The 288,358-nt window shown below is 43.2% G+C and overlaps 2 protein-coding genes across 4 annotated transcripts; one reads left to right on the plus strand and one right to left on the minus strand.

Annotated features, from left to right (window-relative positions):
- Window positions 1–10,075: 10,075 nt before the first annotated feature.
- Window positions 10,076–51,546, plus strand: FEZ2 (fasciculation and elongation protein zeta 2). 2 transcript variants are annotated; one of them, XM_080814141.1, is made up of 9 exons: window positions 10,079–10,362; window positions 14,449–14,557; window positions 20,552–20,668; window positions 22,530–22,671; window positions 23,740–24,008; window positions 43,132–43,212; window positions 45,304–45,379; window positions 48,098–48,163; window positions 50,589–51,542. In XM_080814141.1, the coding sequence occupies exons 1-9, from the start codon at window positions 10,109–10,111 to the stop codon at window positions 50,603–50,605; spliced, it is 1,131 nt and encodes a 376-aa protein (XP_080670267.1). In that variant the 5' UTR covers window positions 10,079–10,108; the 3' UTR covers window positions 50,606–51,542. The 2 variants fall into 2 exon arrangements, with proteins under 2 accessions (XP_080670268.1, XP_080670267.1); XM_080814142.1 differs by lacking the exon at window positions 43,132–43,212 and having other exon boundaries at window positions 10,076–10,362; window positions 50,589–51,546.
- A 1,191-nt stretch (window positions 51,547–52,737) lies between these two features.
- Window positions 52,738–240,842, minus strand: CRIM1 (cysteine rich transmembrane BMP regulator 1). 2 transcript variants are annotated; one of them, XM_080814865.1, is made up of 17 exons: window positions 240,028–240,842; window positions 200,561–200,734; window positions 156,568–156,810; window positions 155,415–155,535; window positions 133,044–133,165; window positions 125,889–126,071; window positions 123,122–123,319; window positions 103,503–103,631; window positions 95,608–95,764; window positions 92,427–92,548; window positions 91,068–91,277; window positions 87,365–87,580; window positions 83,250–83,471; window positions 65,738–65,932; window positions 59,191–59,313; window positions 56,480–56,670; window positions 52,738–55,217 (listed from the first exon to the last, which is right to left on the minus strand). In XM_080814865.1, the coding sequence occupies exons 1-17, from the start codon at window positions 240,347–240,349 to the stop codon at window positions 55,041–55,043; spliced, it is 3,105 nt and encodes a 1,034-aa protein (XP_080670991.1). In that variant the 5' UTR covers window positions 240,350–240,842; the 3' UTR covers window positions 52,738–55,040. The 2 variants fall into 2 exon arrangements, with proteins under 2 accessions (XP_080670991.1, XP_080670990.1); XM_080814864.1 differs by having other exon boundaries at window positions 65,738–65,929; window positions 240,028–240,478.
- Between the last annotated feature and the right edge of the window lie 47,516 nt (window positions 240,843–288,358).

Below are 288,358 nucleotides of genomic sequence, written 5' to 3' on the forward strand. Positions count from 1 at the left end.
GTAGGTCAAAGACCTCGCCTGAGAAGTGGGTGAGTTCTTCGGCCCCCAAGACTCTGTTCATTATCACAGGTTGAAGCTGTTAGGCTTCTACGACTCGTCAATGTGTCTGTTTTCCCTGATGTGCCTCTTCTTTGGGAAAACACCAGCGAAATCTGGACAGACTGCAGCAGCCAGCTCCCTACCCCTCTTTTAAATACTATACCTTCGTACTATACATTCACCATCTCAGTTTTCACAAAAGAAAGAAACTGCTTAATTTTGCCATTTGTATCCATTGTTCAGAACAAATTCTAGGAGTCTGTATTCTTCTATACTTTTGACCAGCTTCCAGTCTTCACATTTTTAATACACATCTACTTGAGAGGAAGAATACATGGTTTATAAGAATGCAAAGTTTTTTAAAAAAAGTCATTTTAAAGCCTCGGAATTGGACTCAGATCTATGTCAAATAAATTAAGGTTAAATCTTATCTCATATTTATGGGTTTGGATATAGGCTAGCAGTATATGCTACAGATACCTTCTGTTTAAAGGGTTTTTTTTTCTTTTTAAAGATTTTATTTATTTATTTGACAGAGAGAGATCACAAGTAGGCAGAGAGGCAGGCAGAGGGAGAGAGAGGAGGAAATAGGCTCCCTGCTGAGCAGAGAGCCTGATGCAGGGCTTGATCCCAGGACCCTGGGATCATGACCTGAGCGGAAGGCAGAGGTTTTAATCCATTGAGCCACCCAGGCACCCCAAAAGATACCTTCTTATATGGCTTTAATTAAATCTCCCTCCCAGACACATGTGTAGACTGAAGGACAGCCCAATCACTTGCAGTTTTAACTAAAGCTGTAAAAATTTTGTAAATATTAGCATATTTAGCTCCTTGCAAATAATGGTAGGCATCAGGCCATACCTGATGTCATTAGATGTCATTCAACCCACCTCATCAGCAGAGGCCACTTGATTAAGGGTTGATCCAGATTTTGTGTACTCTGAAGCTTATATAACTCTATATTTAAAAAAAAAGACAAAATTAACTATCAAAGGAAATATTTAGAACGAAGAAAATTAATAATAGTTTATTTTCTTAAAAAGTGACAAATAGCACAAACATTAGAAAATCCAGAAAAATAACATAACACTTTAATGTAGTTAACTTTCTAACACATCTCTATAATACCTGTCCCTTACATTTTGTCTGTTACTCTAGAATTGCCTCCATGAGACTGCAATTTTGTAACATCATTTTTCATAAACAATAGAAATAAAAGTTAGTCTTCCCTCAACAGAGTTCCTCAAAATATTCTTTTTCATTATTGATAGTTTAGAAAAGTTTCAGGTTTATGACTTGTAAGTAATACTGTCAGATAAATGTGTCAGATTATAGTCAAATTTAGAAAAACTTTCCTCAAGTTTCTTGTATGACTTCTAAGATTTCAGGGCAATGCCGGTGGTTTGTGCAGTGAGTCATCTTTAATACTGGGTGAACTGACAGCATTCTTTGCTTTGTTAGGGCCTCTCCCAGGGTCTTGGAAGGGTGTTGTGCAGGTGGAGGGAGGGTCCTTGAAGCTTAAGTTTCCTTAGTCTCATGGTAAATTCATTCCTGCACTAGATCCTACAGGAGGGTTCAATATTTTTTCATTTTTTTAGATCAAACACCTGGAGAGGATGGCTAGTTGCCAGAAGACTACCTTAAAAAACCTAACCTTTTTTCTGCCTGCCTGAGTCTCTAGATATTGCCTGTTCCTGGATCCCTCATCATTGTGCTTTGCTCATTTGGGAGGTTAGAGGGCCCAGTAACCCGATCGAGGTTGTTATAGGATCCATTATTATTTTGTGATCATTTTGCCTTGTTAGTAACTTGGATGTGGCCCCTGCCCCGGCTAATCCAATTCCGGGGGCCAGCCTGGCTGCAGGTTGGCCACCATCCCAGTGTGCCCGTCCTGTTAGTGTCCAGGCTAATCACGGGATGTGATTAGATGACAGTGAGATGACAGTAGTGGGGAGTAACAGGTGGTTTATTCATCCAGTAGGAGTAGGCTTGGGTTAGCCAGAAAATACTACGTGGATAGGAGTTATAGATGTCTTTCGGAATGACAAGGGCAATATTGGAGTAGCCGGAGAATATATTCACGTGTTCTTAACATATAAATGGCTTGAGTCCAAGTCTCACAAAAAAGATTTGCATGAGAGAGAAAGTCGGTGGGGATGATGGAAGAGAATGAAAGAATGGAGGAATAAATGGGAAACAAGAAAGTGATTAAAATAATTGGAGACAAGGAAGGAGACAAATGGAATAGAAAAATGTGAATGAATGGGAATAAAATGAGGTATGTATGTAGAGGGTTTGGGTGAGGAATGATATTTGGAAGCAGTAGTTGAGCTGAATGAATGAATGAATACATGGTTTAAAAATCATGTAACAGCATCTGGTGGCATTTCTTACCTACCTTTTATTCTAAAATTAAAGATTATTTATTTATTTATTTGAAAGAGTGTGAATATGGGGGGGAGGGGCAAAGGGAGAGGGAGAAGCAGACTCCCTACTGAGCGGGTCTTGATCCCAGGACCCTGAGATTATGACCTGAGCCGAAGACAGACATTTAACGTATTGAGTCACCCTGAGTGGCTCATAGGTGCCCCTATTTATTATTTTTTTTTAGAGAGAGAGAGAGCGAGAATGTGAGCTGGGGAATGGGGGACAGAGGGAGAGGAAGAGAGAGACTCTTAAGCAGGCTTCATGCCCAGGGCAGAGACTGGCGTGGGGCTCTGTCTCACAACTGACACAAAATCAAGAGTTTGAAGTTTAACTGGCTGAGCCACCCAGGTGTCCCCATGTTTTAACACCAGGTATTTTCAAGTTATTAAAATGAACAATATGATAACACAATTATCAAGCATGAGAAAGAACTTTCTGTGTTCAAAGAACTTCAAAGCCTAATTAAAAGTTCCGAGGATATAAATGAAAATATTATTATTCTATGAAACCAATTACAAGTGTTTTATTTTTCAAAAATAGTTTGATGCACCTATAACCATCATTATTTGCAAATAAAATATGTAGAAGAAGCTAGTAATTTGGTGATCCTTCTTTACTCTTCTGACATTTTTGGAGATGTAAGTGCCATATTTCCTTATAAGAGATCTTCAATTAAAGAATTTAATTTCAAAGAACTAAATATTGTTTATTTTATTAGACACTGGAGATGAATCCCTGCTCCAGGGTCCTTTAACATGTATTATTAAATACACATTAAATCAATGCCTGCTTCAGGGAGTATTAAAAGCAAAGTCTTTAGCTTGTGTCACCCTTTGCCTATGGGACACTTTATTTTAATATCACTTTGAGATATAGAAAAAACTTAGAAACAAATCCATCTTCAAAACAATTCATAGAACTTCCACTTTATAAATTATTCATAGGTAGGACACTGCCCATAAAAATAGAGGTTTATCAGTCTCTCCTTTGTTCTCCGAATCTATGCTATTGTCTTTCTATGCATTTTACTAGGAGTGTGGGAGAGATATTTTCAGTTCTCTGTAACCTAAAATATTTCTTGGGTGCTAATGACAGAGAAGGAGATGGTGTCTGCTGCCTCTTCAATTTTGGCTGTTTTTATTCCATTAGTGCCAGACTATTGAACAAAGGGATGAAATCCTATCAGGAGTGGGAGGCTATAATATCTTCTGCCCTATTGTTTTTTCCTTCCTATCAATAGGTTCCGTGAATGTGCACAGAGGCATTCCTGTCAGGAGGGCTGGGAAATTGAGGCTTGTGACAAAGCAAACTTGAATAACAAAGGAGGAAAAAAATGAATAACCCTTAAAACTTTGACAAATTAAAAACGAGCATGTGTTAACATAAACTGACTACTTGGCAAAGGAGAAAGGGCCCTTATAGGTCAAACACCAAAGCCCGGAAGTTTTGAGATAGGCATGTCTGCTGCCTGTGCTGACCCGTATCAAAGCATCTCAAAGCAAAAGGTAACATTTGTCATTCTCACCTGAACTGTGCTTTCTCTCAGATTTCTTTTATTCCATACAGCTGGCGTCTCTGGTCCCCTGTAATTTCCAGTAGTTAATACCCTCCATCTATCCCTCTTTTATGATCGTTTATGGACCAGACACTTGGTGGGTTTTCCCCTTGAACTGTGACCTACTGAGAGGCAAAGCACTGCATTCTTCTTGCAGCCTGGACTTCTAGAGGGTCCTCAGCTACGCTTTCATCTTCTGGTACCTATTTCTCCTTGGTATTATCTTTAACTGGTGGTTTAAATGTAGATTAATTACGCTAGAGGGGTGACAGGTGATCTCAGTCAAGGTCGAGTCTGATTGCATTGGGGTAGCCAAGTCCTTAAGCATTTATATTTGCATGAGTTGATATCCACTGGGGCATTGCTTGTTGTTGTTAAAAGAAAATGAGAAGCTTTGTGCAATGGGCAAGGCAGGCAGTGGGAACCAGCCAGGAGAGGGGAGCATAGAGAGCTGGCGTAGTGTCTGTTTAAGGTGGTTGGAGCTGAAGCTGGTGAGCTGACATATTGAATTGGTCGAATTCGGGTATGTACAACATGGAAAAGATTCCCCCCCTTCCCACCCCATTTTAGCCTGCAAACATGCTCCGTCCAGTTTCCCATCACCACTTCTGACTGGTATGTTGGTCAGATTCCTTAGCTTTTCACTTTCGCAAGTCAGAACAGTCTGATTTTCAGGTACAAAGACGTCCGACTCAGTGTAAATAACAACTTCCATGTCATACTCAAGTCAGAACTTCTCTCCCCTGCATAGGTCAACCTTGGAGGCAACAGAGGAGGGGCTTTGCTCCCCCTTTCATGCCTCCATCAAAACCCGTGTTGCTCTGTATCCCCTCCTCCTCCTAGGCTGAGGTGGTCCCCTGGTAAGGCTCCTCAACCCTGCTCACATTTTTTGGTGGGATCCTCTCAAGATGACTTGAGTCTAGCTTCCTTCTGGCATGCCCCTTGGTTCCCAGGGTAAAATCATTACCCTTGCCCAACAAACCATGGGCTGTCCCCTCTGTTGCCTTCTCTCTTGGCTCTGACATCACAGGCAGTTCCTCCATCCTCCTCCCTTCAGAGTTCTCTAGGGAAGAGGAAGCCCTAGTTCGTAGGTGCACATATACCCCTGAGCTCCCAGTGGCATACATCAGACTCTCCTAAGAACTTGCTCGTGGTGCCCCACCCTGGGCCCATGGGGTTCTGGGGTCTAAGTCCTGCATCTCAGGAACCATCTTGCTGGACGGAAAGACACTGGTCACCCTTCGTGCAAGCTCTGGCTACTCTCTGGTTCTTGGCTTGAATCCAGGTTCCTCGGCCCCTGTCCATCTGGCTGGCAGCTCTGTGTCTCCATGATGCTAAGCCATCTTTATAATTTCTAGTCTCTTCTGTAATAGTTAATAGGGTACAGTGGAAGTTCTGGTTTTGTTTTTAATTAGTGAGTCACCCATTGAACATCCCGTTACTGTTATTTCTAGGAGAGACTAATACTCAAGGGTGACAAGGAAGCCAGAAAAAGGAACAGAATCGTGTCAGCCCTGAGCTCAAGGCAGGTGCCCTGTGGGAACTCCCAGAAACCACTGAGGTGACTCTGGGAGATATGTTAGTTTGTGAGGACTGCCATAATAAAATACCGTAGACCAAGTGACTTCAAACAACAGAACTTTATTTTTTCACAGTTCTGGAGGCTGGTAGTCAATGATCAAAGGGTCAGCAGGGTTGGTTTCTTTTGAGGCCTCTTTCCTTGGCTTGCAGAGAGTTGCCCTCTTGCTGTGTCCTCACATGGTCTTTTTGATGTGTGGACAAGCCCCAGGGATCTCCTTCTCTTCTTATAAGGATAGCATCAGATTGGATTAGGGCTGCACCCTAATGGCCTCATTTTAACTTAATCACCTCTTAAACACCTTAACTCTAAATATAATCAGATTCTGAGGTACTGGGAGTTAGGACACCAACCTAGGAATGTTGAGGGAAGCCTATTTAATCCATAACAGGAGGAGAAGGCTGAGGCTGGAGTTTTCTGGCCCCTTATTGCAACCCTGAGGGTGCTGGGCCCCCCCAGCACACCCTCACCCAGTGACCTTTGGTATGGCAGTGCCTGGAGTCTTGTGGGCAGACCAGAGGGGATGACCAAGCTCCTGACATTTAGGCACCGATGCTAATTCAGTCACTAGAACTCTCAGTCTTCCAAAGGGCAAATCAGTCTTTCAGAGTCAACAATTACTTTCTACAACATTTAATTAAAATAACATTTCTTGCTTTTAAAAAATAACAAGGAATTCCCCAGACAACTAGACTTAACCATCTAATATCAGATTAGAAACAATTCACTTACTTCTGTGTCTACCCTAGTCAAGTAGAACACTGAGCAATTATGTGTGTGTTTGCTTAAATTATGCAAACAATTATCCTAATAGGCCACATTGTTTTGTTTTTGTAGATCCAAACTTTATCTGACTTAAGTGGTTTATTTATTAGATCCATTGCTTTTTAAAAAAAATTTATTGTTTTTAATTTCAGTATAGTTAACTTACAGTGTTGTATTAGTTTCAGATGTACATTGTAGTGCTTCAACAATTCTATACATTACTCAATGCTCATCATGTTAAGTGCCCTCTTTGATCGCCTATTTTACCCATCCCTCCATCCGCCTCCCCTCTGATAACCATCAGTTTGTTCTCTGTAATTAAGAGTCTGCTTCTTGGTTTGCTTCTCTTTTTACTTTGTTCATTTGTTTTCTAAATTGCACATATGAGTGAAATCATATAGTATTTGTCTTTCTCTGTTGGATCTATTTCACTTAGCATTATGCTCTCTAGTTCTATCCATGTTGTTGCAAATGGTAAGATTTCATTCTTTTTTTTTATCATGGAATAATATTCCGTGTATATATTATTCCATTGTATATATATCACATCTTCTTTATCCATTCATCTATCAGTGGACACTTGGGCTGCTTCCATACTTTGCTTATTGTAAATAATATTGCAATAAACATAGGGGTGCATATATCCTTTGGAATTAGTGTGTTTGTATTTTGGGGGTAAATACCCAGTAGTGTGATTATTGGATTCTAGGCTAATTCTATTTTTAATTTTTTGAGGAACCTCCACACTACTTTCCACAGGGGCTGTACCCATTTGCATTTCCACCAACAGTGCAAGAGGGTTCCCTTTTTCTCCACATCCTTGCCAACACTTGTTGTTTCTTGTGTTTTTGATTTTAGCTGTTTTAACAGGTATGAGGTGATACTAGGTCCATAACATTTTGATGTGGTTATTTTGATACAGCAATAGTGATGAAGCTCTTTTGATGACAAGCTATTTTGATCACTCTTAAAAAAAACAAAGAAAGAGGGGTGCCTAGGTGACTCAGTGGGTTAAGCCTCTGCCTTTAGCTCAGGTCATGATATCAAGGTCCTGGCATAGAGCACCGCATGGGCCTCTCTGCTCAGCAGGGAGCCTGCTTCCCCCTCTCTTTCTGCCTGCCTCTCTGACTACTTGTGATCTCGCTCTGCCAAATAAATAAATAAAATCTTTTAAAAAAAATTAAAAAAGTAAATAAAAATTAAAAAAAAAACAAAGAAAGAAAATCCTGTTAACTTACAGCTTTCAAAATTATAATACTATGTGTAGAACAGGCATCCCTACTCTCAGTCTCACCCATCACAACCCCACTCACAACAAAATTTTCCTTCTTCAAAGATAGCGAATGAAATTTTAAAGATTTTATTTATTTATTTATTTGAGAGAGAGAAAAGAGAGAGAGAAAGTGCACAAGCGCACAAGCAGGGGGAGGGGCTTTTTTTTTTTTTTTAAGATTTTATTTATTTATAGCAAAAGAAATTTTAACATCTCTGGTAACAAAACCTTGGAGGGGGAAGAATAAGAAAGAAGGACCTGAGAAAATACAACTCCAAAGGAGTAGGGCACTTCAATTTTAATGTTCATTCTTATTACACCCTCATCTTTGCAAATTTTGGGGGACTCTGGTTGATTTTGTGGAATATTTCTGGATGCTCTGTTTCCCTTGTCCTAACGCTCTTGAGACTATGGAAAATTTGGGACCCATACCTTTATAAGAAATTTATATTAATAAGTATACCAGAAAATAGAATGTAATACACACGAGCAACATTAAATGTGTAACAGGTGATCCAGGGATCACACAAAAAATGAAATCATTTCCAGAACCAGTTTATTTCATCTAAATGTGACCCAAGCCACCTGGTTTCTCTTTGAAAACTCCTCTGAATTGTCCGCATTTATTCCTTTCTATAGACTGGTGGAGCCTCTTGATGCTACCTGGTCTCCTGAAGGCACCTTGCCAGTCTTCCCTGGTGTCACCTTGTGACAGTGTGTCACTTGTGCTCAATAGAGCTTTCTTACTTTTATTTTTTCATTCGTTTCCCTCCCAATTCAATCGGAAGTGCACTTTGTGTTCCTGAAGGTTGGCGCCTTTTCCTCTTTTCTTCACCTTTTTTCCTGTGTGGGCCAGAGAGATCTCTCATCTCCACTGAATTTCTTCTCCTCAGAATGAGTCCCTCTGACTTAAGTCTTCAGATTAACAGTCTATTTTGTTAACCTTGGATCGCTTTGAAGTGAAGTTGACCGACGTAATTGTAGTATAAAATCCAGTTTCAATCAAATGATAACGTGGAAGAGCTGATCGAGTTAGCAATTGTTCAATAATTACCATGGAGAAGGCATGAGCTAATTTTAAATGTCTGATTTGGATGCGCTTTTAAGGAGATCAGATGTTAAATAAACAAGGCACATCTGTATAGGGCGGTTCTAACAAGTGATTTAATAAAAACACACCTTTTTAGAAAAAAATTGTGGTTAAATATACATAGGATAAAAATGAGCGTTTTAACAAATTTTAAGTATACTGTGGCATTAAGTACATTCATGTGCAACTATCACCACCATACAACTCCAGAATCTTTTACCATCCCAAAAGGCACTCTGTATCCATGAAAAACTAACTCCTCATTTCCCCCTCCCCAGTCCCTGGCAACTCCATTCTACTTAACTGTTTCTGTGATTTTGACTACTTCATACAAGTGGAATTATTCCACATGTGTCCTTTTGTCTCTGGCTTCACTTAGCATAAGGTCTACAAGGTTCATCCCCTGTTTGTTGATTTGCAATCCCTCTTGGGAGCTTCCCAGAGGTATCTGAAATCAGCCTCCTTAGGGGGAAGGCAGGAGAAGACCCAAGAAAGACCAGGCCGCTCCAAGTTGGTAGATGGCAATTTTAATAAGCAAAGGGAGCTTACATACATAGGAGGCTTGTCTTTGGTGACAGCAAGACAAACATCCCTACACCCACCTGCCAAATCTTGTTTACTAAGAGGCCTTTAACTGGGTTCATTCATGGTACACCCTGAGGGTGTTCTCAACATATCATCAGAAGGCTACATCCTTGGAGCAGCGTCTGGGAGCAGGAAAGGGAAGTGGAACCCCCATTCCAAGGAGAAGGGAGGTGGAGGGGAGGTTTCCAGTGCCTGGGTCCAGCTCACGGGTCAACCGGCAGTTACACCTTTTCAGTTACCTTCCCCAACACTGTACCAAGTGCTTTGCAAGTATTAATTTACATAATTACTCATCTTTGTATGTTCCCCAGGGTCTAGAAAATGCTTCGCATGTTTTAGATATAAAATATTTGTGGAATGAATTTCGGTAGGACTTAAGTATTTCCAAGTGGCTCTGCTTGCTCTTCTGGTGGGAAATTTACAAAAGGAGTCCGTTTCTCCCAGGGGCATAATCTGACACTAGGTTGCAAGTTTAAAGAAGCCCTTTATTTAAGTCACATTTAGGCCAGTTTCCCACTAAGGGAAGCCATTCCTGAGTGACAGAGACTATAGGAAGTGACTCAACGTAATTAAAGTTTTTCTTTCGTTCTACTGAGACCGCAATCACCTGGGGGAGGAAAACTCCGGAAAAGGGAAGACCCGCAGGCTGGGCGGTCAGGACAGATCCACGTGGTCGCCGGACAGAAGAGGCGGGGCCCGAGGCTAGGCGAAGCCTGCGGCGGGGCGGGGTCTGTGGGGCCTGCGGGGCGGGGCCCTGGCAGGGCGGGGCGGGGCGCGCCACTGCGCCGGGCGGCGATGGCGGCGGACGGGGACTGGCAGGATTTCTATGAGTTCCAGGAACCGGCCCGGAGCCTCCAGGACCAGGAGAACTGTAACGCGAGCCCCGAGGCCGGCGCAGGGCCGGGCGGGGGAGGTGACGGCTTCCCGGCGCTGGCCTGCAGCTTGGAGGAGAAGCTGAGTCTGTGTTTCCGCCCCTCGGGTCCGGGCGCCGAGCCCCCGAGGGCGGCCGTGCGGCCCATCACCGAGTGCAGCCTCCTGCAGGGGGACGAGTGAGTGCGGGCCGGGCCGGGAGCGGGCGGGAGCCTCCCCTGCCCCTCGCGCTGCCCTCGTCCTGTCCTCTGGCCCTAAGTCTGCAGCCTCAGGGGGACTCCGGCCACAGGCTCCTCCCCGCGCCCTCCTTCCGCCTCGCGAGTCCCCGCCCCCTCTGCTCCCCCGCCGCGCTCCCTGGGGGGGGGGGGAGGGGGTTCGGCCTCCCGGCGCTCTGCAATTTAAATCCCCTGCTCCCCAGCCCTCCACGCTCCCTTGCCCTCTGCCGCTGCGCTCCTCCTGCTCCCTAGAAACCGACCCAGGTTGGGTTCAGAGGGGAACCTCCTTCCACGGAGCAGGTAGTTAGAAATTGCACCTCCTCGGGCACATGTGTAGCCTCTCATTCATTCAACTCGCACTTATTTAAGCGCTAAGTGCCAGAGGCTGCTTCGCGCTGGCAATACCAAGGTGGCTGAACATACCCCTCCCACGTAAGACACCACTTAGGTTGGAGGGCTGGATTTGTAAACAGTATGTATGGGTGTGACAAATGCTCTCCTGGACATACGTGCGAAATATAGGATATAAAAGGGTGTGTGTGGGAGAGCCAGGAAAGGCTTCACAGGGAAAGAAATGTGCAAACTGGATCCTGATGGAAGAGTGGGAGTTTGCCTGGCAGATGAAGAAAGGTCTAGCATTGCACCTCGCGATATAGCACGTGCAAAGGTACCAACGCCGAAGCAGCATTTATGCCACAGGAATTTATTGGCTCTATCTGAGAGCCCAGGTGGAGTGCAAATCCCGACAGAGGCAAAAAAAAAAAAAAAAAAAAAAAAGGCTGTGGTTATTAATAGCATGGATCTCCTAGTCTGGTGGGACAACGCATGCAGGAACAGGTAGTTAGTACAGAATTATCTAAGTGCAATGATAGGACATTCTTAAGGAAATGCGCAAACTGGGTGAGGGAGAGGCAGAGTTCCTTGGGGGGCGGGTGTACTTCATTTGGCTATCTGGAACCCCAGTTATAATTTGGCTAAATAAGGGTTCTAATTCTGTACCTCAGTGTCACCCCCAAAAGATAGTAAAAGGAATGGTGAGAGTGAGGATGCTGAGCATATGGTATGGGTCTCTGGGGAAAGGAGTCGCTGAGGAGGTGAGGGGAGCAAGGAGTGGAATAAACACTGTGGACATGGGTGGGGGATGGGTTTTTAGAGCCCCGAAGGAATTCAGAGATTAGAGGTTAGGGAAGGATTCTTGAGAGATAGAGAAAGATCCACAGGCATAGAAAGGGCTTTTCAGCCTGATGGCCTCCTTTCCTCTGTGAATAAGGTAGGAATTTGGGAGTGAGGGCCTGTAAACATGACTTAGCAGTGGTTGGCACCCAGCTGTGTTGGGGATCATGTCGTCTCATTGGCACCTGTCTGCAGTGTTCTGTCCAGTGTGGAGGGAAGAGCTTATGATTGGATTTTGTATACAGATGTATGCAGCCAGTAGCAAAAGATGACCTTTTTGAAAGTCTATTCCTAGAGAAGATAGTTTTACATATACATATGTAGATTTATATATACATATGTAGATTTATATACTCTGAATCACTGGGACTCAGGACATACTCTGGATTAAAAAATGATAATTCTGATGCGTTTAGGTTTGGCAAGAGTAACTTCTCAGAACAGATTAGTGGTTTGTACATAAATGTTAAGGTTCCCTATTTTTCTTCACCTGTACTGTCTAGAAAGTAGTTTATGTTAGTCTTTGCTTAAATCCTAGGTTGATGTAAAACTTAAAATATTTTGTTACTCTTGATAATGGTTTTTAGTAGATGATATGTTGGTAGTAATGCATGATTCTTAATTTGGGAATGCATAACACATTTCTTTCTCTCTTTTCAGGGGCCGGGGCTGGTCACCGCTCACTGTCTCTTTTCTGTTGCATACATATCTCCATGGCTTGATAGAGTCCATCCCTGCCCCTCTCAGAGAGAGTTGAGAATTCTTTCACTCAGATTTGCTTTGGCTTAGGACACTTTATTTTACTTCTCTGAGCCCCACCTTTAGTTTTGGTTAAATATGGATTGCACTTATCTGCTATGGTTTTACTTCAGAAGGGTATCCCATAGGATTCAATATCACAGGACTTTGACCTCCTAGGAAAAGAGCTTTCTTGCTGGTTGTTTATGACTTCTTGTAATACTTTATGATAAAGATAAAGGCAATTCATGTCTTGACGGGAGAATTCTAGAAATATTTCTTTTAGGTCAGCCCTGTGTCCTTCCAACTACAATTATTCTAACCTTGGTGGAGATGGAGGACTGTTAATTGTCCTTCACTTTCTTGGGAGATCAGATTTACCCACAATCTCTCCTACTGGGTTAAGTATTCCGCTCCACTTGTCTTCTTCTTCCAGCCTCATTTAAGAAGAAACAAACAAGCAGTCCCCCAAACTATGGACTGTCTTCACCTACTAGAATATCCTACTCGAGTTCCTAACCAAGGTTAGGTATATAGTCAGTTATCCGGTATCTGAAAGCCTTTTTTACTCAGGAAGGTGTGGGTCAGAAACGCAGCAAGTTTAGCTGATTTTAAACAATCCAGAGTTGTTGCCTCCAGTTGGAGTATTTTGGCATTGGAGAAGGTTGTGTTTCTAACAGAGAGGAGAATGGGAATGAACTATGCATATGGGAGATGTGCTGGGTAAATGAGCCAGTTTCCTGGAGCTTTTTGGGTTCACATTTTCATTGAGGCTAATGTGCATTCCAAAGCCAAGCATCATTTTGGGATTTTATGTTTTTGGCAGTTATGGTCCCATTGCTTCTTCTCTTTAGCACCAAATCCCAAATTCATTAAATCAAGTATATTGCTTCTTTATTTTTAAGCTTGCATTCTTATTTTTATGCCTCCAGTGGTCTTGTTTTCGTCTCTTAGTGGCTTACATGTTTGGAAAAAAAAAAAACAAACCCACTCAGTTATTTAATGGCATATTCATGATTAGATATCTGCCAGATACTTTAGGTATTTTTTCTTACAACATCTGTGCATCTTTGCCCATTAAGTGGATTATGTATGTAGTCTTTAACTTACCCCAATTTAATTTCATCTCATTTATATCTCTGAAGTCATGTTTTATTATGCTGTTATTACTTTGGTACTAAATCTGAATTTTGGTCATGAAGTTGGAGTTTGCTGTCCTTAATCCAGTGTGACTTAGGACTTTTCTCAAAACAACTCATTTGAAATAATACTTAAGAGTAATAGAGCTGGAAGGGATCTCTGTTACTCAAGCCTCTCATGTTAGAGACGGGTGGCTCTTACTTAGAGAGGTTAAGGAACATGACCAAAGACTTCACTATTTGAAGAAGAAAGGAAATGAGAGTCGGTGTTTCCTGAATTTTAGTCAAGCACCCTTTTATTTTACTCTTTTGCTCCCCCAAAATGCTGTTTGGCAATAAGGAAGGGTGATTGCATTGGCTATAACCTTTGTGCTTTTTACTGAGAACTCCCTTTTCTTTTCTCCTTCATTTTATCTGTCGTAGTCCTTAGCCTATTTATATTACAAAATAGATGTTAAACCCCAGTCTCACATTGAGACTGCATCCTTTCTCCAGGAAGAATAACACATTTTGGGTTAGAGAACGATTATTCACCGTATGAAATGATCAATAAATAAGTGTGAAACCCTGTGTATGTACCACCGTGTGGCTTGGGACACATCACAGAAGCGAAGCTCCCTGTATTTCAGTTTCCTCCTCTGTGAAATGGGGATAATAATGGTTCTTCATAGTATTGTTTTTGAGGATTAAATGGGTTAATCTATGTAAATTGCCTAGGACGGGTGCCTGGCAGCTAGTATTGTGGAAACGTGACCCGTTGACTTTGAGAGTTTTCACACCACTGCATCTTCCGCAGCATTTCTTGTCAGCCCGGGGTCCGACGGTCATTGAGTCTTCTTTAGGGGGCTCTTTGTTGGGGTGTTTCTGGAAAACCAGAGGCCTTGCATTGTTTTGCTTTGACATTTTTTGTTCTTTCTTTCACTATGGTTTTGGTATTTGTTTAACAAAAGACATGTGGAGGGTGTTAACTTTCATTGATTGTAGTTTTCTTCTTTTTAAGGATTTGGAATGCCCTGACAGATAATTATGGAAACGTAATGCCGGTAGACTGGAAGTCCTCTCATACCAGGACCCTGCATTTGCTTACACTGAACCTCTCAGAAAAAGGGGTAAGTTAGGAATTGAGCTAATAGTTTCTGAATAACTGATTCTAATAATAGAACTAAAAAATAGCCTTGCTATTGAACACAGATTCAGTGGGTTGCCAGTTATTTCCAAGTTTATAGCCATTGGCGTGGCCCTCTATTGCCAACTTGGCTCCACCACTGTCAGCTTCTGCTAGCATTTTCCTGCAGTTCTTCCCAAGCATACACTCACTTTTGTATGTTTAGCCAAATCTTCGTCACCCACCTGGGAATGAACAACAAAGATCAGCGTGTTTTTTGTTGTTGTTGTTTTTGTTTTTGTTTCTTTTTTTTCTGAGCTTAACTAGCACAATTTTGGTGTGCTGGGAAAACTGGGTAATATACTGAGGGTATTGGGAAAGCAACATCGAGTTAACTTTCTTATGAATTTAAGGACTTGCTGGACATGACATGTTTTCTGAAGACTGTGTGTTCCTGTGAGTATTGGAGAACCTTTAAAAGACCTTAGAGTTCCTGGCTACCTGTTTGAGCCTGCTGGGGACTCCTCGGGTTGTAAAGTGAAGGTGCCTTGGGTAACAAGTGTGAACACAGGTGATGGGACAGCTGGGGTTGGGGATGGAAAAGGGAAGGTCATTGTTTTAGGTGGAAAAGCACAGTGTTCGGTTTATCTAAAGGTGATGAGAAACAGCCAGGATATATATAAGTTTCAGGGGCTGTTTAAGTTCCTTATCATATAACAATGTAAACTCATGCCAGACCTTTTGGCATGCTCTATGTTTCACTAAGTGTATTTGCGTAATTGAGAGTATAATGCATTGGGGCTGTCAGTACCTTAAATAGTATTGTAAATGTTTTATGTAAATGACTTTCTCAATTATATGACTCAGGACAGCCTGCTGCCTATTATTTTCTAGTACAATGTGGAGTTCTGCCTGTGTTTCCCAGTATTCGAGTAGAGAGAGAAATCTTACTGTATGTTCCAGTAACCCCACTAAGCTATTCTGCTGACTGACCTGGCATACATTTTGTGAAAAGGAATAAAATAGCATTCCTTATGCTCTGTCTTCTCTTTAGACCCTAGCTGTCATTTTGGGCTTGGTTCAAGTTTCCCTTCCTCTCTGAAGCTTCCTATTACTGTTTCAGCCTTTGCTGATCTCATGGAATTATACAATTTTAGAGTTGGAAGCGACTTTAAAGGACACTTAATCCAACCTCTCACTTGGGGGGAATCCCCATCTACGGCCTCTCTGACAGATGGCCCTTTAGCCATGGCCTCAATCCCTGTGTGGAAGGAAAATGCAGCTCTCTCTGTGGGAATTGGTTACACTGGTGGGGGTGTGAAAATCTTCAAGGACTTATCCGTCCCACAGAATTTAGCCCCGTTGTCTCCTGGGTACTGGTCCCCATAGCACTTTGTCCACGTCTCAGACCATTACTTTGTTTTCTTATTAATCCTGTGTTTTAGGGTCTGTCATTGTGATTGTGATTTGCTGGCAGCAAATCTTTTTAGTCTTTTTAGTAACTACCACTGTTCCTGGCACATAGTGAGTACTAAGACAAGTGTTGAGTGAACAAATGAATAATCTTGTCAATGAGACCATAAGGTTAGAGAGTATGATGGAAAGTTCTTTTTTAAAAAATAGGTATTTTCTGTATTATTTAACATAGTACTAAATCCATGATAGCCAATCAATGAGTATTTTTTTTTGGACATACTTAAAAATAGCATAGAGGGGATCCTTTCATGGTTTCAAATTGAAGTACATTAGCATGAATGGGACACTATAATATGGTTTCATTGAATAAAATGTATGTCTTGTATTGTTCTTAAATCACATCTTGGGAAGTCACTCCCTTTTTCTGCCTTCTGATATTTTCTTTTTAAAAACATTTTTTTAGTAACTACTTTTTTAATTAAATATTTTATTTATTTATTTGAGAGAGAGAGAAGGAGAGCATGAGAAGGGGGAGGGTCAGAGGGAGAAGCACACTCCCTGCCGAGCAGGGAGCCTGATGTGGGACTCCAGGATCATGACCTGAGCTGAAGGCAGTTGCTTAACCAACTGAGCCACCCAGGCGCCCCAGATGTTACTTTCAATGCCAGAGTAATGGTATAGCTAAGGGTAGTGATTTGTAATGACTTGGGAATTTAGTACTAGTAACTGATCTTAATTATAAAAGCCTTATCTGAAAAACTCAGCAGATTAAAGTGGACAAGTGATCATCCATCTGTCATCTGCCTACCATGACACAACTACCCAGGTGATGAATAAGAACTGAAATTAGAACTCTGTTCCTCAGGGAGGAGTAGCACACATTAGGTTCCTGAAGAACAAGGAGCTGTGTACGAAGAGACCTTCACATTCTATTAGATAGCATATTATTACATTTTTTTTAACCTGAGTTAGCTTATTTAGCATTGCCTAATGTATGCTCTATTCTTTCCATAACTGAATTGTGTTGAATTTACCTTTGGAAGCATCCTTTAGATTATTCCATTTGTAAAATAGGATCTGTAGGAAATTTCTTCCTTTTCTTTCTTTCTCTCTTTCTTTCAGATTTTATTTATTTATTTGATGGAGAGATAGCACAGGTAGGCAGAGTGGCAGGCAGAGGGAGAGGAAGAAGCAGGCACCCTGCTGAGCAGGGAGTCTGACTCTGGGCTCCATCCCAGGACCCTGGGATCATGACCTGAGCCAAAGGCAGCTGCTTAACCAACTGAGCCACCCAGGTGTCCCTGGGAATTTTTTTCTGGATGAAGGGAGAGGACCTTTCTTTTGCATTAGGATGAGAAAAACATTCAGGAAAACCACCATTTGCCACATTTCAACTTTTAATTTTTCTTCCGTTGAGGTTCAAGATGGCACACTTTTAAATTTGGTGAGTCTTTCTGTAGTAGGGGAACTAGTATATTCCAGATTCTTACATGGGCACATTTTTTCCATTTGAAGCAGCTTCAGTTTCGTACAGGGCAATAGAACCACCAGCTCTGTGTCTAACCTGGCACAGGAAGGAGTGATGGGAATGTCTGGCAAAGGGAAGACACACTGATGCCGAAATGGGAGAGTGAATAATGATACCCATGACAGCCAAGGTTAGTTTTCAAAGCCGAAAGGGATTCCAGCCCTTATCATATGCCATCTCTGTGGGGAATGGACTTGGCTCAGTCCCTGGAAAGATGATCTGGGGTCATTATTTCTCTTGTTATGGAAATTTATTCTAATGGTTTACTGGTATCAGCCATGTGTTTTGGCAATAGCTATAAAAACTATTCTAAATCCAGTGCCATTTTTGAATATGCTTATATGGGGAAAGGCTTCTAAATCATATTGCCTTAGGAACATCTCATGTGCTGTCTCCTTCCTCCTACCATGAATGTTTTTTTCAAGGACAGAGACTTTGTTTTATGCACCTTTTTATCTTCAAGAGCAGAGGCAGGAAGAAGATAATACCTTCCTTAGGAGTCATTTTTAAATGAAAACTTGGATATGTCTGTAAGAGGAAACATAAATCTATGGTCCTCCAATTATAATGAAGATTGATTGTGGAAAGTGTTGAAATTTAAGGATCCATGAAGATAATTGCTAGGTCTACTCCCCATCATCCATACACCCTTGTAACTAGATTGTGGCACTTTTCATCCCCACTTCTATAATCTTGAAGCCAAACATCCTCTCTCACCAAGAGCCTAAGCTCTTGATCTTTCACATTCCTTATTAAAAGGATAACTGGAAAAAAAAAAAAAAAGATAACTGCATTGGTTTAAAAGTACTAGAACTAGTATAGACCTTATCATGAAAAAGCAGCCTCTGCCCTCCTTACCCCATCCTTGCTTTCTACTTACCAGAGGCAGCCACTTTTAGCTCCTTGAACTGTTTCTTCTGACAGGTAACATGCTTTCATCATTTTACTTGATTTTTTTTTTTCAACTTTAGACTTTATCCATTTACTTTCTACTCATCGGTGAGGGTTTAGGTCCTTCTCAGTCCTCCCACCGTCCCTCAACACCATAACCTCCATGGAAACTTTCCCTTCCCTTGTCTTCCCAGTATAATTATATAAAAATAATTGGTTAAATTAATCTTCATCATTTATATTGACTATATAAATATTCACAGTTGACCCATTTCCGTACATCATGAGTGAATTTCCTCTTGTAATTTGTTTTTTTTTCTTAGGGTAATAATCATTGTCTTTTTGTGGTTTATTTAAGCTATCATTACCTCATAAATTCAGCTTCAACAGAGCCATAAAACTCGTTTTAGTAAGTGACATGCACCAGAGAACCTGTTAATGTCTCTGCCTCTCTTTCTCTTATGCTTTTCTCGGTGCTCCATGCAGTAACAGTTGTCATCTGAGCTCTTTACTCTCCAGGTGAGCTTCACAGCCATCATTCTGGAACCTTTATTCCACCATCATTACAAGAATTCCTACATTTCATTCTTGTATTAGATCCCAGGTCTGCTTCCTTTCTGGTTTTCCTTCTGGTTTGAATGGAGCTTATTCTGCAGTAGCTTTCTGAGAAAGTGTGAATGAAGTATTTTACTTTGAGGTCTTGAATGCCTGAAAATGTGTTTATTCTGAGCTCCCAACTAATTGTTACTTTAGCTGGAGATAGGATTCTAGGCTGAAATTTATTGAAACATGGGAATAACAATTGATTTTTTTTCTTCACCTCGTTTGTTGCTGTTGAGAGTTTAAAAGACATTTTGATTCTTGATCCTTTTCATGTGATTTTTTTTTTTTTTTTCTCTCTGGAAGCTTTTAGATTGTTTTCTTTCCTACAATGTTCTGAAAGCTCAGAAAGATACACTGAAGACCATGTCCAGGCCTTTCCTAGGCTGATGGCACAGTGAAGACTAGCCTGAGGAGGTGTGTCTTCACTGAGTTACAACACGGACTTGCATTATGTGGTAGGACAAGCCCCAGAACCCTGATGTGGCTCCTCTCCCAGACTGACATTCTGAAAGGCAGCACTTGTCCATTTTCACCTGCTGCATTTCCCAGATAAGGCTTTACAATTAGGACTAGTACTTAATTTTTGGTCATGATTTTTGGTGTGGACAGCTTAAGGGACACCAGCTAGCTAGGCCTGGTGTGATAACCCAGGGCGGGCAACGGTAAGCAGTAGTAGCACCCCTGGGCATGAAGAGGTAAGGAAAGGAAGAAGTTACCAGAACCCAGGGAGAGTATCTGTAGGGGGACAGGTCTGCTTGACAGGCTCTGCTGCTTTTTGGCAGTCTGGCCAGGGGGGACGACGGAATGAAGGTCCAGCTCTCATCCTCCCACCCTCCAGTCTTCTGCTAGTGTCTGCCGGTGGTTTTTAACCCACTGGAAGCCAGAAGTCCAGGCCATCCTTTGATTTAGTCCATAAAGTTCCGCGTCCTGATGCCCAGAGCAGGGTGGAAAATGGCAGCGAGGCAAATGGGAACCTCCAGCATGATTACGTTGAAAGATTTTCTTGGAACCTACAGAGATTTTATTTTTGGAAGAAGAGCTGTTCCCCGTAAGGCAAAGTACGACTCTTGCGGACAGTGCCAGGGAACCAATTCCTAATCTTTTATTCTGAATGTTAGAAGTTACTTTGGCAGTAATTAACTTTATGTTATCTGTGGAATTTTAACATACACCAGTCTTACTATTAGATCGTGAACTAAATAACATTTGCTGCTAAACCCGCCTATTACCTCCCTCCCCCGTCTCCTATAATTCCCTACGACTTCCTAACAAACACTATAAATGACCCTCTTCCCCAGGGAGAAGCAGCTAAGCCTGTGTCCGTATCGGGGATTAGGGGAAGCCTTAGGGGACGCATGCGGCACCTCAGCAATTTCATGTTTATTTTCCATTCCCCCCGTTGGTGTCTGCGATGAGTATGTAAAGGACTTCAGTGCTGCCTGGCACGGAGCGATCGTAATCATTTCTCCCTTTCCAGGGAAGACTCTTCTTTATCCAGACACTGCGAATTTGTTGTGATCAGAATGTCCTGCTTTTAACAGTGGGTTATTTTGCTTTCAGATAAGTGACAGTTTGCTCTTTGATACATCAGACGACGAGGAGCTGAGAGAACAGCTGGATATGCATTCGATCATCGTCTCCTGCGTTAATGAAGAGCCGCTCTTCACTGCAGAGCAGGTAGAGACGAGACCTTCGTCCAGGAAAGGAAAAGGAAACCTCAAGCTGAAAAACAGTTTCTTCCGGGGCAGTAAGGGATGGGTTGTCGGGATTTACTTATTTTTCCTGCATTTTCTGTGTAGGTAAGCTCATCAGTTACATCCTCCACGGAGAAAAGAAGAAGGTGTATGTAATCTGAAGCAGACGGGATCGTGTTAGTTGGGAAGATTTTTCAGTACAAGCACTTTCCCAGTGCAGGCCTGGTTGAAACAGTGCAGCAGGTTACCAAGGGAGGGTTAGTGCTTCACCTGAAATCAGAAAAAAATACTGTGAATTGTGTACTTTTTCAAGAGTTAACAAGACATGGCAACCTATACCGTATCTGTGCGGAAACTACCTACTTTCTCTAAAAGCCTGTGTAAAAATCATCAGCACTTATTAGAAGTACATGTTGTGCGCCCAGAAAGAAGTGAGCGTGATTCCTGTGGAATGCTCTAATAACGTCAGCCCTGTATTCGTTTAAACCACTTGCATCAACTTTCTCATTGTCTGAATACTCTTCCCACTTGGGTTGGGTTGTCAAACTCCTGAAGTAACGCGCTCCAATGCCGCCCTCACTGCGAGCTCTCCCACAGTAAAGCTTTAGGCTGGAAACGTGAGGTCACTGCAGAGATAGGTTGTGGTCAGGTTGGGAAGAGTCCATTAAACGTGCGCCATTTTGATGCTCCTTCGTCATATTTGTGGTTGGATTATTCCAGGCCTGGAAAGAGTGCAGTGCTTAAAATGCCAGATAGTGGGGTGGAGGGCTGCGGGAGGTGGAGCGTGATATCCCGGGGAAATAACGCGACCCTGAGGGTTCATTGTCTTCTCAGTAATCTATCTGCCTGAATGCCATAAGCCTTCCTGCTCCCAAGACTTAGCCAAGCAGATTCTGCCTTCTTCTCCAGGGTTTCATTGTGCTCTTTTACAATGCCTGTTTGAGAAAATCTTCTTACTAATTAACATAATCCCCACCTCCTTCAGATTTACTCTTCTTTTTCTCAGTACAAGTATTACATCTTAAGCCTGCTGATTCATCCTGCATTTTTTCTAATAGTTTTTTTTTTTTAACTCTTAGATCTGTTTTTTCTTAACTGTTGAGTAATTTTTCTGATTCTAAGTTCCCACTGATGTATCCTTCGCAACTTTTAAATGTGGAGCAGGACAAGATAACTATCGTTAAGATTCGAGCGGTGTTGCCCACGACAGTAGATTATTGTTTGAAAGACAGATATTTCTGAAAATTTCCTGCTTCTGTGCAGCTCTCTTGTTCTCTTTTAAGCTTCTACATCTCAATTAATTTTTGAGTATCTCTTAATCTTCCATTGAGTTAATACATGAAATTCTTTTTCTGCTGTTAAAGGAAAAATTTGCTGCTGTGGAGGTAATTTTTTGCTTTATATATAAAGTTTTTATACTTTTTTAAATTTTATGTCAATTTGATGAAATCCTTTAAACTGAGCACTGGCATGTGGCATAAGGTGTATTTTCTGTCATTTGCTTTCTTTTGACTACAATCTGGCTCTAGCACATCTGAAGTAAATTATATGTGTGTTTTTGTGCCATTTCTAAGACATTGCAAGATCTGATAGGGCTTACTGAATCATGATGGACATTAAATCATACTCTTTAATTTTGTGCTTAGCATATTGTTTTTTTAATTAACCACGTTCACTCTTAAAATCAAAATTTTTTTTATGCAGAACACCAGCTCCTCCTGCACACCATTGGTTAGTGGAGAATTTAGTGCATCTCTGCTCTGGTTGCCTCAAGTGAGCACCGTGTGGGGATAGGTTGTTTAGCTGAGTGTCTCCGAGTAACAGTGGCATGTTTATTTTGGAAGGTTATTGAAGAAATTGAAGAAATGATGCAGGAGTCTCCAGACCCAGAAGATGATGAAACGCCCACCCAGTCAGATCGGCTGTCCATGCTGTCCCAGGAAATCCAGACTCTTCAGAGATCCAGCACAAGCAGTTACGAAGAGAGTAAGACACTGCCCTTAAGTCCATGCTCTTCATACTTCCTGTGTGTCTCCATCTCCAGGAAGCTCAGACTCGCACAGGCTATGATACACACCCTTCTTCAGCCCTCTGGCAGTGCTCGGGCGTGTTTTTATCAGTGCTCCGGGACTTTGTCATGTTCACCTTTGAATTCCGTACTAGCTGACTTGGGCTGCTGTAACAAAGTCCTGTATGTCCCGGTCTTAAACAACAGCAATTTATTGTCTCAGAGGTCTGGAGGCTAGAAGTTCAAGATCAAGGTGTCAGCAGGTTTGGTTTCTTCTGGGGCCTCCTTCCTCAGCTTCTAGGTGGCTATCTTCTCTCCTTCCTCATTGTGGCCTTCCCTCTCTGTGTGTGTCTGTCCTTGTCTTGTCATTTTGTAAGACAGCACTCATATTGGATTAGGGCTCATCCTAACAACCTCATTTTTACTTAGCTTTTTAAAGACCCCCATCCCCAAATACAACCACATCCTGACGTAGTGGGGGTGAGGGTTTCAGTGATGTCCTAGCCTCACTCACATGAGCCGTACTCAAATGCTGAGAAAAAACTGAAAGGGGGTTTCAGGGAATAGTCTTTTCTTTCATCTTCCCAGTCTTCAAAAACATTCACACATCGGGGCACATGTGATCCAGTATGTACTTGGTTTAATTTTTTTCAGTTCAACTCCTGTCTTCTGAAGTGTGCTAGAACCCTGCTAAACTGCGTGCAGTTTCTTGTCAGCAGGTAGTTTCTGTACTTGCCCTCGGCTTTTGTGTGTGTGCTTTTCCTTGTACGAGCTTTTTCCCATCTTGACTGGAGTGCCGCTCCTGGGATGACTGAGTTAGGCAAGTAAAGAATGTTGTTACACTTCTCAGCCTTTTGAGAAGTAAGTTTGCCCACCTACCTCTGCTCAGTCCCGCCCACCAGAAGCTTTAGGATGACGAGAAGATCTCCCACAGTTTAATTGTTTAGAATATGATCCTCGCTCTTTTGGCCTAAAACACCCCATCGTGCCGCTCTCTTGAAATGCTTTTTGTCTTAGTACCTGCCGTGCTTTGCTTTTGGTCACAGGAGTAAAGAGGCTCTCAGTATCTGAATTAAATGAACTACTGGAAGAAATTGAGACCGCCATCAAGGAATTCTCGGAGGAGCTGGTGCAGCAGTTGGCCCTGCGAGACGAACTGGAGTTTGAAAAGGAAGTGAAGAACAGCTTTATTTCCGTTCTCATTGAAGTGCAAAACAAACAGAAGGAGCACAAAGAAACAGCGAAGAAGAAAAAGAAACTCAAGAATGGCGGCTCCCAGAATGGGAAGAATGAGAGAAGTCATATGCCCGGCACAGTAAGTGGTGTTCTGCGGGAGTCCTCCTGCGCTGGGAGTCGCTCCCGTGGTGGCCCCAGGGCTCCGGGCCGCACACAGGCGGGCGGGTCCTGTGTGTGCTGGAGAGCACTGATGGGGCTCTGGTCAGGGAGACCCGGTGCTCAGCTCTTGCAGGAAGGTGTTTTCTTGGGGAGCACATAATGGTTATCCGGGTAACTAGGCACTGAGAGGTTTAGGGGGGAAGTCAGTGCAAGGAACGGGGTGGGGGGAAGTAAGGAAGGAGGCGATCTTCAAGGTGGCCATTTTAATACAGCAAAGTGTTACTAGTGGTTACTTATGTTTGGCTGGTGGGCTTACACGTGGTATTAGTATTTTCTTGTTTTTGCTTCTCTTGTATGAGTGGTATAATAAAAAGTGAAAAGGGGTGCATTTAAAGGTAGCTGAAGTGTGCTGAGCCTCAATCACAGACTGATTTATAATCAACTTCCTCCTGATTTACCAGTGAAGCTGGAACGTGGTGGCGTTAGAGGCAGTGATGTGACATCGGCCATTTGCCCACTATTTGGCAGATTAGGATATTTCTGACTGGTGAAAGAAAAGTTAGAATATGTGAATCTTTGACTCTTCATATGAAATTTCTAGTTTTCTACCTTTTCACTTTGCTTAAGTGGTCCTATTTTGTGCGATTAAACTCCATCGTAAACATTAACTAATTATCCGAGATGCATTTCTTTAGTGATTTTAGAGCCTTTTCATTTTTCTTTGATCAGTTGAGCCCTGTATTGCCACCTTCATTTTGTGTATGAAGAAATGTTGATTTTATTTTTTTTGGAGTATAATTGTTGGGCAAAGGGTTCCATTTTTCTAAAAGGAGTGCCCCTTTTTCATTCATAATTTTGATAACATGGTAATACAAATTACCACAAACTAGATAGTATGGTTTGTAATAATATAAGTTCTGTCTTTGATTAAGTTTCGATTTGTTCTAAGGAATACTTATCAGAGAAATGGTTCTCATTAACCAGACTCTGCTGGAACCCAGGGAAGAGAATGACGTCCTAGGTTGCTGGGTCACCAATGAGCAGTTGATGCAAATGAAAAGAATCTCCCCATTTAGCCTATTCATTGTCTGCTTTTGGCCTGTGAGTAAATGGACATTTCCTCAGTGTAATGTCCGTTTGTTTGCTGAAAGGACATAGCTCATAAACTGACTTGGAAAAAGTTCTCAGATATGTGGTACAAAATATTTTTGAGAAATGGCAGTATGGATTGCAGAGGTGTTCCTTAGTTGCTTCTAGGGTCTACTCTGGAAGAGCAAAAAAAAAAAAAAAAAGGACCCCCCCCCCCCCACAAGACCCCAAACCCAGGCATTTGTTTGAATATACAATTCTGGAAAGTTTGCTTTAAATTTCCAGAGCAAAACTTATATGTCTTATTTTTTTTTTTTAATTGCACCTTTTAAATTGTTCTATTATTCAAGTGTGATTAAGCAAAATGCCTAGTTGAAAAGTCTTAGCATTGTTGGTAATTTCTGTCTGCTGTTAAGAATTACATGTAAACCTTCCATTTATTAGTGTTAACACTTGGCTGGGGGAAATAAATTTATCCTGAGGGGTGTTTAAAGACTTCTTTTTGTAACTCCCATATAAAAAGTGTTTGAGTGGGTTCATGGTATTTATATTGAGAAATGGATTTGGCAAGGCAACATTTAGATCTCACTCAAACCTTTATGAGTCTTGAAATAGATTCATAATAATAGTCAATTTTTTCCACAGTATTTGGACCTGTGAAGTTGCTTCGTGTGAGTCCTGGTCTACTATTAGTAACAAAACCTTTAATCAGGTTTCTTTTTTTAAAAATAATTTCTTTTTTTTTTTAAGATTTTATTTATTTATTTGACAGACAGAGATCACAAGTAGGCAGAGAGGCAGGCAGAGAGAGGAGGAAGCAGGCTCCCTGCTGAGCAGAGAGCCCGATTCAGGACTAGATCCCAGGACCCCAGGATCATGACCTGAGTCAAAGGCAGAGGCCTAACCCACTGAGCCACCCAGGCACCCTTTAATCAGGTTTCTGATGGCATTGCTAACCTTGCAGTACTGGTTCCCTCTCTAAGCTGGAAAAAGACCATCCCATCTGTCACAGAAGGAGCCTGAAATCTGTGATTCTGAAAAGAGTGGTAGGAGGCTCAAAAGAACCCTAAAGTGAAACCGCCAATTGGATAAACAGATTGCGAAATATGTTACCTTGTTAGACATTTTATGTAACATACAGCTTGGGCAAGGCCTCTCTCTCTGAGTTAGCTATCAGCAGTGATACAAATGTCTAAAAATTGGTGACCTTCCTACGGCTATCATGAGTTACCTGTTTTCTAATAACATTGGTCACTTTTTTTCTTTTTACCTTAGATATTTTTATTAGCAGGACTTGGTTTTCTTTCCTTAAGCATGGAATAGCTTCCTTCTGTTTTTTCTTAAACATGTTTCATTGAAACAAAACATTCATTTGTAGTTGGTATAAGGCTTTATCCATATTTGCTAGCTCTTCTCTTTGGTCCAAAACACTGTAAAGAAACACCTGGATGGGAATAGAGCAGAGTTAAACTCCTTAGGTGTTAATTTTGGAGACATTTTGTTTCAAACATTTTTCTGTAGTGAAAAAAGAATTGGGGCATTAGGGATGCTATTTAGAGCATTAGACAGTTTTGAGGCCATGGGAATACTATTAAATATTAAAGTATTGAATTTCTTATACAACTGAGATGTTATCCTGATTTGTTTTGTTTTTACAATCTGCTACGTGTTGGATAGGGTAAAGCAACATACATTTACTCAGCAGATACTTGCCGAATGCCTTCCTTGTGCCGGGCACTGCTGAAGATACAGTGGCAAATAAAACAGAAAAGGCCTGTGGCCTCTTGGAGTTTATATTCTAATAAGGGGCACAGGCAATGACCAAAAAAAGAATTACTAGGCAATGTAATTTCTGATAGTAATAAATGCCACCAAGACAATAAAGTGCTGGGTAAGGCAGTTGATAGCAATGCTTTAGGGATCTGTTTCTGTTACAGCAGTCACCACGTCACTGCTCCTTCTGATGAGCAAGGTAGGCTGTCCTTTCTTTTTCCAGTTCTGTGTGTGGAGGGGAGGTCACGGGAGTAGATCTTCTCTTTGGGAAATGAGACTCAAGAGAGCAGAAAACTTTCTATCTCTTCTTTCCTGTTGTTCAGCATCAGGAGAAAGAGAGCAGTGGGAGTGGAGTTTGGAATGGTTGATGGGTACTGTCTATTAATCACTATGGTGACCTGCATGCATTTTTTTTTGAATTGACCATGTTGTTTGGGTGTTTTTATATATGCTCCTCCCTTTTCTGGAGTGGCCCTCTGTTCCTGTTTTTCCCAGTCTGCTTTGGAGATTTTTTTTCTTTTTAACTTGACCTTCACAATCCTGGACAAGCATGATCTTCCTTTCTTAGAACCTTCCTCGATGACTCTTCAACCAATGCAGAATTGACTACTCTCTCCTTCTTTGGGGGTTAGTATTATTCCTCTTGACTATTTCTGTTGGCACTGTCATACTATATTGTAGTGTTTGTTTTCGCATCTATCTGACATGGGTCACTAACGATAGGAAATGTTGCTTTATCTTAATATCCTTAGGTATAACATTCGGTACTAACAAATTTCTGCTAATAAATGTATGAAAGAGATAAACTTGCAAATCTGTATTTCTATTTAGGGTCTTTCTGTCAGGTGCCAAGCCCTTGGAGGCTGAAGAACCTGTTGATGAAGAATTTTAGGTCAAGAGCTGTATTTGAGTTCTGCTCCTGCTGCTGGGTACATCTCCCTTTGAGATTTGAATTTTGGGAGGGTTAAATGAAATAATGTATGGAAGAGTAGCATATATCCTGAGTAAATGCTAGCTATCATATATCCAACTGTCTACTAGTTATTTGTCTCTGAAATTTATCAAACTAAAGTTACCATTTTCCTAGAGTTGAATTTATTTCTTATATATTTTTCTTTTGGTTAGTTGAACAGTCTACTCATTCACTGAAATCAGTGGAATTTCTAAGTCAAAGGATATTCAGTTTTTGGAGGGATTTAAACAACCATCTTTTTCTATAGTTCTACACATATGAAACCCAGTAATAGCATAAGTGAGTGGCCATTTCCCCTCACCTCCAACCAACAATGGGTATTGTTAGCCTTTTGATATATACTGATCTGAGAGGCAAACAGTGGTTTGATCTGTTGACTTCTGTATTCTTTTGTGAGTTGCCTATTAAGTCACGTTTGAGATGTTTTCTGTATTTATTTATGAGGGTACATATACTTCTGATCTCATAGTGTCATGGTCTGTTGTTATCATTGGATTAAATTTTACCTGGGAAGGAGTGCAGCCTTCCTTAAAGCTCATTCACATTGTTTCATTGTTCAGCATCTCACCTAATTTTTGGTTCTTTGCACATCACTTAATGCCTGTTTGTTGAATTGAAACTTCGCTATAAAGGAGATAGAATCCCAAAGGATTTGGATTTGTCCTATTTGAATTGTTGTTCTATCAAGGATTTTTTGTTGTTGTTGTTGCCAGTCTAATGTTTATGTTGTATAGAGTCACAGACCATTGGATTTCAGTGGCAGTTCACATGAGTATAAGAATAAGTCAAAGTATACCACTTATATTTTAATTTAGCAGTGGTTGGCACCTAGAAATATCAAAGTTGTAAAGACGTGAGTGTTTACTTGCCTGGCATCATACATCAGTATATGGATGAAATGGACATACTTCCTCCTTTAGGATCCTTAAAGTAATGTTTTCAAATTAAAAGTCACATGTAAGATTGTGTTTTCTAAGTCTAGGGTTGAGAAGATAGGAATCCGTAGTATCTTTTCTGTTTGCCATAATCACTGAGCTTTCAAGAGAGAGTTCTCATGTTTGGACTTAGCACCAGCAAAAATGAATAGTTGCTTCAATCTAACCTGAAGAAGTTTATTTTGAAAACTCTGTTGTAAAAAAAAAAATGTATATATATAATATATATATTGCCCTGTGCTTTGGGGGGGTAGGGAGGTAACTGCTTAAAGATGGGGATAGCCAGGCCTTGTGATACTCTTTCTTATATATATCTTTTTTTTCACAGATGCACTGCTCTGTATTTATGACTCACTTAGCTCATATTATGATAAATAGTCAAATCTATTCGGTTTCTCTTTTTACATGCAAAAATGCCCCACTAATAGTTTTTCATTTAAACTTCGTCATAGCTGACTTTAAGAGAAATGTATTTTCATCTAGATAGCTCTTATTAGATTGCTCTGAAGTTATTCTAATTTTTGCCAGCTCCTAGTTTAGAAGGATCTATTCTGACACAACTACTTGAATTTGGGGCTTTTGTTTAAAATAAACAAAACTAGCTTTTTTCTTCCCTTTTTAATTTGGAATTTTTAAATTTCGCATTTGCTAAGATGACTTAGACTGAGGATTGGCAAAGCAAACTACTGCCTGAGGGCCAAATTGGCCCTCTGCCTGTTTTATAAATAAAGTTTTATTGGAACATAGCCATGTCCATTCATTTCCAGATGGTCAATGGCTGCTTTGGTGTTACAAGGACAGAACTGAATAGTTGTGATAGACTGAGTGGACTCCAAACTAAAATATTAACTCTCTGGCCCCTTATAGGAAAAGTTTGCCAACCCCTGATTTAGACAAAATTTAATAAAATTAAAAACCAGAAGAAAAAAATATGCAAACTCCACTTAAAGTGAATTCGTATAAAAAGATCATGATATTTTGACTAAAATTTATTTTAAAATGTAGCCTTGTTTTATCTAAGAGTGTATTGAATTGTTCCTTTCTTCAGGGCCCCATTCAGCAGCCTGAGTTGTGGCTGTAGATGGTGATCTGTTGGCCAGTCCATCTCCAAGCCACTTGCCTAAGCCACTCTGCCTAACAATAGACCTTTGTGGTTTTTTTTTTTTTTTTAAAGATTTTATTTATTTATTTGAGAGAGAGAGAGAGAGCATGAGAAGGGGGAGGGTCAGAGGGAGAAGCAGACTCCCTGCCCAGCAGGGAGGCCGACGCAGGACTCGATCCCGGGACTTTAGGATCATGACCTGGGCTGAAGGCAGTTGCTTAACAAACTGAGCCACCCAGGTGCCCTGACCTTTGTGCTTTTTGTGTCAGATTCCCAGTAGCTAAGTGAAGATAGCTAGCAGGCAGACCAGTTGACTCTAGATTTGGGGCCAAATGAAAAACTTAAAAATGTTGGCAGCCTTCCGGGTACACTGTATTTATAGACAGTAATAAAAAGTAGTCTGAAGAAGGTAGAGGAGAAGTAGAAAAGGAGCTGATCCCCCTCCACCACTTTTTCTAAGTAGTGGTACTCAAGAGGATAAAGTCTGCCCTATATATGTGAGTGTAAATATCAACACATTTTCAACAGTAATTTGTTGGTTACATATGATAGCATTTCTCTGCAGGTTTCTTTTTCTCTTTTTTTTCCTTTAGTTGACACACAATGTTACATTGGTTTCAGGTGTGCGGCACAATGATTTGGCAAGTCTGTACATTATGCTGTGCTCATCGCAAGTGTAGCTGCATCTGTCACCATACAACGGTGTTACAATAATACAGACTGTATTCCCCATGCTGCCCCCTTCATCCTGTGACTTTTTCATTCCATAACTAGAAGCCTGTACCTCCCTTCCTCTGGCAACCACCAGCTTGTTCGCTGTGTTGATGGGTCTGTTTCTGGTGTTGGTTTGTTTATTTGTTCATTGATTTTTTAGATTCCACATGTAAGTGAAGTCCTGTGGTATTTGTGTGACTTATTCACTTAGCATGATACCCTTTAGGTCCATCCATGTTGATGCAAATGTTAAGAATTCATTGTTTTTTGTGGCTGAGTACTATTTCACTGCATCTTCTTTATCCATTTATCTTTTGATGGGTGTATTTTGACTATTGTAAATAATGCTGCAGAAAACATAAGGGGTGAATATACCTTTTCGAATTGGTGTTTTTGTTTTCCTTGGGTAAATATCCAGTAGTAGATCATATGGTATTTCTATTTTTCATTTTTTGAGGAGTCTCCATGTTGTTTTCCACAGTGGTTGCATCAATTTACATTCCCACTAACAGTGCATGAGGATTCCCTTTTCTCCACATCCTCACCAACACTTGTTACTTCTTGTTTTTTTTTTTTTTTTTTTTTTTTTAATATTAGTTGCTCTGACAAGTATGAGATGATACCTCATTGGGGTTTCAATTTGTTATTTCCCTGATGGTTAGTGATGTTGAACATCTTTTCATATTTCTGTTGGCCTCCTGTATGTCTTCTTTGGAAATATATTTATTCAGGTCCTCTGCCCATTTTTAATTGGATTATTTGTTTTATTGGTTAATTAGTTATTGGTTTTATTGGTTAATTGGTATTGAGTTGTATAAGTTATATATTTTGATACTGACCCCCTATCAGATATATCCTTTGCAAATATCTTCTCTGTGTGTAGTCCTGGTTGTTTGTTTTTGCTTTTGTTTCCCTGCCCAAGGCCACATATATAGAATATGTTGTTAAGGCTGATGTCCAAGAGATTACTGCCTTTGTTTTCTTTAAGGAGTTTTATGGTTTCAGGTCTCACATTTAGGTCTTTCTTTTTATTAAAGATTTTATTTATTTGAGAGAGAGAGAGAGTGATAGCATGAGCAGGGGCCGGGGAGAGGGAGAACAGACTCCCCATTGAGCAGGGAGCCCAATGCTGGGGCTGAGATTATGACCCGACCTGAAGGCTGATGCTTAACCAACTGAGCCACCCAGGCAGACCTCACAGTTAGGTCTTTAATCCATTTTGAATCTATTTTTGTATATGGTATCAGAAAGTGGTCTAGTTTCATTCTTTTGTATGTAGCTCTCCAGTTTTCCCAGCATCATTTATTGAAAAGACTGTCTCTTGCCCATTGTATATTCTTAATCTCTTTTGTTGTAGATTAATTCACCAGATAAGCTTAGGTTTATTTCTGGGCTTTCTGTTCTGTTCTGTTGTTCTGTGTGACCATTTTTATGCCAGTATCATACTATTTGATTATTACAGTTTTGTGGTATATCTTGAAGTCTGGGATTGTGATACCTCCAGCTTTGTTCTTTCTCAAGATTGCTTTGACCATTTGGATCTTTTGTGATTCTGTACAAATTTTAGGATTACTTGTTCTAGTTCTATGAAAAATGCTATTGGTATCTTGACAGGGATTGTGTTGAATCTGTAGATTGCTTTGGGTAGTGTGAACATTTTAGCAATATTTGTTCTTGCAGTCCATTAGCATGGTATATCTTTACATTTGTGTTGTCTTCAGTTTCTTTCGTCAGAGTTCTATGAAAGTTCTCAGAGTACAGGCCTTTCACCTCCTTGGTTAAGTTTATTCCTAGGTAATCTTTTTTTTTCTTTTTTCTTTTGGTACAACTATAAATTGCATTGTTTTCTTAATTTCTCTTTCTGCTACTTTGTTATTAGTGTATAGAAACACAACAGGTTTCTGTATATTAATTTTGTATTCTGCAAAGTTACTGCACTCATTTATTAGTTTTGGTATTCTGTAGAGACTGTCGGGTTTTCTATTATTAGTAACATGTCATCTGCAAATAGTGACAGTTTAACTTTTTTCTTATTTATGTGGATGCCTTTTATTTCTGATTGCTCTTGTGAGGATTTCTAGGGGAGAGGGAACTTGTCATGTTCCTAAAAGCTTTTCCTCATTGAGTGTTATGTTAGCTGTGGGTTTGTCATAAGGCCTTTATTATCTTGAGGTATATTCCTTCTAACCTCACTTTATTCAGAGTTTTTATCATGAACAGATGTTGAATTTTGTCAAATGTTTTTTCTTTTGAAATGATCATATGGTTTTTGTCTTTCATTTTGTTAATGTGATATATCACATTGATTGATTTGTAGATATTGAACCATCCTTGCATCCATGGAATAAATCCCACTTAATTGAGGTGTATTGTTGAATTTGGTTTGCTAATACTGTGTTGAGGGTTTTTGCAAATATGCTCATTAGGGATATTGCATGTAGTTTTTTTTTTTTTTTTTTGGTAATGTCTTTGGTTTTGTTTTGAGTAATAATGCTTGCCTCACAGAATGAATTTTGAAGCTTTCCTTCCTCTTCAGGTTGTTGGAATTGTTTGAAGAGAATAGGTATCAACTCTTAATATTTGGTACAATTTGCCTGTAAATTCATCTGGTCATGGACTTTTGTTTGTTTAGGGTTTTTGATTACAGATTCAGTTTGGTTCCTAGTAATCAGTCTGTTCAGATTTTATGTTTCTTCCTGATTCAGTTTTGGAAGATAGTCTGTTTCTAGGAATTTATCCATCTCGTCAAGGTTTTCCAATTTGTTGGCATATAATTTTTTATATGTCTCTTACAATGCTTCTTATTTTTCTTTATTGTAATGGGCATTTCTAAAAATTAGTGTTAGGGCCATAGAATGGAAGGTCATTATAGGGTAGAGAGAAACTTGGATGTGTAATTTTATTGTTTCAATAGTTCATACCTATGAATTATGAATTAGTTTAGATATAATGCAGGTTTATTTTATGAAAGATAGTATTGCCTAGAGAAATGTGTCACCACCAGTTTTTGTTTACCATTATCTACTATTTGTTTTCTACAGTTGTTTTTTGGTGACAGACTGGTAATAGTGAGGTTTCATGACCCAGCGGTTAAAAATTAGATCAGGAGTCTGTTCTTGACTCTTTATGCCTTGGAGAGGTGTGTTTATTGTTTGTTAATATAACACAAATTCACATAAAAGCCACAACATGCCAGCAAATTGTAGTCTTATTATATACTGAGAATATTCATAAGTATCAGGAAATAATTCATAAAATTACCAGGGTTGATTATTTTACTCTAATTTTAGTAGGTTTGAAATGTTTGCCAACACTTAATTACCACATTAATATTAAATTACATAAAAATTTACAAAGATCTTCAAATAAAAAAAAAATAGATTGACACTATTCCATTTTACTCCTAACCTTGAAAATCTTCATACCACATCTTTCTGTTCTGAGAGCAAATTCCAAAATAGTAGTTTAATATTCAAGACATACTCAAATATTTATCAGCTTTGGTATAACTCATATCTTCTAATTTACTTGGATCTGGTTTTTTTAATGCAGAAACTAGTTTTTGGTAGAATTTGCATTTGTAACTGCTTTATAATTCACAACAAAGGTATTTGATTTGAAGAAGTGTCAAAATAAGCAGATTCAAATTTTATATCTTAGGTAATACCTTATTTAAATATAATGCTTTGTAATTTTTTTTTAACATTTATTGCTTTCAGCTCTGTTTTTCTTGTGTTTGTGTTTCAATTATTTTAAGAATTTAGAAATTAAAACTATTGTTCTGTAAGTCAATATTTGAAAATTGTGTCATTCAAACTATTGCAAATGATATGATTTATAAGGAACCATAATTATGTTTGAATTTCAGTTTCTTTTGAACCTCTTGAGTATAAAGAATATTAATGGAGTCAGAGCATAAATTAGGATACGAGTCAGGAAATAGATGAAAAGCATTTCTTAATTGCTTTTCCTAACCTTTTTTCTGACACTGAGCTTTGAATTTGGGATTTTTAAAAGATTTCCTGATCCTTAGAGATCTGTGCCAGTGGGTGTCAGATAAGGCTAAGAGAAAAGTCTCGTAGCAGGAAAAGTCTGAATTTTTGAATTTTTCAGAAAAGTCTGGCCTCCTAGTTAGTTTTTCCTTTCCCTGTGTTGGATCCTGCTTTCTGTGAAATTAGTTAAGCTGGTGAATATGCTGTGCAGAGAATGATTTGATAAATTACATCTCTGTATCTGATTCTTGTTGCTTTTTGATTTACACGGTGTTTTCTAGCTCTTTTTCTTGTGCAGAAAGACCTTGAATAACCTTCAAGTGTTACTTGTTTTCAGTTCAAGATTTTTGGCTGAGTTGTGTATTTAGTCATAGACAGTAGTGTCTTGTCTTCATGTTGTCTAAAGCACCTTAGGCTAGAGAATATAGTCAGGAGTGTATTATTTTTCAGTTGCCATCTTATTTATATGAGGAGAACTAAAACTACTCATTACTTGTTCTGGAGAAAAGTAGAAAGATGTAGTTACTTCTTTTTGGGAGCTATGTCCCAAATGTTCTTCTAGCCTTTCTAGAGGAATGTTTTGAATAATTTTGGATATCTGTATTTGCTGAACTCTTTGCTAAGTGATTCCCATGGACTGCTTAATTTAATCCTCACAGCAACCCTATAGGTTTTATTAATATTCCTGCCATTTCATAAATGGGTAGACAAAAGCTCAGCAGAGGCTTCAGAGCACAGCACCTGTCCACACTGGCTCAAGCATGTAAGACAGAGGTGTGTGGAAGGGACCCTTGGCTCTGCCTTTCTCCTGGTCAGCCGTGCAGGCGTTTTGTCTGTGGGCCTGGAGATCTTGGCTCCTTTCCCTCTTTCCGATTTTTCTAATTTTTGTTTTTAATCTTCTGTATCTTGTTTATACTTTGTTCCTGGTTTTGTATGGGAAAAGATTCCAGAGAATGACTGATTTTGAAACTCAATACCTACTCACGCCAGGGAAGGAAGTGGTCATGAGGTAGCCGTGAGTATTCTCATTGTAAATCATGCGATTGGAGCCCAGGACTGAGTAAACTTCCCTCATCCTTACTGTTACTTGGCACTTTGTCAGCAGTGAGGGAAACGATAAAGTAAGTACTGTTGTGCTTAATCATTTTCCTGCTTATAAATGGGCTCATATCAAAAATTCCATTCTGAGAACGACATTTTTCAGAGCTGCTAACTCCTTTGTAAAGATATGGTGAGAAACAGATGGATAGATCACAAAATTTTAGATCCCCAGAATCTTCACTAGCTCTTCACTTTGCGTTTGAACATTTGGATCCTTCAAATTTAGAAATGGTAGATTAAATGGAGGCAGGATTAGGTTTTCTGACATATTTAATATTGCAGTTGTTTTATTTATTTATTTATTTATGTATTCATTCATTCATTCATTTGTTTATTTTTTAAGATTTTATTTATTTGACAGAGACACAACAAGAGAAGGAACACAAGCAGGGGGAGTGGGAGAAGGAGAAGCAGGCTTCCCGCCAAGAGCAGGGAGCCCGATGCGGGGCTCGATCTCCGGACCGGGGCTCATGACCTGAGCAGAAAGCAGCTGCTTCACGACTGAGCCATCCAGGTGCCCCGCAGTTGTTTATTTTAATTAAGCTAAATTAAAGTTAGAAATCCTTAATATCCTTTATTTCATTGCGCATTCCTAACTGCGAGATTTCTGAAAGTGCTTTGACGTGCCTGTGGTACTTTTACCGTGAGAAATGTTCAACAAAGAAATGCTTCTCTCCTTCTCTTCTTCCTTCCCCTGCCCTCTCAGTAAAATTGAAGCATAGACAAAACCTTGCCTATGGCCCAGTTTAGTACCCTAAGCACCTAATCACACCACGTCCGCTCTCAAGATTATAAATGTAGTGTTTCTAAATGAGGTGAAGTTTACTAAAAAGTAAATTTAATCTGTCTCTGAGGTTTTATCTTTTTAAAGTTCATTTTGCCTTCCAAAAGGGTATATTGTTTTCTGGAATTTATAGGGCAGTTGTGAAACTATCTATTGTGTGCTCTCTGGAGCTCTTTTCCTTGTCCTCTGGCCTGGTCTTTCCATTCCGTGATCCTTCTAGTTCATCGATCTTCTGCTGGCTACTTTTTTGTTATCCTAGGGGTTCTGTATTTCTTAGTCACTCCATTGTTTTACAAACCTTGTCAGCAAGGTTATTTATCTTACTTTATTAATCTCACACTGACTTCCTAGACCAGGTTCTTCAGTAGACTTTTTCAGAACTCCGTCGTTGACTTCTTTGACAAATAACTTTGTATCTTGTCATGTCATCTTTCTTCTGTTTGCCTTCAGATTATTTTTGCTTTTAAGCTCTTTAAAAAAAAAATTCTCTCCTGCAAGAAGTCAAGAGAAAAAATTTGTCTCTTCATGATATGGTTACCCTAGGCTGTAAGACTCTTGGGCTCTGGTCTTAGAGATGTTCAACTGTGGCTTAGCAGACATTTATAAATGCCATTGGAGGGGCGCCTGGGTGGCTCAGTGGGTTAAAGCCTCTGCCTTCGGCTCAGGTCATGATTCCAGGGTCCTGGGATCGAGCCCCGCATCGGGCTCTCTGCTCGGCAGGGAGCCTGCTTCCCCCTCTCTCTCTGCCTACTTGTGATCTCTGTCTGTGAAATAAATAAATAAAATCTTAAAAAAAAAAAAGCCATTGGAGTAGATAACTCTGAATGTGTCATTTGGCCGTGCAGTTTTGTCCTTCTAGAGCACTTACATTCTAACCTTAAGTGACCTCGCAGTCCCATACTCTTGAGTATGTGTGTGTTTTGATTTGCCTTCTTAAAGAAACCATGGATCATCTTGGTTGAGATAATTCATAGACTGACACGATTTATAAATAAGACACCTTTACAAATGATAATATTTAATCACCTATTTCACTGGTGTGGAAACAGGTATCTCTGGGTTTAGTGACTGCTCTCCAGGCAGACATCAGTGGCAAGCCTGGGAGAAACCTCTGAGCCCTGCTTTCTAGTTCAGTATTTTTCTATCCCAGTTGACTCTTAGAAAATTTTCTGATTGCAAATACTTCTGACTAAGGTGTGGTTCCTAGTTCCATCCTTAAATCTGAAAGTATTTCCCTGGTATGGGTAATAATTGGTACTTAAGCCAGTGACTGTCCATCAGATGCCTCCTGCGTGCTGAGGGTGGGTTGTGCTTTGCTGGCACACAAAAGAAGTATCTGACATTATTTCTGCCCTTAATGATGGTGAGAACTTAACTGAATTTATTAAAAATTAACCCAAACTGGGGCACCTGGGTGGCTCAATTGGTTAAGTGTCCTACTTTTGATTTTGGCTTACGTCATGATCTCAGGGTCGCAAGGTTGAGCCCCTTGTCATGCTCTGTGCTGGGCATGGAGTCTGCTTGAGATTCTCTCTCCCTCTTATTTGCTCCCCAGCCCTGCCTCAGCGCTCTCTCCTTAAAAAAAAAAAAAAAAAAAACCCCAAAAAACCCAAACTTTTTTTCTTTCTCTGCTGTTTTTCTTTAGATATTGTGCCTCACCCCCACTTTAAAAAAAGTCTGGATTATCTTTTCTCTTACTACTATGAGACAGGCATATACTGATCTCCAATTAAGTGTCAGGCACAAGTAGTAAGGATGCAGAGTAAATCCCAGCGTGTGGGGGCATGCTATGTGTGCGCGGGGCACCCTGCTGACAAACCGTGCAGTGTGCTTTTTGCAGTGATTCTCAGCCAGACTAATATGCCTCCCTGTACGATTTTAGGCAATGTCCAAGCACACTTGTCCTTGTCACAAGCAGATGAGGTGAGGGGCAGTGCTACCAGCATTCTGAGTAGAGGCCAATGATGCTGTTCAACACGCCGCCCTGCACAGGACTGCCCCCACGACAAAGGACTGCTGCCTGACTCCACACGTCAGCACTGTCAAGGCTGAGAGACCGAGGTGTACGGTGATAAGTGCTGTATTCAAAGCAGCTGCCATGCTCTTGGTGTGTTCTGTGCCTGGCCCCGTCTCGTGATGGAGGTGTGGATAAATTACTCTTACCCCTGCTTTGGTTCAGGGGTCTGGGATAGGCTGAGTTGAATCTGGAGGACAAGAAGAAGAAGGGACAGGCATACCGGGCAGAGGGCGTGGTGGCGGCAACCCTCTGGAGGTGACAGGCACATCTGGGGCCCCGTAGGTGGCTCACCAAGCCTAGAAGTTGAGAGAGAAGGCTGAAGGCGGGAGAGAGTCACTCAGAAGAGGGTGTGGAGATAGCAGAGTAGAAGGCGGAAGGAAACCAAAAAGAGGTTTTAAGTGGATCATTCCCTGTTCAGATTTGTCTTTTGGGAGGATAACTTCAGAATTTCAAGGAGAGCTCATTGGAAGGGGGAATTAGGAAGGCTGGTGCACTTACTCGGGTAAGCAACGGGCCACACAATTACAACAGGGCTGGGAAAATGGTTGACTTTCAGAGATAGGAAGGAGGAGGAACATACTGGTTGGGCAGCAGGGAAGAGAGGGTGAAGGGTTGGTCACTGATTCCTGACTTGGGCAAATGTAGGTGGAACCCATGTGTCCCCTCCCCACACGGAGATACACAGGTCTTGTTAACAGCAACTGCATCAAGCCTCAGGCCCAGCATCTCTGGGGGGATACCTGCCGTTCCCCTCTGCTCCCGAACAGCCCCTGTGATGCCAAGGTCCAGCCTGCCCTGTTAGCACCTCCGCCCACGCGGACGGAGCCGCAGTGAAAGCTGCTGATGGGAAGGAGGGGAGAACGAGCTACTCAGGAGCTGCTGTTCCCGTCCCGCTCCGGGAGACCAGCCGGGCCCCCGCGCACCGGCCGTGGAATGAACGCCAGGGCTGGTCCCGTTCGGCCGCTTTGGGTCTTGTTCTCTGAGAGGCTCTCCCGTCCACTGTCCTTTGTAGCTCATCGGGGAGGGTATTGACTTCACGCTGCAGCTCAGACTTCACCTCCTCCGAGAGCTTTGCTTTGACGTCTGGAATGAAAGAGCTGGCCTGTTGTTTAATTGCGGAGTTGTAGCTCTGGGCTGCGCGCACCCTCTTAGCGCCCTCGCGGGGTTACTGGTTCTGCCCCCGAGGCTCTTCGGGCTCTTCTGTGGGCATGTCACCAGGTCACCAGGGGAGGGGGCGCTCCCTCCGAGTGCTGATGCCTGTAGCATCTGGCTGCTGGTTTTCGAACAAATGGATACAGGAGCGAGAGAGGTCCAGAATGCTGAAGAGGAATAGGACTTAAAACAAACAAACAAATCCCGTTATTTCTGGTGGCAGAAAGGAAGATGAGTTCAGGTCTGGATGTTGGCAGTCTCAGCAGGATTCAGGTGCAGATGGCCAAGAGGCCACTGAATACCCAAGTGACACTCAGGAGGGTCGATCGTTGCAGTAAAGCTGGCTGACGTGTCCGGAGCCCTCCCCTAGTGCCGGGCTCGGTTCTCAGCCCGTTCCTTCTCTTGGCAAAGGGAGCTGTACATTCGTGACAGCAGACGGGAAAGACGGCGGCGTGGGACTGTCCAGAGAGCGTGCCTGAGAAAAACAGGGGGGACAGAACCCGGAGGACACTGGTATATGAGAGCTGAGCCCAGAAAGGGGCACCTCTCAGAAGGGGCAGCCAGAGGGGCAAGGGGAAGCTCAGGGCTCTGGAGGGACCTGGGTAGGAGTCCAGGGGAGGGGGCACCAGGGGAGAGCTTACCAGGGGCCTCAAGAGGGATCTGAGAAGTGTCCCAGGGCCTCAGCGTCAGAGGCCTGGGAAGCCCTGGGAAGAGCTGTTTGAAGAAACCCCCGGGGAAAGGAAGTTGGTGGAGGGCTGGAGAATTTCATGTTGGCCCTGAGTAAGAGCGGGCAGGAGGAAACGCAGCAGGGGGAGGACAGGGTTGTGATTCCCACCTGGGGGTGGGATTGATGGCAGCCAGAGCCCGGGTGGAGGGATGTTCTCCAACATCTCTCTCAGCCGGTTTTGTTGTATCTCCTGTGAACCTTTAAATGTCACCGTGCGCTCCTTTCCCCGGCAGGACGGGAGGCAGTCCTGTGTTACCGGCGGCAGCATTGCTTCCTGCTCAGGCCGCCGCGGGGACTGTCGGGCGCCCGCTCTGGCCTCAGCTGCCCTCACTAGGGAGAGTTCCTTTACTCCTTTGCGGGATCAGCTGTTAGTTTCCTGCTTTTCCAGGTTGCCGTGGCTTCAGGTGGCTGCGTCTCCCCTTGCTTCCCCCCAGCCTGGTCACTCGGAGGTCACCAGGCTGCCGGCAGTGGCGGCGCGAGCGGAGCCCACAGCTGCACGTTTAATAAGGAAACCTCAGTTTCAGCTGGAACCTCGGAGCTTCCAAATGTGCATCTTTTTATTTATACTCTTGCAGTGACAGACATTAGGTTTCCAACTGGGGAGGTACAGCCAGTGTTTCTAGAATGTGCTGTTCAAATGTAAAGTATACCCCAGTCTCCTGATGCATGGAAGCTAAAAGGCTTCACCTTGTTTGATGGTTCCCGAGTCTATGTCTAGCTTTAACATGCCTCGGGATAATGGAGTCAGGGTATGTAGAGAATGAGGTATTTTTTCTTTGTTGCTTTTGAGAGAAAATACATTTGATAGAATTTAAAAAATGGCTGTAGCTTCTGGAGCCGAAGTAGTTCATCTCTTGATAATCTGCTTAAAAATGTGAGCAAATTATATGATAGCATATGAAAAAGCTACAAAATACAAAAATCTACGAAAGAGTTATGTGTAGGTTTTCTTTTAAAACTAGCCTACGTCGTCAAAGGGAATATAGTTATGCTGTCAGCAAAGTGAAGCATGTTCAATCAAGGGGACGGGACCAGACATTTCATTCTTGCCAGAACAAAATGGCCTGCAGTGTGCGAAGGAGTCTGTGGGGAGAGACCATTTGGGAGGAGAGGCATGGATGTGTATGTTCTCCAAAGATGGTAACATTTGGTACTCAGATTTTTGATAATAGCATTGAGTACTTGACTGATAAAGAGGCATTTAGTTCCTTCATGACTGAACTTCTTGGTGTTTCTTAGCTTTTGGTTGTTAGGACTTATTTTTACTCTTAAAATTCACTGAAGACCCCAAAGAGCTTTTGTTTATTACATAAGTCATATTGATGGATAATTATATTAGATGAAATTTTTAAAAGATTACCAATCATTTAAAAATACCAATAAGAAATTAATTAATGTTTATACAAATAGCATGTTTTTATGAAAAATAACTCTATTTTAAAAAATTTAGTGAGAAACAATGGCATTCCTGTGCATTCTTGTTAATCTTGTTAATACCTGGCTTAATTCAAGAGAGCTAGAGCCTTAAATCTGCTTCTGCATTCAGCCTGTCATTTTGGAATATTTCACCATAAGTCATGAAAGAATGAAAGTGAAAAAAGCAAATCATGCCTTATTATACCTGAGAAAATAATTTTGAGCTCATGGACCCTAAGAGTGTTTCAGGGACGTCCTGGGGGTGTTCCTGGGCCACACTTTGAGAACCACTTGGCTAAACCATACGTTCTTGAAAGCAGAGACCGTTACCTTGGTTTCCTCTTCTGCTCCTGGGGGCCTGGTAAATATTTGTTATATTGACTCCTCAAATGTGTTCACTGATTCAACTTTCCTCTGTAAAAATCCAGAGAGGGGGCCCACTGGGTGAATTGGGACTAAACTCCCTTTCCAGGATGCCTTCCTTCTTAATTAGTCACACTGTAAGAGTCCATCTCAGGCCTCTGACTCAACAGCCAGAGAGGTGCCACTGGACTCTTTTCCTGCGTCTGATGACATTGCAGACTGGTCACAAATCAAGATAAGTAGTTGAGGGAAAAAATATTCCCTTTATAGTACAGTGAGTTCTAGGAAGTCTCAGAGTTTGGTGGGGGAAAGAAGTGAGAATCGTTTCCTAGAAACAGAGTGGGAAAGCCTCTGCGGAAGTGAGAGGGGCCTGCTGGCACATGGGGTCCACTCTGCTCTCCAGGAAGCATATGTGCTCTTGCAGTTCACGCTTTCTGCACCAAGGCGGTGGCAGGTGGCCCGAAGAGCGGGTGGGAAGCCGTCCTCAGCTCTCCAAGTAACAGCATCCTCGTTTGCCAAACGCTACGTTCATGTTTCTCCCAACTTGTGGTAGAAATATGCCAACTTAGGCTGAAAATATGCATACTGTTAGTATTAAGTTTTCAGACTTTTGATAAAATGTAGGTAAACAATATCAAAAGGTAGCTTAAAACTTATGCAGTAAATTTTGCCGAAGACAAAGATGGTGTACAACTTAGGCTATTTACGTTGGAGCAAATTTAATTATCTGTCTGGTGAGGACAGTCTTCAGGAATCTAGTGGCATGAAAGCCATTGTTTGACTTGTAAGGAAATGCAAGCAGGAACTGAAAACAGCATGATTTTGGTCTGCTTTATCTGAATGAGTAGTGGCGTTTTCTAACTGCTTGACTCTTGGGCACGTAAGTCACCGTGGTGCGATCTTACTAACAGTCTTTGAACTTCTTTCCCTGTCCTTGTCTTCCGGCCGCGCGTTGCTGCCTTTAGCGCTTCAGCGTGGAAGGGATCTCCACTGTCATTCAGAATGGCCTCCGCCACACCTTTGGAAATTCAGGTGGAGAGAAACAGGTGCTGGCTTAGCCTTATTTTCCTCATTCTCTGCTTTATTGTTTCCTGTGTAAGCGAAGGTCCTGAAAGCTGGCAGTTTTACTAATGTACTAAGACTGTTGCTTAAAAAGAGAGAAGTGAAAGTTCACCATTTTTACAGTCTTGATAAAGCATACAGTTACCTTTAACATGTTTCAGAGCTCCATTTTCCACTACCTTTAAACAAATTGCATTGACATCATGAGTTGCATGTATAGAATACATAACCAAACTAGAATATGCCACGCTAATTCCAAAAGTTTGAGAAACAAGATGTCATTTTATGGGGGGAGGAAAGCTAATGTTGGTGTCTTTTTGATAAGAGTCCTAGGTCAAACATGTCAGTAAGAGTATATATATATCTTCTCTCCTTTTAAATGAAATTCCAGTGTTTTTAAGGTGTATCATGTAGTGAGCCAACTCACTGTCTGCCAAGTGAGGCATGCGACCTGATTTACACAAATTTATACATGGATAGAAGTACGCAGTCAAATGTGTAGCAGTTTGCTTTATATTAACATTTTTGTATAATGATTTAAGGAGGATCGTGAACACAGGAAACCCAACCATATTAGTAAGTGTGCTTAAAATTACTTTTCACAATTTGAAATTTTCACTTCAAAAAGAAAATTTTCAGTGTAGCTCTTAAGTGTGAGAAAATGTGCAGAATGTAGCTTTTGACAGTTTATCGAAAGAAAACATTTGAGTGTAGGGTTTTTACTAAAAGATAGTTTCTGTATTGCCCAAGAAGGGCAATAATATTAAATAATCCTTCACACTGACATTTCCAGCTCTATTAAGGGATGGTCTAAAATTTACTTATTTTTTTTTTATCCTGGCACCTCTACCTCTCTCAGATGCACAGGATGGCATAGTAGCTTCCAGACTGACCCACACATGCCAGTGGGACAGGAAGCCCGAGAGCGTAGCCGGGTAGTGCACTGGTGGGCGTGTGGCTTCCCAATGCTCTCAGAGGCCAGCTTGCCTGACACACACTCTATTCGCGAAACCCTCGGGGGGCTTGTTTCCAGCTTCTGGTGTATTCTTCACAGAGAAACATTCAGTGCTACCATTGGGTATCACCTTGGAGAAGTCTACACCAAAAGATGGTGGGAATTTTTTCTTAAACATCGAATAATTCACTTTTCCTACTTTTCCTCAAAAACTGTTTTACCTTGTCTTTTGATTACGAGGTCACCCACGGATGAAAGCACTCACGGAGGATTAGGAATAGAGCGGAGATTTAGAGCAAGGACTGAGTAATGGGTGGGTCTCAAAAGATTCTGAGTAAGACAACAGTAGATCTCCAGATAAGCACATGCAAACCACACCGAACTATATAGTTTTTGGTGGAGTGGTCAGAATAGGAACATCTGGACAATAATTTTTAGATTCTGCTTTCATGGGACATATTTATAGGCCATAACTCTGATAGTTGTGAGCCTTTACAGTAGCGAACGAGGCCATTTGTCTCGGTATCAGACGTGAATTTTTATTATTCACTAGGCCGTCCTCTCCTTTCACTTTTCTCTTTTCCTTGAATGCCTTTAAATATCCTAAATAATTTAAAATAATAATAATAATAATAATAATAATAATAATACATCTCTAAAATTGGTATGTGTGTCTATGGTAGCACATGACCATTTTGTTCAACCAGAAAAAAATGGTCTGAAACAGAATTTTTTGGGCACTGGGGATGATTTGGTTTATGCAGAACTGTTAAAACTACATTTTTAGTTTTAAATTACTATTTTCAAAGTATGTTGAAAATATACAAGGAGAATGTTAGATAAGACTTTAATAATGAACAAATTGAACAGATCACCCTCAGACCTAATTTTGTTAAATTTTCAATAACTGAAAGGTGAAAAAAATGGATATTTATGTTAACATTGGGCTTGATTAAAGCAGACAAAAGTGGGCCAAAAAAAAAAAAAAATGAGCTCCACCTGAGATAGTAAGATACTTCATGTTTCATGTTATAAAACAGACCTATAGTAACTGTATCAAATTTTTTCAGATAAGGTCATTCAGATTTAAGTGACTTTTTTTTTTTTTTTGACTTGGCAGTACTTGACAACAGTCATTCCTTATGAGAAAAAAAATGGACCACCATCTGTTGAAGATCTTCAGATATTAACAAAAAGTGAGCAAAGACAAAATTAAACTCTTACCATATTTACTTTTGCTGATTCTACTGCTTTTGGTTGGTTGATTGTTGCTGTTATTGTTTTGTTTTGTCAATTTAGGGTAGTAAATGATGGGTGATGTCATTATTTACTGAGAATGAAACCATGGATGGCTTATAACATCAAACATGACACTAAGTCCAGAGTTGATTTGTATTTTTTGTGCGTTGTCTTACCTTTTGAAATATTTACAAGCTGAACTTTTGAGGAAAGAAATGTAACTTGGTTCTCCATCATCTCTTGGATGTTTAAGAACATATAATTTATCAATAAATAAGGTCTGTCATGGATCTTCTGTAAATATGACTGTCAGTAACTCAGTAGGAAAGATTTAAAATGTGGTCTATAACACTATTCTTTCTTAGGAATGTAGAACCCCAAATCCAAGGTAATAGTCACAGGTAGAATTTGAATTGATAGTAATATTTTAAGAAGAGTCATTCAGCAAATATTAAAAAGGCCAATTCTGTGCCAGGCTGTGTTCTGGACGTTGAGATGCTTTGGTGAACAAAGCAGAAAAAATACTCCACCTTCAAGAGGCTTGTATTTTAAAATAATTTGTTAGACTTAAATATATATTCCCCATTGAATCTTTCTTATGATAACCATAAATGAGCCATGAATTCTAGTTCGGTCCCTGTTATTTACGGTGATATCCTTGGATGTTACTTACTTTCTCATAGTCACAATGAAAAACAAGGATAAAAATATTTTCTGTTTCCCTCATAGTAAATAAATGAACGTATGTGTGATTTGGGTTAAGTCAGTTACTCAGCTTTGTTTTCCTTGAAGGGACTGGATTTGCTGACCTGTTAGATTCTTTGCAACTATAAATATTTGTAATAACTGCTGATTTAAAGAGGGAGCCAAGTGAGAGGGAATCACAGGAATGGATATTGGTGATGAGACCTATTTTGGAATTTAGGAATATGGAGGCATGAATGGGGTGAGCTCAAGGGAGCTGTCTGCCTGCTACCTGAAGTTATTATTCCTTCCTTTGGTGAACAATACTTGCAAAGCCTTTAATAATAAATCAAATGATGCTAGCCAGTCTAAAATAGAGAATGAAGAGATTAACTGGGTGGCCAGCCCTCTGATTTTCCAGAGGAACTCACGAGATGTAGTGAGTGTCTAAGATCACAAGGGGAATGGTTAATTACAGGGCTGGGTCTCTTAATTCCCAGTCCACTGTACTTTTTAATAATGCTAGCTTATGGCATGTGATTTTATGTAGAACTGAAAATAAATCTAAAGCATGATGGGAAGCAGAAATACTGAACAGAGTAGCCTTCTCAGAAGGGGACATAAATATTGCCTTGGAAGCCAGAATTATTGAAAGACCTCGGCTTCTCAGATCAAGGACAGACATACTTGGCCAAACCAAAGTCATCATAATTCCCACACCAAAATGTCCTCAGGCTGATTCTCAGGTGATGTATTTGTAGACGGACACCATTTGGAATCTCTGGGTGAGTGAACATGTATGGGGGCATGAACGAATGTCCAAGTTAGTATGACTTTCACTTTGAAAATAAGAAGTGGTTATCTCGGGAAAACTTGGGGGAGAACTGGAACCTCTGCTTCCACCACCTTGTAGATGTTAGCCACGGGAGAAGCCCCGGGGAGATGGGGTGGCATTTCTGGTTATGTAGCCTTCCTCGTAAAAGCTGTTGGAGGAACACAGCAGTAGTAAGAAGAGTCAGGATTAGTTGTGTTCGTCAGTACGGCTAATGCTTACACAGCATATATTCCGTGCGGGGCACTATTCTAAGTCCGTCACATCTGAATTAGTAAGTTGGTAATCACAAGCCTTTGAGACTGGTCTGAGGATGGTTCTCATTTTACAAACGAGGAACTTGGTGCACTGGGTGGTTAAGGAACTTGCTCCAAGTCCCACAACTGGGAAGTGGGAAGGCCAGGGTATAAGCCCAGGTTGAGGACTTGCCAGTTACACCACGTTGTTTTGTCCTATTTTGGGGGGAAAGAGTGTGGCATTTTCCCCGGGATGCTCTGAGGAGAGTACCGTGCGAGTGTAGCATTTCTTCACATGTTTATGTGTACCTCAGTTGCTGAAAGTTTTAACCATTCTAAAAGCTGATTTTTCTATTTGTCTTTGCTTAGAGATAAAATCGTCAGCGATTTTCTTTAGGATAAGGCTAATTCACCAAGGTTCCTCCATAGCGTAGAAGCAGCCTGGCTGGGTGCTGCTCTGTGAGGTTAGTCTTTGTTTTGGTCTCTCACAGTTTCCAAGAAGGCTGACAGACATCCTTGGAGAATGTAGCTAACTGGTCACTTAGACGCTCCAGCTTGTGAGGTCTGCAGACTGAGGCTCTCTTGCTCCCTAGGGCCCACGGAAGTGCTCACGACGGGACCTCACTTCCCAGTATTTATGATGACAAACCTGAGACTCTGTGTAAATAACCCGATTCCTCTTTCCTGGTTCCACTCTTTGGAAGTTTTAAATTGGGGAGAGGAGTCTCGGGTAATAAGACCATTGTCACCTGAATAAGGACTTAACTACATTCTTGAGCATTTGTGGTTTTATTTCCGTATCCAGAAGATAATAGTTTGCACGGATGTGTTATACCATATAATTAATTAAGGCTACAATGTAATTGAGATTTTCCATCTGAATTTGAAGTTGTTGCCTTATCTTTCTCTCCTTTATTTTGCAGTTCTTCGTGCCATGAAAGAGGACAGTGAAAAGGTTCCGAGCTTGTTAACTGATTATATACTGAAAGGTGAGTCTTATGGTATGTGTGCAATGGTTGGGAAGTTTTGATGAGTCGATGAACGGATCGTCTTGCTAATAGATGAAAGAGTAACTTCCAGACACAGTTTTATGATTGTCATTTGTGCAGAGTGAGGATAGATGCGTGGCTTACTTATGCTACTCATGTTATGAGTTATAGTATATAAAATTCAACTTTTATTTGGGGTCTCGAGCTGGTGGAAATAAGTTGACAATCAGCCGTAAGCATGGAGGCAGGCAGTGGAGGAAATATTATGGAGATTCCCACACTTCTGTGGTCTGAGGTGTTGACTGACACTGGGTGGGGTTGAGTAGGGTGGTCTCTGCCATCTTGGGGACGATGGAAAGGGAGGGACAGATTGTGAGGATGTATGAAAGAGGGGACAGTCAAATCAGTGAAGAGTCCCAGAGGGAATATGAAAGGGGTTGCTGTAAGGCACAGGGAAGGGAGGGAGAAAAAGAGTGGATTTTCATCAACTAGGACAGTGAAAAATGAGCCATAAATCTTAGCAAGATCAGTATCACAGGTTGGGAGCAGGGATGAGGTAAAGGAAGGTCATTTAAGAAGTTAATGAAGACACTTACTTTGCTGAGGAGAGAACAAAATTTGGATGATGAAGAGGGAACTGATGAACTTATTATAGGCAAAACTAATACCTTTCAATGACATTATTTTCTGTAAGGCAGCAGTTATTCAGGTGATGGGTTTTCCAAGCATCCTAAAATGCACCCTATAGGGTGTGATCCAATATTGAGAGCAATCCTCTTCTGGTAACGTTTTCCTTTGGGTTCTCTCTCTTCTGCGTCCGAGTTGCTGGCTGAACCATAGGAAGCTTGGGATTTCTGAGATGTTAGGTAACTCAGATGAGAAGTTTCTTCAACCACAGCCTTGTAAAGAGGGAACCTCAGAAGGTACTGGGAGTACAAACTGAGTGATGCGTTAAGTCTCGCCTGTAAGAGACTTGGACCGGAGCCAGTCATTAGTAGGTTAGGGGTGGGGGTAGGGGTTTGAAAATAATAAATTGAATTTATATATAAGCTGTGTTCTTCTGATGGAGGGCTTTTTCTTGCTATTACATTCTGAATTTTCTTTTTTAATACCTGACACCTTGGTTTGCTTTTATGTTGTGCTAGCATTGGTGTGAAAGCTGGATTGTTCTGAGGTTTGTTCTTACACGTGTGAGACAGGAATGAGATGAACATAAAGACCATGTCTTAATTTTTAATTATAGCGGGTTCCTAGGGCACTACCATGAGCACCAGAGAGAGAATGAGCTTCTGAAGCATTCTCTGGCTGTTTTATCATTTGACTGCATGGAAGAATTTTATGACCCAGAGAACAGAGTGTTCTGGGGGCAAATGATGTTGAAGTTTTTCCTCTGAAGACCCAGGCCTGTAACTGAACCTATACCACGGGCCTTAGGGAAGCAGCACTTACTGATTTTGTGCACCCCCCGCTCCAGCCCGTGAGCCAGGCCGGTCTGTTCCGGGGCTGCTTCTCACGAGCCCCTTGTGTGCGTGTGCTGTGGCTTTGTCTCAGCCTGAGGTCTGGGTGGAAAAGCAGCTAGGGTTCAGACCCAGGTGGCGACTCTGCGGTCTGAGCACTGAGTAGGCCTGTGTGTGATGCTCAGGTGTTCGTTTGCATGGGAAGGTATGGACGGGGGGTATGGAGACGGGGGCTGACCGCAAACGCTCTCTTCCACCCATCCTGGAAGTCCGCAGCCGGTCCCCGATTCCTCTGCCTCAGAGTGCAGGTCCCCATCCCACTAGAAGGTTCGCCTGGCAGGGGGTCCTCCTCAGGGCAACACTCCCCTTCCGCTTTCTTGGTGAGACTTGCCGTAGTTGTTGTAACAGCAAAGACTATGGCTTGGCTGCTAAATGTTCATTTTAATGCGAAGGTGTGAAATGGAAGAAGGTAGAAAAGGGGCCTCATTTGGCCGGAGAAAGGTGGGATGGATGCTGTATGGGCTCCTTAAGGTTTTTCTCATACCGGCTGAATGACCCCACCGAGGCTTTGATTGTATGGAAGGCTGGCAGTGTAGACAGGCTTGCTGCTCTGTGTGTGTGCAGACTTGTAACCCTTCTTTCACTTCCCGGGGAGCTGCTTGGCCGTGTTCTAAGCCTGACGGTAGAGGGCTGACGTTATGGGTTCTTAATCTCTTAAGTGGTACCCTAAGTGACATGGCCTTTTGGTATCTCATTTCTGGGCAATTTTAATAAATGTGTCTTGAGAGAACTCTTCATTGTTGGCTGTAGCCTTTTCAAACCTTTTTAAAAAAGTTGCTACTGTAGATTCTTTCATTGTTTGTTCTCATGATTAATAGTATATTTTCGATACAAATAGTGTATATACATCTTGTGTAAATATATACAAAATCTACATTTCTATTTTAAAGTTTTTCTTTTTCCTCTAGTTCTCTGCCCTACATAGGGCAGCTTCGCGTCAGGAGCAGCTTTCTTTTGTGGACTACAAGCGAGGTCTCGTGTAGCGTTGTTCTGAAAGCTGGCTACCATTCCCTTCCTGCCCTTGGAAACTCAGCACACTCGAACTTGGGTTTGTGATTCAGTATTACTAGATCATGCTTTCACTAATTCTTTACATTATGACCCATGAGCAGTACGGCACTGTTCTCAATTCTAGAGGTGTTTTTGTGTTAAATACTAACAGTTACAAGCTCTTCTCTCCTCCAGTTTGTAGAGGAAGGGGGAGTCCTTTTGTGCATGCGCAGTTGTATTTTTCCTGAACTGACAGTACGCCCAGTTGAGTGTTTGACTTTCTAGATCTGGGCTGCACTAAAGAACTAGACTAAAGCACTGAGAGATTTATGTTGTAGCTGTTCTTCGATGGTGGCGAGAACCGACACTGATCTTTATAAGGGGACTGTCAGGATAAATATTACCTACCAGTATTGTCCAGGGAGACGGACACTGACGTGTGGGCTGTTGTTGGAAGAAGCCGAAGCGGAATATGTGCTCGGTGGCCGCAGAGGGCCCGGGGGTGGGTGGCGGGGGAGGGCTGACAGGGCTGACGCTGGAGGTTGCTGCCGGTTTCTCCACTGTTCACGCGTTAACCATGAAGTTGCCATTCACTTTCAGAACTTTGAATTGTTGAACTCTGTATGTTTTTATGTTTTGCTTCCCATGTCTGCGAAGAAGTGTCCTTTACAGGGAGTCTGTGTCCCGTGAGGTGCTTTCATGTCTGTGCAGCGCCCCCACCCAACTCCTGGTCTGTGTCCTTCGTGCCCGAGTGTCCTCCCCAAGTGCTACCCTGGGAAGCAGCTACTCGTCCGCCTGGCTCTGGTCCTGAGACACTTCTCTGCCAGTTCCAGTCAAGTCATTGCCATTTAATAAATGTTGGATAAAAGGCTAATGAATGTCGGAGAGATTTTTTTGCGTGTGTGTTTTTGTTGTACTTCTTAAGATTTTTCTTCCCTCGCAGTGCTAGATTCTGCCCTTTACCATTCTACATGTTATCCATCACTACGGCATGTAAGCTGGTGAACCCGATTAGCTTCATGATGGTAAGGGGGGGAGAGACAGACTTTTCCAGGTTGCCCTGGGTTGCTGTGGGATGACAGAAAGCCTGCTCTTTTCCTGGGTCTGGGACATTCCCCACAGCTATGGCGGCTCCCTCCCTCAGACCGCAGGAGTGTGGGAAGAGTTACAGAGGACCTGGCAGGGGGCTTTCAGGTTCCAGCTCAGCATCTGGGAGCACACGAGGCCCATCCCTATTCCTCCTTCCGCTGCGTAACTGGGACACCAGGGCTGCCAAAGCAGCGGCTCAGGTTGGAGCTGGAGGCTGTTGTGGCATCTCTGTGGTCTCCTGGGGCTGTGAGGGGCTTGCGCTTGTCTCGCTTTGTCAGTGGTTTGACAGTGACTGTGGGACTTACTCCCTGCCCTCGAGGTGAAGAAGATGCATACTTACATAATACAATTAATAACTTCAACTAAATGCAAATTTGTGAAAATATTGCCTATATTAAGGAAAATACTACTTTAGAAGGCATATGAGAGAAGTCCTTGAGGATAGGTTTTTTTTTTTTTAACAAGAAATTCAACAGTGTTCTGTTTATAGTTCATTTTTAAGTTGTTGCTTCTGGAGTGTATAAGAAAGTATTTTTTTCCTTTCAAATCCCAGTCACCTGATAATGAAATTTCTCTGATTTTGCGTGATAAATTTGCTTCTTCAGTGGTGAAGCGCCAGCGTTTCCCACCTTGGCCCTTCTCGTCTGCATGATGAATGGATTTGGTACCAGTGAGGAGAGGCTGAGGTTTCTGGTTTGTCACTGAGGACAGGTAGGTTTTGAGTCTAAGAGCAGCACTGAAGTGCCATCTACCCCGAGACAGGATTTTTTACAAGGATTTGCAGGGCAAGGCCTGCCCCCTAAAAGCAGCCCCAGGGCTGCAGGGTCTGTCAGACCGATAACCCTAACACACAAGGACTGCTAGTCCTTTCTGTGATTGAGATTCAAAGTGTTGATTTGTTGCCAAGAACCCAGCTGCAAATAATTCCCTCATGGCTTCGTGGTTTGAGGAAAACAAAATAAACCGTAGGACCCCCAGTGCACTCCAAGTGCCATATATCTATTTTATTCTTCAGGAAATTATATTTGTTTTTCTTTTACAAGAGCACAACAGGAACCAAAGTAAAAGAGTAATAGATACAGCACTCAGGATAAATCATATCTTTAAAATAATAATAAAAAAATTTACACCTCATCCTATATCCTGTTAGTATTTTCATAATATGGCCATGATTGAAAAAACAAAAAGCAAGCATTTACAATTTTTTGATAGAGATTTTTTATGCCAGGAATGGATTAATTGTCGACAAAATTTTATACTAATCAGGCTGATGTAAATCTATTTTGGTAACATCGTATCATTAACAAATTTATTTTGGAAATAGATAAAAATATTGCCCCTTGATAATAAATCTTTTTTTCCTTTGATGCAAACAGCTAGAACACCTTTTTCTTTTCCTTTTGATATTCTAAGACAAAAAAAATGGTTAATCTTCAGATTAATAAATTAGGTCATTATAATAATAAATTAATTTTTTTTAAAGTTCAGCAACCTCTGTCCAAGTATTTACAACAATACTTGAAAGTTCCTTTACAAAACAGAACACATTTTCTTTTCACATTAAGCATACTGGGTATCTGTGTCTTTCACAACAAGCATTTTAAAAAGAAAAATCAATGCACAAATGGGTAATTAGTATAAAAGTGCTAAGAGCTGTTTGAAAAGTTAACACTATAGTATACAGTCAGTTCTATTTGAGGCAAACTACAACAAACTTCCAGCTTATTATGGACAATATTCCAGTAGTTGTTTCAAACAGTTGTTTGAAGAAAAAAAAAAAATCCAGGAGCTGATTAGTGACGCAGATAAACTGCCATCAGTGTTTCTGGCCGTGAGCAAACTGAAAACCAACAGAAAGCATATCCGAATGAGGAAGATTTTAGTAAAGGAATACCTTCTCCATAGCACGTGTGATGCTGACTGCAAAAGGCGTGTGCGTACACACACTCACACTCACACACACTCACCACACACATCTTTCTTCCCAATTAAACTGCAGGTAGAATGAGATTTTGTGTTCGTAAAAATTTGTAGGTGATCAAAAGCATTGATATGGAATGCCTGTTTGTCTTTGTTCTGGTTAAAATCTCATAAAAATACATTCAACAGGAAAACATAAATTGTATGTGTATAAATATATATGCATATATATATTATATACACATGCACACAAATACTTTTGTTTTTTTGAAGCATAAGATAGTTACATAAATATTCCTATAATTGCTAAAGTTTAAGAGGCATATTTTTTTTTGAGCTTCAACAAAGGTGCTTGAATAATATACAATTAAAATGAAGTAGTTTCTATTTTGTAGAATCAGTATATAATAAGGAAAACAAAAATCCCCAAACAGTCCTTTTTAAAAAAAGTTTCTTCTTAAGCTAGAGCTTCAACAAAAACTATGAACACCCAACAAGAGAACAAAGCCACGACAGACAATGAAGTACAGCCCCTGGAAATACCTGGTGTCCTTCGCCCTCTCCCTCCTTCCTGCCACACTGTGGTAAGAAAAGCTCCAGTGCTCACATCAAGAAATGACCTAGGTCTTGTTCACTCGCTGACTCTGCTAGGAACTGGCTGATTGCTTGCAAGAAAACAAAAGCAGCAAAAAGTTTAACTATCTCCGTAACAACCCGCATCAGAGAAACGCGGCAGCGCATTTCTCCGGCTTCCTCACTGCCCACCGCAGCGTGACTGTATAGAAAAGAAACTCGTGGCTTTAGCCCGGGGATGGCTAGCGACAGGTGCTGGTGCGCTCGTCTGCAGTCCTAAGGTGGCCATGGCAGCTGGATCACAAGGCCTTTGTTTCCTGCTCACTCGGCCCGAGCTTTGAAGCAACCAGTGCAGTCTTCAGAGCAACAGGCAAAAAAAGCTCCTCTGGGCCACTCAATTGCTTTTATTTTAACTGGATTTCTCCCCCCACCCCTGAGCTCAGCTGACCAATCTGCCTTCCTAACACCACCCTCCCAACCCATCTTCCCCACTGAACTCACTGTCCCCGCCCCCAAATATCTCTACAGCTATATTACAAGCAAATATATCTTAGCAACTTTGAAAACTTTGGTTCTAAGAAAACACTTGGTCAGTTATCTTGAGGAAAGTGGGAATGCTTTGTTCTGCACACTGCTGTAGACAGAGCCCATCCTGGGGAGTTCTCAGCGCTGTACATCAAGTCACAATCCGAAACGATCCACTAAGCAAGTGCACGAATTCTAGTTTACTCTTAAAAGCAGATTTAGTCGTTTTCTGTCTCTCAAACCCTCAGCCATGTCGCCTGTCTTCACACTGTCTGGTAGAAATTGTCCGCCTGTAGGTGGTTCTGTTTTTGCATGCTGTAGAAGCCACTGAATCTCGCGTCCGGTTCAGCGATTCTTAGCATCCTCTGTGAACTGTCCACTGGGACTCTGCTTCCTTTCTTACAGTCCACAGACACCAGCTGATTATTTAAGGAAGAAGGCTATTTAATGAGAGGAGGGAAAACCACAAAGAATTAGCTCTTTTATGTATCCTAAGTTAACAAATGCAGTAGCTTCACAGGATACCGGCAGGCAGACTGGACGTGCAGTCTACACCCTGTTCCGGCGCGAGCGGTTGTTTTGTAAGGGGTCCTGCCTCACAAACTGTGTCTGCAAGTGAACTGTCAATACATTAGGTCAAAGGGAGTGGATGAAGGAACTGAGAAAAGAGACTGGTGAAGTCACGGACTATTTTCAAATCCTTAACGTGCGGTAAGGGCTGAGGGAGGAGTGGGAGTCACCAGAGAGCCCACCCTGGTCTGTAGCCAGCCAGTCTGTGCACGTTATGAGCTGGTCTCTTTTCCCAGCTTTGTGTCCTGGGGACTGGGTCTTGCCCAGCCCCCACGTCCTGACCCGCAGGTGCCCAGCAAAGGTGGTGCCCAAAGTGTATCTCTTGAAAGAAAATCAGAGGCTGGATAAGCATCTGATGGGAATTTTATATGGAAGAATTATCTAGATGGTAAACTGGATTAAAATATTTATCCAAGCTGTTTTCAATTCTTAAGGGTATAGGATTTATTTTTAAAGAAAAAAACCTAAATGTAAAACGCTTACGGTTGGGAGTCATGACTTCCTCCCTTTAATGAAAATAAACTTCCTTGGCTTTTAAAATAGGCTTATTTGACAACAAATACATATTCTTTGTTTCTCAATGTGAAATAGAAAGAAAGATTTTCTCTCTCTGCCTGTTCTAGTGTTATCTTAGCCTTTTCAGAGTCTTCTGCCACCTTTCCCCCGGGTGCTTATCCTGGGTACATCTCCTTTCCCTCTGGAGTTCTGTACGTGCTCAGGACACTTGGTCTTGTGGCTCTTGCCCGAGTGCTGGTACCCTCTCTCTAGGATTTCTTTCCCAATTCTAAGCTGACAGATCACTGAGAAATTCAAGTTTTAATTTCTAATATAAATAATCATTCAGGAATCAATGCAGAAGTATATTTTTTAAAAACTTTAAATCCAGGACCTGGGATGTGTGGAAGGTCAGGATTCACTAACCAGTGGATGATGGGTAATTCATCCAGTGATGGCTCCAGCCCCAGGCAAGCGCTCTGTAATGGATGGCTCCAGCTTGCCATGCATTTGAGGCCATGAAGACCCCAAAATTTTCACGGGCTAACATAAAAGACGTCAAGGAATTTAAGGAAATGTAAGCATGTAAGCCTTCCCAGTTTGGTCACTCAGGAGACAAACTTTTTCAGGACAATACCTTAGTTGGTGTTCGATACCAGCAAAGCAGTGGCATCCACTGTTTCTTCTGATTGATGTACAGGAATGCTATTATAACAGAGAGGATGATTACTATGGGAACCACAACCAAGGCAATGGAGTCCAGTGAAGAATCTTCGCTTGGATGCCGCCTGTTGTTATCTCTGTAATCGGCCTGCAGGTGACCCATGTCTAGAAGAAAAACAAGTATTTATTACCTAAATAAGAATTTTTAAGGATTACTTTAGTTACACTGCAAATGGAGATCGACGACTTGGTTTCATTTCTTCCCAATGCTTTCAGGCTAAACATGATTCAAATGTAATGATCCAAAGAGCTCTTAGGAGAGGGCAGAGCTCTTAGGGATGGATGGGAGATGGGAAATATCAGGGCGAGAAGGTTAATAACTGGGCAGGATAAAGCTGGTTCTTGTTAGCCAAGAAAATAAAATTGCTATGTAGACCTTATAAATTGACTAAAACTAGATTACTGAAAAGTGTCTGATTAACATTAACCTACATGGTCTTCTGTAAGATTTGGAAGCAGAAACATTAGCTTATTAGCTCCCCGCTTACCAGCAAATAGGAGACTAGGACAAAGTACCTTCTTAGATTCACCTGAGTAACAGCCAAGACTAATTACTAATGTAATAGTAAACACTAAGCCATAATCGAGAGTTTGGTCTTTTGGTTGATATTCCAGTTTACTGAGCTTTAAGCAAAAATTCTTCCCTTTTCATAAACTTATTGAAAACTCACTAGGCCTATTAGATTATTTTCCTGCCTTAGTTAATATACTGCACAGGGGACAACATTTAATTTTATTCTTATGAATGCACGACTTTATGTTCCTTTAAATCATCATTCTTGCCATAAATATTGCAGAGATCACAAGGTTAACTCTATACCAATCAGGAGCATGCCCTGGAAGTTTCCTTCCTTTAATTTTCTTTCAAATAAACTACTGTGGTTAGGTTGTCTAAATGCATCAAAGACCAGATTAATGAAAGATGCAGGAATTACACCATCAAAAATAATTGCTCTCAAAATGTTCTGGAAACAGCTCATCATAGCACAGCTCTGTGATATTAAGACTGTGGTTTAAAAATCAGAGCTAATATTAATATGCTTATTAATCTGTTAATATGCTTCTTCCTGTGTGTGTGTGTGTGGTGGGTGGTTTGGGGTTAATAACTGGGGATGGAAAGAAGAGGACCTTCCTGGTCATTCTATCCAGTGTAGATGGTAATAAACCCTCATATTTATCAGCATCAAGACAAATGCCAAAGGTTAAAAATAACATCTTATTGATGAATTCAGGTTTTAAATACACAATGAATAAAGGAATGAATTTTTGCCTTACTGCATTCCAAATGATAACAGCAAATAGTTTTAGGAATATATGTTATACAAGAAAATTGAAAAGCAAATTAAGGAAAACTTGGTGAAAGGAAAAGGAAGCTTCAATTCAAGTCTATTTACAATATTCTGTCCAGTGCGTAAGTTCTGTTTTGTTGCAAAAAGCAGGCCATAACATGGAGCTTTGGGCTTACTAGCAGCCAAAGCAAAAGTGGAAACAAGTATCATCAACAAGCTTACAGTGTCTTCAACATTAAAAAAAAAATCTTGCTCAGGAGAAGTATAAATTTTCCTGCTACTGACACATGAGGAAATGATCTCCTTAGGGACTCTGTAACGGAGATGCTCTGTAAGCATAAGCTGAGTGAGCACAGGTCCTCAATACATTGCAGTAAATAAGGCTGTTCTTGTGACCAAAGCCCAGCACCTACAACTGTGTGTGGCACAGAGCAGGCACAAATATTGATTGATTGAATGAATGTAAACGTAATGATAAAGCACAATTCAGTCCCAGCAATTATGCAAGTAGCTAAAACACTGGGTCCAGGAGTTTGGCTCTCTGGTTATCCGGCTTGAGCTAAAGCAGCACGGCCTGCAGAATATCTAGAGTAGCAACAGACCATTAACCTCTCGGGCAATGGACACCGCTTCTCCCAAAAGATACGATATAGAAATGGACTAGCAGTGATTTTGAGAATGTCCTTGGAGTAGACAGGAGGCCGTGCTGAGTCATGGCTAAGAGCAGGTTTATGCTCTTGATCAAGAGGTCTACTTTTAAAGAGAGGGCAATATTAACAGGAACCCTGACTTGCCTTACCACGTAACTACTGAGAGACAGAATAATGTGCTTGTTATACACAACTGAAAGGGCAAAGCTTGGGGGGAAAAAAGCATGAAATAAAGCTGATGAGTGGAAAAATCAGCACATGTAATAAACTGAACTCTGATGAATAAGAACAATCTAGAAGCAGAGGGTAACCTAATGCACAAATGCTTACTCCAGAGTCCACAGGGACTGAATGATTTATCATTCCTCTGCTTACATATGTACAAATATGAGAGCTGGCTTAGAAATTCCAGATACCAGGCTCTTAGGACAAGGAACATCTTTCTTTCTATCACCAAGTCTCTTGAGCATGTGAAGCCAGAAGGAGGCATTATACCCAGTTACCTCCAGACTTACTGTACCATTTTGGGTTAAATATGTTATAGCCAAGCAGGTCTTCCTTGGAGTCATGTTTTGAATTTACTTTGGCTTACCATTTACAAAGATACCCAAAGGAAGTTAAAGAAAAAAAAAAAAAAGTAGACCATATGTAAGATTACAGAGATCTCAGTTGACTTGGGCACTTACCTCTGGGGAGATGGATGATGTCATTTTCACTGGGTGTAGGCCACAAGGGGACCTCCAGGTCAATCTCTCCACGGTGATTTGTTTTCTCAATGGGTATATTGGTTGGTTCTGGGACATACATCTCTAAAAGAAAGGGACATTTTTCGTAAGAGATGATGGAGGAGCTACTTACTGTTGACTTCTGTTTCCTCAATCCAAATGGATGGTACAGTCAACCCAGTACAATATGCCCTGGGAAATGAAAGACCCGGTTTCTGCATTTATATCTTTACTTCTAGAGAGTAAACGTAAAGACAAACAGTTTCCCTTTGCAAGCATGGGAAACAGGTCTTTTAACCATGTAAAAAAGGAAAAGAAAGTTTTCTTTCCCACTAAGGTCAGAACTCTGCTTTTTCATGTCAAATGGTGTTGGCCCTAGAGTTTTGTGCAAGCTAACAGGGACTGGCTGAAGTGGAAGGGATTGCTTTTACTTCACATCAGTAAATACTATACCTTAATAACCTTAATAAGTTTCTCTCTCATCCATGAATGTTGAATCATTTATGTAAAACTATGTCATAAGGAGTGAAAAAGTAAAAGCATCTTTCACTCTTTGTGTATTTCTTGGCCAGTTCCCCTCCAGTCACTTCCCCTCGATGGGAACAGACTGTAGGCAGACCTCACAAGGTGTGGCCCGGCTTGAGGATGAAACTTCTGCTTTGTCACCACTGGAACTGTGTGGACTAGAAGATGATCTCCAATAAATATAGTTCCATTATCTAACCTGATCATGTGGGCACTCTGATCTATAAGATACTGCAATGTGAACATGAAACAAGACCATCTAAGAACAATATTCTTAATCCCAAATATCAGGGTTTTTTTCTTTTTAAAGCTAAGTTTAAAAAGGGACCAGTTTAAAAAGTTCAGAGCTTTCTTTGGCTCCTAACAAATATATTTATATATTCCTTCTTCATCTGGTTAACAACATTTTAAAGAAAATTCTTGAGAACCCCTATTTTCAAAAGGTGACACAAAAGTCTGCATCAACCATATAGCTCCTTTTAGCCAGATCCTGCCATATTATTAAACTCATTTTTATAAGGTTACTCAACATTGGTAATACTAAATATTCACTAGTAGCCCAACTGAGACCAAAATAAAATACATCCAGTACACGTTAGAGAAGTTTTCGAGAAATAGAACCAACAACCCTCTGCTTTCAGTGACTGCTGTCTATCCCACAGTTACCTGCCCTTCAAGAAGTAAACCGTAAGATGAGGTACAGAGAAGGGGAAAATGACAGGGAAGAGAGTATTTGCTCTGCTTCCGCCGTGTGTCAATGGAGTGCCTGCCAGGGAAGAAAGGGTAAATGAATTGCCCAAGATGACGCACCCAGGAACCAGCAGAGCTGGGATTCAAATCCAGTTCTGTGACGCCACTGCCTGGGTCTTCCGGTGCCCCAGGAATAAAGTTATTTTGGCCTTTGTCCCTGAGTCTTCTGCTTTCTTACTTAAATATGGCTGGCCTTGAACAATACGGGTCTGAACTGCGTGGGTCTAGTTATAAGTGGACTTTATCAGTACAGTACTGTAATTTTTCTCTCCTTACGATTTTCTTACTATTCTCTTTCCTCTAGCTTACTCTGCTGTAAGAATAGAGTATATAACACATAGAACTACAAAGTATGTGTTAATCGACTCTTTATGGTACTGGTAAGGCTCCCGGTTTACAGTAGGCTATTAGTAAAGTTTTTGCGGAGCCAGAGGTTATGCGGAGATTTTCAAGTGCTCAGGGTTTGGCACCTCAGACACAGCAAGGCCTAGATACTTAAGAGTTTCAGTAGGATACCTGAAAACTCTAGAATTAAAGAGAATTTACTGACAGTACAGTATTATTTACAGAAACAGGGGCTGGAGTGCAACCAGTGAGTCTCAAACTTCTCTGTCCTCTCTGAATCACCCGAAGAGCTTATAAAATGTGCTGATTCTCACGGGTAGACCCGAGGTGGGTGATTCTGGGGTGGGTGGGTAAGCATGGCATTTAGTTTCCCCACTGATAAACCCTGATTCCGTGACAGGAATTTCCCAAAGAGTCTGGAAAGAAAAGTGACCTTGACATTTAGGTGACATCTTTCCATGCCATAGCACCTCTGAGCACCTCCCCTGTGGGTCCACGCAGCACTGACCTTTCCCGTCACAACAGCCACTCCGCCCCCCTCCCCACTGGGCAGAAAGGCCAAAGTGAGATCTACTCCAGCCACAACCTGGCAGTGTCGATGGCTAAGCAGCCAAAGCCCCCGCAGAGGGCTGGGATCGGTTCCGCTTCACCTCAGGGGTTTCCGGGGTGAGAGCAGCAGAGAAGCAGGCTTGAGGTCCTCGTACTGCCTATCCGCACACGTGCAGGTTGCAAGGGAAACTCCACAAAGAGCAGATTGCTCAGGTGAGTCTTCCTCCCACAGGTGCTTAGGAAGGTTCAGCTTGGCAGCGGTGGGAAATGTAGAAGGGTGTGCCCTGGATTGGGGAGGAGGTCCCATAGGGGGATTAAGTATATCGGCCCTGTCCACAAATACTCCCTGTGTGCTCCGCTGGTCCACATCTTGGGGAGGCAGCCCTGAGTAAGACCAGTCTTGCCCTCGGCCTCTCGCCGCTGGGCGGCTCACAGCCTGCCCTGGGTACCGGTCTGCTCCCCTCACCTCTGTACGGCTCGGATTAAAGTCGACCCATGCCTCCTTCTTCATCACAAAACACTCAGAGCTTTAGCTTGGAGCCCTCACGCCCAAGGGGAGAGGGTCATTTCCCTTTAATGTGAACTTACAAGGGACGCTGTCTCTTTTTTGGCCAAAAAACAACTTGGACAAACAAAAAAAGCCACTCTACTTCCCTGCCTAGACAGGGCTTCGACGGCCAAGGCCTGCGTCTGACCCGTACTCTCACATACAGCTTTTCTGGCACTTACTGTCCGAGCCCTGACAGCTGCTGGCACTGCAGACACAAAACCACAGCTGGCAAGGCCATGTGGATCACGGGCACGTGGTTACAGTGAAGACCCACAGCTGTGGTCAAATATGTTCTGAACTTCAGAGGAACCCAAGGCCACTTACTGGGGATATGGTTTACTTTCAGAGATACCTGGCCAGTTTTAAGAGCCAGCTTCCTTAAAATGTCGTTTCCTGGAATAGGGGGCAGGATGCTTGGGGTTCATAAGCTGAGGCATCATTTCTTGGGAGATGGAACCTGCAGTCAACTGAGGACCAGAAGGACTCCCAGGTCTGCCAACTGCTGGCATGGCTTCCCGTAATTCACTTAACTTCCCTGAGCCTCGGTTTCTTCTGTAGGACGGCAGAAGTACTGACCGGCTCACAGGTTTTGTCCTCATAACCTAAGACAGCAGAGGGGGGAAGTGCTTTGTAAAGGGTGAGGCTACCCAGATCACTCGTCGATAGTGCAGACGGCAACGCGAGGTAGCAGGAGCTACCTATGTGAGGAATGGAAGCCCGGCACTTCGGTGAAGATCCCGGACTAAGATGACACAGTGAGCCAGGGAGAGAGCAGGATGGGAATCCACCTTCCTGGAAGGACACACTTAATCAAATGCAAGGTGGCAAAGCTAGACTGACTGCAAAGTTTGCTTAGAGAGAAGATGGAGAAGTGATTCATCAATAGTACATCAGGTGTAGAAAGGAGAGTTACAGAAATTAAATTTCAATCCAACAGTAAATCCTGAGAAGTCATTGGAGAAATCTCTCATAATGAACAAGGATGTTATATATGCACTCTCTCCTTTCTTAAAGTCTCAAACCAAGGAGAGTGCCTCTCACAGCAACCTCGCCTGGATGTGGGGCCTTGTTGTCACACACTTGGGATGTCTGAGATGTGAGTTATGACTGTCTTGGCCTCTCGTCTCCCCCTGCTTTAGTCCCTCCTACACATCACCTATTAATTCTCCCAAAGCACCTTTCTGACCACATCATTCACCTGCTCAAAAATGAGCCTCCCCACTCCACACAAAGGATGGCATCTACACTCTTCATTTCACTCCAATAAAGGGGGCCCACCTGTCCTGCAAGGTCCACCTCGAATCCTGGCGAAGCCTGCAAGGCCACTCCCCTGACAGCAGCGTCACTTGTGAACCGTGTAACAGGGCTGATAACCAGGGTCTCCAATCCACCCTCCTCTCTTCCTTTGAAACCACTTTCGTTAGACTTAGCCTCCACCACGGGGCCGAAACGGCTCTGGTCAGGGCAATTAGGACAATGCTAAATGACAGCGGTCAGTCTCCGCGTCTACTGTGAGGCCCTAACCGCGCCCCTGCCCCAGGTCCCCCCCGGCTTCCAGGTCCCAGCGCCGGGGCTCCCGCTGAGCCTCCTCTTTCCCCTGCCCGGTCCTCCTCCCCTGCCCGGTCTCCCAAAGCTGGAGGGTCTCTGGGCTCAGTCCCGGTGGCCCCCCTCCACCACACTCACTCCCTGGGGGATCTCGTCATCCAGTCCCAAAGTGTACAAACCACTGACGGCTGGCCACTTTCTAACGGACAGATGCGCTCCCCGTCACCCCTCCACTCCGGACCGCACACGGAGCGTCTGTTCACGCTCTCACCTGGACGGACAGTGGACGCTTCTCAGTTACACCGCCTGAAACTGGCCCGTCCCACCGCCCTCAGTCCGGGCCGCAGCCCACACCCATTCCAGCCATCTGCGGCTTCTCTTTCCTCTCGCCTCACATCTCAAATCTGACGGAGTCTCCCCTCACAACAGAACCGAGCCCGACCGCTTCTCCCACCTCCAGAGCCACGACCGGCTCTCGCCCGCGTCACTGGGGAGCCTCCGGTTGCTCTTGGCTTCCACTCTGGCCTTCCACGACCCTCCCCGCCCCCGCAGTCTGTGCTCCACCCAGCACGGGAGGCAGCCCCTAAAAGGGGAAGGCACAGAGCTTCCCTCCTTTGCTTACCCCTCTCTCTCCCCCTCTGTAAATCCTGCCACCATGGAGAGGCCACCCGCTTCAGCTCCCGGCGGCCTCCTCCCAGCCCAGGGCTCTGCCCCGTCTACACCCATAGGGGTCTGCCTCTGCCCTGGGAGTCCTCCATTCCTCTGGGTCTCCTAAATGTCACCTGTTCAGACAAAACCACCCGTCCCTTCTCCTTTGCCCCCGACCGGCTGCGCTCTGCTTGTCTTCTGCCTGTCGCTCCCCAGGGAAGTGCGAGTTCCGTGCAGACGGGGCTTTGCTGAATTCTCTGTGGTCCCTCGGACAGGCAGGAGCACAGCAGGCACGAAGGGAATCGATGCTGAACATACAAGATTGATTCTCGGCATTTGTATCTCAGAAGCATCTTCGTGGAAAGACAGGGACGGAACCCGTGAGACACAGGTGGTGTGGAGCAGACAAACCAGCTCCCGGGAGACATACACGGTCGTCCTTGTCCTGCTCTGCGTGACCCTCAAGGATTTCCTTTTCTGCCAGGTACAGAGTGAGGAACCAGCAGAACAAACCTGCCTCTCCATCTACACATACACGAGGCCCACGAGACAAGCAGGAAGAGCACCCAAGGGAAGGCTCTGGAACGGGCTTAGCCTCCTGAGCGGGCAGAACCTCCCAGCCTTCCGTTGGGGCTAGTCTGCACGGCCCCTGAACAAAAGGTGAATGAGTGCAGACAGTGCACCTCTCGGGGCTTAACTATCCCATTTACGATCGGACTCCTAGCTCCCGGCACCGCACGGAACCAGATTCTCTAAGATGATGCAGCAGGAAACATAAAAACCAAGGTGAAGATGGAAAGGATCCCGACTCCCTCTTACAGTGCAGGCGCCCTTTGGCGCCCTGTGGCCTGGACGGCAGGTGGAGTCTGTGTGTATAGAGCCGGGAGTCTGGAATGCCGCCAGCAGCCTGTGCTGCTGAGGGCTCAGGCCCTGCATTTCTGGGGCGAGGGGCAGGACTAGGGCATGAGACCTAGACGTGGAAGGAAAAAGGCCTGGGGGGGGGATCTGGGCTGCTGTGGGGGCTGAGGTTTAAGACCTGGAGGTGGGCCGCTGAGCGGACATGAAGGGTGGACGTGGGGGGCAGTGCAGGCATGGGGTTCCACGGCTGCCGGCTGGGGTCTCCGCGGGCAGAGACGGGAGCTGGGCAGAGGGCTCAGAGGCGGCGGCCCGGGCAGGCTGGCTACTGCTGGGATTGAAGAACTGAACAAAGAGTGATCAGGGCTGATCCTTTACACGTAGCTCGTCCGCTCTGCTTCTGACGTATGTTCACCCTGTAATGGCTGTGAAGCAATTCCCTACTGCGTCCGACCTCGGGCCGTTTTCACCAGGCTGGTCCAGCAGGCACTGACACGTGCCACCCAGACAGGACGGGTGTCCTGAAGAGTCTGTTACGGCCCTGAAGCTGTGCCGCCGCTAGTGTTGAGAGAACGCAAATGGGAAGGACCAGAGCAGTTCTAGCAGGGAACCTTGACCAGGCCCTCACCCTGACATCACTCTCGGGCTACCCCCACCCCAGCCCCCTGTCTCCGCGCGGGGACGCCTCGGCCGGGCCCTTGCGTGGTCAGCGCCACAGCCTGGGAACGCCGGCTGAGATACCTGGGCACATCGGGCAGCAGCTTCCTTCCACGTTGATGGGCTCGACGCAGGGCAGAGGGGGGCAGCTGACGGTGGAGCAGAGGGTCTGGCCCTGCAGGCAGTAGCAGTGCGTGCAGCTGTCAATGTCCCAGCGCTCCTCGTCGGCGTAGGCCTTCCCACTGAAGTGGCACACCGCCTTCTTTGGAATCGTGTCTTCTAGGGAAAAGAACAGCACAGGATGGAGTCGCGTGATGGGACCAAGCACAGTGTCTCGGGACCCTTGAGACAGAAAGGTGAGCGGCTCTGTACAGACACGACACGCTGCAGGACTTTGGAATCTGGTGAGACGTCTGCGTCCTGAGGTCCCCATGGCCATTTTCCCCTGCTCGGGACAAGCTTGGGCGCTCGCCCTGTGGCCACTGGAGACCAACGCAGGGCAGTGACAGCTACGGCCGGGTGGGAATGGGACCCACTGGGCAAGGGTCCCTGTATCGTCACTGCAGAAAATCAAATTCAATCACACTTGTGGCTGGTGAACACACTACATGAAAAAACCCCCAATACAAACAGAGACACGTTCAGAGGTTTTCTCTGGAAGGAGATAAAAAAGTCCAGTTGAGTATATTTATGGAGACGTTTCCTGAAATTCCTACTTTCAGTTAATGTTTTTGTAAACGATTCAGTGGAGTGGTAAGGAATGACCACGGCGCGTCACTGGGAACGAAGGGGTGTCAGTGGGGGCACCAGGGCCGCACAACCACTTCATTCTTCAGGGATGCTGGATGCATTTCCCTTTCGTCAACAAAGGCATTTCTGCTGTAGAAACAACCTCATTTCAGTTTGATCCATTTTTCCAGCAGACCATGGTTTTTGATAACTATATATATATTTCTATTTTTTAAGATTTTATTTTAGAGAGAGACCGAGGGAGTGAGTGGGGGGAGGGGGACAGAGAGAGAGACTCTGAAGCAGATTTTGTCCTGAGTGCGGAGCCTGACATTAAGTGGGGTTTGATCTCAGACAGCGAGATCATGACCTGGGCCGAAACCAAGAGTTGGCCTTTTAATTGACTGAGCCACCCAGGTGCCCTGACAATGTATTTTTAGGAGTTATTTCTGTGTGTAAGAATTTACAGTGTAAAACCCTCTGCTCTTTCTCCTCCAGTCACTCTTTATCATTTCCTCCCTCCCCCAATTTTTCTCTAGAAAGTTCCTTTCTTTTGGACTCAATACCGCCTCCTAGTTTACCTGAACTTACTTGTGACTGGTCACATTTTATAGCCAGTCCTTCTCCTCAGAGCTCAAGAATGGTGGCTCAGAGTGAGGCCCCAGTGCCCAGCAGAGATGGGGCAGACCAACGGGAAAATGGGGGCGAGCACTTCCTCATCACTGGACAGGCCAGTAACTGGATGATCCCTGCTAGCCTGGGGAAATTTTATGTTCAGATTCTAAAGGCACCTCTGCTGACCACTGGTCACTGATAATTAAAAAACTACAAAGGAATCTGGAAGGAAAGTTCCTTAGAAAAGGAGTTGGTGGTTCAGGATTCTTTCCTTCTGGAAGGCTCCTGGGAGGCTCTATCGGAGGTAGTGTTTATTGCCCACAGAGGATGGAGCCCAGGATGCCTGTGGGAGCGAGGAGAGATGCGTGGGCATCACGTGCCATGTTCTCCGAGCAACCCCCACTCGCAGCCACATGCTTCAAGGTGGCTAGAAGCTGCTGTCTGCAGAGACCCCGCTCAAAGCTTCCCACTGAGCTTTTCCAGAGGAGGCTCGCAGAGAGAAATGTTCTCATCTGTTTTTGGTGTCCATGTTCTCTCCTTACCAATTACTCAAGCACATGCCCCTTACTGAATGGTGCCGATAATGTCCTATTACTCCAGTATGTTGTATTTCCATGGCTGTGTCTCAGTCCACTGCAGCATTCTGTAAGCAGGTGTGGGAAGGAATCTATGTCAAGTGCTAGAATGCACAATCTCTCTGTTTCTCAATATTTCTTCACAGTTTCTCTCAGTACTGCTGCCTGAGTTCAACAGGGGATGCTGAGTAATCACAGGAAGTTCTAGTTGTAAACAGAAATGCTTTCTCCTTAACTATGAAAAAACGTACTTCGCTGTCTTTCTCAATGTTCCGCAGAAAGTTTTCTGGTGCACTGATGGTTAAGCTTAAAAACTTAACTGGAGGCTTTTGAACTAAACTCATGATAGAAGTTTCTGCTAGCCTAGAATCCTCAGGGGAGGGAACTTCATTAAGATATCTCAAATGCACATGTCAAATGGCTCAGTAGAATCATTTAATGAACCCAATTCAAGTAATACTCTGACCTCCAGCCAACTTTACATTGAGGACATTAGATTTGCCATCAAATCTAGAGTCTATTATGGAGAGACTTCTTTATGAAAGGAAGCATCTCTTCATAAAGCAGTATCACTGATTATATTTTACATAAACCTTGTAATAGCCCCTATGATGGACCAATATCATGGCATAAAACTTGAGTAATGGATTACTGTGCAAGGACCTTAGAAAATAGGTTAAACTCCTCTCCTATCTTGTCCAGCACTTTCTGATGTGCTTTTCCTCCCAAATGTGTCTTGGCCAGTCCTCTCAGAGAAAAGGATCAAGGGAATGAACTCCAGGCATGAACTTAGGAAGGATGGGGACTTCATAAAAAGGGGTTCGAGTCAAGCCCAAGCACTGGTGTGTATTTTCTCAGGATCTAGGCAAAGACACATCTTAAGATATTTCATTAATTAGTGCTACTCATATTTATGAAGCTAGCATCATCTGTGAAAAATTACATTGATATTAAGAATAATCACAATATGTTAAACATTATAAAGATGTTCGTTCATGGATTCTCATCAGTGGGAAAGAAGGCATGACTATGACCCTGACCCAGAGGACTGCAGAGACGTGGCGGAACAGGCTTGGACTGGACACCTCTCCACAGAGCAACACAGCAACCACTGCTCCTGTGAATTTAACATGGAGGGCAAAGCAACTAACTGCCAGGAAACCGGGGAAGGCATGACTCCAGACTCAATGTTCTCCTTTCACTTGGAGGGATGAGCAGAAGACAAAGCAGCTGGAGGGAGGGCATTCCCAGCGGAAGACGGTGTGTCCAACAGCTTGCCACGCTGGAAGGGCAGTGAGAGTGTCAGGCTGTATAATGTGTGTGTGTGTGTGTGTGTGTGTGTGTACGTGCACGCACACACACGCACCATGGCCTGAGGTGAAGCTGGGGTCGGATGGTAAGGGGCCTTGAGTAACATCAGACGTATTGAGATTCCTTCCTGTAGAGGAGAGGAGGGGCCTTAGCAGCTTTAATGGTAAAAAGAGAGCTCTGGAAAAGGGCAACATGGAGGACCAGATGGGGAAAGGAAATTGAGGATCCTGTTCATGGGGATGTGATGGGGTCAGGTTAGGGCAGCATGGATGCAGCCAGACAGGCAAGGAGAGATCTGAGAAATTTGAGAAGCAGCTGTGAGGATATGGATACTGAAGAAGAGGACACTCGAAGGACAGCCCTTCCTACATGGGAGGCCGGGCAGAGGCAATTCCAACAGGTGAGTCATTGCACTGCTTCGCAATAATGGGGAGTTTGTGAGGGACCCGGTCAGGCCTTATCAAACTCCTCGATATTCCAGTGATTAGTGATCGGTTTTTTAGTGCAGCAATCGATCCTCCCACTCTGAGGCCTCTCTGCGTGACACAACCAGGAAGCTGCCGCTAGGACAGAGCCAATTTGGGGAACAAGGTTAAAGAGGACAAATTTCAGTCACTGGGAGCTTCGGGCAGGAAAGTGGTGGATCGTGTGGGGTCGGCGGCAAAACTGGTGGAATCCTTCCTGTGACTCTACGGACTTCATACCCCACTGAGCCAATACTTCTTCTAGGACTCTATTCCAAGGAAACAATCAGAAAAGGCCTAAAGTAAGCGTTTTCTGGTGCATGTTCTTCACAGTATTATTTACAACAGCAAGAAGTTCGGGGGGAAATCTGTGTCTAACAATAAGAGAATGTTTAAATGACTGAATGGGATGACAGGAGAGAATACTGGGCAGTCATTAAAATGCATCACATATAGTACAAGCTCCATAGTACATAGTACATATAGTACAAGCTCCAACACGTAAAGAGGAAAATTAAAAACTGTCTAGAAAGAAAAGAAAAGAGCTTTTCTCTTCACTTTTTTTTCGTAATGAATGTCAGTTACTTTTGATAAGGAGGCAGCAATAAAATGGAAATCAGACACACACACACACACACACACACACACACACACACACACACACGAGGAGCACCTGGCCATGTGCTGCGGTGCTTTCTGAATGCTAGCGGCTGGGGTCTGGAGAATCTGAGCGGACTGTAAGAAGACTAAACCAGGGAAGAAACACCAAAGATTAAACTCTGAGCTACAGCATAAAACAGTGTTCGTGTAATTGCTGACTCAGCAACTGCAGGAGATCATTTCTAAAATATTTATAAAAGGACATAAGAGAGTAATGACTCTGAATGACTTGGAGGTGATGGGTTGAACCAAGAACTCGGACTATATATTGGGGGAACTGAAGTTCCTTATTTGATTTTGTTACAAAAATAGATCTTTTTCTAAATCCAATGAAGAATTCAAAGTAAATTCAAATTCAATTCAAATTCAAGTAAGAATTCAAAGTACTTAGGAATTCAAAGTAGCCATGTGACGGCAAGGAAGACGGAGCTGCATTCTCTGGGGAGCCCCCCAGGGAGACACTGCGCCATGCCCCACACGGTCGCTCGGAGCGTGAGCCAGATGGGTCCCACGTCCGGGGGCTTCCATGGTCCCAATAAAGCCATTCCCCTCAGAGAGTGGGCCGAAGACACGGATGGAATTTCCAGGTACTTCAACAGGTTTATCTCTGTTCCACTTAAACTCTGCTCATCACAGATGATCTCAGAAGCATCTTGCCTTCAAGATCATTTTCAACTAAGTTCATTCCAACTTGAGATCAGGAAGGTTTAAAAAACCAGGGGGGCACGTTCATGGCAGCATTATTTACAACAGCCCAGACATGGAAACCTAAGTATCCACTGATGGACGGATGGACAAAGCAGTCATGTTTTATACATAGGGCTGGAATATTATTCAGCCATAAAAACGAAAAAAAAAAAAAAATCCTCCCATTTGTGACAACATGGACTGACCTTGAAGGTATTAGGCTAAGTGAAACAGAGAAAGACAAACACTACACTGAAATGTGGCATCTAAACAAACACACACCAAACTCATGGAAACAGAGATGAGAATTGTGGTTGCCTGAGGTGGGGGGGAGCTGGAGGAAGGTGGTCAAAAGATACAAACTTCCAGTTGCGAGATGAATAAGCAGCAGGGATGTGATGTACGACGTGATGACTGCAGCTAACACTGCTGTGGGACAGACAGCAAGGCTGTTAAGAGAATAAATTCTAAGAGTTCTCATCACAAGGAGATGGCAGATGTTAACTACACCTATGGCGGTACTCACGTCACAGAGCATGTAACTCAAACCATCATGCTCTATACCTTAAACTTACTTTTTTAAGGATTATTTATTTGAGAGAGAAAGAGACAGTGAGACAGAGAGAGAATGCACGTGTGCACAAGTGCCCGAGTCAGGGTGGGGCGGGAGAGAGAGACTGAAGCAGATTCCACACTAAGTGCAGAGTCCAACACGGGCTTGACCTCACAACACTGAGATCATGACCTGAGCCGAAACCAAGAGCTGAATGCTTAACTGACTGTGCCACCCACGCACCCCTGTATGCCTTAGCATTATATAGTGATGTATGTGAATTATTTCTCAATAAAACTGTGAAAAAAAACTGGGGGGGAGGGTGGGTAGGGCACAGAGATAGATACCAGTCAATTGTTGGTTGGTAGCACTGCCTCAAAGAATGAGTTTCTCCTTGGAGGTGCCAGAGAGTGGAAAGAGGACCAGTGCCTCAAAAAAGACCTTGTAGAAAGGCACTTGGTTGCAGGACTGAGGGACCTCAAGGTCTGCACAAAACTCTGAGCCGATGCTGAAGTTCATGGTGCAGAGCTCAGTGAGGCTCCGAGATCTAAGAACTGAATGACACCAGGCAGCATTCTCACAGCTGACCTTTTTTTTTTTTTTTCTAAAGATTTTACTCATTTATTTGACAGAGAGATCACAAGTAGGCAGAGAGGCAGGCAGAGAGAGGTGGGGGGGAAGCACGCCCGACGCGGGGCTCGATCCCAGGACCCCAGGATCATGACCTGAGCCAAAGGCAGAGGCTCAACCCACTGAGCCACCCAGGCACCCCCACAGCTGACCTTCTTAGAGACTGGAGCTCAGAGGAGACAAACTGCAGAGACAAGAGAAACACCAGAAGGTTCTAACAGAGGGATCTGTCAAATACTGAAGAACTGAAGAGCACCCCTGAGCATCTGTGGGGCTAAGGAACTCAGTCCCATTCAGCCTCACAGACACCCTAAGAGGGAGGGCAGTCTATGCTCCTCTTGGGGAGACGCAAGTTTGCAGAGGGGAAGGAAGCTGATGTAACCAAATCAGTATGTGGCGGAGCCCACATAACCCTTTGGCTCCACCTGCCTGCAAGGCTCGAGTTCTGTACGCTGAGCTCGACCCAGTGCCTCCTTTCCTTCCATCCCAGGAACGCAGAGAACCCTCTTCACGTGGTCTCCAATGTTCCGGGGCCTCTCTGGAAAGTACACAATACCTTCAGGGGAGGGCCAAGCCGGTTCCAACATGCTGCTGTGCGGGGGGTGGGGGGGGCACATTAGCTACAGGTGTAATATGTCAGGACCCGCAGGCCTGGGACGCGGCCTTCAATCCCTGAGGAGATCTGTTTCAGAGACAGTGACAGAGCAGTGCTTCCCTTCCATTGCTTAGAGGGAGTGTTTTCTACGGTATCTTCACCTCCGATCAGGTTGAACTACCATATCAATATGCTTCATAATGATCAAGCTGTGTTCCTTCAAAGGTGCTTTAAAACAAAGCCACACGTAAGACTACTGAACTTTCATGTGAAATAAACGGAGGATTCCTGGTTTTTGGAAAGCCCTAACCCTTTCCAGAATGGCTGCGATGTGGCCCAAATTCATTCATCAGGGTTTGGTTAATAAGACTTTACAAAAATATTTCTGCTTTTGACTAAATTTTACCTGAAAGGCAAAGATCTAAACAAAGGCCTGAAACCATGGAGTTCCTCGGGCTGTCTGATGGATTTCGGTGTCCCATAGCTCTCACACACTCTTTTTGTGCCTGGTTAAGCCACCGCCTTCCACGGCACAGCTGGGTCAATCTGAGAAAGCTGTCAGAGTTTAAGAAACGACCTGGTCTACAGAGAGACACGGTGGCCGTCCTACACAATGTGAGGTTCTAAATAATGAAGTCACTGTCGTCTTCTGTGGGAAGGAGCAGAGTCCGGACGTACATACGAAAGCATTTTAAGCACTCTGGCTGAAGAAGGTGTAGAAATGGAGACAGGGGAACATCCAACTAAAAGCGGTCTTCGTGGTTTATATCCGGATGTAGAGTGGGCTGGGCTGCTTGACTGTTCTATTTATCACTCCAACTGGTTTGTTTACACTGACAATGACATTATTTTTATTCGTTGATACCCAGTAATAGGAGCTCCCACTTGCTGTACTGGCCACTGTGCTAAGTGAGTTACAGGAGTCCGTTCCAGTCGATCTCTGCAGCCCAGTGAGACAGGGTATTACCCCCATTCCACAAGAAACCAAGGCAGGGGGAGACTACGTGACTTGCCCAAGATGCATGGCTAGGAAGTGGCAAGGCCAGGATGGGAACCAACGTGGGTTGGCTCCACAGTCCCTACATACCTTCTGTCCACCTGTACCCAGCAGGGTAACCTCAGGGAGGGCCACTTCCCGGTGCCACACAAATGAACGTGGTGATTACTCACTAACTCTAAAAAAATGGGCCTTAAGAGTTCCTGCCCCTTGCATGCGTTGGGGCTTAAGGTTTTCATCTTCAAAGGTAATTTACCCTTCAACTGACTGAAACATACGTCTGGCACGGTCCTATGAAGGAACACAGATAATGAAGTGGTTGTCGAGAACTCACGGTCCTTCTTAGGCAAATCTCTCTTTAACATCTCTCGGAAGAAGAGGATTAGAGGAGAAGGTTCCAAGAAAAACATGAGGTATGACACTAATATAATGAGGTTTATTTTTAGGACAAACACATCAGGAGTTATATATCCAAACAAATGTGATCCCCTTCTAAGCAGTCACTGCAGAGGGCTATAAATGTATTCCAACGACACTGCCCTTGCTTCACACGGCTTTGGAATTTTCCTTTTGCAGAAGCATCCAGAGCCAAATTTTGACACATGCCATGAAGATAGTTACTATTTTATGGCCACTCCTTGGTTTAGATCAGCTTTGGTATTTGGTTTCCTCAGCTCGGGCCTCTCTCACCCATCAGACCAGGCTTGAATTGACTTTTGGCCTCCTTCAGAAACCAAGTCCTGCTGTAGGATGGATGGGACGCCGCGTGTGGGGACACACTCGTGTGTGATGGCTCCTTCCATGGGGCCATCTAACTCAGGGAACGCACAGACATGTCTTATCGTCTTTAAACTCAAATATAAGCAACACTATAGGGCACCATGTAGGACTAGAGTTAAAGTGTGCCATGTCCTTCAGTGGTAGGATTTGGAGAACTTGGGTGTTTTTGTTTTCCCTGATTCTGGTTCATAAAGAGGCCTTGAAATGCTAACTCCTCTCAAGGTGACTTTTCCAATCGTTTAAACTTTGCCCTCTTACTTCAAGAGAAGAAGTATTAAGATGCTGGTAAAGTTGGACTTTGCTTTTACTCTTGAGCTATTTTACTAATTATACCATAAAACTAATGAACAGCTGGGGAAACCACAGACTCCACAGCTGTGGTGGTTTCTTCGTCTATAAAGATCCAATTCAGTGTTTCAGAATCACTGATGCGGTGGCTCAGGCCTTGCTCTGAATCAGCCACGGTGAGGGATCACATCAGACCCTGAAAAGGAGGCAGCTCCAGACTTTCCCCCCTTTCCTCCGTGGAAGGATCTGAAAACGAAGATCCACATGAACCCATGCTAGAGCTGGACTCTTCAAGTGCTGCCCGGAGACAACTGTCCTGTAGAGATGCTTCAGGTTCTCACTCCGGCTGTGGTGGTCAGGAGGCCGGTGGAGGTATGGGAGCCACTTCCTGGAGGAAGGTAGGCAGCTTTTGACACAGCCTCCGTTCTTTCTAAGCTTCTAGGTACTACTTAGAGTCCTGAAAGGTAATCTCCTCCGGAATCCCAGAGGCCGAGAAACTAAATGCAGCTCTTATTCTCGGAGTAAGTCCCACCACAAAATAATCCACCACAGGAGTGGAGCAGGGCGCTTGTCCTTGCTACGCATTGCTGGGACAGCTCGTTCCCCAACACCGGAGACACAGTGATGCCCGAGGCCGGTGAGGCCTCCGCCTCCGGGGAGAGGCTCCTGGATCGGGAGGATCTCACCGGCTCTACAGGACCCCAGGTCCAGGCTGACGTGCTGAAAGTTTTGGAAAGCTGTGCAAACTACAGGCCCTGCTAACGTTTCATTTCGATTTGGTTTCCTGACTCTGAGGCACTTAGAATGGCATTAGTGAGAGATCCCTCAGGCAGGTGTGAGAAGGTACAAGGTACACTACGGGTGACAGGGAATTCACCAAAGGGGGTGAAAAAGGTGGCCAAGAATCACCAGCGAAGCAGCCGACTCTGGGAAGTGTAGGGAAAGTGCCTTCAAAAATTTTCGCTTGTAAGTTTAACACTGCACTGCGGTGATCTTTCCCTAACTGCCACAAAGGAACAAAATGCTACTATTCTATTTTATCTTCTTTTAACGGGTAAAATACTCAAATCCCTGGCCTGTGATCTCATCCTCATTTCTGTATCCCAAAGTCGGGCACATGCTGGGCACAAACTCTACGTCTGGAGAAGAAATCGAATGTGTGTGCCTCCTGTTTGAGAAACCAGCTTTACTTCTGCTTACGTAAAGAGGAGACAAACAGAAACGCCAATGGAGAAGGAGTGTGAGCAAATAATTTGCAGGAACCAAGAGGTGCACAGACTCATAGGCACAGATGAAGACTGATTTTCAACAGGCTGGCCCACTGGACCTCTCCTGACTGGGGAAGAACGCAACAGCAGAACTCGACCGAAGTCTTGCTGAAATCAGATGCAGGTGGCACAGACAATTTCAGTGAGGCACAGGTCTAATATCTGTTGCATACGATTCAAGGTTTTTGGCTAAAAATGCAAAAAAATATTTACTGATTTAATTCGAAACCCAAGTTCCTTATAACTCCTAGCTTCTAATAAACATCTGCTGTAATTCATTTTTATAAAAAGAGAAAACCTACTGCCATGTAGGCCAACCTCTACCTCTGTATAATGTCTCAAACACTTTGAAAGCGGATCTGACCACCATTTTAAGACCTTTCTTGCAAGTCCATTTGTGCTTTATTTTATTCTTTTTCTTGGGGTGGGAATCTAGGTGTATTTTAATAAAGGCCAAAAGAACCTTTCAGGTTTCTTCAACATACTGGAAAAAATAGGTAATAAAGTCACTAAAAAAATTATAAACTTTCCTGAGCTCCAGGAACAGAAATCGTACCAAACTTGGTAACCACAGGGACTTCTGGCTGATTTCCGGTGTGTGTAAAGAGGACAGAATTTCTCAGCGAGAGGACTTAATCCGTGCATTAACCATCTGTTATGGGTCAAGTAAGCACTTCATGGATGGAAGTTCAGGGAAATATTCCATTTTCAGCTTTAACGGAGGTCCCATCTCTTACAAGGCTGACAATCCTTTACGGAGATTATACAGGGAAAATACACAATGTAGTCTAAAAGGCGAGCGGGAGCAGTGAAAGATGAAGGTGGCCTGAGGAAGGAAAACAGCACGCTTGCTTTGGGACACGAGGGAAGCCATCTATGTGAAATAGTTCACAATCTTGTCAAGAAAACCCTGAAGTGGAAACCACTGGACTTCTCAGAGAAGGTTCTTATTGTCACGGCCTGCGTGGGGTCAGGAGTGCCCCACCAGGGCCTGCCGGCTAATGTCAGTTCTGATTATGTGCCGTCATCAGAAATGTAGCCCTCTTGTAGGGGGTTCTTCCCGCCCCACACCATTAGAGTGCAAAATTGGGGTTGGTCTCTTGGACCGAAATAAGAGGTGAAAGGCATGTGCTTGGGGTCTGTGCAAGAGACCTCTTTCAAATAAGACTGTGTGCTGGAGCCCAGGTAAGGGCGATGCCACTCCGAGGCATACTGGGATTTCTGTTTACACAGCTAGGACACGGAGGTGCGAAGAGAAAGCAGCATATGGAGTGAGCAGGACAGGGTGTTTCCCAGGGTGCAGGGTAAGACCTAAACAGACTGAAATCAAACACCGTTTATTTCTGTTGCGACAACTTGAGACCCATTCCAAAGTTAGCACAGAGCATGACAACCAGAGTGTTTGTAGTCTTTTACCCTTTAAACAGCACATCCTGCTCCCTCTCCCTTCCCTTCTGCTTAAATTACTTCAGCGCTATCTGGGACCACCCAGATTGCAGTGTTGGGACCTCAGGAACCCAGAGCTCTGCAGAATGTTCAGGAAGCACACCGGGGTTCTTCCTGATGCCAGTGCCCCTGGTAGCAGATGCCACGTGCTCTGTAGGAATCATGGTGGATCACGTGCTGTAAGCTCACGGACTTCCCAAGTGGGACTAGCCTCTCAAAGTAAACAGAAACGAAAAGAGCTCCATGCTCTCTCCCATGGCTACGACCAGAGGCAAGAAAGGACAGGGAAGCTCTGAGGCTTGAGGGCAGGGTGCTGCCCCAACCCAGCTGCACTCCAGGGCCTTGGAAAGCATGCTGCCTCCACCTGGATCACAGTCCGGCGACGAAGCCAGGGGTGGGCTGTTTAAGCCGAGCGTGAGCGGGGCGAGGTGCGCCACGAAAGTATTGCCTAAGATATTCTTGTTCTTCACTAGGTCATCACTGGGAGGCTATACCTAGGCCTTCCTCTTGCAGAGAGGTAGGTGCTCCATTTGAAGAGTGATACCAGGATCCATGTGGCACGTTACCCACATCAGTTGCACCCTGTGTTGGAAGAGCGGTCACTGAACAGCGCTGAGCGTTCACACTGTGTTGACTAAGCACAGTCACATATGGGCATCATGTCACTTCATTTTCATGGCACTTTAGCAAAGCAGAGAATAGTACGTTCCCATCTCAGGGACAGAGACGGGGAAACAGCTAGAGTCAGACTGCAGCCCCGAGACATAAAGCTAGCATATGCCAGACATGGGATCATCATTACTTTGGCTCCAAAGTAAGTTCTCTTTCTGAAACACAAGTGTTTAAGAAAACACACTGGAGGGGCGCCTGGGTGGCTCAGTGGGTTAAAGCCTTTGCCTTCAGCTCAGGTCATGATTCCAGGATCCTAGGACCTAGCCCCATGTCGGGCTCTCTACTCAGCAGGGAGTCTGCTTCCTCCTCTCTCTCTGCCTGCCTCTCTGCCTACTTCTTGTGATCTCGGTCAAAAAAATAAATAAAATCTAAAAAAAAAAAAAAAAAAAAAAAAAAGAAAACACACTGGAGAAACAGCTGTGAAAAATGTTGCAACGGAGACGCCAGTCTCGTAACATGGCTTAAGAATGTACAACCTTTAATTCTATAGGTTATATGTCTCAGAGATGCGGAATTAAATATGTGCTATGTTTGACTCCTGGGCTGAGTTCAATACTCAATGATCAACAGATGTTCCACAGAAATACTATTTATATTTGTAATCGCTAAGAAAAGATACCTAAACAAATTAGCATAATCATACACATATATCTAAACAAAAATGAATGGTGTATAATAGACTGACTCGACAGAAATCGTAGACACCACCCTACTAACGACATTCTTTATTAATCATTTTCTAGCTGAAGGTCACAATAGAGAGAAAACAGAATCGTACCATCACAACCAGTGGAGAGTGCCAAGCCACCCTGACTCTACCTGAGAACTCTACTTCAAATATTAAGATACATATAATAAATATAAAAAATACCTAACCCCTAATCAGAAGGAGGTACAATCAGGTACCATCCATAACAGAACTCATTTTCACAGACCCTTGAAGATAGAGATACTTAAAGACACTTAAAAGATACTGAGAAACATGTAATGAGAATAATCTTAACTTTGTTCACATCATACATAGGTATTTTTTAACTTGTGTATATATAGACTTTCATAACATATCATCTCATAGCTCATGTATAAACACACACACACAGACACAAACAACAGACCAGCATCCAAAAAGAACTGACCCTTGGCAAAAGTTTCTTAAGTCAGAAAGATGCACTGACTCAGAAATTTCCAGCCAACAAACAGGACTTTAAATATCTGACCTCAAATATTTTCTAAAACAACACACGGTTACAAATAAATAAACACTTGCCAAATCCCAAGTTTCAAAACAATATTCTATGCACTGAGTAATCAGACTTGGCCGACACCAGAGCCGCTTATTCAGGAACAGTCCTGTTCAATTAGACGGGCTCAATCAACAGGCACACCTGAGCATCTTCATTTCCAAAGTCAACAGCAGGTATGATACAGCAGCAATATGGGCTTGAGGACCCAGTAAGCTAAGAAAGATCTTTATGATCAGCGTAATGCTCTTTTTCTTTATAATATTTGTCCAGGAATGAATAAGCCCCGGGACATAGTGAAGGCCCACTGATGCGGATGCGGATGCGGGTGCTCCTCAGAGAAGCTGCTAGAATCTGGTCCTTGGCAGAAGCATCACTAACACAGTCATCAGAGCAAGGGTGACATGGTCAGGGCTAGCATCCCCATAGACTCTTACTAGGTAAGGACTGTTGGCTGAAGTGTTTACTGTCATCTAGGAGTCAAGGAATAAAGACCTCACTGAAATCATTTTTGCTCTAGAAAGGTCCTAGGAAGGCATGTAGGATGTAGTGATAAGGCCATGACGCTATCTTGCATGGTAAAATGTGTCCCACTGAACGCATCGCTGTTTACATGGAACCAAATATCCAATCTGCCATCACACATTAGAATTCCCACCAGACCTTTTACCTTCACCTGATTTATGTGTTCAAGTCATCTTTTGATTCTTGGTCCCCATTCTTTAAGCCATCATTACAGTAAAAAAGCCTACAAAAATAAAATCTAAATTTGTATTTGCATAGAAAACTGGAATATAAAAAATTAGGGAATCAGAAAGTGTTCCATTAAAATGATTGGGTAATTACTACTTAGTTTCTTTCTAGTACAAGGATGAATTCCCAAATGAGGGGTATTATAAGTAATGAGACAAAGCTGTTCACTTTTCAAAATTAATCATCAATCCTATTAATTATGTCTGTATTACACATTCTATTAAACTAGCACACATAATATGAGGTCTTCACACATCAAAAGAAAAGCATTATCATTGCACATTAGTGACTTGATAATTTACCTGAAAGAAACACAAATATTCGTAATTATACTACTTTTTGTAGGATCACCACTTTTCAATTCTCTTATGGTAAGAAAAAAGGATACTTCATAAGGTGCAAGAAGCATGCTTTTGTTTAGGGGTTTTATCGCTAAAAAAGAAGTCAGATTAAAGACTGGTTTGAGGTTTTTAGAAATCTGTCTTTGAGAGACCTAATTAGGGAGAACATCCCCCGAGGGACCTGCAGCCACGGTGAGGTCAGTCCTGCAGGATGGGGTGAGGCATGGAAGTTCCCAGCTAACCATCTAGGTTAAGAAGGAGCTGGTTTCAAACTGAGGGAGCCTCAAACAGGACACAATGCAAGCACTGGTCCTTTGGGCCTGGGAGAAATAATCGGGTGCTTTAGGACAGGCAAAATGATGGCCTGTCTCTTCGCTAGGTGATCTGTGGATGGTGACTCAGGCTTGGCAGCTGAGACATAGTCACTGCCTGCAGCATGTGCTGGCACGGCCCAGGCTTGGAGCCCCTACAGAGGGCCCAGGCTGATGGGAAGCTGATAACAGAACGAGCTGGAAGAGGCCAAGGGAGCTACCTGGAGAGCCAGATAGGGAATCTTCGTGTCACAGTCATGGACTGAACGTGACTTCGTATGCTTGGACATGAGGGGGAGGAAGGATGAAGGGCAACCTAACAAGGCTACTTGCAAAATACCTATGATGCATAGTGAAAGGGCTCAGTGACTCAAAAATAAAGCATGTAATAAGCGTTAAGATGAAGGAGTAACAGCATCCAGTATTAGTCATCAGATGTTAAGTCTCCCCAATATGTTACCCTGAACATAAGCCTTAGATTCACATGGTACAATTATACCTACACCTTTGTGTGTATCTGGTGGTGGTGGTGGGTGAAACAATTTCCACTGTACTGGTATGAGCTTTACAAACCAAAATTTACTGAAAATGCTTGCAAACTAACTTAAAGTCAAAGTAAAAAATTTGGACCAAATTGGTGTTTCTCTCTCCACACTAAAGGACGAATAGTCTAAATCACGAAGGAAATGGAAAAGGAAATAGGAAGGCCAAAAAAAAACCCCAGCAAAAACCCCAAAACAACAACAAAATACAAGAAAGACACAGAATACTGACTTGAAGGTTCCTTTTCATGAATTTAAGTGTATTAAATTGGTTTTGAGAAAGAAGTGATTTACTATTTATCATGGAAACAAACTCATTAGTTGAATAATTTACGGAGTACAAATTTACCAATTAAGTAGCAAAACATAAGAACTTGTTTATCTAAACAAAATAATCTGCAAATTTTCAACACGAGAGAGAGTCACTGCCAGATTTTTCCTCTGAAGGTAATGTGGCACTCGCCGCCTCCCAGGCCCTGGTTTCTAAGTATTATCTAAGCACCCCCGATTGATTAATACACTGCACTGAAGTTCTGATGTTTAAATATGGTAGTCCTGGTTGTACAACTCTCCTCTCCACCAATCCCGTGGCCTGAAATAGTGGCCACTCTACACCTTTTATTTAGATCTCAACAAAGGCAGTGACATTTTTTGTATAAATACTGGCCAGTTCTTTGAAAGGCTACGTAGCACTCAGCTGGATTTATGCCTTGATACATTTTTTTGGCCCCACTTATGAGTTACGAAGCTTACGGGTATTCTAGCAGAACCCAACATTGTTTGGTCACTAAAAGGCAGGGCAGCCTTATGTCCTGATTTGCTTGGGACACTTCCTGGTCTAGAGCTATTGTCTCATCCTGATTAATAGCTTCCATTCCTCTCTCAAAAGCATCACGGTTGGAAGAATGGATTACCTAGGCAGTCACTCTATTAAAAGAAGAGAATTCAGCTTTCAGACACACACTTAAACTCTCTGGCCGTTACACGGAGAACAATCTAGCTCTGTAAAATTAATTCCTGAGAGCAGAAATTGTGTTTTTAGACTCTCTTTCCATCTCTCTATATACCGATGTGCAGAATGAGACTCCGAAGAGGTCCCCCGTCTAGAGGCCAGAGGTCTGACAGTCAAGGAGAAGGAGCTGTCTGGATAAGCTCGAGTTATGGCCAACAAATACCTGAGCACCATTCATCAGTTATTCTATAGGAACTGCTACAAAGCACCATGGCCAGATTTCCCCTTTTCCTCAAGTTATCACCCCAAATATGCGTAATGACTTGTATCTAGAAAGCAGGCAACAATCTCCAGCAGTGAATGCACAGTGCCTGCAGTTAGCATAGCTTGCCTAACCTTCACCTGCTTACTCTGCTTACAGGTTCACTACTGGACTGACATGCATCATTGTCTTTCTCTTGACTTCAAGAGCTTCACTCAAAACAAAAGCAATTAAAGAGAGTAAGAGCCTTGGGAGCAGCGACTGTGCCTTTGTGAGAGTTGCCAGCTGTCTGAGCCCTGCCTTCTGTACTCCAGAGCGGCATCTGGCTTATGTCCCTACGACCAGCTTCAGTACAGACGTCAGGGGCAAATGTATGGACGTCTTCTGTTGACAGGCTATATTCCCCATGGGTCACAAAAAGGAGAGGACTCTGTTGGTTTCTCAGGCCTCATGTTGGGTTCCTAGGCCCTCAACATGGGCAACTAAGTGCATGGTTGAAACGGGATCAAGGTGGCAGCAGACATGAGGAGTAACCAGGCCATGAAATCCGTGTTTCAGAGTAAGTGGATCTCAGGGCAGCAGCAAGCCTCCTGTGCTCAGTGCACTTCGCACGTGTCTGTGCATGGACAAAAGGACCACCGTAAAGAACAGAGTAGAGAAAGAGAGTTCCATCCTGAAAATCCCGAAAGAGCAAAGGAGCCCAACAGGGGAGGATGGCGCGAGAACATCACGGCATCCCAAGAGAGCCTCTCATTCCTCACAGGCTGTGTCTCGCGAACACATGTTTTGCATCACTCTCCTCCTCATGCACTCCTTTGGGTCCGTGTAACATGTCACAAACATGAACGGATCTAGTCAAATGGCTGCCAATGTCGATTTCACGGCCACTGGTAGAAACGAAAGGTTTTTTTCCCTTGGTCTTACCTATGCAGTAGGGACAACACTGGCCTTTTCTCAAGACAGGTCTTTCGCAGGCTACTGACGGGCAAGACTCAGAGTAGCAGCTGATGACGCTATCCATGCACACACAGCTGGTACAAACGTCGGGCTTCCACGACTCGGCCGCCAGGAAGATATCCCCTTCATCATTTTTGCAGTAACTAGGCACGCTCTCGTTATGGGATGAGGAAGGCTGAGGAGGTTCCTCTGGAAAAATGAACATAAGGTCAGTAGGGAAAAGAAGACACTACCGGCCACCAACTGTGTGCAACACAGTGTGTTTCATTCCATCTTATAGAGAGCGCACTCAGTCACGTGGGGCTCTGTGTGCCTCCTGTGAAAACAACTCAGAAACCAAACAGCAAGTCTGACTGTGCAGGGTCTTACACTTTAAAAGCCAAACAATAAAGACCACAAAAGACCTGTTACAGAGATTCTGTTAAGTAGTTTGTAACAACATTCACTCTAGTCTTGCTCTGCAGTTTAACAAAATCCTGGTTTTCTTGGAGGGAGGGATTGGCAGGTGGGTGGTTGAGGATTCAAATCATGATGGGTGTAAGTCAGACAAGACACTCCTCCTCTCTGCTTTTCCAGGTGGCTATGTCACCTGTTTGCCACGTCATCTGTTTGTGGCTAAATGAGGGGGTTTCTGGGAAAGCTTCTACTTTCTTAATAGTGTTCTGCCCACTCTTCCTGCCCTGAATCCAAGTGTGCTCCTGTAGTTGTGATATCCTTATCATACGTGTAGGGGAAGGACCTTGATATGTCTGACACTGAATCAATGCTGATAAACACCCGCCTCCAAACTTCTTCTATCGTATGGAAAAGAAACTTCTGTTTGTTTAAAAACTGTCGCTGGGTTTTCTCTGACTTGTACCCATATGCAGTCCTAACCTATTGATACCCAAACAGACTTTCGTTGCACCTAGTGAAACACCTATGTGACCCACCCTGATCTTCAGGCATTCCTGTTAATGGCTGACAGACAACGGGACATCTACTCATCAGGATGTACCCACAGAGAAATCATCTGCAAGTCGTTTGTCTTTGCCGTTTAAAGACTTTGACCAGAGGGCTCCCAGATACAGTTACAACTTGAAACAGAAAGGAGTATTACCGGGAAACCCAGAGATCTCTTTGGGTCTTGGCATTCAATGAAATTACATAAAAAGGTTTCAAGCAGAAACCTGACTGGAATACAACAAAGAAAAACATGATAGTGAAGTTCCTAGGTTAGAAATGTCACCGTGCTGCTAAGAGAAAGCGCGTCAACCACCTTCACCACCCCAGAGCTTACAAGCAGCCATGATGTCCCCCAGAGCAAACCTCTGCATCTTCTCAAGGGCCACACGGTCAAATGAAGGATCATGTGCTCCTCTTAGAACCAGTTTCCTGAAGTCCGCCACTTTCAGCCACACAACAGACCTAACTAGGATAGACAGGTGGTCATCCCCGTGATGTGGAAGCTTTAACGGTCACGTTCCCTTTCTATCCACCTCATGAATACATCCGACAGCCACGGAACTGGACTTGACAAGAGCCTCTCTGCGAAGCAAGGGAACTGCTTTGTTCTGGGCTCTCTCTGAGGAACAGAGGGCAGTTGGCAAAATGGACCGGGCCCATGCCCTCTTCTCAAAATCACAGAACCATCTCGTACTGCCAGTCCCAAAGTCAGTCCTAAGGGGAAAAGAGACACTGGTCCCACCGCTCCCACTGTGCTCTGGGTCTAATTTTAGGGACAGTTCCACAGATGACATTTATATGGGTTAAAGATGGTGGTGAGAGGGGATTACTTTCACAGTGACCTTTTCGGGGTCACCCAGGTCCAGGGATAATTTTGCCACTAGGTTCCTCTAGGCTATCTTCGCCCTTGTAAGCAGTGTCCACCCTCCTCATGTCTAAACATTTAGAAGAGGAAGCAGGGACAACAGTGATGGAGCTATGGACAACAGGTGACATGAATACGCTAGAGTCTGGAGGCCTCCTGGTAAAACCCAGAGAAGGCCTCAGGGGACACGGGAATGCGTGATCAGTGCTAGGGGGGGGGGCCGAAGCGGAGGTGCAGGGGAAGCCTAACCCAGTCCCGGCTGAAAATGTCATCTGGGAATCTTGCCCACGGAATCTGCCTTCTTTAGGCCTCCCCTCCTATTGTTTTCCCGCCCCAGGGACCCCTTCTTTATATTTCTGATTCCAACCGCTAACGCTCGATTTGTTTTTATCCCTTCTTTCACCGGTGCTCGTTCTTTTTATTTCTATTCTACCTCCCTCTCCTATGCTATGCTTCTTTCCAGCTCTAAACAATAAAGAATGAAGGAGATTTAATGAATCTTTAAAAAGAAAGACGTATTATTCTCTCCTCTTCCTGTCCCGACTCTGGTGAAGTATCCCCACCCACAGGGATGTTCCATCTTTCTCTGGGAATCCATTTCCACGTCCAGACCTTGCTCTAAACCAGGCCAGAGGGAAGGGGAAGTGGAGGCCAGAGGGAAGGATACCATGGCGCCCGAGGGGAAACAAGCACCACGGGGGACACAACTTTTCTAACTGCACATGTATCTCGTTTCTGGACTACTTTAGGAAGCAAGTATCCTAAGATTAGAGATGGCCTTTTTCCAGATGTGAAATATACCATTTATCAATGCTACTGTTGAAACTTGCTGTGATGAAAATGGTATTTTCATCTTAGGATTTTTAAAAATTGCTGCAACACAACTATGAACGGAAAGTTCAGAAAGATCAATTATGGGGCAGATGACTTATTTTAAAATAAGAGCGGGGCGCCTGGGTGGCTCAGTGGGTTAAAGCCTCTGCCTTCAGCTCGGGTCATGATCCCAGGGTCCTGGGATCGAGCCCCACATCGGGCTCTCTCTCTCTCTGCCTGCCTCTCTGCCTACTTGTGATCTCTGTCTGTCAAATAAATAAATAAAATCTTTTAAAAAAAATTAATTAATTAAAAAAAAATAAGAGCATTCCAAGAACACTTATTCACAGATGTAAGAGTAACCTCTGGAATACTGACATATAAAGCAGTAAGTCCTAATGTTTAAGATGAAGGCTGGCACTGATGTATCTCTCAAGTTACACATAAAGAACAGACAAGCCACCCAGGCATTAAGTTATTAAAGTCAATGCTAGTGCTCAGGGGTGTCAGCCTCCCTTAGGAAGAGAACAGAAAAACTTTACAAGGGTTTGCATATGAACAGAAGAGTGATAAAAACTCAAGTGATGAAACACAAAGGTTTATGCCCGCCCCCCCAGCAGAACTACTCTAAAGATAGACATTGAGAAGGTAAATGGTTACTGATTTAAATTAAAAAGACCAAAGATTAAGCAACAACAAAATAAAACTAGCTGTGTTGTCAATTCAGTGATTTTACATATACAAAGTACCTTCTGAAAAAAAGGAATACATTACAGTATTAATTACAAGTGCCACTTTAGTTACAAAACCAGGAACTTAGGCTTAAAATCCTGACACAATTTTGTTATATCTGTCTCATGACCATAAATTTACCAGCGAGGGCCAGATTACTTGAGTAATAAAAGAAAACAATACTCTAGGTGCACGTGCAGTACCAGTCAAATTAATACTTTTGATCTTAATTTATCAATCACCCCAGCTTTGAGGGGGTGAACATGATGCGTATTTTAGCAATTTCCTGTTTAACATTCTCAAAAGTATCTTCGCCACCCTTAAACATGCAAAGAATTTTATTTACGTGACTTATCAATAACTGCTCTTCACTTCTGTGAAAGACAAAGATGACGTTTCACCTTTGCAAAATCATTGGGAATAATTTGGTGCAGCAGGGCTGTCTCTTGAGATGCGAAGTTAAGAAAAAGGAGGCAGAAAAAGAAACCATCTTCCTTTTCCCCAAAGGCACGGCAGACTCAAGGCACATTCATTACATAAATCTGTGGCTGATGGAAGGGAACAAATCTGGGAAGTAGGCTGCCAGAGGTTCGTGCCTGGGTTATTCGCCACTGGGGTTGGCACGCCGCCCTGTGCGGCTCCACATGGTGCGTGAGTCCCGCCCAATGACAGAGCCCGCGTGGCAGCCTCCCCCACCCCAGGGCGTCGCAGGGCGTGGCGCAGTCACCTGTACACTGCGGGCAGCAGGAGTCCTGGGTGCGTGCGGGGTTCTGGCAGAGCAGCGGCGGGCACACCTCTGTCTCGCACAGCACCCTCCCACTGTGGCAGGTGCACTGTGTACACGAGTCGATGTTCCACGTTTCTCCTTCCACAAAGTACTCTCCTCCAGGGGCGTGGCAAATGGAGGGGGTGCTGAGCTCTGGCTTTTGCACCACAAAGTCATCTGGGAAATGACAGAAAATGAAAATGCAGGAAATTATTCAATTGCAGTCTCACCAACTCTCGAAGAACCTGGTGGTGTCTGCTCGAAGGGACAGAGAAGTGGCCGTAGAGGGGCTCCCTCTGCTCTTATCAAGACAACAGTGAGGAAACAGTCTGCACACAGAACAGAAGGCGACAGCAGAAGAGCTGGTTTCAAGAAGGGAGGTTCAAGTGGTTCCAGTCTGTCAACAATAATGACAGAATTCAATAACGGAATTCAATTACCTGGAGAGGACACTTCCTGCCGAGAAGAGAACAGGGCCTCTTAGGGCAGCTCTGACTGTGTGGAAGTGTCTAGAATAGCAATCTCTCTCTTACTGAATGCTTACTGTGGTCCAATTTCCATGCTAAGTGCTCTATTTATTTATTCCTTACACCGACCTTGTGAGGTAGTGCTAGGCTCCTGTTTTACATATGAACAACAGAGGTCTCAGTATTAAGGCCAGACAAGAAATCTGAACCCAAGACCGTTCTTTTGGATCACGGCTATGCCTCCAGATTAAACACAACTTCCTCCTGATCTGTGCCCCATCCTCTTCTCTAGCTCTGAGATCCTGAGGACGGTGATACTTGGAAATACATCCTGGTGTTGAGTGGGCTGCACCCCAACTGAGACCAGCCACCAGCAAACTGAGCAGGAATGCTCTTTCAGAATCAACAGTCTGGAAACCCTCACCTGAGACTAAACATCTGCTTGGTGATGTCATCATCAGGAGCAGTCAAGGCCCAGAGACTCATGATAACTATGATTTCTTTCCTCTGAAGAGAGGCGATTTTGGTGTCTTGGTGAGATGATAATAATAGAGAGGGAACTGAACGTTTACATGTCTGCAGAGGTGCTGGGAGTTGCCCTGAGGCTGTGCTGGGGAAACAAGCAGTATGAGGACCTTAAGCATATTTGGGTAATCCAAATACAACAAGCATGTCAAGAGAGCGTTGACAGTGGTGAACCCTGCCAAGGAGCAGTCTGGAGACACTGTGGCCAGCTCATGCTTGGGGCTCAGTGGAAACTGGGCTGCAGGACAGCTACCCTGTCTGCGCAGGGATGCTCAGAACTGGAATCTCTGAGAAGCTCCCCTGCGGTGACATCCAAAGTGGTGGTCAGCACGAGAGTCAAGCACTCCGATGACATGCAGTGGCGTGGGCTGATCTCCAGCTCAGAAGGGAACTGTGCCTACAGCTTTGTCTCAATGGAACACGTGGAGACTAGAGCTTTGTGTGAACACATTACAGGGAATGGACACGAGCCAGGGCTGATGTGCATAAGCCACCCAAGCAAACTCTGCAGGTCTGAGCAAAGGGAAGAGGAAGAAAATCAGGATGAAAATGAGCTGGGACGACACGGTTTACAGAGAAGACAAAAACTTTGAAAAAGCAGCTATGAACTAATGTTAGAAAAGTCTCCCTTACTGCTACTGCCTTTTCCTTTCACAAAGGACAGAGAGAGGCGCCCTCAGGTACCGCCCTTCTACACGCTGACATGTAGGGAAGTGGCCGGGAGAAAGTGATGCGTGTTTGCGGAGTCTTCTCTCGCTCACCTCTCTGCCATACCCCGTGCCTCATGGCAAACACAGGAGCAGCAGGAGACACGGAGAGAGAGAGAAAACACCTGAGAAACAGTATCATTTGGTGAATCTTCTATCAGGAGAGTTTAGGAGCTGCTCACCTATCCCAGAAAGGATAAGAGCTGATCCCTGAATGGAAAAGGGGAGAGAATATTTAAATAGGAATCCCTGAATGCAACAGCTCTGGGGTCTCTCAGGAGAAGAATGTTAAGAATATATATGGATACCTACGTATCTTCATATAACTATGGGTGCGTGTGTGTGTGTGTGTGTGTGTGTTTGTACATGTCTATCTAGATATTCACCACCCGAAATAATAATTCAATAATCCTGTGTGTGTTTACAGGAGAATTTTCCTTCTCTCTCTAACAGAGAAAACTCATTTTGGTCCCACTGACTTCCAGTTCTTAAGTCCATCATCTGTTCTTAGTAACATCTCTGCATTTGAACCAGTCTGGCTGAGACCTCTTCACTCAGTACAAGTTTAGCAAAGACCCAGCTGCAATCCACACTCCATACACTCAGGCCTGCAATTAAGGCATGGGGTCTTCATTGGAACAAATGATTTTTCCTTCTCCAACGAGTTAACACAGAGTTGTTTTATTAAACTGCTCACTTATCTTCTGTGTCAATGGACACTAGTGGTTTTTCATATTTCACTAACAAAACCGTGTGAAAAAAGAAACTTTCAATATGGACACAAAGGACTGAACTATGAGGAAAACAAAACAAACATGATAATCTGGTCCTCTACAGGGGTATGGGGCTGTCTGTCACTTTGATACCTGAGTTACGGAGGGGTGCAGACACTCAGAGCTAACAGGGACATCCAGTGTCCCTCTTCTCACCCTGGTCACGGCAGACGAGGCCACCTCCCCTCTCACGGCAGGCCTGCCTTACTGGAGAAAGGCAGGTTTCAGGTTCCTGGCGGAACCCACTGCATAGGTGGATCCACCCACAGGGGGATGTGGGGCAGGACTGATCAGAGGAGAAGTAATTAGCGCTCTCAAATCTGATAGCACATCCATTCCAACTTTAAAAGATGTGACGCAAGAATCAGGAGACTTCATTTCTCCCTGGCCTTCGGGCATACTATTTGACTGGGTAAGAGAGCTAGTATTTCTATGTCTGTTTTTCCAAATGAAAAACTGCCTGAGCGCATTTTCCCCTAACTCAAGTAGCTTGCAGAGAGGAAGGAATAATAAATATAAGACTATGCTGAGCTCTTTGGATGAAAGGCACTAGATGAGGTATTATGGTAATAATTACTGTTATTGACAACCATAATTCAGACCCCCATGAGTTATATAATCTCATCTGTTCTTCTAGCAACATCTCTTGATTACCATCATTAGGATTTTAAATGTTTGGGACATGTGGGCACTCTAAATATCTCCATTTGGCAGGAATACCACACAGCCATTAATTTAAAAAGGGGCAACAGCCAAAGACTTTGATAATTCTCTCCCTCTCAAATATTCCTTTATAAGTAATAAGGCTTTATGGAATAAAGTTTGCATCAATCCCTTCCAATTAACTAAAACACTCAGCCTTAATATACTATCTGTCAAACAGAGAGCTGGAGTTTAAGAGCATTAGGTCTGCAAACCTTTACAAAAATATAGTTCAAAGACCAATATCATTGAGTAAACCAACAAAAAACGAGGAGAGTCATTTTAGGGTTTGAGCATTTTCTCTGGTCTTTGGCAAATCTTTGATAGCACCTGGCTGACTTTGTGGCCTTTGCTGACAAAAGCCACGGAGAGCTGCAGTGTGCTCCATGGGTCGTTCCCTGTGTGTCCCCCAGAGTCACAGATGTGATGAGGCCCTGCAAGGCAGAAGTCATTTGCTTAGGGAGCGCACAAGATGGCAGCCAGCTTTTACCTGAACATGACGGGCAGCACTGTCCCGGATGAATGGTGGGGTTGCCACAGGCAGGCACCGGGCAGGTGATCAGAGCACACATTTCCCGTCCATTGTGACAGTAGCATTCCCGGCACCCATCATGCCAGCTTTCCTCATTTTTATGATGATGGCCATCCATGGACAGACATGTGCCTGACAGGACAGGTGGCCCGGCTGAAGCAGGGACCTCTGGACAGACAGAAGGCAGCCTGGTAAAGAAGCAGCTACTGCACAGGAGAAACAGCCTGTAGTGTCCTCACAGGTAATGCGACCCAGCCACCGAAAATCACGGGTATAAAGGACGGTTCATGACACGGGAAAGGCTCATGAAAAGAATTTAACAGGCTCTCACTTTTGAAAAAAGAAAAATAGGAAAAAACCCTGCAAATATGTTAATCTCTGGCAGGATTACAGTTGATTTTTACCCCTTTCCCTCTACTTCCTCCTATTTTGTACAGTCAACGAGCACAGATTTCACAGCAAATGGTACACATATGTTTACTATATGGAGAATAATCCCTCTAGTAGTTACCCAGTGGGAAAATCCTGGGCCTCTTGAAACTAACAGATGTTTGTTCAGTGCAACAATCAAAGCAGTGACTAGATTTTTGTTTACTCTGACCCCTTAAAAACACTGCTTAGGGTGAAAAGTGCCTAACTTTGAAAAAAACATGTGACAAACTGGCAGGATCTTTTACTCCTGAATCTGTGGATCGTGCTGACAACCAAAGCACCCTGGGGTGGGTGGCCAGGCTGGAGCTGGGGTAAGAGCAGGAATGGCAGTCAGGGTGCACGCTCGCGGGGCCTCAGGGACGTCTCGAACAGGGAAGACCCAGACAAAACGTATGCCCAGGATTGGTGCGTATGTGGAGACGGAGGCTGGCGTGTGCTCATTCAAAAGTTTAAATTCTCATGGAAAACGGAGTTACCAGAAAACAGATAAGCAGGCTGCTCAGCCACGCCCACCTTCACGGACCCCAGAAAGGGCTCGCTGCGGCATCAACTGTATCCAGCCGCGGCCGGACAGAAGCAGACCCTGTGGAGGGTGAAGGCAGACGTGCTCTAGGCTAACGTTCCTAAAATGGGTAAAACCGAAGAACTAAGAAGTCATTCATTCGGTCAAATGTGCTTGTCTGTTACAGGCTTGCTTTAAATTCCACTCTGAGCTCTTATACCAATGAGATAGAAAGAAAAGGGGTGGACCCATAGAGAGTGACTTTTGTGTCTGAGCAGACAACTGTCCCTGAACCAGTTTCATTTACACGATGTCCTCTGTTCTCTGTGTCTGAGCCCTGGCTGCTCTGAGGAGGGAAGGGGGGGTCTTGGGTTCACACTTACCTCTGCACTTGCAGAGAAGGCAGCCGTGACTGTCCTGCTGGAAACCCAGGGGGCAGATTTTACTGCATGGGAGCTCCGGGCATTTCTTGCAGCGACAGATGTCACAGCCATGCTTATTCTTCCTGGGTAATTAAAATGTCAGAGGTCAGAAAATCCAAGTCTCAAGTGATGTTCAAGCGCTCAGACCAAGGGTCATTGAAGAGATACTACTATTAAGCAGAATAACTTGACTTACGCTCTCAACAACGTGTGGAGTGGTGTGTAATTAGCTCTCCGTGGCCGTGACCACCACCCTCCTGTGGCCAAGGTTTAGAATTGCCCAAGGAGTGATGTGATTCTGGGATGTGACTGTCGGAGCCCCAAAGACATGACTGTTGTTTTAATTAGGAAAAGTAGTACCGGAATATAAAAAAGATGAATGCGTAACTCCATGGATGGGATGATGAAGGACAGACTGTTGGTCAATGCTGCCAGCATTGGGGCAAAAGTCCTCCTTTTGTCAGGGTAAGCCTTCCTCACACGACCACTATCTTGGAGAAATTTCAGACACTAGGAGAAAATTTCTTTTTAAAGATTTAAAATATTTATTTGAAAGAGAGAAAGGAAGAGAGCGAGCAGAACAGGGGAAGGTGCAGAAGGACAAGCAGATTCCCTGCTGATGCGGGGCTCCATCCCAGGACCCCGGGGATCATGACCTGAGCTGAAATCAGATACTTAACCAACTGAGCCACCCAGGTGCCCCACCGGTAGTAGTATCGATGAGCACTTTACTGACCTCAGAGCAGACAGAAGGAGAACCTGAGGCTCCACAGACCTGGGAATGCCACACCAAGACTAATACAGAATAAAAGCTCGGAGAAGCCCTGCAATCAAAGTACACTCATGACCTCACGAGCTGGGAAGGAATATCAGCTGAACAGTGCTCCGTACACAGGGTATAAAGAAGCATGCGGGGTAAAAGGAAAAGGCTGCACCTTAATAAACCACAGTGCCTAAATTTTGTGATCGGAAAGAGGATGTTAAATAAATAAACATGCGTTCATGAAATACATCACAGTAGTTCAAGTGAAGATTTTTTGGAAAAAAAAAATTCTTAACAAACATTCCTTCTTTTCTGTAAAAGGAGAATGTCACTGTCTGTTACAGAGGCGCTTACTCTGGGTCCTGTCCACCAGCTGCTGGACTGAGTCTTCTCCTGGGCTCTGCATCTCCTCTGCAGGTTTTGCCCTAGTTGGCTTACTGGGCCTCAGACAAGGAGGAGTTACTCTATTTACCCTCAGATTTCATCCCAAGATTTCAGCCCCAAGTGGCAACAGTGGTGTTCAACTAAACATGCGCGCGTGCGCGCACACACACACACATCCCTGTTCTTTTTCATCTTGGATAAATTAAGAGACTCTGAGAGGAGACAGCTCTATGGGAAACCCTTGGTATACCACTGCGCAAGTGACAATTAAACCGCAATCTGCTAGATGAAATGAGAACTGAGTGCTAGCGTCTATATATTTAGGTCAACATGGTGAGAAGAGCGAATTAAATGAATTATTCATACTCACGACAGGTAAGTCATTTTTAAGGTCTATCAAGGCTTTACCTGATTTGTTGTTCATTCCTTTAGATACCCATCCACCTGTCCACCCACCCCTTCTGTAAGCCTTTGCTGCACACACAGAGGAACAGTCCACTCAGCAAGTATGGGTATGGGTAAGGGGCACGGAAGGCTGCCTTCATCCCACACTCCCATATGGTGTCGGCCAACATTTCTCCTTCAGATGCTGTCCTTGAAACACATTCTAGCTGATAAAGTCCTCATTTGTCTGTGGTGGTCTACCTGATCCTCCCTGAATGTGCTCACCGGCAGGAACATGACACGGACTCCACAGTCCTCTAAGGGATTGCTCTCCAAGGTGAAGGCTGGATTTGAACCTTGATTCTGAGCTGCTATAATACTGCAGCAGGTGGTTATAGTTACTCTTACAATAACAATACTTTATTGTACATTAGAAGTAAAGCTAAGAAATAATTATACTTTTATTGGTATCATAGTCATATTTTAGGATTAAGAACAATGACGGTTTATTAATTTGGGGACTTTTTAAGGATAGTGAACATTCTCCATTTATCCCAAAATTAGAGTTAAGATGCCCCAATCCCCGCTAAACTGGAATTCCTAAGAGGAACCATAAAAATGGTAACTTAAAGATGCAGGGATGAGATGATGAATCTACATTCTTCATAACTACTAGCACTACACAAATATATTAAAAATTGGAAAGGCAGATGGGCGCCTTGGTGGCTCTGTCGGTTAAGTGGTTGACTCTTGATTTCGGCTCAGGTCGTGATCTCAGGGTCGTGAGATGGAGCCCCGTGTCAGGCTCTGCATTCGGTGGGGAATCTGCCTGAGGGTTCTCCCTCTCCCTCTGACCCGCTCTCTGCCTGCACAGGCATGCGTGTGCCTTTCCCTCTCTCCGTCTCTCAAATAAATAAATAAGTCTTTAAGGAAAAAAATTGATAAAGCAAGATTATGAAAGATAATTTTTTAGGGAACTATCTTAATACAAAGGCAGAAATAGATGTTAGTATAGACTCTAAACAAATGTGAACTGCCTCTCCCCCCTGGAATAATTTAGATTTTCATGGGGTTTGGCTCAACAAAGAACTTTTGAAAATGGTTCTTCTCTCTAAGGAAATACATAAAAGGCACTGCTACATGAAGAAAAAGATATTATAAACTATAGACCAGCCCCGTGGCAAATAAGCACGCTCCGCATGGCCAATGAGTGGCTGTCTACTGATTTAAAAGTACACATTAGAAAATAAATTACCACCATATAGTCACTGGGACAGTAATGAGAAGTTGCAGCACATGCAATACTCGGGTCTCATGACAATTCCAGTACCCCAGGCCCTGTCCAAAGGCCCTTGCCATGAGGAAGTCTCACAGAAAAGGCCCAAAGGACAGTGGCAGAATGAGTCTCTGGCCCACCTTCATCAAAGAGTAAGAGTAAAACCTGCCCCTTGCTGCTTTCTGACTCACTGAACACAGGAGCACAGGTATTCTGGACTCCACGCATCCCTGATCCTGTCACACATGCACGAGACAATTAACAAAAATAAGTTCGGACATTTCCTTAAGTTACGGATAATTCAGAAGAGAGCTCCTGGATTAAGAAATACTTACAGGTATCCAAACGGACAATGCTTGTCACAGATTACGGGTCTGCACTTCTTGGGCCGTGGGCGGCACTGACAGATCTCACAGTTGTGGGCATCGGTCAGGAAACCGAAGGGGCAGTCCAAGGTACAGCCTCGCTTGAGGCCCAAGCACAGCTCCTCCCCTGTGAAGAGAGGCGGAGGGTGTGAGGTGCTGGTGAACTCGCCGACACGTCCAGACCTGCCCCTAGTCTTCCGGGCCTCTTCCGCAGACGGAATGCTATCCTGGACTGTACTCTCCTACATTATGTGCTAGATTGTATACTGGACTGTACCATGGCATGAGGAATGGTTAAAAGTTATGGAGCCGCTGTTCCATGGTAATCCCAACGTAACTCCACGTCTTGGTACTAGTCCAGAATCCAGAAAATAAAGCCCAGAAAAGTAGATTTCTGAAGCGTATCTCCATCTGGTGCTCAAGAGCAGGCTGGTAACGACAATCGGACGTGTGGATGAGACAGAGTGCTGTTTTTTCACGGAACTTGCTCTTGATGAGTTCCTCAAACTACTGATCACCATTCACTGTTAAAAACGTGAGAATTAGACACTTACACCCCAACGGCATTATGTATTTTGCTCCTACTAAACACTTAGGATAACACACCTTCTTCAATGTTCACACAATGTTTTCTCTTAGGAGTTTTAGATATGATCCTGGGACACTGCACATTGTACGCGGCCTAAAGCATTTCTTTAAAGAGAAACAAGTCTAACAACATGATACAAAGTCAAACAGTCAGTGTTTCATTTTGATATCGCCCCCCCACCCCCAGTGAACAGCCACGTCTTTGGATAAGCCTAATTGACTAAAAAGTGTTATGTGCCAAAACGTCTACATTAAAGTTTATCCACTATCTGAAATGTTCAAACTCTCCTCTCGTAGCAGAGTTTCGTGTGATGTGTAGCTGTCCTCTGTTAGCGAGCAGTAACATTATTTTAGAATTTAAACACAGGGGTCGGGGGGAGAAGCTACGGTGGCAGGCGAAAGGAAGTACTGGAGAGATCAGCTTCACCAACGTCTTCTAGGAAGATTTCCAAAGGTGTGAGGTAGGACTCTGCAGGGTGACACACAAACGTTCAGGTGAGAGAAGCATGCGGGACGGTGTACAGAAGCAACCTGAGGCCTGTCTGCATTGAATGCAGAGTCTGAAAGTCAATCAAATGTAATGAGGCTGACACAGCGACGGCAAGAGTGCAGCAATGTTTGATTACTGCTCTGCATGGGCTGGCAAGGTGGGAAGCAAAGACTACTTTTGTCAGAATAACGAATCTGTATTTTATTTGGATGCCCTTAAAGCATATATATTGTAAAAATGCATGTTACTAAGAAAAACAGAACGCATGTATCCCCTCCACACACAAACCTTATTTATCATCTAAAATTAGACCCTGAACTACAGTTAACAGGTGAGATAGGTTCAGGTTTTGCACAAATATTTTAAGAGAGCATCTTTTTGTGAATCTTAGCTGGCAATACACGAACATTTAATCTGCTATCTTTTAGAGAGAAAAATGTGATTTATGGTATAATTTACTACTCTGTCCTGATCATAAACCTTTCATTACACATATTTAATATAACCCTGTGGGTCTGTATCACACTGCGAAGCAACTGATTACTAATTTGCATCCTTAAAAGCAAAATTCTAAATGGCTCATTTAAAAATTTGTAATTATAGGACTTGAAAGGTCATCAGTTTTCTTTTCTTTCCATCATTAACGGATGATGAAGGAGGGAGAAGACATTCACAGCCACCCTTTTTTCCTCTGACACTGAATTCAAAGTTGTAAGCTTATTTCTCTATTCCATGAATTTTTAAGTCACAAACACTGTGGACCGGGCCTGTCTCCGTTCTATCCCCTATCAGAAGAGGGCTCTGGGGTAGGGCCTTATTTTCTTTCTTTATACAGCCTAGGTGCCATCACGGTGTTTAGCTTGGAGTGAACGTTCAATAAACATCTGCTGAATGAATGAATGGATCAAAGTTCTTGCTATTTACTCCTCCACTCTCCAGGCTGCCGTAGTAAGAGAAAAACAACAAAATGGAAAAACTTAATCTGCTAGTACTTAAAATCTTCGAAAATACTGGCACTCACTACACATCTCAAAATACCATCTTCTAGCTCAGAAAGGAAGAATATTAAAGACTATAAGGTGGTCGTAGGTCCATGTATCAATTACGGATTTTTCTTGATAAATGTATCATTTCGATGATAAATGTATCATCGAGGCAAACCTTTACATAAAGAGCAGAAGCAAGCAGAAATACTTTATTTATAGGTGAGTGGGGGATTATAAGTTTGTCTGAAAAGCTTTAGCACATCACTTGAGGTAGCATGAAAGAAAGAACGGTGGCTTTAACGTTCAGAATTTTTTAGCATTGACTTTACTGAGATCTAAAAATGCTTCCTAATCTATTGGGGAGAATTACCACCGAAGAGAAAGCGATAAGTAACGGCGAAGTACACAGCCTGTGCGTCATAGTCGGCTGACAGCAGCTACGCAGTCAACTCTGTTTACTCTGGAGAAAAAGGGCTGTTAGCTCCCGGGACCAAAATATGACACAACTGTACCCGTCCTTCAGGCTAAGTGAATACCACGTAACTGCATTTGGAACGCAATGTGACCACGTCCCTTCTCTGCTGCAGTGCCCCCCACTCGTGGACACTGGCAATTCCCACTAACCTGTTAGGAACACCACAAAGGTCCTGAGATGATTAAATAAAGAAATGCAATACTACAAATGCTTGTCCCACTCTTGACTCTGGGCTTTAGTTACGACTTTGGTTCTGAGTCATCATGAAATGGAAGTGTGGAGTCTGCCTCCCTGTATTTGTTGCTGCAACCTTCTCTGGATGCTGGATTCGGATAAGTTTTTCATGAAAAGTAGGAAGGCTTCTTCTTCTGGCTACCATTAATTTGCTACGCCTGCATCAGCTTCTAAATAAAAGCATTATTATAGAATTACAGAATGTTAAAACTGGAAGAGAAGTTAAAAATAATCTAGTCAAATCCACTTGATTTAAAGTTGTAGAAAATAAGATAACAAAAGATGGATGGCATTTAATTCATACAGATGTCACTTACCACATATAGTTCATATGGTAAGCTGAAGTGTAACGTGTCTATTTGGTTAAAAAGTAATGTTATTAATAGGTTATACCAACAAAGTATTAGGTTACTACTAGTATACCTAAATGATTTTAGTTTTAACTTTTGTAGCTCTTGTACTTAAACGTCTTCTACCATATTATTTTTTTTTAATTAAAGATTTTATTTATCTGACAGGCAGAGATCACAAGTAGGCAGAGAGGCAGGCAGAGAGAGAGGAGGAAGCAGGCTCCCCGCCGAGCAGAGAGCCCGATGCGGGGCTTGATCCCAGGACCCTGGGATCACGACTTGAGCCAAAGGCAAAGGCTTTAACCCACTGAGCCACCCAGGTGCCCCTATATTTCTTTTCTTTATTCTAAATATGGGAAAATGAGTCAGGGATAATTTAAATTCTCTGTATGCCTTTGATGCATTACTTTGCTGGGCAGTGTTATAAGAATGTTATTTGTTACAGGTTAAAGTAGCAAAGCTACGGTATGTTCACACAAAAGAATATTTTGTCCTATACCTTCCATTTATTTTTTAAAGGAGTCGTTAACACCGGGTTTTAATTTCAATCTAAAAGTTTCAATCTAAGAGTGGTTGTGTATAATATGCTTATACTGCAGTATCATTACAGCCTCTTATTAGTCGAGGATAAGGTCCATTTTCATCTTTTTCACATCCCTAGTACGTGGCATATGGTAGACAGTCAACAAATGCTAGATGAAAAAAGGATGAATGAATAACAAAGCAATGAACAGGGGAGAAATATCTATTGGGCAATGGCCTGATTTTAAGCACTCTTGATGCCTGTGGTCTATATAAACAAGGTCTAATCCCTAACAGAAAACTGAGGTATGCATGGTTAGGGCCACAGCATGTGAAATGGGCTTTGTTGGATGGATACAAACAAAATTATGTAGGGGAGAAATTCAGACAAATTCAGTATTTATCAAGTAGCTGCAATGGGAAAGAGAACATACTTAGGCCATCTTTTAGTGCAAGGAAGTTTCCTTTTTCTAAAACCAGGTAAAGAGAATGAGAATATCTGACAGTTAAAATTAAAAGGTAAAGGGGAAGTTGTTTGTGTGAGTGTCCTGAGAAGACAGGAAGAACCAGAGGCAGGTTTGTATTGGAGCAAAGGTGGGGAAGCTGGGGGCTTTCCGAATCAGCCAGCCTGCGGTGACTCAGAAGTGGATGGACTGTAAAACAGCGATCATTTTCTGTAAACAGAGTAACAATTACCATGTCCTGGATAGTAAAGCTAGCTTTGCATTCATTAGTTTACTCAGTCCTCAGAATAACCCGTTAGCTAGGTATTATTACTTGCCCTTTACAAAGGAGGACACGGAGGCCCAGAGAAGTAAAGCGACTTGCTGTGATCAGCTAGATGCGGCTCAGTCTCCTGCCAGAGCCTGGGAGGGGAGTGAGGGGTGAACACTGACGGGGGTCTGACAACTCACCATCTGGACAGTTTGGTTTACTGACTCCCCTCCTACAGGTGTGCCTTCCAGAGGTGTCAGGTCACTAACGACACGGGAGTGAGAACAGACTGCTCGACGACCAGACTTCTGTATGATACAGACAAACCGACAAATGCCACTTGGTGTTTAATTATGTCCTTAGGTATCAGGTGGCAGCAAGTGAGACAGTGAAAGACTAACCCAGGTCAAGAATCTCCGTTTGATAAAATGGATATGTGGTCAGAATAGCAAGAACACAGACGGGGATCTTAAATAAGAATGATGTCCAATGGCGTCCCCAATTCTCATGGCTCCTTGCTCATTCGCTCAACCAACGTCTGCTGAGTGCCCAGCAAGGCCCTGGGAGGTGGGTCAGTTCCTTCCCTCCTCTGGTGCGAACATGTACGTGGATTCTTCTACAGGACCAAAGCCTCCTTTTCACAGGATTTGTAAGTTACAGAATTTGACTTGAAATGGTGATATTTCATTAGTGTATTGGTTACAGGAGGAGATCTTGTATTGTATTCATGTTTGTGGCATGAACACCAAGTACAGGACCAAGAACTTGGCAGGTGCTCTATTACATGAGGCAGAAGAAGAAAGGAAGGAGGAGAGAAGGAAGAAAGACCAGAGATCTATCTTCCAACTAAGTAAAATTTGCATACATGAACAGCCAATAAAGATTTATATTAAAAAAACCACTGACAGGAGCACCTGGGTGGCTCAGTGGGCTAAGCCTCTGCCTTCAGCTTAGGTCATGATCCTAGGGTCCTGGAATCAAGTCCTGCATCAGGCTCTCTGCTCAGCAGGGAGCCTGCTTCCCCCTCTCTCTCTGCCTGCCTCTCTGCCTACTTGTGATCTCTCTGTCAAATAAATAAATAAAATCTTAAAAAAACAAAAAAAACAAAAAAAACGAACCACTGACACAAAATGCACCAGTGTCCCGTACCCATCTCTTCCGGCATGTTCATGAACTGTAGGTGCCAGGCAATCAGTATACACGCACATTCCTGTCACAAAGCCGGAAGGCAACACGACTGCAAAGACAGGCAGAGCAGAATTTTCCTAACAGCCTCACCCTGCAAAAAGCCAGTGATCCATTTTTGACTCGCTTCAATGACAACTGGAGGAAAATCGTTTCTTTGGACTTAACTACAAAGGGCTCTTTGTAAAGTGCCAGGGGTCTTATATAAGCATAACCACATGGTGAAAACGTTCCTAACAGCAAAGCCCAGGTGAAGGCAGTAGGCGGGGAGATCAGGCTCGAAGAAATCTGTATTTTTAGACTTTAAAAAGTTCAGAAAAAAATTCGGGTATGCTCCCATGATCAGAGAGGTGTGTAGCTCAAGAGAGTTGAAAACTATTAATATATAAACTCTTCACAATACAATACGAATTATGTTGGTATCAAAACAACAACGAAGTTGGCCAGTTACGCAGACACATGTGGATGCCAAGGCAGCTCCCTAACGAATTTAGTTTTTCAAACAGGACAGCCCCGATGTGTGGAGGCTTCTAGGACATTTAAAGATGGTAACCACCAGGGTCCCAACAACAGTTTTGTAAACTCCGTTTTATCACCAACTCCAGGAGGCAAGCAGAGTGATGGGGACACGTGAATGGAAAAAACTCAATTACTCAACTCCTATTCTGCGTCTGTCTTCTTCATCAGAAGTATTCTTATAAAAGAAAGTGCTGGGCAGTTAAGGTTAAGAGGACATTCAGCCCAAGATAACTAATAAATCAGAAAGTAAGCATCTATCTACATAAGTAATTCCAAGGCTCGGAGCCCAGGATAATTATATCCAGAGGCTCACGGAGAACCTGCTTATTATAGAAGCACTGTCTATGTTTGAGAGATCAGAGGGAACGGAAAGAGATTTCAGAAAACTCAAGGAGGCCACCAGATGTTAACTCAAAAAGGACAAAGGGTTCCAAAACTACAGAAACCAAGCTTGACATTCACAACTGAAAGTTCTTCGGAAAGAACTTGTGATTTGTGAGCAAGGAAAGCAATGACCACCCAGTAGTCACTGTAGGTTCATGAAGAACAAACCATGCCCCACTAACTTCATTTTATGTTTAAAATAGGGTTTCCAGCAACAGAGTGCTACAAATACAGTGTGTTTTGATGCCAGAGAAGAAACAGATAGGAATGTTTCCAGACTTCTGTGTGGAGACGGAGCTGACATGTTAGCTGAGGGACCTCGCTGAGGGAGGCAGGATTGTGCTTCATTCTGCAGGAAGGTCTTCCGTGTAATGGGGATCTGTCCTTGGTTCTGTACAACTTATTCTCCTTCAGTAGTCTGGGTGAGGACGCTCAAGTTATGCTTATCGCATTATCAAGATTCAAAAACATTCCAAATAGTTGGGAAATGGTTTAAAATTCTCAAGATAATTTCTTGTTTAATTTGGCCCTGTATTTGTATCATTAAAAAAATTAAATATTCAAATACAGAATGAATGAAGAACCACCTACCAGCAGCTGATGTAAAAAGCACCTACGGGTTCTAGCAACTTGTAAACTCAGGATTGCCCAATAATGTGTAATTCAAAGTGCTAATGCAAACTTAGGCCACACCACAGCACTGCACAAATCAGATCAAATTCTGAAGTATTCTGTTTGTTTCTGGGCCACACACTGACATAAAGATAGTGACAGTTTGTACGTATGTCAAAGATGGAAAGGACCAAGAAAGTTCTAAAAACTAGGTAACATAACGTGCGGAATGGCTGAGGACTGAAGATGTTTATTCTAGCAGAAGAATCAGGGGGATTCAAAATCATTTTAAACATGAAGGGCAATTCCTCCCCCCCCCCCCCCCCGGAGCAATGCAATATACTCTGTCTAAAGTTTCAGAGGGCAGGGCCTGAGACATGATTGGAATTTACATGGAAGAGAGCTGGGATAAACAGTGTGAGGCACATTCTGAGAATTATGGCTGCCACACGTGGTATGTGACAGCCTCTGTGCGGGTGACCGCCTTGTCATTGGATGACCCCAGCAATGGTGTCAGAGACAGCACCGACTGGGAGGTTAGAAAGATGTGTCCTCCACAGCCTGGGGGGCTGCCCCCGTGATGCAGCTGGACAGGAGGGAGTATCTGAACACAAGGAAGAATAAAGAAGCACCTCTTTCTCCCCAAATGACTATGTATTTGTCGGTGTTAGGTATAAATTTTCTTTTCTTTCAGGTTACTAAGGGAATGTCATCAATAGGAATGAAAAAGATACTCAATCACATAATATGCTTTGACAGTACCCTATTAGGCCCAGAAAAAAGGGCACCATCTTCTGTATACTTACTGTTTTTGCACTGACAGGTTCGACAACCATTGTGATCAAGTTTGAAACCATAAATGCACTCCTTCTCTGTCAGCGTACAGTTTGATAACTCCCCACATGCAGGCGGATCAATTGTGATGTAGGTTGGTTCTAATAATAAAAAGAGAAAAAAAAATCAATGAAACATATGATTATCTCTTAGACGCTATTCAATCTTTGAAATCCCACACTACAGTAAGTTGCAAAAAAAAATCAATAATTTTCATCAAATCCTAAACTTTTATACTTTCCTAATGTTTTTAATCCCTGAAACAGATTTTTATTTAGGTTTTTGAAAATCCAAAAACTCTTTTTCTTTACGTTTGAGTAATTTGTTTATTTCTTGGTACCCTCCCCTTATACTTCCCTGATGGTTACCACTATAGAAAGCAGACAGGAGAGGTTAAACCAACAACATGTAAATTGTTAACTATTCTTCTATTTCCTCTTGATGTTTTCTGCATTTATCTTCTGTAAGAATCAGGGCATAGCTTCCAACTGTCAATTATCTCTCCATTTGGCAACTCTTCCGAAATCTGGATTTCCTATCTTCTATGTGACACTCCTTCATTTATTACAGGTATGATGGATAATAGTGACTAGGAGCTCGGGGCCCAGGGCCAATGGGAGTGGCAGAGTCAGACACAAGCCGTCAGCAGGAAAAGCGAGCAGCCGTTCTGGGAAGAAAAGCCTAGAAGACACCAACGCCAAAGGTGATGCTTTACCTTCCCTGCCATGATAATAATGAAGATTTGTCCTGGGTGATGAAAGTAATTACACACTTCTGTAAAGTGCATTATGGGTCCGTATGTTTGCAATGCTCTTTAAAATGCCTCAAGCTTCACCCATTCCAGGGAGATGAGTGCTCTCATTTTCCGCATTTTATGGATGAGGAAATCTAGGATTGCTCGCTTGTCCCAGATCGTAGAGTTAGCACGTGATGGACCCAAGACTCAAACCCTGGCATTCTGGCTCCAGGGTCACAGTCTTGGTTTCCATGCAGTACAAAGCCCATTGTAATGATCCTTGCTTTGCAGCTCAGATAGGCGACAACTTCTATGAGATGGTGGTCACAGTGTCATCAAAAGGAACAGGACCACTGACATATTTCTGTAGTTCTTTTTAACCAGAAGATACTATGAACTTCTTCAGAGGAAGCTGGTGCTCACAGTATCTTTGTGAAGAGCGAAGTACGGAATGTCTCTACCTATGTTTCCACAAATGGAAAATATGAGGTGCAGAGAGGGTGACTGGCTTATCTAAGTTTACATAGCAACCCAGTAGCAGGCTGGGAATAGAACAGAACAGAGGTTCCTGACCTCCTGTCCAACACTCTATCCATTAGTTCACACTGTCTTCTCTAGTTTCGTTTCCCGTTACCATGGAAGAGAGACTAAAATAAGTGTTTTAGCTGCCACTGCTAAGATCAAGAGTTCTAAATTTTTATCCATCTGCTAAAAGAGGCCAGTGATTCAGCTCTTCACAGGTAGTAGGCAACTATGACTTCCTCAAGAGATGCTTTGATAAGCATTCTCCCTGCAAAAATACGTATGAAGAGGGTGTAGCACATTCTCTATTTTTATTGCAACACAGTGTGAAGAACATCACCCTGAAATTTTGATGTGAACTTTCCGCCACTGTAAAATTTCTAATTTCCTTCCGCCACTCACGTATTCTTTCTGAAAGGTAACTATAAACATCAAAAAGTCATTTAAGTTTAGGCAAGTTTTATGATGCCGTGAATTAAACACAGCCGTGCCACTTTCTGACATTCTTTTAAAATTTACTGTCAACATCTTTGGTGTTCGAACCTATATGGTCTTTCTTTTATCACCACTGTTATCAGTCATCCAAAATACTGATTCCATTTCAGCCTTCAGCCACAAGACAGCCAATGTTTTGTCAACATTAGTCCAACCACAAATGTCAGACAGAACAGAGGACCTGTATCACCTTCAAGTAACTATACTCTAGATTATCCCACAGAGAAAGGAGTTAGGTCTATGTGCTAGAGGTCTGAGGGCAAAGATCAGGGCTGGGTTTTGAAATCTGTGTTCATGCTTTAGGAAATGGCTATGGGTGAAGAAGTGTTGAGCACATTGACTTGGACCAAAACCTTGTGTTCTTACCTGACATTTAAGTTCATGAACGACTTTTGCCTTCAGAAAATGTATTATGGAAAAATATATTTGGGCAGATTACACTGATCTTGGGAATGCATAAAAATCATAAGGCAGTGAATTCTGGTGAATTTTAGGGATTTGTTATGAGGACAGTACTGTAAATGCTACTTTTGATATTTATTTTGTTTAACGCATGAAATCAGAACTGTGATCTGTGGCTAGAAAGTCAGGGAAAAAAAAAAAGAAACGGGTGGCTTGAGGATCAGAACCACAACACTGACTTGAAAGGTCCCAGTCACAGGTGTCCACCAAGCACACATTTCTCCAGGAGAGGAGATATGCTGAGTCTGTTTTCCCACAACATTCAGGATGATAACTTTTGTTCAGTTTAACAAATGAAAAGAAAATGCAGAGAAGGGCTGTTTATTAGGTACTGGTAAATATTCAGATAAAACAAGTCTTACTGGATGTCCTCCAAGTCTCAGATAACATGGTAGAAGGCAAGGAACAAAAAATTATGTTGTACCTTTAAAATTATGTTTCCCCTTCATTTATGATACATTAGATGGAAGAAATTGGAAGTGTATACATTTCAAATTCTGTCTCCCTCAATATTTAATATTAAAACACACAAAAAACCTCAACAAAACCATTTACTCACGAAAATTATCAATTACTCTAGAACTATTCAATTTCCCCTCAAGAGACTGGCTGAACACAACAACCTTCACTGTGATATACTCAATATAGTATTTTAACACTTGTCCTCTCGTTTTATGACATTTAACAAATAAGTATTGTTCTCCTTTACAAGTACAAACTGGAACAAATTTTAAAAGCCTCTTGAGGGTAGTGATGCATGAAGAGGGGGGAGGGTAACTTACTGCCATTGTCCTAGGTCCCTGGAGGAAATGCTGATCTGTAAGAGACACATTTGTAGACAACAAGCTAACATTTCATCTGAAGTCATGCATTGCATTCTATTCCCTTCCATCATTCTCTCAACATTGTAGAGCCCAGTGTCCTACCCCATGAGGCCCTCTCTGTATTTTGGTTAGATTCTCTAAGAACAACATGACAACAGGAATATGCAACTACAAATTATCTAGGAAAAGATCTGATATTATCATAAACAGAACTGAGAGTCTGCTCTCAGTCCAAAACATTCACATGTAATCTCAGAAGTCGTCCTTTTACTAACATCACGGCAGTGTTTGGGGAAAGAAAGACCACTGCAGTTCAACTTCTTCTTCCTCATAATGAACTCCAAAGCAAAAGACCCAACTGATACCATCCTGAATTGGAGCATTTAAAATCAATGTTACATTTAAGTCCTTACAGAGTAGCAACCAAAAGTTAGTTAGATTGTTTGCCAAGTTTTTATCCCAGGAAATTCTTGGGGCGGGAAGAGGTAATTTTAAAGAATCTAGAATCATGGTATCATAATATGATTATTTCTAAGCCAGACACATAAAGAAGCTCAAGGAAGTGCTGGTGACATGTGAGAAATGTGTGAGCTGCTTGTTCGAGTACCCTAAACTGCGTGTGTCAGGGACTGCGACTAGCTCATACTTGGTCTGCGCAACGGTGTTCTGAACATGGAGAATATCCTGATGAGTCTTGGCCTGAACACTAAAAGATTCTCACGTAAATCCTGCATTTCTATGATCTTATATTACAAGGGATACAAGGTCAGAGAGTACATGCCTTTCTAGAAGGATGATGGTGAGATGTTGTGCCCTTGGCAGGTCTGGGGATTATCAGTTGAATGGAGGTCCTGCCAAGACTTCTGGAGACAATGATGCATCATGGTATATGATGCCTGTTGCTCGGAGCAAAGAAAACTGTCTCCCTTCAAACTGGCCGGGGAGAGACGTGTTAGTGGGCTCCTTTCAAAGGAGAGAAATGGTCTCAGATCTCCTCATTTAGGAGAACGAGCAAATATTTGCACGAAGGTTGGCACCTGGCAAGGGGAAGTTCAGCGAGGTGCTGCCTACAGGATCAGCCTGGAATTCCATCTCATCTTGTACTGAATCAGCTGAGGAATTAAAGAAATACCTTAATGTCCTCCAAAGGAAGAAGGCTTGAAAGAGCAGGAATTCATTGTCTTTGGCTACAACTATTTCTAAAGGGAACCCTGGAACAGCTTCTTTGTGGAGAAGAATTCTAGAAATATTTTCTGAGCCTAAAAGCAATAAAGAACAGAAACGGGTGTTTGTTACGTCTGCATCGTTTGCTTGCTGTCTCCTACCCCGCGTTTCAGTGGAGGATCCTGCTCTCCTCAGGCCGCTGTCTTCCTGAATGGTCTGCAAACACTCTCTCTGAGCACCTGACACTGTCCAGAAGGGCTATTTTTACCAGAACCCTTGGGACTGGGTCAGGAGTGCAGGTGTTCAGCGACTGATTCTCCTACGCCTTAGAGAACAAAATGCTGGAAGGAGACCTATTATAACATGCAATAACATAAACACACATTAACTTTTTATTTTACATTTATTTAAAATTTAAGGGTAACTATTTTTTCATCTCTTAGCCCAACAAAGCCCTTCCCAGCAAAAATATTTCCAGGAAAACATTCATATTTTTCAAGATTTAGAGAGCCTCAGGAACTAAGTTTCTGAAGAACACCACCAATATTTTACATGGATGTTCATGTATTTCCTAGAGCAACTGTATCCACTCAATGGAGATGCTCAGGCCCTGTGGTCCCAGTTAATTTGATCAGGAGTACAAAGTTAAAAAAAAAAATCATTATTTTAACTCCAAGGCCATAGCACTAGACCACAAAATAAGATATATTTGATTATTCAGGAGATATATATGTGTTAAGCAAATCTAAACTCTTTACTGTCTTGCTTTTTGTTATTTTATGGAAAATTCTCCAAAAAGAAAGGGAAGAAGTTGAAACCTAAGTATAACCTTTTAAGACGTTGATTTAAAGTTATAATATCAGTCCTATTGTCATATCAGATAGTTTAACACATTTGGGACAACAAAAGAACGAAAAAGAATGTAATTTGATCTTCAGTTATTTTAAAGTGTGTAATAATAATGTGAATTTGCTCCTGAAATAATTTATATAATCACCAGTTTTTATATTTTGAGGGGCTATACCTTAAATGAACATGTTAATAGATGCTTTTAACTTGGGGTCTAATCTGTATCACTCCATTGAACTTCTGGTTTTGAAATAATGCATACAAAGTTTTTCTCATTACCTTGATTACTACGAGCTGTTTATCTCCCGCAAATAATACTAATTATCTCCATTGAGAAAGGTGTGAAGCACTCCTTCTGATTAGCAACTCTGGGAAGGCTGACAGCCAATTAGTAGCTCTTGAGTATGGGTGGGTGACTCTGGAAAGTACTTGTGGAAGACATCCAGAGTCATCCCTCCTGAGTCTGTCTAAAGCACGGCCTCCGACAGGGAGGTAATTAGCTCTAGTTCCAGACTTCGACCATCTCTAGGGGTGCTGCCTCACCCTGCTGCTGCCTGGGTGTGCGGCTGGGCTGGGGGCCGGGCTGTGGGCAGCAGCTGCCTACCAGCACCCAAGTGCCACTAGCATGCCCGAGTGTATACGTGTGTGTGCCCACACACATACTAAGAGAAGTTTTTCTGGAAAAAAAACCTCACTATCTGCAAATTCTTAGAAAAGGTAGTTTTTTTTTTGTTTTTTTTTTTTTAAGGCAGCTTACATTTCTTTCGTAAGTTAAAAAAATTTCAAGTAGAAGTGTAACAAGATACATGAAGTTTACTCCTATCTGTATCTGATTTACCCCTGCTTTTGGACTTTGATAATGATTTGCATAATGTTATGTGGCTCTTCTCTGCAAATTCATAAGCCTGCTTACTCGACTGTTGAGAGACAGAGATGAACAATTACGTTCTCTTTTCAGTCCTAATTCAAGCATTCTCTTAAGATTCTTAAAAAATTGTCGATTGATTGATTGGCTGGTCTTGGTTATGAGTGGGAAAATTCCAAAGAGTCACTCACTTTCGAAGGCTAAATCTATCAGGTCCTATAGCCCACCAGTTACTGTGCGCTTGGCCAGGACCATAAAACTGGAGATAAAGTTGGACAAGACAGAACCAAAGGAGATAGCTTATCTGCTTTACTGTGTCTTCATATGTCATTCTGTTACCACAGTGGCTTTTCAAATGTGACCATAACTAGTCAGAAAACCATCCCAATAAATCACCAAATTGTCAACATAATTTCAGCTTGGGAAGAGAAGTACTCTAAAGATGAAATCTTCCCAAATGAAACTAGAGGGGAAACTATTCATGGAGATGATGAGAAGAGACAGACTGAGGATACAAAACTCCCCTAATCTGGAAGGTGGGGATTTCCATGGGGCATGGATGTGTATTTACAAAAGTCTCATGAAGTCATGGAAAAAAATCTACAGCTGGAGTTTTCAAATTCTTTCTGCCATCACACACTTAGTGATCCTTTTTTCCTTTGTATATACTTCTCATAACAACACCTACATCCTTGTAATTTTTAAAGTACTTATCATAGAGCAGTTTCTTTATTTTAAGATGAATGGTGTGAAAATGTCCCCAAGATCTGTATTATTTTATGGTCAGATAGAGAAATGACCATATATTTACTTTAGACCTATTTATTAACTTTGTATGCTTTTTCCAAGGAACTTGGCTGTTCCAGATATTTTTCTTCCTTTACCAACCTCATATTTAATAGGAAAAGACAGTAGTAGGATTCTGAGGTTACTGTTAAAAAGACCACAAAAGACAAATTAAATTTTTTTATAGAGAAGATGTCTTTTTCCAAGAATTCAGCTTGAGAGCTTTCAAAAAATGACTGGAGTCCAACAATAATTTGAATCTTTTAAACTTGTCTTATGTTTTATTATTATTTTTATTGTTCATTTTCCTAGAAGATGGATCTTGGCAATCGTTAACCAGAAATAATGGGTCATATTTATAAATACACTTGTATATGTGTGTGTAAGCACACATTTTAAGAGCTGTCTTGAACTGGGGTGTGTCAGGTGGTCAGAATTTTGGTATCTCAGCCCAACCCTCTGGAAAATGGCTGAGGACCAGAGAGGAAAAGTCCCTGCATTGGGAACAATTGTTTGCTCATGGTTTAGAACCTCAGCACCAAGCCTAGTACTTGGCCCACAGTCATACTAAATGAATGAATAAAGAAGAACAAAGATGCCTGAGCACGGAAAGTCAGGGCACACTTTTTTGATGAAGGGCTCCCATTCAGTATTGTCCCCAACAGGCTCAATCTCTAATTTCCTACCTTCTGGAGGACTGGACAGCAAGTCCCTTAGGATTCTCATTGCTGCAGCAGTCCCTTACACATAGTGCGTGCTCAATAAATGAGCTTCTCTCGAGCAGCAAGCTAGATCAGAAGGCTGCTGTGAACCAGACTCTCTCGAAAGTCCCCAAACCCAAGCAGTCTCTGTGAGAAACCTGGTGATGATACTCAACTGCCTAAAGTAGGTGAAATTATGATCTGTATCTTTGGCTTGAGAAGGCAGGCAAGTGTGCAAAGCATTGTAGGTCTCCCTCAAAATTCTTTTTTTTTTTTTTAAAGATTTTATTTATTTATTTATTTGACAGACAGAGATCACAAGCAGGCAGAGAGGCAGGCAGAGAGGGTTGGGCGGTGGGGAGAAGCAGGCTCCCTTCAGAGCAGAGAGCCCGATGCGGGGCTCGATCCCAGGATCCTGAGACCATGACCTGAGCCGAAGGCAGAGGCTTAACCCACCGAGCCACCCAGATGCCCCAACCCCCTCAAAATTCTTAATGTAAAATCTGACAACTTAAATTTCAGTTATCTGGGGAATTCACTTCTAGGACTATCTCAATTCACTGATGGTGCCAAATGAATAAAGCGTTATCAAAATGGTCCTGAAAAGAGCTGGGCACGCACTCAGTTCAGCAACACAACTTGCAGGGGATGAAGAATGGGCACTCTTGCTGAGTGCTCAGCAAATTTACCTTGCGATGGAAACAAAGGTCAGCAAGAATCAGAAGGAGAAAAGGGATGGTGGAAAACTGGAATGCAAACGAGAGCACTGACGATGTCATCTCAGTGCCCAGCAGCTGGAGCCCACTTACTTTCCTCAGGGGGCACATGAGTGCCACCGGTCAGGACCCAGAGCCTGGAGAGACGAGGCTGGGCAGAGGGCAACCACATGAGCAAAGAGACAGCTAGGGAAGGCGAATCGCATGTCCTTGGATGGGGCCCGTACCCCTGGGCAGCCTCAACGGGCTTTCCTGGAGGTCAAACAGCAAGGTCCGAATTTCTGAGCCAGACAGAGGCTCAGGAAAACTAACAGGATCGAAGGTTGGAACGACAGTAACTGGGTCTCTGCACTAAGAGGAGAGCCAGGAGCAAGACTGGCTTCTGAATCTGAGCTGTGATGGTCAAGTGCTTCCACATTTACCAACTTACCTTCCTCAGCCTCTCCCTTCTCACAATGGGGGTCTGAAGAGAAGCAATGCCAAGGACATGGACTTGGAGTCAGGAGATTTAGCCGGAGTCCCTCTTCTCTCACTATCTCACATGTGGTGCTGAACCTCTTCGGGCTTCTATAAAATGGGAATATCCACTATGCCAACGTCACTGTATCACGGTGAGGCTCAAATCGGATCATAAGGAGGGGACGACAAACTCTAGGTGTTACGTGGTTATTACCTGTTGCTAGAATTGCCGTTGTCATGACTATCCGCCTGCTTTGGAGCTCGACCTGGTTTCAGAGGATGGCTGAGTAAATGAATTATGTGCCCTTTTGCAGGCCTTCAATGTTCAGCGGATAAATGGTACGGCCCCTGCTTTGGCATTCTGAACCCTGTCCATTGTACCCTAAGCATCCTTTTCTATCTCCAGTGATAACATGAAAAGCATCTAGGATGTGGGTTGGTCCATGACATCCTTTCATATGGTCTGGTAAGCTTTGGAGCGTGTTAGTGACCAGCCACTGGCGCCTTTCACATTTGCTGAGTGGCAGTCTGATATCATTGTTCCACATTTTGACTGTGTCCGTGATGTCTCGAAGAGAACAGAAATCTCTTCATAATCAGCTTATCCAGTGTGAGCGGAGACAATCGTCCTGTGTGCCTGGCTGACCCCGTTCTTCCTCTCTCATGATGGGGGCCTTTTTGGATCTTTGGGGAGGAGGACAAACTCATTACATTAAAATACATAATATTTTGGTAGCTTTGCCAGTAGTTCTGCCACTCTCCTGTTGCAAGAGGATACAGAAGACCCATCTCTAAAAGGTGTCTTTGATGAGCAGATCCTTGTTTCAGACGTGGGACCGAATAAGACTTATGTCAACAGTAAGAGACAGTTCAACTGGTACTTTCTTAACAACAATACTGGGGGTTTCTCTCTCAAATAATAGAACAAGCTCAGTCAAGCATCCCTACTGAATTAATCTGGCCTAAAATCTCTGTCCAACCTTTCTAAAACTTAGTTCCCAGAAAGGATAAAAGAATCATGATCTTGAAAAGATCTGAACGTGCCAATCCCTCTCAATTTATGAGGCCTATGGCCATCACAAATGGTTTATTATCATTGCTAAGCATTTTTTAGATGAAATTTTTAATAAAATAGAGACTTCCTGGATTGTTTTAGAAAGTGAGCTAATGTGCAGGGCAATAGCTTTCTAATTAAGGTGAAAAAGAAGAGCACCATATCTTGTCTTCCTACTGATGGCCAAGGTAATAGCGTCAGGACCAAATAAATACAAGGCACAGGCATAAGCTAATGGCAGGTGCCAAATATCTCAACAAGCATTAAATATACCTTCTTGCTTGATTCCAAAGCAGATCCAAAGCCTCAAATTATCATCATGCATGTATACTTTTTCAAAGTGAGGAAACGAGGGCCAAGGTAAATTTTAAGTAGAAAAGAATTCACTGCAGCCAGTGATGAGGCCAGCACCCAGAGTGCATGCTGTGAGGTCCTGGCAGGTTGCGGACGTGGCTCACGGACTCTGCTCTCAGTCTGCTCCAGCAGCCAAGGTGAAAAGTCAAACCTAGAGGGGCTCAGTGCTCTGAGGCTCCCCAGGGACCAAGAACTTGTTGGTCTTTGAACTTTCTTGGGGATTCCTGACTATGTTACACAGCGGAGCAGCACAGTGAGAGCTAGAGCCTTGTCCTGAATCTTATTTTCGATTGGTGACCAGCATTAAATTCTGCGGTCTCCAGTATTCTGGCCACCTGAATTGGGCTCTGTTTCAAAGAAATATGATGAATCCAGCTAATCTCTCAGGTATGAAAGTAAAATTCACTCACCGTGTAAATATATATTCTGTAGATATAAACATTAAGTACAAATATGGTCTAACTGCTAATAATTCAAATTTAAAAAAGAAGATGTCAAGGCATCACTATCGCCTTGTGTTTCTGACAAATTTCAAAAATGCACTCAATGTTCATTACCCCTTATTACCTACTGAATTTCTATCAAACTGATGGTAGGACCCTCGGACCAAGACGTGGCAGTGCTGGGCCCCTGGTTACAGATGTCCCAGTGTGCATGCTGGACACGGGGTACATCGGTGTGATCCTGCTTCCTGCCCCCTCAGCAGCTACCTCTAATGGAAGATCCACAAATGGCCAAGGGACACTTTTCAGCAGACATTTTCATTCTTGCAGGTTTTGTTGTTGTTGTTTTTTTTTTTACAATAATACTGTAGCAGACATTTTATACACTTGAGTGACATTTTATCTTCAATAATCAGACAGACACAGCACAGAAAATACTTCTAAAGAGGTCCTCTAAAACAATTCACTGGGTTACAGTCTCTGAAGCTAACCCTCATGTATTAAATAATGGGAAATCACTGTGTGCTTATAAGATCAACTGAAGACCATACACTGAAACGGTTTAAAACGATACCACCAGAAGTGGAGTTAGAAAGCTAGGATATTAAAAACAAATCATGTAGGAATCAGTACCCCTCTTAAAAGAGTTATTTCTATAGGGAAATTATTTTAGTCTAATTCGAAAATATATTTGAATGGAACACCTGTAACTTCACGAAAATGTTGTAATACATGGCCACTTAAATAAATGCTTCTAGCCCCTAGAAGTCATAAAAAATACTATGCCATAAGTGAATTGATTTTTTTTTAAATAAACACACCAGGAGTTATACTTACAAATAAGTGTTATTGCTAAAAGCAATAACACTTTCAGAGGCTATATGCTTGTGCTAAAATGCTATTCATGTTAAAATTCTATTTGAAACTTCTCTTTGCAGTTGCTTTTCAGAGCAAATTACTATGTCATAGAAGATAAAGTGCCTTTATTTTACTGTCCCTTTTTGCTTCCTCTGAACGACTTTACCAAGCTAGATCATCCACTTCTTTTCACCAGACTTGCACGTGAATGACTCTGGCTGTTTCCTAAAGGCTGATAAACCTTGAAAGTCAGGGGTCTGCGAAGCTAAGGGCGTTCAAAAGGATAGGCCACAGGCTCCGACGCCAGTTTCCACAGAGAAGTACCAAAAATATTTTGAACGACTGTATTTCTGCAGGAAATTGTGCAGTTTTCCCACAGAACTATTTTGAAAGGAAAAACACTTCACTTAGATATGTAAATCTTGGTATGTCTAAAAATAATTTCGCTACTTGATCACTGGACCTTGTATGGGTATCAACAAACATGCTTCCTATGAAAAGGGCTGTCATGTGCTTTAAAACAAGTGTGTTGGAGACAGATCCATTGCCTAGAACGGAGGTCAGCAGTGGGAGGAGATGAAGACGAGCATACCAAAACCAGACGGTCTGAAGAGCGCCATGGTTAGGTAAAGCAGAAAACCTCTGAAAAGCTAGACAATGTGATTTCTAGTTAAAACGTTAAATTCTAACAAGCTGACAGAAGCTAAAAGAAAACCAATTCTGCTACTTCTGGGTCAATGTCTGTACCATAAAGAAAACGGAATCTTTCTCTTTTAAACGTCCATGAGCCTTTTCTGAAGGGCATGTTTCTTAATAACCTTCATTAACTTCTGTTTGGTTGCCTAAGAGTTGTCTCTTATCCAAAAAAAGTTTAACACAGTCTCAGTAGAGATTGTGTTTATTTAAGCTTGTTGGAAAAACATTCCTATCATTTCAAGAATGACTAAATATTTTTCATTCACATAGTTAGCATTCCAGACTATGTTTTCCTACCTCTGTTGATTAGATGAAAATTAGCAGGCCCAAGTCTGAACTATGAGATTCAATTATTATCTACGTAGGAAAATTAGTAGACACCTAGCAGTAGTGCCCTTTTAGGCAAGGGAAGTGGACAGCAGGAGAAATAAAGAGCAGCCTGCCCCTCGCAGGCCACATCCCCAGGAAAATGCTTAATAGCCAGGACGACGGGAAGCTGTAACTTCAGAGGCAGAGGTTTTTCTAATAATGGGTTTCACGAGATGTTCTAATAATAACATTCTCATGGCATTCAAAATATCTAAAGCTATTGTAAATGACTGGAGAAAATAAAAATATCATGAAATTCATCCAAGAAAAATTTTTGATGCTTTAGGTTAAAGACCTACCTAGGTTAACACACAGTCCTCTGCTATGCATTTGTGACCCAACACAGGACCTTATTTGGACAAGCTAAAAAACAGACCGTGCTATATTTTAATTCCCATTTATGGAGCGGGTTTCCAGGATACTTAGAGTTAAAGGATGAAACAGCATGCCTAACAGTCTTTGAGATATTATGAGTATTTTATTATTCTTGGCCTACTAATAATAGCACCGTAGATAGCACTGAAACAATACCACCCATAAACTGATTTTTGATCCCCGTTTGATGTACCAAAGTGTTAATATCATGTGACCTTGCGGTGTCTTTGACTTCACAGCCTCTTGGGTCAGCCAAACTATGTTTGACTCCTTGCCACAGAAGCAGTAGCTTAATCATTTGAGATACTGTTCAGTGAGGAAGTATTATGGGCAGGGCTGGAAACATTTTTTCTTGTTTTAAGGAATTCCCACCCAGATATGTGCCTGGTACAGACTTTTCTGGCAGCCTAGTAAAAATTTCTTTTGAAGGGCGGCTTGATTCAAATAATATCATAGCATTTATGGGAAAGAATAGGGTGTTTCTATAAGATGAGGACTGAGGAGAAGGAGGACAGTATGTCTGACTGCTGACAGCCCTCCAGCCCTGCAGAGGTACTCAGCATTCACTTTACTCTGTGATCTGATGTTGAAGTGGCTTACTCAAGCCACACAGGTCTAGAAAAGCCTCACGCTCTTCAGCGTTGTCCCAAGTAGGATCAGGATTACCCAAGCAAGAGATCCGAGAAAGCCAGGTGCTGGGAAGAAAGATGGTTGGTTGTCCGGTTCAATCACATTCTGTCCTAAATGCAGAGATTCAGGAAGAACCAATGCTCAGGGAAGCTCAGGGAATCTCTTGTTCTTCTATAGAGTAGGCTTACTCCGGGTTAGCAGAATTATTAGACCAGTCTGAAACTCCATTCGGTTTCATAAAATAACTCAATGAATAGCACTTATTTCCAGTTTTTATTATGGAAATTAAAAAAAATACTGAAGCAGATAAAACAATATGACAGACCTTTATATACACATTATCTAGCTTTGATAAGCTACAAATAACTCTTTGATTTCCTGAGATGGGAAATAGATTTGCTTTTGTTTCAGAGAAACAGAACTAGTAGAAAGAAACTAGCCGTCTGCCCAACCACAAGCATGGAATTTATTTACTGGTAACCTAAGTTGTGATGTTGAATATTACCTTATTAAATATTACCCACGTTGGTTCTAATTTTTGATAGGTGATACTCCTGGTGTTGGGTCTGAAATCCCCCAGGTCATCAAAACAAACAGATCCCCCCAGCAGGCAACCGCACACACTGGGCCTGAAGAACACTCGGGTCACAGTGGCCACCAGGGTGGGGTCGGGCCATAGCCCAAGATGAACAGGCTTGACATCAAGACTTCAAGTGACAATGTAATTCTTATCTCTTGCATCAGGTGTGGCCAGCCAAGCTGGCCTCACACCTGTTCACATTTCTTGCATTTTTCTTACTGAGTCATCCAGAGTATGTCACATATGCCTTAGAGCCAGAATGTCCCTCCCCAACACCTTATCTTACCTTTAATTATACAACAGATTTTTTTTTTTAAATAGAAAATAGTACTGTGATCTTACGGTCTCTCTCTGACATTAAGAATCAGCATAGGCAGTATTTATATCTGAGGTTATCGGGGCAAAAAAATTAGAGCATTTTCAATATTGAATTGTGACAGTAAAAAACAATTCTGGCTGAAATAACAATGCAGCAGCACCTATACACTCGCAAGGCAGGTCTCAAAAGCAGTACATTAAATGTGACAGCGAGCATTAGCCTTGTAGGATCTGCACTTAAACTCTGTGATTCTGGATACAGGGGCTGAACTGCAGAGACAAGAAGCCAGGGTTCACAAACCAGTCTTGGAAGGCCCCGCGGCTGCCCTGGGAAGGAGTCGAGAGCTCAGTGCCCATCAGCAGGCTGAGCGGTCAACTTGAAGCCAACTGGGCCAACTCGCCTGCAGACATCTGGGCCCACCGTGTGCCAAACACACTCCATCTAAAACAATGCTTTCCATTCTCAAGAGTGTATTTTCAAATAGAAGCATTCTAATGTTCTTCTTTCTTCATCTGATCAGGGTCAGCATTCGAGACTCTGGTCGAGGAAACCTTTATCAGGGTATGCCACCTCGCTCGGCTAAGACGGAGATCTGTAAGAGGAGTCGGCTCGATCTCCTACTCTAGGCTCTCCCTCACTCCCTAAAACTCACTCGCTCATCATTTATTCATTAACAACTTCCCAGTGCCTACTTCCATGTCCGATGCTGTTTCACGGATTCAAAAGAATATGCTAAACTCCCATCTCATGGGGAGTAGCCGTGTTCAGGATACTGGTAAACCTGGAGTGCAGTGCAGGGTCTGGCTCACAGGCACTCCACTTGCCAAGGCTCTGGGAACACGCTGCTCCGCCATTTTTGAGCTGTATGACCCCAGGCAAGTTACACGATCTCTAAACCTTGGGTTCTGTGAGGATGAACTAGGATGGTGCTACCAAAGGGGAGCTGTGAGGGTCAATGAGCTGTTGGTCTTTAAAGCACTCGGCTGGCTCAGTCAGCGTGCACGGAATGTTAGCTACTGTTACAGGCTATAAACTCGATGACGCTAACGGTGCTAGACGCTGAGGAAGGCCTCATTCTGCTGCCTTCCTTTTCTGTTGTCAGGTTTTCCATTTTTTTGTTTGTTTGTTTTTAAAAGATTTATCTATTTTAGAGACAGAGAGAGAGCATGAGTGGGAGGGGCAGCGGGACAGACAGCGTCTCAAGCGGACTTCATGCCGGGCACGAAGCCCAAAGCGGGGCTTGATCCCACGACTCTGAGATCATGACCTGAGCCTAAACCAAGAGTTGTACATTCAACCAATGGCATCACCCACATGCCTGTTTTCAGTTTTTGAGGAGATAAGGACATACCTTCCATCTGTACACTTAAATTGCAAACTTTATATACTATTCCATTCTCTCCCATCCTAGCTCTTGAAAAAGGGCAGAAAACTTAAATCATGTGATTGAAGAATAAGAAGAAATGAAGAGAAAAGCCAGCAGAACAAAACCCAGGAATATAATCAGTTAGAGACTAACAGAACGGGATGGCTTATCTGTATACCTGAACTGGGTGTTGACAATAACGGGGTAAGACTCACTCACGAGAATACTTAAGTGCCAATTAGAAAAGCACTTAGGTACTTGTGAATCAAGTTAGCTGTCAAGTAACAGCCAAGTCTTTTTTTTTTTTTTTTAAGATTTTATTTATTTTATTTGACAGATAGAGATCACAAGTAGGCAGAGAGGCAGGCAGACAGAGAGGGAAAAGAAAGCAGGCTCCCTGCCGAGCAGAGAGCCCGATGTGGAGCTCGATCCCAGGACCCTGAGATCATGACCTGAGCCGAAGGCAGAGGCTTTAACCCACTGAGCCACCCAGGCGCCCCAACAGCCAAGTCTTGAAGGGGCCCCAGGTTCCAGTCTCCAGTCCTCCAGGAGTAACCAAACGCATGGTGTTTGTCACTTGTAAGGTATGGAGCTCCAGGAACAACAATGGTCATAACAAGGTGACCAGTCGTCCCTGCAGGTCCTAACATGCCCTGTTAGGTAATACATAATTCATTTAGAAAGAGTCTCAAACCACAATCTTTGTGGGGGCTCTTTTATCTTCTTTCAGACTCTAAATGTGTACTCTAGGACGACAGCTAAATGTGCACGGAGGAATTTGCTGTGTGCAGACTCATCAACACCACTGTTCCTGGTTTCCTCCAAATAATTGTGGCTGATCATGTATTACACATTAACAACTTGCCTTTTTTATTTCATCTAATCTACTCTGAGATCACCTGAAATTCTACTTAAATATGCTGCTGAGAAAGTATTTTCGAATAGTTCCAGAGACTTTATTGGGTCCCCTAAACTAAGCAATAAAATTCATTCACCCTGTATTATTTTATAAGTTTATTATAATTATTAATAAGTAACCTTTTAGGATTCACTCTTAAGCTGGGCACTATTTTTTTAATCCCATACCAAAAGGATTTTTCTGTCTTCCTATTACATCTTAAAACAAGAGCAAGAACAATCTTATATGAAACTCACTACTTACGAGCAAAAACAAGAAATTCAAGATAATCTAGTTCTCTGAGGACTAGAAAATGGACTGTGCCAAAGGCTAGATGAGGAAGGGGAAAAGAGACCAGCAGAAGCTTACAGCTTGAAATCAAGATGCTGAGATCTGGCGAGGAGACTGTCCCAACACTGAAGCTCGGGAAGGAACTCCGTGATGGGTCTCTCCGAAAGCATCGGTCCCCTGAACTTCGCAAACGGCCACCCCACTCCTGTCTCCTCCCCCAACATAGGACCAAGAGCCAAAAATGAAGAGAGATGAATAAGGAAACTGGAAATAGGGATAGGAGCAAACAGACGACATCTGGGAGTGTGAGAAACAGAACGTAGTTGAATCTGACAAGACGTCCGTGTATCCCATCATGGCTACTTAACGGCCACTGACCTGGGAGGAAATTACCCTCATCTCTTTCAACCTTAATTTCTTCATCTTTAAATGGGATGATGAAGGCTTCAGCACAGTGTTATTGAGAGGATTCAATGACATCAGGTACAAATACAAAGCACTTAACCCCACAGTACAGAAATACGGGCATGTCTTTTCTCATTTAATTTAAAACACCCTAAAATATTTTCTCTGACTTTAAAACAAGGAGTGGTCACTTATTTCTTTGTGTCCAGTGCTGTATTTGGACAACCAGAAGTTCTTCATAAACTTTTTTGAAGTTTATCACTCACTCCTTTCTCAGACAGTGGGAGATTAGATTTAACTCCACGTAGATGCTTTAAGACCGAACTCTAACGAATCACACTAACCTTCACTCCCTATGTAAACATCTCCATGACACCCGAATCCATCAGTCTGTGTCACACACACAGACACTGCTCGTCACGGACAGTCTCCCTGCTCTATCACCGCAGTGATGGGTACGTGAATGCCTGCAAAATGGCTTGCCTTCCCTTCATTTACTTTCAAAGGGAAGGTCTTATTATTATTATTATTATTATTATTTTAATATTTTATTTATTTATTTGACAGACAGAGACCACAAGGAGACAGAGAGGCAGGCAGAGAGAGAGGGAAGCAGGCTCCCCGCCGAGCAGAGAGCCCGACGCGGGACTCGATCCCAGGACCCCGAGATCATGACCTGAGCCGAAGGCAGCAGCTTAACCCACTGAGCCACCCAGGCGCCCGGTCTTATTATTTTTTTAATAAAAAAAGCTTTTTAGTCTTATTTTCAATTTATAATTCAAGCCTCATGAAGTTAAAGGATTAGTGTTTGCTGGCTAATACACTTAAGCTTTAACTTTCTATTAAAGTTTATCCCACACGTATATGAACGTGTAAGTATTTCAAGTTGACAGCAGACTGTCCCCAATCCTCAGGGAAAGATATTTCCATCTCTGTTTCAGCAAGGCACCCTTTCTCATAAAGCCGACCCTATACCATCATCCGTGTTTCCATCCACTCCTTTTTCTGGCATTGAAGCACTGCCTTTAGGGGATGGGAGGAGTGTCTGTGTGAGGGGTGGGTGATTTCCACAAAATTGGTCATCTGGAAGCTATAAACTTTTGGAGTGTGGCAGCTGCACTCTGAGCAGAGGAACGGTGAGGGAACTGGTGATGTCAGTAGACCTAGAGTCCTCCAGCTTAAATTTTTATATGATTTTTAAGTTCTTTAGAATTCTAAGCCCTCAGGGGTTAATGAAGCTAGTCAGGCAAACTCTGAAGCCCGAGTTTCTTACAATTAAGGTAGAAGCAAAAGACTTCCTGATATAGGATTTAGTCAACTGAATTTCCTTCTTTTTTTTTTTTTTTTAAAGATTTTATTTATTTGTTTGAGAGAGAGAGAGCAGGGGGGAGGGGCAGAGCGAGAGGGAGGAAGAGTCTTAAGCAGATTCTGCACTGAGTGTAGCACGGGGCTTGATCCCAGGACCTTGAGATCATGACCTGAGGAGAAACCAAGAGTCGGACGCAGGGTTGGCAGCTCAATCAGCCATGCCACCCAGGCGCCCCCAGCCAACTGAATTTCCGAAAAGCTCTGTCAGTTCCTTAAGAGCTGTTTTAAAAAATTCTAGAAGGATCCATCTTCAACATGATCCACTGTAGTTCATCCTACTATGCAAATGTGCTTCTTAATGACAGATACTCTCTACTGGATCTTTAAGTATAAATATTTACTCTCTTGTCTGTACTAACAGGCACAGAGGATTAAGGTTGACTTAAGTGTGCAAAGACACTTCCCAGGATAGGGCAATTGGGTCGGAGTAGGACTGGCGAAAGGCTAACCTAGGAAGCCTGGGGCTCCTCTGCACTACACAGGAAGAGGGGTAGTGAAGGTAGGCAACCAAGATTTAAGGAAAAGCCTCAGGATAGCAGAAGAAGGGCTGCTGAGTGAAGGCAGTTGGGAGAGCAAACTGCCTTTGATGGTTGCAGACTTTTTCCTCCAGCCATCAGGACTCCTGGGCTCATGGAAACACGAAAAGTCAAACACGCCACGCTTGCGTCATGGGTCTTATTTCCCATTCTATTTCACCATGTTGACCTTTGGATGCTAATTAGGCTTGAAGCGAATGGAACTGAAATGTATATATTCTTATATCATCAAGTCTTGAGACAAGCATGTTGGCGGCAGTAAAAATTAAGACCACACGGTTCTCATTGCAAATTTGCAACATTTGCCCCGAACGATTAGTTTTGGCCGTATAATAAATTCATCTGCAACTGGTAACAGCATGAAGCAGACATCATGCCTGAGGAAATAAAAAACAAACAAGCATACACTGGTAGAAGCTTATCCAACACGAGACATTCGCCAGGGACTCATTAGAAGCAACAAGGCTTACCTTCGCACACAGGGCAGCACTCGCCAGGCACTTTGACTGGGTTCATGCAGCTCTGTCCGCAGGCCGTTGCCACGCAGTGCGGCTCTCCATTGATGCACTGGCAGAACGTGCAGTCGTCTTCCCGCCACCGGTCCCCGTGGGCGCGGATCTGCCCATTGGCATAGCAGCCAGCAGGGTTATTAAAAGGATACACGGGATCTAGATGAAAAAAGTGAGTTTCAGGTAAGATGGAGGGCATTCTAATTCTAATTTAATCTACATTTTATCTCTGCCTGCTGTCATTGGCAGAAGCTTGGGTTGCATAGTGTCTCCAGGGGGACATGCAAAAGCAGCTGTCATCCTGACTTCGTGTCCACCCCTCCTGACACTGCAGACGGGGCAGGGGATCTGTAGCATAAAAACCAATGTGCAGGTGTTACCACTTCATAAAGTCACAAAACTCTGTGGACAGAGCTATGGGCTGGTAATTACAAAATGCAGGTCCATTTTAGGCTTTTGACAAGGTCTTCTGAGTTGTCAATTTTAATGTTTATTATACTTCAATTTCACCACCTGTAAGGTAGAAAAATAATGCCCCCATCCAACTCAGAGGGCTACTGTGGATAACTGAACTCTGTCTCAGGGTGCCTGGAGATCCACGTGGACAGCACGTGGACACTGGTGAGTACAGCAAGCACTTGCTGTGGCCTTGTTCAGGACAAGGCTGCTTTAGACATTCCGTGGGTCATGGCTTGTGCTCTGGAGGGAAGGCTGGGAACCCAGGCCATTTTTCTCCCCGTGAGCTGGGTGGCCAAACAGCAGCCCAGGCTGGGGATCAAGAGTAGCCAAGGCTACTGTAAACAACAAACCATGTTTTCTGACATTACTGACCAGGACATAAATACTGCATACAAAATCCCCAATCACCATTATTTTTTTTAAGGTACTATTACGTATTTATTTTTTAAATCAACATATAATGTATTATTTGCTTCAGGGGTACAGGTCTGTGAATCATCAGGCTTGCACAATTCACAGCGCTCACCACCCCAACTACCATGTTAATGAGAGCCACCAGATAAACCACTTAATTTTCTTTTTCAGAAACACATAAAATCTGGCTTCAAAAAGTCAGGGCTGCTGAGCTGGGAGGGAAGTCCAGGCAGTTATGAGTTTGGTCCTCTCCGGTCTAAAGAAGGAACGGCATTATAAGAAAGTTAGAATGCCAAAAGTTAAAATAATGCAGTCCCGGCTTTAGAAAGCTGGGCTGCCAGAAATGGAAGCAGCCAAAGACCTGAGCTAGATAAGACTTTATAAATTTCTTTATAAAAAATATTTACACCGCATACTTCATTTCTACTCGGAGCCTGGATCTGAATTCCAGGAAGTGAGACCTAACCGGATCTATGCCCAGACAACTCATTATGATTATTACACAGGGGTTCCTATCTATGTTTTTACACCACCAACCGCTACATAGTTTCAGCGACTATTACCAACTGGGGCCAGCTAGGGAACACATCTTTTGGGAAGGTTAGAAGTTTGATGTGATTTTTAAAAAATTAATCCCCAACGACACCTAAAAATTAAACCACCTTTCTCCCATATTGACCAAAATAATTGCTAACATAGATAAGAATTTCCCTATTATGAATAATTGTTCAGTGTTAGGAATGTAGTTTGTGTATTTTAAACCTTTTCACATCTTGAATATTATGTAGTAAATAAAGCTTGGACACTGAACAGGATTTTAGGAAAACAGGAAAAGGTACGGAACGTGGCATGACATTTTTTCTTCCTGTTCTCTGTGCGCAGATAAAGACAGGGTGAATGTCAGACATGAGACTGACGTGTCTGATTCCAGATGGAAGGTCTGTGACCTAGTCAGTCAAGACAAGAAGGCTCACATGACCCTCCTTTCTGGGGAACCAGTGTGATGTGGTCATAGCAGAGACAGTCAGGTGTGGGGGTATCATTCCTGGTTTCACTATCAACTCAAACAAATGTTCTACTTTTCTGAACTTCCACTTCTTAAGCCTTAAAATGGGTGGGTTGTAGTGAATGGACATCCAGAATTATTATTCTGAAATGTTTATTATTTACAAATATCAGAGATAGGAAGATAAAGCCTATTGGAGGAATGTGAAACTATTAGTTCCTAGAGGAGTGAGGGGATGTAGAAAAAGCAGGCCCCTGAGAACCTTCAACCCAGGACCACACACCTGACACATGGCTAGGCCTTAAGTTGGTGTCACCACCGTGCCACACAGCCCACTCTCGCCAACACATGTTTTCAAAAAGAGTGGAGGGCAGTGGAGTCCTGATCCTCCCTGGAGAGGTATGGGTGTGGAAAGGAGGCAGGACAAGCCCCTCTCTGAGCTGCCTGGCTGAGACGGTCAGTGATTAGGGCTGGCTTGCTCTAGCCAAGCAACTTGAGGAAAGCAGGGGGAACTCTGATGTCAGGGTGAAGAGAACTTCCCCCAGAACTGAGTGAGGACCTGCTAGAACCAGAGGGGAGTAATGGACAGCAGTTGTGGGAAATCTCACGTTGGTCAGTGTAAACAGGTGGCTCATTTCTACACCCAGGGCTTAACTTCCCTTGGGGAGAGATTTTCACACAGCCTTCCTGGCATTATCAAAGTCCTAAAAGATGGACTACGAATGTCATAAAAAGGGAACTTCTTCAATACTCCACTATTTTTGGATGAGACTGCTTTGGATGGATTTTGATACTAAAACCCTGAGCCACGTCTATGCTTATTAATCTTTAATCAGCGCCTTTTCCTACCTTCACACACGGGGCAGCACTCTCCTTCAGGCACATAGTACCTCTCACAGTTCAGCTCTCCACACTGGGCCGTGAAGCAGATGGAAACACCCCCTTGGCATCGGCAGAACCGACAACTGTCCATTCGAAACATATCCCCATCGTTATATTCCACGTTGTTGAATACACAGGCTGGCTTTGTTTCTGAAAGGAGTTAAAGCAAACAAGGCACATTCAAAGTCATTTCTGAGTGGTGTCCTTTTGTTTTCCCAACAACCTCAAGAAAATTATGACAGCAGAAAGTTAAAATTTGATAGAAACGTACTAAACTCAATATAATTTTTTTTTAAAAACAGAAGCAATCAGGCAATGCAAAATAAAGTAAAATTTAAAAAGTCACATAGCTCTCCTCTTTGCCCCCAAGGAATTGCAATTCTCCTTAACAAAACCTATACTGCCTCACCCCTCCTCCAAAGAAAGGTAACCCTCCAACCATGAAACTCATGTATCTGATATGTGCTTTAAAGAGATTACATTTGTTTTGTTAAAGAATTCTCTGCCTTAAAAAAATGATCTTGCCTCCACATTAGGTTTTGTTCTGCCTCAAAAAAATTATTTAGGTCTTTTTAGAGATGGTATTTTTGTGTTTTCCCAGTGTTCTTTCCTAAATTCTTTTTTTCCCTCTATCTAGCTTAATAATCTATAATTTTAATAGTACTTAGACTTTAACAAAACACCATTCCTCTTCTTGGAAACAACCTAAATGTCTACAAACTGATGTGAAGGACAGACAAATATGGTATATCCATACCACAATACCACACCATACAATACTTCTTGGCCGTAAACAGGGATGAAGTTCTGATATATGCTACATTAATGAACCTTGAAAACATTATGCTAATTAAAGGAAGCCAAACAAAAATCCAAACATATTATATGATTCTAATTACACGAAATGCCCATCATAGGCACATCTACAGAGATTTAAAAACTAGATTAGCTGTTGCTTAATATTGGGGGTTTTGGGGGCAAATGGGGAGTGAGTTGGGAACTAACGAGTTGGATGAGATGGGAACTTTTACGGGGATTCATGAGCGTTCTAAAATTGACGGTGATGATTACACAACCCTGTGAATATACTAAAAACTGCTGAATTGTACAACTTAGCGAATTGCACGATATGTGCCTCAATGAAGCTGGCAACATAAAAAAACTCCCTAGTTGAAGAAAGGTCTCCTGCGCTGACGTACCCTATTTAATAAGGTGGGAAAAACTGGATTATGATACATGCATTTCTCACGGGTTTCTCTACCCCAAAATCATTTAATATGTCACCCTGCATGTTCACAATTTATAGAGAGACTTCACTGCCTTTTAATTTGAGTATATTTGCACTTGATTTGTATTTAAGAACAATGACTTTCTCATTTGATTTTATAACAGTCCAGTGGAGAAGACAGAGGAAGTGTTACCATCCATTTCTTTGATTAGGAAATGAGCCTTAGAAGCGGCTGGGTGACTTGCCTACAGTCACATAACCGGCTGGAGGTGGCCCTGCACCCGTTTACACAGGCGGCAAACGTGCACGTCCGAACCTCCTCCCTGCTGCGGCGGTATACGGTATTCCTTTTCTCGGAAAATTAAGATTGGGTTAAGTATCATCTTATTACAGCTCAGGATTCCTCCATATGCTTTTGGCCAACACATTAATCTGAGCTGGGACTGGAAGGAACCGGGCAGTCAGAGCACAAGTTTCCAAGTACAGAAGACGGTGGTGCCCTTACAAATCAAACTTGCAGGCTCTGCAGAGAGGTAAAGCCGTCCACCCTAACGAAAGGCTGAGCACCCGTTCAAAGTGAGAGAAAAATGTAGAACCCCATCAATATTAATTATTTGGCTGCATTAACCAGCCACATCTACCATCTGTGTGAAGCTACAAATCTCCGCACAAGATGAGAAGAGGTGAGGAGGGAAGAGTCTGGTTAAGAATATCGCTGCTCCAGATGAACCGTCTTTATGGGGGGGGGGGTGCAGGATCTTAAGCGGGAGGGGACGGGGCTGGATGAGGACTTGGCAGTTAGGTCTCACCAGCTAATACACAGAGAGAAGGGGCTGGAAGGTAGAGACATGAGGAGTCCCCAAAAACCCAGTCTGGAAAACAATCGGTTCTTTAGGATGATGATGATAATAATAATAATACCCACATGACATAATGAAATCCATTTGATGCGGAGAGAAATTTACAGAGGCTCTTGAGAAAATACCTGATAAGAAGGCCAGCAGGGGTCTTTGAGGAGCAATGACCAATGACTTCCCCGCCTGCAGGGGATAGAGGAATCACAGAACAGTGGGGAGATGACCACCGCCTCTCTAAGAGGACAACTTAAGTGGCTGCGGAAATGAAAAATATTACAAAGAAATAATTTACTATGTAATTTGTACTTCTCAATAAAAGTGTCTTTTTAGTCATTTTTGTGTATGTTTTACGTCTGTCCAACTGAATTTTATATTTCTAAGTTCTGGAATCTTCTCTTCCGTCTTTAATATATTCCAGAATTCCCGAAAAACAACCTTACAGTATAGATGGTTTCACTGCCTGCCAAATTACACTGGTTGGCAGATGTGACAGGTATATTATTTTGATGAAGGAAAAGACTAAAACATAGAACTTTAAATCAAATGTGAAACTAGAAGAAAAATCCAAACAGATAGACTTCTGTTGCTTTTTCTCTTCAATCTCTCAGTAAAAAGGCCAGTATCTTGCCTCTGGTCTCATTTAAATGTGGGTGAGCTGTGTAGGAAGCCCAGTGGGTAGACAACATAAGCCAAATGAGAGGTAACTGTATGGTAGACATCTAAGAAGATCTCCATATGTCAAGAGCAAACAGACGGGTCACAAAGACAGGGTGCGTGCAGTTCTAAATAACTGAAGAGGAAAAGCCCTCGTCCCTGGGCGGGGGAGAGGAAGTGTATGCACTAGAATGCCCCCAACAGATCTACTTCAGGATAAGGGAAAGGCAAAAGGTGGTATCACTCTTAAATAAGATCAGCTTGATAAGGCCCCAGGAACACAATGGTGCTCAATTAGTGCATGTGAGGAATATTTCTTTCAAAGTGCAGTATTCTCTTCATTACTGTAGAAGTAAATATTTTATCTCAGAAACACTACTGAGCATTATTACTATACAAAGGATTCTCAGTAGATGTTTTTGCACTAATTTCTGCATTAAAAGACTGCAGGTCTGAGTTTTCAAGGCCAAAATTTTACACAAAGATTAAGCCAGCCTTGGGTATGGCTCTCCTGTGACTGGTGAATTTCACATGTTAGTGTCTGATGCTGGAAAAGTCAGTTATTGGCTATGACACTTGGACTGAGATGTTCTGCTTTTTCAGAAAACAGTTCACATGTTTGTACATACACATACACAACTGATCACATATCTGAAGCAACCAAATGATCACTTCCACACTGCAGGCCTGAGATTTCAGATCCGAAGTCCTCCAGGAATGAGGGGGTGGGCTCGTGTAAGACAACAGGGTGTATGACAGCCAAATGGAGAGCAAGCACCCATCTAAAAGTAGAGGCCATCACTCTCTTCCAGCTGACAGATGATGACACTTTCGTTAGTGGGCCCGAGTCCAGACACAGTCCTGAAGGGGACTCCAGACCGCTCCAACCCCGCCGTGGAGGTCACAACTCTAGCTGGTGACCTTGATGACGTCTAAGCTTCCGTAAAAGGAGCTCAAACATACACCCGTTCCTCGGGTTTCTAAACAGGCCTGTCCTTCAACCAACACCTCATAGATCCTCCTTTTAGCTCTCATCAGAGAACGCAGTCACAAACTGCCTCTACCTGGTCTGCAACTCTCCAGTCCCACCGCCAAAGCAAACCAAAGCAAACCAAAAATAGTATTTAGGGAGACTAGTCTATCTATTCATCCAGGCTAATGTTTTCAAAATACAGGAGTTCTCAAATTCTCTGTGAACATTTTTCATTTTGTGTTTTCACTTTAATGCTTGTTTTAACACACACACACACACACACACACACACACACACACACACACACGGATCACCTCAGGGGCAGCTCAGGAACCGAGTGCTGACATGCAGTCTTCATTTCTACACGTGGGGTTACTTATGTTAACATCCACCCCACTGTCTCCTGAGTGGGGGTCTCTGGAGCTATTCCTACATTTGGGGGAGCTCTCAAAGTCATAGAGACCCTGCTCTCGTCATCTAGGCTCCAGCTGGGTGTCCCATGGATTTCTGAGAACTACTTTCATGGAGTTGCATTTTAATATTTTGTTTCTGCTTTCCGGTGACAGAGGAAACCTATGTCTGCGTCGGTGGTATGAAAGTAACTCAGGACAGGCCCACTGCATCATCTAGAGCTTTTCAAATTTCCAGGGGAGAAGAGAGCTGCCCCCTCAAACAGGTTTCTTTCCTCTAAAAATAAGAACTGTGTATCTGACTCTATCTCCTTTTCTCACTTTGATGGCCAGGAGGTTGGGGGGCCTGGCTAATGTTCAGCCCTGGCAATAACACAGACAGACACGGCCTACGTACCTGCGGGCACTTTCTTTTTGGTTTTCACTTTCAACTTTTATGTACAGTCTAGGAATCCCTGCTTTCTCATTAATATTTCAGCATTATGTTGTTTTTGTTATAAAGTTACCTAAAATCTCTTGTGGATAAGGAAAGTTTTATAAATATAAATATATAGACCCCTTCCTTTCTAAGTGATGACAACAATGAGTTTTGATATGTAATATCCTCTAATGATGACCTTATGACAGGTGAGATTTTCCCAGGGCACTGGGGAGGGGGGCAAATATGCACGCCCACACACATGTGTGCATGCACACATACATACAGATATGTGTGTGTGCATGTGTGTGTGTATGTATACCTCAAAAGTAGTAAAACACAGACCTGCTGGTACAACGTCTTTAAACATCATTGCTGTTCCTTGACTATGAATCTTCGCAGCGTTACAGTTTCTAGTCTCATCTACAACTCAGTGACTAAGAGAGTAATAGAGACGCTCTAACAGGACAACAAATAAAGCAAAGATGACCCGCGTTTGTGGTGGCAAGAAAGAGGCACCCCCAGAAACAGCGCGAGGATGCTCTGTCATCTCTGCACTTGCTCGTGGCAGACGGCAAGTCCCATTCCCGGACTCAGAGCTCTATGAAAAGTGAGGCCACACGCGGGAGCAGGCCCCAGAGATCCCCCCACGGCCCCTGAGGTGTGGGGCAGTGCTCAGCTGTCTGAATCACACCGCACTGGGGGGAGATGTGAAGTGAATGTCCTGATAAAAAAGGCATGAGCACAAATTTCTATAATCGAGATGCAAGGAGAGAAGAAAGGCACGCCTCTTCCTCACCCAGAGGACACAACAGCTAATCGTATCACTAGCGGTGCTATTTCCAGGGGACAAGTGACTTTCAAGATTAATGTTTCAGGAAGGGCAGTAAAAGATGGAGAAGTCCCACAAAGTAGCCCCTCTGTGGGCTGGAATTTAACAGCCCCCTCTAGCGGGAACTAAGATGACATGAATCTGCTCACTCACTCCCCAGAGAAGCCCTGGTGCTCTCGGTGAGGCAGACAACATGCTCCTGCCCACAGAACAGGGACAGACTCTCTGCCTCTGGCGGTTCAGGTGGGAGAACGAGACACAGACATGAGAGCACATGCAGAGTAAGGGGTCCTGGAAGGAAGCACCTCTGAGAGGCTGGGAGTCCAGGGGAAGCAGGGACTATCTGTCTCCAACGGCAGGAGTTAAATACTCACAAAACGTCACCGACAAATACACGTATGCAGTGGTACCAGACAGAAAGCTGGGCCATTAGCTGGTGTTTACCACACACGACTACAGGTGACAAGAAACATTGAGAACAGACTTTTTCTGCACTTGTGCCTTGGATTCGCGAGGTCTGAGTCAGGAAGCTCCTCTCACCTTCTCTAGCCTCTGGGAACATCCAGAACAGTGTCTGGATGTGAACAGGAGGTGGGTCCCCAAAATAAAACCATTTGCTCTTGAGGCTCCACTACGAGTGCTTCACAGAGAAAACCTCACTTAAGTGATGGTTCTTCACTCCATTTGACAGATGTGGAGACTGAGGCCCAGGGAGACCAAGAGGCACCCGAAGTTACACAGCCAGTAAGTAGAAGAACCAATTCTCAAAGCGAGGTCATTCGGTTCCAGTCTATGTTCTCTCAACCATGAAGCCATACCACAAGTGTTTCCTCAAAGCAAAACGAACAGAACGACAGGTGGCCGCTGGACTCAAAACTATAGGATGCAATCAAACAGGACTCAATTTTAATTTTCTTGGGGAAAAGGGCAGGCTTGAGAGAGGGCAGAAATTCTTCTGAACTCTGGTGTCTTAGAGGTTTCTGCATGTGTGATTTTGCTGGACTTGTCCAAATGCGTCTTCATTTTCCTTCTGTCTAGGTATTGACTAAACAGTGCTAGAATTATTGACATTTCACTTGCTTGGCTTTTATTCTTTGTTTTCCTTCTAAAAATTCTGAGGGAGGGACAGGTCTTAGGTTCTTCTCCCTTCTAGCATCTAAATTCAATCAGCCCCATGTCACCAAACACCAAGCCCTCTTGCAACAGGTGAAAGGGTGAGGCAGGCATGGATTCTATTTGAAGGAATCTTGTGACTGAAGAAGGCTTTTTCCGGGCCACAAGGCTCAAGCCAAAAGCAGGCCAATACGAATGACCCAGCACGGTCAAAGACATGCTTAGTAGGAAAACACTCTGCTGGGCGAGCAACACCTCTCCTGTCTCAAGTTGTGTGGCTTCCATGTGGCGTTAGTTCCACAGACTGGCTCCTGACAGCAGTGGCAGGATGATCACAGGCTCCATGAGCCTCTCCTTGAAATCCTAACATTTCTGCACTACTGAAACACAGCGGAATGTGACAGCTACATGAATCTGCCTCCACCTCCGAAATCCTCTTTCTGATGGAACGAGGATCCCCTTTCCTCACTGCCTTTGCTGCACTGTGGGATCTCAAGCAGACCTACTTTCTTGAGGGAGTTGCTCTGAGCCCCTGAGTAGATGCCCTGCCTCACAAAAGGCAGAAGTGGCCAGACAGACCCCTCCCATCCTCCTGCACGAATGTACACTCTCTGAGAACAAGAGAAACCCCACGTACCATTAACACATTCAAAGACATCACAGCACTTTCCAGGTGTTCCATCTCCACGAGAGACTATGCGAGGAGTGGATCCCACCTCACACACGGGGAAACCACATAAGCCAGAGAGACACTCGCATCTGAAACCAAAGAAAAGGGAAGGAAAACCCCATGAATAAACAACAACACAGAAGTCGGAAGCCCACAAGGGGGCGGGGGCTGTGGCACGAGCTTGTCTGTAGGGCAGTGTCCTTTCTATCTGGGGTCACAGGGGAATGGGGAATGGATGCTGACGTAATTTGCATTCCCAATAACTGAGGCTCATCTCCTTAATATACACCCGTATTTTTAATTTTAACCATTTTGACAGAAATATTTCTAAAATGTATTATGTCGTTTCTTACTTGACCAGACCAGCATAACCTGCATTTCCTTGATGGTGTGGGGCCGAGTTTATGGGCGTACATTATGGGGTTACCCACAAATCAGTTAAGCTCACACGGGCTCAGGCTGAAGGGGCATTCTGTGTAAATGACTCTGTGTTGCAGCTTTGCTGTCGACCTTTTGGTGTTTTTCAGGGATTCTTCTGACCCTTCTTCCAGCTATTAAATTAGTAGCTTTTGAGTCCCTTTTCGTCAGTGTGATTGTGTCTAGGGGCGCCCTCAGCTTTAGCCACATTAATTAATTAATTAATTTTTTAAAATAAATTTATTTATTTGACAGAGATCACAGAGAGAGAGGAGGAAGTAGGCTCCCCGCTGAGCAGAGAGCCCGACGTGGGGCTCGATCCCAGGACCCTGAGATCATGACCTGAGCCGAAGGCAGAGGCTTAACCCACTGAGACACCCAGGTGCCCCTAGCCACATTAATTTATAACTCTGTATTACAGAAGAAACAGACTCTGACTGAAGACTGAGGTCGTCTTTAGAAACGGCATAAGCTTTGGTAAGTGGACTTCCTGACAGCGACATGAAAGCTGACAGTCTTAATCTGGGGCATCTTCTAGGCTACCACACACCCACTTATGTCTACGCGCACGCATGAGGTGTTCCTTGAACTGTGAGCTCGCTCTGCCGGCTCTCACCCTTCCTCAACTGCAACTCTGCTAGGAAACAGCCTAAAGAGAGAAGAGTTAGAGTGGTGGGTATCTGCAGGAGAACCAAATGTCATCAACTGCCTGGGGATGATCTGGTACAAGGACCTAGGCAGGAATGAGAAGCTCAGGGCAACAGGATATAAATGAAATAAAAGGAAGGAGCAGCTGGACTCCAGTCCTGGGGTGAGCTGGAAGTGGGGATCAGAAGGCGGAAAGGATGACTAAGGGAGTTCCCGGGTTGACAGGAGTGAAAGGAAGGCATCCTAAAAGGGGACATCCATGCAGGAAGTATGTGGGTATTTGGGTACAGTGTGGGTCAAGATCACGGGAGAGTAACACTCCCAGCAGGGAAGTAACACTAGTAACACCCTCATTAATTTTGGTGGTGTTGCCCACCCCCGCTACTGAAGTGATTATTTTGTTGTCCTATTGTTCTCTGGATGTTTAACAAATTAAAATACGCATGTAGTCCACAAGTACCTCAATAATCAGACTCAGAGGTCTAGTAACATTTATATAACCACAGAACTAAAAAGGAAACAAATTTCAATTTGAATTTGTACCAAAGACCACGAAAGCAACTGGAAAGGTGTCAACAACCCCTCTCAAGGTGGGCCCTTTCAGCCTTCTTCCCAGTGGGGCAATGGTTATACTGGGCACCTGGGGGAGAAGAGGGGTTTAGATGATAAGGTTTTGCTGCAACGGTGTTTCTTCCCACGGTCTAAGATAAATGTTTGCCTGCTCTGTGTGGGCAGATCTGTATTCCCAAAAGACATTCACCCTGTAGGTCTGGGTAAAGATGAACTCGTCTTTCAGCTCCTGCAGTGGTTACCCCATAGTGTCATCTGTGTGTGCCTTGTCACTTCGGCTGTGAGCAGATAATCCTGTCCCTGTGATGTTACAGTAATGATATATTATTTACATTTATTCTTGATCCTCTGTGCAACTTCAACTCTTCTGTCTCTACAGATAAACGGGGCTGGGGGACTGAGAGGCCACACCCTGATCCTGATATCTGACCGTGATTACAATGAAAGCAGCCTACGAGAAGAGCTGACTAGTCTTTTATTCCACATGTTCTGGGATCCCCCTTCCTCCCTGTTTCAGGGAATCATTCTAATTCAAACACCAAAAGAGGATACAATGAACCAAAAAATACCTCTTCAGCTGTCCTTCAGCCCAGTAACCTTTCCTGGACACGTATGGGCACTCACGTGCCAGGCTCTCTTCTAGGCTGTCAGGAATCCTGTAACGGAGTCTGCCCTATGGCTTCTTTCTTTTCCTTTTACATCTGACCTGCCTCCCAACATTTAGATCTCTCTCTTGCATTTGTAGAGATTCACAAAGGTTGTCTGCGGTATGTTACAGAAGGTCTGAAACTGCACACAACTGCCTAGTAACCTACTTAGCAAAGGAAAACCCTTGATGCAGAATTTTCACTTCTAAACCCAGAAGGACTGCATGTTCAAGTTCCGAGGACTCAGGTGTCCGGGCTTTTGCTGGCTGGTCTGCCCGCAGCTCCCTTCCCCTTCTGCACTAGCCCCTTGGCAAGCCTTCCTCCCTTCTTGCTATCTTTTGACTTCTCACAGCTTCCCCTGAACCAAAGATGAGCAGGGGTTAAAGACCATTAGCACCTGGCTAACGAAGGAACTTACTAGAAAACCAGGACAGGTGAAAACCCGGGCTCACATCAGATGTCAATCAAGCAACTACCTATTAGGTTGGAACTTTAGGAAAACTGTCATTTTCCTATAAGTCAAAAATAGTCAAAGAGCAATTTCCTGTAGTTCCACATAGTACGACTCACATGGATTATGTTTTGGCAGATGGGTTTACACTCTCTGTCTCACAAACCGGGGGGGACTCAGGAGGACTCTTACCTGCCACAAAAATTTGTTTTGTCTACAAATTATGTGAGTCCAATGTAGTTGTAAAAAATTCTGTAATAAGATTATGGCAGATTCCCTGGTTTACCTACACTGGAGGTAGGTATTCTTCCCTTTTACAGATGGGAACAGTGAGGCACACAGCCTTCACAACTGACCTGAAATTAAATAAGGCTTCCTGCTCTGTGTTCTCCACTAGAAGAGCCTAGATTCTCTTGCAGGGAATCGTGAAGAGGACATGCTGAGTGACAAAACAACTGAAGCATCCAAACTGCTCTTTTGTCCTTACTACTTTACCCTTCATTTTTATTCTTTCTCTGTCCCTTCTCCCCAGTCTTCCTCCTACCCTTTATCCCCTGCCTGGATAAAGAGTAAGCGAGAAAATTAAGAAAACGTGTGGATCACTGGCAGAGGAAACAGAGCGACACACGAGAAAGAGATGCTCATGACATCCATGTTAACACTTACCCTCACTTCTAAATCCACCCTGTCCCCCACCGATTCCCCTGCTCTCCCCTGGGTCTCTCCTTCCCACCCATCCCACGGCCCAGTTCCCGTATGTCCGACATCAGAAGTCTTCATGGGCTCCTCATTTACCTGTGCAGCTGCTCAGCCCAGCATTCAACACTGTCACGTCCACGGGCCTTTCCCCCCATTCTACTCTGTGGTCTTTCTCTTCATTCTCCTTCTGCTCAGGTCACTCCTCGTCTCCACATAAGCCCTCACCCTGCTGCCTTTGCACTGCTCACCCCTGCTCCCTCCTGAACACTCCTTATCCAGCCGTCTGTCCAGATGCCATCTGTCCTCCGGGGCCAACCTCAGAAGACGGCTTGCCTTGCAGCCATCAGATCCCACACTTCCCTTAAGCTTCCTCTCAGTGTGTTCTGTGGTGACTTGAGTGCGCATTTTACCACGAGCTCTCCTTGCATCTACTATGCGTAGTCACTAATAAGTAACCTGTTAAATTCAGCAGAACGGGAAATGAATAAAAGAGGGATAACAGTAACTAAACAAGACAAAAACACAGAAGAGAAAGTGAGAAGCAAAACACTGAGATTTCTGTCCCATGAACTCAAAAAGGCTACCTGAGGCAGAGCTATTTGTGGACACCTAGAGCAGAAGTGCTGAAGGCTTTTTTTTTTTTAAGTAAATAAAATAACACTGTTATTGAGATATAATTAGCATACCATAAAATTCACCCCTTTAAAGTGCAATTCAATGGTTTTATATTCATAGGGTTGTGTAACCATACTACCTAATTTTAGAACATCTTCATCACCTCAAAAAGAAGCCCTGTATGCCCATTCCCTCCCCCAGACCCTGCAACCACGAATCTCTGTTCGGTCTCTGTGGACCAGCCTCTTCGGGACAGTTCGTATAAATAGGATCATACAATACATGGGCTACGGGCTTTTGAACTTCAAACAAGAAGCAACCTGTATGTGCAATTTGCCGGAAAAGTCAAGCTTCTAATGTGATCCTCAGTATTAAGATAATGATCAATCAAGGCACCACATTAATAAATTTTGGCATAATGTAATCACAGCTGCAGCCAGGTGGGTTGCTGAAGCTGTCTTTTTTCTCTGAGGAGGTAATGAATGCAGCTTAGTGGGCATCTGAGCGCCTGAGTAGCAGTGACGAACGACACTCAGAAACCAGCTAAGCCCCTAGAGGGCACTCCCCTCCTTAGGAGGCCCGGGCTGGCTGGTTGCGATGGCTGAAAGGCAACATACGGCGATGATTTCCCCTCCGGTCCTCTGCTTCCTGGGCGACACAGACAGTCCCAGGCAGGCCAGAGTCCCACCACAGCCCCTAGAGGGCTTGCAAGTCCAGCCTCTCATCTTTTTGAGCTTCCGTGTTCTACTGGTTCCTCCATCAGCTGCACCTGAGCGACAAGGGCAACCTGCCCGTCACCGAACCCACTCACCCCACCAACCCCCACCCAACCTGGTGCCACGGCTCGGATGTGCACTCCGCCTCAGCTCTTCTGTCCCTGGTGAATCCCATGCAACCTGAAGACCACCCACCCTACAAGGCCTTCTCTGATCAAAAAGCAACCAGGATTACACTATATGTTAACTAACTGGAATTCAAATAAAAACTTGAAACCTTAAAAAAAAAAAAAAAAGGCGACCAGGATTAATTTTCTCTCCTCTGACCTTCAATAGTACACATGGGTGCTGAACTCTTGGGATGGAACGCGCTCATCCTACGAAATCAAAATCTTACTGCCTCTCCTGTGAATGCCTCTAGTGGGGGTGTCTTATTTGTCTGGGAAATGAAAAAAAAAAAAAAGGATAAATCCATCAAAACAATAATCTGGAATAAACATTTTATTTATGGTTAGTAAGTTAGAGATTAAATCATGCATTGTTTTTATAGGTATAAATTTCAGACTGAGAGCTAATAGTTAAAGCACTTTTCCAAAATTAGTGTGTGGAGGGAAAGACGATGAATCTGTGTAGAATGCTGATTCCAGGGAGCCACCCTCCAGGAGAGTCTGTCTGTGAGTCTGGGGCAGGGCTCAGAATCCGGCTGCATCACGAGCCCTTCAAGAGATACCACTCAAGGGAACCCGGGACCTGCTTTCTGAGCAACTTGCTCCCGGAAGGGCAGGCTCCCAGCTGCCATGGCTTCATGTGCACCTCCCAGTAGAAAAAGACAAGTACAACTAGATCTATCATGTTAATAAGAACGATGATTCGTAGCACTTGCTCTCAATCATTTACAATACCTCCTTCCTGCCCCAATACAGTCTCTCAGGAGTGAGAAACACGTGGCGTGGAGAAATTCACAACAGCGACTAGGCCATGCCATCGTCTACCAGGAACCCTGTCACCACTGGCAAGCCACACTGGGATGCACGTTTCTCGTCCATAAAATGAGGTGGCTGGAGCAGGATGAGCCTTCTCTCTTCTCACTCTAAAACCTCACACTTGTTATTGCCGTTTGCTTTCCCTTCGCTCAGCGGTCCTATCCTGCCTGGCTCTGCCCTCCCAGTACTCCTCCTGGCGCCCACCCCAGCTTTGGAGCACATCACACGCCTGCACACCCACGCTCCTGGCTCCTCCCCCACATCCCCTTCTCCTTGCCAGCCCGTGACTTTCAGGTCCAGCTCATGGTGGGCCTCCTTCTCTCTGAAGAAGCTTTCTTGACTTTTTTTTTGAGAAGGCGTATACGTACACATCTACAACTCTCGCTTTTTTCCCTACTAAAGAGGACTAAGCAAGGCAGGAGAAGAAACGACAGGCCTGATGCTAGTGTCTCCAGACTCCTGGGCATGTCCTCATAACTGAAGTTAGGGCTGCACAACTCAGTTGAAGAAGCAATAGTGTGCTTCACGAGAATGACTAGAGACGCCGTAAAGGAGACAAAGCCAGAGGGGTTTAGAAGAGGCCACAGGAGAGGAGTCCTCTTTGCCACTCCCACTGCCGTTCAGCACAGCGCAGGAGGGTCCTGTGGTGGGCGCCACGCGGAGCGGAGGCCAAATGTTACTCTAACATTCCCCTACAATAAACTCCCGCAGAGGAGGAAATGTGGAAGCAACAAACCACAGAGGCCTCATCTTCCCGGAGCAGACCCATATCCCGGCCCACATCCTAGAGGGAAAACAACTTCTTGAGGCCCTCTGCAAACAGTCCCTCCCAAACCTGGACGTACGCCACACCCGACCGAAGCCCGAGCCCTTCGCAAGGGGAGAATCGCTGTCTGTAAATAAAACACTGCTGTCTGCAGGCGGGAGGAGGCCCTCCCTTTAGTTAGGAAACAAGGAGAAATGTGGAAATAAAAGGGCAAAAAGCACTTGTACTACTAGGATTCCATTCAGCATATTAATGAAATAATTGTCGGGAATGGAAATTATAGTGACACATAAAACACACTACTGTAAAAAGCTTCAAGTTTAATTAAACTTGGTGCACTATTTTTGTACTGATTAAGTTTTTTACCTCTTTCCAGGAACGCTAAGTTAAAATAAGAGAGAGAGAGAGAGACTGCAAATAAAACATCCCCAAATAAACAGGTTTCCCTACTGAGGGTCTAACTATCTTTACGGAGAACGGCACCTCTTCCTTGGGAAGTTTCTCAGGGTCCCAGTTTTCCTCATGGCTCACCATAAAAGATTTGCTACTCACTTGGTAACAAATCCTTAGTCACCCTTTCTGGAGCTAATTCTTGCACGATGTCCTTGCATTTCCACGCCCCGGGGCCGTTACACACGTATGTTAGTTGACTGCACAAGCACCTGGCCTAGCTCTGAAGATCAGACGCTTCCTTCCCGCAGCTGGTCCCCCCTCGATTTCACAATCAGAAACTGCAAATTCTTCCCCACTTGCCCTTTCAGAGACAACAGTAAAATCACTCCGCACTGCTGTTACTGTTACGTCTTGTTTTTTTTTTTCTGTGGGGAGCAATCAAAGGATATGCTCCAATACACAGAAGATATACATCGAGGGCAATGAGGTAAAATATTCCTTTGCATTTCTAATATCAGTCAAAACGACAAAGTCCATTGTAAGACCTTTATAAATTCGTCATTGAAGCCCTTCTCTTCTCATGTTCTCAAGAGGTAGATTACGGCTCCCTCCTCAAGGTTGGCACGTGGTGTAGGAATCTTATCTCACAGTGCTAAGTTGAAAGAAAAGTGGTAGAAATGGCAGGAAAATGGAACTGATAAGCCCACGTGGTTCCTGTAAGATTGACAGTCATGTTCTAGAACCAGGCTCCACAGTAAGCAGGTGGGTTAAGGACGCAAGGGCACTTCATACATGTCACTGCCTCAATGTGATGGCTAAAGAAGAGAGTCAGATGGTTCCAGAGGGATTCAGTCCTGGCAGCTGGGGAACCAGAGTATGAGCCCAGCTGGAAAGACTCCCCAACGCCTGGGACCTGGCGGGCAACCTGAACCATGCTCCGTGGAACCCAACAGTCTGACAACAGCCAAGTCCCAGGAACGGAAGGGTCTCTGTCTCAGACACTGGCATCTGCTCTGGTGGTCGGGAGGGTGGGCTCAGAGTAAATGGGCCGGAGTAAGGGATGCACAGAAAACCAGTGAGCAAGAAGAGGAAGAAAGAAGGGAAACCAGCGCAGGGCACTCAAGGAAGGAGGAGGACTGGGTTTGGATGTGGAGAGGAAGTTTTCATAGAGCAACATAAGGTATACCCGCCTCAGAGCTGGGATCACCGACCGCATCAGAAACGGGTGCTGTGGAAGATGGAACTAGCGTACGGGTGAACATACAATCGTTTCCTAACCATCTGCCGAGTGAACAGAAGCAGGAGGTGCTCGGCTGGGCGGGGCTGGGGATGTACATGGTTCTGGCTCTCCGTTTATGGAGTTTAGTTTAGGAAGGAGTGGGATATACAACCACAAATGAGAACACAGTGGGATGTGAATTTTTCCATTTCCTCTCCGGAGCACACAAACAACAAACACCAAAGACATCAGGACTAACCTTCTGTTGGAGAACCTGAACAGCTTGGGTGGCTAGCGTTCCTCGAGCCCCTGGAGCCCCCTGGGGCTTGAGCTGCTGCAGACACAGCGTGCATCATGAAGAAGCATGTGCCCACCTGGACCCGTGTGGGGTGTCAATTCCCAGACCTCTCATCCTTGTCATCAGTGCGAAGTCCAAGACCCAGTGGGCTCCTGTCCTCAAGGGAACGGGCCTCCTCACAGAGCATTACTCTGCTTCTCAGGGACTCAACTCTTCCACTCCAGCCTCTCTGCCTTCCCCAACTTCTCTGCAGACAAACTCTCTCAATATCAGAACATCATTGCAGAGCGTGCCACTCAGATGGGTTCTGACACTCACCTGGCGTGCCCCCAGATGGTATTTCCTTACAGCTGTCTTCAGTGAGACAGCAAATTCCCCCACACTCACTCATCACCTGGGCTGGAAGGGTGGTCAAGTCCCTCCTAGCTGGCCACATTCCCCATGCTGTTGCTCTCCTCCCTCATGCAAGCCCTCCCTCTATCTTCCCTCCTTTCCTAAGGGCTTGGGGGGGGGGGCAGTCAGAGAATGCACCTGAAGACAATCTTAGGTTTGAGTTCTGGCCATAAGGAGCTATATGACCTTGGGCAAATGATAGCATCTCTCTTAGCCTCATCTGAGCTATAGGTAAGATAGGGGCGATTAAAGTACTCCTATCTCCTAGTCCTGCTCTGTGAACTAAATAAGCTGATACATGAGAAGCACCTGGAATAGTACCTGGAGCACAGAAGTGCTTGCCACCTGGTAGCTATTTTATGTGATAATCTGGAAGGCCTCCATGTCCATGTGGACGAAGCACTTTCAACACCCTGACTTCACCTCATCTCTTGGAATCGCGTCTTGCCCTTCAGCTCCTCGCTCATGAGGCCACAGCATCTAAAATCCCTGAAGCCAACACCTTCCTCACTGATCACTACAGTTTGTGCTCTGGGTCCTGCCATGCCCAAACTCCCACCACCCGACTCTCAGCCTCCCCAAGACAGCTGTGCCCCAGAGATCTTTCCCTCTTCGCCTCAGCCTGGGCCTCATCCTGACTGTAACCCCTTAGCAAGACAGTCCCAAACCCAGCGTTTCACCTGAGCCCTTATCTTCACGATGTCTTTAAACTTTTTACCCTCTTAACCTCCATCCACATCTGGTCCCTCAACACCAAACCCAAGTCAGCTAAACCCAGAGAGGCCAAACCTGAATGTCTCCAGGAGTCAGGCAGGAATCCTGAAAGAGTAGAGGGCTACTGTGCAGACAACTCAAGAAAATCTGTTCCTTATTCATTCCACGATGAAACGCACACTGTTGCCACACCTTCCCACTGCTCAAAAGAAGCCATATTTTTACCTGAAGCATCCCAGTTTTAAAATGTAAGTCATTAAAGATGGGGGGGTGAAGCAAAAAAGGACATGTTTTGGGGTCAAATGTAGCCCCAAGCCTGCCAAGTGGTCAAGTGCAAACTGTGGCATCAACTAAGTACCTCCCTCTCTGTGCGGAGACCCCAGCTGTCGGCGGTTGCTGGAGGAAAGCCCAGTCGGCTCAGGAGCTGCTCGACATCTTCAACACTGAAGTCCCTGCTGGGCCTCACGGTCCTCCATTCCCTCCAAGAGTCACTTTCTCCATGATGCTTTCTCTGAGAGGCCCAGGGATAAATGCCTGCTGCTGTGTGTGTGTGTGTGTGTGAGAGAGAGAGAGAGAGAGAGAGGGAGGGAGGTTCTGAGCGGCTGTTAGGCATGGGGCAGGTGCGGGTGCAGGTAAAGACATTCCAGGAAGAGGAAGAACTTACTCAAATTTGCAGAGGCAAGAAAGAATATAGTGTATTTGGGTTGGAGCAAAGGGCTCTGCCCACTGGGCGCATGTTACATGTTGGGGTGGGGACTGGGGGCTCTACTGTAGGGGGACCTACAGGGGATGAGACTAGTGAAGCAGCCTAGGGCTGGGTAAGAAGGGGCCGCGTATATCACACCGTGGAGCATCTTTAATTGAAAACAATAGGAAAGTAATAAACCATGTTAAACAAGTGATGTATTCCTGAAAAGGGGTGGTTATCTGAGGGGAGGAAAAATCCACATTGTCATGAATTCCATTTTTCTTGAATCATAAAGATAGATGGGATTAGTGATACTGTTTTAAGCTGGAAGTCACATGAAAAGTTTAAAAATCAACGACCACAACAGCCTAGAATGCCCTTTCTTCTTTCTCCAGCTGGTGAACTCTGACTCATTCTTAAAGACTCAGCTCAAAAGTCAAATCCAACAGTTCTCCAAGTCAGGATCAGTATCTCTTTGCTCTATGAGCTAGTTTTTTTTTTTTTTTCTTCACACTCCTACTGCTGAAGCATGTAGCTACTTTAAACTGTAACAATTTAGACGGGTTTGCCTTCCCTTTAGAAGGTAAACTCCTTAAATCCGTGTCTCTTATTCCCACCAGGTAGCACCGTGTCCAGCACTCCATAAACACTCAATATCCAGCACTCCATAAACACTCAAATAATCATTCCCTGAACAGACCAGAAACACAAAAGGGTTTTGATGCTAGGACTTGGCACAGATCAATTATCTATAAACTATCTATAAACTTAATTAAAGGCAATTCTTGAGTATTTATTTACCTGTGCTCAACACTAATGGGAGAGAGACATAGTAAGGTGTATCCTTGCCCTCAAAAGTATACAATTTAAAGTCTCAAGAAGTGTTGTTAAGAGTCTTCAGCAATCCATGACCTACAGAGTACAAGATCACACGAGCCGTGACATACAACTTCTTTCTTTTTCAAAAAACAAAACAAAACAAAAAACAAAAAAACAAAAAAGAATGAAAACAAAAAACAACAAAGGCAAAGTCAGGAAAGGGCAATTTAAGATGCACTTGTCTGGGTGATACATTCACAGATTAAGTGAGCATCAGTTCAAGCGAAACAAGCTGTCTTCGCCTTCCCTGTGGCTGCGGTTAAGCAGTTAAACGTCTACTGGGCCCAGACCACCCTGAACTCTCTGCACACTATGTCCACACAGCAGTGAGGATCCCTGCCCCTTACATCCAACGTGCGGGGGCAAATGAGCAGGGAAACACAATCCGTGAGATCCGCGGTTGCTTTGGGCATTTCCAGAGGAAGGAGGACTTCTAACATTTTAGATGTGCTTATTAGTTACGTGAATAACTTCGCAAAACATTTTTGCAAAACTGTGTGGAGCTGTTCAGTTTGCCTGCGTCATGACGATGATAACATCAAATGAGGGTGGGTGGGGAAAGTCCTCTGAGGTTCAGTATTACCGGAGCAGTGGAGCCTGCTTTCCAAGTGTCCTGAAAGTCCTACGGAATTGGGTTGCGTCGCTCTCTTTCAGGGAGGGTCAGAGGGCCAGGTATCCAGGGTCTGCTGATTACCAAGCCAAACTGTAAGCCGCTCAAAGAGGGCCTTCAACTTTGTTTCAGGACTTACACAAATGTAACAGAAGACTGGATACCGGTCATTTTCATGGCAAAACGCAACAGGCGTAAAGCACCAGCGTAGGAAGAACAGGGCTCACACATCTGAAGTAAATTATTAACAAATTAAACTCTCTACTAGGGAGATAGTTCATCTCCATGGACAAGGGCTTTACTTCTAGGAAAGCATGTTTTCTTCAATCTGGGGATAAGTCCAATAACAACATGGAATTCCTAAAATTATTTTGTTCTAAAAACATCAGAGTTTAATATAGACTCTGGCTTTTTTAGTTATGAGTTGACTTGCTCTTTTGGGCCAAAAATTACTGTGGCAGAGGGCAACAGAATAGATGTTCTTTTCTTAGTTGAGAAAGGAGGACTTCAAATATATTTCCAAATTTTTTTCTGGATATGTTTAAAAACAGAGGGAATGCTACCATGATAGCATGTCAAGAGTCAGGAATGTTTTAGATCTGTGCTATGCTAATGCATATTTTACATATTGTATAATTTCATTTTATATATTCCCAAAAAGCAGCTGGATAAATTATCCAAATTCAAGAGAACATCCAAAAAGTGAACTGAATTAGAGAAATCTGTCCTAACAGACTAATCTTACCCGAAAAAAATGTTATTTTGAGACAATGTCTTGGGAACAGATGGATATGATAATTAATTATAAGGCTCTTAATTTGATGAAGTCCTTTTGAAAATGCCTATTCAGGGACAATTTCCACTGGCCGGCTTGGATAGGCATGATACAAGCAACTTAATTACCTAGCACAATGTTAAAAGCATATGCATCTATAATAAATATCATTTGATGATCTAAAGAACTTAACACTGTCTCAGAGAAGGGCTAGAGTGCTCCCTGAGCTCTGAGAAGGACCTATTGGTTCCAAGCCACCCTCAGGAAGTTTTTCTGGTTGGGCTGATGTGTCCTGTGTTGAGAGTCTCACCCTCTGTATTCCTGGTCCTTATATGACCCTCCCACCTCCCAACACCATTCTCAAGGCTTCAACCAGCAGAATGACAGACTGAGGTTTTGAAGATAGAGGGCTGAAGAGCTCTGGAAAGTTCAACCACCCACGTGTAAGTACATTAGCAAACAGGAAGCTAAAGGACTCCTACTACAGTCACTCCAAAACTACTACTCAGAAGTGGACAGAGGAGGAAGAAAATCCATTGTGCTTCCAGTGACACGGGAACTGTATGATCCCAAGATTAAAAACTACAGACAAAGAGGGAGAGAGATGAAAAATTATAATCAGCTTTTCTGTACGTGTGCTTTTTGAAGTCCTTGACTTCTGAGTTTACAGAAATTACTTTACAGCTTTTTCTTAAATTCAGTTCCATTATTTGGTAGAAAGCCAGTCTGTTAGTCAATTCTTTTCTTGAGAGAAGATCACTCTCTATTCCCTCCTTATTACCTTCCAAAAGTCTAGAACTTTTTTGGAACTGGCAGAGCTGATGTCTGTACGGTACTGAGTTCCTTCAAGCCTAAGCCTCACCTTATTCATCACCATGCCCCACCCCACACTAAGCCCAGTGTTTTCAGCCTTCCATGGGGCCCTCAATGAGTCTTAGACATCTGACATTTTCAAAGCTGTACCTTGTTTTTACTCACTGCAGCTTTGTGGTTAAATTAATTTTTATTTAACTCAAGTGCTTCTGAAGGGAAGAGAAAACCTGCCAAAGACTCCATTCTGATGGCTTCATCTGGTAGAGTCGATATCAGGCTATGAATTCTGGAACCTCGGAAAAGAAAGCTCCTTCTCTAAAGATCTATGTCTCTTCATAAGAAACAGTGCAGTGGTAATCTCACTAAGAGTCTATTATCATAATACAACGTAGCACCAACAAGACAGATTTTTCGTGAGAGCACAGAGAAACCAAGATTGAGGAATGGGAACGAAGTGTCCTAGATTCTCAACCTGAAGCAGCTGAATACAAACATCTAGATGTTACAGTGAAAGTAAAGGAAATTTATGACTTTTGTTCTGGTCATGGGCTGTGTATCTGATGTATCCTTCAGATACAATGGGGTCGGCATCCTTCCTTTTATCTTATTTCCCTTCCTGGAATTGCAGTGTTTCAAGCTGTTATGATATGACAGAGTATGAGTGGGAAATTGTCTTCTAAGGTCAATGCCTTAGAGAAATAAAACTGAGGATCAAACAAAGAAAAGGGGAACTTAATTCAGTAGATCTTTTTTTTTTATTTTAAGAGTCGCAGAAAGAATTGGTCCACTCATAAAGTCAGGAGTAGAGCATCTAACGCACTTCCACCCAAACAGTGCTGGATATGTGTGTGTGTGTGTGTGTGTGGGTGTACACAAGTTAGAGTAAAACACAGAAAAATGCAGTAAGAATATGGAGGAGCTGAATAAACACTGACAGGGAGAATAGACAATGATAAAAACCTCAGGGGAAGTGAAGTAGCAACAGCTGGGGAGAAACAAGTACAAACATGATCCAGGGGCCACTAAGGGGGCATGGGCAGGCTGTAGATCATGCCCGAGTGTGTGCAGGGCCAGAAGGACGCAACACATCACATCCTCCCTCAGCCCACCCAGCAAGGCAGGCTGACAGGCAGAGGTGTCCACTTTCTACTAGAAAGCAGCTAAAGAGAGTAACCCTTCTCTTGCGGATTCAGCCTTTGACCAGATATTCTCCAGTCTTGCTATATAAGGGACTCTCTATTTACAGATGTAAAAGAAAAAAAAGTGGGGGGTAGTAACTAGCAATATTCCATTAGCCATCTACTTTACTGGGCTATCACCCAGCTTTCACGTTTCAACCAGACTGATTACCCTGATTTAAATCACTAGTCTTACAAGTTTATTTTATTTTACCTTTCCTAAGTTTTTTTTTTTTTTTAAAGAAAATGAAGAAAAAAAGTAAATAATTGTTTTATGGCTTTGTTTAGACTTTCTTCCATTCCTATTACTATGAAAACATGTATCTCTATCATTATCTTGTGAGTCCTGGAATTTTCTAAAATGTTCCTTCTTCCTCACCCAGGAGTTTCCTAGCACCAGTGGCTTGGGTTCTTTCCCCTCTCAAGGGCTTGGAAAAGTCAAAGTTAAAGGTAGAAGTTACTTCTGAGATCATGAAATCCGTCTTCCCCTTTATCTGTCTCTGAGAAGAAAACAGACCAGATGACAGGAGAGCCTTGCCCAAATTCATGCAGAAGTGGGCCTGGATTCCAGTACGGAACCTCTGGGTGTGTGTGCTCTCTGCGTATCACCACGTGATGTGTGGAGGAATATTCCTTCACCGTTGGACAGTTTACTCCCATGCACACATGGGCTTACGTACACGGGTTACGGACTGTCGTAACAAAGGGAAGTAAGCAGCCCATGGCATGTTAGGTTTCCTAAGTGGTGGGGCCAAGCACAGGTGGGTGGGGAGTGAGCTCAGGGCCACAGGGGACAGCGAGACTGGTGGCTTGTGCCCTGCCACTCACCAAGCTCCATCTCCATACAACCTGCCACCCAAGGAGGAGTGCCAGGGCTTGGGTCTGTCTGCATCGCCGGGGCAGGTGCACCAGGAATGTGATGTGCTCAGGATATTCTAGTAAACTTCTTGGGAAAGACCAAAGTCACATATTAATCAACATTTTACCTAAGAGATAATTTAAAACTTTTACATGACTTTGGATAAGAAAAAAAAAGTTAAAAATGCTTCTAAATCTTAATTTAAAAATAAAACAGGTTTTTCAGGGTAGTGTCTCAGAAAGCAAGAGATATAAATGTTCCAGATATAGGTTCTGGAAGAGAATCAGACCTGTTAGTCAGAAAGAGGCTGGAGCCAGGAGGGAGCTTGGGAACCTGGCTGGCCGCACTGTGTACAACCCAGGAAAAATCCTATTTTAAGTCTGAATATCGTAAACAATGACTTTGTTGATTTCCATCTCAAAATAACCAGATCGGATTTTTCTCAATAACTTCTAAGGAATGCATGTTTACAGACAGAAACTGATCACAGAACAGTTTCAGAACTAAAAGTTAGGGACAAATCTCATTAAAACAAATTTCAAAGGGGTGGCTGTCGGTAACATATTACATTCATTCATTTTAATAAAAATATGGAAGTCGTTACATACCAAGTCATAAGGCATTAGGACTGAAAAACTCCTCTGACTTACAGAGAGAGGAAATAAGGTAGAGGTATTATGGCCTAGATTTTTAACTAGTTAACGTCTGCCTTATCAGCCTATCTCTACAAAGACATGAAACATTAGAGAGGCAATGGGAAGCTTCTATAAAACCGGGCACCTAACCCTGGATATAGCGAAGAGGGAGGAATGGAGAGGAAAACAAACCTGTGATCTGGGAGACATCCTCCTTGAGAAACAGCCCAACTGCGTGGAGGTCTGGATGGGCTGACACAGGGGAACACAGGCGGCACAGACCTCCAGCTGAGGCTGATCTGTCCTCCGGCTATGTGTGGTGGGTCTGTTTCAGGCAACCATTACATAACCAACCATTACAGAGGAGAATTTCTACACAACATCTCTGAGCGTTTGGTGTTTGTTTTTAAGACTGACCTGGTTTCACCAGGCACATCTTACGGCATCCAAAAATGACATTCCCTGTTAAACCAAGTTTAACCGGATAGTCACAACTTTAAGGAGAGGAGTTAAAAATAATGATCAGCTAAATGACAGCCAAGGTGGAATGGTGCTCAGAAGGTCCTACATCATGGGTCTACTCCCAGCTGAACTCCCTGCTCCCACTGGCAGGCCCAGAGAGCAGCAGAAAGGTTGCTGCGGACAGAAAAGCAGCTTAGCTATGGGTTACCTGAATGATACTCGAGGGGACAAACCCCAGGCTCGGGAGGATGTTAGTCTTTGGAAAAGAATCCCATAGTTGCAGGAAGCACTCCAGAAATTTCTAGAATCAGAGAATGAAACCTAAAGGAACCTATTTGGTCAAATGTATGCTATGGTGGGTTAAAAATGGCCACAAATTCATTGCAGCTTCTCCCATCAAGGGGTGGCATCTACTGCCAACTCTTTGAATCAGGGGTCACCCTATAACTAGCCTGGACCAATGGAATATGATGAAAGGGAGGCTGTGTGACTTCCCAGTCCCGTCTTTGAAGGTCTTGCTAACTTCTTCTCTCACTTCTGCCATCACAGGAGAAGCCTAGGACGAAAGACCCCACAGGGGGTGACAGGCCCTTCCAGCTATCCCAGCTGCGTTCCCAGACATGGGAGTGAGGCCACCTTTGACCATCTAGCCCCAGACAACCTGCCAGTGGACGACGGAAGAACCACCCAGTTCACACACAGAGCCACGAGAAATAACAAACATCTGTCATTTCAAGCTACTACTTTAGGGAGTAGTTTGATATGCAACAATGAATAACTGACATTTATGCATATTGTGTTAATATGTATGATGCTGAAATACATATGTTGGTGAAATATAAATTCATAATCACTGATATATTTCCTGGGCTTAAGAACAACAGCAAAACACTTACCAAAAACAAACAAACAAAAAACCAAAAACAAAAAAACCTGCAGTGGAGAGGACAAGGCTTTGGATCAGAGAAGCTGGGTTGAAGACTTGGACCCCTGCTCTGATCCTTGTACCAAAGAACACTTACGATTTTACGTAAGTCACTTTGTTCTCTCAGCCTCTGTTTTCATATCTGTAAATTCCTTGTGGAATCAGAATGATGATAAAATGAGAACAAGAGTGCAAAAGCTCTGTAAACAGCAGGGCACATTGCACAGTTAAGCTGTCCTCCTTACTGCTATCTTCACGTTACTTAAATATTTCGTCCTTCCCTGCAAAGGCGCCATTTGGATCGATGTATCTGACATAACTTCCTCTGTTGTAAGGTTCCTTTTGCTTGGAGGTGTTTGCATGCACACATGCACACAGAGCCTTCCAAAGACCACAGGTGTTGTGAGCTCCTTGGACAGTCCTGGTTTTCCCTTCTGCCATCATACAGTGTTTAGGCCCCCAGCCACCAACTTTCATTCCTTTTTAGTGTCTCCTGAAAGGTGTGATGAACTCACATCCTATTCCAGGGCCAAGAAAAGAGAGGAGGGTAAAGAGAATTGGCAGCGTGCTTGGAAATCTAAAACCTCGGTGAGGAAAGAAGAATTAAAAACGGTTAGGAGATCATTCTATCGCATGTAAGAATGACATCAAAATGGGATGAAGTTCAGGAAAAGACAGTGGAAGAGGGGGAAATAAAGGCTGGGCCAGGAAGGAAAAGCAGAGAGGCAGCAAGCAAAGAAGGAATGAGCTCTCTGTAGAGAGGGCAGAGGTAAGGTGGGAAAGCCAGGGTTTGTCAGGAGTAGAAGAGAAAAGAGATGTCCACGCACGGTGAGAACATCTAGAGGGTAGTAGCTGCCACTTGGAAGAGCTCAATTTACGCTTGACGAATAAGCGAGTAACAGCTGTCTGAAAATTGACAACTCAAAAGAAAATTCACAAACCATGCAAGGACTCGCACAGAAATAGGGCAGTTAGGGGCCTGAATGGGTAAAACAGTCTCACTGGGAATGAAAGAGAGGAATTTGTTCTTTAAGGTGAGGGACAGAAACTCCACAAGCCCCTTTCCTCGTCTCTGGAAGTCCTATAAATCCTTACAAAAAACAGGTTGTTTAAGGTAAAGTTCTACTGATATTTTACTTTCACCCTTACTGCCAAGGGCTGTCCCCTTGAATCCTCCACATCATCAGTTTTGATCTGAAATGGCTGTAAGTTCTTAATAATGCTCTTTATAAACATCCTGACAAATATCAAACAATTGTAACAGAATTTTATGTATTCTAAAATACTCTTTCTACCTAAACACCATGCTCCTAAAGACGTAAATCACACAAAAGATAAAGTTATGTAGTTTTTTTCCCCTTAAAATACTGTGATTACTCCATATTGGGCGCTCTTGTTTTTATTTCCATTTTCACATGGATTGTTTGGGGTTTTATTCTCCTGCCAAAGTATGACCCGTCATCCTCCTTAATAAGTGGGGAACCCACTCAATATGCTAAACTAGGTTTAGCTGTAATCTGAGCATATTCTGCATTTACCGATTCATTCAGTATTAATGCATGTACAGAGGAAAAGAAGGAAGACACAATTCCTGACCTCTAGAAATGTCCTTTAGTTGGTAAGACAAGACTATGCATGTAACAGTTAAATAACAATGCAAGGAAATACGTGATTTATTGGCAACACAGAAAAGAATATGTTAGGAGTTCCTAGGGAGTAGGATGGGTGTTGGGTGAAGCATGAAGACCTTCTGGATAAAGTGGAATTTAATTGGAGTCCTGCAGGGTGAACAATATTAGAAAAGGTGGAAGGGAGAGATAAAGGCTTTGAGAGGTGACCTTGGTGCTTGGAATGGAGAGTTTCTGTAGTACTGAGAAATGGGCCATGAAGAAGGGGGTTGGGGGAAAAGCACAAGGCTTTCAAAGTGAGACAAGGAGTAGTATTACCACCCAACAGTAGAACGATAACAGGAGACTAAAAATATTCATTTTTTTCCTTCTTCAATAAGTAAATCAACATGGCTTAGAGTGGCCCTGCTCTCTCTCTCTCATTCATTCATTCATCAACAAATGTAGGTTGACATATTACAGCAATGCCTATTCTAGGTACTAGAGACTATAAAATACTCCCTTCCCTTGAAAAATCACAGAGTAGGAAATATTGACAAAAAAAAATCAATGATTTCAATTTATTATAAAAAGTGCTTAAAGAGATACATGGGGATTTGTTTATAAGCAACAGAGGAGGGAACCTAAGTCACCCTCAGGGCTGAAGACGGAAAACACTTCAAAGAGGAGGAAATGCAGTCCTGAAAGGGGAGCAGGAGTTGTAGGAGGGGAAGGCACTCAGGAAAGTCAACCAAGCCTGCGTGAGCATGAGCCTGCTTGAGCGTGAATGAGTGTGAGCCTGCATGACTGTGAACGAGCATGAACCTGTGTGTGAGCCTGCGTGAGTGTAAACAAATGTGAGCCTCCTTAAGTGTGAGCCTGCATGGGTGAGCGTGAGCCTGCGGGCTGTGAACGAACGTGAGCCTGCATGGGCGAGCGTGAATCTGCTTGAGCATGAGCCTGTGTGAGTGTGAGCCTGCGTGAGCGTGAATGAGTGTGAACCTGCATGAACGTGAATGAGAGCGAGGCTGCGTGAGCGTGAATGAGTGTGAACCTGCATGAACGTGAATGAGAGTGAGCCTGCGTGACCGTCAGCCTGCGTGAGCCTGTGTGTGAGCCTGCATGAGCGTGAATGAACGTGAGCCTGCATAAGCCTGCGTGAGCGTGAATGAACGTGAGCCTGCGGGAGCGTCAGCCTGCGTGAACGTAAATGAACGTGGGCCTGCGTAAGCCTGCGTGAGCGTGAACGAACGTGAGCCTGCGTGAGCGTCAGCCTGCGTGAGCCCGCAGTGAGCGTGAACGTCAGTGAGCGCAGAGAGGAGTTTCATCCAGGTGGGAACACAGGAAGACGTGCAGAAGGGGCAGAGAGGGTGCATGGGTCACTGACTAAAATACAAGAAACTAAAGGCTGTGAGAACTTATCCCTTCCCTGCAAATAATTTACAGTGGGATTTTGAATGACTTCCTTCTCTGTTTTCAATTTCTTCATCAGAGGCACGGTTAGCTGACTGACCACTCTTTAGCCCTGAATGCCAAAGTCAAAATTATGTCAACACAATAATAACCACCTTAGGTTTATGTGTACAAGACTCACAGAAGCTTGGAGACAAAACGGAAGACATCGAAGCCGAACGTCCTTTCCAATGTAACATTTCTTGTAAGCACTCCTGGCAGGTGGCCATCCAGGCGGAAAGCAAGCTCTCCAGCTCTGGGGAGCTCAGGAAGCAGCCCAATTCATCACTGTACATCATTAGTTGTGAGAAAAATTTACCCTTAAACTGAGATTAAACATGTCTTCCAGGAGCTTTTACCCACTTGGACCCCCTAGAGGGACTGAAAAATCACCTACTGTGCCTCCTACACGCAGATGGTGCTATGTTAGCATTTATAACAATGACTTGAGAATTGTCCCTTTTCCTCACTAAAGGACTTGTTAATTAACAACTGGCTTAGTTTTGATTAATTAGGTTCTGTAATGTACTGTGCCACCTTCCTTTTCATGAAGACCTTGAAGGGACATCTGTTACTGTTAGTCGCACCCCCTCGTCCTCCATTACCGACTGGTGATTCCTTATGTCTGCACAGTGCTTCACCCTTTCCAAGCATCTTCAGATCCGTTACCACACTGGAATGTCACAAGAAGGGGCTATGCCATTTGGCAGGTTACCTTCACGAAAATCTTTGTATCTACTTTATGATACAGTATAAAGGATAGGACAAGTGGTGTAAAACACATCTGAGAGACTCTAGAGCTTCTGACAGGAGAAAGGGTAGAAAGGGTAGGGGAAAACTAATGTATCTGAAGAGAAGAAGAGTAATGATCAGAAGACACACCCTCTGGATGTCTACTCCATAACTGGCACTTCCCTACGGACCATACATATTCCTATCTTGACAGGCCATTTGTAAAATCGCAACTACTCCTGCAACACACACAGATGGGAAGTGCCTGCCACTGGACTGGGACTGGGACAGACGTTAGAAAGGGAGCAAAAGAAGGCACCCTTCCAACCGTGGAAATTAAATGTAGAGCAGAGTAGAAAGAAATGAACTGACTTAGTCAAAAACGATCGTCTTGGTGGCCTGGGAAAGATGGAGGAGAGGTCGCGGCAGGGAAGAGGGGAGGGCATCTCAGCAGGAGAAACAGAAAATAAACTCCATGTTTCCAAGCACAGCTTTCCCAAAGCCAAGCACAAAGGGCCAGCTCCACGGTGGTACTCTGAAGACCGTCAAGGACAAGACCTGGAGACCTCACGCTCTGGAGTGAGCCTGGTCCTGCTGGGCGAAGTGCACGATGTCCTGCTACTGTGACTAAAATGACAGCAACCTTTTCCCCCCATTAAGCCAAAGAGAGCTGTGTTCATTCCTAGAAGGCATCAAAAGAATTCAGACTCCTCTTTGCCTCAGCAAGTAACAGGTGTGGGTAGATGTGTGATTGCAAACGTTAAGGACCCATGGGGAGCAGTTCCGTGGGGCAGGCAGTGTTTCATTCCACTGGACACAATGGTGAAGCACCTGTCAGAGTCACTGCGGAGGGTCAAATGCCGTGCCTGCTGGGACCCACACCTCAGTGCCTCCCTGACTGCATGCTACTGGGGGACGTGTTTGCCTGTGTCGTTCCCAGCCTGCGGAAGTGCGCAGGCACCCCAATAATGCAGAATCTGGAAAGCTTAGTATCGTAACCTCATGACAGCTCGCTTTGATCCAAGGAACAATACATGTAAATACCAAGTCATACTAACAGTTCCGATTTCTCCCCAGAAACAGGAGAATTTTAGGTTTGTTTCTCTGATACCAAAGGGAAACAAACTGCATGCCTGGAACTGTGCTGACACACGAGACCGAGGAGAGAAGCTGAGAGACTGATGACAAACCAACCTTGTTGGCAGGGTGCAGCAACCGTCCGCTGTGAGTCGGACTTGAGTCTCGTAGCTGTCCAGAGGGCACACGGCCTGCTGAACCGAGGGGCACTCCACAGTGCTGCAGTCCACGCTGAAAACTGAGAGGGGCAAACAGAGGCACCATTTACTGTTACATTTACTTGCATTTTTCGTCCCAACACGAAACACTGACCCTTTGCAAAGAAAGGGCTGCAGGTTCCCTGCATCCCAGAACCCTCTCCTAGCAATGCCATTTTAATTTCAGGCAAGAGTAGAGAATTGCAGTATGTCCTGGATCAGTACCAGGAAGGCAGGGTACCAGACGTCTAAGAGGGAGGATGAGACATAGAGGGAGAGTGACACCAGTGGCTGTTACGTGGCTGGAGAGAGCCAGCCAGCCGCAGGTGCTTCTCGTGAAACACGGTAAGAGACAGACAAGGGACTGTTTGGCTTGAGGGATTTATCTAGCAGTTAGGGAAAAAACCACTCTGACCAACGGTTAGAAACTTGCAAAGAGGAAAATCACTATTGCCTAGCCCTGTTCACAGACCATATTAGAAATGCCACAAGAACAAGGATGTTAGAAATAATATAAAGCAAGAGATAGCTGGGACAGCACAACAAACCAAGTGTAGCAAAGAAGGTGAGGAAATGGTCTAAGAAGTCAGCACAGGCTATCAAGTCAGCGGAGGGCGGTGGGGAGCTGGCAGGGGAAAGACTGGGGCCGAGAAGCTCAGGACGGCACATCTGGCTTTCTGATGCCTTTACTTAGCCAAACATAACCTGCTGTTTACATATGATGATTGTCTTTAAGTGTAATAAGGTGATCGATACGTCTACAAGTTACAGCTCTGATCTGCTCTGGGGGGAATGAAGCACGGAGCTGGAGGACCAGAAATGTTAAGCCCGCTTTCCCTGTCAAGCACACTTAGAAGGAAAAGAGAAAGAAGAAACAAAGACGGTCCCTATGTGCAGGCCACGTGTACTAGTGGATGATCACTCTGGCTCTCTGACTGGAAGGCCAGATGTCAGGCTGCCAGGACCCGAAGTGGCAGGTGTGCCCATCTTCCCCAGGAGGCCGGTAGCAGCAGAGGAGGCTGCGACCCTGCGACACGAAGCCGCGAGGCTGCGGAGGCGATGCCCGCGCGTACCTGGTTTGCACTCATAGAGGTCACAACACTGTCCCGGCTTCCCTGAGGCTTTGGACACTAGAATGTTCAGGTATCCCGGCTGGCAGACTTTGCGCAGGCAGCCCGCGGGGTCGCACACGCAGCGGCTGGGTAAGGGGCAGCACTCCCCGGGGGGAGCATAGCCCTCGATCAGAACGGAATCTTCAGGACACCGTGGAGAGAACTGGACTTCACAGCGGGCCTTGGAGCAATCTGGCTTCTCTTCTAAATGGGAGAGAAAGAATTTAGCACATGCCCGGGGGGCAGCGTGGGACACTGGCGTCGTGAGCCCACAGTCCTGAGGATCTATTCATGGAGCGAAGAGAAGGGGAGAGAAAGAACTCTGGTGGAAACCAACGTAGCCGACCGTGAAGATCTGCCCTGAGATCCACTCATGACACGGGGGTGTGAGGCTGCAGTGACCTCCACCTTCGCGTTCACCAGTGCTGAACACTCCTCGTCCAGAGCTCGGACCAGATCAAGAGTGGCTCAGGCAGGTGCCTGCATGATGTGTAGAATCTGGGAACTGGACTCCAGCACTGACTCACCTGAAGATCTTTGAATTTAAAAGGAGTTTCAAGGGCTGCTCTTTGAAAACAGTGTATGTTTAAAACCCTGAAACAGAGCCAGGAAAAAATCCTGGCTACTTCAGGGATTGGGGACAAGGTATGTGACAATCAACATGAAAGAACTCCATCTCTGAGCCCTGAATTTTAAAGAGATGAAGTTATTCAGATCATAGGATTCTATGATGTGGAAGCTCAGCAAGATGGAGAATGAGCTGTAATTTCCCTGAACGCCATCTGGCCTTGTCTATCTCTAGCAGCAAGCCATCAAACGCCCCTCTCTCCTTTCTTCGGTATTCTGTACTGACCATGGCTGCACTGCCATTTTAAAAGATAAGAAAAATAGATTGAGCAAAGTCCTGGCTTCTGGAGCCCCAGTCCATAGTGGAGTCTCTCAGTTTAAGTTTTTAAGAAACCTATACCAACATCATGTCCTTGAGAAAAAGGCTGAAACGAACTGAAAGCACATCATCATGGTCTCATGATCTCTGGGGCAGATGAGGGAAGTTCAGAAAACACTGGGTGGAAATGATGCCATGTGGTATTGGGGTATGTTATCATTAGCTCTGTGTTTCCTACAGTGAAACCCATACAGAATCACAAAAGCAAAGTCAGATCCAGATCACCTAGTCTTAGTCTTCTAAACAAGAAACTGTGGTCTGTTTTGTAGGCACAGAACCTGGAGCGCAAGAGTTCAAGTGATCTGCCCGTGGTCAGTGGTAAAAGGAAAACAAGAACCCAGGCTCCTCACTTCCAGTTCACTCGGCTCCTCCTATTACAAAGGTAGACCTATTTCCAAAAACAAGTCTTCCTCAGGTCACTCCTACCTTGACTGCTGTATCATTCATTCCACTGACCGTCTACCTCGTCTACTTCCTGGCTAATCCAAGTACACTGTAGGAAAGCCTTCACACTCACAGTTCTAGTAAATTCATTAAAAAATAATTATTAAGCACCTGCTGTTCTAGCACCACAGGAGGCACCGTGAAGAGAACAAGCATGGATCCCTGCTCTGGTATAATTCATAGCACAGTGGAGAGAAATACCAAGTAAAGAACAAACATCATAAATGAGCAAACTGTGTCATAGCAGAGGGTGTCAGTGCCATGGGGAAAAAATGGAATGGAGCAAGGGGGAATCTGAGTGAGTGGAAATGGGGGGACAGTTGCAATTTGGTCAGAACAGGCATCACTGAGAAGGCAGTGTTTGAACAAAGACTTGAATGATGGAGAGGGTAGGCCATGGAGCTATCTGGGAGAAGAGCGTCCCAGCAGAATGCATAGCTAATGCACCCCTGTGAGTCCCAGGAGGAGAAAGGAGGCCAGTGTGGCTGCAGTAGGATATATGGAGAATGCAAAGAGCCCATTTTCCTAAGGTAACCCCAAGCAACTGCCTTGCAAAGAGAACACAAGAGGAATCCCACTCTTGGATATCCATCAGTGTGGACAGAACAAATCAAAGAGCCGATGAGCAGAAAGTGAATCTTAACTGCTTGGGGACTGATGGAGATGGAGTCTGTGAAGTACATTCAGGGGATGGCTTATCTGGCAAACCCAAACACATGGTCTCATAATAAGAGCTCCGTGAATGTAACTGCAGATAGCACTTAATTCCTATTCTTGTTAATATGCTGCAATTAACTTATTCTGTATCACATTCTATTACATTCTTATCCTGCAAAGTATCCGGTATGTATAATCAGACTTTTAAAACACATGCTTCATAGAACATGCTTTCATCATAACCTACCATATTACATCTTCCCGGTTATTCTGCTCTTTACGTTTCATGGTCTCAATGTTTTCACCTACTGATGTGTTTTGCAGTTTGAACTTTGAGAGATTTATTTACTTCTTAAGAAGTACCTTTGTAATACAAATGGGGTAAGGTATATAGACATAGTCTGAACCATTGTCTGAAGGGTTTTAGGAATGTTAAAAATGAGGGTTAGGTCTTATTAAGTGCTTTTTCAACTTTTCTCAAGATGATTGTATCGGTTTTCCCTTTAATTTATTATATAATCAATTAGCAAATTTAAAGTTATCCTTGCTTTCTTAAAGCCTCTTTCTAAAGATCCAGCTGGATTTGACTTCATAACACTAAGAATTTTTAAATTTATAAGCTTGACTAATAGTCACCTGTAGCTCTTTGGTGTGTGTGCACGTGCACACGTGTGTGCTGCCCTCATCCAGGCTTAGTTCCCAAGTTACGCTAAATTGTTCAAAGAGCTGTTTATCATTCTACCTTACTCTGCTATAAAACAGTCTAAATAACATAAGAATTATCCATTTTTTGATGTTTTCATACAACCCAATTGTGAAACTATCAGAACTCAGTATTTTTTTTTAAAGGAAGAAGGGACAGATTTATTAGATTTTAGGCATTCTACTCTTTTAGAATCATCTGTACTGACATTGCTAAGTGTCTTATTTATCTAGACCTAATTTATAGATTTTCAAATTCATTTCAGGTTGTATGACCATTTTTTTGTAGGTTATGTGCTCATTTGTTCTGTTAGTTTTTGAATCTCTTCCTTCTTCATCTTCCAGATCATTTCACTGACTTTTCTCTACTGCTTAGTTCTCTTCTATTTCCTCTATTTTCTTAGAAATGCCAATAATTTTAATTGTGATTTTAATACTTTAGGCCAAATATTGCTTTGGTTATTTTCTGATTTTTTGATATGCATTACTCTCAATGTAACTCATTTCTAAATAATCTATAATTCAACTCTGATTCCCTCCTTAACTAAAGACTTTATAGAAGAATGCTATTAAAGTTCTGCATACGTATTTCCGGCTTTCCTCTTGATTTTAATTTTTATAGTTTTATTGCCTTGTTGCAGAGAATGTAGGCCATACAGTTTTCTACTTCTGTTAATTTCTTAAGCTTGTGTTTGTGTGTATGTGTGTGTTTTGGCACAAGCGTGTACAAATGTGGTCTAAGGTCAACTTTAAAATATGTGGGTATTTGAAAAGAACATGTATTCTCTGTTTATTGGATGTAAACCTGCAAATCTATTCAATCAAGCTTAATTATGACATTCAGATCACTTACATCTCCCCCTTTTTATTTAATTTGCAAGAAGGATCTATTAAAATTATCCACTATGAACCAATAACTTCTTGTATTTCTAACAGATTTTGCTTTAAAATTTTAAGGCTGTGTTCTTAACTCTATGACTAGCAGGCTAAGATTCAAGCCTATTATACTGACTTGGCAAGTTGTAAAACGATGCTTTCGAAGAATCTAGATTTCTAAGATTTGTATCTTTCTTTTTATTTTTGTAGTTGTTAACATTCTTGGCTTTTCTCTTCTTTCAACCCTCTATTCAAGTCTTGATGGATTATCCAGAGCCCCGACTCACCAGCACCCTCCCCCACCCGTTTTCACCTGTGGCTTACACCCAAAGTGTCTTTCTCAGACTTCTTTTCTCAGCCCCATTTCTAAATTAATTCATCCTATAGATTTCATTTATTCATCTATGCCTCCATTCCATCTCTCTTCCACGAAGAAAATAAGGAGACCACCACAGCCACACATGTATTTCCCCTCATTTAGAAGGTTTTTCTGATATTACCTCTGAATTTTAAATTTCATCCATTTGAAAAGAAGCCTCTCCTGACTCTCCCTATAGTGCCTAACAAATCTATATATAATAGTTAAGTTAATTAACAAGATTTTCAGTCTGGTTGCCTTGGCAACGCTTTGCAACTGGCATCTTAAAAAAAAGAACAAAAACTGCCCCAGATATAGAAAGATTAAAGTGAAAGTATCACTTGTAACAGGGGTCACTGAGAGAAAACAGCTTCTTTCATCATATTAATTATCTTCCTTTAAGAGGTTAGCCCTTAAAATACTGACAGGGTCACCCCATATTAGAATGATTTTACAATAAAGTGTGTATCAATCCTAGTCACTTGAACCTGTGTGACCACATGTTGGCTCATTGTAGATCTTCTCCAGGTCCATAGGTCAACAGGGAAAGTACAATCATGATCTACAAGTAGCAATTGCATTCAAGATTTTCTGCTTAAACACAGATTTAAATAATACCAAAGTTGAAACAAAAACTACTAGATGGGAGGAAGGAAAAAAAAAAAAAAAAGAGAGAGAGAGAGAGAAACATTATACTGCCAGATTCTCACTCTATCTGATTTTTGCAGAGTCCCACACATCTGACCCTGAAGCCTTCCTCCTCTTTCAAAGTCTCTTAAAATGTCACTTAAAATGCACATTTGTTAATGGAAAACAGGCAGCATGAAACAGACAACTGAAATCTAGACAGGTAACTAACTCCAGAGTCGACTCTGCTGAAGGCTCCGTGGGTCCTTTCCCTGACACCTATTCCTGAGTCTCACACACACAAATGCCATGCAGGCAGCACATGGTCACTCTGACACAATCTTTGGGAGTTCCAACCACAGAGGTATTTCAAGGGACACCAAGTTTGAATCAGATCTGATATCACAGAACTGAGTAGGTAGAGTATAGAGTTAAGAGGAAGGAGCCTGGGACCACTGTTTCCCCCATGTGTCACTTTGGTAATCTCGTTCCCTCACAACCTGAAATCTTGGAGCAGCCACGGCATCACGAGGGGATTGCAGGAGCCATTTGGGAGTTTGGGGGTGGCAAATCTCCTCGCAGTACCAGCTGAGGCGCAGTCCGAGAGATCCTCTAATCCCTCTCTCACTCATTCATCTGACCAATGTTTACTGAAGGACTTCCATGTGCCAGGAGTTCTTGGGCACAGAGCTTCAAGCAGGGAATAAAACCAAGTCCTTACCCTCCTAGATTCACAATTCTGGAGCGAGACAATACACCAAGAGTGACACAGTGTGCTGCCAGGTGGAGACAAACGCCTGAAGCAGAATCAGCAAAGCGGGTGCAGCAGGTGGGCGAGGCCAGCACCTGCACAGAGGCCTGAACAAAGGAAAAGAGAAGGCAGGCGAGTAGCAGGCCGGGAGTGTCTCAGATGCAGGGACCAGCAAGAATCAAGGTGTTAAGGCAAGAACTCTCCAAATAGAAATACACCTCACAATTATTAAGAAGAAATCTACACTGGTGTAATTCACCAGTAGAAAATACCCATAAAGACTTACAAGAGGAGGCTTTTGACAGACGTTTCTTATTAAGGATTCGGTTGTCGGGACTGGGCTAGAGAAATGAAAGCGATCTTGACTGATGGGGCACCTTCTAAGCGTGGGGCACCATGCCTCTCCTTTTCTCACACCCCTTTCACACTCCCTTGGGAACAGAGAGAACACATTTATGTCTACCTGGCAGATGAGGAGCCAGGCACAGAGAGGTTAAGAAGCCTGGCTAAGGTCACAAAGCAAGTGACAGAGTTTCTAAAGCCTACAATCTTCCCACTGGTCCACAATACCAAAAGCAAAAGGAACTTCACCTTTCCTCATCAGCTTTCCTGGTACTTGTATATTTAGTCAATGGCTACACTTTTGCTCACATATGGAGATGCAAATTAACTTGCAAAGATGGAGAGGCTCAGGATCTTTGGTACTGTCCTCCACACTTTCTGGTGGCCATCCTCCCAAACTCATTTGTTCCTTGGCCTTACACACACCACCCGATAAAAGGTGGAGCTTTTTTGTATTCAGCACTATTCTGTTCTGAAAACTTCTATTACAAATGTAAGACGTATGTCATCCCTACATTTTTAAATTTAGAGACTGACTCCTTTAAAGTTACACTGTGAATTCTCTTCGTTCACATTCCATGATTTTATCATAACCTTTTTTGGCAAGCTTCGCAGTGAAGACTTGTTCCACACAATCATAACCCCGAGGGGAAAAAATTAGGCTTGTTGATACAGTCCCAGAAATACTTCATATTTCAGCTTGTTCAGAAACACCAGCTGTACTTTCCCAGCACTCTCTTTTACTCTGAATTTAGGATTTAACAGTGAGGGAATCTACATATGCCCTTTTCTTGGCAGTTTCTTAAAAGTGCCAAATTAAACTGTTTCATTATCTAATAAAGTTAGTTTGCATCACAGTAGAATATAAATTAACCAAAAATAAAGAAAAAATTAAATTATCTGTAAAACTGCAACATGAGATACTTCAGTGGTTCTCATGCTGGCTGTCCATGAGAATCACTAATCAAGCTTTTAAGAATACCACTGTCTAGATGCCACCTTAAATCAATTCAGTCCGAATTTCTGGGGGAGGGGCCAGGGAATTAAAATATTTATTTTAATAGCTCCCTGGGTGATTCTATTGTGTGATTAGAGCTGAGAATTACTGTGTTATTCCTCTGAACAAACTGGGAATCTTTACAATGAAGTTCCCTATTGACAATAGAGCTTTGCCAAGGGCATGTTCAAACATCCTGTCAAATGGCAGCTGGCTAGGTACCCAAGAAGCAATGAGCCCTCCGGATTTCTGCCTGCCACCAAATGGCCCAAGCTCTATGCTGAGCCCCGTGCTACTTCCAGGAATCTCCCAGACCACACATCTTATCTAACCAGGATCTAACTGAATTGGGTTGAAAATAATGCTTTAGATTAGAGTTTTGCTACTCAAAGGGTTGCTGGCCCCTGGACCAGCAGCATCATGCTGGGGCTGTAGAGACCTAGACCCTTGGGCCAGACCTAATGAATCAGAAGCTGCACTTTAGCAAGATTTCCCCGTGATTCAGCTGTCTTGAGTAGTGGTTCTCAAACAGTGGGCCATGGGCAGGAACATCGGCCTCTCTTGGGGATATGCTAGAAGTGCAAATTCTAAGGCCCCAGAGCAGACCTACAGGATTAGACACTCAGGGGGAGAGGCCCAGAAATCTACCCCAAGAAGCCCTCTGCGTGGTTCTCTGACACAGTGCAGTCTGAGAACCACAGGGCTAGAAGGGTGATTCTGCACCCTGGCAGTACAAGAGACTGGGGAGCGTTAACAGTCCGGAAGCTCAAGACTACAACCCAGACCAAGTCCATCTACTGGAAGTGGGCCACTGGTATCAGGATTTTGTAAAGTTTCCCAACTTCTCTAAAGTTGGTCCAGTGTTCTAGGCATCTCTCCCCACCAATACCCCACACTCCCAGGGGATTCGAGGCTGCTTTAATTCTTAGGAAACCTGAATCAATGAGTTCTCTGGCATCTTCCTGGAAAAGATGAGAGCTCCCCAGGAAGAGTGAAAATAGCCGAGAGGGTAGGGAGTAAAGAGCTAGATCCCAAACATGGCCTGTATACGTTCTATCAAATTTTAAATCACAGTTTACCAAAGGTTATTAGAATTCTGAGTCCAAAGACATTTTATTTCATCATCTGTTAATTCACACCAGGAACATGTATTCAATTTACTTCCAGAGGGATCTGCCACTTATATAATTCAATTTATATATTCATACAGAGTAACACGTTTTCAAAATGTAACAATGAATTTTTTTTTTTTTTTTTGAAAACCTGGCAATAAAATAAAGCCTCAGGATGGTTTGGACAAATGTACAAAGAACTGAAAACGGCTTTCAAAAAGACTAATTTTGCCTAATAAACTTCTCTGAATACCTCATCCCCTTTTTGCCATAAACACAAACCCACAGAGAAGAAATGAAAATTATCAGAGAATGGGAAAATGACTAATGAGGAAAACTTAAATGAACTAAATTTGTGTAGTTGGTTCAGCACCATCTTAAGAGGAATCTTCCTAACAGTTTGAAAATGTCATAGAAGCCTAAATATTAGAAATGAAGAACTCCCCAGGGGGATGTTTAAACGGAAGGCAACATCCATTACAGGATACAAACAAAGCCTCTATCTCGCAGAATGGCTCTGACTTTGGGTAGGCTGCTTTCTATACTTCAAGATTTCCTCCATGATTACATGTGTTATCATGATAGAGATTTGTAACCATGATACAGATTTGGAAAAATAAAACATAAGATTTATAAGATGAGAGAAAGAAGGGTCTGGGATTCCTCATCTGTGAAATGGGGGGCTGGTGTTGTGGGTGTCCTCTGTGGATGGTGCCTAGCCAGGAGTTCTGTGAGACCTTCCAAGGCAACCAAGGACTCCAGGCCTCTGCTCCTTCAAGGAGGACCAACAATAATTGTTGAGTTAAAGGAGGAGACAGTCTTTTTCTTTTAAAAGTCCAGGATTTGTGGATTTGTTAACAATGTAGAGTTTTAGTAGTACATTAGAAAAATGCGATCTTATGAGACTAAGAAACAAGGAACAGAAAACCAAGGGTGTTGGTAACATTGTCAATAAATTCCTGAGTCCCAGGGATTCGGGATTTCAAATGTCTTTAGAAGGACTCCCCAGAATATTATGTGATTATATGATTGGAGGTCTTCAGAAGTTCCTGGAAGTGACTATACTTATGTGAACAAAACAATGTATCAAGAGGGGCACCTGGGTGACTCAGTACCTTGAGCATCTGACTCTTCTTGACTTCAGCTGGGGTCATGATCTCAGGGTGGTGGGATGGAGCCCTGCATCAAGCCCCACACCGGGTATGGAGCCTGCTGGAGAGTCTCTCTCTCCCTCTGCCCTTCCCCTCCTAAGTCAAGCATGCTTTCTCTCAAAAAATAAAATAAAATATAATAAAATAAAAAAGATCTATCAAGAATAAGGCAGGCACAGGGCAGCACAAGTAAAGGACGGGTAGAGAGTACTGTAGAATACTGCTGCTGTTTTGTCTCTGCTGACAACAGCATCTGCAAATAAAGAACAGCAGGCTATTTAACTATTCAATTGGTAGTTCGCATGAGGGTTTACACATTCTGGAGAAAAAAAAAAACATGACCCATGTGGCTAAAAATACAGAAGTGGATTTTTGAAAAAATTATTCTGGCCGTTTATTTCTTCTTTCTTTTCTTCCCTTCTTTGTTTTACTTAAGATAAAATACTTGTTTATACCACTTGCTTGCCAATGAACAGAGGTTACTTTTTAGATACTTTTTACCTTTCTTGTATGGCAATCAGTCTACCTACCGGCTTACTACCAAGATTTGAGAGCAAGAAAAAAATCTATGTTCAAATCTTGGCTCTTCCACAACTAGCTGTGTGATCTTGGACAAGTTTCCTGACACCTGTCTGTGTCAAAGTTTCCTCAGGGTTGTGGTAAGAGTTAAGCGAGACAATGTATATATTGCAAATAGTCCTCTCCCTGGCATAAGAATCACTCTTATCATCATCATCATCAGTTACTACAAAAAGTCTAGGCTTGGAGTCAGAATGACCTCAGAATACTCAGTATATGTGTGTGTTCAATGGGGCATAATACTTATTCTACAAGAATGCTTTGGAGATTAAAAGAATATACACATTCTTTTATATTATGTAAGTATTAGTATGTAACATATATGCTATATAAATAGAAAACATATTTCATGTTAAATGTATACATGTGATGTGTGTGTACACATGCACACACACACACACACACAGAGGCAGGCACTACCCTAGGCCCTCATGTTGGCTCACTTCTCTCAAGTCTGTTTTAAACCTAATGCTCCACCTGACCCCTGGGACATGGATGTGATCATCACGGGTGCTCTTTTTGATAATGGTGAAGCTGATTCTGACACACACAAGCACGTGCGCACACACGCACATACCCACACACCCATCTTTATCTCCACAAGCACACATCCTTATAACGCTCCACACACAGCCATCTTTGGACGCCAAAAATTTTACTCAAGTCCTGGTTCCCTGTCAGCTTTCATTACTCTATTCCATATATGTATGAGTGTGTGTGTGTGTGTGTGTGTGTGTGTATACACATATACATATATATGCCACTTTTTTGAGAGAACAGTCTCTGCTCTGTCTGGAGAGAAAGAAGGAAGCCGCCCTGTATAGGCAGTTTTCCCTGGAGATTCCTCCCCAGCTATCTGTGCATTCAAGACGTGCTGATGGGCCCGGCTCACCAAGTTATCAAATCGACAAGACGTAATATAATGGTCACAATGGGTCCCCCCCCTGCCCCCCGCCCAACATTTATACCCACATCACTAAAGGTCCTCCTGGTGAGAAAATGCTTCATTCTTGCAGACGGCCTCTGGTGGTCAGCACCTCTCAGAACAGCCTCACTCCCTTCCCACAACTCTTTCTCTGAAGGCCTCCCCACCCTCCTGACTGTTCCTTGGGCTCCAACACCCGATTCCTAATCAGCCTTGTGCTGGGCCAAGCCCCTGAAAGGGCCCCACGTTTCTATGCCGTCTTTGTATTTTTTGTGTACCCACGGCGTAAACCTTCATCTACCACGACCGGCAAGAGGGCACGCAGAGACTACAAATATGTGAGCTGCAGCTGAGCAAAGGGACGTGTTTACTTTCCATCCTGAACGACAACTTGACCTGCAGCAAAAACAAAAATACTACAATGTGTATTTTTTCCCAGAAATGATAATTATAGTACTCCAAACATTTTTCAAACTTTAACTACCAAAATGGAAAAGGCATTTCAAAAAATAATTTATTAAATAGGCACTTATATTCTTGGTAGCCCTTACATGGAAATTCTACTTTTTTCCCCTTATAGCCATTAAAGGGCTTGGCGCCTGGCTCAAAACCCTCTTCCAGGACAAGGACAGGTTCAGCCTGCCGAGCTGACAGGTAGGTGGTGGCTGAAGAGGCCTCCTTATTCATTGTAGTCAGCATGAGTTAGTTTATGGCACCTCTTCCCCTCAAAAATACCAGCGATTTAAGAATCACAGTCTGTGCACAGAGCAACATAAAGGCAATTCCCCACCTCTGGCTCATGAAACGCCTGAACCAAGAAGCAGAAGCCAGAGAGGCTCAAGGTATCAAATGCAGGAAGGAGTGCAGGATTTAGACTCCTCTCGGGGGCATGATGTGAATGAACCCCACTCATTCTCACTCCTCTCTCTGAAGAGTGTGTTTCCTCACTTCATTGCCCACCTGGTTGTCTCCTCTAGCTGAAGTTTTTCTAGAGTCTGTGCCCCCATCAGGATATGGCCATTGTAACTACCACTCTAGGGCTTTCCGACATACTTTTGAACAGGGGGTCTCACTTGAGTGTGCCGGACAGCTTTTTCAAGCATGGACTGTGAACTTTCCCTCCAGAGTTGCTGAGTTAGTTGGTCTCAGCTGAAGCCTGAGAATGTACATTGCTAACAAAGTCACAGGTTACTGATGCTGCTGGTCAGGTACCATGATTTGAGAACTGCCCACTTCAGGCCATGTCTATTTGAAAAATTTTCATCTCTTATAAGCTCAACCACTGTCTATCTTCCCCGCCAGGCACAGCTGCGGCTCTCTTGCTCTCTCTGTAGACAGGTGCTGGAGCTGGCTCTAGGTATAAAAGGATAGTGACATGCTTGAGGAACCTGATGGGTCTGAACAACAGAGGTCCCAGCCAATCTCATCCTCTTCTACATTTTTTTTTCCCCAAAAGAGTGCTTCCTTGTGCGTGTGCAAGTTGGGGTGGGGAGGGCAGAGGGAGAGAGAGAGAATCTTAAGCTTGATGGGGGCTCCCCATGGGGCTTGACCTCATGACCCTGAGATCATGACCTGAGCTGAAATCAAGAGTTGGAAGCTTCACCAACTGAACCAGCCAGGTGCCCCCCACCCCATCATCTTCTACATTAAATAGCAGCCCCCATGGAACTACCATCTCAGACCTGAGATAAAATTCACGGAGGTGCTCTAGGAAAAAGCCGGCACATGGTTGGGACATCTGTGTCAGATGGCATGGAGAGAAGAGGGCTGTTGCCACTGAACACAGTGCTCAGTGCAGCCACTCCCATGTTTCAAGGGTATGGCATAGTTCCAAATATTTTCAAATACAGCAAAGGACATAATGACTACAAATAAGTCTATCCAGAATGAATTAAAGGGAACAAAATAGTATATGATGAATCAACTCCTGCAAATTCACACTCCAATAATTGGGAATTTGTGATAATTTGGAGTAAGAATGTCATGTTATTTAACATTACGTGTCTTATGGGGACTAGACTCCACAAAGTTGCTAGGGATCTAAGTGCCTTTCTTTCTTTTATTTTTTTTTTTTTTTTGCGCTCAAGACCTACTTGTAGCCCTTGTCCATCTAGTCTTCCAACCAGTGTAAAGAGAGGAAAATGCAAGGCGAAGAGCACAACTCCAAGTGGTATACTGTGTGCAGCTGCACTATGGCTTCTGCTCCCTTCACAGGGTCTGGACTTAGTCACGTGGCCACGTCTACCTGCAAGGGAGTCTGATAAATGTAGTCTTTATTCTGGGCGGCCATATCCATAGCCAAAATTTTGTTTCTGTCAAAAAAGAGGAGAATGGACATATGGACGCAGGGACTAGAAGCCTCTACAATAATTTTTCTAAGGAAATAAACTGTGTAAACAGGGAAGCACACTTCCCTTCAGAGAATCAAAGTAAATAAAGCTTCCTGAAGAATCACTCGAGAGACGCTCAAATGCGCAACACAGGTGGGTGTAAGGAACACCTGTCTGTATTGCTTATTTGTGTTAAAAGAAGCTGGAAGATTCTTATTTATTCATCAACTCCATAAATGTAATGTAATATAATCATCAAATACCATGTAAGAGACATTATAATAAGTTGTCTATTTTAATAATTGAGCAAGGCTATATACAGGGAACCTTTAGTCATCAGTGGGCCTAGATTTTCTCTGCACGCAAACTTTAAGCAGAAAGCCTGGGCTCCTTTTGAAATGTTCTAATTTCAACAAATCAATCTAATCCTTCCTACAATTAAAGTATAAAATAAAGGTGGACTGAAGATTTGAAGATCTAATTACAAGAAAGTAGAGGAATTAATATGCCTGTCCTTGCATAAAAATGTGGGAATGGTCCTCTCTACAGGATGCGTACCTGTCAAAGGAAAAGAACATTTTTCTTAGCCAGAAATTCTTACATGTAAGTGGAAAAACTGGTGGTCTAGCAAAGTCAAATGACTTGCCCAAGGGCTCATTTGGCTAATGAATGGTGAAACAGGGCCAGAAGCCAGGTCTCCTGGGGAATTTTACACTAGTTCCACCAAGACACGTGGCCATACGAACATTCTCATCCTTCGGTCTGTAGTCTGCATCTTTCCCTGACAGTTTTTCATCTTTTCTGCAATACTTAAAATTGCTCAGAATCTAGCTTAAGATTTTGACTACAAAGCTCCTTTATTATGAAATCAGTTAAATATACAAACCAAACCGAACCAAACCAAAAGTAACCCTTTCTAAGTGGAGTGCCTAAGAAAGGTCAGGAGAGCAACCTCTGGCCACAGGGGAGCTGTGGTGCTGTCCACCACTCAAGTGCTGATAGGCTACTTGCCCACCCAGGCAGAGAGCCTCGTCCTCTCAGACACAGGTAACAAATACGCTGGGAATGGGAGGGATGGCAGGCTCGCCAGGATGGCATCTGTATGCACATCAAGGGGCTTGGGACTGGGGACCTAGAAGGAAACAGCTCCCATGTGGAACATGCCAGGGCCTCATACGACAGGGCTCCATTGTAACAACCCAATCCCCAGGAAGTTTATTTAGACCTCTGGCAATTCCCCCCAGTTCATTCACAAAATGAAGGCGGGTCATAGAAAAGTAGAAACTCAAAGACCAGAGGAGCTGGTATTAAATACCAGAGAGCACCTCTCAAGTGTTCGAGACCGAAGAAAGCCTCACGTGGAAGTGGAGTATCTGCTTGCAGAATCTTGACTTGGTGTAGCCTTTCTAACTCAGAATTAACTTCTGGAAAGCCCTCTGTCTGTAAAACCCCGTCACGCTGCCACGGCTTCCTCACATGTTCACCAGTGCTTCTCTCCTCTTCTCAGTTTTGCAGTGGACACGACTTAGCTGGATATCTGCACCTGGCGATGGCTGAAATCCTTCTGATACTTGTGACCTGTGATATTCAGACCCTGTCCCCACATTGAGTGTAGGGTTCTGCCGGCCCAGTCTTTCCAAGGAACTGTGGATCCCTTGTGCAGCCAATGAGGAGAATGCCTGACTTCTCAATTCCTTCTCCATTTTCCCCTCCTGCTTTTCTTACTATTTTCCTGTAGTGAAGTCATAGCTATCCTTATGTTCAGAAAAGCCACTTTTTAGAATTTAGCGGTTTTGTTAATACTATCTTTTACCCATGTTCCAACTGAGAATATAAAAACTTGCCTTGGAAGAGGGAAAGGGAGCCTCAAAGGAGGTCAGGTTTAAATAAGGGAGAGCAGTAATCCCATAGGTTTTCTCTAGCGATTGGGAGCTTATGGGTTGGTTATATGAGAATTTCTATTCTAAGGTGTTTTGTTGTTGTTATTGTTAAGAAACAAAACCAAAGAAACAGACTCTTCGGGCACCTGGGTGGCTCAGCTGGTTAAGCATCCAACTCTTGATTTAGGCTCAGGTCATGATCTCAGGGTTGTGGGACTGAGTCCCAAATTGCCCCATGTTGGGCATGGAGCCTGCTTAAGGTTTCCTCTCTCTCTCCCTCCCCTGCCCCTCCTCCCTCCCTTTCTGAAAAAGAAAGAAAAAAAAAAGAAAGATGTGGCGCCTGGGTGGCTCAATCGGTTAAGCATCTGCCTTCTGCTCAGGTCATGATCCCAGGGTCCTGGAATCCAACCCCACATTGGGCTCTCTGCTCAGACTCCAGTCTACTTCTCTCTTCTCCCTCTACTCCTCTCCTGCTCATGCTCTCGCTCTCTCACTCACTCTTTCAAAAGAAAAAGAAATAAATAAAAAACAGTGTTGATACAAGTGGCTACGGGTATATGCTAGGACTTCTACCTGATCTTAAAGCCTTAAGCAACAGGAGACTTGAGACATCTCAACTGACCTGCAAGATTAATGGTGTAATTCAAGGCTATTCAGTCAACATGTCATTACTGGGGTCTCCAAAAAAGGTGGGGGGGGGGATGGAAATATAGACTCTGGATTTCCGTAAGAGGTAATTCTCGAGGTCTGTGCATACACTAATTGGTGATGTGCCACTTGTTACGGTCGCTCCAGAAAGTGCAGTATCACACCGGCCAGAACACTTACGGAGGCACTTCTAGGAACTGCTCTTCCTTGTTTTTGTACCAGGCATTTCAGAGATTCAATCTACTGCCAAATACAGCACACCAACTTTTTAATTTGCCCCAGATTCCTGCTTTCTGGTAAGGAACCATTACTTTCTAGGACTTCTTAACTCCTCTTCCTCCTGGTTTTCTTTTAGAACAGAGAAGTTTTGAGCCGTTCACAACTTCCTGCACACGTGGTAAGGAGCTAAAAACCTACTGGGCAGTTGGTTTGTTACTGACCAAGCGACCTGGTCCTGGCACAGGTGCTTCACGGCACACCTGGTTCAAATGACAAATTATTAAATTATGTCCCTTAAGAACACATTTAAAAGGCTCATCTCAGGGGTGCCTGGGTGGCTCAGTGGGTTAAGCCTCTGCCTTCGGCTCAGGTCATGATCTCAGGGTCCTGGGATCGAGCCCCACATGGGACTCTCTGCTCAGCGGGGAGCCTGCTTCCCCCTCTCTCTCTGCCTACTTGTAATCTCTGTCAAATAAATAAAATCTTTAAAAAAAAAAAAAAGGCTCATCTCGGCTGATTCTCTGATGAGAATATTGGGGACAGCAGAGTTTGTCACCAGTAAGCCTCCTTTTGAGTCAGAAAAGGATTTCTCACTTAGCAATTCTAAGAGCACTGCGGGATCTAATCTCCATCCTTAATTACATCACTATGAAGCAAAAATCATTAAGAAAATGATTTTTTATATTGGAAATTAATTTAGACTAACTTCTAATCACAACTTAAAAATAAATAACTTAAGTTTAAACTGTCAGAAATATATAAAGCTGACTAAATTGTTCAAGTGAATTTTAATTAATGAATCAACAGACCATACTTAGCAGTATTCCCGGCGAAAATTAGGAAAACTGTCCAGTAGTTGCTCTTCTGATAATATTTCTGAACAAACAGATCTAGTGGCTGAGGTCTTACTCTCATCCCCAAGATGTTATTTTATAAGTTGGGCACCACAGTATCTTAACATTAGTCAGAGAGCCAAAGTGGCATTCATTCTCTCTTTGACAAATGTCTCTGGGCAGCTACTGGTCCACACTAGGTGTGACACACGGTTCCTCACCTCCACAAACTTACTGTGGAGTTCAGGAGAAAGCAGAGCACCCAGATAGCATGACGAGGCTCTGGCGGCAGACTTAGTCTAAAGGCTTATCTGATCCATACAGTTCTTTTCAACTCTTTGAGCTTCTGGTTCCTCTTTATCAATGGGAAGGTTAGCGGATGATTTCTGAGATTCTTTTCACAATAAGAATTCCTTTTCACAGGAAAATTTAAATAACAACAGATGGTAATTAAAGAGGTGACCTAATAGGTTATTAAGTAGCAAATGAGTGTCAGAGACAAAAGAGCGCTGGGACTCCAGAGAAAGGTAAGTACCTACAGGGGCAGTTGCTGGGAAAGCTTCCTGGAGGAAGTGTGGTTTTTATCAAGACCTTGATGGGGCGCCTGGGTGGCTCAGTCATTAATCCGCTGCCCTTGGCTCATGTCATGATCCCAGGGTTCTGGGATGGAGCCCCCACATTGGGTTCCTTGCTCGCCAGGAGGCATGCTTCCCCCCTCCCAGTCTCCCTGCTTGTGTTTCCTCTCTCACTGTCTCTCTCTCTGTCAAATATATAAATAAAAAAACTTAAAAAAAAATTGAAATAAGGGTAGGATTCAAAGCAGGTGTCCTGAGGAGGTTGGAAGTAAGGACTATTCCCATCAGGGGATACGGTCCAAGTGAAAGGAAGACAGTCACAATCCCAAACATGCCACTTCTCAATGACACACCTACAGTCCTACCTCAGAAGAGCACAACACGTGCTTACTTGCCCCCATGCTTTCAACGGGGCAAGGGGTGGGGGGAGCAGGGCATCTCCTCCAATGCTCTTTCCCCACATCCACCTTGCTGGCCAGACTGCCACCCTTTATCTGTCCAACATTTACTAAGCACTCATAACCTCCTGGTGCTTTGCTAGGGATCTGGAGACATAACACTGGAAATACATGGTCTTTGCCCTCTAAGAGCATTCTAGTTGTGTTCAAACAAAAGTCATCTCTGAAATATCCCTTCACCTCAGTCTCCTTCATGAGTCTGCTTCCTTCCTCTAGTCTATTTTTATAGACTTCATACGTTTATCAATTTTATAAAATGTTCACATTCCATCATTAATTACTTATATTTTGGCATTCTGTGACCAAATGTGGTTTCCACGAGGGCTGGACTAGAGTCTTGTGTTTCTTTGTCTCTCACTGCCCAACAAAATGACTAGACCATTTCAGGCAGCCAGTGAACTGTTATCTCTCTCACTAACATCCCCTTACTAATCGTAACATCTCCGCTTTTTTCCTGTCTACCTCTCTACTCACCTACCCACTTACCTATCTAAGTTCTACCACTCACTACTAGCGAATGACCTTGGATAACTTCTCCTACCTCAGTTTCCTTACCTGTAAAATGAGGATAATAAACGTCTCCACCTCACCGGTTTGTTGAGAACTTTAAGTAATCCATGTCACATAGTTACACTGATACCTGGCACGTAAGTAAGTAGCTCCTTATCATTAATTGCTGACCTTAAAATACTTACAAAAGGTTCTTAGATCTTTTTTTTATAAGTCACAGAACCAGAACAACAACATAAAGTCAAAGAACCAAATGATACAAGGGCAAAGGACTAAAAAATTTAGCACAATTGTCAGATAGCACCAACCCAAAGTATGCAAAAATGTACCAAGTTTCCAAAGCCTCCCTATCTTAACCATACAACAACAGCAAAAGGTCTTGAACTTTTTAATACCTGTGTAGATATTACCATCATCATCTTCCTTTAGAAACTCCTGCACACAATGAACTGCATATTACTATAATACTGTACTTCAACCACATTGATTTTGTTAACAAAGGAACCCTGTAATATTGATACAATGCTTAAGCAGCTGAGCAGAGGGTGTGTCTCATGGTGTAATTAACTTTATGGACTTTTCAAAGGTCACCAGATCAGCAAGGTAATTATTTTAGAGTTAAAAACATGCTCTATCAAAACCCTTGGGTGGGCATGTGGTTCGATGAGTCTTGATGGACTCTGGCGGAGGTCCCCAGTATGACACCAGTTACCTTATGAAGTACATTGAAATTCTCAGAATCAGTTCTGAAAACAAACCACCTCAATTTATTTGTAATTTTTAAAGGGCTATAAGTGTACTGAAATGCATTCTAAAGTACGCAAGATTCTCTGATTTAGACAATGAATAGGTCCCATTGTCAAAGTGGCAAAATACTCTAGGATGAAAGCAATTCCTTTCTTATCCAGTGCTCTAAATATCGTGTCTATGATGTGTATTATTTACGTGCTTAAATGCTCATTTGCAAGAAAATTTTTTAAAAAGGCTTAGGTTGGTTAATGCATTGTAGTATTTCTGAAACCAGTCCTTTGGGGCAGATATATTGAATCAGGCAGCTGAGAAAATATGACAAAGACAGACAATGGACAAGCATCCAGGGAACAAATTTTAGCCCAAGACCTGTCACTGACTCACAGCAGTAACAGGGCAGATCCTGGCGAGAATAGCCATTTCCAAAGTATCAAACACGAGCACTTGGGGAGTTGCAAGAAGAAAATCACAAGAATAAAAATGGCATCATTAATTTTGGGGGGAGGAACCAAGAGAAAAGTAGGTAATTCATGAAGGTGACTTACACTGCCTTATTTAAAATATTTTGCCTCAGGTGTCACAGCATAGATTATGCCACTAACAAACCAAACCTTTAGTATCATAATGGCCTTAAGAACAGAACTCTTGGGGCGCCTGGGTGGCTCAGTTGGTTAAGCGACAGCCTTCGGCTCAGGTCACGATCTCGGAGTCCTGGAATCGAGTCCCACATCAGGCTCCCTGCTCAGCAGGGAGTCTGCTTCTCCCTCTGACCCTCCCCACCTCTCATGCTGTCTCTCTCTTTCTAAAATGATAAATAAATAAAACCTTAAAAAAAAAAAAAAAAAGAACAGAACTCTCCCCTTTCCTTGTGAATAAATTACTAATTAAGGGTCAATCAGAGGAGGAATAAGTAGCGGACAGAACGAACTCTGGCAGCTCCCGAGAGCAAAGCTCCTCAGGCGGCTTAGTGACCAGAATCCAGCAGTCTTGTAGATACTCAGAATTTCAAATGGCACTTATTACCATTCCTTTTTGCTTAGAAAAAAGTTTATCCTCACACCTTCTATTTACTGGAATCCCTATTAACAGGTGTATCTTCACATATACAGTAATATATGAACTAACGTTCGAATTAAAAACAGAGCTGTTAATGTATCCTAAAGTCTTCTGAATTAAAAAATATTAACTATATTTAATATATAAAATATAGCAAATTAAAGGGACAAAGTTTCCAAAAACAAAGTAACAGGACTTACTACATTCAAATCAGGTTGTTCTGCACAGAAAGTCACCTCAGGATGTTACAGAGTTAATCCAATTCTTCCATTTCTCAACACGTTTCTGTAATGTTCCTTCTGACGTTTTCTTTAAAAGCAGTTCATGAGATACACAATAAAAATCAGCCTCAGTGCCTAACAGTTCTAGCTTATATCTCAGCAAAAACAGAATTCCCCAAAGTACTCACCTATTGTGTTAATCGGCTATGACTCCGTCCGTCTTCTGGCTATTTCCCAAAATAAAATCCAACTTCAAAAAATCAAAGTTTGCCATTACCAAAGGCATTCAAAAGAAAAGTACTACAAACACTGAAGGCAGTCGTTAAGAACAAAAAAAAGGAAGGACAGAGGAATGAAGCAAGGGAGGGAGGAAAGAAGGAACATGAGTAACATTCATCTTCTGTTTTTATTTATTTATTTATTTATTTTTTAAAAGATTTTATTTATTTCACAGACAGAGATCACAAGTAGGCAGAGAGGCAGGCAGAGAGAGAGGGGAAAGCAGGCTCCCTGCCGAGCAGAGAGCCCAATGCGGGGCTCGATCCCAGGACTCCGGGATCATGACCTGAGCTGAAGGCAGAGGCTTTAGCCCACTGAACCACCCAGGCGCCCCCCATCTTCTGTTTTAGGGTGGCCTCACCGGGACAGGCCTCCCTGGCCTGGACTGCCAGGGTAATGGCTGAAAGGAGAACATCTTTTAGATTTTAAAATTCATTTAATTTTGTCTTAAACAGTACCCACCTAAGAATCTCAGTGTGAGGTATACCTGCCCATGTTCTATTCTATGATTTTTGCCAGTTTGGTAATTCCCTGTGGGTAGGCTAGGGCAATATATTTGCAATCTGACTGAAATGTTCATAACTCACTGATTATTTTTTTGACTAAAAGTAAGAAAGAATGGGCTTAAAATAATTTAAAAAAATTAAATAACTGGGTCCATATCTAGTCATCTTGTTAAAAACAGAAAAATGACAATAAAAATGTTTCTTTGAAAAAAAAAAAAGCCATCAAGAAAGATGCTGCTTGTTTTTTGAAGGTTTATTTATTTTTTTTAAAGCATCTTGATTTCTTTTTTGAAAAGATTTTATTTATTTATTTAATGGACAGAGACACAGCGAGAAAAGGAACACAAGCGGGGGGCAGTGGGAGAGGGAGAAGCAGGCTTCCCACTGAGCAGGGAGCCCGATGTGGAGCTCAATCCGGGGACCCTGGGATATGACCTGAGCCAAAGGCAGAAGCTTAACTGACTGAGCCACCAAGGCGCCCCTGAAGGTTAATATTAAACAGTAATTAACAGAAGTAAAAAAAAAAAACAAACATTTTAAAACACACTGATTACAGCTCTTCAACGACATCCCAATGCTGCTTCGTGACATCACTTAAATGGGCAATTTCTCAAAAAAAAAAAAAAGTAAATTTAATTAGGAGAAACAAACTGTAACTGCATAAAACCCATATATTTAATCTTACATAAAAACTTCTTTGGAAAATATCTCTGTATTAATCTTACAAGTTAAGAACATAAGAACTGAAATTAGGTTTCTGTTTATAGTTTTGGATTTAATTTCATAGTAATTGTGGAGAACCAAGGATCAAAAGATTGCATGAAAACACTAGGTTTTGCAATGCCATAGCAATAAACTGTCCCCTCAGCAGATCTCAGCTACTGACATCAGACACCATGGAGCTCCTAGGATCTCCAGTGGCTTCCACGGAACAAGGCAACACCGGCAGGAGACATTAAAGAAGGAAAACATGGCATGGTGACATCAGCTTCCTAATGACTAAAGAAGAAAGTCCAAACTCTTTACCATGGCACTTGAAGCCCTTGGCATCTGGGCATGACCGATCCCATGCCTCATGGTACCCCCTGCCCACTTCTCCACTGTTGCAGGACCCATGCTTGCTCCAGTTACAATGAGAGTCACTGCTCCCTCGACGTCCCATCCTCTCATCTCTCATGTTTCTGTGCTTCTCCTCCTTCTAGTTGGCAAACTCTCAATTACCCTTAAAACCTCAGCTCCACAAAGGTGAAGACTTCCCTGACTTTTGTCAAACATAGGTATAATGGAAGTACCCACACATGTCTCTCATGTGACACTCAGGGTCCCGCACTGCAAGAACAAGAAAGGGTCTCTGCTACAGTTCTAGTGTCTGTGTGTCTAGCATGACGCCGTGATCTCACTGGTGACCACTAAACCTTGATGGACTGAACAGCTGACGCAATGAAGTAACAGAGTCGGCCACGAACATGGAACTGTCTGGGTTCCTATCTTGGCTCTACCTGGCTGTGTGATCCTGGGCAACCTACTTCACAAGGTTCTCACGATTTACTAAGTAAAATAATCCATATAAAGTGCCTGGTGACACCCGGTACATGGCACGCATGCTACAAATGTTAGTTATTATCACATCCTATTTTCCCACCTAATGCCCAATTTCAGGAATGAGAGGTCCGTTTTTAAGCAAATGAATTAAACCAACGTAGTTTGCTGATGGGCAAGAGAACTTTTTGAGCAGGGAAGAGCTACAAGACAAGATAGGAGAAGAAAGAGGACAGGAAGCTAGAGACACAATAAGGCTGAGTGTGAGTTAAGCCTCAAGCAAACACAAAGATAGGTAACTGTAAGACTAAGAGGAAAAAAGAGTCAGAAGTTAAGTGAAGTTTTTAAAAATAAGCAGAGAACCAAACGGGATTTTAATGTTGTAGGTCAGGGGAACAAAGAAATCAATCACCTCACTGGGCTCTAATGCTGCCACTTTGGTATAAATTAAGATTATTTACGAGCTGCCATCATCTCTCGGTCTCACCAGTGAATAGGACCACTGTAAGGACTGCATTCCAGGCATTTCAGATGTGCTGTCCCGAGTACCCGTGTCAGAATATGCCCAAAAGTCCTTCTTCGATTTATTTCCTTGTGCATGTCTCATCTTTCAAGGACTGGCTCCAAAGAGAGGAAAATGAAACTGTATGCTCAGATTCTAACATGAGCTTCAGGACTACGGAAAGCAATGTTAGAAAAGCTGGCTCCCCTGGCAAAGACCTCCTGAAAAGCAGAGCATTCCGTCTCTTCCACATGATAAGTAAGGTATGTGCAGCAAGCACTTGGCACATTACAAAGAATGTGGAATGCAAATGGCCCGGGTGCAGCCTTAACCAGTATCAAAACTATCTATGCTGGGATGCCAGTGAATCCATTTCAAGCGGCAATAAAATCTACTCTTATTAATAATGCAAATAGGAGACTATAATATTAACGTAAGTACTTCAAGAACCATGTGCTCATCCTGACATCAAACTCAATTTTTCAAAGAGAGACAAAATGCAAATCAGGACAAAGCCATTAATGAAACCAACAAAGCATATATGCCTTTTAGTCTTGCAGAGTAGGTCCTCCCTCGACAAAGTAACCATGAAATCCAAACAGTTAACAAATGTATGGATGACCAGAACCTTAGTTTTAAACTCGAGGATCCTTTCTTCTTGGACGTGAAAGCCTACAAACCACTCAATTTTTTACTGAATCGTAAGAAAATTTCTTTGACTATGTCAGTGTTGAAATAGCAATATCCACTTGTATTTACTTCAGGGGCAGCATCAGGAGAAGTCAGGTTAAGAACTAGAGCAGGAGAGAGGAAAGGAAGTGTGGGAAGAAGAGGAGCTAGAAAGGACAGAGCCTGGATGTGACTCCACCTTCAAACAGTGCAGCACAGTGGCCTAGGACACAGTCCGGGATCGCCATCTTGTTTTAACAGATGAGGCAAGGAAGGCTTGGAGAGACTGAATGACTTCTTCGAGGTCACAACAGAAATGGGAGCCCAAAAGAAACAAAACTTTCAATCAAGACAGACCTCAGTCCTCTGAATTCTACCAATACAGTTGTGGAGAGTTGTAGATGTGGCTTCCTTTTGGGTGAAGGCAACGTTCCCTCATTTCTGGGGCAGATTCTCTGGCGGAGCAGCTTCACAACATCTCTGTGCTGTGCGGTAAAGGAAGGCCGGCCATGGCAGAAGAAGAGCTGACCCATGAAAAGTCTCGAAGTCAGGTCCCAAAGGAAAGTCTGTGGTGCTATCTGGGGCCTTGCATGCTTATATTGTGCCCTGAACTTCTTGCTCTCTGCTAGTTCTTTCCCTTCTGTTTATAAACACGCTCAAGTCCCTAACACGTCCATCCTTCAAAGCTTAAATAAAACGCCACCTTCACTGGGACGGAACATTTTCCCTGATTTTTCCCAGTCAGAATATCACTTCTCTCCCAGCACTCTTACAGACTTCCTGTACCTCTAAATTATAAAAGTACTTATTTCGTCCTACTTTCTATTTTAGTAAATTGTTTTCATGCCTAGCTCCCCAAGAAAACTGGAAATATCCTGAGCTAGGACTATACATTATTCATTGTTGTATATGTGAATGTTTATTGCACTAAAATCTCCTTAGGTAAGAGTTGAACGGTTAACACATTTTTTTTCTGCATCTTCTATTACTGTTTTTAAGGTATTATAGACAGAGTGGCGGTAGCTCTTTACCTCTGAAGACCCTACAAGGATTCCAAACTCTACTCAGATAACAAGCCCCTGAAATAAAACAGACGGAGTCCAGAATAAGGAAAATGAGAGAGAAAGGTAAATTAACTAGATGGTCAGATGCAACAGTATTTTCTTATTTCAGGCTATAATGCTTCCATAAAGTGCACGGAGTTTGTTAAACTGGTAAATACTTTAGGTTGGTTAAAAAAAAAAAAAAGGTGTGTTAATACTGCTGGAAATGGGCTGACATACGAGGCTATTTCAGAGTAAAGGTGGGGAAACACAGGGGTGGGATGATGGAAGGCGCACAAACTCAGGAGAGGTGTGGAGGAAGAGATGACAGGAGAGTGAGAGGAAGGGTGAAGAAAAGAGAGTCAGGAAAAGTTCCAGGGCAGATTAATCACGACAGACACAGGAGCTAAGTGGCCTGGACAGAAATCAAGAACAAAAGAATGAAGGAAGAACTGCAACATCTTTAGAGGAGAACCATTGACTTCTGAAGGGGACGCGGTGTCCGGTGTGAGTGGAGGGCTCCTGACTGGAGGGTGCCGTGTCTCTGTTCTCAGCTGAAACGTCTATGTCCATCTGGATGCCCTTCCCACCTCCGTGCTCTCTGACCACCGCATCTGACCTGCGGAGGGTGGAATCAGAGACGAAGCCCTGGCTGGGGCTTCCGCTGTGCAGCTGGCCATGTGCTGAAGCCAGGACAGACTGGGCTCGGGAAAGCAGCTTTCCAACTGCAGAACAGATTCTCCCATTAATCAGGAATGGTCATGGGAGGGAGGATCTGAGCCAGTCAGCTACTGGTCTGGATATTGCTAATAATTTCTCTCTCTGGTTTCTGGAGGATCTGTGCCAGGGTTTCCTCCAACTGCATACGGCAACTATGATTTGTCTTTGTTTCTGGAAAAATGGGCAGCAATAATACTGAAATGAAATATGACCAGAGCCAAAAGGGTAAGCTTGAATGAAATTAGGCCCACATAAAATCAAAGACAGGTCAAAAAATACTAAATTTAGTATGTCTCTTCCTTTCAGAGGACAAATAGAGAGTATTACAGTATGAGTTCCTCTCCTGGTTCTATCACCTAGAAATCTCCAATAAATGACATACTTCTCTCCTTATCAGGTCAATGATAATTAACATTCATCATCATGACCTGAAGTACTTCCAAATTCTGAATGTATTTTGTATTTAAGGATAGTTTCTGAGGACCAATGTATTCAGAGCATCTCCTTATTACCTTCTAATCTGAACCCCTCAGATTACAAGCCTACAATGGATCCTCAGGGCTACAAGATAAAGCCCAATTTTTCTTCGTATTTCATGAGTGATCTCTTATCATTAATTCTTAACCCATCATTTTTTCAATCATGAGATATTTATTACCATGAAGGTGCCAAGCCCCATATTTGTCTTCCGGGGAAACAGGCAGGCATGCAGGAGAGTAAAACATGGTGTTAAGTACGCATCCACAGAGCTCCCACCACATCCACACAGAGGTCTTTGGGAGAAGGATTTAAACAAAGGGGGTTTCCTCCTAAGCTCAAGGGTGCGCCTGAGAAGGGACATGCGTACTCTCAATTCCCCCCACGGGTCTGGGATGCTGGGGCGTGAATGATCATGCCCAAGAGAGGAAAAACATGCGGTCATAAACTCAAAAAAAAAAAAAAGAATCTGAACAATTTTAAAAGGATGCTAAGCAAATTTTGGGATGTGGGTTTTGTTGACATCTCTGGGAAAGAAGAAACAGAAGCATTTACCAAACTCAGAGGGAGAAACACAGCCTCAAATGGAAGAGATAAAGGATTAGATAAACCAGTCAGCGGAAGACCAAGCTGAGTAATGGCCACCAAGAGCCACCAAGTTGGAATCTTTGGAATTTTGCTCATGTGTTCCAGACAGTATAAGACTTTAATGACTTAATTTCTAAATGTCATCACTATATAAAGAGAAGAACTCAAAATCACCTCTATCCCCTCGTACACTCTGATGCATTTCGAAGGCTAATTTTGATTTCACCCAGCTTTTGCTCAGTCTTCCCCATCTCAGGAAATGATACCAGCTGTTCAAGGCAGAAGCCCAGGGTCCCATGAAGAATCCACAACTGGCCCCCAAACTTACAAGTTGAAACTTTGTAACTATACCTCCAATAGAAATACTGAATCCCCTCCCTTCTCTCCAACTCCTCTGGGCAGACCCCATGCTCTGGCTGCAGGATCACCCTCCTGGCTCTCCCTCTTCAGTGCCCTAACCAGTCCCCTGGCTCCACTCCAGCCTCCTCCTGTAAGACATTCTCCACAGAGCAGCCCAAGCTGATCTTCTTAAAAACAGCATCCTATCATCTCTGTCTGAAGCTTAAAAACCTTCCAATGGCTTCTGGTTATATTTAGAATAAAATCCAAACCCTTGGCCTTATAGTCTATTTGATTTCGACCCTCCCTGCCTCTCCAATGTCCCCTCAGGTGGCTCTCCTCACCCTTAATTGCTACCCACAGCCCACTAAGATCCTGAGCCCTCCAGCTCACAAAGCTCCTTCCCAGGCCGGGTTGCTGAATACATACTTCGCTCTGCCTGGAATGTCCCTCCCCAGGCTCCTTACACAGCTCACTCCCTCGTAACTTTCAGTCCAACTTAAACATCATCTCTTTAGAGACAGACTTTCTCAAACCATCCTCCCTCAGTCTTGTTACTCTGTTGTTATCCACCTGCCAGTAGATAATACTTTCATTTATGGCTTTTATTTATTTTCCCCATAAGACTGGATGCTCAAGGGGACTGGGACCCGTCTTGTTCATTCTGTACATAGAACCATGTCTGACACGGAGCAGGTTCTCAGTAAGTATCTGTTAAATGAATGAATGAATGAATGAGTGAATGCAGGAATTAGGGGAAACTACATAGATATTTGCTAATAAGCACAGGGGATTATCCCCTTCAACATGATTTTATAGGATAAATACATTCCATCCATAAACTTTGGATAAAACACAGTTTTGGGAGTCTGATGGCTTTTGGGAACTACTTTTAAGGCTACTTTTAAGTCTGTTAATGTCTGTGTGTAACAGTATGGATGCATCCTTTTTTGTGTCAGAACCTCACAAATGACCCACGGGCACTTGGTGACACCAAAGCCTGGGGTCTGCAGCATGGAGTGGCTAAGGTAACCTGCAGCGAGAGAGGCACAGGCTATCAAACTCAACTCCTGCAAGAGAAGGACCCCTGGGGGAGGCTGTTTCGTATTATTCAAAATCTCAGGAAAAGCTTATCAGATGTAAAGCTGAGAAAACACGGGAATGTGAAAATGTCCCCCGCTTACTATTATGATAGGAGTATTTAAGTTAACGGGATGGCAGAAGCCAATGCTCCATTCCCCGAAGTTTTCAGGGAGCTCTCACTGATGGTAACTGACAAACAGGGCCGCAATGAAGCGGAAAGCAAGCACCCTGTCGAAATACGGGCGTACGCTTCATAGCACTTCAGTTAAACTAGGTTCTCAGCTCAGCTACAGAAGACGCTCTTGAAGAAACACCTTCAAACAGCTGAAAAACCAGGTAAAGATCCCAAACCACATACAGATGATACAACGTGGATACAGTGCTAAAGACCTGAGAAGGTCAAACAACAGGGCCCCGAGAGCATGATGTCGTGAGTGCATGGATCTGTACGTGCGATGCTGTACGACATCTGTACTTGTGTGCGACTCTGTTTTCTTTCTGGGTCGAGGCTTCCTCTGAAACAGCAAGCCATTCAGGAAGGCCCTGCCTCGGAGCACAGGGCAGAGATCTATTGCTCTTGGCCTCAGGACTGTCCCTTCCAGCTTATGTGAGAAGACCGTGTTGACTGTACTGCGAAAAAAATTAAAGGAAAGAAAAACCCTACTGTTGCAACCATGCCAAAAAAGTATAAAGAAACAAACCCAGATGCTAGAATTTAAGGCATTTCCTCTGTTTTGTGACTATGTCCTTTAACTGAAGGTCAACAGAACATTAAAGGGATTAAGTATCCGAAAGCCCAGAGTGGGTATTTTGTGGCCCCTCCTGGTTTACGCACACCGGAGACATATATTTAGCTGACATTTTGTGCGCATTTATTCAGCAGCATTCAAGGAAAATCACGGTATCGCTTTCAAACAGGACTGATTTAAATTTCTAGTGCTTTATATTACTACAGATTGGTTCATTTCCCTGATAGCCTGAGTCCTTCCACAAAGCCGGTAAGAAAATAAAGTCACTTGTAAGCCCACCGCACATTTACCATCCCCCAATCCCTCCATATGTCTGGGTTGTCATTTTAGAACTATTTTTTCCTGAGGACATTCATTTATTTTTGATGCTACAGATAACAGTAAATAGTGTGAGATATAATCGTTTCATTTCGCTTCTCTTCCAGGAGGTACTTGACGTAAGATTTATAAAGACCTCAAACATGTTTTCCGGTAATAGAAAACAGTACTTCAGCCCATGCGACATATAGCAAAAGCAATCATGTTACATTATGTTCAGAAAATGTCTGTCAAATGGGCCACCGCATTGGGTGGCATGACTCCTATCACAAAGGAATTCTTTGAAGCGATGGCAAAACTCTTGATGGAAAGGTTAATATGACTAAAGAGCAGATGACACGAAATCATAAAGCATCAAGTTAGTATGTGCTTTAATTAAAAATCCCTTTGAATTGATGAGTGATACAATTGATGAGTGATACAATTGATGAGTGATACAACTAAGAGATATTCTAAGTGATACAACTAAGAGATATTCTAAAGATCTAACATCAACTGAGAGAGCAGTAAGAACTCAACTGCGAAGCTCTGAATGGCCAAATATGGCAACTCCTAAAAAAAAAAAAAAAAAACCAACAAAAAAACAAAAACACCATTTCCCTTAGGCTGGTCCAGAAATTGGGCAGCTTTATCCTACATTGATTCTAACCTTCTTCCCTAGTATTCTCCTTCTCCATATATAGAAAATTGAAACGCAGTTTGTAACAAGTTAACCACCATTCCGTTTTTGTTTATCAGAATTCTGGGTTATTTACTGGAATGTTTTAAATAATTCTGTTGGGAGTCATCATGGTTACTAAAGGACATACCGTCTAATCGTGACCCATAGCAGCTCTTGTCTACACAGAGGAAGAAAAGCTTTCTGACTTGTTGCTCTAGAAATGTCAACAAAAGGAAGACAGTTTTTAACTTTATCTCTCATATTTCCCTTGCTACTCAAAAGGCTCAGCTTTACCAGCATGTGGGAAGCAGATAGACAACACAACTTAATAGCAAAGTTGGGTGTGGTTGTTATGGTGATAAGGGAAATGAAACTGGAAGAAGTTGGAATAATATTTATTTGAAGACTCTTGCCTTATCTTCCATAAACTATTCACAGAGTTCATAATATTACACCAGTTCTTACAAAGCACTGCCGCAACATATAGCCGGGGGTTATTCCAGGATTAACTTCTCCCATCCAAGAAGAGCAAAATTTCCAGGAAACTCTTAATCACAGAATGTTAACACTACTGTCAGCACTGTCGTATTTAATAACTTCTAGGTAAATACAGACATAGCATATCAGGTAGGATAAAAATTACCCTATGGTTGTACTTCTTTCAATGTTTTAATGTTATGTCACCATCTATATGTTTATATACATCTAGCTATAGAATCATGCATGTACATGGAACGTGTGTGTATACAAGGTACTTCTGGTACAGAAAATACAGAAATGCACGTGGCAGGATTTTTTTTTTTTTTTTTTTACAAAAAACAAAAAAAAAAAAACATGTTTCCTAACACTCATGGGCACACATGATTACGAGACCCACATGGGATACACTTTCCAGACTGAATGTTTGTTTAGTTACTGAAATACCCAAAGGACCCCCAAGGAAGCCATTATAATAAGCTCTGAATTTAGGTAGACACGAAGCCAGGCCAGGAGACATGAAAAAACACATAGGTAATATTTTTGGGAAGTTCCACGTCGCACTGAGGTGTGACACCACGGCCGAATTTCCTTTGAATAATTTCTGACAGAACAGAAACAAATTGGCTCTCGGTCAGAAAGCACTCAAGAAGGTTCCACTGTGATTAGCAATGAGAATGCCAAAAGGCACCAAGAACATATAAATACAGTAACATTATATCTTCTCTTTACTACTGCAGAGATAAATATCACTTTAAATGCTACAGGCAAGGGAGTTAGAGAGTGTGAAAACCTCGCTAATTGCCCAGATCTGGGTCAGGCACAACTGAGACCATTAGATTTTGTTTCATGCCTTAGAGAGTAAGCAAGCAAGGTGCCCTGAAGCCATAGCAGGACCACCATGGGACAGGTCACCAGGGCCCTGGCTCAACCTAGTTTCAAGGATACCGGCAGAAGCCCCTCTAAATGCACCTCTGCCATGAGCTCAAACTGCACCAAAACACTGAAACACAGGCATCCCTTCACCTTGCAAAAACGACACCTGGTATTTACAAAGAGCTCCATGAGGCAGACTGGACTTTTTTGCCAAAGCAACAAGAATAGTAAATAATGCTTTTATATAATATAAATAGATAACCAAGGTCAGAATGTATTCTAGATACATCTCCCCTCCCTTCTGTTAAGGGGACAACCAGTGGTCTTACCTATCTTTCTAATTTCCAGGATCTTTACTCTCAATGACAGAACACGGGAACAGATTTTGAAGAGAAAAAAAAATTATTTTTCATTTTCCAAACCGGGTAAAAGAAGGAAAAAACCTCATAATCCTGAGAAGAACATGATAAAATATGAGTTCGTTTTACTGACACATAGCTCTTCTCTCAGTCTATAAAACTTGGATTTTTATCTACAAACATATGGATATATTAAGAAGAAGCATCAATTTTTTAACAGCATTAAATTCTTGTATTGTTCTTTTGTTAGTGGAACAGGAAAAGAAAGGCTACTGATAAGGAGAAAGCACTTTACTTGCTTTTCGGGAAATTAAAAAAAAAAATTCCAGCGACAGAAGAATAATGAAGCGTAGGAAAACTGGGAAGTTGTCAGCCAGGAACAAAAAACACATCTACGATTTAAAGGGACATTCCAGTCTCCTACAAATTCATGCAAATATTAATTCATCACGTGTTAACTCCTTCCCTCTTCCAGCTTTACAGGCACTGCTTCTAGCTGTTACTTCCTCCCAATGCAAAAACATTAGCAACAGAGCCTGCAAGTCAGAAGCAGGAAGGCCCACAGTAAGAGTACGGCCCCGGCTTCAAACGGATCAACAACCAATGTGAATCCATTATTGTCTGAGACCATGCACCATTAAAAGAGTGGCCACAGGTTTCAAAATCACTCAAATGCTCAGAACAGCATGCTCAGTGGTTGGTTTAAACTAGGGAATGAGTCACATCTTATTTTTATTAGAATATTTCTTTAAAAAGCTACAATATTGAATTTTAGTGCTCTTAAATACCTTTCTTGAGAAAAGTTATATATTTCACAAAGAAGACAGAAGCACCAGTCCTAGAAGTAAACATAATATGCCTATGAATCATAAAATAGCTTTTAACCGAATTAAAGTGAGCTTTGATTTATTTGTTTCCCAGGATCTTCTAGAAGGCCTCCCGTGCACGACCACATTCAGACTGGGAAGGGCCACGGAGTTCTTCCAGCCATCTTCTCAGGGCAAGATCCTTTCCACATCACCTCAAAAGCAGCCATGCAGCTGGGCTGGCCCCTGGCCCTCGCTCCCCAGGTGTGGGGACAAGCTCTCGGGAAGGGGCAGGACTGACTTCCGGGATCCCTGCTCCATCCTGAAGAGCTTTCCTGTGTCTGGACTGCAGGCCTTTCATAGGTATTTCACAATTAGAAAGGATTAAAATGCAAGCTCTGGCTGAGGTAACATTCTAGAGTGTAATCAAAGAGAGTAAATAATTTAACATTTTGCCTAGATCACAGGAGCTGACAATAAAGAGAGAAAGAGAGTGCCAGGCTTCTGAGGTGGGAAAAAAACTGAAAGAAAAGAATGGGGCGGCCATCGAGGGAAAAAGACAAATCGGGGATTTTCACCATTTTCACTTAAGGGTGGCTCCGTTAACCTTCACTAAGAAGTGGAAGAAACTGTAGCTTTGACTTAAAGTCTATCTTTCTGTGTGATTGCATGCATTCAGCCCTGTCTCCTTACATCAATAAATTTCTCTGCTGTTTTAAAAATTAAAACCCTCTTTATTCAAAAAAGGCGTTTTGGGGTTTTTTTTTTTTTTTTTTTTTTTAATGAGGATCTCTTCTCATGGTAGCAGTAACTCCATAATACTGGCAAGGCTAGAAAAAGGTTAAAAATCACAGTTTCTACCAGAGAATCCTTACCTATATTGATACAGTTATAAGGACATCTGAAACGATCACTTTTTTGATGGACTGCAAATTAAAACCATCAGCTTTGCCAGAGTTGTCCAAGATCCTAGATTACGGTTTTGGAATACTAATTACACTAACTAATGAGGTTTTAATGGCCTGAGTTTGGGAATGACAATTCCTGAAGGCCCACACCCTCTGGGCGGTTGATGGGGACAGCTGGGCCTGGGGCAGGAGGACATAGAAGGTACAACTCCAGCTCTTCTGTGGGGAGTGGTCAGGCTCCCCTGTAGCAGCTCAGAAGGCCAGGATTCCAATCCTTTGCTCCTGTCAGGAAAAACCCTTGTGGGGGCCGGGATTTAGCAGGACACAGCTGGGCAAAGCAGCAACTCAGCAGCTCTTCACAACAGAGCACACGCCAAGCCCTGGGAATAACTGAAAGGTCACCTACAGCCAAGTCAGAAACCACAAATATGCAAAGGCCTGCTCAGGGTTACCCAGAAGCTGAAACGTTCACCTGCTAAAGGCAAGCCTCAGACCAACGTTTCTTAAGCGTTTCTGGTAGATGGAAGTAGAAAAGCTTGGTCCCCAAAGAATACCGTTTCTCTAACTGAAAGCATCAGGTTCTTTTTTGTCCCTTTAATACTAAGTGTGTTTTAAAAAATATAAACTAAGTGCATGGTATTTAACCTTGAAACAAGCATACACTTGTAGCAAAAATCGTTCACCTACAACTTCTGGAGCTCTTGCACCAATGTGGGAGCAGGTATAGACGAGAAGGGGACAGACGTCTGTGCTCTACATAATTTGGACAGAAGAGACGGCTTGAGAGCACAGAGAATGAGTTAAAGCAAAGAAGGGGAGGGGACATTAACTAGTGGTACAGAACATTATTGGCTATTTACATTGAACTGCATAGAAAATATCATTCTAAGGGTCAGACTGAAGGTTTTTTTATACCATTTCCTGGAACCCTAATGCGGCCGAATAAAACACTCTTCTGCGCAAACACAGACAGGTACACACACTCTCCTCCTAAGCACTAGGATATAAAATATTTCATCATAGCAGGTTTTTTTGTTTTTGTGTGTGTGTGTTTGTTTGTTTTTTTTGCTAGGCACAAGAAATCACAACAACCAGAGGGTCACTGTATGACTTCCAACAGTTAAAATGCAGGTATAATTATTCAAGCAACTGTTCCTCTCCAACTGGTCTCATGCCAAGTTCCTTGAGTTTCCTGTTTTGATTTCCCAGATATGTGAAACTGGTTTCCGCCTTTTGGTAGCCCTTTTTTTCCCCTGTACCAGTTATCAAGACATCAAAACAACAATTTGTAACTATTGCATAAAATTCTAAAATACTGATTTAGTTGTCAACCTAAATAAGAAAGTCTACTACTTATGAAAATAAGTAATGGTGTCTATGCTTTCCTTCCCTATGGCATGGCTGGAATCTAAAATGAAATACATCTATCTAGATTTTAAAGTCACTTTAAATATTTGCTCCAAAAAAGAAAAGGTAGATCATATTACTGATTTCTGATGGTTTCTACAAAGAGAGGGGGACAGCAACAGAGGTTTAATGTTGCAAGAAAGCCTTACTGCCTCCATTAAGCATGCATCTTTAAGGACACTTGGACTGCTAAGAGGAAAACCAAAATCAGGGACCTTGATGGTAATGAGGACCCTCAGCCACCTGGAAGGTAAGGTTAAGTGGCTTTTTCTCCTTGGTCATGTGTCTCCATACCTGACAAGTACTGTAAACTGAATTCCTTGAAAAACCTACCCTAAGAAAAACAATCTGCAATGTGTAATTTTAATGAAGCACGTGACTAACTTAGAAATTATGCATTGGTGGAAGTCCTGGAGCGGGGCAGGCCCGGCCCCTGCAATGCAGCGTGCTTGGCTTCCAGAGAAGGAAGAGTCAGAGCCTGACAGGTCAGCTTCTTGTTGACTGTTACTACTTCGGCAGTAAGTACATATATTCCATCATCAAGGATTATATAAAGGCCAAGTACTTCCCAAAGGTTCTTCCCCTAAAATGTTCTACACTCACCCCATTTCTATCCTCCCTTCCACCAAGCTGTAAGGACTTAATAAATTTAACTCTGCTCGATCATAATCTTACAGTCTACAGAAGTCATATTTTGGGGAAACATATGACTTGACTTTCAGTGCCCCAGATCCTGTGCATTAATGATTACACTGGATCATTTTTACTACAATCAATATTATATAGTAGGAAAGATTTGGGGATAATGACATTTAATACCATGTAGATCGATATGACTAAAAAATCCACAGACCAAAGACCAAATAGATGAACTTCTAGAAAGAATCACCTCTACTAAAAGCTATTTCCTCAGCATCCAAGTCTTGGGATTTGTTTAGCTCTTCATCGTGTGATTCTACGTGTGGACGATGAAATACTTCCACTGGGTTTTAATTTAATATTTACTTGGAAAAAGTTTTGAAAATTGTATGATAAAACCATTGTTATGTATTAATGTTTGAAGACAGGCTTTATGACAGATGCTCTGTATTTAAAAACAATGAAAGTAGTAGAAATCAAGAGTAAGTCCAACGATCACTTAAAGATAAGACGTTCTTTCCGGGGGAAGAAGATTCGCATCAAACTTGCAGGACTGCTGCTCAGTGCAGGGAAGAACTGGCAGCACAGCCTCTCCTGGGGGCTCCCAGGAAATACAGACTAGTCCAGTCCCTGTAAATCAAAACCTCAGTGTGTCCACTAAGCCCTCTCAAGTCTAAGGAACCTAGGAAACTCCCTGTGCACCTGGCGCCCAGGCCTCCCCATGGACTGCGAGCCCCACGTGGGAACATCGGTCAGGGCAGAGCCGGGTGCCTCGGTCATCTTTGTACTTATAATGGGATGGCAGCAGACGTCCTGCTACAGTGGACAGTGTCTCCATCCTGCACAGTGCCAGTGCCCAGAGGGTCAGGAGGGAATTCTGTTGCACCATCTCAAAGACAGAACGGATATTTAATAACGTGCCCATCTCCATTTGATCACATTTCCTTGAGTGTTGTGAGTGTGTGTGTGTCTATGTGTTTGTGTGTGATCCCTACAGCACAAAACGTTTGAGAAAAAAGTTCTGTGGATAAAAGGATTCAGTATCTGATTTCTTTCTACATACTAATTAAATTTTTGTCTACTAACAAATATTACAGATGGCATCACAAGGCGCTCTCTCTGATGAGGCCACACACAGCACAGGTTGTACCGTGGGCTAGACTGAGAAAAAGATAAGAATAAAATGTAGCACTTACATTGTGTGAAAAAAAAAATAAGGGAAATGTAAAACGCTAAAAATGGAATAATAAGCCCACATAATATTAAAATTTCCTTAGGTACGACTAAAAGAGTAAATTTAGATCACAGAATAATTAATAAAAATTGAGGTTCTGAAGCAACTGTTATTTAGGTTTTTAAAAACTGAGAGGAAAAATTCTATAAAACAGAAGTCATTTGTCTGTATTGAAATTAGTTTAGCATCAGAACATAGTCATATAATATAAATGTTCCTCTTGTTTTAAACAGAAGAGAAAAAAATACAAGTATCTAACTACCTACATAAATTCTCTCATCTTTTAAGATTTTTTAATTTATTTACTTGACAGAGAGAGAGAAAGCACAAGCAGGGGGAGCGGCAGGCAGAGAGATGGGGAGAAGCAGGCTCCCTTCTGTGCAGGGAGCCCGACGGGGCCTTGACCCCAGGACCCTGAGATCATGACCTGAGCTGAAGGCAGATGCTTAAAAGACTGAGCCACCCAGGCATCCCTCTCTCATCATTTTTTCTAACCTTTAATTTTTGCCTAAACATATACAGTCCATGCAACATAAGTTTACAGAACAGATAAATGCTTAAAGACATCATTTAAGACATTTATAAAATATCTTTTAAAAAATTAAGAGCAAGTTCCCGTAGCCTACCTAAAATGTGATTCTATTGACACCTTTCTATCTGCACCTTCAGGGTCATTTAGAATATGGCCCCTCAGTTAAATGCAAAACAAAGTCAAACTGGTAGACTCAGATGTAGTGACAGCATGTGCTCAACACTTACTTTCTGAATTAGTAAATGAATAGAGAACAAAGATGAATGAAGAAAGCAAGCAGCTCCGACGTAAAGACGGAAGCTCAGAAGGTTACAGACAACGTTGAGAGGATTCTTCTGGACCAAAAGAATCTACGACTTTCGTGCTCTTTCCTTACTTTCCCATCCAACTGTTAACTCGCCTTAACGTTCTACCCTGGATGGCTCTGATCTCAGGTGTGGGTCTGACCAGACCCGCTCCTGTACTCTCAAACACTTTTAAAGGCTTTTCTGAATAAGGGAGTATAAATAGTCAATCCACCAATAACTGATCATTAAAATGAAATACTCCATTTTACACCTCCCACTCCCAGGGGCAGCGACACTTACGTTTAAGGCTAACTTGGGACTGGCCGCCAGCAAGAGTTCCTGTGCTGAGGGAACACTTCCTGCACCGCCATCACTGCACTCGCAGTGCGCCGACGCGGCCAGCCATGTCTGTCGTCTGTGGAGCACACACACTGCTGTCTCATTAAACTTCCTAAAAACACTCACACTCCTCACATGGCTTGCGTACTCATTAACAGCACGACACTCTCGCTGGGAAGATGACTCACAATCCTTATCTCCAGCCCAGATCTCTGAGGTCCAGACTCCCAGGTCCTGTCTTCCCCTTGATCCCACAGACACCTCAAACACAACAAAACAAACTCAATAGCCACCTTATCCAACCCTCCCATAAAGCTGCTCTCCTTGTGGTCCACATTCTAATAAATAACACCACTAAACAGCCTGACCTCCATGCCCTCTTGAGCCTCTGGCTTGACAACCACCCCCTCCTCCCCAAATTTGGCCATCTTCAATTTCCTCATGCTCCAAAATCAATCAGCCACTAAAGCCCACTGCCTTGACCACTGTAATTTCCTCCTAATCTGCACTCTTCTGTCCATCCTCTCTTTTCTAGCTCCAAGGCTGTTCTCTCTCTCTCTCCTTCTCCCCCCTTTCTGTTGAGCCACCCAACATACTTCTCACAGCTGAACTCGGTTCCCAAGTCCTCCACAAAGTCTTCCTTGATTCATCCAGCTTATTAATGTTGAGTTTTTGTCTACTCTATATATAAGACGATGATGTAAAGTATCACATCCCAGTTTCTTTGATTACCTTTTCTCTAAAATATCTTGTAAAGAAAAAGTAATTAAATGAAGCCCCAAATTATAAGCCATTTAATGTTACCGCAAATGCTTTTAGCTAAACTAAAGGAGAAATTTCTTAAACCCTAATCTTCCTCCTTTTGCAAAATATTCATTGTGTCTCCAAACAGGAGTAAATTTCACATTATCTATACTATCCCGGTAATCCACATGATGAATATGCAGCAATGCCTAAAAAGTGTATTTAAGAACACACTTTATGGCTCCCACACAGATATCCCTTTAGCTAGTCTCCTCTGTGTGGGCCGGGTTTTTATTTTTCTCTAGAATCTCTCAACAAAGTTATACCTTCTTGAAGAAAGGAAGGGCTGATCTCCTCTCAGGGATATATACCTTTGTAGTCCTCAGTATACTTACCTGAGCTTGAATTCTACTTACTGAGTTAATTACATAAAAAAATAGCTTAAGTGACAAACAGCTCTACTTGGGTGTCAGATTTAATTTGTCCAAAACAAAACTCTTGAATCTTCCTTAAATCTACTCCTGCTCCTGGGAAAGGGCACCACTTTGCTTAAAACCCAACATCTAAAAGTACTCCCACATTCTGCTTTCCCTTACCCCCAATGCATAATCCATCAACAAATCCAGTTCCAGATTATATCTCAAATCCACCCATCCCTTCATCTCCAGCTCTGAAGTCTGAGCCACCATTACCTCTTCCCCGAACTACCGAAAGAACCCCTACCTGCCACTCTGTTCCCATTCTTGGTTTCTGAGACTTCCCACAAGTCTCTGCCTCACCAGACACACTGGTGAAGACACACAAAGCAAGTAACGCTATTCCCTATTCATAACCCTTTAACAGCTTTTTAAAATAGCTTTCCTATGTCCTCATGATAAAATCCATTCAGTCTAACTTACAGGGCATTATGTGATCTAACCCGCATCCTCCTCTTCCTCTCCCATGACATTCCAGTCTCACGGACCTTCCTGCTTTTTCTTGCTATTCCTCAAACACACCAAGCTCGCTTAGACCTTTCACATTTCTGGTTCCCTCTGACTGGAATTCTCTCCTGTCAGAGCATCCTAAATCTGATACTCTCACATTCAGATTTTAATGCAAATGCTCTCCCTTCATGGAAAACTTCCCTGACCTCTGTACCTAAAAGCAATTTTCTCGCTAACCCCAGTAATTCTCATATCATCCTAATTACTGTTTTTCAGAGCTCCCATCCCATTATACACTATTTTCTGTTCATGTCTGTGTTTCCATGTGGTCCTCTCCTTCTGAATGTCAGCTCCATGACAGCTGTACCCCCATGTCGGAGATCTGTGCCCAGTACATATTTGGCACTCAATAAATATTTGTCGGATGAATGAATGTCTGAATGTTTTCCAGGGTGTTTTTCATCCTTCCTGAACTCGGTTTCATATTTCTGACTACTTTTTGAGTTTATGACCACTCTGAACTATAATAATTTTTTTTAGAAAATAAAAGCCACTGACCGCAGCATGGAGTCATATGCATACCTGAAGGTCCACCTCACTCGCTGCATCGTGGAAATCTTTGGTGGCCACTCTGACTACGGTTATTAAGCTCGGAGTGGCTCCTCCAGAGAACCGGGCAGCTGCAGGGACTGGTACTGCTCTTGCTACTTTTGTCCCCTCCTCTGATGATCCATCAGTTTAACTTTTGTGGAGTTTGGCACAACATTTTACCAAATCAAGAATGAACAGAGAGTGGAGCATAAAATTATGAGCTTTGTTAGATCAAGGTGGGGTGACCTGCAGGTCATTCCCTTTATCAGACTTCCTCCTCTTCGGAGAAACACAGAGGATTCTGACAAGCCATTCCGCACAGCGCCAACGTCGGCTGTTACCTAGTGTCCTGCTGCCTCTGCATTTGTGACCAGCTGATCTTACGGTGATGTGTTCATGGATTTTAGGAAAGAAAACATGTGGTAAAATCCCGGACCAACTCCTTCCCTTTTAAACTGAACTTGTTTAATGCCCAGAAATTGCGAGTATTCTTCATAAGTCTATAAATATGATACTATAATGCCCTTCAATGACTTCCACACATTTTTTTAAAATGTTGCTGCGGTTATGTTTAGAACTCATGCTCAGAACTTACTCTCAAAGCACAGAAGTGGAGACACATGCTTTCTCATTACACTCTGGCAAGAATACTACTCCTCCTGCCCCACCCCTGGCCCTGCACACTTGAACACTAGAAACCACCCGGAAGAACGGACCTACACAGAGGGCTTTAGCTAGAACAAACTACTTAACTTCCCACGAGAGAACAACAAGAATCAAGTCTAACCTACATCGTTACTAGATTCATCCTTACTGGGCTCTGCAAAATCGTCCATGCCCTGCACAATCCTCCCCCCCAACCAAGTCCTTCTACTGAGCCTTCTGGAACTAATGGTCATCACCACAGTCCCCTCTGGCATCCTTCTCCCCTCACCTCCATGTTTTAATGGAAATACAGGTAACCCTGGTTCCTTGGTCCCTCAAAGTCCTCTCGTGTAGGGGTGGCTTCCTTTCCCACATTCCACAAACCTGAGGCTGGGGCGGTGTCCCCTCTGTTCTCACTGTCCTTTCAGGTCACTCTTCCTGCCCCCTTTAAAAAATGAAACCTTGTTCACGTGAGCATGTGCAATGGGATTGTGGACGCGCTGCCGGGAGCTGTGTCTTCCTCATTTCCTGCTCCTGTCCTTCCTGGCACAGGTCACGCACGACCACCGACAAGACTCCTGCATGACCCTGGATCTCAGACTTTCCCTTCCTATCAGACACACCAGGAAACATCCTAACCCCGGTTAGATGCCCCTGTCCACCTACACTGTGTCTGCACTGGAGCTGGAGCTGGAGCTGGAGGAAGCAATGACTGTGCCGGCTGGTGGCCCTTCCAACAGGTACATGCGTGCCTCCAAGCTGCAGTGAGCTGTCCGTGCTGGTGGGCGAGCGGAACCTGTGTTCCTGGTTAAGGCACTCGTCCCCTCTCTCAGAGGTCTAGTTCACATCCTCCTCCTCAGTATTTCACACCTCTTCTCCCACCTCAGTAACAGCTGACAACCTTGTTTTATCGTGTCTGAAAAAAAGGAACAATTTTGCTCCTCTCTCCAACACTTGGCTCCTACAATGAGTGCTATCTTGCTTTTTACTAGATCATTCTTGTCATCATTCAAACATGCATAACCTCATATTTTTAAAGCCCCTCTTGACCCTCTAGGTCCCTAAAACAAATACCCCGTCATCCAGTTCCACTTCAGCACAAACATCTCAAAAGCATCCCCACCTCCATGACTTGGACTAGCATTCTTGTGCTATTTCAGGTGGGGAACCCTAGAATCATCTTTGTGCATTTCTATCCCTGTCTCTCAGCAAAAAGGTGTGTATGCGCCTCTTGCCTGCTGTCTCCCCGCTGGTCCCCAGTTCAGCCTCCAGGGGCACCACATCTAAGTACCTGAAACAGCTCTCCAGGGAGCCTCTGGACCGCAGTATCTCCCCTGCTAACCCACTCCGCATCCCCCCAGAGCCGCCACCTGCCCATCGATTGAGGGTCTCGCCAGGCTCTGATTCTCTCTGCTCATAAACCTGCAATGGTTCCTGAGAGTTCCTAGGACCAGGCCTAAGCTCCCCCTGAGATGCGAAGACACTCTGTCCTCCAGTCCCAGGTTGCTCCCCATCTTTAGTTCCTCTGACCTATCAACATAAAAGCTTTAAGACCACCATCCCCTGTGTCTTACATAAGTCACGTAAGTCCTGCTTCAAAGTTTCATTCTTTTGTCCATATTGTTCTCCTTCCTAGAACCTATCACCACGCAAATTCCAAACTGTTCAGACTCCACCCCCTCCAGGACACCTTATCCTACAATTCCAGGTCACACTTTTCTGGCCTTAAATTCCTAGAAGCATTCTAAGTCTTCATTGCTACTAAGGACTCCCATTGTATACAGTTCTGTATCACCACGAATTCTTTCATATGCCAATACACACTCAACTACCGGCAGAGCTTTCTCCTTCCAACTTGTTTCTCAGGAGAAGAAAATCCCCTAATACTGACTTCTTATAAGATCTTGAATATTGCAGGGTGCTTTATTTTGAAAAACCAAAGTACTCTTTGTAGAAGATACACTAACTTTAAATGAGCTCAACCAAAAGTTCTACTTTTGGATTATATAGAGGTCATCTAACAGAATCTGTTTAAAAAAACAAAAAGTAAAGAAATTACAGTAATTATTCCTGAGGGAATGCTCTCAAAATTGGAAGTGCTGGATCTTGTACACAATCTACTTAGAATCACTTTAAAAATCAATGGCGTTAATCTCCACATTATAAAGATCATAAATATACACATAACTAATTTAAAAAATGCAACTGCACGGCAGACCATTCAGTTGGTGAAGAGAGCCTGCTGGGGAGCAAGGGTTTAAGGGACCTGGAAGGGAGCCTGAACAAAGATGGTGGCAGCAACAGAGATACATTTGAAACATTTTGGGGGGTTGGGGGGGAACAGTTTGTGAAATATAAGAGTGGCAAAAATCATCTAAATTGCCATATCATTTTATTTCAGATCATGTGATTTTCAGGATTATGAGAAGTAAATTATTTAAATAGATATTTGACCACTCCATGTATATCCCTGCAAGTTTATTTATGCTAAAATTGGCAAAATACTCTTTTCTCTTTTTTGACAAGCAATGGCATAGGGACAGGGGTTAGCAAAGAGCCACAAGATGATAAGAATGAACTAGGTTACAAGTTGTCCAATGTCATGATGTAGTAGGAAAAATACTTTACATGGTTCGTCCTGGGCTTATTACTGAGCAGTGGCATGGAGCTCAGCTTTCCAGTTTTCTAATTTAAGGGCCAGACTAAATGTTACCTAAGACTCTGTAGTTCTAAAATTTTACTTTTAGTGTTTCCTACTATAATCTCTTTTAATACTTCAGCAGCATTGGTAAATACAAAGAGAAAAGCTATTTTAGAGGCTGCTATAAACTTCTCTTTCTTTATTACCATTTAACAGGAACTGGAAACTTAATACAATTAAAAAACTTCAGTCCTCCTATACTGCTCTTATGAGATCTCACAAATCTTCACTATTCCAAACCCATTACCAACCTCTCCACCCTAGAATGACACCATGCTAGAGATCACAGGTATACTTAAGAATGTCCGGTTCCGCTCTTTTTGTTCCACATAAGGAACATGGAGCTAGGACAGAGTTTCATGCCGGTCTGGGGCCTTATCCTTTGTTAATCCTGGTTTGGAGCCATGGTACCAAGCTCTGGGCATGGCACTCACAGTTAGTGGAGCTAGGAATCATACTTCCATGTCTTCAATCTTTTGCCTAGGTTTTCTGCAGGAATGTACAAAACTTATGGGCCATAGGAGCACAATTTTGTTATTTTAATGTAATGCCTGACTTCATTCCACAGGAGAACCACCAACGACCCATCCACACCTAAGTGGTTTTGCTCCACGGCAAAACCCACCTAAGCCTTCAGCCATCCCTGTGCAATCCTCCCATCTCTGCTAAAGAGACACACTTTTTTGCCAGATGAGCTGCATTTCTCATTAGCACTCCCCTTGTGGAGCGCCCTGCTACAGTAAATAAAGCGGAACGGAGTTGGTGACAACAGATGCCCATCGTGAGCACACTGCTTGTGAAGTCATCCCGTATGCAGAGGTGACCTAAGCAAGCTGGCGCAAACCACCCTGCTCGTGAGCCACAGCATTACCAAATGCACAGCCCGCAGGAACCACAGACGCACATGGCACACACATACACACACCATCCCATCAGTCATTGGGCAACTTGGCGCATCTTGTTTGGGACTGTAAAAGGTACCCGTCTCTATAAGCATGTCTCTGCCTCTTCGAGCTCCAATATGACACAGCGCGAAGCCTGACAACTGGGAATCAGTACTTACCTTCGATCCTCTTCAAAGCTGAAAGGCACATATCCTTCCTGGGAAACTCAAAGGGATTGTTGCAGGTGCGAATGGTGTCACATTCACATTTCCCGTTGATTATATTGCATCCAGAGACAAGGTTCTCGTTGCAGGGTTCAAAACCAAGCAGCTGGTCATCGTCCCAGTTCTCATCTGTAAAACAATGAACAACCACAGAATATTGCTTGCAGCTTCATTCAAAGGCCTGTCTGAAAGCAAAAATGTGCAAAGATGTCAAGATTAACACCTAACACTGACACCTCAATTTACATAAGGTGGTTTTGGCTGCAATTTGACCAATGAATGAAATCCAGCCTCCGAATAAGTGAGAAAAAGGAAATAGAGCCATACATGTAGACATTAAATAACCACATATACAAACGTGTATGATCAAAACCCACCACTTCTCTTATGTGTTATTTTACAAAGATTCCTGGATTTTCCTGCTTTCAATAAAATTATAGGAGACACTTCTGTCAACTTATAAAATGATTCACAAACACCCAGAGTTTTTTGTTGTTTTTTTTTTTTTCAGCCCATCTGGTAGAGGCAAGCTTTGGGTTTAAAACAGCTGGCAATTTAATACATCAAGACAGCTAATCAGCATAAAACCTCAGATACCACCAAAGAAGGGAGAATGGATACAGCGGTAAAGGAGTCCTCCAACGCATTTCAGCTCAGATGCTAATGCCCACCGGGCCCAAAACCAAAGCCAGAGAGGACAACAAAACTGAGGGCTACAGCTTAGGGAGAGGCTAAGAAAGTCACACGCTGAAGCTGGGACCAAAATCACTATCCCGGTCATGGAATGACAGGACCATCGGCCAACTCGATCCTGAATGCTATTTCTCACAGCTGAAACACCTCTTACAGGCAATCAGATTATTTCTCTAGGAGTCTTTGGGGCACTGTATGCATTTCCCCCCCTCTTAACATTATCTTTAATAGACACTTTGTCGTATCTTAACTAGGTACTACCTGTTAAATAGTAAACATGTTTCTGATAACCATATCTGGAGAGAATTTTTTAAAGTACTTGAATTTAAGATATCTTAAACCTGTTGCTCACACAAAGGCAGGTATAAAGCCACCCTGAGAATGTGTTTTCGTAGAAGACAGTGTAAACAGATGGCTGTAATTTTTTTTTACAGCTAAAATTCTACTTCTGGTGACATCACTAACTTAATGCAAAAGACTCTTCTCCCTTCCTGAAATAAATAATTTTTTTGTCAAGGGGTCTTTAAAAAGATATCACTTACAATATAAAGAGCTTCATGGCAATTCTTTGAAAATCTCTTCTGTTCTGATTTCAGGCTCACTTACTTGATAAAAGTCTCAGCTCTTAGTAAAACGACTTTACAAGTTTAAACAAAAACACAATTAATCTGTTTTAGGACATTTTCCTGTTTAGCCTATATTTGGTTTTTAGAAATAACATGTAAACACACAAAGGTACATTCCTACCTTCAAAACAACACTGAAATTACTAAATTATCCTGAAAGGAAAACCAGAAAAGAACATAATGAAAGAACTTGACATGGGAAAGTGGCTAATAATTTAGGCTTCAGTTATAATACGTAATACATTGGACATATAAACGATTTCCCATCTCTACATTTATTTGTTGAACAAGCTATTAGTACTACTCTCCTAACCCGGTTCATTGAAATTTGTCATGAAAGAATTTTTATGACTTTATATTCAAATTTGTAACTCAAAGTTAGTGTACCCCTAGGAACTTAAAAACTTACAAGAAATCAAGTAACATTTGAACCACTGGAAAACTAGTCTCTTCTATTTCTCATTTCCCCATCATATTCAGAGAAGAAATCTTTATTACTATTGGTTAAATCCATCACCAAATCGAGCAGATTCTGATTTTTTTTTCCCCCATAGCAAACCTCCTTTCTTTCCATTAGAACCAGAACTCCCTGAAGACCTCATTCTCCTGAAGGACGGCAACATCCCCCTCCCCAGTCTCCCTACCACTATCCTCTTGTCTCTCCACTAACTCCTTTCCCCATGCTATCATCAGAATCATTGTCCTCAAAAAATAAACCTGCTCAGTGGTCCCTTCTTACCAACAAGAAAAAGCCGGAACTTCTTAGAGTGGAATAAGAGGCTCTTCATGTATGGCTTGCACTTCTACAGACTCAGCTTTCACCAAACCCTCACACATCCTAATGCTCTAAGCACCCTGAGAGTCTCACTACAAACCCTGAGTAACTGCTGCCCCACCCATCTGCCTACAACAACTCCCCCCTTCTTCCTGTGGTAACTCCTACTCATCCATCCAGACCCAGTTCAAATGTTACCTCTTTGAGGAAGTTTTCTCCACTATGAGCAGCTCCATTTTCCATGCTCCCTCGGGCAGGTGCACAGACCTCCAGTCTCCTGTGGTACTGGCTTTACGTCAGTCAAACTTCCTCACTAGGTAGAGTCCTTGTGTGTAGGAGCCGGGTCCTACCTCACTTTGAACCCCCTTAACCCTAGACCTTAGTACGGTGTTCATTAACTGTATGTACAGTACCGTAACGTACACATATACATATATGTAAAAAATAGGACTATCCTGTATATCTAGCCACGTAGTTCGTCAGTGGTATGGTCAATGCTGCTGTCCATGTGTTTTTTAGGAAGACCATTTTCTTTGACTGTGAAATCCAAATTAAAAGGCAATTGCTGTTGATGCTCTTCCCAACCCCTTACTGATTCCTCCTTTGTTCCCAGTAGGAGCCTGTGGGCCACAGCGACAGGCTGATGGAAAGATGCACAGCTAAGCCCGACTGTCCCCTCAAAAAATGCAAGGCCACCATGTCCAGTTAGGAAGCAGTGGACTCTGAACCCCAAAATGTCTTATATACCTTTATTTTTCTTTTTTGAGAGGAAATATTTTGAATTCTATGCCCCCCCACCCTAATCAATACTTTTTCTTCTTGGCAAATAGTTCCCTTAGCAACCATTGCACAACAGGATCAAGTACAACACACTTCTGAGACAAATGCTTTTATGTTTTTCTATTACAGAACATTATACTTTAAAATAATTTAACAGCCAACCAACAGGAACTCAAAGCAAAAATTCAGTGAGGTTTGAGTACAGAAATCAAATCTGAGCCCAACAGTTCTGCAGAGAGGGGCTGGCAAATTTGATGTTTTTAAATCTCTATTAAGTAAATCCATATATACAACGCAAAGACGAAGGCTTTGATTCTCTGAATCCTGATTTCTCCTTTGACTGGCGAGGGGGTAAAAAAAAGGAGTTACAAACAGGAGCATTGCTCTTTAAATATTTATTTCAAGTAGTCTTTTCTCCCCGGTACTCTCCAGACAAGATATAGTCTCCAGCCAGAAAAGACAACTGAGATACTTCTGCGACTACAGTTTTAAGTTTGTAACTTCTGCAAGACACGAAACAGGGACATTGAGCTATTTTCTCTCAATATAAGATGAGAGAAATCTAATAATTTCAAGTATGAATTAAAACTCATGTATGTTCGAGTATGTCCAAATATGTTAAGTCCCTCAGTGAGAAGACGGTCATACAGAACTGCTGACTGGACAGCTCCACTCGGAGGCTTGGAAGACATCCCGAGACACGATGCTCTCCTCTCAGATCGCCACGGCACTTCACGATGGAACAGTCACCTCACACACACTTCCCATTTCGTCCCCCAGAACGGTAGTACGAGATGCAAAAACAAGGGTAATGAGGGGCAGGAGACAAATGTGATGACTGGCGGTTGGTGCCGCCGCCTCCCTTCACACTGAGACACCAGCAGTGTGACCACCACTGCCTTTGAAGCCCCAGTGCAACAGATGACACACAGAATAAAAGAAACACTTTAATACTGCCATGAAGAGAGTTTGGACCTCATAGACTACCTGAAAAGGTCTTGGGATCCGCCCCCAAGGGGTTGCTGTTGTAAAGAGCACATCCTGCTGATACACCTGGGCCAAGGCAGCACGGGATCCAGGTCTGAGAAGTAACAAAGGTCATGGGGTACCTCTGCTCCTAATGCTTACCCTAAACCACAGACATGTGTCCTCATGGGGATTTAGCTGCTACGTAATCGGGGGGGGAAAGGAAAATGAAGTCAATAAAATGCAAACATTGTGTTGATTCTTACATGATCTTTCTCAGCACATTAATGCTATGAAAAGATCAAGAGCAAGTGTTCTCACAATGAAAGAAAAAGTCTGAGCGATAATGAACACTTTAAGCAAAAGCTGATAGTCTTCTTTAAATTTCCTCCTCTGGTGCAAGAAATGACGGCTCTAGTGAATGAACTTTCCATGACATTAAACTACCCAGGGAGGCTGCAAATGCAAATGAAAAAACTAGAGATATTTCCCCCTGTATTTAAACATCATGATGAAGAAACTACCCTTAGATTTTGGGTTCAATTCTGATGAACCTGGTCTCCATTACAGGTGAGTGTCTTCAAGCCTGTCTCTGCCCTGAAGGAAGCAGTAGGGGCGGGGGGTAAGGCTGCGAAGGGTGTGCTGTCCAGGCTCCAGGCGCAAAAGCTATGGGTGACTTACCCGTGTCAGTGTTTTCATTTGGATTCTTATTGTTGGTATCTATCCTCTCTGTATACAGTTCCGTAGGTTTTGAGTGTCCTACCCCTAACCCTATCTTTCCCCATACCTCTCTGTTTTTAGTGTAGTAAATGATTGTGCAGAAGGCTGGTTTTTGTTTTAAGAGCACACATGTGGTGCCAAAGCAAAAACACCTGTTCTTCCAACAGCCACATTCAGTCTCATCCTGCACAAGGCATCTTCCAGTTTTCTCAACAATGCCTGAAATTCCTTCCTTCCGCATGTTACACTGATGATTTTAAATGCGAGGGCTAGTTAGGAGCTTCAATCCCGAGGGTAGGAAAGAGAGCACTGGGGAGGAGGATGTGAGGGCAGGGGGTCTCAGAAGATGTGCGGAGTCATCCGACTCCAGATCTGGGAAGCAGCTCCAGGAACCAGCCGTGGCAGCTCTGGCCTGACTGATCCTGGCTTCCACCTCTCTGCCCTTCAAAATATCTTTCCATCTGCGTGCTGGTGTCTGAAATTCCACTAATATGGAATAAAACATTTCAGGTGTGACTGCACTTACTGGACACGTTACTGTGTGTTCATCTCAAATCTCTTGACTTCCTGGAGGCACAGGCATCTGTATACTCAAAGCCTTACCTTTTCTACCCTGTATCAGCTTAGGTTAATGGAGTTTACTCCAAACCAAGATAGAGCTGCACCCCATTATGTGGCAATCCACTTACCAGAAATATGCTATAGCAGATATTAAAAGGCAAGAAACAAATTCACAGTACACACTCAGAAGCTCACAGTAATGGAATTCTGTTGGCAGAGGAGAAGCTTCTGGGAATATATATCAAATTAATTCTCCAGCTGTTCACATATCCCTGTGGCTACAGTAAGATGCAAACAGCTAATACTGGCATCTCTTTCCATGCCAGCCCAGAAACTCCAGTGTAATGTAAAATTGCTGCTCTTAACTCCCCCAGCTCCTGGCTGGCTGTTATCAAGCATTCATTCTGCTCAAGGAGAAATCCAATGCTGTGAGCTTTCATTCTCTCTGCTTCAAGCTTAAGGCGGACGTTCCAAAAGCCAGTGCTTCCCTCTCCCTCTCTTCCTGGTGCTGTAATCAGTGCAAAGCAGGAAGGGCAAAATTATGGTTATCAGTAGAAATGATTCATGTTACAAAAATCTGTTTTACAGGCATTTCCACAAAGTGAAACTATGTTAAGCATATGTAACTGTATACCAGAGTGGACAGGCCCTGGCTCTAAAACAATGGGAATGCTAAAATATGCTCACAAATATTTTTTTGAAGACCGACTTCTTAAACTGATGCAAATCTCTAAATTTAGAGCAAACAACCATGACCACTGATTCGTATTATGTCCAAATGGGGAATTCTCTGAAAAACAAACAGGACTGGTCCAATTTACTAAATCAATTTATGGTAAATGTATGTTCCACTGCTATAATTTTTGTCAGACACCTTAGCAATACATCTAACGGAAGAGGTCCAGAGATGAACTACGGAATGCAAATTCACCCAGCCATCCAACCAACCATCCTTCCTTCCTATCATCTGGTCCTCAGATTGTGGTATCTATTATACATCAAGAACTGAGCAAGGTGCTAGGAAGCAGGGGTTTGCAGTACAATTTTCTGCCATTCTAATCAAAATCACAAGTGTTAGGAATAAAATAATAATTTCCTTTTTGATAGCAGGAAGCTACTAGGAGCAGACAGGAGCTAAAGACAAGGCAAGAAGTGTCTTCAGAAGCAAGGAATTCATGGAACAAGAAGAGGAGAGCAGAGCCTCGGACTACAGGACACAGTTCCCCTATGGCACAATTCTGCCTAAATTAGGAACTATCTGTCTTAAATTGCATGTAGAAAAACAGACAGCCCAGACATCTGTTCTCCTCATGGACAGTGCCTGACCCAGGAGACCACAGACTAGTGCCTGACCCTAGTTCTGTCATTAGTTTGCAGAGTAACCTTGAACAAGGCATTTAGCCCTCAAGGCTTCAATTTTTTTATTAACAAGGATGTCGAGTGGATAATTCATGAGGTCCCTTTAGATTTCGTGCTCATGTTTCCTTGGTTCTGCCATCCTGGATGAAACTGTCCAATGTTAACAATTTATTGGGAACAGTGTCAGAGAATCACATGCTTGTAGTGGTCATGGTTTAAATTTTAAATAGTTTCTCATTTATCAGACCCCTCTGAGGTTTGGAGAACTGTCACAAGGCACAAGAAGGCAAGCCAAGGGTGCTTTTACTATAACAAAGATCACCTTGCAGGACCTTTCTAACACCTTGGTCCTAGAGGATTTACTAGCTGAGTTCTCAATATATTAAAACAGGATTGGCCATGAATTTATTTAGAACTAATGAAGTTTTGTGTCATTATACAATTGTCTCTACTTCTATATAGATTCAGAAATTTCTATGATAAAAAGTTTTTTCTGTTTTATTTTTAGTGGGAGGGGATTACAGGTAAAGTAACCAAATACTTAAAAAAGAAGAACAATAGAAATACGCCATCAACATTGCTGGGAAACAGGGAAGGCAGCGTTTAAAGGGAAATTTCACAGGAAACGAGGTTAAAAAAAGAAAAAAAAAGAGCAGAGCATTCAGCTGAAGAAATTAGAAAAAGAGCAACAGAGCAAGTCCAAAGAAACAAGAAAGGTGGAAATCATAAATGTAGGAGGGAAATCAATGTAATAGAGATAAAAGTAACAGAGGTGATTAACAAAATTAAAAAGTGGCTCTTCAGAAAGGCTATTAAGACATCTCATAAATGGCGTATGATTAACACTCCTGTATAGCAGGTCAACTCATCCAGGTACTATGATGTATAAATATATAGAAATATATAGAAATATATACATTCAATATCCGTATATTGAATGTATATATTAATTTATATATAATATATACATTCAATATACGGATATTAAATGTATATATTAATTAATATACATAATATATATTAATATATGTATATTAAATATATATATTAAGATTTTTTATTTATTCGTTTGAGAGTGAGCAAGAGAGAGAAAGAGAGAGAGAGCAAGAGCAGGGGAAAGGGCAGAAGGAGCAGCAGGCTCCCCACTGAGCAGGGACTCAATACCAGGACCCTGGGATCATGCCCTGAGCCGAAGGCAGACGCTTAACCAGAGCTACCTAGGTGCCCCTATAAATACATTTTTAAAATCAGTCTCTCTTTGGTGGTTTTACCAGGAAGTTACTCAAAGTCGGACATTAAATGGTTATATTTTGGAAATTTTTTAAAATAATGAAGGTATTTGATTGCTCATGGCAATGTTTCCTGAGCTATAATTATTTTGTACTCTACAATGTAAAGCTCAACTCCCTTATATTTCCCCTGCTTTGAGCCTAGATCCCAGTATTTTTTTAAGGAAACTCTCACACCTTCTCACCCGGCCCATGTTTGGGCAGTGCGGGGCCGGCCTTCCATTCAGGCACAGGTCATTATTGAGCAACACAGGCTTCTCTGAGCCTGAATGTCCATTAAAACATGTAACTCCCCATTTCACCAAGCTTCAAAGAACACTGGTTTTCAGCTATCAAATATACTGCTGCTTAAAAGTTAATATATCTTGGTCGAGGGAAAAAATATCTTGAAGAAGTGCGTAATTGTGTCACATTTCCTTTCTTCCCCCAGATACTCTGAAAGCCAGCCGCGGATTAAGCCCGGTGATCGGCCACCTCTAGGATCACAGGGATCTGTCCTCCTACACAGGTACGTTAGTATAAAACACACAGTGGGGATGTTATAAGAATAGCCCGGATGAACTTCCTGAGTAGACGGAGTTGGGAAGCAAGGTCTCCAAAATAAAGTTCAACATCCGCCCAACCAACTCTTGGGCGTGGAAGACCAAGCCTGCTTAGATTTGACCCGAACCCACTTCTTCGCCTCCCCTCTTCCATTCCCCCCCACTTGCTCCACAAGACTCAAGCACTTCATGCCTACGTGCTCCCGAGCTCCCCGAAGGACCCAGGCGGTTTCCTGACTCCCCAGCTGTGCACAGACTGTTCTCTCCGCCTAGAAAGCTGCTTCTCCTTACTTGCTTTGAAAGTTTCTATTCAGGTATTAATGTTTTCTCCAGGTATCACCCGCTCCATAGGGACGGAATTAAGCATTTCCCCACCACGGGACGGCTACTGTATACCTATTAAAATTATTTCGCTATGGCAGTATCATGAAATCGCTCGTCTCATCTCCTCTACCAGAAAATAGGTTCTTTGACGCTAAAGATCTAGTGTTTCGCTTCTTCTCTTTTTATCATGGTGACTTTAGGTCTTGGCAAATAGGAGTTTAACAAAATAACCATCTGTGACAGAAGTGAACGGGAATGGGTTAGAGAACAAGAGTTCTCCAACCGAAAGTGCCGAACTTTTCTAGGAAAGTCGGTTTGGTGGTAGGGGAAGAAAAATCTTTGGATGTCAGTCTTCCCCCTTGTAAAATATTAATACCACCCCAAATTTTCTTTTAACCTCAACATTATATTAACCAAACCTTCCACATATCAATAAATATTTATGACATGTTGAGTGAATGAATATATCTCAACTATGTTAGATAAATAAATAATAATAAACTATTATCTTTCTACTACTTCCATCTATCACAACCATAATAAGATAATGTGACACAAATTAATGCTTCTTGCCAGAAAGGTACTTGTGGCTATGAATAATGCACAGTCTCATTTTATAAATATTAATGTATGCTCTAACCTAAAATCTGTTAGTCAAATGACCGAGAGCAAAACAGAAGACTAGATATGGGAATGCCTTTTTTCTTGATTGCACTCATCCAAAAGTGTGAACCACTAGAATGAAAAGAAGAAATGTGACCAGAATCTCAAACAAGGACAAAACGAACACGGCGTTCTGAAAATAAGCTCTTTGACGGAGATATATTTTCCACTATACTAGCTGAACAGTTAGCACAGGTAATGAAGCACATTTCACATATCTCCCCCCAAGATAAATCTTCTGATAACAACTAACATTTATTGAGCCACATTTTTATGTGCCAGGGACCAGACTAAGCACTCCATTCTCAGACGAACACATTTAGCTGAGGACAGAAGTTCAGCAATATTGGCCTGAATTCTGCATAGACGAGCATCAAGGGGAGAAGAGGAGGAAATAAAGGAACAAGGAAGTGAGGTGGTCAAAGGGCTGGGCAAGATGTCAAGTTCCAGTGAGTTCAGAGGACCTGAGCATCAGCGAAAAGGAAGGAGGGAACGCTCCTATGTTTCCCGTGTCACTCTGATGAAGCCCATCTCCAGTGCATATGGCCCCAAGACCAACGGCTGGTGTCATATCCCAAGGTACAGGCAGAGGCCTCAGGATGACACCTTCTAGGTCAACAGAAGTGGAGTTGCCAGAGGACCCTTGGAAACATCAGAACAGAAAACCCAACAACATAAACATGATCTCCACTACACCATCATCCCGGAAACAAGGGTTTCTTTGTTGCGGCGACGATGCCCTCACATAGAGCAGTCCTCCTGAGAGTCAAATGGTGATTATTTTAAAAGGTGTAGAATCCTTTTAGGATAATAATTTTGTGAAATCCGTTAGCAGTCACTTTGTAAGGACTGTTTTTACAAATCAACCTGAGCACTGCTGTGAACTTTACCTTAAAAATTTATCTGAATTTTTGAAACTAAACCAGGTAGAAGATAAGAAGCGAAAGAATGAACAAGATTAATTCCAATGACTTTATTTCTCATCTTTACCACTAACTCTAGTACTGTTCTTCAAGGAAATATCATCCCTAAATATTGCACCTAAAAGCGCAAACCTTTAACTTTTTTCATAAAGCAAGTTTATCTCTATATTTGATCTTATTTTTATTCCTACACATGCCCAGAATCTCCTGCTACCTGGTCCTGGCAACAAAGCACAACCTGCCAGCAATATTCAGTGAACGCTGTTTCGCATGCTTGGTTTACAACTTCCTACTGTTACCTGGTTTCATCGTAAGTGAAAGTCTGATGTATATGTCTAGATCTTTCTTTTCTTAGAACACCATTAGAATCCACGTTGTTACAATATGTGTATGCGGGAAGTAGAGCTATAAATCAGAAATGAAAATCAGAGAGACAACTGTGGCCTAGAAGAAACCTCACGCAACACAGGGCCTGTCTGATACGCTGATTTCTGAAGGCACCAAGTCCTTGAAATCCATCCTAGAACTCTCTACCTAAAAGCAAATGTAGATTAGGGGACAATGAAAAGCAGGACTCTTGCCTTAGGGTAGGTCGGGAAATGAACATTAGTATCGTGGGAGTTACGATGATTTACAGGGCCATGATTTAATCCCCAAGATTCATGTGAAATAGACCACATGACGTGAATATAATAAGAACACAGAAGATGAAGAAACTTTAAGAATGTGTTTGAAGACGTATTTGCACATTTCTCATAAAACTGGAGTTTTCTTGGTGTAGTAATTGGACCCCTAGACCTAACAGGCACCAAGCTCTGACTCACTGGGTATTTGGGTTTGGGAATCTCAGTGATGACAATAGTAATGATTACCAACACTATCCAAAAGTCTTTTTTTTTTAAGATTTCATTTATTTATTTAAGAAAGAATGAGCCGGGGGAGGGGCAGAAGGACAAGGGAGCCGCACAGGACTCCATGCCAGGACCCCAGGATCATAACCTGAGCTGAGGGCAGATGCTTAACCGACTGAGCCACTCAGGCACCCAACACTATCCAAAAATCTTTACTGGCTCCCACCGGCCCACGGTCTCAGGTCTGACCCCTCCCACTGATAAACCAGGCTGTGCCGGGCCCCAGCGAACCTCCCACTGCACTGGCAGAACCTCCTATCTTACCAGTCCAAGGAAGCCTCGGGGCCTGGGCACTCATGTCACCAAATCTGGAACGCCCATCTCCTGGTTTGTGTCCCCCCACCCCCACCAACCACTCCCCCATGTCTCTGATCACACCCCATTTCTCGGTGAGAAATTTCCAAGGCCACTCCATTTAAAACTGCAAACCAAACGTGTCCCATGGTCCCCATTCTCCTTCTCTGCCTTATTTTTCTGCACAGCACCTATCTTCTTCTGGCATGGTGTAAGTTTTAGAACTAATTTTGCTCACGTTTTCTCCCTATGTCAGAAAGCTCCAGGCTGGCGGGGATTTATCTGTCTTGCTCACGTCTGAACAGGGCTTACACACAGTAGGTCCTCCACAAATACTTACTGAACCCATCAGTTCTATCAGAAGACTGTGCATATCTACTTTGGTGGGCCCTGGCTGATTCTGTTTTCTCTGGGAAGGCAAGGCACCATCTTTCTTCCCCCATTCACCTGGAAATCTTCTATTATCTTACTGTGCTCAACTGGTATCTTCTCAGAGTTTGATTTTCTCCCACCTACAACCCTTCACTTATCCCCAGGCACTGCAGCTGCTTGCCGACAGCTAGATTCTGAGCTTCCCGGGGGGCAGACACTGCGCCTTCCTGATTTCCACAGTCACTCCCTGCTGAGATGAGTGGATGGCACACAGCAGGCCCCACGCCCCACTTGCTGAATGGAGAAATGAATGGTAACCTGGAGAAGGTGGCTGGCATGAGGGGACCTTCTGTACTAACAATCTCGTGTGAAAGAAGAGAGCAGCAGCTTCAAAGATGCTGTGCGGGTATCTAAGATTCCGGTTTGCTTAGGTTTGTCAATACTTAACGCATTTATCTGTAACATTTCTATTCATATGTAATAACCTTCTGGAATGTGTGAGGTACAAAAAAAAAAAAACTGTACAATAATTCATGCCTACCAGAGACTTAGGAAGCAGGTAAAACATCTTTTCAAACATTGCAGTGTCAAAGTTATAGAAAAAAGTTGATCTATTTCTACGTTTTAAAGTAAAACACATGCATGCATAAACACACACATAGAGAAGTATCTGTTTCCAAAAGGAAACATAAATAAAACCCATGTGAATCACCCAGTCCTTTTTCTACACACTTACAGCAACATGCATTCCCATACTCAGCAAGGCAGGTGGGTTGTAATTCTGCAATTTATTCTATTTAGTCTTTAGTGTTAAGTCATGAAAAACTGCTCGAATGAGCCATTTGTGGAAATACATCTACCTTAACTCCTACCTGAAAGGTTAAAAATTACTGTCTATTAACTTCAGTATATGTTTCAAAAGCTAATGGTTTTCAGGATATAAAAGGAAATATCAAATTCCCAAAGGATGCTGTGATGCAATCCATACCCTATTTTAACAATAAGAATCACCAATTTTCAAAGGATTAGAATATACAGAGATAAGTAGCTTTAAACTTACACTTGGGCATTGAACGTACCCTTTAATAATTCAGTTGTTTTAAACACCCAAATTTATGGAAGAGCTATTGGTTCTCAGGACAGACGACAAGACGCACAGCTCGAGGAGTGAACCACTGACCTGCCCACCTGCCCGCAGCATCCCACTGGACCTCACCTGGTGGCTTTCGGCATTATTTGGGTAGAGGAAGGGGTGTCGCATACCGTCGTTTACAGGTCCAACCAATATGTCGAATAACCACATTTCTTTCTTAGCACCAGGGCCACCCTTCCTAAAACTCTGTACCATGTCATGTGAGAAAAGAGAAGAGGAGATTAGCAGCCTGCCTTCAGACAGGACGCGGCAGGACCATGGAACACTAATCAATGTTCAAGACAACCCTGGGCGCGGGAAGAGTCAACAGACTCAGCATGGGGAGATTCCGGAAGCAAAGGAAACCCAACCCCTTCAAGTCTGGCTGCAGTTGCAATTTCTCTCCTCCTAAAAAGGTGTTTCAGGGGCACCTGGGTGGCTCAGTCATTAAGCGTCTGCCTCCGGCTCAGGTCGAGAGGTCCTGGGATCAAGCCCGACTGGGGCTCCCTGCTCAGTGGGAAACCTGCTTCTCCCTCTCCCACTAACCCCGCTTGCGCTCCCTCTCTTGATGTCTCTCTCTCCCTGTGTCAAATAAATAAAAGTGTTTCAAAAACACTCTGCCACCTGTAGTTCCTGCTCCCTTCCCACAAAGCACAGAATTTTAAACACCTTCAACAACAAGCTGGCCTGCCGTCGCAGTGAGCCCCACAGATGATGCTGTGACTGCCCACAGCTCTACCGGGGCTCCACGAGGCAGTCCCCATCCACCGCTCCGCACCCGCCTTCTGAGCTTTAACTGGGAAGGAGCTGAGGAAGAAGCAAGGTTCCCTTATTCTGGAAAGGGGCAAAGAGCTGGTGGAGATGTCCCCTGAGGCTGACCCTCAGGGTTTTTTAAAATCTCTTCAAGGGCAGTAACTAGCTGGTAATAGTCTGAGGGTGCTCAAGGGCCGAGTGCGTCACTGACAGGGCAGATAGGGACAGCTAAATGTCAAGAGGGCAGCCACCGGAAAGTGCAGCCACCCTCTCCACTAGCCCTGCCTTGCCAAGGGTAATTAAGCATGTTAAAAAGTCCAGAGGGTCTAAAGTAGGGTGGAAGTTTAAGGGAGTCTTTCCCATCTCCCAACATTTGGTTTCCGAAGTAAGAAATGCATCCAGTCTGTACAGTGACTGGGCATTCTTTCTTTCCATCTACGAGCTTCTCCTTCATCGCCTCTTGTTACAATGGTTTCCTCTGCATTCTGGTCTGCGCCTCCCATCTTCCCCTCAAATCCTTTCCTCTTCTCCCCAATTCCCCCGGCAGCTCACCTCCAGGGGCCCAGCACTGCCAGAGGCCCTCACCCATGGGCCTGGCCTGAGGAAGGCTGCCTGTTCAGTCGGCCAGCCTAGCGCCCCCACTGGCCTGGTCCCCCTGTTGTGAGAGTCGACTGGGCCTACTTGGGGAGGTTACACTTCCCTGTACTTCCTCTCTCCGTCCCACCCCAAGTCCACGAGGCACTCTTCTCCCCACCCGCCCTCCCCTGAGTCCTTCCTGTTTCCCAGGCCAGGTCCATCCAGGACACACAATGCCAAGGGTCAGAGTGCTACATTCCAGTGGTTTCACATGCAAGGAGGGTTCTGGATTCTTTCATGGGGGGTGGGGGTGGGGCAAGAAGGCAGGCAGGGAGGGGGAAGTTCAGCAGAGGAGGATTCGGCCTGCTGCGCCCACGACTCGGGGACCAAGGTCATGGGGCAGTGAGGCCAACAAAGGCCCCAAGAGGTCCCCCCAGAACAGGTAAGAAGCAGCCACTCAATCTCCTCAGGTGCAAAAAAAGAGGCTGTCACTTGCAGGCACACTGGAAACTAAAAAGCTCAAGAGAACACAACAGACTTTTAGGGGCCTTGGTTCCTCAATCTGTAAAACAAGGGGGCTGGCCTAGAGCTGCTTTTCCGAGGATCGTTCTAACTCCATAGTTCTGATTCCTGGTGCAGCAGTCCTCTGACCTCAGTCATTCTCAAGGCCTGAAGTCATTCTGACTAGCAAACAGGATGCCACTTCCACTCAGAAGACAACCAAGCTTCTTTCACCTCCCAGAGAAAAACTGTCCTCTTGCAAAATCAGATTCCTGTGCCTCTGACTCAGTGTCTGCCAGACTCTCTTGGTGCCTTTGTTGTGATCTCTGCCTTTCGGGTTTTAACTTTGTAGAGGGCTGGGCTCAATCCCTCAGGCTCTGGCCTCTCAAGGGCCTCCCAACTTGTCCTGCTTGCAGGGCCCCAAGGCTCACGAAATCAGGCTCCAGGACAAGGTCACCCTCTGGAGCTGAGGACTGAAGCATGATGGGACTTAACACCTGGACCCATGGAGGGGCAGCTGGGAGCACCATAACACAGTGTCCACCGTGGAACTCCTCAAATCCAGAATTTTGAGTCCACTGGAACCCCAAAAGGGGAGGCTGGGGAGGACTGAGGAGCTGTCCCTGTGTAGGCAGGTGAACAGGCCAACTTCAGCCTGGGTGCAGGACTGCCTACTCCCTCCCAAAACAGTCAAGGTGACTGTCCTTTCCTGGAGGATGGGCAGTGAGGGCCCATGGCTGGACTGGCATCCCACCATACTGGGGACAGGGGTCAGTTTGCTCATCAACCACCAGACGACTGATGGGAACAGAATTTGAGAGGGAAGGAAGAGAGAAATAGTGCCAGGGAGACTGGGGAGAGGGGATAGATGAAGAGGAACCCACTTAGGGCTGCCATTCATGAGTTAGACAAAGTCATAAGAAGCATCTGTCAGCCAGGTTCTCCCTCCGGAAGGCACTCCACAGAGAAAACAACACCCTTGAGTGGTCAAATCTGCCGACTGTACTTCAACTAAACATCTATCTTTTCCCTTTCTTTAAAATCAACAATTGTTTCTAGTAAGTCCCTATGAGTAAAGGCTGACAACAGCGGAAGAGGAATTCTGTATAAAAGATAAAAACGATCCTACAAAAAGGTATCCTGACTCAGAGTCATCTCATTCTAAGTAATCCCTTTTATTGAAAACAAACAAACAAAACAGAATCCCAGATCATTTACCACCTTCTTCCTGTCAGACCAGGACTCAACACCGAATACTCCTTTATTTACTAAGACCCAGACAGTATCGAGAGAACATGCCTTCCATGTGGTGAATCATCTGGAACTAACTGCACTCTGGACTTCCCCACCCTGCCCCAAGTCCACACCACCCTTCATAAGAAAGCAGTCCAGTGTCCTGTTCAGTAAAACGTGCATGTTCCCACCACGTGTTGTCCCCACTACTGTCGACAGACGGCTCCTCTGTGGCGGCTGATTCCTGCACACCAGCACGGTGTGCGCCCAGAGCAGACGCCGCTGGGTGGCCCATAAAGACTGCCCTGTGACAGCTCTTCTGTGAGGAAGGTCAGCTTTTCAATGGGCCACTTCAATCTGAGTGAGAGAGATGTGAGAAAGAGGAAAGGCAGTTCTACACTCTTCTTTTTATAAAATGATGAATCCTTCAAACCACCTGTGAAATAATCTCACCATGTAAGAAACACACAGCACTCACTGACACTGAAATAAAATTTATTTTTTTTTTAAGTTGGGTAACAAGGGAGAACCTTAATGGTCGAAAGAAAAAAATTCTGGAATATACCAAGACCTAAAAAAGAAAAAAGAAAAGAAACATTATTAAAATGACACCAGACAACAAAAATGTCATTTAAAAGGGCAGGCAAACGGTTTTCTTTGAGTATGTATGTGTGTGAAAGTTCTTCCAATTTCTCCATAAAGAAAAGGATTCTAACTATTGTTGCAACCCAGTCACATAAATCATTTCTTGAATCAATAGATACTTTTAGAATGAAAAGAAGCACTTATAAGCCACTGACGGAGGACTTCAGGTTCATGTTCTTGTCACCTTTGTGGACAGGATCACTCTTTTAAAACCATCTTTTCCTAACCCTAATCGCCACCGCCTGGGTCAAATACTCCCACCCTTTGCATCAAAGTCCCTACCAAGAGAACACAAGGATGTATCTTCTTCAGTCCTTGCCACATGAAACAGTATCAGCAGAAACTTTTAAACTTTTTAACGTGGAAACAATGACTTACCTCTTCCTGTTAGAGCTCTGATCTTCAGTGAGGATGGCTCAGGTGCCTCATGAGAGAGGAGTGGCAGTGCTCCTTCCCGCACCATCTATCAGGACCCCTTGGGGACCATTTGTTCTTCTTAGGGTAGATGGGCCGTGACTCTGACAGCAGCCCTTCAAGTTCAATGGTTTATCGCCCACAACAGCAAGAGACCATCACCTTAGGGCACCTGCCTGGGGGAAAAACACGAACAAGACCTTCTCACAGGTACCTTTAAGCCTTCAGTGTGATGTAATGTGAAGAAAAATGTGCCATCAATTTACTAATTAACTTCAAATATTATTTACTGAGCAAGTCCTTCTTTGTTGGCACCACTGTAGGCACTGAGGCGGTGACAAAGAAGCAGTGACCTATTCAATTACAGAGCATCTTTCTACCCATCTTCTACCTCCAAAGCAAACATAAGTCAGAACAGAGTGAACCTGCAAAGGGCAGAGTTGGTTTTAATACAGTCATCAAATATGCTGGAATTTGAAATGCGCCAGTAACAATGCTTACTGGAAATAAATCACTATTAAGCGGTTTTGTCCTTTCAAAATTATCTTGGGAGCCAGTAAACATTAACCAAACTACTGAGAGACTGGGTGTGTTGGGTCTGATTAACAAATCACAGCACACAGTTACTGATATTTAATTTGGAACATCCTCCTATCCTGCCCCCCAACCAGGGGGTAAATATCTTCATGTGGACAATGTCTTATTGCACCCAAAGATTACTTTTATTTTATATGGTAAAAGGGGGGGGGAAATCATTTTCTTTCCACCCTCAGAATATTACGTTTAATCAACAAAACATTTAATGAACCCTGCTCTGTACAGGCCATAGTGTACACAGCTGAGGGACAAAAAGCTACCATGACAATTAACATTTACCACCTGCTTATTATGTACAAGTTAGTATTGCAATGCTGTACACAAATGAGTTAGCTTAGGGCTGGCTCATAACCACCTCAGTGAGGTAGAGCCTATCATTATTTCCATTTTACAGATGGAAAGCATGTGCAGAAGTCAGCAGCTCAGCAGGGTAAGGGACCAGGTAAGTCACTAGGATGGACTACGAACTGACCTCAGGGCTTGAACCCCTGCTAGTATATAATACTGCCTCCCCCAGATAAACATGGTTTCTCCTTAAGGAACTCATTTAGCAACTACCTTTCTCCTGAGGAAGTCATCTCCTCTGGGCAGGTTTTCCTGAGACTGCATCCTCCATGCTCCCTGGCAAATGGAAGGAACATAAGCTAGCTGTATGTGTAAAATGTCCCAAGACGACGGGGCTGAGGAGGCAGCGCCAGTGCTCGGAGTGAGGCCAGAAGCACCATGAGGAGAGCAGTGGTAAGGCTGGCTGGGCAGTGTCCCCAAATTGCTAAGGGCAGAGGGTACCTGCATGCAGAGCTGGGGGTTGAGTGAGGGCGGCAGCTGGAAGTGGGACTTCCTCAAGGAGGGTGGGTACGAGAGAAAGGGACTCAGACCTGCACAGGGGAGATCAGTAACCAACCCATAAAGAGAAAAAGACTCGGGGCTGGGGAGGGGGGGAACAGAGGAAGGGGGCTTGGGGCTCCAGTGGGCTGTGTCTCCCCCCCCTTCTCTCTCTGGGTGCACGGAGCGCTGGCGATGTGCACACAGAGGCAACAACAACTGGGTGTGTTGGGTCTGATTAACAAGTCACAGCACACGGTTACTGATATTTAATTTGGAACATCCTCCTATCCTGCGTATTATGTACAAGGGAGTACCTCCCACAACTCCAGCCCCAAATGCTACAGGCATTCAGTGTTCACAGAACTGCTTTTCTCCAAGACGCATGGTGTTTTGTTCTTAAAACTCAAGTCTCACAGGAGGTCAGGAAGTTAGTTATTTGACTACAAATTCGGAAAGAAGAGGGACAGAGTGGCTATGGTTGGACTATGGTGCGGGGGGACATCCGAGATACTCGCCACACTAGATCCAGACCTTGAGCGCTGTCCCTTGGGAGCACCACCTCTGAGAGGTAAAAGTGTGAAGAAACGATAAACACTTCCATCCACCATTTACCCCTGGCTTGAACCTCTGAGTCTGCAACCTCCCTCAAACTATATTTATACCTTCTCCCACTGCCTCACATCTGAACAGCCAGAAATAAACCCAGGGCTCTCAAACTTGAACCTTTCCTCCTCTGCCTCACTGAAGCTGGCCAAGTTCCAGGGCTCTGTAAGCAAAAAAAAAAAAAAAAAAAAAAAAAAACCCACAAAAAACGCAGCTCAGGGGCACCGTACTAGCCCTCGCCAACTGCTGAAATGTTCTCCAAAAGCCAGACACTTTACATTCTACCATAGGACAAGGAACATACAAATCGATTTCATTATCCATTGATTTAAACATTTATAACCACATTGTTAAGAAGCATTTGTAATGAAAACACAAGTGGTCTTGGTTGATAATAAAGATCAGCTGATTAATGATTAACTGTTTAGTACTGAAGATAATCTATTGATGAAAAGACTTAAATAAATTTTATAAATTTGTTACAAGAGGAACTATAGGCCTTACATAGGGCCAAACCTTAGGACAGTCCCATGCTCCTTCCCCCCAACAAACCTTTTCCCTAAAAGCTGTCAGCTTTCCCACACATTTTTATTCACCCTAAAGAACCAATGTCAGCACACATATTTTGGTGCTGGTGGCGAGTATCAAATATTTGCTTTAGTACTGTTGGGTGTATCTATCAACCTCTGTGCTTTAATTAATTTTTAAAAAGATTTTAACAAGTTTTTAAAAGATGTTGTACACTTGACTTTAATAAATGCTACTGTCCCATAATATTACCTAAAATTCCACAAATATCCAAGGTTAAACTATTAAATCTAATGTGATTTCACCTTCAAATTGCTTTTTCAGTACAAAGTGTGCTTATTTTAAATAAATGTTGACCCAATATGTGTTAAAATCCAGCTGTGCAAATGCATTACTGAGCTAGATACTGTGGTTCAGTGGCATGTTCCTGGGTTCTCTTTCCGACCAAGCAGCAGCCAGAGAAATCTCCAGTATTTTCTGGACTGGAAATGTTGATTGGTAGTGATCACATGCATGAATTATAAATTTTGAAAGACTTATATTTCAGAAACAGTCATTTAATTTAAAGAGGTAATCAAAATTTGTGTCTTCCTTTTGATAATCCAAAAAGCACTTCAAATTTATATAAAATATATCTGAATCCTGGAGATCTGGTTTTCAATACTGTTTGTACAACTGGTTTTGAGTGAGAAATTTTTAAACAAAGACTACAGAAATGAACCTGAAATATTAAAACAGATGCTATCTATACGTTTTGAATAGGCAACCAGTATCTGAGTTGTAAAAACTATTAATATATCAGCCAAAAATAAAACAAGGAAAAAAAGTCTGTTTACCTGATAGAATTTCAACAAACTTAATTCCAAAAGTGATCCAAGGTTTTCCAAATTTTATGCATGTGCCTCATGGGATAACTTCTAGGCCTCCGGTTTTCATTTATAAATTGGTGGAAGTGGAAAACTTAAATTCTCAGGTAAGATCCTTGGTAACAAAAGCCTATGTCTCATGCATGCAAAGCACAAAGGCTGCAAATTCATCTTGAAGTCAGTATCTAGTATCTATTTAGGATGTAGTTAATTATATCCATCTTTCGCTCTAAATAAATATTTGCAATCCAATAATGCACTGCAAAAAAAAGCAACGGCATAAAAATATCCCTACCCAGAGGGCTGGCTATTTGCACAAAGCCAACAAATCATTAGTTAACAGAGGAAAAGGTTAAAAAAAGCTTCAGTGTCCTCAGAGTCAACATGGTCCTGGTGGTAGCAAAGATATATGACAAAACAACTAAAGGCCACCATCTTCATGCCACAGCCCCGAACACATAGGGCCACAGACACAGATAGCAAGTGGTCAAATCCTCAGTGAGGGAGAGAAGACAATTGTTTTCATGTTTGGAGAGTCCAGGTAACTCATGGAAACAAATTAAGACTACAAAGAATTTTGCCTTAAATTCACCAGAAGTGGTGCTTTTTTTTTTCTTTCCCTTTTTGCCTTTTATATAGTCCTGAAAGGAAAGCAATAAGGAAACTGAAGTAGAAAGATACAGCCAGCACATCCTGGTTAATAAGCTTAAATTATAGTAGTGAGATGATGTAGCAACATAGGAAAATTCATTTGATATAATTTTAATGGAAAGAAGCAATATACAGATGTGTGATTTTAAAAATGTATGTATACAGAGAAAGACCAGACGAGGTATATACATACACGATAGCACAAAACTAGTTCTTGGGTTTGGAGCAAAAGCATTTTTGGATCATTGTTTCTCTTCTCTATTTCCCAAACTGCCTAGTAAAGTTATGTTGTCTTTATAAGACAGTGGACCTAGTTTCTCGCCCCAGCACATACAGCTAGTTGAGGGAAATAAAATATTCAAGAAATAAAATTACAGAAAAGGAATTTAGGTAACACCTTTCTAAGTGACCATTCAAGAGACTTGGGCTTTTTTTCCCTCTTTACCGGGTAAGACCCTTTCCCACATGCAACTAAGCTCCAAGAATCTCTGAGTATAAAAAGTTCTAAGAGATTTCTGTATCAGTCCTTTCCGATGGTCTCCTTGGCATGAGCAAGACATCAGCAACTCTACATCAGACAAGGTATCCTAACTACGAAGAAGCAACACAGGGAGGAGATGCCCAGGGCTTTATATAAGCCTCTTGGGAAACAATCTACAGTTCTTTATGCATATAAATTAATGAAGGATGGCCAGAGACAGAATTTTTTCTTCTGTTGGGATGAACAGAGTCTAACATTCCACTTAGAAGAAAATGCTATCATAGTAGAAAAACGGACACAAAGAGACTATCAGGGCAAGACTGTGCCCTCTAAGGAATTTGTGTCGGTGTGAGTGTGTAAGCACACGCACACATCACATCACATCACATGCAGTGTGTGTGCAGCTGTCCACTTAAGGACAGTTTTCCACTGTAACAAAAGACAGAAAGAAAACGTCTCTGTTTCTATTAACTCTAAAATCATGCACCGACGCAGAGATGCTGTCCCACCGCGTTCTGCCAGTCCACTGGCTCCCCCCCAGTTTTCCCTCGGTCATGGTGACTTCATCTCTACCCTTCAGAGAGCCACATCTGTTTGCTTTCTCCAGCAGAAAGGTGACATTTTTCTCCCCCAGCCCCGTCCCTGGGTCCAGCTGTAGGCTCATCAAAGGCCAGTTAGGAAACTGATTTCCCCTAAAGACCTCTGAGGGGTTCTTTTTTGGGACTCAGGGCAACTTGGCTATCTCTGTAGCTGAAAACGGTACTTGCCGGTTGCACTTGACACCTACTTCTCTGGTTCTCACCTTCCTGATAGTCTACTTTTCAGTTACAGAACTGTTTACTTTGGCTTTCAACAAGAGGGGCCCTCCCTCCTTCAAGTGTGTTTCCCCATTCTCCACCTCCATTCATTTATTTTATTAAAGACTGAGAGTCAACAGTCTCCTCTAACTGCAAGAACAGTTCTGGGTCCTTTACCTTCTACCTCAAATTAACAAAAGAGCCACAGGTTTTGTGATACACCTGCCTCTAATTTGGGCAGTACCCAGCATCAAGTTAAACACTGTCTGCTGATAAGGTCTTAAAGAAGGCCAACACTTGAAGGGGAACAACTTCCCAGTGTCTGGAAGCTGACTTTTAAACTTTTAACAGTAATGAAGCCACCTAAAAGGAAAAAATATATTTTTGAAGAGTTACAGGAAAATCATCAGTGGACACACAAAAAAATTACCTTGCTTAAAATCGTCAACCTTTCATCGCCAACAAAGCATCATGGAAAACTAGAGCTCTACTCCCATAACCTTAGCTGTCAGTTCCAGCTTGCCCTCCTCCCCCTTCCCAAAGCTTTTAGGACAACTGGTGCTCTAAAGTGGGTTACTGCGAAGCTGCCAGCCATGTCACTGACATTATAAACAATTACAATCATGTGTGAGATGAGCACCTTAAACATGGGAAAGTCGAAGGCACATGCTGTAGCAGAGACATCAAAATTAAAACTGCACTAAGGAAACGGGGCTCTCTGGGCACACTCACTAAGGTCACAGAAGGTTACAGATGCCTGACTTCCACTGGGATAATTCTGTATATGTGTCTGTGACCCCGTATCCTTTATCTTAGGCCAATCGCTCTCTCTTGTTTAGCAGCTGAAAAGTTCAATACCAAATGTATCACCCGAAGGTTGTAATTTACTGCTGTGTCCTTAAGTGTCTAATGTCTTAGTGTCTTAATTTGTAAACCACTTTAAGACTTTCAGGAAAGTAAACAAACAAACAAAGAGTTCATGACTGGTGCTAAAGGGAAAACAATTCCACCCGGCTTAATAACAAGTTGGGATTCCAGCCACGAGTCATCAAGAATTCCTCAGTCCCTGAAGTCATAGGGTTTGGAGTAAATCCAAATGGAATTTTGCTTTTTTAAATTCCTTATATTGCATTCCTAGGGACTTCCTGTTCAAACCCCTGTGAGGCATTTTTATTATTCACAGTCACACACTTCCGCCCTCATGCTGTTGGCCTTGGAGCTCCCTCCCCAAAGAAGGTGCACAGTTAAATTCCTGAGGACATTTGCAGATCACCTGCAGCAGCAAACAGGCTGTGTCATTCACTGGCGCAACACTCACAGATGGAAAGTTCTATCCGTGTTTGTTAACTTAAACTCCTTCCTGACCAGGCTACAGACATGCTTCAGACACAATCCTGGATTTGCAGAAATTACGAACGTTTACCATCATCAATTATTCATATGGTCACTTATCTGAAGTGTGTCTATATAATAATTCATCATTGTTTGTCAGTTAGTTTACAAGTAGCTGATCACTGTAGCATCGCCAACTGCTCAGTGTCCCAGATCTCTGGTGGTAAAGAGGTTGGTTACAAGCTGCCACCCACAAGGAAAATTCTTACAAGCTGATGAAAGGTTGGCGAATGAAAGGTGACACCTTTATGGCAAACGGGCAAAGAAGGAAAAGTTCTCACAAATAAAAATTACCTTTAAATATGTGCCAAAATAAATACCACTGAAACAAACCTATCACAGCAAAATTTAAAAACAGAATTCTAGGGGCACCTGGGTGGCTCAGTGGGTTAAAGCCTCTGCCTTTGGTTCAGGTCACGATCCCAGCGTCCTGGGATCGAGCCCCACATGGGGCTCTCTGCTTAGCAGGGAGCCTGCTTCCCTCTTTCTCTGCCTGCCTCTCTGTGTACTTGTGATCTCTGCCTGTCAAGTAAATAAATAAAATCTTAAAAAAGAAAAAAAAATAAATAAAAAAAAATAAAAACAGAATTCTAGGGATGACTGGGGGGGGGCTGGGGGGAGGGGTGCGACAGGAGAGAGGACCTGGTTAACCAGTTCTACGCCTCCTTCTGCAATGATGAGACTTTCCGTGGGATTCTCACAACAGCTTTCATTTGTTTCACTTTCCACAATGCAAACCAAACAGTTCAGATGGAAAAGTTTTTGTATAATATCTTGGATGACCTTGAGTCTAGATTTAGTCAACAAATGCTCATTGAGTTCTTCCTGTGTGCCAAGCGCTAGAATAACACACAATCCTGGCACTCAAATGGGTCGCAATGAGGCAGAGAGACAGAAATGTGAACTCTAACACAGTGTGAAAAATGTTATAGCAGGGGAAGGAGAAAGTGCTATTTATGGGCACTGGGGGTGGGGGGATGGCATTGCTTTTTCCTGGGCAGGGCAGGAAGTCCTCACAAAGGAAGCAGCATAAAATGTCAGGGTTTGAAGGATAAGGACACTTTCTGAAGGATGTAAAGATAATCTGGGGGAATCTGAAAGCGGACACCACACCCATTTTCCAGTTGCTGGCTTTGCCCCCGAACCTCTAGTTGCCACAGATATTAGGAAGCATGTGCCGGATAGATCTCCTAATTTTCTGCATTCTCAAAGGGTCTTTCCCAACACAAACTTGAAACAAAGTTAGAAAGCCTACACCTTGAGAATAGTCAAGTACTGAATTTAGGAGTCTAATTTTCCCTTACCTATGGGCTTTTAGTAATGACATGCAAATTACTAAGGCTCTATGGGAAGTTAAATGCTCATTATACTAAGATTATTAAAAAAAAAAAAAAGTAAAGTTGGAACCATTACGCACATGAAATATATCCCCTCCAAAGAAAAAAACAATTCACTGTTCCTCCTTTACTACTAGTCATCCTTTATGTTTTCTCCCTCTTTGTAGCTAATACCTTCTACTTTTCCATTCTCTCAAGAAATGGTATCAGCCAAGCATTTCTGACTCCAGGGCACATGCTTACACATTCACACACAGTTTAAAAAATATAATACATGACTATTTTCAGTGCCAAACGTAGCTGTAACTATATATTTCTTTTGGACATGTTTTATGTTATAAAGCATGTAAATACTTTTTCTCCCTCAAGTTTTCCAGAACTCTATTGGCAGAGTCTTTTTCCTTTCTTTTTCCAAAGCATTGAATACAATTTCCTGAACAGATAGTCAATAAACTTGGTTGCTGAGAGCTCACTCACCTTTTCCCAACATAGTCTTTGAAAATAATTTCAACTCCTTCCAACCAAAAACACCTCTGGCTTCTTTTACTTGCTAATTTCCCTATAGAGGTATTCCATTTCCCACCCTAAATTTCTGCTTTTCCTTTCTGCTATGACATCTAAAATTCCTGTGTAAGGCCAAAAACTATATTTAGTGATAACCATTATCAATCATCCCGCACTGCCCTTCGCATAATAAATCTTTTGTCCCAATCAGCAAGAAATGAAGTCAGTAATTTTCCTGAGCTCCACTTGCCCATGTGTAGATATCCCAATTAACTAGATAGCTTAAAAGCCAAAGCACTTTAATTAGAATTGTTTTTTCCACGTGTAATAAAACAATGCACAATCTTTATTTGTTAAGAAGTCATTTTCAGTTTGCTGATCTACAGAGTAGATAGTATACTTAATTTGCTCCAACTATGCAAGTGGTTTTCAGCACATACGCAACACAATGCAAAGTATTCTTTGTATTGTGCTCTCAGTAGCTGTACACACATACACACACACACACACACACCCCCCACTCACTCACTCACTCTATATCCAAAGGTACGAAGTTAACTACATCTTGAAAGAAGGAATTATCACAGCTTCGTCTCTCAAAGTCACATCTGTAAGCGTACCAGAGGCCCAGTTGCTGATGCTACAGATTCTACGAACCTGGGCACACCTTTTTAGGCCAGCATATCTACCACAACCCTGTAAACCTTGTTTTATGAATTTTTATCACTTGCTGATTCCACAGAATCAAATGAATCACATGTACTGGCAACACTTCCCCACCAAACATTTCTACAGAACTCCTCTCTGCCATCCTGCTAGTGTAGACACCGTTACTGGAAGAGGTCCCCACAGAGGACTTTCGATGCTTGGCACCAACTTCTCTTACTAGTCGGGTTACCAGTCGCTGGAGAGCTGCGTACAACCATGCCGGGAAGAACGTGGAGGCAAACGGAAAGACTGCGGGAAAGCATGCCTTTCAAGGAGGGATCCAGCTCACCCTCCGTCATGGCAGGGATTCACCGGGGAAGGAGGGCCAAAGCACAGCACAAAGACACAGGCATGAGAGGTACCAAGTGGACCTTCTAGCACAGACTCTGAGGGCAGCAAACACACACTGAATACCCTGGCCGCTTCCAAGAGAGAACTGCTCTAGAGAGAAGGCCCTAGGCATTCAGACCGTCATTACTGCCCCCCCCCCCACCACGTTAAAAGTTCTTAAGTTCTCAAGCTAATATGCACCAACCAAGCAGGAAGAAACCCAAAGAAAGACCTATTGATATACCAAAGGAGAGGAGACTAGAACCTAGCTTTTCAGCAAAAGCTCCGGTTAGTAAATGAACACCAGCCACCCCTCAATGGCTATTTCAGACACCACCATTATTAGCGATCCAGAAATCTACCCTGGAAGGACAGATAGGATAAGATCCGGATTTAACTTCGGATATCATCAAAGAAAGAAAGAAAGAAAGAGCGAGCAAGTGACAGTACTCCACAGCCCAGAAAGGTTTTCTGTTAAATGAAAAGATGTCTATCCAGTTATTAGTAATCTCATAGCAGTTTTACAGACTGGAGGGAAAAAAACAACAACACTCTTCGGGAGCAGAAAGCAAAATATCACAGAAAACTAAGAATTAAATAAGTTCACATTGCTAAGGATTGGTGGCTTAGGTAATTGAACTGAAAGTGAGAATCACAGAAGAGATCTACATAATAATTAGCTGCTGAGTTTTCTCCAGTCGTATACTCCCAAATGGAGTATTTAGCATTCAGCAGACTTATTAGCGAATAAATGCCCGACTGGAATTAACTAGCACCTCATTCTGGAAGGCTGCTCTTGGCAAAAATGTAATATCCACAAGGCAGAGCAAGTTGATTGCTGGTGTACACTGCAGGCTGGGCTGAGCGTCCCATTCTTTGGAGTAATTCATGTTACATCAAGTTTCAGAGCCACAGGTCCACACCACCCGGACAATATGCAAAGGATGGGTGAGGCTTCTAGACCCCCAGAGACAACTTCCGGAGCTTCACAGCTGGCCTGCTCTCGAAACCGTCAGGGTAGGCTTGCCGCCTCGCAGACACACAGGGCTTCCTGCTTTTGAGGCTCGCAGCACACAGAGGTAATACGGGGGCTGGCGCGGCGGGCAGCACGTCCCTCTGCAGACACTAATCATTCCACCCTCCCGGTGTGAAGCGCCCAAGGGCCCCTTGGGCCAGAACCTCGCCCCAGTCCCCAATCCTCACGTGCAAGGACTGCTGTGTTTCTTTAAATCCAGCTTGCTCCTTAAGGAAACTCCCTGGCAAGTGAAAACAGCAGCAAAGGTAAAAGAATGCTGGGAATTTGGCTGCCGCCTGCAGTATTAGGAAGAACAGCAATTACTCAACCCTCTCCTGGTGTCAGAGGCAGAAATGAGCATGTGAATTTGGGCAAGTTTCGGCCTGTCTCTGCTCAAGCTTCTCCCCTCGTGGTATCTGTCACCTACCTTCCTCATGGTCGTCATAATTAACAAAGTCAAGGAGGAAAAGGGACAAAGAGTGAAGGCAGCAGGCCAGCACATTCACAAAAGAGAGGCATAAATTCTGCCCTGACTCCAGGCCGGGCCAACAGTCACCATGGCTTAAAGATTGCCAGCATTTAAAGACGTCAATAACTTCCCAATAACTGTGTTTTGCCCTCTCCACCGCCTCACCATAAACAGAAAACTATGCGAGAACGCTTGATCTCTTCCTGCAAACCCTTCGGTCGACAGCACTTGGCAGAGAGTCCTGTAGACACGACCACTTCTCCCTTCCCGGGCTCTGCAAATACGAGGTAATATTTGACTCCTGTGCCCCACTTCTAGGTCATAAAAACATAGATCTTATAACCAGAAGGGCCTTAAGATATCATGGGTTCAGTTCCTCCGCCTTCAGGTAGGCAACTACCTAATTCCCTTTAGACAAAGTAAGGCAATGTCCAGGGAAGCTGAGGTTTCATGTGAATTACTGAGCTACGAGGGGACGAAAGCAGATCTGAAGGCACAGCTACTTCGTCTCCTGTATCATGTATATTCTCCCGAGCAGGAATGTTGCGCTCATTCTCTCTCTGAGCGGCCGTAAATCCTCCCTGCCACAAACTGGTACACGCGTGAACCCATTCGTTCTTTTGATTAAAACATGGAAATTCATTTGGCCTTTCATTTTTAGGTCATAGACAATGGTAACAAATTTCCCCAAGATCTGCCTGAGATAGAAGAACTCAGTAGTTCTGAAAAACACACAGCATACTCAGTGTTCCTCAAACCATTTAAACATCCTTCTACGTTGGTTTTCGGAGGCAGAACTACCTACTTATCCCCTTTTCCCCATGCAGAATGTAAATGTCCGTGTTTTCAAGAAAGCAAAGATGCCAACTATGGGAAGGGAGGAAAAAGGGGAGACCACGTGAAGGTTTTCTAGGTCTTGACCAGAGGATGGGATGTTCTGTCTCTGCGGAACCGCGAACACACACCGAGGGTACTGAGCGCCTCCATCCCGGACGGACGGTCCCTCACATGTGATGGGTCTGAAGTGGTCCAACTAATCCTTAAGATGAAAAGTCTAGCTCAGGTCAAACTTCCTTAAGGTAGCTTTACCTTATTTTGGCAGGTCTTTTGTAGTCTTAAAAACAAGTATCACAACTCTCCAATGTTGAGGTGCCTTTTGTTTTATCACAGCTGGGAACCATTCTGCTTGTGGCCTTTGGATAAGAACCTAAATAAGTTACCTCTAGTAGACCCAGGACTTTGCAGGCTCGGGTTTCACTCTGCCCTGCCAGAAATTCCTTTCTGTTTTGAATCTGAGATGTTTGTTTATGGTTTTTGTTTTGAAATGCTAAATAAGACAGGCACAATCTCTAGTTACAGCCTATATCCTTTTTTTTTTTTTTTAACCTTGCTATAGCCAAAGTGGCTTGTTGTTAAGGACTAAGGACTTCCCTAAAATTTCCAAAGAGCAGACTCTTCAAATTATCTTCTCAGGAATTTGAAATGTAAAATAACACCTTGAAATATAATTAACACTTAATTTTTGTTCTTAAATGTTCGTAAGACAAATGTTCCCAGGTGATTTCAAATTAGGGTGTTATTTTTGGATTTGAAAAGCACATACTTAAACAAAACCTTGAAATTTCAAAGTTTATCTCACCTTGCTTGTAGGTTTCATGTTTGAATACCAGCACTCTTGATGAAAGATAGAGGCACAACAATGATAGGTAGTAAAAGAGTTTCTGGAAGAAAATTCAATTTCTACTGTGTGATAATAAGGTTTGGTTGTCAAGAAGAAAATAAAAAACAGTTGTAAACTATTGATTGCAAGGACTGTATCTTCATCAAGTTCTTTCTCCTTGTTCCCTAAGAGCCAGTATAAAGCATTTGCTTTTTGAGTCCTCAGCCCCTATTTACTGGATAAAAATGACACTCATTTGCAGGCATGAAGACAGTGCAGCAGTTCTGTCTTCCTAAAGTGGGGGCGCACACCTATACCGGGAACTAACGAGATGAGAACTCAGGTATTTTACTTCTAGGTGTTCTTTCCTAGCCTTCCACTGTAGCACAAGGATGCTGCAGAGAAACCACACGGCAAGTCCACAGGAAGGATGGCTGGAACGCATGGGATCAAGAAAAGCAATGCAGATGTTCTCTGTGCTGCACACCATCTCCTGCTCATTCTTAACCTGCCCCTGTCTTTGAGCCAGCTAGGACAGCAGCTCCTTCCTTCCGTCCATCCATCCATCCATCCATAACTGCAGTGATCCCAGCCTTGCCCTGGTGACACTCCCAGGGTCTCACATGTCTCCAGGGATGCCCTGAAACCCACAGAAAACTTCTAACAATAAAAGGAAATTTAGGGTTCCTGGGTGACTGCCTTCGGCTCAGGTCATGATCCTGGAGTCCAGGGATCGAGTCCACGTCAGGCTCCCTGCTCAGCAGGGAGTTTGCCTCTCCCGCTGACCTCTCTCCTCTCATACTCTCTCTCTTTCTCTCTCAAAATAAATAAACAAACAAATAAATAAATCTTTTTAAAAAATAAAAGGAAATTTAATTTGCTTCCATTAAACCACAGGCCATCTATATTAAGATAGGTCACCTTTAAAAAAAAAAAAGATAGGTCACCTTTTAAAAAGTCTTAGTTTGAAAACAGCTCGCTGGTACTAAGAACTCAAACCACAAAATCAAGTAAATGCCCACATTCTGCAGAAATAGCAAAGAGGCTTGGGACTACAGCAGTAGTGGATGTGAGTGTAAAGGAGCTCTGTCACAAAGCGCATTTTCTTTAACTTCTATATAAAGCTAACAAAGAAAAAATGAAAAAGGAAGACAGAATGAAAATGAGAATTAACATTATCTTTTTCTTAAAATCTACCTGGTACCAGGAATTATACTCTACACACACCAACACATGTTACCTATGTCATATACGTACACGTATCATCTCCAACCCTCATTTCAATATCGACCTCACAGAAAGCTAACAGTATTGCATTTTTTTTAAAAGATTTTATTTATTTATTTGACAGACAGAGATCACAAGTAGGCAGAGAGGTAGGCAGAGAGAGAGGAGGAAGCAGGCTCCCTGCTGAGCAGAGAGCCCGATGCGGGGCTCGATCCTAGGACCCTGGGATCATGACCTGAGCCGAAAGCAGAGGCTTTAACCCACTGAGCCACCTAGGCGCCCCCAGTATTGCATTTTTACAGATGAGGAAACCGAAGCCCAAAACAATGAAGCAAGCTGGCTGTTCACAGTTAAAAAATAAGAACTCGGATTTGAACACAGGTTTGTCTAGTATCAAGACCTTTTTTTTCCCCCCTAAAATATCCAGCACAAAGGAGTGGGAAGCCGGAAGGAAGAGAGCAGAGAGCACACCCTCCAGACTTGTGTGGTGCCACACCCCCACTAAGTCCTTCCTGGTAGGTAGAGTTAGAGCCCCTCTTTAGTTGCTCTCCAGATGCTCAGCACTTCCTTATCTCAGGGCTCAAGAGTTGTAAGTAACTGTCTTGGATATAACTGTCTCAACTACCTGCCATTAGACCATGGTCTCTGTGAAAGCAGGTCCCTATCTTATTTACTTTGGCTGAAAAATAACTATAGTAGCAGGTAACATTATCAGGTCTCACATCACAGGCCACGCTCTGTTCTATATGCTTTCCATGGACTAGTTTTTTGCTCCTTAAAATGTGGTCTCAAGATCAGCAGCTTTGGCATCACCAGGGAGTTTATCAGAAATGCAGAATCTCAGGCCCCACCCAGAACTACTGAATCAGGACCTCCATGCTGAATGAGATTCCCCAAGTGATTTGTGTGCATGTTAAAATTTTAGAAGCACAGCGCTATCTCATTTAATCCTCACAACAAACACACACGCTACCTATTACTATTTAGTAACTGGGAAACTGAGGCTTAGAGAGGCAGCATCACAACAGTGTAGCTCAAAGATGGGACCCACAGCAGCTGCTCAGGAAACAGTTGTGGGCGGAAGGACGACAGGGAAACAGGTAGGAAGGAAACGACTGACTAAATATCTGACCTCTAGTTCTGTCTAGTGTGTACTACAGCAGCAGGTGGGACTGGGACCCCAAAGCAGGAGAGCTGCAGCAGGCCACGCCACTTCCTTAGCTCAAGTCAGGTCAAATCCTGTGGTGACCGGCACGTGACCACTCCAGGAGCTAGGGCCGAACTCTTCCCTCAGAATGTAACGTGAAGGAAAACATACAGTACCAACTACAGTGAGGTTAGGTGCCCTCCCCTTCCCCAAATGAAATATTAGCCCACAAACAAATGGTTACATTTACAACTCCTCCGATGTAATGCAAAAATTTTCAGGTTCCTCCCTCTTTATGTTTACCCCAAATATACAAATTATTTAGACAATGTTTAACAAATGGGCATCTGAAGAAAGGCAGCAAATAGCTTTAGAGGCCCTTAAATAAGTTTTTTACTCAATGCACTTATGGTGTTGGGGGAGAAGAGAGGAGGGGACCAGAACCAGATAATTTGCTCCTTTTCTAAGAGCCCAAACTCCTTAACTACTGATGCTCACTACTCAGGTAGATGAGGATTAAGCAGAACAACAGAACGCACCCATGTCAAGTTGGTTTACTTATGCTCCTTACTACCTTGTTCTCATTGTTCATCACCTGCCAGTCACTCTTCCAAGGGCTTCATAGCAATTCAGCCACTGAATCCTTACAGCAACCCTACTGTTAACACCACTACACAGACAGAAAACTGAGATGCACAGAAATAGATGCAGAGATTGGACCTCAGAAACCAAGTTTCCACCCATGACACTCTTTTTTATCAAGGTGTGAGTCTTTTGCATGGGGAATTAACTGGGGCTAGGGAAGGGAGGTAAGGAATTGAAATCTGTTCATTTTGTAAAAGAAAAAAAGATCTTTTAACATTTTTTTTTCACATGGACCCAAAATGAACACTTAGAAGTGTTAACTCTGTGGGCTTTCTTAAATTTACATCTATTCAACTACTCCTCTGGCCAGAAGACTGAGGAGGTCTTGTCGAAGCACAGAGGTTTTTCGTAATTTGACCAGGCTAACTGGCCAAGACAAGCAGAAGAGTGGGTGAGATGGAAAGATGCTTAATATAAAGGGACACCTCTCAGCTCACTGCCCACGCTCATCTGCCTAGTGGAACAAGCTAGAACAAGGAGAAAAATCACCCTGGAAAGGAAACTTGCCATTCTGAACCACAGCTAGTAAAGCATTAAGAATGCAGCCTCATTCTCAGATGTTGGGAAACACTCTGATGTATTTTGCACAGGCGCTAAGAAGAATGGGTAAGATCTCATCCCCCAGCAAAAAGAGCTCCTATCATACTTTTACACCTAGTTTGAATTCAAATTCTCCTTTTCAGCTTTGCCACCAACAGCCTGAAAAGATCATCTCAGATCCCAGGATTCCTAGAATAAATTTTAACCACTTATTTCCCTCACCAACTAATCACACACACATTTGCAAAATCATTTCTACTTGGCTTGAACTTGTATTATTATGTAGACCCTTCAAGGTCTTGCTACCTTATTCTTTATCGAGATGAAAAAATTGTAGAGGAGGGGCAACTGGGTGGCTCAGTTCATTAAGCGCCTGCCTTTGGCTCAGGTCATGATCCCAGGGTCCTGGGATCCAGCCCTGGGTGGTCCGGCTCCCTGAGAACCTGCTTCTCCCTCCCCCTCTGCCATTCCCCCCACCTGTGTTCTCTGGTTCATTCTATCTCTCTGTCAAATAAATAAAATCTTTTAAAGGGGAGGGGACAGGGAAAGGAGGGGAGAAAAAGGAGGGAAGGGAGGGATGGAAGGAGGGAGGAAGGGAAGGAAGGAGTGTAGAGGGTAGGGAACACATCTGAGAGGTCCCCAAGCTCCCCAGCTGCCCTCCCCCTCAGCAGAAGGCCTGGTACAGAGTAGGAAATCAATGAACGAGTGATTGATTTCTATGCAAAGACAAATCAGATCTTTGAAAATTCAGCTTTGGAGAATGCAACCTCTGAAAAGGAAGGCTCTCAGTTTGTTACTCATGCACACTTGGCTAGTCCAGTTTCCTCTTTGAATAATTAATTGAGCTGTACTGGGGTGTCTCTAAAATCCTGATAGTGCACATGCCACACATGGGACACAGTGTCACCGGAACCGGCTTCACCCAAACAGCCCTGATCTTCCATCCATCTCACCGTGGCTTACCCACATGCTAAAGCAGCACTGCCATCCCGCCACATTACTGCCATCACCTGAAAGATGTTAAACACACCCACGTTTTTTTTTTTTTCCAAGAATTTCACAATTAATGTCTGGAATGTGTTTTGGATTATTCTTCAAAAGATGACACAGTTGCCCTAAGATGAATTCAATATTTTTCCTTTCTCCCATTTGTCATTCTTCGGTCCTCCCACTCCCTTATCTTTTTAGGGTCATCTACTTACTCCTCCCAACTTCATAATGCCTGTCCCCAGTACCCCCCAAGCCGTCCCCCCCTTGTTTATTCAAGTCATCAGCTCTAACCAAGCCACACAAAACGCAGAAACTTGCGCCACTTCACTAAATACCTCCTACTGCTCGATGCAATGCTCACACTTGAGGAGTCTTCAGACAGTCTTCTTCCTCAGTTACCCTGTTCACCACTGCCTTGCCAACATACTTGCATGTGGGTTCTCCTGGTCACTGCTGGGCATGAATTAATGGCAGCAAATATCTCTAGATGTGCTATTTTTGCCTTTCTGGTACTATGCAATTCATCTGCCCTTTGCCAAGTGTTTTATGTGACCGGATTCCTGAATAACAGTGAGGATTCTGTAAGCGTGAGAGTCAAAGCGAAGGTCACCGAGTCCTGTCATTTGTATGTGTGCAGTGAATAGTCTCTCCATATTTTGTCAATATTTACTTCTGGGAGGAACTAATTATTTCCTTGTTTACTTGCATTGGTTTCTCTTCCCATACCCTAGTACCGTAATTTTATAGGCCCTCTGCTGGCCTTCTCTTTTTAAGAGCTCACTCCACCTGAAGACTTTTGAGATGGAAAGCAAAACACATTCCTCAAAAACAAGGAGTCCTGGGTGCTTCAAGTTTTCAAATGCTAATAAAAGAGTACTAAGTTTGCCCCTCCCCTCTTTTTAATTAGTAAATTTAAAATCCACGGACTCTCGACTCCAAGTCCCACATTTCAGAGCAAGGAGAGGAGATCCGTGTGGCTTGTGCATTAACCAAATGGTTTGGTTTGGGAAACAAACCTGCCTCCTGAGCAGCCTGACCTCAGATGCTCCGTGTATTCTTTTCCAAGGAGCCATCATCTCCGACCCCGACACATTCTTCCAGGGTTTTGGAGAAAAACAAAACAAAACAAAACAACCTCTAACTTTCTAAAGGCAGCAGATCCAGCGAACAACAGGAGCTGTAAGCAGCCACCACATAACCTGGTGTGGTTCTCCTCCTCACTGCCCCCATGAAAACTCGTTGGAAGAAGTTCAAACGCCTGGGAGAAATGAAAGGACTGTGTTTTGAAGGAGATAGTCTGGTAGATGCCACGGTTAAACAAATACACGGCAAGTTCCATAAAGACGAAGCTACTGCGTAAATATGCACTAGGGAAACAAAAGCTGGTACTTATCTACGACAGCAAACACCTGGCTCTACCACAGCCGGGTTCTCGGGGCAGAGCCACGCAGTAAGGTCTGCCAGCTTCCACGTCACTCTGTCCTCACAAACTGTCAAACCCAAGCCAGCATGTGCTCTTTTACTATGCAGAGAGAGAAGGCTGCCTATGTTCTCCCCACCTTGCCCCCACGCCTCACAACAGAAGCATAACGTACTATTCCTCGTAAGAGGGAAAACGGTCCTCACCCCCATCGCAAAATAGAAGCCTCATGGTGCCATCAAAACATTCCTCCTAGAAAATCCCGCTGCGGTCATTTTTCACAACTGTCTCTGATCTCCCATCCAGTCTTCTTCCTCAGGAGTTCAGAATTCAAACTTGTTTCTCTGGCTTTTAGGCGATTTACCTGGAGGCAGGCGGCCCAGCCAAGGGAGAGGCCACTTAGGAAGTCAGAAACGGCCACAGGGACTCACCCAATGAGTGGAAACAGTAAAGACTTGTGCTCCCCCCCCACCCTCGGGGGGCCAGAAAGCACTTTTTAGACCACAAGAGAGAAGAGAAAAAAAACTTTAGGTACTTGGCTCTACGGTTGATTTTTAAAATGCACTTAAACCAAAAACATCTTAAAAAAAAAAAAAGGTATGATTTGGTTGATAACCATCTAAACAATGCCAAAAAGAAGACCGAGTGTACATGTCACATGACTCATAAGGCATGACTCTTCATATTATTTAATCTTTCAAATAATTTTTCCCTCACTATTCTTTCTATGGAGAAGGCCTTTCATCCATTCACTCAATGCACATTTATTGAGAGCCTACTATGGGCTGGCGTGCCTTAAAAACTTAAGACAGTGAGCCACAGGTTGGAAGGGGTCCATCTTTGCTTCTGATTTATCTAACTCATTATGTGAACCACAGTTAAGAAACATGATTTTTTTTTTCCACCACAAAGCCAGAATGGAGAGCTAACACAAGTAAGAACTACTACAATTTGGCAAACCGAACTGTAACTGGTATTTAATTTATGTCCTCGAAAGCCGGTAGATTAGTCATGATAATATTTCTTTAACATGCAATATGATTTCTCAGTGAATTAAGTAAGTTTTCAAAACAGTTTTCATTAACAGATACAACCAGTAGGGGTCATTTTAGTGCAAAAATTGCAATGAAAGAGACTTCAACATGAATAAAATATATCAGTTCCTATTCACGTCAGTTACAATAATTGTGCTTCAGTGTGTGAATTTCTGAATAAAAATGGAAACTGAGGGAAAGACTAGCCGTTGAGAAATATCTTGCAAACTAACAAAAAAGAGCCCCTTCTCGGTAATTACTGACATTGAAAGACTCCTCTAATTTTTATAAAAAGAAAAAAAGGTTATTTATCCTACGTTTCCCCTAAATTCTGTAGTAAAGTGAAAATACTTGAAATTTTAGACAGACCATTGACAGTATCTGTGTAAATCCAAGCACCGCATCATGCCGGGTAGCCCTGTTCTTACTTTGGTTTAATGGATTTAGAATACAACTTGACTGCTGCTTTTAGAATTCTACAAAGATTAGACCAAAAAAAAAAAAAAATGCTGGGCGCCCAGTTTTGGCAACTGCAAACAGTCTTGCTAAATGAAATGTGTTGCTAGAGATGGCAAATTGAGATATAATCACGGAAACAAGTACTTCCAAGCATCTTTGAGGCTAACACCAAGTGCATGGGGTGTTACCAGAAGAAATCAAACTAAGAGGGATGCCATCACTTCAGAGGAATGAAAAGCTCACTGACAAACTGCCAGAGTAACTCTATACTGTGATGCCGGAAGATTGGTGCCAAAACACTTGATTACGGTGTATGTTCCCCCACCTCCACATTTCCTTCACCAGAACCAGAAATACAAAAACAAGGGTTAAAATCGTTAAAACCTCCAAGAGTCCTTCTCAGAGCCTAGCGGTTTCCACTGCAGTTGGCCTTGTCTCATGCTGCTTGTTCTTTTCAGATTTATGGGAGGCTGGCTTAAGTAAATCATACACTCCGAGTGGCAGGGTTCAAAGATGCATCTTCTAGTCCAACTCATTCAGAATTCCCCAACTCAAACACATAAAATTGTATCAGAAGTTAATCTCCTGGCCATTTTTTCCCTATGTGAGAAATAAAAACATATGTTTTAACATGGGACTTAACACCAGTTCAGAGGCTTTTGTGTTTCAGGCAAATCAACTCTTTTCATCCAATGTCCTAAGGGCGCAGCAGGGCAGGGCCCCTTCCCTGAGTTCCCTTCACTCCATACTGCCCACTAGCTTCCAAACCAGAAAAGCCTCCTTGATTTTCCAGAACTGTCCAAACTCTAAAAACTACAGGTATAAATAAATGTGCGTGTATTTAAAGAAAATCATAGAACTGAAGTCTTTTAATAGACCCATTTTATCCCTAAGATTGCCACCTTCTTTTTCAGTACCTCGGCACGATAAACAAACACAGGCACACAGTAGGATGCCTCAGAAGAAACCCTTCCCCGGTGTCCTGGGTCTGGCTGTGAGTAGTAAGGAACGGACCAGGTCAGGGGGCGCCTGTCCCTCCTCCTCGCCGCTCCTCCAGAAGTAAGGCAGCTGCTCTGCACCAGGACGCCCCGGAACAGCATCGTCACCCCGACGTAAGCCGGAGCAGGGATCCCCCTTTTAACTGGTGCTCACCGAGTCCTGCCCATTAGCCAAATAAAAAGAACTCACTGCCTCTCCCTAGTCCCCAAAGCGGACCAAGCGCCCGGAGGGCGAGGCAGGCGGGCAGGGCTCACGGCTGACCCCCGCTCACAGGGTCCACCCAACGAGGGCAGGCTCACTAATCTAACCGATTTCCCCCTTGGTCAGTGTCCACACCGAGGTGCACCATGCTTCGTGGAAAAAACAGCAGAACAGCCCTCGCTGTCAAACAAACAGAAGGAACCGGCAACACGATAGGAAACACGCGGATATCCGATCTTAAGCAGCAGCCACGAATAGTCAGCAACAACTTTTCACTCCTGGGGCAACACCCCGCACCCCCCCCCCCGCGCCCATTCAGAAGAGAAAGCCTTTGACTGTTTTCAATAGGCAAATAAATGAGTAACCACCGTATGTAACTTCCCCTGGGCTGACATATTCCGGAGCTGAAACTGATTTACACGCGAAGGAGGAGGAAGGCGGTGAAGGAAGAGCGCAAGGAAAAAATAATAAGAGAGTCACACAGGGAGTGTGAGCTGAAGACACGTCTCCTCGCCAACAGAAAAGGGACTTTCGACAGCGGTGTGCAGCACTCGGTAGCACACTGCGCTAGTGCGGGGAGGGCGGCAGGGGCCGGACTCCCCGAGCGGCTCGCGACAGCCTCCGCAGTGCCCCCTGCCCGCTACGCCCCCACTTGGGGGAGCGGGACCCGCCCCCCCGCCCCCCCCCGGCAGTCCCGGCCCGAACAGCCACACGTGTGCGGGTCTCTGCGCGGCCACCCCCACCCGCCCATCCCCACCCACGAAATCCACCCTCGCCCGAGGCCGGCCGGCCGGCCCTGCGTCTAGGGAAGCGGACGAGCGGGAATCAGGGGACCCGGGGGCCCAGGCCCCCTCCTCCCGCGGAGCCCTCTCTCCTCGGCAAAGTCTCGGCCAAACTTTGTTAGGCGCAGCCAGGTGGGAGGGGGCCCGCGGCGGGCGGCCGTACCTTCGCATACGCCCACTTCGTACTCGGTGATGGAGTCGCCATTGAGCGGGGGGCGGATGACACAGCGCAGCCCCCGGTCGCAGGCTCCGTGGAGCCCGTAGGCGCCGCCGCAGCTCTCGTTCCTCTGGCGGGCGCACATGTAGCAGCAGCCGCAGACGCCCTGCACGATGCTCCCGGGGCAGCTCCTGGGCTCTTCGCACTTGGACTCGTCGCAGGGCAGGCAGACCAGCGCCCGGGTGCCGGAGCGCGCCAGCAGCAGCAGCAGCCAGACCAGGAGGTGCCCGCAGCCGGCCAGCCCCCTGCCCCCCGCCACCAAGTACATCCTCCTGCGCCGCCGCCGCCTCCTCCTCGCAGCCGGGCCGGGAGCGGGGCGGGCGTCCTCCCCTGCGCGGGGCACACGCGCCGCCGCCGCCGCACCCGCAGCCCGCGGTCCTCGCCGCCCCCCTCGGGGCCTCCGGGGCGCGCCTCCCCTCGCGGGGCGAGGCCCCCGCCCCCCGCTGCGGGCCGCGCCGACCCCGAGCCCACTAGCGTTGGCGCCAGCGGTGGCTTCCCCTCCTCCTCCTCCTCCCGGGAGGGAGGGGGAAAAAAGAAAAAAAGTTTCCTCCCGGCAGCTCCGGTTCAACCCAAACTTCTGGCGGCGGCGGCGGCGGCGCTGGGCTCCAACCCCGGCTGGCGGCGCCTCCTCCCTCTCCTCCTCCGAGTCGGCCGGCCCCGCAGCGGTGGTGGCGGCGGCGCAGCCTCCGGGCCGGTCCCCGCCTCCCGAGCCGCCGAGTGGGCGCGGTGGCGCAGCAGAAGGTCCGCGGCGTCCGCTCCGCGCGCCCCGCTCGCCTCACTCCTGCGCGGCTCCTCCGGGCGCTTGTTTATGGCTCGAGCCTCCGCCGCTCGGGCTGCGCCCTCCCCCATCCTACCTCATCCCCCAGACCTCGCCCCCCACCCCCCCGCGCCGCGCGCCGCTCATTGGCTGCCCCCCCACCCCTCCCGGCCCGGCCGGCCCCCTCCCCTCCCCCGCCCCGGCGGGCGGCCGGGCCCTTCCTCCCTCACACGCCTCCTCCTCCTCCTCTCCTCCTCTTCCTCCTCCCCCTCCGGCTCCTCCGGCTGGAGCCCGGCGCGCCGAGCCGGCTCTCCGGCCGAGCCTTCGCGCGCCTCCCTCGCCCGGGCTCCGCCGGCGCGCTGCGGCTCGGGCTGGGGGCGCACACGGCTGGCAGCGAGAGGCGCGGCGTCCCGAGCGCCCGCCGGCACCTCGGCCACCGTGGCTGTGGCCTGGGCGCCCCGAGGGCGAGCCGGCTGGCCCTCCTCCTGGGCCGGTTTTGGGTTCGGAGAGCGGCGGGGACCGCCGAAGCTCGCTGGCGAGGGGGTGGCTGCAGCCTTGGCTGGGGCACCCGCCGGATCGAGAGGGAAGCGAACGCACGGAAACCTCCGCAAATGGATGAGAATCCATCTTCCACTCGAGCTGGGGTTAGACTTTGTGAAAGATATTATGTAATGGAGTCTCGGGAAGCTCGAGACGCCTCCAGCGAAGCTGCTGGTGAATTAATTAAGTGCTTTAAACGGTCTAGGTAAATATTCCGCAGGGGGTGGGGAGGACGGTCGAGGGCTGCTGTAGCTCGGGTTGAATTTTAACTGTCCGCATCCCGTGTGTTTGGTCGCTCTGCCGTCTGTGCCGAGGCGCTATGTTATGGGAGGGGGTGAATGGAAAGTAGCAGAGCTGAATTTCTCTCCCTTGAGTAAGGCCAAATACTGGATTACTACAAGTCTTGACATGATTGGACCCGTGTATCTCATGCATCATTAATGTCATCTGACATTGCCCTGTTCTTTCCCAAGCTCCTGGACAGAAGTGGTGGGTTTTCTTTCTTCCTTTCTTTCTTCCTTTCTTTCCTTTCTTTCTTTCTTTTTCCGTTTACTTATTTATTGTTAATGTATTAATAAAGAAGATGTGTGGCAAATGTTATTTGTGAAAACCCTGGTGAAGAAGTAACTGAAATGATGCAAAATGCGTTGTGTGGAGATTGTTTCCCTTCTGTGACTGTCAGAAGACGTTCTGGAAATGACAGGCTCTGTAATGACCCACCATTCACAGCATATGTACCAAGGTCAATAGAATCAGTGAATTAACAAAAAGTGACTTGCATCCGTGTGAGGGGGAAAAAAAAAATCAGGTCCTGTGGCAGGTGTGAGGTAGGAATAGGCAGCAGACGTTCTGATCCAGAATAGTCTGGCTCCGGAAAGGTGGCAGCCAAGTGGATCCTGAAAATCGTGACTAATGAACCAAAAGTTAACAGCACAGCAGTGTAAGGAGAAAGGAAACAAAGATGCCTTTGAAATCCTCTGTTTTCGGAACAAATTTATACTTATCATAAATATTTTGGATTTAACCACTCCGGTTCTGAACCAAAGAGCCAGAGTTAACCAGTGGAATATTCCCCAGTCACTGGCATCAGAAAACTAAACGGTTCTCCAAACCTATTTCTTTGTCCTGAGGAGGGAAAGAGACTCATTAACTATTACTGATTATCAGTCGGTGATAGAAGAAGATGTTCAATAGTAGACAGGGGAAATGAGCATCCCGTTTTCTAGAAGGATCTAAAGAGCTGTTGGGATGACTAGTTTCCAAAGGTGTTGTAAAGACAATTCCTGTAGTTGTGTAGGTCAGGTTAAAAAGACCCTAAGGTTCTGCAATTATAACTATTACTGAAGCCATTTGAAATATGCTCGATCTTCTATTAGCAGAATTCAAGAAAGATAAAAACACACCACACTGTTAAACCTGATTGTTGCTTGTACCCCAACAAGGCACCAGCACTTCACTGTGGGATTTGCCAACAAACTGTCATCGTCGCGCTGTGTTAAAAGGTCTTTGCCACTCTTGCAGAGAGGTTATCTATATTTCTGTTCAAATCCAAGTATAAAGACATTATTAAAATGTAGTAGATAACACTGTAGGACTCAATGCGAAAAGCCAAGGTCAGGTGATGGAAAAAAAAAAAAAGGCGAGAGTGAGAAAGCCACTGTCAATTGAAAGAAGGATGATTATTCTCAAGGTCCTGTGTGTGTGTGTGTGTGTGTGTGTGTGTGTGTGTGTGTTTAAGACAGTATATTAAGGGGTAGGGAAAGCTAGAGACCGAACACAGGCAAGGGACAATATGGAAGTCACCATCCATGTTTCGGGGATTCTGGTGGAAGGTAGACAACACAAGGTGATAAGGGCTGACTTCTCATGGGGAATTCAAGTTAACCTTAGAAAGGACTGGGGAGATTCTTAAGACTAAGATGGGTATATCAGTTTAGAAAATTCAAGTTATATGGGGTCCTATGCCATAGAATTCATAGAGAAGCAAGGGAGAAAACAGGAAGAGTTACATGAAGCTTGTATCTAATAGTAAATAAGAAACCAGCAAGGGCCTGGCACCTTATCTGAAACCAGCATGTGAACTAGGAGTTCAGTTATGAAATAGCAGTTTCTTCCCTGGGATCCAGGAGGGACTCTTAGGTGGCCAGAAGCCAAGGCTGAGATTGAGGCTCAAACACAAAAGGTTTCCCTCATCTTTAGAGACCAGAGTAAAGATACAGAAGAAAGGATGGGTGGGCCCAACATGGTGACAATTAGGGGCCAAGGAATAACATAGACCCTGGGAGGCATATACAGATGAAAGAGATAGAGTCATATAAGGAATATAGTCTAATGCCTCCTCTTCTGGGAAGGATCTTGAGTTTATTCTCTGATCTATTCTATAACATTTTGTCACTACCTCTGCTTGTAGCATTTATCATGGTATATTATAAAACTTTCTCTAAATAGGTCTGGCCTCCATTAAATTGGGGGGTGGGGCAGTGCATGACCTGTAAGAATGTATGCATGCCTGAATGAGTTGATGAAGAGAAGGAAGAATTATAGGCAAAAAGATATATGAACATTCTTGTCCGCAGCCTTTCTGTCTTGGTTTTAGTAAACGCCTCTAAAATAAGCCTTCAAAAGGGTGGCTGGACACGAAGGAGTCTTCCAAATTGGGGAGGTAGTACACAAACCCAAATCCCACAGGTCAGAAAGGAAAGGGAGTTAGACTATACTTCAGATGGAGGTCTGGAAGCAGAGACAGTCCGCCCTCTATTGGCCGTTGGGGGGGTTGGATGGGAGGGGTTTGTTAAATTGTTAAAAATGTCTAAAAATCAAATGTCCAGCTGGGGACCTAGCAGAAAGTGGAAATAAGAGAGCAATAGACCGACCACTGATACTAGAGCGCTCCTGCTTGGTACGGTGCCTAGTTCAATCTCTCCACTCTAGTCACACTCTGGGACATTTGTGTTTTCCTGAAACGAAAGGAAAAATGTAGGAGTTGTCTTTTGAGTCTGAAAAACACACTCTTAGAACTGAATTGCACCAGAGAAAAAGTCTCATTGTTTTCTAAAGATGTTGCACACCTAGTAGAAGGATCTATGAAGAAACCAGGACAAGAAACCTGCTCCTTTCCCCTCCTCCTCCCACAGCTCTCGCCAACCTCAGCTGGGCTGACCTTGGGCTTGGGCCCCTTCGGTGGCAGAGAAACCCCTGGTTTGGGGGCTCAGCCATCTGATCTTGGCTCTGGATCTGGTACTTGGGCTAGGTTATCACCACCTAGTACCTACTTTTACTAAGGGAGTTCCTGTCTTATCTACCCTGCCTGTGTATGGTAGTGGCTCTGGAGGAATTAGAACCCCGGTAAGGCATGTGCCCAACACAGGTTCTCCTCTCTCGCTGTTTACAGACATTTGAACAAGGTATTTATCCTATCTGAATCGGTTTCTCCCTTGTAAAATGGAGGCAAATTTGAATACCAACCTCACACAGTACAGTATGGACAAAAATGATCGTTCTCCTTTTATATTGTTATTTTTACTTTTTTTTTAAAGATTTTTTTATTCATTTATTTGTCAGAGAGAGTACACACAAGCAGGCAGAGTGGCAGGCAGAGGCAGGCTCCCCGCTGAGCAAGTAGCCCTATGTGGGATTTGATCCAAGGATCCTAGGATCATGACCTGAGCCGAAGGCAGCGGTTTAACCAACTAAGCCACCCAGCGTCCCTATACTGTTATTTTTAGAGTCCTTCTCATTGAGTGTCTCCTCGAGTTTTAGGCTGGAGCGGAAATCCCCGCTCTGTGCTATCCCAGTACCTCCTGTTGTGTAGCCTCTGCCTGACCAGATAAACACCTTTTTTTCCCCCTTCTTACTGATCTTTCTATTGATCCTGCGTTGGCAGTCTGTCTAGCCCTGGGGTTGTAGCCTTTGTGATATTTTCTTGGACCTATTCCAGTCTTATTTTAAAGGTTAGTTCATTAATAATATTTCAAAGGGTGTATCATTAATAATAATGATAATAATAGTAATAGCTAACCTTTCTAGAGTGCCTGCTAATAAGCTCTTCACAAGGGTAATTTTAATGAATGCACAGAATAGCCCTATGAGGCCAATGCCTGATATTACCTCCCACACCTAAATGCCGTCTCCACTTCACAGTTGAGGAATTGGAGGCACAGAGGGCTGTGTGGCTTGCAAGGTCTTGGAGCTCTGTGGATGGCTATTCAGTCTGGAACCCAGTCCTGCTATCCTGTCAGAGCCTGTGTATGTATCACATTCTCAGGCAGTAAGTTGAGAATGGTAAATTGCTTTTCTTTTCAGTTTTATTGTTTTCTTGTGGACCCAACTTAAAATTAACATCTAAAACAAGATCTTGCCTTCTTTGTTAATTTGCATATGAAAAGTTAAAACACCGATTAGTGCTTTTCTCAGAATGGAAATAGCTTCGTTGTTTTCCTAATTATTGAATAAGAAATATTTATGAAGTATTTGCCATGTGAAGTATTTATGAAGTATTTACCATTTCCTGAGGATATTACCATGACTAGTCTTCACTATGGCCTGCTGAAATAGGTACATAACTACCTGCACTTTACAGGTGGGGATCCAGAGACACAGAAAGGTTAAATAATATATACAATGTCACACCTATTTGAAAGGAAAATATGGGGTTCAAATACAGGCTGTATGGCTCTAGAATCCATATTATACACTACTACTTCTAATATATATTCTCTACAAATACATGATCATGGGGGTTAGGGGAATATGAGAAAATATGAGCAAGTTAAAAAAAAAGAAATGAAACATCACCTATAACTCCATCATTGAAATATTAACCATTAATGACATTTCTTATGCATCTTCAAAGGCTTATTTTCCCCTTTAAATATAAAATATAAAATGGGATACGCATCCTAGTTTATAAATGCTTTTGCACTTACTCCTATACATGACATATTGATCTTTAGGATAAAAACTGCATCTTTCTATTTTTTTTTTTAAACTGCATCCTTTTTATTACTACTGAATATTATTACATGGCATGGGCATATCACATTATATTTAATAACGCCATACTAATACACCTTTAGGGGTTTTTGTTTGTCTGTTTTATATTGTCACTGTCACAAAGCTGCAATGCTTTCCCATTTAGCAAAATCTTCATTTATCCATTGACTTCCTTTACTAAATTTCTAAAGTGGAATTGCTAATTATGGGCCAAAAAGTATGCCTATTTTCGACACTGCCAGAATGCCTTCCAGAAACTTTGGTCTGCACACTCCCTCAAACACTTAGTGCAAGTGCTCAAATCATTCTTCTGTTAATTTTGGAATTGCCTTGTGTAGTCCCATGGGAAAATAAGCTTCCTTGCTTAACTGTCATATATGAGTCAACATACTATAACTCAAGTAGATTACCTTCTTCATTCACCAGACTTGGCTCGAACTTAATTTTTATAATCTCTTGGAAATTCATCCTCAAAGGAGGGATACTTGTTGGGGATTTTTTTTTTTTTAAGATTTTATTTATTCATTTGACAGACAGAGATCACAAGTAGGCAGAGAAGCAGGCAGAGAGAGGAGGAAGTAGGCTCCCTGCTGAGCAGAGAGCCCAATGTGGGGCTTGATCCCAGGACCCCGGGATCATGACCTGAGCCGAAGGCAGAGGCTTTAACCCACTGAGCCACCCAGGTGCCCCTTTGTTGAGGATATTTAAGAGAACCAACACATGTTCCAGAGAGAATATGTTTTTAAAAAAGAGTTTAAAAAATGGTGCTCCTTTCACAATATACACAAATATCAAATCATTGTTATACATCTGAAATTAATAAATGTTATTTATCAGTTCTACCTCAATGAAAAAGATGGTAGGCATTGGTGGTTTCCACGGAACCAGCATTCAGCTTTTCCAAGTAACCGCTGACAAGGAGACATCATTTACTTGAATGGTAAATTCTGATGTGATAATGTTCATCAGAATACTGGTATTTTTATATTCATATCCTGTATATCATACAGATGTCTTGTCATTGAAATGAGAATTTACTACCGGTTTTCTGGGCAAAATGGTAGTGCTTACCAATTCCTATGTTCCTTCTTTTCATTCTGGACACACACTTACAATCCTCCTTGCAGTTAGATGGGGCCATGGAATGTGGATGGAAATGTGGATGGGGCTTTTGTTTACGATGGGCTCTAAAACGTTTCCACTGCGTATTTTTAAATTCTCTCTCTGTTGGCTGGCTGCAGAGCATGCCATAGAGGACCTGAGGCACTAGATAAATTTGGAACCACTAAATGGATAGTACCTGGATTCCTCAGTGGTTGCCTGAAGCTGACCTCCTACATACAGACACATTCACATACATGGACCTCACTGAAATCTCAGTGGATGGTGATGTTAGGGAGAAATGAATCTTTACTGTGCTAAGTCACTGAGATTTGGGGCTTGTTTGTTATAGCGGTCAGCTCATCCTAACATATTTTAGCCTAAACAGAAATAACATTAATTCTTATTTAGGCCCCAGCTGTTATTATATGTTCTCAGACCAAATGCCATTTGGCATTTGTTTCTTTGACCATGGAATGTTGTGAAATGATTATGTTACCAATTCTAGCATTTATACTTTTTTTTTTTTATTATCACAATGTTCTAAGAAGATCTTAACGATGTTTTGTTAGCACTGACTCGTGGCAATTAAAATAAGTAATATCAAAACTTTCCACTTACTCAAATGAGAGGGTGGCCACCTCCATTCTGCTCCCCAGTGAGAATGAAGTTTCCACATGCTCATACTGTCCCTATCCATGGCTTTATTGTGGGTTACCAAAGCCCATGCACTGGAAAGACAATGAAACTCTTCAAACCCTCATTCTTCTCCTTTTTTCCTCATCTGTCAGAATATATTACTTCCTCTCCAAGCCTTCTTTGCAATACTACTCATGTATGCTGCCCTTTGAAGCCTTCCCCACTCCCAAGTATTACCCTCATCATATTGACATCTGTAAGTTTATTATGGACTTTAAATGGGCACCTCCTCCTATTTATCACTTGAACTTGAAGAATATTCCAATATTTTGATCTTGGATTCTAAGGCCACCATAGTCATATTCTTTTTTATAAATTAACTGATAGCTTAATGGGTCTTGATAATCTTATCGGCTACACTGGTTGTTCTTCACAAACTTTTTCACGCTCAAACTAAAGTTCATGCAACAAAACATGTTCACTGACCAAGTGCTAGTTGTCAGCAGGCTGTGACCATGTAGATTAGCAAGTAAACTGGAAGATTGGGCTCCTAGGGCATGAAACCGTAGAGGAGAGATTCTGAGAGTGTCTCCATTATCGGCTGATTATTGTCGAAGACCATGTCATGGTTCTTGTTTAGATTTGCCAAGGAAAAGAGCCAACCAGCAAAGCCAAACCCAGGTGTTTAAAGAAGAGGGCTATTCAATTTTTTTCCTTGACACACTACGGACTAAATCAGAAATATCCTCAATGATGAGGAGGCATTGTGGCATAAAGTACTCTAATGGAAAGAACATGATCTTGGGAATCAAAATGACCTGGGATGAAATTCTGACTGTGTTTATTACTGTCCATGTCATTTTGAATAAGTTACTTAATAAGAGTTTCTCATCAGTCACTTAGGAAATTAGCACCTACAGCATTCTGAGCATGTAAGAGATACTTAATAAGTCTTCTAGCATTTTTAATGATGGGATTTTTTAAACCTGTAATAGATTCAGATATTCACTAAATCTTTGCTGCTTTCAAAGCTTTGTGGTTCTAGAACATTGTAGTACTTTCTGACCTGTGTGAGGATCAAACCCAAGAGTTTCACCTCAGAGTGATTATACCCTTTACAATCTGTACTTCCCCTAAAGTCTGTACTTTTCATGTCTGTCTCTCCACTTAGGGTGCATGATTCCCTATAAGGCAGTATAAGAACTTTGAAGCCAGCCAGCTGGATCTTACATTTCTAATCACTATACTGGTTACAAAAATTAATGTCTTTCCTTGTGCTCGAGGGGCCAGCCATCTAGCATGGGCAACTGGCTAAGTCAACAGTTTCAATATAGTGTAATAGAAGTTGACGAAATTAAGTCTACATGCAAAAATTTGATACAGTTAAACAAAACACTTTCATGAATGAGAAGAGAGTTGGGTTGAATCTTGAAGGAAGAATCGATGCCAGTTTTAGGGGGAAGGAAGTGAAGAGATTCCAAGCAAAGAAAACAACAGAGTGACTAGAATAGAGCTGGGTACACAGTAGGTGTTTAATAAATGTTGTTGAAAGAAGGAAGATAACCTGTGCTTTTGCTGTGGGAGAAAGAAAAATGAGGGTCTGAGGAGACTGGATGTCTGTCAGCATGTTAGGAGACAAGCCAGTGAGCTTGGGCTGGATGATAAAGGCCTCAAATCTGTAGCAAAGGGCTTAGACTTCATCCTAGAGGGGAAGATTTGAAGCTTTTAGAGACAAGTGACTTCATCAGCTTCATATTTTATAAAGATAACATACTTTATTGACTTTGAGACACACTTTTAAAATATTTTAATAGCTTTGAATGTGGGATGCATCCCACAGTTGATGGCATGTCATAGTTTAATTGGCAGTTTATTTTCTTTCTCGGTGGTCTATAAAATAGTGTTGCTTAGGAGTAATGGCATCTTATATGTACTAGAAAGTTGAAATTATGGTCAGCAGAGTAAGAGAGGGAAATGAATGGAAGCCAGAAGGCTAGTTGGGAGATTTACCCAATGGCACAGCTGTAAGGCAACGAGCAGCGAGATAAAGCCAAACATGCCACCGTAGATTTTGAAAATCCGAAACAGGTGAGGAGTTCCTGCGTTTCACGGGTTCAACCAACCTTTTGGTTTTCCATCTTGTTCTTTGCCATATGGTTAGAACTTGAGGAAAGCTTTTAGCTTTTCATTAAAACTGTATTTTCTCAGGTGAACAACTTAAGTACAAAGAGTATTACTTGGCCCGTATTAGGCATCAGCATTTTCTAAGGAAAGTACTCACTGAGACTGGTGGCCCCTTTAGCACTCTCCCCAGGGGGGTCTGCTTTGTGCCTAGAGATTTCTTATTGACAGAAAAAATTTTTTTTTTCCAAGTATCCGAAGAGGCTTCAGCTATGTTTGGGTTCAAGACCTTCGTTTTCACAGATGAGCAAAGCGAGATCGAGATCCATCCGTACTGATTACCTTCCATTTGAGGGCTCTTAGGAGCCTCCCACATGGCACACAGCGGCTGCAGCTCTCTGCCCTCCTCCGCCCTCCTCCGCCCTCCTCAGGATCAGCACGTTAGCTGTTGGTCCACCTCTGGGTTAGTTCTGACTCCAGTTCTGCTCCTGAGCAGACAATACAAAAGGATCTTTTGCCTTCACCTGCCACAATTTAGCATTAATACATTTGGTATTAGCTTCTCTCTCTTCTTGTGGACTCGTTCTATAGCTGGAATCGTACTCTTTTTGCCTAGACGCCTGGTTGTCTGCATCCTAACCTCGGCGGTTGAGTAGGGATGGTGTCCAGGATGGCGCTCCGTTGTCTGGACAATGGCTGCTTGGGTTCTGATGGGCACCACCTGTCTTCCTGTGCCCCAGCTACTACCGTAGCACCCCAAGGCACTTCACCTGGTCCCAGAGCAGTCTCCAGAACACAGAACTCCCTTCTGTTCTTTTTTCCCCTTCATCTAACTCTATAGTTTGGGTCCTGTTGAATATTTACTCCTTTCTCCAAGCCCCAAACTTCTGCAACATTTATTCACTGTGAAAACCCCTTTCTTATCTCTGATAAACAACATGCCAGTAGGATGCGTGGGGCTGCATCCCTTCTAATGGTTGAGTCAACTTTTCCACTCACTGGGATTCCTTCTAATTGGCTTCACTGATCAGGCATTAGTTCCAAATAACCAGTGACCGTGCAGTTTAGCTCTTAAATATTTTAAAGGTCTCCTCTGTTTCCAAATAACCATCTGCCGAGGACATGGAACCTCATATATGCGAAATGCTTTGCATATATTAGTTCTTTTGATCCTCATAGCAATTTCATCATACGGTATGATCAGATATATTTTTAAAGAAGAGGAAGAGGCTCAGAGAAATGATATGAATATCCCAAGGACATAAGCCATGAGACAGGATTCAGATCCAGGTCTTGGTGACTTCATGCCTCACTGTGACATTGCAGCTTCCTCTATCCAGTACCAACTCATTGTGTATTGAGTCTGGTCTGCTTATCTCACTCCAGGATTAGAACATCTTGGCTCCGATGTTTGGTGCTTCCATGTCCTTCCTCACATATTAGGGTAGTAGCCATTTACCTGTTGAGAACCATGAGTTTACCCAAACCTTACAGGCAGACCCAGCTTCTAGGTCTTTCCTACCCCCTCAGCATCCAACTCACCTGCCCCTCAAATATCTAAATCCTACTTTAGCGATCCTAATATCTGTCTTTATTCTCCTGTTGTTATCTTCTAAAAGCTACCAAAGAACTAAGGAGACAGTTCCCTTTGGTTCCTGATTTGTTTCTCACTCTAGAACACTCTCTAATTTTATTTTTTTTAGTTGCAAAAATGAAATGTGAGGAGTCTAAGCATATCATCAGGGCAGCTTATCTGCAGAAAGAGTAAATAAAAATACATTTAAAAAGTGCCTCACAGGGAATCTGGTGGTTTAGGTTGGAGCAGGTCATGAAACCATGTAATAGTGTAACTCTAATAACTAATATTACTTGAGCACTTAAAATGTTCTCAGTTCTATTCTACATAATTTTATACATCCCCTCATTGAATCTCCAACAACTCTATACAGTAGGGACTATTATCATCTTCATTTTATAGACGAGGAAACTAAGGCACAGTATAGTTGAATCACAGGTCTGGGTCGCCCAGGTTCTAAATGAAAGAGTCAGGATTCAAAGACAGGCACCCTGATTCTAGGGCACAGGCTCTTGGTCAAGCCAAGGATTATAATGCTTTAGTTAAACAAACATACAAGAATCAGATACACAGATGGTTATTGTTTTTCAAAGCACTGACATTATCACCTTGGGAAAATAAGCCCATTTTCTAAGAGTGTTGTCATTTCTCAAAATATTTTTGGAACTGACCTCTGACCCAACTACAAATTTATAAGGCAATTAGACTTGTTAGGCTTATACCTTCGTCTTGATTAAAAACAGCATTACCATAGTATAAACATAGTTCTATAAATCAATAAAATTGATGAACACTGCCTTCCCCAAATGGAAATTCATAAGGAAAGGTAACTCCCAAAAGAAGAAATATAAATGACCGAAAAACATATGAAAAGATGTTCAACCAAATATAGTCAGAGACATGCATATTAAAATTATGAGAAGATACTTTTTATCTACTAGGTTGACAAATATTTTTACTTTTTTTTAGACTTTATTATTATTTTTTTTAAGGAATTTATTTGACAGAGAGAGAGCACAAGTAGGCAGAGGGCAGGCAGAGGGAGAGGGAGAACCAGCCTCTCTGCTGAGCAGGGAGCCCAATGCAGGACTCGATCCCAGGACCCTGCTGAAGGCAGCCACTTAATCGACTGAGCCACCCAGGCACCCATGGTTGACAAACATTTTTAACGATTGGCAATATCCAGGATTAGCAAGGATGGGGGAAATAAATACTCTTATGAATTACTGGTGATAGTATAACTTGGTATAATTTTTCTGGAAGTCAGCTTAGCAATACACATCAAAATATTAGTTGGACATATCCCTGATCCAGATATCACAATTTTAAGAGTTCATTCTAAGAAAATAATTCTGTTTCCAGGAACATTCCTTATTCAGAAAACTACTTTCCTAAGAAAAAGAGAATAAGGTCAAGTGTATAAATATCTTGCAACCAGGATGTCTGTTGTAGTCCTGTTCATAGTTAAAAAACTGATAACCAACAATGCCCATTAAACTTAATGTCTATTAATAGGGTATTGATTAAATAAATCTATGTAATGGAAAATTATAGTTATTAAAATGATGTGTGTTAAAGAGATATTCACAATATAGTGGTTATTTTTATTTTTTGTTTCTTATAGTGTTGATTTTGAAAAAGCAAGTAATTTAATATAATAGCTATTAGTATAATACAATAATACAGAAATTATGGTAGAATCTCATCTTCTCTCATTTTATTTACCTCTATATATCTCCACCCACAAATGCACAAATATGGATAAATATTCTCGGGAAAGCTATTCACTAATATATTAAGGGTGATTATTTTTGTGTGTTAGGACTTCATGCAATTCTTTTCTATTTTATTGTCATACCATTATCGTTTCATGCAATATAGTCTTATATTGTTTTTAACTTTACAATGTTCTCTTTATAATTAGGCAAAAACAAATCTCTTCATATTTTGAAAAAAAATTACAAATATCTAACTGGATCATTCACAATCTTTACCAGACATGGTTTGCAACAATTTTGGACAGTATTCAAAATAAGAAATCCACTCCCAAATGGAGGGAGCTTGCCACTAACGACATTCTTTTGTCATGTGAAACACAGATCAATCTCAAAAGAGAATTTACAGAATTGTTTCATCACATCATTGAAATAAGAGTCTCCAAATGGCGACGACGTATAAGTGCTCAACGTTTATTTGAAGATATAATTCTGGATGTTTGTTGACAAAATCATCTCGCCACTTTTACTGTTGTGCCTCACATACTCTGTTTACATCAGTTTTCATAAAAAATTTGAGATAGCTGAGCCCCCAAAAAATCCTCTCACTCAGTGGCTGAACAAGCCGTAATTTCTTTAGCTTTGGCATGCATCGGTAAAAGAATGCATATTTTTGCTTGCTTGACCAAGCTCAGGAATCTGCAAGTCTGCTAACATTGCATTATGTGGACGGTGCCCTGAATAATACCATGTGCCCTGTCGCAAAAGCAAAAGATGCGCGTGTGGAATTTCTTTTATACCGATTTATGAGGACTGCTGCACACAAATAGATTATTGTAGTGTCTGTGATTAATGGGACACTGCACGGCTGCGTGGACTTCATAAATCATTGGATGCTATGTCTGAGTGAATTTTACTTGCAAAATCAGTTTCAATCAGGTTGGCTCCAAAACTGGGTAAAGCAGGAAGATGTATCCAGGGGTGGGAGGCATGGAGGATTCTGTAGCAGTCAGTCCTGGTCCGGTTTTATGTCTCTTGTTATCAGTGATGTGGAAGAACGAATAAGCAGCACGTTAATTAAATTTGCAGATGGAATTGGAAATGTCACAAAGGCTGAGAAAGCCCGAGAAATGATACAAATTGGCCTAAATTTAGTGATAAGTGGGGGTTGGAATAAAGGACAAAAATAAAAGAGGTTTGAGTGTGTGTGCACATGTACACACAAATCAATAAGCGATGAAAGAAATCAGTTAATTTTATAACTCTCTTAAGATCTCGAGTATCATATGAAAACAGTTTGGGGATAATGAATATTAAACAAGAATGCCTGCAGGGTTTTATTCTAAGATCAATATTTAGCATTTGTTTTGTTTTTAAAGTAATGGGTTTATTGCTTTTTTGATACATGAGTAATACATATTCATCATAAAAGAATGAAGAGCTACAGATCAGCAACAATAAAAAAATATTCCTTTAATTCCATCATTCAGTGGGATATATAATCATATATATATATATAAATGAGAAAATGAGATCATATTGTATATTCAATTTGGTATCCAATTTTATTAGTGTAAGAATACTTTTTTTTTTTTTTTTTCCAAACGCCAGGTTCTTGAGAACTGTGGTCTATACCCACCTTTCTCTGGCTCATTGAATTTGTTCCCTCAGTAATTAGAAGCTTGGAGAAAAATGACAAAGGGCTAATATCTGTAAAGGCCAATGTTGGAGAGAAAAAAAAGAAAAAGAATTTTTTTTTTTTTAATACTGTGCCCGCTCCTGGGAAATTCCTGACACCACCCGCTAGCAGTCCATCTCTCTGAGCCCTTAGGGGTCAGCCTTTCACCAAGGGAGCAGTCAGGGATTTCCCCCACATTTCCTGGCCTGGTGCTGAAGCTGGCCCTCTGATCCTGAGAATTATTGGCACTTCAACAGAATCACTATTATGAACTGAGGAACACTCCTATTTCCAGAAACAGTTTAAAAGGAGGCGATTCCCACACGGAAGGTTATTCACGAGGGTGGAGAAAGGTAGTCATCTGAGACAAATGTCCTACCAAGGGTGGAGTTACCGGAGGCAAGAAAAGAGGGAAGGAAGAAAGAGAAGGGAGCGTGGGAGGAAAGAAGAAAGGGGGAAAAAAAATGAAGGAAAGTTCTGGTCTGGGGCCCTGAAATAAAGGTCTGAGCCAAGGACAATGGAATAAATGAAATAAAAGCCTAATTCAAACAAACACAGGCAGAACCTGAATCTTACTATGAATCAAACCTGAAAGTGTAGGAAGATTGTCAAATCAGTCGAGAACGAAGTCATTCCTGGAGCTTTGGATTTGACATCAGGTAGACTTAGGAGGCCAGTGTGCCCTGTCCCAGCTCTGAGGTCTTGGTGAGGAGGGTCACATGGGCTGCCCTGGGCTCACCTGTCCTCAGGTGGACACACAGGATGGTGTGGGGTCCCTGGAATCCCAGTTTCCTGTTTTCCCATCCACCAGCTGGCTGTTGTTAAGCACTTCCTGTTGTCTCTTTGAGCGTCAGTATTCGTATCTAAGAAATGAAAAGTTAGCGCTGAATCACCTCTAACATCCTCTTCAATGGGCTCCTAGATCTCCACAGCACCTTAGAACTACCTCGGGAACTTTCAAAGCCCGCCACGAAAACGCCTCCCTCCAGACCATTTATATCAGAATCTCGGGGGCGGGACGGGTGTCAGTATTTTTATGGTCGTCGGGTAATTTCAATGTGCTTCCAAGGCTGGAAATCTCCGAACCATATTGGACGAGTTTTGATTCTTAAAACATAAAGAAAAATAATAGCTAACATTTATTGTATGCTCTTTCTTTGCCAGAAGCACTTTACACATTATGCTTCATTTAATCCTCCCGAGGACCTCAGGAATTAAAACATTCTATTTCTCCAACACTACAGATGCAGACATTGAGACTTCGGGTGGCTGGGTAATTTGTCTGCGGTCACCCAGCCAGTGAGTAGGGAGCTAGAATTCTGACGTAGGCAATTCGATCCCAGAGCTCAGGATCCTGCCGGGTAAGCCATGCTGAAATCCAGAAACCTGAACAGCCTCTCGTAAGAAAAGTTAGGCTTTGGAAATTTTGCAGAATTACCATTTTTTCCATAAATTAGAACGGGGTGACAACATTTCGTTCTAGTTCTGTTTCCTGTCTGTCCTTCAAATTTTGTGATTTACTGTAATTTTCACTTGGAGTGAGTGCAATAGGGGCTGCTTTACAAAGCGTTTGTACTAGTATCGCCGTGTATACTGTTAACTAGTCCTTACAGACTGCCTGTGATGTGCTGTCCACTATGCCAAGTGTTCTTGTGTTTTCATGTACAGTGTACCCTTGTGCAACATGGGTTTTTGCTGTGCAGTCCCTCGTACACAGGGATTTAAAAAAAATAAATACAGTATAGTACTCTAAGTACATTTTCTGTTTTTCACGGTTTTAAAAATAACATTTTATTTTCTATAGCTTGCTTTATTGTGAGAATACAGCATAAAACACATATAACATACAAAATATACTTTAATTGACTATATTATTGGTAAGGCTTTTGGTCAACAGTATGCTATTAGTAGCTAAGTTTTGGGGAGTCAAAGTTTTATGCAGATTTTTTCTTTCTTTCTTCCTTCCTTCCTTCCTTCCTTCCTTCCTTCCTTCCTTCCTTTCACAGAGAGAGAGCACAAGCAGGGGGAGCAGCAGAGGGAGAGGGAGAAGCAAGCTCTCTGCTGAGCAGGGAGCCCGATGCCAGTTTCCATCCCAGGACCCTGGGATCATGACCTGAGCCGAAGGCAGATGCTTAACCGATGGAGACACCCAGGTGCCCCTCTATGCAGATCCTTGGCTGGGGTGGGGATTGGTGCTCCTAACCCCACTGTTCAAGGGCCAACTGTAATTTCCAAAAATGACCACAATATTTTGTGAGAAGCTCTTCTCATCAAGAAGTAGAGTCTTTTCCTTTGCCCCTTATTTCTGGACTTGGCCATATGGTTTGCTTTGGTCAATGAGATATTAGCAAATGTGAAACAAGCAAAGGTTCAGAAAGTGCTTGAGGACTTGTGTGTGACCTAACAGTTCTATCCCTTAGAACCCAGCCGCCCCATGAAGACGTCCAGGAGAACCTGCTAAATGTTGGGGATCCGTGGCTTTGCCGCCCAAGATGAGTATACCACGTGGAAAGGAGGCCATCTGGAACCAAGCAGCCCCAGGCCACTGCCAAATGACTGCTAGAATGTAAATGATCCTAGTGAGACCAGCCCAAGAACCCCTTAGCTGAGCCCAAAGGAAATTGTCGACCCAAAGAATAATGGGCCAATATTGTTGCTTTAAACTATTAAGTTCTGGGGCAGTTTTTTATGCATCAAAAGCTGATTGATATACATATATTCACTACTTTATTTCTCATAAGACACTATGAGGTAGATTTTGCTATTATCTCTGCTTTATAGGTGAAGAAACTGAGGTAGAGGAGGGTTCGGTGTTTCATCCAAAGTCACTTAGCTAGGAAATGGTTGTGTCAGGGTGTGAACCCAGATAAACTGGCTCTAGGATCCATGCTCTTAACTTCCATGCTATATTGTCTACTGAACTTAAAAAAGAACAATCTTCCTTTTAATTGTTAGTCGCATTCATGAAAAACTCAATATATATTAAAACTGCAAAATTACTTTTATATTTTTACATATATTTACATGTTTATATGTAAAACAGAATTAGTTTCCAGGATGAGATAATTATAAACAATTCTTTTTAGGGACATGAAATAATCCAAGAAGATATTAAAAAATGATGCAGAATACAAGACAATCCTTTGTTTAAGGAATTGGTCCATGACTGTAGGAAGCATATAATTCTTGAGCCCTGTCTACCAAATGCCAGGAGCACCACCCTCCTACAATCACTGTAGCCACAAAAAATTCCCCCATAAGTTTCCAAAAATGGATACTTGAGTCCCATTCCCAGAGAGTCGGTTTAATTGGTCTAATGTGCAGCCGGCATTAAAGCTCTGGTACAGGTGAAGCCCAATTAAGAGCTAGTAGAGTGTGGTCTGTGATGATGGATAGATTCTTTATTTTACAACAAGGCCATCAAGAACAGTTGTGCAGGTTGTGCACTGCACAGTCCTGGAGGGTATATAGTCACAAGGACCGTGAATCACTCTTCCTGTATCAGATAGGAACTCCATACTTGCTGGCTGGCTCAAGTGAAATCACAAGGGAAAATATTATATACATACTTTAGGTGACATGGAAGTTTCCCTTGAACAACTTTCTTTAGTTGAGTAGCATTTTAAATTATTTAGACTGTATCTCCCTTCATAAAAGCCTACAAGATTTTATTACATGTATTAAAAACTAAGCTTTATAAAGATTTTTTAATTAAAAATCTCACATACCATGAAGTCACAAACCACATATCATCTCTTGTCTTTTTCCAAGATAGCCTATTTTATCAGAGGTCATAATAAAATAAATCCCAAGGTACTCAAATTTTGGCAAGGAACTTCCTGAATTAGAAAGAAGAATTGCAAATATTCTTGGAAACATGATAGGCATGTTATCATATTGGGATATATGAACATACACATGAAAATACTGCATGGATGGGGAGGGAGACAACCCATAAGAGACTCTTAATTTCAGGAAATAAACTGAGGGTTGCTGGGTGGGGGGGGTGGCGGGGGAGGGATAGGATGGCTGGGTTATGGACATTGGGGAGGGTATGTGCTATGGTGAGTGCTGTGAATTGTGTAAGACTGATGATTCACAGACCTGTACCCCTGAAACAAATAATACATTATATGTTAATTTTTAAAAAAAGAGAGAGAAAAGAAAATACTGCATGGAGAAGTTGGGAGTTGATTGTTTTGTATTAAAAAGGGTTATGGATGAATGTTTGTGTGTCTCCCCTTCCTTTACTCCATTCATATGTTGAAGCCCTGCCCCTCAAAATGATACTATTTGGAGGTGGGGCCTTTGGGAGGTAATTAGGTGAGGTCATGAGGGTGGTGCCCCTTCCTTACAAAAAGAGGAAGAGAGGCTAGCGCTTTCTTTCTGCCGTGTGAAGAACAGTGAGAAGGCAGCTGCCTGCCAGCCAGGAGGGCCCGACCAAGAACAAAATCGCTGGCATCTTGACTGTGGACTCCCAGCCTCCAGAAACCATGAGAAAAAAAGTCTGTTGTTGAAGCCATCGAATCTATGTTATTTTGTTATGGCAGTCAAAGTTAACTAAAACACAAAGCAATTCTTTAGAAAATGTATCTCTGACCTACAAAGGATTTACTTGATGAAACTTTATAAACCAGCTTCCTTATTTCAGTGATAAAGTGACTTGATCTCCAGCAATATTCTTTGGGTTACGTTTCTTAAGATCTGAATATTCATCGGATGGTATTTTGACAGTATTTATTGAGTTACTACAATGTGCCCATCACTATACTAAGGTCTGGGTGTTTCAGTGAAGATGAGACACTATTTCTGCTCACAAACAGCTTCTGGTTTGTGAGGAAGATGTATATGCTGACAAGTCAAATACAAACTCACAAGTGATAAAATAAGAGTTGTATACAAAGTGTTCAGCGGAGAGTGTAGGGGTGGGACATGGGGACAGGCCCTTATCAAAAGAATGGGTTGGATCAAGTCTTAAAAGACTAGCTGACATTTGCCTGCTGGAGAAGAAGGGAGAGGCATGATACAGCAGATGCAAAGGCACTGGGGCTGACAAGTGAATTGTGAGAAGCATAAGGCCAGGCCTGAGAGGAGGCAACAGTGATGAACTTGGGGACATAAATTAGTTACAGTCTGTGCAGGGCTTTGGAAGTCACGTGAAGGAGTCTGGATTTCATTGTGCAAAAAACTGGAGTCTGCAGGAGTTGAGAAGCAGAAAATAATATAAATTTTGTTCCTTAGGAAAACAACTGCAGCTCCATGGAGGACAGGATGGGAAAAGATGGCCCAGGGGACAGTGTTGAGACCTGTGCTGATGGCCACCACACCTGGAGGCTTTCTGGTCTAGAATCCATCCTCCACAGTCAGGTCAGGAGTTGCTGTAGGCATAAAGGTGGGTTGGAAAGGAAGCATGAGGTATCATGAGACAAGAAACAATGGAACAGGAATCCAAATCAGAGGACCTAGGAAAGAGGTGAACAGGCTTCAGGTAAGGGTATTAAGAATGGCACAGGATAACAGGCCAGTCTTTAGAACCCAGAACCTGAAAATTCAGTGTTCATCAGAGTCGGGGCTTATTACAAGACAGGCTTCTGGGCCCCTCCGGCGACATTCTGACTCCACACAGGACGGGAGCTGGGTCTACTGATCCGCAAGCACCCATGCGATGCTGACACTACTGGTCCTCAGACTAAATTTTGAGGAACAAGGCTCTAAGGGGACTCCCAACTATAAAATGCCCGGATTTGATTTCAGGATTTAAAAACCACTTGAACCTTCAGGGGTAGACATTTAGCTACCAGACTGGAGAGAGGTCTGAGTGGGTGGCGGAGGGCCAGTTCCTGACGGACCAAACATACAATCTGAGAGGCACCACAGCGGAGTCGGCAGCTGTATGTGAACACCAAATGAGACTTGATTTAAAAAAAAAAAAAAATTGGTTTCTCCTGTCTGCAGGCAGCTGTTACAAAATGGGACTAATGGTTGTTTAAGGAAAAGTGAGAGAAAGAGGCAGGCGCAAGCAAGCACTACACAGTTACTGTCTCTTTGGAAACTGGATCCGTCAGCTGGGAGCTGGGGCTCTGCCCATCCAACCCTTCACTGCTCCAGCAACCCCACAGTGGGAGCATCGGGGCTTCTCCAGGCTGACTGGATGCACCCCCCTGACAAAAACTTCCAGTTCTTCGGGGGCCCTCTCTAAGTAGGAAGGCAGGATTTTGTTGCACTATTAAAAGGAAAAAAAAAAAAGGTGACGATAATCAAATTCTTGAATTGATTTAATTATGGTGCATCTTTTAATATGACAGACTGAAGAGGCTTCTAGAAACTAGGCCACATTTTCTGGAGAGCTGCCAGCAATCATACGGCATGAATACATATATAAGCAAGATGTTGATGCTCAACAATTTTTTTTTTCTTTTCTGACTTAAGCTGCGAAGGTAACAGTAACACTGAAGCCACGGTGCGACCCAAGCAACAGATGGCAATTTGCTTAAATTGCAAGATGGATTTGAAATTGGAATTGATTAAAATACTAGTGCCTGTAGTAGATGAAAAGGAGTTGATTCATTTTCCAAGATCCTTCAAATATGGAAATTATTAATCAGCGAGTCGGCTAGTTTATCACCAGGTATCAGCACATACAAACAAAATCTTCTAACATTCTTACCTTTGCGACACGAATTCCTTTCGTTGCGCGAGCAAACACTCCGTTCCCATATCACTGAATAAACATAGAATGTAATCAGAGCAACCACGACTCGGGTGGTGTAGGGTAGACAGTAGGTACTCAGTATGTATTTATTGAACAAATGAGTGAATAAATGAATGAGTTGCCAAAAGTAGAAGGTGGAGGTAACTGGCAGCCGGGCACCAGATGGGGGCTACAAAGATGGAGAGTGTTCAGGCTTTGGCTACAGAACTGCAGTGTAGAAAGCAGAAGATGTAGAGGGACCTGGGGGAGAGAGAGAGAGAGGAGGCTGAGAGGGAAGGGGAACAGGAAAGCCTGGATTATTGGTCAGGAGGGTCCTGGTTGACCTGGAAGATTAGCACACTAGAGATGTCAATGACTGAAATCCTGATGAAAAACATTCTAGCAAAGTAGCTCTTCAAAGAATGGGACACCACCAAGCTCTTGGTCCTAATTATTTGGCAAGCCATTGCTGCAAATCTCGAAGGGAGAGGGAGGGGCTGGATCAGCGGTTTTGGAGCCCCTCCTGGGGTCTGGAAGGCTCTTTGGGAAACCTAATTGTTGGGACCCTTGAAGTGCTGGAGACAGCGATTTGTTATTTTTCAAGTGTTTATTGATCTCCTATTATGTACAAGTACTCTGCTTGGTACAAAAGAGAGTAATATGGAATTCCTGTACTCAAGCGTCATACAGTCTATACGTGGAGAATATATACATTCAGAGATAATAGTATAATAGGACAAACTTCAACAATTGCCCAGAAGTCTGAGAATGATTTGAAATTTTCATGTATTTGTTTATTTACTCATTCATTGCTTAGAAAGTCTGCGATTAGGTGGATTTTAGGATATCCGTAAAATCACCCCTATGTAATTGCAGAGTATTTTCGTTACCTAAAAAGAAAACCAGTGATTATTAGCAGTCGCTCATCATTTCCTGCTCTCTCTAGCCTCTGACAACTGCTAATCTAGTTTCTGTCTACGGATTTCCCCATTCTTAAATGATTCCCCCAAATTAACTTAAGCTAAACACAAGGTTTATTTCTGGAATGTGAAGTCTATCCCAATGATTTTTATGACTACACTGTCTTGCTTACTGTATCTTCGCAGTTAAGTTTTGAGATCAGGAAATTTGATTTGAATCCTCTGATTATATTTGCTTTCAAATTGATCTCTTGCATTTCCCCAAAATTTTAGGATCAGCTTGTCAATTTTTGCAAAAGTATCTGCTGGGATTTTGTTAGGGATTTCATTTAATGTGTAGATCAGTTTGGGGAGTATTGGCATCTTAACAATATTAAGCTTTCCAATCCATAGTCCTGGGATTTCTTTCCATTTATTTAGCTATTCTTTAATTTCTTTCAGCAGTATTTTGTAGTTTTTAGAGTGATACATTTTGCACTTATTTTACTAAATTTATTCCTAGGCATTTTATTGTTTTTGATAGTATCATAAATGGAATCATTTTCCTTTTTATTTTTTATTTTTATTTTTTTTAAAGATTTTATTTATTTATTTGACATACAGAGATCACAAGTAGGCAGAGAGGCTGGCAGAGAGAGGAAGGGAAGCAGGTTCCCTGCTGAACAGAGAGCCCGATGTGGGGCTCGATCCCAGGACCCTGGGATCATGACCTGAGCTGAAGGCAGAGGCTTTAACCCACTGAGCCACCCAGGCGCCCCTCATTTTCCTTTTTAAAAAAATTTCATTTCATTTCATTTTTAATTTTATTTCCACTGTAGTTGACATACAGGTTTACGGTTGTTTCAGGTGTACAATATAGTGACTCAGTGAGTCCATACATTACTTAGGGCTCATCAAGAGAATTGTACTCTTAGGGAATTGTTTTCTTAATTTCATTTTCAGATTATTTGTTGCCAGTGTACCAGAATAGAATCGGCTTTTGTATATTCCTCCTGTATCCTGAACCCTTGCTGAACTTGCTTATTAGTCCTAATAGCTTTTATGTAGATTCCTTAGGATTTTCTTTGTAAAAAATCATGACATCTAAAAATAGAGATAATTTTATTTCTTCCTTTCCAGTATGGATGCTTATTATTCTCTTTTGCCTAACTGCCCTGGCTAGGACCTCTAGTAGAATGTTGAATAGAAGTATAGAGAATGGATACCTTTGTCTTAGTCTTAACAAAAGAAGGAAAGCTTTCAATCTTTTTTTAAATTAAATGTAATGTTAACTGTGGGTTTTTCATAGATGCACTTTATCAGATTGAGGAAGTTCCCTTCTATTCCTAACTTGTTGAGTATTTTTATTCATGAAATGGTGATACATTTTGTCAAATGCTTTTACTGTGTGTGTTGAGATGATCATGTGGGTTTTTGCCTATATTCTATTAATATGGTAGATTATACAGTTGATTATTATATGTTGAACCAGCCTCACACTTCTGGGATAAATCTCACTTGGTCATGGTGTACTTCATATATGTTGCTGGATTCAATTTGCTAGTATTTTGTTGAGGATTTTTGCAATTATATTTATAAGACATATTGGCCTACAGCTTTCCTTTCTTGTAATGTCTATCTGTTTTGGAGTCTGTAATACTGGTCTCATAGAATTACTTAGGAAATACTCCCTCCTTTTCTATTTTGTAGAAGAGTTTGTGAAGGATTGGTGTTCATTCTTCCTAAAATATTTGATAGAGTTCACCAATGAAGCCATCTCATAATTAGATTTCTTTGTGGGAAGGTCTTTTTTTGTAACTTCTTTAAAAAAATTTATCATTAATTCAATCTCTTTACTTATAGGTCTATTCAGATATTCTAGTTCTTGAATCAGTTTTGGTAGTTTGTCTTTCTAGGAACTTGTCCATTTTATCTAGGTTATCAAATTTATTGATCGATAACTGTTACCTGTATTACCTTATAATCTTTTTTGTTTCTGTAAGACTGATAGTAATGTTCCCTTTTTTATTTTTTATTTTAGTAATTTGAGTCTTCTTGCTCTTTTCTTGGTCCAGGCTAGCTAAATGTTTGTCAACTATGTTGATCTTTTCAAGGAACCAAATTTGAATTTTATTGAGTTTGTCTTTGTTTTTCTGTAACTTATTTTATTTATTTCCACTTCAAACTTTATTATTTCCTTCCTTCTGCTTGCTTTAACTTGCTCTTCTTTTCTTAATTTCCTAAGATATGAGATTGAGTTACTGCTTGAGATCTTTTTTTTTCTCTTTAAATATAGATTGAGATTTTACAGATAGAAATTTACAGATAGAAACAGCCCTCTCAGCACTACTCCCACTGCTTCCCATAATTTAAGCCTGTCGTATTTTCATTTTCATTCATCTCAGTATATTTTCCATTTTTTCTTGTGGTTTCCTCTTTGGCCCATGGGTTATTTAGCAGTGTGTTGTTTCATTTCCACATATTTGTTAATTTCCTAAATGTCCTTCTATTATTGGTTTCTAATGACATTCTGCTGTGGTTAAAGAATGCATTTTGCAGCATTTCTCTCATTTTGAATTTATCGAGGTTTATATTTTAGCCTCATCTATGGTCTATCCCGGAGAATGTTCCCCGTGCCCTTGAGAAGAATGTATGCTGCTTTTGTCGGGTGGAGCATTCTGAAGATGTCTACTGGGTCTAGTTGGTTTGTAATATTAAGGAAGTGCTCTATTTCCTTGTTGATCTAGAAGTGAGGTATTGAAGTCTCCAACTATTCTTACTAAATTGTCTATTTTCTATTCAATTCTGTCAGGGTTTGTTCATGTATTTGGGGGCCCCGTGATTTGGGAATTTTTAAGAGGCAGAGAACATCAGGACATACATGTTCCCCAGACACACATACATAGACAGATCATGTGTGTGTGCACTCACCGCCCCCTGCCCTATGTTCCTTCAAATGGCCTGTTTTTCTGCTTTGTGTCTCTTCAAGAAACATTTAGGAAACTGTTAGGCAACAGTTAAACAAGTTGCCACAGAAGCGCCAAGCAATTCTCTGTTTGATTTAGACAGGTTGGAGCAAAGAAGAAGGTGGTGGGTGGAGTGGAAGGCAGAATTATATCCTCTGCTACATGGAAAATTGTCCTGTAGCATCTGTCGTTAAAAGCGGCAAGTATTACCTCAATGGTCCAGCAAGCTATAATACTGTTTGAACTTTTGTGTTTTCGAGGTCATCTTGGAAACTCGAGAATAGTATTCCTAAAGAGGCTAGTGCACAACACTAGAGGAAGTGAGAACGCTTGTCTTTCAGGATCTGATATCCTCTAGGCCCACCAGAGTTCTACTGTCAATGGCCGATGGGTGTATATTTTTTCACGGATATCTCCTCACAGATATATTTATCTCTTATGATTTTATCTCAAAATGAGGTAAATTAGAGAGGTATCTTAGAATTTTCTGGTAAAAAATTCCGAGACTGTATCTAAACTTTACTCATATTGATTTATATTTTTAATTATTGCTTCTTGTACTTCCTAAATTTACTTAGTTTCATTTTTCCTAACTTAACTTCTTTATTCAAGAAGTGGCCTATAAGTTCACTGGAGATTTTATGGTAATATTGTTATCTTCAACTCAACTCTTGGAAAGTATTGAGTGACTTTGAGTTCAAATTACTCATCTTTAAGCTGAAAAGCACCACTCAGAAGTTTTTGTGCATGTTGTTTAAAAAGGAAGTTGTGTACCCTTCCGCTCAACAGAGCTGGGCATAGGGTTTATGCCTTCTGAGTAAAGTGAGGGAACCTGAGAAAGGAACATACCCAAAATAAAAGACCATTCCTCCCCTGGTGCCTTTTCTGGGACCCAGCACACAAAAATAAGGAGAGACAAAACCCTGGGCTGGGCCAAAACTCTCCTTAAGGAATAATTTTAGGTTCACTCTAGTTCACTGAAGAAGGATATTGAAGACCCTAAAACTTCAGGCCCTAATCATGGCCCCAATACTATTAGTCTAGAAATATTTGTAAGAGATGTAACCAAATGCCCACTGGGGCATGAAGTAATTCAGTAGAGCACCAATAGTTTGTATTACCTTGGGCAATCTCGGAATTACCTACAAAGTATACACCTAAGTTTTTGAATGAATTATTTTGTTCTGCAGGTTTTCAACCTTAAGTCAATGAATGTTGGTGCTATGGACCTCTTTCAATAAATGATTGCCTGGGCTGCTGTTTGACAGTAAACGTTTGGTGTAGAAAGTAGGACCAACCATCTACTAAGACCACTAAATGCAAGACAATAGTATGAAGCCATCTAATTATGTGAAAATGCTCATCTATATTATTTTATTTTATTTATATGTATTGTTTTGAGAATAGGAGTGAAGGAGTGCAAGTACCCAGGTCATTAAAAAAACTTTATTAAGATATTGATTAAAAATAAAGAAAATTAGATATAGAGTATTAGGTATGGAATATTAGAATATTAGATAAGGAGTACTGGATACGTCATTTGTAATTGCTATTTCTTTAAAAAGATTTTGCTAACAACCATATCCCCAACTGTATGGTAAGATGTAGGTTCTGTATTCATGTTAAAAATGGGGACCCGGGGTGCCTGGGTGGCTCAGTGGGTTGGGCCTCTGCCTTCGGCTCAGGTCATGATCTCAGGGTCCTGGGATTGAGCCCCGCATTCGGGCTCTCTGCTCTGCAGGGAGCCTGCTTCCCCTTCTTTCTGCCTGACTCTCTGCCTACTTGTGATCTCTCTCTCTCTCAAATAAATAAATAAAATCTTCAAAAAAAAAATGGGGACCCTTGGGCACCTGGGTGGCTCAGTTGGTTAAGCGACAGCCTTCGGCTCAGGTCATGATCTTGGAGTCCTGGGATAGAGTCCCACGTCAGGCTCCAAGCTCTGTGGGGAATCTGCTTCTCCCTCTGACCTCTCCCCTCTCATGCTCTCTCTCACTCTCTCTCAAATAAATAAGCAAAATTAAAAAAAAAGGGGGGGGACTCTTTATTGGTTTCTGCAATATAGCCCATACCTGGCCTTCCAGTCAAAGGTACTCTCTATTGTCTTTAAGAGATTTTACTTTAAGGTGACAAAGAGCATGAAACTGTATATAGCAGAGAAAGAAGTGTGCCTAAAGCTTGCTTGCCTTTTGGATTGGACAGTTTTGAAGTCCATCGAGTAGGAATTAATGTATTTGGGGTTGAACAACTTATAAGTAGTAGGTTGGGAGAGGTGGATTTTCAGTCCAATTAGGCGGAGTCATGCCTTCAGAGATGACAAAGAGAAAACATATTTGCAAATTACCAGTATCCTCCATTCAGTTCTGTGATAGGGAATATTCTCTGCATCCTCTTTGGCATGAATTTTTAAAAAATCAACTATAAAATATAATGAAATGCTACTAGGTCCCAGATAAAGAAAACTTGGGACCCTCAAAGTTTAGGGCCAGTTAACCTTTAGTTTATAAAGTTGGGAAAACCAGTGATCTCAGATTTTACTAGAATCTGAGCTACTTTAAATTCTTCTACCAACTTCTTTCCTTCAGTTACTGTTTTCCAGGATCTTCTCTTATTGTCTCTTTGGTGGCCAAGTTCAGTCCTATTTATTATATCTGACAATTTTTTAACCCTCAAAATGGAATTTATAAGAGGATTTAAATTTGATAAATTCTAGATGGCTTCCTCCAATTTCATTTTGCATGATACCTAAAAGGAGGTCCCTGTCAACTCCAGCCATAGGAGACCACATCCAAAATTTTCCAGAGCTCACTTTGGCAATCATCTTCCTCTTATGAAGAGGAAGAAGAGACTCTTTTCTCGGCACAGCGGAGGGGTTGTAAATGGTTCCTGGATAATATCAGATCACAAGGAGAAGCTGAAATTTCCTTATTCTACTGTGAACTTCTCAGCCCCACAGCTTCTCTAGTCCAATCAGGGATATGGATGGGCAACTGAACAGGTCCATTCAGGTTTTAAAGGCAGAGTGGGAAGCATGAACCCAGAAGAATCCAATTACAAAAACCAATGGTCTTTTGAAATCTATTGGGTTCGATCCTGCGCTTCTCTGCCGCCTTTCAAGTTCCAGACTTGGACAAATAATTTTTCCCTCACATCAGAATCACTTGGCTACTTCTATCCACTGGTCGAATATTAAATACTAATACTCTCTATGATTTAACAAGAAGTGGATATGCGGCCAGAAATCTGTGGTATTGGACTAAAAGCCAATTAACAACCCAGTTTGTTCCCAGCGCATGAATATGCAGGAGGAAAAAAGACTCCTTCATAAATGCTGACGCACACGCACGCGCACACGCGCACCTCAGTCTACGTTCCTCTTGCTGCTACAGGCGTTTTGGAGACCACTAGGTGTCGCTCTGCACAGATCCCTACGTGCAAAGGCAAGAAAACTTGATTCTCTGGTGAAGCTGTTCACCTTTTTCTTCAAGAGATAGAGACAAGATTCAATACACAATGAGTTTAATTCCCCCTTTCTCATCAGGGAAACTCTTTATCTTTGATTTAGACCTGAAAGAAAACTTTCTTGAGTTCCCTCCTTTTGTGTCAATCTTCTTTTCTTGAGTTCGAAGAGACGGAAAAGCTGTCTTTTTGATGAAGAAACACACGTTGAAGGCTAAAGAATCATACGCTTTATGAGCCTTGTGGAGGTCTTCCTTTGGAGGTCACAGAGTCAAATCTAGCATCTCCTCAGATTCCTGAACCCATTCTGGCAGAGCAAGCTTTAAGAGAGTGGGCCACCTTTATGGTAGGATTTGAAGCTGTGAGTGCGTTTCCCCTGCCTCAGATGTCCACTTGACTTCATTAGTGGGTCCTTCCCACCTGGAGTGAAGGTGGTCAAGGTCGCACCAGCGAAATCTCACCTCTCTGTCTGGCATATTGTGTAAGCAAGAACATTGTTATCTAGATGTCTACGCTATGTGGTGCCCCTCAGGAGCACATTAACAGTAAATCATGTAAGTATATTAAATTAGAGTTATTTTAACTATATGTCTTCGTGAAAGACACAGAGGATATATCTTTGAGGGTCTATGTTTCAAATAATAAAGAAAAAGGAAGGAGGAACAGGTCTTGATCAGTATAATCAAATTGGGCAGGATTAGGACCTGGGAAATAGAGAGAGGACAGGGAGTGACGAGTGACATTCTCTATCCTTGTTTCAAAGCTCCTTATCTCTCTGTCACCCTTCTGTGAACACTCCTTTTCTTTCATCTAATTTGGAAAATACAAAAAGGTCTGTAGGGATGTATTTCATTAAACAGTTAAAATGTACAAGAAAGGAAGGGTAAAATGTGAAGTGTCTACCTTGCTCTAGGCGCTATATTCTATGTAGTGTGAATGTGAATTCACTTAAATTATCCTTCTGTAATAAAGTAGGAAAAGGAAATGTATAGTCTTAAGTAAATCTCCCAAGTTCTCATGGCTGGAATGAAGCAGAGCCAAGGCTAGAACAGATTAGAACCTTCATCTGACCTTAAGAAGATAAACTGTTTGGATAAGCCTGCGCATGAACTTAGTGATACACATATTAGGGCATTTATTGCAGCATTGTGAAATGGGAAAACCAGAAATAACCTCCGAGTCCATGAATAGGATAACGCTTGAATTCGTTATGCACCTGTTATAAAGCACCTAATTCTGTAAGTACTTGAAAGGAAAAATCTCCAAGCGAGGTTATAAGATGAAATGGCACATTATAAGATATTATGTACCATCCTACTTGTTTTTAAAAGAAGAAAAATATATTTATTTTATATATGTTTAATAATATATAATTTATATCAATAATTTATATACAATCTAATTACATATATATAATTTTATATTTATAAAACACTAGCTTGTACTTCCTATGAAGGCAGAATTTTTTTTCTCTTTTGCTCAATGATGTATTCTCATTGTCTAGAACATTGCCTAGTGGGGTGACAGACCCTAAGGTGACCCCGTAATTATTCACAGCTCTTAGCATTCATGTCTTTGTGTAATTTCATCCGCTCAAGTGTGGATGGTACCCATGACTTGCTTCTAATCAACAAAAATATGGCCAAGGTGATGGATGTCATTCTCATGCTTCGATTTGATTAGGTTACATTATATAAGGCTCCATTAGCTGACCGGAGCTGGAGATTCTCTCTGCAGTCTTGATGAAGTAGGTGGCCATGCTAAGGAGGTCAACACTGTAAGGTTAATGATATATATTCACATCGCTATATATGAGTTTGGGGCCTTTCTGTTGATTAGCATTCCATGGTATGAGTCCACTATACTATATACAACCTTTCACCACTGATGATTACCACAGTACCTGTCATTCTCTGCTATCACAAACAATGTCTTGGTGAATATCTTTGCAACCATCACACTACGGAATCTGAGCATATACCCCATATCTGGGGAGTGGTATTGCAGGGCCATATATATAAAATGTTCCTTAATTTCGCTTGGGCACTGCAAGGTTGTTTCTGGAAAGGCTGTACCACAGAGCACGCCCACAGCAGTTCAGAATGTTTCCGGGTTTCTCATCCTCCCCGAGTGTGTCTGTCTCCAAAGTTCATGTTCTTAATATATGTAAGTGATCTCCTAGTCATCAAACACTCAAAGACAGGCTTTCAAAGATGAAGAATACTCCGGAGCTCCAGACATCAGCGTATGCTAAAGTGAAAAGACAGGTCATTATCTGCACACTCTACGGTCTGTTACTATTTGTTGTTCTCCACTGACATCCTCTTTTTTGATTATGAGAGAAAAATCTGGGTGTGAGAAGAAAGAAGTACGGAATGCCGCACTGAGCTGCGGGGGAAACAGACACGTGATGCGCCCACGTGAGCATGTGCACAGCGGGTGGGGTTTGTGGGGGAAGGAAGAGAGGGTGAATCGGGAAAGTGAAGAGAAACAAGTGATACGTGGTAAGAAAGGAAGATGTGTTCTCTTTAAAGCATTGATTGGGAGTGAGGGTGATAAAGGTAGAAGATGATGAAGGCAATCTGAAATGCGCGGAATGGAGGTGGAGGCAGGACCATTGGCCAGCTTCTGCTTCCCCAGGGTGCGTAAGCCATCTCCGTGGAGGGAACTCAGCACTGGAGATTTAACACATCTAAAGAGCAATAATTAGTGCTGTTGTTCCTTTGTGTTTGGGGAGATGAGGAAAAAGTAGAATACAATGGCTGCATTAAGCAATAAGATCATGTCAGCATGACCAATTTCTTCTTTACTTTTTTTTTCCTTCAGAGCTAAATTGCCCAGGTGTTGGAAAAGAAACTTGAAACCAGAATCTCTTCATCACCAAATATTATGTTTTAATTGCTAGGCGTGCCAGGTTTAAATAGATAGCACCAAATCTGCATATCTGAAGAACATGAAATGCAGGCTTTTAGAAGAAATTAAGGTCTACATAGGTTTTTCCTGACAAATTTTGTTTGAAAAAAGTATTGAAAAATAGCAATTTCTCTTACCAATTTGATGACTGATTCAAGTGTAACTGTTATACAAATCAGCATCGGGGAGTAAGCATTACAGTTACATGATAATCCATGCTAATAGAAGGGACTGAGATTTCCGTAGCTGTGAAACCAATGGCGAAAGGGAAAGCGGACGCGTTTGTGAAATGCAGTCATCTACATACATACATACCATGCTTTGGAAACACAAGTCTGATACTTTTAGGGGTGTGGTCTCCTCTCTGTCATCTGGGACCTGAAAATAAGGCCCAACTCCACCCTCCTCTGTGTTAATGATGCTGATAGGGCAATGGATGTACCGGGTGAAGGTTCTAGACTGGCCTTGAAGATCACCCAGTTTGCGCCTCCGCCTGGTGCTTGATTCTCCTCAGCTCTGTGTGATGTGGCTGTCCAGAGTCTGTTTCAATACTTCAAAGGATTAAAAGTTCACTTCTACCCAAGATACCCTATTCTGTGTGTATGCAGTAAGTAGAAAGATCCAAATTTTGCTCTATTTAAGCAGATATCTACCCATTTGTAATTTTCCTGTAAGTCCTGTTTCTGACCTTTTGGATGACACAGAAAAAAATTATCCTGTCGTGGTGGCGTTGGCCACTGACTGGCAGCCGATTCTGGACTGGTTGCCTTATCCATGGCAAATAAAAGAAGGGTGATTAATTAAACTGCCCCTCCACAGTTCCCTCTGTTGGTGCTAGCTCCTGCCAATTCAGTGTCCTCTGCATTTGGAATGACAGACGCCTTCAGGATGGACATTGATGAAATCCACAGTTCAACATAAAACTTCATGTTTCTGAAATCAGCTTTGCTATTTTAATGCCCATACCATTAAACCTCCCTCTGAAGCCAGATTACTGGCTTATTATAAAAGGATACAACCAAAAAATACACATATATAATATATATATGTATAAAAAATAAAATTTAAAAAAAATTTAAAAAAAGAAAGGATACAACCTAGGAACAGCCAAAGAGGCATAGGATAAGTTCTAGGGGAGGGGCAGGGCTCACTACCCTCCCACAAGCTTGACATGTTTACCAACCTGGAAGTTCTGAGATTTTTTTTTTTTTTTTTTTTTTTTTTTGAGGGAAAGTGATATATGGGAGATTTAGAAGGTTTAGGTCCTAAAAAATTTATAAATAATACAAAATGAGACTATCTATAGAAAGTGAGAATGAAGTCCTTTATAAGGTCAAAAACTTTCTGAAATCTAAGGTCATTTGCCAGAAGTAAGCTGAGGAGAATAGAAGAATAGAAGAAACCCATGACTCTGTGCCTGTTATCTCTTGACTGGATCCCTGCAACTGCCCCTTGCCTTCATTCTGGTGCCTCTTCATCCACTTTCCATGCTACAACCAGAGTGATCTTTTGATTCCTTTCCTACGTTCCTTCAATGGCTTCCCATTTTTCTTGGCCCAATGACCAGTGTTCTTATCAGTTCAGTTCCTACACGGTCTTGATCGTCCTTCCGGCTTCACCCTGCATCATTTTCTTGTGCCCTCTGCAGCCACACTGACCTGCACCCAGTTATTAGAACACACCAAGGGACCCATAACACCAACACAGGGTTGCTGCCATGCTGTTTCTTCTCCCCCTTTTGCATCTAATTAACTGCCACGTACCGTTGAAAATCAAGTTTAAATGTGGCGTTCTCAGGAGAACCATTCCAGACCCTCCACTGCAGGTCAGATCTGTTTCTTTCTTTCTTTTTTTTTTTTTTAATTTTTTTTTAAATTTATTTATTTGTTAGAGAGTGAGCAAGCACAGGCAGACAGAGTGGTAGGCAGAGGCAGAGGGAGAAGCAGGCTCCCCGCCAAGCAAGGAGCCCGATGTGGGACTTGATCCCAGGACGCTGGGATCATGACCTGAGCCGAAGGCAGCTGCTTAACCAACTGAGCCACCCAGGCGTCCCCAGATCTGTTTCTTAAGCATTCCCAAAGTTTCTTTCCTTCAGGGTACCTACCTCAGTTTGCAGTTGTATATTAGCCTGATTGTTAAGTTAATGTCTGTGTAACAGGGGTGTGTTTAATCACTGTCCCAGCTGGAGGGGAAAACCTCACTATGAGTGCCCATGAATATACTTTCCTTCCACACTTTATTTCCAGGAGCTCACCTGGTATCTGGTGTGTGTGTGTGTGTGTGTGTGTGTGTGTGTACAAGAAAGGGGTTATCCTTACAAGGCGGTTGGAAGGGGACTGATCAAAGTTTTTAGATGGTCCCAGGTGCTGTGCTGCCAGTGCAGTGGGCGGACTCCCGTGTCATCTGCCTCGCTCGTGCTTTGCTTGCAAGCAAGATGGGCAGACTTTGGAGGGTAGACCCTCCCTCTTGGTCTGACCCCTTGGCCCCATGTCCCTGACTTTCTCTCATCATGATGACTGCCCCTCTTCTTTCCTTTTCTCACACTCCCTCCTAGTCTCATTACTCTCTCCCGTAGGATGGAATTGGCGAAGAGAATGCTAGAAAACAGTCCTTCTTCCCTGTTATCAATTGGTTAATTAAAAAAAAAAATTTAAACTAAAGTAAAAATTTGGCTATTTTGAGCTTGAATTCTTCTTTGATAATATTTCCCTGAGGTAGTAGACGTCTTGTATCCATCTGCCCAAATGAAGAAGGGTCACAGAGAAAAAGAACAGACTAGGTAATAAGCACATTGGCTATTATACAAAATGATTATCTCATCACAGGTCTCTTCCCATCAAACTGTGGAAAAAGAGTTGATGTCTCTTCTCACCCAACATTGTATCATCAGTACCTAATGGAGTGTCTGATATATATTAGGCACCCAATACTGATTTGCTGAATGAATGAACAAGTGGATAATTGAACAAGGAGATAAACGAAGCAACACACAAGAGCCAACATTGAATGATTTTGAAAGGAAGGGCCTGGAAAGCAGGACCTGGTAGCCAAAGACAGACCCCGATAGCCCAGAGGAGAAAGATAACAAAATCAGAAAGACCAAGTCTCTGATGGATTAAGAAAAAAGAATTTACCCCAGAAGCATACGGTCTGTGGAGATATGAAAATAGGTTACTTTCCAGTCAGAACAAAGGCCATACTAATTTTTGAGTAAAAGAGATGACTGAAAACCCAAGGTAGCTTTGAATAGAAAGCAGAAGTTCAATCTACAGTTTCAATATTATTAATGTTTTATAATAAGGACAAATTTTTGAATGCCAGACATGACTTTACAAAACACTTCATTCACAGCATCACATATAATAGTCATAATAAACCTGTGAGGTAGTATTTTTTATGCCAGTTTTACAGATAAAGAAACTGAGGCTCAAAGAACATGACAACTTGCCCACAGGGATACACAAACACGTGGTAGAGGCAGGAATTAAATTCAGATCAAAGACACCCCAGAGTCACAGTTTTAGACCCAGTGCTTACTGACATTCATAAAATGCTTTACGGTTTCCAAGATGCTTCTGACATCTGTTTGTGGACACTATCTTAACAATCCCAAGAGTAGACAGGACAGACAGCATCATCCCCATCTTAACCCTGAAGCTGTAAGAAGCACTGAGGTTTACCCAAGGTCATGGACTCAGAACTCACATGCAGGCCTGGTCTTACCACTATACAGCTTTCCTTCCAGAGAAGTTGGCCTAACAAGGTGACTTAGCAACATAGGTTGTTCTAGAAAGAATAAAGACAAATGGTTCCTGTCTTACAACTTACTGAGGGTTTAAAACCTAAGCTGCTATTGGTCAGGGGGATGGAGTGATAGTTAAAGATAATAAAATCTACATAACTTGACTTGAGTGATCCTGATATTACTTAATTGCTTATACTCTGGACCCTCAAATGTATTACCTGTATAAACTACTTTCTGTGCAGGTGTGCCTGATTACCTCTGCCATCGCGATGACTTGGGAGAATGGCCCCTCCCTCGGCAGGGGCCAGGCTGACTCCCATGTTTACAGCACGTGAAGTTCATCTACCCCCTTCTCACCAGCGTTGACGAGGTAGAGTGCACACCCGATGAGGAGTGGCCAGTTAATTTCTATGTGTGGCCGGAACTGGGGAACACGAGGAGCGTGAACCCTGGTTGGGGAGGGAGGGGTCTAAGAGGTGGGGGAGGAAGGTTGGTGGCTGTGAATGGAGAGAGCAGATCACGGAGGGTGAGGACTGAATGAGTCAGGCGAGAAGAGAGAAGCGGGGAGGAGAAACAAGGATGATACCCCGTCTGGATTCCTAAAGTGTTTCCAGCTTCCGGTTCCATTTCTATGTGGAGGCCTGACTGCTTTCCTGACAAGGGAACTTGAGTTAGGTTTGGTTATTTGCATCGGAAAGTATCTTAAGTGAGGCTCCCTTTTGGACTATTGTTGGAGGACTGAGGAGTGGAAAGACAGGCCTACGCCAAGGCCATCACGGGTCCAAAGAAGACGGGTGGAGGCCACAACCGAAGTCACTGCCTTAGAGTGGCGGCTATTGGATGAGTCTCAGGAGGCGATTACTTGGGGCTCCTAGGGATGTAAAGACTGGGAAAGTCCCACAGGACTTATGTAGGTGGTGAGGGCATGGGACCTGTGATCACCCACGAAACATATGAATACGCCAAAAAGCAATCAGCTGTGCGTTGTCCTCCTTTACTGTTTTTCCTTCTTTGGCTACTATGGCAGTGGGCTCAGGCTTTCCTCTGGCTTCTTCCTGGACACTTTTCTGTATATTACAATTTTGTTGACTCCAGGTAACAGGGAAGTACCAGGATGAGGGCTGCTGCCACTGTCACTAACATCTGTATAGTGCCTAGAGCTTACCAAGTGCTTCCCTACACATTATAGTGCTCCTGCCGTGGACCAGCTTCAGTCCGGGCTTAATATATATGTAATAGCCCTGATGCCCACAACCACACCCAGAGGGAGGGATTCTCATCCTCAGTTTACAAATCAAAGACCGGGGCTGACAGAACTCAAAGGACCTGCCTGCGAATATTCAGCAGCCAGGGTTTGAAACAGGCTTTTGGGTTACAGTTTCCACTCTTTTTGCCATATGATGCTTTTCATTTCACTCCATTCATCCATGTTTTCATAAAAAAATATACATGATTAGGTCAAAGTAATGGCAAGGGAAGTAATCAAAAATAAGTAAGAATCATAAAATAGAAGCGTGGAGCAACTCAGCAAAGTCAGGAGTGAAAGTATCGGATCAATCCCATTCAGTTCTCTCTGGCAGAGGTGAGAAATGAGGCTTTCATTAATTTCAATTTAATTTAGTTATTTAACAAATTCAACAAATACTTATTGAATGCTGGTCTACTCCATGCCAAGGATTGTATTAGACACTGTGGATAGAAGTTAAAAGTACATGGATACAATTCATCATCCTAATGGGTTTTTGAGCTGGTGGGGGACAGATTTATACTACAGTCCCCACAGGGGCACTGAGGGAGTCAGATATTTATGGCGTGCAAGAGGAACTTAAGTTAAGTGTGAATAAATGTTTGTTTTTGCTGGAGGAGTGATTTGGGGATGCAGAAGTGATCATGGAAGATGTGGTTGGGCTGGGATGTGAAGGATGAGAGGGAATTTGTTAGGAGGGCAAGGAGGTGTTATTAGCAAGAGAAAGATCACCGCAGATGCTGTTTGTTTCAAGCAGCCATGTGAAGAGGGAGTCTGGAATTTTCAGAGCCGGTTCTTCTACTAACACATGAATCCATTTTTTTCTTGGAATGAATCCTAGAAGCAGGAGTTGGGTAGCAATAGAAGATGCTTATTCTAACTCTCCTACTGTGGCATTTACTGTCTTGAACTTACCATATGTAGTGTTTCCCATACAGGGGCGTGTGTGTATGGACTACGTTTTGGGGCTTTTCTTCCATCTGCTATTGGAAGAGTGAGTACAGCAGCCATTGTGAGGATATACAATCTGATAAGGCCCCAGTTATATTTCTTACTTTCTTCCAACTATTAATGACTATTTCAATAGTAATTATCATATTATGTGCATGACTTATATATATCTTTGTTTATATGTTTAACTTTCATACCAGCTGTGTGTTCCCTGAAAATGCATTCTTTATTTTTTTTTTGTGCAACTGTTGTTAAACAGTTGTTGTTTCCAGATGGAAGTATATACCATCAATACACTTTATTAGAAATTTTAAATTGGTTGTGGAGTTCACTAATCAGTAACTAAAAGGTCAATTAATATTAAACAATTTTAAAATAATTGCATTGCATTGCATTGAAAGGCTCAGAAAATCTTTTTGCATAATCTGAACAGTGCTTGAAAGAACACGTATTTATTTATTTATTTATTTAATATTTCATTTATTTGACAGAGAGAAATCACAACTAGGCAGAGAGGCAGGCAGAGAGAGAGGAGGAAGCAGGCTCCCTGCGGAGCAGAGAGCCTGATGCGGGGCTCGATCCCAGGACTCTGAGATCATGACCTGAGCCGAAGGCAGAGGCTTTAACCCACTGAGCCACCCAGGTGCCCCAAGAACACGTATTTAAACAAGAAAGTTGTGGGGTGGTGTAAAACATCTAGAACAACAACATGAACTTTGTGAATTCTTAAACATTCAGGTTTTCCAGATCAGTGAGAGCATCTAATGCAATACTGACTTAATGTGATATAGTTAATAAATGCATTAACAACTGGTCACCAAAGAGCATGTGAATTGACGATGTGTCCATTTGCTCAACACATTAGGATGCAGGCGACAACTGCGTATAGATCCTGCCTTGAGACAGGGTGCTTTCTAAACACGAAGGTTCCATGTGTTGTGGCCAACATAGTCCCAGTGGGAACCATTCTCTGAAATGTTAACTGAAGTTGTTGGGATGTTATTCGTTTTTAAAGTAATTGATTTACATAAAGTCTCAAGAAAATATTGAATGCCTAATGCAAAAGCCACAAGTAAAGCACAATGTGAATGGGTAGCCCCCACTTTTCTAAAGTCTGTTAATGCCACTTTGCTTTCACGAAGGACCTACATTGTAACATCAGTTTTTCATTAACCAAAAAAAAATTCCGAAGAGGATTTGTACTTTTACTTAAAAAGGCTAAAAGCAAACACAGCTTTCAGTGCTTGTTTCTCGTGGAGCCCTAATAGAGGCAGCGAGAGTGAGGCCACCAAACTCCTTGCCTGAGAACTGCCCTCAGCGTCTTCGCCTCAAGCCACCACGGCTTTGGGCTGTGTCTGTGAGCAGCTTTGCTTTATTTTGATTTATTTTGTGCACACCTTAGCAAGATGTCTCCCACGTGATCAGAAAAGCCTAAGACGTGTGATTTTGGGGGGTTTGGGAATGCTCAAAGATTTCTGTGTCAATTAATTGCCAGTTGGGAATTAGGACTCGCTTCTCTGCTTTATTGCATTTCAGCATACGAAAGGTTTCAGATGAACCCCCTACTTTCAGATAGCGGGTGGGGGGTAAGCAGTCTCAGGTAACTCAATTCACATGAAGTTTGACATAAAAAAGACACAAGTGAAACTGTATGTCTGTGATGTGGGATCATAAATGAATAAACACTCTAATTGGCAAATATAGTTAAGACCTGAGGCTCCTTCATGCCCATCCCAGTCATTCTGTGAAGCACGTATCACGTCAGAAGGCTTAGCTTCCTTCAGGGGAGTGTGCCCAGGAAGAAAGCAATGCGGACAACGTATTTGGATCTCGATGGGTTGTATTTCATTCCTCGTGGCATTGACATCAACAAGGAGTGGTTGTTATAGCAATAGTGGCTTAATATCTATCCACCTGCATTGACACTGTCAGTGGATGACACCGGATTAGTATTTTATATTTTTATCACTAACCTGGATAGGGCAATTATGAGCATTATCAAATTTTCAGACAGCACCAAGATGGAAGGGCTTAACACCTCAAGGCTCACACAGAAAGAGCGCAGTGTAATCTTTTGAGTCAAGAAGTTTGAGAGCGTTCCAAATCCTCTTCAATGACCTGACAGTAGTCTGTGGCTTATCATTAAAATGAGAAAGTGCAGGGTGCTACCTTCTGTAGGGCCCATTGAGTTGTAAGAATTACCTGGATGACGTTTTGTTCCAACTTAATAGCTTTGCACTAGGCAACACATAATATACAATAAAATGCCATCAAAAACTTTTGAACTGGCTCCAGAATGTTGGCTCTGTGTGTTAGGAGGCCTGTGAAAGCCTCCTCTCCATTACTATTCCTTTCCTTCCTAACACTTTGTCCTAATTAGTAATTATAAATTTGTTTGTTGAATGATTTTCTAAGCACTGGAATTATGTCTTAAAAAAAAAAAAAGATCAGTATGTTCCCAGTATCTAACACTTAGTATGTGTTTTATATTCTTTGAAGAATAAATGAATCAAATTTACATTTACTGATTTTTCCACAGAAGTCCAGAATTCATTTTCATCAAGGGCTCCAGTTTGGACCTGAGCTATGATAGCAACTGGGTTCAGATGCATCTGGGTTCATCCCTTGGGAGAGAGGGAAGCACCCAGGAATCTGCATCTGTTTCATTAAATTAATGTACGTGAGCAGAAGAGGAGTGAAAATATGGCCCCAAAGCTTCCTGTGTAGAGTACAACAGTAAAAGGTGGGGCAGGAGTTGAAGGACTTGTTTCCATGAGGACAAGTCCATGAAGACTTGTTTCCATATCTCTGAGATATGGTGTATGATGTAAGCGGGTGAGAGATATCACGCCATTGTACCCAGGACCATTCTTGTACTTTAAGGGTTGGCATCTTTGGGAAGGTACAGGTGTCACAGACATGGATATTCTCATGAGAGGAAGAGCACCAGTGCTAGAGGAGACACATTGAGTAAGGTGGACATCAAAGGGAGGGCAGAGGAGAAGGAGAATGTGGCAGAATTCTGCCACATCAGACTGGTTCCTGATCCTAAGGGACACCTTTGAGCGTTCCCAGATACAAGTTGGGGAGGATTTGGCCCTTTTTAAGTTGATGGGGCTAAGCGCTGATTAGATGTGCATTATTCTGATTCTGTGATGTCATCCTTACTCATAGTTCAAGAGGCATGAGGCAGCTTAGGGTACAGTTCTGTCAGGAATTTTTTTTACATTGCTAGTTCCTTGGTTGACAACCTTTAGTTGATATGGCCAATGACATATTTCACTGTATTAATTGTCTTTCAAGCTTCTGGTCTGACAGAAATTCTGGGTTGAAGATTCCATGAATCACAGCAAATCCATGCTTTATTCATCATGTGGATGTTCTGATAGGAAAGTCAAATTCGAGGAGACCAGATATTCTGGGCGTGAGCTCCCATCCTCACTGGGAAGCTCCAGGAGGGCAAGGTTTGTATCTTAAACACTTCTGTGTCCTCATGACCTAGGACCATGTCTGGCCCAGAGGAGATACTCAGGAAATATTTTTTGAACAATGTTTTATTTAACTTTATAACCCTAACAAGGCAGAGTAAATGGAGTTGACTCTTCAAAGAAAATCATTATTTTCATAGAAAAAGGGAAAGAAAAAGCAAGTAAGGATCTCAACAGATTCTATAAAGCAAGGTTTCTGAGTCCTTATTTTGCCCTTAATCCATTTTTCTACCTCTCCACTCTAACAGCTGCTGCTCTGACCTGCTCCCACCTGTAGCCTTGAAGAAACCATGCTGTCAGCTAGGTTCGTGAGGGCAGGGAATGTAGCCAGGGCAGGGAACACTCTGAAATGTGTTTGGTGCCTTTTTCCTCTAAGTGCCATTCCTCGTACTAAGAAATTGAATTGTGTGGGACACGTTCACTGAGATTTGTAAGCTGAACTCCCTGGCTAGGGACGTGTAACCACTGCATCCTTCCCATCCTCACTCAACAATATCTTCTTCCCTTAACATCATCCCAGCCTACTCTTCTGTTCACTTGATTCTTTTCTGAGAAACACCAAGTATTTGGAACATTACAGATGGCCTGATTCTAATGGATGTTGTCATGGCCTTCTGTAATTAAGACAATAGTTGCTGGACAGAGCAAGGACTGAAATAATGAGGCAAAACTGCTTAGGTTTCACTGGCCTGGTTAAGCTTATAGTATCAGAATAAGAAATGTGTCTATCTCCTGCCCAGATTGTAATGGCACCATGCTACCAACATGGTGGGTCAATGGGAAGGACCATCTGGGCTAGATGCTCCATAGAAATGGAGAACACATGGGCAGTCCCTCCAGAAGGAACTCACCGTTAGGGGTCAGCTGGGACTCAGTGAGCCAATCTTTCTCTTCCCAGTGATGTTCATACATGGCAGTTCTGCCATCCCAAGCCGTGGTTGTCACACTCCACTTGAAGCAGAGAGGCTTGGACAAAGATTGACTTTTTGCCTTAGCCTCAGTGTCATGATGTTTTAATTTAATTAAATGGAAAGTTCCCTGTTCCACTATTAGTTCCATTTACATAAAACATTTCAAGGAAGAATACCATCATGTGATATTTTCTTCATCAAAATATGCCAATTAATCTGATTAATTCATTTATCCAGTCAGTGCATATTTACTGAGTGCCTACTATGCACCAGATCCTCTTCTAGGCCCTGGGAATACTCCAGCAAACAAATCTCTTAAGTAGTTCAGGCTTTTTCTAGCAAAGTTAAATTTCCACCATTTTAGAGGTCTGTAGGCTCGAAGATAACTGGATGTCGTAGTGGGGTTTTGGTTTTGTTTTCTTCTTGTTTACTGTTCTGTAGAAACACGGGTTCAGTTACATCTTCGGTTTTTTCCTTTTCTCTTCTTTTCCTTGCTTTGACTTTCTTTTATTTTTTTTCCTTCCTCCCTCCTCCCTTCCTTCACCCTATCTTTTTTCCTTTTGCTTTCTGGCCATGTTAGTCTAACTGTCACAAGCACGTACGAGACAGGGACTGACAATTTAATAACAGAGAATGAAGGCCTTGAGATACCTGTAGAAAGTAGAAAAATAGGAAGCTGAAGGGACAAATGCATGGCAATATAAAAGACAGAGCTCTCAGGGGTGCCTGGGTGGCTCAGTTGGCTAAGTGTCTGTCTCTGGCTCAGGTCATGATCCCGGGATGCGAGGATTGAGGCCGGCATCAGGCTCTTTGCTCAGTGGGGAGCCTGCTTTTCCCTCTGCCTGCCACTCCCCCTGCTTGTGTGCTTTCTCTCTCCCTCTCTGATAAATGAATGAATGAATGAATAAATAAATAAATAAATTAATTCTTAAAAAAATAAAATTAAAAAAAAACTCAGAGCTCTGTCCATGTTGTACAGGTATGCGTGCATGTATGTTAGGCATTTGGCGACCTGCACACTGGAGATGAATTAAGGATACACTCACTGTATTAGGTAAGCGATAAATGGTCTCAGTGATGCCCGGGCTGCTAAGGGGAAGGGCCGTCTGCCTTTTCCGTTCTGAGATTCTCCTGTCTCGACTCTGCCCATCAATTAGCATCTCCAGACACACATGCCTCTTCCTTGACGGAGAACTTGTCCAGGGGGAGACGACTGACAGCAATCAGGCCTGATTTTATCTGCAGGAGGTGTTGGTTTTGGGTAGGCCTCTCCTGAGGTGGAGGGGAGGGGTGCCGTCGCAGTTGGATTCTGAGACACCTCCAAGCCATCTCTGACTACCACAGGTGGTATCTGCAAAATCCCTCCTCCTGATTCCCAGTTCCCCTGCCTCCTGCCTTTCTCCTCAGACTGCACGCGCCCTCCTCGCCCTGGGTCCTCTTCCTGTCTCTGAAGTGCATCTGCAGAGCGGGCAGTCGCTTTGGTGGAAGAGGAGCCACAGGAGGCCGGGCGGGCTGTGTGTTTGCCTCCTGGGGCAACGTGGCCTGTGGAGGAAAGCCGTCTGAGGGATGGCTGCTCCAGAGGCCCAGAGGGGGCCCCAGCTCTGCCCCCTCTGCCTGCAAGACCAGCGACAGATCGGCCCCTTCCGTGCTGCTGTCACCGCTGACTCCAGTCTCTCATCCCCGGCAGCAGCCACCGGCCTGGCTGAAGTGACAGAGGTTTTCGAAGACACGATTTGTGACTCTTGGTTGAGTTTATATTTCTTGATGACCATGGGTTTCTTTTGCTAATATCTTTAGGTCCCATTTAGTTTGAACACTACTTCAGGGTTAGAATTGTCTTCGTGTTTTCACATTTCAACAAATACGAACTAAGCAGCTTCCAGGGTCAGTCGCAAGAGAAAGAAAACGAATCAGTTCCTGCCTTTCTTCCTCAGTCATTCACGTGTTCACTCGTCTTTCAGGCAGTCAACGAGTACGCATCGAGCACCTACTTTATGCTGTCTGTTGTTGCAGGCTTGGGGATGTACAGACAGTATTTCCTGCTGTAATATTCTAGAAGGGGGAGCTAAGCAATAAACAAATAAGCACATGGTACACCCTATTGTGATACGTGCTATGGAGAAAATTCCTGCAGGAATGGGTGGCTGCAGTTTTATTGTTTATATTTTTATTTTTTCATTTGAGAGAGAGAGTGTGCATGAACATAAGAGAGAGAATGTGAGAGAGCACAGGAGCAGGGGGAGGGGCAGAGGGAGAAGAAGAAGCGGGCTCCCCGCTGAGCAGGGACCTGACACAGGAACTGTTCCCAGGACTCTGAGACCATGACCTGAGCTGAAGGCAGACAATTAACTGACCGAGCCGCCCAGGCACCCATGGGTGATGGCAATTTTAAACAAAGAGATAGGGGGAGGTGATTTTTTAGCTCAAAAATTGAATAACTATTTTCCATTCTGTCTGGAATGCACTGTGCCCAATCTCCATGGCGATTCATACCACACCTGCCCTCTGAAACCCAGCCCCAAGTTGTCATATTTATACTTATGCTAAAAAAAAAAAAACCCCCACACAAACCATGTAATAGTTATCTGAAATTCAAGTTTAACTGGGTGCCCTGTCTTTTATCTGGCTACCTCAGCACCCCATGCTTCTTTCGGGAGGGGAATGTTCCATCTCTCTTACGCACCGCCAAGCCACTCTCTTCTCTTAAAGCACCAGTCCCCGGGGGTGTCACATTTATGTGGAGACAGATTTTATCACCTCCTCTCCTCTAAGCACACTGTTGTCAAACCCCCCCCCCCCCCCGATTTGTCTCTCTATCTCTACACCATGGAGCCGAGAGCTGGCTCTTCACAGGTTGTGTGTATATTTATTTACTTGGATGCCCAAGGTGTTTATATGGACTCTGAGATAGAACATTTCCTAACTAGGCAAGTTCTTTAAGGCCGCAGCCTTTTACTGAAGTCAGAATTCTCTGCCGACTAAAGCTGTGTTTCCTAGAACACTCCGCAGGCTCCTAAATGTCTCTGTCTCCTGCTCCGACACTCTCTTCTGTTGAGTGTGGGCTCTGCTCTCGCAGCTCAGAGAGTTTAGGCTGCTCTTCCCGAAGTGCATGCTGACAGAGGTACTCACTGACAGACACGAATCCATTTGGGAGAACTCCCAGGGCTGTATATAACGGGATACCCTGACGCTCAGTGGTTAATCTGAATTCCCAGGGTAGGATCTCCAAGACCTTTGATTTGGTTGGAATCAGGGTTCTTTAAGGGCTGCTGAGCTCAAACTTCTCTTGATTCCCTCTGCGCTGTCTTCACTCAGTTACTCGTCAGCTAGTAGGTGCCAAGCATTCCTACTAACAGGACCCACTTGACTTCTCCACGGCTCCTTCTAACTTTCAGCTCCTCCCCTCACACCCTCCCCTTCTAGTCCTCCCAGAGTGCCGAGCCTTTTGAGGGCTGTCCTGGGCGGATCAGGTCAGGCTTCCTTCCTTGTCCCTTCTGTGAGTGTTCCTGGGGCATCTTCCTCTGCTCTGTGCTATCGATCAGTCACTGTCCTTTCTGTCTCATAGAAATTCTTTCTTTCTTTTTTTAAATATTTTTTAAAATTTTTTATAAAAATATAATGTATTATTAGCCCCAGGGGTACCGGTCTGTGAATCGCCAGGTTTACAGACTTTACAGCACTCACCATAACACATACCCTCCCCAATGTCCATAACCCCACCACCCCCTCCCTACCTCCCTCCCCCCAGCAAACCTCAGTTTGTTTTCTGACATTAAGAGTCTCTTATGGTTTGTCTCCCTCCCAATCCCATCTTGTTTCATTTATTCTTTTCCTACCCCCCAAGCCCCCCATGTTGCCTCTCCACTTCCTCATATCAGGGAGATCATGTGATAGTTGTCTTTCTCCAACTGACTTATTTCACTAAGCATAATACCCTCTAGTTCCATCCACGTCATCGCAAATGGCAAGATTTCATTCCTTTTGATGGCTGCATAGTATTCCGTTGTATATATACACCACGTCTTCTTTATCCATTCATCTGTTGATGGACATCTAGTTTCTTTCATAGAAATTCTTTCAAAGCTAGCCTCCTCTGATGACTTTCAGCCCCTTGTTTCTTGCTGTATGTTGACACTTTAAAAAAGCTTATAGCTTTTTTTTTTTTTTAAGAATCCCCCTGGAGGGAGAGGAATTAAGATATGCAAATTTATTCTGCCAACTTGCAGAAGTCCTCAGTGCAATGGGAAGATTTCCGTGAGACACCCTTTTGCTCTAAATTATGTCTTAGACCGACCCAATCCAGCCATGCCATCCTCATTCCCTGGGAGTGATGACATTTTCTTGAGAAACCATTGTGGATCATGTAACATTTTTGGGGACCCGCCGGAGTTCACTCAGAGGTTTCTCTGCATCTCTTTACAATTTGGCCATACCAGAGGCTTGAAACTGGCCACACTGGGAGCGTCTGCACCGTACAAAATGGCAAATGCCACAAACTGAGCTATCTCACCCATCCCCCAACTGGCGAGCTTGTTTACTCGCAGACATCTGACTATATTCTGTGGAAAGAGGGTTCGTGCGGGACGAACCCCTTCCCTTGGCCCTCACCGTACCTCAGCAGAGTTACTCCACCTGCCTAGCTGAGCACTCCCTGGAAAGTCAGGGAGTCGAGTCTGACAAATGTGGTAAGGTTCAAGACAGGGAGGTTTCAGTTGCAAAAAAAGGAATCAAGTCCTAAAGGCCCAGAGCACAGCAAATTCCCAGGGAGATATTTGGAGGGGACCCACGTGAGGAGGTAATGCCCAGTGGGAGCTGGAGAAAGTGCCGAAGCCACAATTTCAAAATGAGCTGCGGGTTTTAGAGAATGAACAAGGACAGGAGAGGCAGCCACCGAAAGTTTGCTTCTTTCTTCAAGGAGCTGACCTTGCTAGAGCTCGGGTGAATCATTCTTTTCACCCCCTTCCTTCCCCCCAACGGGGACCTGACACATCTGCTCGACTACCAGGAACGGCGGCAAGTGCAAACACCTGCCGGCACTGCTAATTACCAGACACCCCCCAGGACGAGGGCATCAGGTAACACCTGGGCAGAGGGAGCTGACTCCGTTAGAACCAGAGAACATTGGCATCACAGTTACTGCTGACCTGGATCATTAATCAGAGAAATAGTGCTTTGTACCTGGGAAGCAAGGCCGCAGAGAGTCTTTTACTTCCGATTAGCGGGTGTTTGTTAAGAAAAGAACATAAACAGATTTCCTTAACTTTCCTGCAGTTGACATCTTGGAAGAGCCTGATGCGAACTCATTTGTATTTGGGTGAAATTTGTTGCCTGAAACATTAATGAAAGGTGTACTCACCAGGTCGCCTTCTCTGTAAATGACCTTAGTATTTCTCTGTTATCAGATTGTGCGTCCATTTATTTTAAACCTGGGCACTTTGATAATGTGGGCATCAGCGTAGTGGCTGTGAAAAGGCTCTGGAGAACACTATTTAACAGTTTCCCATTCCTTTGTACCCTGCCCGGCAGCCTTTGCCGAGTTTCTAATTTATTGTGGGAGGGCTGATATGGCAACTTTTTTCCAGTATTTTCTATATGCCATTGTGCCAGGCCCTGCACGAAGGGCTGTGTAAAAATAATCACATTTCATTCTTATAACAACTCCCCGAGGAAGGAAATGACTCCCCCCCACCTCCCATTTACAGGTGAGAAGCTGAGGCTCAGAAAACTTAAGAGTTTTGACTCAAGTCCTACCTCCTCCCATCTGTCTGGCCTGCATCCCCACTGTCTTGCTTTAGAAGTGTTGTGGGGGTCACGGGCAGGAGGGGGCTGGCTCTTAGAGCTGACCACAGGGTGGGGATATTTTGACTTGCTTCCGATTTTGATTGTTATATA

This window comes from Martes martes, assembly GCF_963455335.1.
Source record: "Martes martes genome assembly, chromosome: 9".
Classification (NCBI taxonomy): Eukaryota; Metazoa; Chordata; class Mammalia; order Carnivora; family Mustelidae; genus Martes; species Martes martes.

Coding starts and splice junctions, on each gene's coding strand:
- FEZ2 (XM_080814141.1), top strand. CDS start 10,109: ATGGCGGCGGACGGGGACTGGCAGGATTTCTATGAGTTCCAGGAACCG. Junction 43,213..45,303: donor ATTCAGGTGGAGAGAAACAG/GTGCTGGCTTAG, acceptor TTGACTTGGCAG/TACTTGACAACAGTCATTCC. Junction 45,380..48,097: donor TCTTCAGATATTAACAAAAA/GTGAGCAAAGAC, acceptor TTTATTTTGCAG/TTCTTCGTGCCATGAAAGAG.
- CRIM1 (XM_080814865.1), bottom strand. CDS start 240,349: ATGTACTTGGTGGCGGGGGGCAGGGGGCTGGCCGGCTGCGGGCACCTC. Junction 126,072..133,043: donor TGTCTTTGAATGTGTTAATG/GTACGTGGGGTT, acceptor AACTCCTTTCAG/AAACAAAGCCAGCCTGTGTA. Junction 92,549..95,607: donor CATTGTCCGTTTGGATACCT/GTAAGTATTTCT, acceptor TTAATTACCCAG/GAAGAATAAGCATGGCTGTG.